The 230,645-nt window shown below is 40.1% G+C and overlaps 4 protein-coding genes across 25 annotated transcripts; 2 read left to right on the forward strand and 2 right to left on the reverse strand.

The window, feature by feature from the left end:
- The first annotated feature begins 11,724 nt into the window (after positions 1-11,724).
- APBB1IP (amyloid beta precursor protein binding family B member 1 interacting protein) lies at positions 11,725-83,385 on the forward strand. Of its 2 annotated transcripts, none has more exons than XM_072854478.1 (14): positions 11,725-12,033; positions 29,103-29,174; positions 32,466-32,553; positions 34,377-34,669; positions 41,064-41,141; positions 43,984-44,143; positions 47,786-47,907; positions 56,148-56,222; positions 57,565-57,708; positions 61,200-61,310; positions 74,282-74,380; positions 75,340-75,457; positions 79,420-79,511; positions 81,930-83,385. In XM_072854478.1, exons 2-14 carry the CDS (start codon positions 29,103-29,105, stop codon positions 82,455-82,457), a joined length of 1,980 nt encoding a protein of 659 aa, XP_072710579.1. In that variant the 5' UTR covers positions 11,725-12,033; the 3' UTR covers positions 82,458-83,385. The 2 variants fall into 2 exon arrangements, with proteins under 2 accessions (XP_072710579.1, XP_072710578.1); XM_072854477.1 differs by having other exon boundaries at positions 11,727-12,033; positions 79,420-79,517.
- Positions 77,991-114,444, reverse strand: LOC140648466 (protein adenylyltransferase SelO-like). 10 transcript variants are annotated; one of them, XM_072854482.1, is made up of 22 exons: positions 114,207-114,444; positions 112,885-113,003; positions 112,510-112,638; positions 111,692-111,756; positions 111,532-111,588; positions 111,334-111,432; positions 106,681-106,748; positions 105,892-105,979; positions 103,992-104,061; positions 103,302-103,374; positions 102,470-102,553; positions 100,269-100,398; positions 99,561-99,605; positions 99,392-99,473; positions 99,209-99,301; positions 96,152-96,231; positions 95,226-95,269; positions 89,274-89,353; positions 88,237-88,943; positions 86,944-87,030; positions 84,501-85,851; positions 77,991-80,757 (listed from the first exon to the last, which is right to left on the reverse strand). In XM_072854482.1, the coding sequence occupies exons 1-19, from the start codon at positions 114,442-114,444 to the stop codon at positions 88,821-88,823; spliced, it is 1,767 nt and encodes a 588-aa protein (XP_072710583.1). In that variant the 3' UTR covers positions 77,991-80,757; positions 84,501-85,851; positions 86,944-87,030; positions 88,237-88,820. The 10 variants fall into 10 exon arrangements, with proteins under 10 accessions (XP_072710583.1, XP_072710585.1, XP_072710588.1 ...); XM_072854484.1 differs by having other exon boundaries at positions 77,995-80,761; positions 85,671-85,851; XM_072854487.1 differs by lacking the exon at positions 77,991-80,757 and having other exon boundaries at positions 83,387-85,851; positions 88,237-88,347; positions 88,684-88,943.
- A 276-nt stretch (positions 114,445-114,720) lies between these two features.
- On the forward strand, positions 114,721-138,604 carry PDSS1 (decaprenyl diphosphate synthase subunit 1). Of its 3 annotated transcripts, XM_072854503.1 has the most exons (12): positions 115,014-115,147; positions 115,624-115,798; positions 116,882-116,946; positions 117,836-117,959; positions 118,330-118,460; positions 125,336-125,477; positions 126,274-126,385; positions 126,475-126,584; positions 133,325-133,405; positions 133,590-133,703; positions 137,306-137,386; positions 138,153-138,604. In XM_072854503.1, exons 3-12 carry the CDS (start codon positions 116,882-116,884, stop codon positions 138,291-138,293), a joined length of 1,101 nt encoding a protein of 366 aa, XP_072710604.1. In that variant the 5' UTR covers positions 115,014-115,147; positions 115,624-115,798; the 3' UTR covers positions 138,294-138,604. The 3 variants fall into 3 exon arrangements, with proteins under 3 accessions (XP_072710605.1, XP_072710603.1, XP_072710604.1); XM_072854504.1 differs by lacking the exons at positions 115,014-115,147; positions 115,624-115,798 and adding an exon at positions 114,721-114,855; XM_072854502.1 differs by lacking the exon at positions 115,624-115,798 and having other exon boundaries at positions 114,954-115,147.
- A 145-nt stretch (positions 138,605-138,749) lies between these two features.
- ABI1 (abl interactor 1) lies at positions 138,750-221,199 on the reverse strand. 10 transcript variants are annotated; one of them, XM_072854496.1, is made up of 12 exons: positions 220,929-221,199; positions 197,229-197,396; positions 169,351-169,527; positions 159,358-159,372; positions 158,526-158,626; positions 154,938-155,078; positions 152,626-152,726; positions 151,357-151,437; positions 149,528-149,704; positions 146,578-146,664; positions 142,160-142,345; positions 138,750-140,444 (listed from the first exon to the last, which is right to left on the reverse strand). In XM_072854496.1, the coding sequence occupies exons 1-12, from the start codon at positions 221,043-221,045 to the stop codon at positions 140,269-140,271; spliced, it is 1,527 nt and encodes a 508-aa protein (XP_072710597.1). In that variant the 5' UTR covers positions 221,046-221,199; the 3' UTR covers positions 138,750-140,268. The 10 variants fall into 10 exon arrangements, with proteins under 10 accessions (XP_072710597.1, XP_072710591.1, XP_072710592.1 ...); XM_072854490.1 differs by lacking the exon at positions 159,358-159,372 and having other exon boundaries at positions 220,929-221,184; XM_072854491.1 differs by lacking the exon at positions 151,357-151,437 and having other exon boundaries at positions 220,929-221,184.
- Between the last annotated feature and the right edge of the window lie 9,446 nt (positions 221,200-230,645).

Consider the following 230,645-nt stretch of genomic DNA (forward strand, 5'->3'; position numbering starts at 1 on the left):
AAAGCGTAGAGCCCATATAAAAAGCTATATACTGTATGCAAAGAATATGACAGAAATTAATTTACATCAGCAGCCTTAATTCTGGCATTTCCTAAGTCATGAAAGTTTTATTTTGCAGCCTTAATAAAAGCTTTGGTTTTGTATGCGCTTACGTGTTAAATATTTGGTATAAAATAAATCAGTGACAGGTTACCACCTACAAAACTCCATGGCCCCTGCAAAAGTAAACATATGTAAGTATGGTATAGGTTGGACTAAAATGTGCCAACTACTCCTGGAACATCAAAGAGCCCTGAGGGAAAAGAGATGGTGGTTAAAGAAAATATTTTTAAAAGCCAATACTAGTAAAAAATGAGGAAAAGGTCCTGGATCCACTAAAGTCAATGGTAAAGCACCCAGAGCTATAAATGGTGTCGGGATTTCAGGCAGAAAACCAAAGCAGAAAAAACCCCAAAACCCCAGAAAATCTGGAGCTAGCTGGGTGCAAGACTGGATTCTTTATCTTTAAAAGTCTTCAAACCACAAAGCAATGTTTTTCCAAAACAAAAAATATTTGGCTTAGTACAGAGTGTATGTGTAAAGGCTTTTGACTTGTGTTATAAAAAAGAACAGACTAAGAGATCTAACATTCACTTCCAAAACTTCTGAACCAGGACTTGCCAGTATGGAAGTAGGACAAGATGGTCCTGTTTATATTTTACTTTAGTTGCTGGATTCTGTTAAGATTAGTCTTCTTGAAAGTTTAAAAAAAAAAAAAAGAACTGTGTTTGAAATTATATACTTAACATTTTGAAAAGCTTTTGGCAGCATTCCTCCTTATCAATTTATGTCTAACAGCCAGAAAAAATTACTACATCAAGCACTGGCCAACAATGAAGAAATGAAATCTAACCAAGGAAAGTGTTAGCTGTGAAATCTTCCAGTGAGCACTCCAGCCTAGAGACACATCAGGTATGAATCTGATAATGTTTCTACTTTGTTTTAGACAAGTGTACAATCACTGTTAAAAATGGGGGCTTGAACCTGGAATTCAAAATGACAAAATCTTGAGTGTTGTCTTTTCACTATCATTTCACTAATGCTGAAAAATACCACCGTTCAGTCTCAAGGCTGCCAAAGAGAACAAAAAAGAAGACAGCTAGATCCCAGATAATTTTTATGCACACAACATATAGCAGTATAATTTCAAAAAAGCCAGGCTGCAGAGTTACAAGAAAGGTTGGAATGCATCTTGGTGCCTTTTGCCTTCAGGGTGAAAATGGGAAGAAAACTCCAGTTGTAATAATTACTATGGCCACTTTTTTCCTTTTTTTTAATTCATGAGAATTTCTCGTTTTCCAGACTAACAAGGGGAGAAACAGCACAGGAGTGATACCATGGAGCATTTAAAGGTTTCCAGTTCTTCATTTTCATTCATCCAAGAACAACTGAGGTTTTTCATATACAGGAAAAAGTTTTTCAGACATACCCAAGGAAAGGGCATTGCCACAAATGGCTTCTGCAAAGATAGGCAGCATTGTAGCAACTGACACTTTAGACCTGTGCATTTCCGTATGCAAGCTTAGAATTTTAAAAAAGGGGGGATTATTCTTGGAAAGATGACTAAATTAAGACTGTTTAAGCTACTAAATACTGTAGACTTGATCCTCATTTACCTCATGTGAAGGAGCTTTACTACAGATGTGAATCAGGTGCTCTGTATGTTTTCCAACCTCTTATGAAACCTATTGCAACAAACATCACATATTAGCTTATCTTAGTGCCTTTCTATCAATAAGAAGAATTCCATTTTCTCCTTAAGAGAGGAACTACACTCTTGCTGTATAAGAGGAAAGCAAATAAGCTTCCTTGGTTCCTAGTGCAGAATTCTGCACAGTAACTCACAAGGTTCTTCTCAATAATGCTCCAGTGTCTGGTGGTCTCTCAAATACGCTTTGTAAACAGTTTACATTGATCTTTGCTCCAAGCTGTGAGATGTTTATGGATCTTTTTTCAGTATGGCTATTTGCCCACCATCAAGACCTAAGACCTTATTTTGGAAACCCTAAAAATAGGCTAGGATCAATTACAAAGGCTTTTCCTCAACAATGTAGTTCTAAAATAAATTTAAAGCCTAAGATTTTGGCAAAAAACCCACATTAACAGTCAAACTGGAAATGTTTCAAACACTGATTGATCAAGACCCAGCTGAGTTTATTCTATTCAAGATAGATTTTCATCAGATAGTCCAAGAAGAGTGTTTGTTTTGGCCTCTGTTTCTAGAAATAGTATTAACCTGGCAAAAATGTTGTTTCTATAAAGAAAAAGGCCGTTGAGCAGGCTAAATATCTGTGTCTTTCTTCTCATATACTACACTAGTTTCACTTACATCCTATGTTTGCTCAGTATTTTCAGCAGCTGTGTTAGAGTTTCTGTGCTATCGTTAAATTACCTATCTAGCTCTCTGAGGTACTTACCTGGCCAGAGTTTGTGAGAAGGTCACAGTCCAATGCAGGTACGTTCAGAACACATCTGAGATCTAAAGAAGTGTTCCCTCCTCATTCTTCACCCATAAGGATTTGAGTCATAGACAGTTAAGGTGCAGATTTCCAGGCGTTCGGGCACAGTCACATAGCTCATGGGACCCAAATATTTTTTACAATCTGAGGCAACATTTAGCTCTTTTGACATTTTTAGGTGGCTTTAAATGCCTTTAGCAACCTGGTTACAAATGTCCAGTGGCAGACTTGGAAAACCAACTCAGGTCTTCCAAACCCTCATTTAGCTCCTTCACCTCACTCTCCATTGCTTTTTTACCAGTATTCTGTGCTTTAAGGAAAAGAGCAGGCTTCCTTATCCTCTAGAAATGTTTGATGCAGATACTTTGGAGAATGTGAGACCCAGAGTTACTAGAGGAAAAGGAGCCCACAAGAGAGATTAAACCTATGGAAATTTTCATTTTTAGTTGAAGAGGATTACACTTTTCATTTCATATGACCCTTATAGAGGAAAAGTCATATATAGTGTTGTCAAGCAAGACCACCTTCAATTTATGAGACAAGAACATATTCGCAAAGTTGTAAATGTTTAAGACTTTTTTCTGGAGTATGTTCGCATAAAAGTTCCTTTTGTAAGTCTGTATCATAAGGCAAGGAATTCTTTCTGCATAGGAAAGGAAACGAAAACTGAATACAGAAAAAAATTATTATTAAAGATGCTTTATTGGTCTCTGAAAGTCCTGTTACTGTTACAACACTTTACCACCAGAGCAAAGTGTAGAGTTTGCTTTTCACAGCCTTTACAAGTAACAAATCAAGTGCATACCATGTACGTGACAATACTGACTGCTTCAAAAATCAGTGCATGCCAGTTGCTGAATTTACTTGGAATGCACATTTATATGTTCCAGGTTCACTTGCAATGTATGCTTTTCAACTTTTCTCTTTATCCAGCTGTCAACTCAAGCTCAAGTTGAGGCAATTAAGAGATTTAAGAAAATATTTGTTTCCACATGCTTTCTGACCATGCTGTAAACTGGACATCATCTTTGACTCAGACATATATCCAGATCCTCCCAGATCGGCTGTGTCTAGAGATTGCTGATTATTTCTTTGCAGCACTAAAATAGGTGCCCTCTTTCCATACATCAAAGCTTAAAGCAAGGCTCTCATTTCATATCCTTATCCTTGGTCTCCAGATGTGGTCTTTCCCTTCTCATTATTCTGTCTTGCTCTGAAGATTATTTCCTAGGCCCAATGCTTTTATTGTATCACTTAGTCTCTGCATTCCTTAGCTGGCACTGGCTTCCCACATGTATCAAACACAAGCTGCTGGTCTTCACTTTCAAGTCCCTCTATGGACTCTCCACATTCCACACCACCTATCTTTCACTGTAGACTCATCAGCTCTCATCTCTCCTTTGCCCATTTATTAAAATTTACAAGAGCCTTCACGTTTTCTTCTTCACATCAGAAACTTCTAAAAAGCCTCTTAAAAAGGTTTTTTGAAATCCAGGGACAATGTACTACACATACTTGCTACTCTACTGCTGCTACCAGTACTTAGAAAGGTTTCTGTCAGCTGGGGATAATCTAAATGCTGCTGCAAAGGGTTTTCATGTGAAAATGAGCAAAAATAATACAGAAGAGTGAAATGTGAAGAGTACACAAACAATTTGAACTATGTTCAGAGATAATCCGAGATGAGAATAGTGTTACTGAGGCAAAAAGGGAGCAGAAACAGAAAATTCAACATGAATAAGAAAGCACAGAGTATAAACACCAAACATGGTGGAGTAAACATGGGTATGGGACAAGCACTTCCTTAATCGCTTTGCTGAAATACACCCATAAACCAGAACACAGCCCTTTTCCATAAAATTCTGGACAAAATTGGTTAAGAGCTTGAAGTTTTTTGTTAAGTCTATTTGAGAAAATAATCTGCTTACTTTCAGAGAAACATTATCAGCCAAAAGATCTTTCATGCTTATCATATCTTTAGAGCAGAAGTAACAGTTTTCTCAAAGGCAAGCTGCATTATTTGAAATACTTTCTGCAAAAATTTTACCCAAAAACCATAGCCACATCCTGCCTTAATGTGTTCTGCAAGGAACTCTTATAATTGCCACTGACATAGCTAGTACATAGGAACCCTCATCCCCAGGAACATGAAAGGCTAGTAGAGCATATGATTCTGGCTGGAATACTTAAGCTGTATAATGATTTTAACTACTGTTGCTGGGTCAAAGGTTGCTTTACCTTATTCTCATAGAAAGCTCTGTTGCGGCCAGCAGATGGTTGTGTCACTAGGCAAGAATACAAATGTTTGACAACTGGTCACTCAAACTATCGTATGAGGAAAATATGACAGTATTTAAAATATTATTTATAACCATATTCCAAAAATATTACAAACCGTACATTGCAACAGAGCAGTGTAGAAACTTGAATTATTAAATGGAAGAGGAAGTGAGAATTCACTTCCTCCTACTAAAATAAAAAAAAAAGCTACCAAAGGAAGCACGATGCTATTGTCGAGTTCCTCTTTTACATATTATTGTTTCTACTAAATTAAATTAAAGCTCATATTCGACTTGTATTTTATGGAAAACTATATTGTCGACATCATCTGGAAAACAGTTAGCTTACTACATCTATCTCAGTAAATCATTCATTGTCTTATGCTCTTGTGAATCATGTGAGATGCTAGTCTTCAGTAAAAGTGATGCAACTGGCCACAGGTGGGATGATGTAATTTCTTAGCATAGTGGAAGGAGAGTCTCACATTGACTCTTGCTTGGCTCACAGACTCTTGCTTGGCTCACAGCACCAACTATGGGCCATGGAGAGCTGTAGAAGAGAGGATCAAAAGGTCAAGGTCTTCAAATTCTTAATAGTAATATTCAGACCTCAGCTGTACATTACCTGAGCAGGGTACATACTACCCTTCAGATAATCTACGATTTTATGGAGGCAAATTTTTATGGACTCAAGTGAAATAAAAAAGTTCCCTGGCAATCTTATACTTACTTATCAGCAGCAGTGTAAACCATCAAGCATGAGCTGAGACCACTGCTGCAGCGTGTTAAGCTCTAGCAAGTAGCTTTTCTTTTAGCATTCACCATACAAGATTGTGGTAGGGTGGAAACTGATGAATATTTATTTCCTTAACAATTGTCCGGTATCTTACATAAATCTAACATAATGTTCTGAGGTGGCCAAGACAGGACAAAGCTGTCATGGTATGACAAAGCTCTTAGCCTCAAATTTTTGTATTACGTGTACCTTTTCTGTAGACTTAACTTGCACTGCTGTGACATCACTTGGTCTGGCTCACTGAGACCTACCAGAAACAACTGTCTGGGTAGCCAAATTCCATCTGTTAATTTCATATGCATGAGCGAATTTCATACGTACCTTCCTTCAAGGTGGGGCAAGAAGATGAAACTCTTACCAGTTTTCCCCATCTGCTTCCATATTTAGTCCAAGGACTTGAGGCAAGTTCTGCTTCCTACTTTGGCCCCTTATGAGCAGTAAGGGCCACACACCTAAAACCTATTCTGCAGGAGCTATCAGGATATTCTGCTGCACGAAAAAATAGGTCTGAAGACTATTTCTGAAGGTTTCTGTCAGTTCCTTGCAGACAATGCTTACACTGATGGGAAACAAGTGATTGTGCAAAATCTCCACTTCTCCCTTCTTCACATCAGAAAAGAAAATACAGCTGGTTTATAGTGCTACTTTTCTCATACTATCCCTCACCCTATACACACATTACAACTGGCCAAATGCTATACACTATACATATGCTCTGACAGACATATTTACTATGAACAGCAGAGAACTTTGCAGCCTAATATTGACATGAGGCTACAAAAAATCAAATGCATGTCCAAAAAGATGTAACCTAGCATTTGGACTTGAAAACTACCCAGTGAGATTGACAAATGGGTAAATAACATACTCAGATTTTGGGGATACTTTGTGACAAGCAAAAAATACTGACAATTATTTCCATAAAGCTTTCTGTAAAACACTGTGAAAATTATGGGGGATGGGGAGTGTGTGTGTGGGGTGATACAGGGTTTTTTTGAACCCTGAATAACATTAAAAAATCTCAAAATAAAATTATGAAGTTGTTTTCAAACACTATTATGTAGTCAAAATAAGACTGTTAAGTGTTTCAAAGGCTTTCCATGGGCCTCCAGGCAATGGGATAAATTTTAATATTCATCTGAATGTAACCAAACATTCAACAGGGAGCAAGTAAAGGAGAAAGTTTAACACTGGTGTGACCAGAGGACCAACTTCAGAGCTGGCTCTTACATGAGTTAACACAGGTTGACCTTTGGACGGAAGAAACTTCAAATTAACATTCTACTTGCATAAATCATCCTTACAAGACTTTAATGATCAGGGGGAAAAGTGCATAGGGAAATAAATCACAGAGAAAAGAAGTGAGTAAGGAAAGGGTTCAACAGCTTGAAATGAGTAAAATACATCATTAATTTATTTCTATTAATGGAGCCAGGTAATTCCATCTTCTTTTGTCTTCAAATGCCTTTTATATTCACTTCAGTAAGAAGCTTCAAAACCTTGCTCATATCATGCTTAGTTTGTCATACATGTGAAATGTAACACACGGCATTAATAAAATCAAATGTCCAGTTTAAAATGATGCTTCTCATTAAGCTAACTGTTGTACACATTGCTCTGAGCAATAGCTAAAAGCCTATCTTGTAAAGCTAAAGAAATAATGTTAATAATAAATGCTGACATTTTCAAATGAAGACCCTCAGGTTACAATTTTCTAGTTAATAACAAGTAGCATTCTGAATAAGTTAGATGAGGTTTCAATATTCCATTTCACAACACTTACAGGTTTCCTTTTAAGGGTGCAGACAATTTCATTTTATCATAAGATTAATAAAGCTAATAAACAAGATATGGTAGTCAGGCTTTTCCTGCCTCAGCTGCAATTTGTATTAGATGCTCAGCTTTCACACTGAAGAAGTGGGCTGACTTGAACAGATGTTTTCAAAGAACAGAAAGGGATATATATCTGCTATGTATAAACAGTCACAAGAAATATGGATGTACACAGAGCGGTATTTATATGTGAAAGCTGGAAAACTTCGGCTCTGATCTAAAACTCATTGAACCAAGGGAAAAAGGCTCCCTCAGGCATCTCTGGCTTTTGAATCAAGGCCTTTGAAATTTTAACAGTGTAAAGCCTGAACATGTAAATTGTTGCCTGAACATATTCTATACGTAGAAATGGAAGCCATTGACTAAACTGAGGCCCTACCATACAGAGAGAGAAAAAAAAGTGGAAATCCATCTTCAAATCATCATAGCAGGCAGAGCTCTAGTAACTAAGCTTTGATCATAAGCTTTTCAGAAGTACTTCTGTCCTAATTTCCTGCAGTTAAAAGAGTGAATTTGCTAGCTTCACTGCTGACATTTTCAGATAGACTTCGAACCTCTTCTTTGGCTTTTCATCCAGGTTGAGGTTTTGTTTTGCTTTCGGTTTTTCACTGTAAGAACCAATGCAAATAAGCTTTCCTATGAATAGTTACGGAGAAAGAATTATATTCTCAGTTCTGAGTCACTGAAAGATGCCATCAAAAGGATGGAAGGACAGATGGGCAGAAAGAAACTGATCTGGCCATATACCTGCTCTTTAGCATGTTGAGTTTTAGCTTCTTCATTTGTTCTAATTTTAAAGAATTATATGTGATGTGCTTGTTAACTAGCTTCTGTATTCAATGCAGTTGTAGTTAAATTCGTTTTTCTGTGATTTTTCAAAAACTATTTTTGGTAATTTCTTCCATATAAACTCTCAAATGAGATCTTTCCATCTTTCTCACAGGAAGTTTTATAGTTTACAGGTCTTCCATAGTATTGCACAATCACAAAGGAATATAAAAAACCCCCCAACCTTAAATAGAAGTAATTCTTATTGGAAGAACATAAGACCTATAGTTGCTAATTGCTTCTCCCTATACTTTCTGCTCTTGGCCTTATCATCTAGGAAGATGCCAAACAGAGATACAAATTTTTCCAGAATGCCCTGACATCACAGTCTGATGTGGCACTGTGATTCACTTCACACTAATTGCAACCTCTTTAAGGTTTCTGGAAAAAACAGTGTCTTAAGTGAAAGAAATTATCTGGTGTACCCCAGAGGATCATCCAGTTACTCTACCAAAAGATTTTCACAGTCTCTGCAGAGTACTACTTGAAAAGAGGATACTCCATCCTTTAGATATCACTTGCCTTAAACTGACACTTTTTAATCATATTTTGTAGCTTGTATCTATGCCTTTGCCCTCTATGATCAAAACCTTTATTCTTCCATCATTCTGAAAGTTGTTTTGTTTAAATAACAACAAAACAAAAAAACCTTCCAATTGTATTTTATGTGGTTTGCTATGACAAAAGATCTAATTAATACACTGATTAATATTTATTTTCCTTTTTTTTACTGTTGGCCAGTGGCACAATGGCTTGGCAATATTTTACATATCTGCAGCCTTTCCATTCATAACGCTGACGGCTATGGGCTGATCCTTCACTACTCTGGGCAGGTAAGATCCTAGTCAGTGTAGTGTCACATTTACCCTGTAGAGAAAATGAAGGTCAGTCTCTAAAGTCATGTCATTATCAGTGTATAAAGTGATGTAGATGAAACTTAAAGGAGCGCATATATGGTAAAACATTACTTTTTTGCCAATGATGTGCTGGTTTTCTGACACTAGAAACATATCTATTTGTTCCCTTTCAAAAACAGATATTCTGCTTTAACTCTAAATAATCTGCTGCTTTATAGAAACTTACATTGCAATGACATGCAATCCACAAGGACTGTGGAGGTTAATAAAGTCATCCCCCTGCCAGCTGAGAGTGTATAATGACAGCATATCTACCCAGTGATCTACTGTCCCATGATAAGAAAAGGAAAAGAATGATTTGTAATTGCATGCATTAGATCTTGAGTCATGCAACTGCTGTGAAACACACAGTCATAATGTGGGTGGGGCGCATGTCTCTTCTTTCCATTAGAAAAGGAAAAGCTTTTGGAGAAGAGCAGAATGGAGGGCTGGAATGCAGGGGAATGATTCTGCTGCACATTCATTTTAGCTGAGAGAGGAGAAAACAAATTATGAAGCATTACATATTTCCACCTACTCTTGCCACAAACTTTGCCTCTCTCTAACATTAGGCCACACACTGTTAATCAAGTCCATATCCGCTGCAGCATTTCCCTCACCACATTTCTTCCTTATGAATACATGATGGCCTCCACCCATCCCACTGGAGCACAATGCTCATGCTCCTGAATGCAGCCCAAAAACTTCTCAGATGATAGCATTCAAGATTTTCTGGGATTTCTATGATTTTCTCCTTGCTTTCTAGAGATGTGCCATTCTCATCTCCACTGTTCCTCTTAGAGAGAATGATGGCTACCTGTTACAGCCAGGTACAAGGAGAGCTGGAAAATACTGCCATTCAACTTTCTCAGCCTTATTTCAGGACACTTGGAGAGGATGGGAACAAGTCTAGATACAGAGAAAACAAAGGCTCATTTGTGCAAGCAGAATAGAAGTTTCCTGCATTATCATAACAAGTATCTTGGTCATGTATTTCAAAAACAGCAAAGTAAGTGTGAAACCACTAGTGTAATCAGGGTGTGGCCATGTTACTGATAGGTCACATATAGAAGTGAAATAACACTTTTTGACAACAAAATGCACCATTAAATATTATTCTTTTAATAGATGCAAAGTGTTTACTGCAAAGTGCTGATTTCAAAATTGACTTTGCGATAATAATAATTAAAAAATAATAATTGCCAATCGATCTTTTGAAATTACCTCTTTCGTTGGCACCATAATGATCCCAAAAGCCAAAAGGAGCAACTGCAAAGAAAGTCAGCAAAGAGAATATGCAGGATCCATGGAATCTGAGACTCTCAAGCTGCTGAACTAATAACTGTTTATTAACTATGTGCATGATTTTTTGAATGCTAAGAAGTTTGCCAAATTTAGATGTATTTTCACATACCTGACAAAGACACAGTTTTGACCTCAGCAAAGTCTCTGGTAAATTTTAGCCAGCTTCTCAGAGAAGTAACTTTGTTTTTTTTCAATACCACGAGCAGAACAATGTACTATTCCTTAAATGCATTCTTAAATATGGCTGAGCTGTCTCAGCTGGAATTTTTCAAAGCAATTACTCCTTAAAGCATTGAAACACTTTTGCTGTGCAAAACATGGTGGTAATTTAAAATACTACCATCCTTCTGCTATAATTATTTTATCTCCAGCAGTGGTGGAGGAACGGAACATGGGATTTCTTGGCTGCTTTGGAGCAAAACCTGGTGTTTTAATATAAATTGCCCGTAAACGCACGATTAAGCTAAAATACCTGGTGACTTTCCTAAACTGAAGTAACAGAAGTAGGAGATGGTGACATCTTCACCTTTGTTCACTACTCTTCACTGTCTGTCAGTGCCTTAGATACGTAAGAAAAAATCAGCTAAAAGCATTGGTTTGGCAAAGTTATGGACAATGAAAATAGGATTTTAAATCAAGATCATGCTATTTGCATGCCGCCTGCAGCACTTAGAATCTCGTTTTAACTTGACATGAGCCCTGCCAAGGCCACACTGAATTTTCTAACTGACATTTCCCTTTTTAACTTCAGATGGAAACCTCTGAAATTTTATTATTTTTTCTCCCCATCTTTTTATGGAATTTAATGTGTTATACAATTATTTCTACTCAGTGAATGAAATCTAAGTACATTTCAAAGCAGCACCTTGCAATGCTACGAAATGATGTAAAAATGCCATAAAAGCAATTTGCTGCCATGGGGAAAGAAACACATTTCTGTCTGAAAACCAGAGGGCATTTGACAGCGCTGCCCAGCTGAAAGCCACCCGGCCCGGCTGAGCTGACCCAGGAGAGGAGCGGAGGAGGCAGGGGTGGGCTGCCCCGGCCTGCCCGGGGCTCCCCCCGTGGGGCTACTGCCCCCGCACCGGCCACGGCCTCTCCGCCTGGGCCTCCAGCCCCGCAAGCCTTCGCAGGGCGAGCCTCAGGCTCCATTTTGTGGGCAGCTCGGGTGCCCCTAAGGCTCCGGGGAGGAGGAGGCCTCTCCACAGCGCGGAGGGGACGCGTCCGCCCCGGCTCTCCACAGCCCTCGGGTCGGCCTCGAGCGGCGAGTCCCCGCGAGGGGAAGCCGTCGCAGGGAGCGGGCCCGGCTCCTCCTGCCCCCACAGAAGGGCTCTCACAGCCCAGGGCGCGGGCCGCCCACCCAGGCTCTGCGAGGCGGCTGTCCCCAGGCCGAAGGCGGAGGGCGGCGCTGCTTGCACCGGGGCGGCTCCCGCGGAGGTGGCCGCCCCGGGGCGCCCGGCAGCCCGCCAAGCGGCCCCACTTCGCCATAGGCAGAGGGCGGGCGAGCTCCCGCTGTGCAGGGGTGCTGCAGAGCCGCCCCGCGTCTCCTGCTCGCAGCGCCTCCGGGAGCTGGCGGCCCCTGCCGCCCGCCCGCCAAGGTAAGCCGGGCAGGGAAGGATTAGCCGGACCCCCAAGGGCTCCGAGCGCCAGCCCGGGACCCCGACGGGGCGGGAGGGCGGAGGTGCGGCCGCCGCGGGAAGCGTGAGGCGTCCGGCTGTGGTGTGGCGTGGCGTGGCGTGGCGTGGGGGCGCGGGGTGCCCTACCTCTGTAGTGAGAAATCATGCCGGCAAATTCGGGTGCTCGGGGTGGGGAGTTGCGGCAAACCCCGCTCTGGGCACGGCTTGTGGTGCGCCTGGAGGGCGGCAGCCCGGGGTGGGCAGCGCGGGTGCCCGTGGAGGGGAGCCCGCCAGCCCCCGCCGTGCCGCCTCACCGCCCGGGAAGCCTGCGGCGAGAGCCACCGCTCACACACAGGCCTCCCCCCTCAGGACAGGGAGCCTTCCGACGGCAAACGTGGCCTCGGAGGGCTGAAATGGGATAATGGGATTTAGTGCTGCGGTGCTGCGTCCCGGTGTTGGTTATTCTCTTCGGTAGGGTTAACCTGAGTCAGAGCTTCACTGTGCCCAGACCCTGAGGGGGCGAGTAGGAGAATGATCCTTTGCAAGGCAGGGTTGCAAGAGCTTCCCTGCAGCCTCGTGAGGCAGGTGGGATCCCGGGGGACACTCAGTGCCCTGTTTTAGGTGGCTGCATTGGGAAAATGAAGGCAGGCGGGAGAAACTGCAGACCAAGCAGCCTGGCACAAGTGGCCAAAAAATACAGCATGTGAATATGCTAATCTGTCAATCTTAAACTAAGCATGTAAGAAGGTGGTGTGGTTATGGCAAAACAGCTAGTACAGACTTCCAAGGAACGCAATTTACATCTCTCTGCGGATGGTGTATTTGGTGACGTGGTTTGGGGAAAAAATAGAAGTGTCTCCTGACTTTGAGGAGGCCCATCCTGCATGATACCCTTGTCTGAATAGTGTGGAGAAGTAACGTAAATACAGTCTCCACAAGCTTCGGGTGGTTTTTCAATCCCTTGTGCACCGAAAGAGAAGTTATTAAATCCATTCATTGTCACACTGGGAAGATGTATCACGTAGGGTCTTTCAGGCAGCGTATCATCCAGCCTGTCTTAACTGTCATTAAAAATTTGCATACAGGAATGCAGCCTACAAACAAACAGCCTACCTACGAACAGTTTTGGTGGCAGGGTGCCACCAAACTGGGACAGACAGCTTGACTTTTTGAAGTCCCTTTCTGCCCCAGATTATTATGATTATGCATTAGTGTGGCTCTAGCTTGACTCTACCCCTCAAAACTTCTGTTTGCAGGATTTTGGCAGTCGTTTTTCCTCTTTGGTTCTAGTTCCCCTTTGTGAATTACATGACATGAATGTGTTGTCATCTGTTCCTGACTTGCTTCTAAAAAATACTCATTTCACATCTGACTCTATTGATGTCACTGTTAATTAATTACCCTGCTGCTGCACAACAGTGGTGTAAGTGTAGTGTTTCCAGGACTTGATTTAGTACATCTGTTTCATTAGAGACAAATAGGTAAGCCCCAGTGCTTCAGAGGGCTATACTAGATGACCTGCTCCACCTGTGTAGGTTCCTACTCATTTGTCTTCACTAACTTTACAAAGTTTTTTTCTAGAAACTTTGTAAAGAATGTGATTTTAGGTTAAAACTTTATGTTTAAAACAGAATGTTTAACTTTTTGCTGAACCTGTTCAGTTCTGTTTTCCCCTGTGGGCTTTCTGAGGAGACTACTACATTTAATTGTATTTCATGCTTTGTGCAAGCATTGCTTAAAAATGGAGATAATTTGGTTTGAAATATGGATTACGAATGTCTTTGGGAGGTTTAATCAATGGAGCATTACAGATAGCTGAGTGATCCTTGTTTTATATTCTCAGAGAATTCTGATCCATCTGGGAGCACACATAACTGGAAAAATGTACTGTCTCTGAAAGGGTACTTTTAATCATTCCCTGTGTCTTCTCTTTCTTCTTTAAATACCTCCTGTGGGTACTACAGACTCTTCTGGTGTTTGGAGGCAAATATGACTGAAAGCTCAAAGTAATTATTGAGTAAATTGTGTTTTAATTGTTCATGCTGGAATTTGCGATTATTGATGTGCAGTATCTTCAAGCAGGGTATGATGCCTTTGAAGTGCTGGTTTATTTTGTTATCAAATGTATTTATTCCAGCTAAGTTTGATTTTTGCAGATCAAAAGTCTGATTCTCACTATACTTGAGCAGTATAGCGATTACACACTGTATAACTTATGCACCTGTGAATCAGGCTGTAAACTTGATCTTTTTTAATTTATAAAGCTTTAGAGACTAACACATTTGGGAGGGTAACAATTTGCACAAAGGGGGCAACAGTATGAACAGAGGGGCCTGCTGGACATTGTAGCAGCTTAACTCAGTACTGCGACCCGAGATTTCTTAGGGAGTAAAGAATTTACCCAACCCACTAAGATTTTGCTTTTGCTGTGTTTCACCTTTCCTGTTAGAAGAAATGTCTTACAACAATGAGAGGAACAAGAGACAGAAAGCTTTCCTTCTCTTGCTCTGCAGTATGTGGTGAAGGGAGAGGTAGGACTTGGGTAACCTGTGGGTGGAGGGATCAGTGATTGCATCTCTTTGGCCCTACAAAATGTCTGAGAAAACTACCAATCTGGAGTACTGCTGGAGCTGAGAGAAGAGGTTGCCTTGTTGAAGACAGGACCTGTCTTGTTTGCAGATTCACGAACATCTGTCCTTTGAGGAGAAGATCTGGGATTGTGGATTTTCTTGAAAGAGTGTTTATGTTTCAGAGGTGGCTTTACAGGAATGTAGCTGAATTTGGTTTTCCTGCATATCGTTCAGATATCAAGGCCCCTATCCTTTCCTGCTCTCTCTGCAAACTAGATGTGTTTTTCTTCCCACAGACCTTTTTTTCATCTTTCATTTCAGTATGTCTTGACTTGTTTTGTTGTAGGCCCATCTGACCTGTTGTGATGATGACTTCATGTGGTCAGGTGCTAACCTGGGGTGAAAGTGAAAATAAGACCTCTTATTTGTCTGCAGCAATACAGAAGCTTTAGCTTGTTTCTTTTGGAAGGTCTCTAGTAACAATGGTAACTTGCATCCATGCAGACCTTCCCAAGCACTTCTTGGAAAGGCAGGATCCTCCTCACCCAACTTTAGACATTAGCATTTTAGTTAGTCACCTGAGATTCTGAGTCACCTTTACAGTCAATGGAGAGAGACAGATACTGCTAAGACTTGTTCAGCTGCCCAGTTTTAGACAGCTACCATGAATCATACTCTATAAAATCACCTTCCTTTCCCTTCATTGACTAAAAAGAGCCTGGGATGACGAGGTCAGATGCAGATGTAATAGAAACTCCACCATATGTGTTTTCATGATTAGGGGTGATCCATGGTACAGTAAAATTGCTCTTGGAAAAGCAGGCATTTTAGGCAGCTTTCCTTATCATCCAGCCTATTGATTCATGGCTACCCTAGATAGTAACATTATAGCTGCCAGTGTAGAAGATAGTATGTTGCACTGTGAAAGAAAGAAGCTAGGGCGCCATGTTCTTCTTAAGTTTCTGTAGGACACTTGTGAGCATATTCCTCACCACCCCTCAATATTAATTGATAGCATTGCTCCTGGGCTGTGAATGAAAAGGAAACACAAATGACTTTGATCTGACTTAGAACTTTAATGTGGGAATTCACAAACTAGTTTGATAATGACTGTTTAAAAAGTTTGTCTTTCATTAGTTTCAAAGCCTTTCTTCCAGTAAAGTGGCCTTTTAGATCTGTGGCTAGCTAATTACTCTAATTTTTGCTACCAGAAGCTACGTCAGCCTGCACACAGCACTGTTTCTTCTTGTTGAGCATTGATCCAGCATGCCATGCATTTAGGTGCAAATAAATGAGGGCTACAGTTATTAGGAGTATTAGGAGTATTTTGGGGAGTAGATGCATTATGAATCCTAGAAAAAAAAGAAGGTTCAGTATATATGAACCAAATTTTTCTATGATACTCTGTTTAGAAATTAATACAGAGACATTTCTGATAGAAGTTTTGCACTGGATGCATCTTCTCAGTCCATTTCCATTTTTACTTTCACTCTGTATTTGCTTGTAATCTAAAGCAGCGGATGTAAAAGTGTGACGTAACACTAATATTAAAGGATGAAACTCCCTGGGTATCTGCTATCAGTGATGGGCAGACCTTACATGGCTGATATCACTAACAACAGAAAGTTCTCAGTTGTCCTCAGACAATCCAACTGATATAATAAAAATTTTGGTGGAAATCTTGTCATTGTACATACACCTATCAGGGAGAGTGGGGATGTAAGGGGACCAAATCTGCTTCTAGCAGCATTGCTAGTCCATCAAGCATAGAGAGAGCAGCTGGGAGCCAAAATCATAGAGGCACTCATCGGATGCTTTTGCTGATAAAAATTGCAAGTGACCTTCTGAGTCCCCAGTTTTAGGCAAAATAATGTGTCTGGCTAGAAGGCAGCTCACCAAGACAGTGGACAAGCTCTACAGAATTGTCACTTACCTGCTGGCATCAAGTCCATATAGGCAGCAAATGAAAACTTGCTCCTCAGTGGCCTTAGTTGATCCATTTTGGTACTCTCACTGCATCTTCAGGTAGCTCAGACTGTAGACATGACTACTTTTCTTCCGCTTCAGAGCAAGATTTTGATGTACTTTTGAAGATTTTCTAGTACTTTCTAACAGTACTAGAAGCCCCCGTTCTCTCACTTGCTATGGGAATTTCATTGAAGCACAGAAGTAGGAAGGATGTATCAGCCCAAAAAGCATTTTTGAAAGTTGATGTGTTTTGTGTCTCTGATTGCAAATTTCAAAAAATAATCATTTAAATAACGGTCAAGTCTACATTACTGTTCTCTGTGCTTTTCACATGAAATCTTATATTTGGAAGATCTGCTGTACATGTGGCTTGGAGGGCCGAAGTTGCTGAGATAACCCTGAGGAAGTGAGAATACATGCTAAAAGCATGAACACAGATAACATTCCCAAATACTTGTGGTTACAGCTTAGTTTTATACTTTGGTGACCACATATTCATGACTGAGGGGAAGCTGGCAGACCTAATGTTTGAGAGAGCACGTACAAATGAGCCAGTGGTTTTGGGTGCCAGTCCTAGAAAGGGATTCAGCATAAACTTAACTGCAGTGTTGTCCCACAGGGGCCATGTTCTTCCATGAAATTCAGCAAAGCCTTTCATATCTGTCACTAGATTGACCTCCTTAGTCTCCCCTGTGTCATGATGGCATTGCTATCTCTGACCAAATCAGTTGTTCCATCCCTCCTCCACTTGGTAAGGGAAAAAGAGGGAGGCAGTGGCATTTCCTTATCATGGAAAACCTTACAGAAATGGAAGAATTACACTGGAAATGTCACAAGGTTCTTCTCCTCTCACGTTTTCTTCCCGTAACTGTTTCCTTTGTGCAGTTCAGGGCTTGCTGTGCTGTGGCAAAGCAGCCACAGCCATACCAATATACCGTCCCATCTGTGGTGACTCCAGGCTTCCACTTTCCTTACAGATCTTCATCTGAAACCCACTGCTGATAGCTGTTTGTGATCACTGTGCGTTATATAGACTGAAAGAAACAGCTTTTCTAGGTGGAAAGTTAATAATGGGCCTTGAAATTGTGCCTGACTCTTCAGTCAGTAGTAAAGCTGAGAAAAAGGTTTCGAAAAAAATCTTCATTTAATTTTTCTACCACTCGCTATGGTACTGAGCACTGTACTTTGGTGAAATACCTATAAATTCATATTAAAGCAGTACTTGCTTCATTTGATTTTAATACATGAACTGTGTATGAAAAAGATGGGTTCAATAAAATGTTTACAGATTTGTTTTCACCCTTTTGCTTCACTCTTATCTGTTAGAGCATTTTATGCTAGTGTCTTTTCCTCTTTCAGTCTTCCCTTCCCATGCCACGTGTTCCTTCCCTTAAACATTTCTGGCAGGAATAAGAACATGTGATTATAAGAGATAAGATGGTGATTTAGAGCTTTTGCCAATGACTAGGGCCTAGGAATAAATCATTTGTATGGGTAGACAGTTGTGTCATGGACCCTTATAGCATATCTTGCACTTACATCTAATGGCTCATTGTGGGAGGGAGTGAATGGTGGAAAAGATGAGCCATTGATTATTCAACGTAGCAGCTCCTGCACTTTAATTTTGTACTGTAACTTTTCATTCCTTTTTTTCCTCTTCCTAAGTTTGTGCTATGATTTTCATTATTCCACACTTAACATCTCTTGATTCTGTAGGGAATTGGGGAGGGGAAGGATTTTTCCCCCATTGTGGATCCCTGTATGCCTTCCTCTCCCATCTGTGGGTTTCCTTGTCTACCATTTTCTGCTTATTAGACAATCTATTCATGTGGGATCAGCCTACCTTATGGACTGTAAAGCTAAATATCAAAATCTTCATTTAATAGAGAGCCACAAGACACACTTCCCATAGCTCAGTGACCTGAGGATAAGGGAATTCTGGGAACAGTTCAAAAGTAGGAAATGGGAATTAAATGCTTATAGCCCATCTGCTCCATTGCAGGATGGAGTTAGGCTAAGCATTCTGCAGGATCCAAAAATTATTAATAATCACACTATTCTCATTTGCTGGCAATTTTTAAAAGTTTTTAAGTTGCCATGTAAGTTCTGTACAGCAATGTTGGGTAACTGGAAAAAATAGGAAGGAAAACATTACGCCAACATCAGCAAACTACAGATTATGGGAAGGAATGTGGAAACAGAACAAATTTGTGCTACTCAGAGTTACATTACTCTTTCAGTATTCTGCTCTCCCTTCAAGGCAGGGAATGGGAGGAACCTCGAACTGAGATTCATATTTTCTGGTAACGTGTACGTTTGCAGTTTTTTATACCTGAGTAGATCTGAAATAGACATGTTATCAACACAAGACGGATGAGCCTAGATCAGCTGGTGGTTCATGAGCTGAATCCAGCTCAGGGGACACACTTCCATCCAGCTTTCCGCCTTTCCCAGGAGAAGATAAGTTGGGGCAATGGAGATCTTGTTCCTGCATGCCAGTAATCTGGCACAGAATAGGGCATTGTTTCTTCTACCAATCTGTGTGAAGACATAGGACTGGAAATACGTCTCCTTCTACAATTTCATTCTACACAGAGAGTTTGTACTGCCTGTATGGCTCATGGGGAGAAAGTCCCCAAACTGGACCATTCTGCAGTAAACAATTCTGTGACAAAGGAAAAAGAAGATGACCGAGTCTGTAGCCGTACAGTATTTCTGTAGTGTTCTTAGACCCACAGGCCGGACTGAAGCACATTGTCTGCTGGGAGGATACTGTATAAAAATGAACAGAAGTGGCACTGCTTTCAAGCTCCATAAAAGCAGTCCCCTTTGGGAGCTGACAGGAGGCTACAGAGTGAAGTTCTGGTACATAGAAATTGCTCCCCAGCTTTCTTCTCCCTGAGCTCGTGCTTTACACTGGGGTTTCTTTTTCCCCTTGCGTAACGTGCTTTTAACTCACAGTCCCCAGCTGCTTGAGTACATTTGGGATACATTTTCTGGAGCCCGGGTTTCAGACTGTATCTGTGCTTGAGAGTGATTCTGGAGAGGAGATTGGTGAATGAGCTGTCTTGCACGCAGCCTGCATGCCATATCCCTCCACGCACCTTTGCCATAGCTATAGCATATGCTGCCTGTCACTGGTTAAATGTTCTTCCTGTCCTCTCTCATCTTAGTACGAGAGCCCTTAGCTAACCCCCTCCTCTGGCCTTGAGTAACTTCCTCCTGATATATTGTGGATAAGCTTTTAGGTAGTCCGTTGTTCCTCTCAGCCTCTCTTAACCGAGCCTCTGGGACCATTCAGTAATCTTGCCATCCTGCCTCACCCTAAGAACAGGACCCACAGCTGCTTCTCCCAAACACCCCTCTTGGCAAGTGGGATAAAGAAGAGAACGTGTGTTTGGGGCAGTGCATGGGGGAGAGGGGAAGGCTGGGGAGTACAGAGGTGATAGACGCTGAGGCATTGTCATCTGAAGGACTGCCTCAGGCTCAGTGTCCCGTAGTGCTTTACAAACATACTAAAACTCTTTCTCTCTCTCTCTTGCCGATGGAAAATGAAGTACTCAAATATATGTCACTGAAAAAGATGGTGGTGTACTTGTGCTCAGTTGGTGTACTCATGCATAGGAGTTCCTGTGGTGTTTAAATTATCATTATCATCTTGGCAAAACAAGGGTAAAATACAACTGCTGTCATCATTAAAGTGCAGCAGTGTAGCTTTCAGGTCTGTGAAAGCCTGGTCTTTTGGACTAATAAAGACTTCTTCCAAATTCAGTCCTAACTGTAAGCTTGTTCCTGTAATACAAGTGAGTTAACTGTGAATTTCCAAAACAGCAAAAAAGGGAACAAGCTTTTAAGAGGTTTAATTGTGTAAATGGCATAGTTACAATTTCTGTGAAACAGAAGTAGGATCTGTGAGTTTGGGGTACTCTTATCTACAGATGTTTGTGCTTACATCTGGGTGGATGATTCTGGAGTTGGTAGAGTATGAGTTATAGGCTTAATTATCAGGTGTGCCTTTAGTCTTGCTAGAGTCAGTTTGAGTAATGTGATACAAGATAAGGCAACTGGAGTCAAAATCGGTTCCACAGTGTATGTAAAAATGTGTCTGGAGCAATCAATGGAAAATGCTAGAAGTGTTTTTTGTGGCATGGTCACCTGAAGATGCTGTAGTGCCCCAGGTTAACATTAGAAACGGATTCTCTCGCATGATTGTATTTATCTGGCATTTTTATTTCAATCCAAAGCCAAATGTGACTTAATTTTAAACTAGGAAGGGTACTTTGCAGTTGTATCAGTCTTCCCGCAGCTCCTAGTGTTTTAGTGTGTTGCTTTTATTCCATCATGAGCAGAGTTATGGCATGTCACACCCATCCCTGAGATAAATATGCAATGTAGTTTCAGCTGCAGATAAACCTACGGTCATTGGCACACCAGATTTCCCAGAAGAATAGGTGATCTGAGTAAGAAACTGCTTTCGGAGTTATCTATGTGTGCAAGCTTTTTCTTGGAAAATGCCATGCTTATCAATGTTAGGTAAATGCACTGCTGGAAGCAGTCTAATTGCTTTTGACCCATCCTTTTCAAAATATGAGTTAGTATTAAAACAGAAGAGAGTTACAGGGTCATGTTATGTAGGTAAGAAAGAGAAAAGTCAACATACTAATTGCCAAATCTGATTCTGATTTTGAAAGCTTGGGGGCAGCTGCTATTTCTACTTTATCACTCCAAAACTTCACTTTCCTTTCTTAGTATCTACTGGAATTAGTAACTAATTGGATTATTCTTCTAGGCTGAGTTCTGCAGAGATAGATGTTCTCTTGTATTCTACTTCATAAAAATTGACCTAAATGTCTGTTAGGGACTTTTTACTAGACATGATGCAATAGCTGGTTAAGGAACTTCCATCCTGCCTCACTTAAGTATATCAGAGACATTTGAGTAGTCAGGAGTTTTTCTTGACACCTAACTGTGAAATAATTGTAAGAAATGTAGTTAGATCTATTTCAGACCTGCAGTCAATTCGGCCAGCAAGTTGTCTCCAACAGTGGCTAGCATCACGTGCTTCAGAAGGACGTACAAGAAATCCTGTGCTGGAAGGTATGGTGTAACCTGTCTATCATGAAGGCTTTATTCTGGTTCCAAATTGGTGGAGCCTTTGTTTTAGGCCTTGAAACATGATAGAAGGCCTTGAAACATGTTCATCATCCTTGCCTGAAACTCTCTGAAATACTAAAACTTCTAGCTATAACTGCTTGTAGAGAAAGCCAACTCCTCAGCTTGCTAACTCACCAGTTTTGATGATGAGTTTCACAATTACAGTGTCCATGTTTCCCTGGAACAGTTGTGCAGACTTTCAGTTTCATGTACTATCCCACTGATTTTGTGTTATAAGCCAGGATGAAATGATGCCCCAGTAATTTTCCTCTAGGTTTTGATGCATTTTTTTATCGCACTACTTTCACATCTGTTTCCTGTGACAATCAGTTACCCTCTTTCCAGCTTTGCTCTTTATGGTTCTTTTGTCACTTTATGGGGCTTCTGTCACTTTCATCTCTCTTCCCTAATTCTCTTCTTTTTTTTCTTTGATACGGGTTGATCTACTTTGCATAGCCTGCCGTAGGTAAGGGTGAATCTCTGATTTGAGTGATTTAATCATTGGGCTACTGGTGGGTCTGTAAAACATTAAAGATTTCTTCATTCCACTCCAGAAAGCATTTCAGCATTAAGCGTTAGCAGAAAGTTTCAGTGCTGGTAGTGGTCATCTGGATAGTCAAACAGCTAGTGTTCATTTTGGTGGATTTGGTACTCCAACGCTTACATGCTGTAGTGCAGAGACTAGGAGGTGAAAGTGTGCTTTTGATCTTTCTGTGTGACTTGTAAAAATATACTTAATGTATTTTTAACCTTGCTATTTGCATATGTAACAGTTTAAGAATAACAACAATGCTTTGAATTTGATGAATGTGTCCGTAACTGTTCACCAGATCACTAAGGGGACTGGTTCCTAATACTGTTTGTAGCATGAATCCACTGTATGCCTTTGTTCTACTGATACCATGCTGTTCCTCATTCCTTTTTCGTTTGTAGCCCTTAGGTTGATTAAACTGCATCAACTCAACTGAGACTGAGTTGCAGAGATGGTAATCTTTTGTGCGATACCGTTGGTGTTTCCTGTTCGGTATTGCACAAAGGCTTTGAGCTTGTTTTCAGATTGCAAGCACAGAAGCCTTGTTACCATGTGACTTAGACCACTCTTCCTGTTGAAAGGATCTGGCTTTCAGTAGTTCTCAGAGCTATCAGATACTAACAGTTCAAACTCTGCTTAGTAGTACCATGCCTGTTTTTTTTGAGCTACACCATATGATCACCCTGTCAGCTTTCATGGTATTTTTTAATAATTTCTTTTTAAGCAGGGTGAATTTCATGCCATTGTTTTACTACTCATTCGGTTAGCTTACTGCCAAATGATAATGATTCTGTTAAACAATTCCATTTCCTATGTATTGTTCATAGAGATAGTGCTGTGGTCTTATGTAAGTGTGCAAATCACAAAACTTTCTTCATTCTTAAAAAAATAAAGTTATTTTATTATTCTCTCTGGTATCGTAAATCAAAATGTATGCAACCATGAGAAATCATATCCTGATTTTAATTACAGAGTTCATATTAGAGACCAGGAAAGGCAGTTCCTGCTCCACCTGTCAGTGCATGACACTAAATAACATTAGGTGAGGTTCTACTTAACCCAGGTAAGATTGTGCACCTTGAGACTGAGTGCAAGGACTGCTTCTCCATTCTTGCATCTGAGCAAGAAATTTCTCAGTCAGTGTTTTTCTTTGGTGCCCTTGAATGCTGGACCATCCCCATGGGAAAACAGTGTTGTTCACTGTGAGCAAAGTATGTTGCTCATGCAAGCGCAACAAGTTGGACCAGGGAGTGTTTCCCGTCTATCTCTGTGGGCTAGCTTGCTTTCTGTGCATCTGCCAAATTTCTCTGGTGTTAGAAGTGAGATAACTTAATTCCAACTTCCTAGCCCATAGCTCAAAAAATGTAGAAATTTACATCTCAATTTCAAAATGAGGGTATATATGGAGTAGGTATTTAGGAGAGGGAAGAAGTTTTGTGTGGGTCTGTTGCCTAGTTTAGAAATACAGTTCACAGGAGTTTTGTATTGTCATCCAGGGCAGCAGGGCTGGTTCTTGTGAAAAGGAAATGGTTGGAGTCCCCCTCACAGGGGCACCTCAATGGAAGCAAGTAGGTCTTTGGAAATGGCAACAAAGCATGTGACAGAGAAAAGGCAGACACTACAAAAGACAGGCACTAACAGGTAAGGAGAAGTAGGAACAAATACGCAGAAACCAGATTTTTTCATTGGGTGAGCTGAAATACAAAGATGCTAGAAGTACAAAGAGTACAATAAAATGCAAGAGTTTTGTTATTCACATCTCAATTTAGATTTAAACTTTTTATCAGCAAAAGGGCTGCTAAATCTGAAATTGGGAAGGTAAAAAAATAATAGGTCTAGCAGGTCTGGGGAACTTCTGGTAAATGATGGGGTGAATAAATGTGTTGATGAGTCAAAATACAATGAGTCAATATTTATGTATTATATAAACCTGTGAGAGTTTAATCTGCAGAAACTAAATAGTGAGACTTGGTGGTTAGAATAGCAAGCTGAAGAGAAAATGCCCCAACCCCTCAGATATACAGTATGAGAAATGTGGGAGTATTTTAAAAAAAACAACAACAGAGGTTTTCATGAGAGCTCAATGAAAATTTGAGAATATGAAATTTCGGGGAAATAAAAGACAAGGAGTACCTTTGCCTGCATGCTTGGTGTTACTTCAAAAAGTGGTCTAGAAGACATCAATTTGAAAATCAATCACTTTAAAAATAGGTTAGGTTTCACATGTATGCCTTCCCACAAACCCCTCCTTAGCATGTTTGTTCTTGACAACCGCAATTTCCTCTTTTTATTTTAATTCTGATTTTTTCTCTGCTTAAAATCTTATGCATAACTTGGGAAACTTATTGTAAAAGTACTGTCTTTTTTTTCTCTTCACTTTATTGTAGTTGATAGTGATTTTAAGAGTTACTAGTATTAGTACTACATAGAGAAAAACCTGACAGAAAAGTTACTGTTTAGGGGATGTAGAGGAGGACTGAGTATGAAACTCAATATTCTTCTGGGGACTTTGGTAAATCTTTTCCCCTTTTTTGTTAATAATAGCTCATACACCTGCAGGTTTCACTTTGAGTTTCTGGTTTAAATAAGTTCAAGGCTATTTATAAAAGTCAAAAGAATTTGTTGGTCCAAAATGCAGCAACATCTTCCTTGAATGGGATAGTTCCCAAATCTGCATATTGTTTTGTCTGTTTATTCCTACTGTGGCAATCAAATAAAAGAAATGGAAATTATTGTGGAGAGGAATCATAGAGGAGGAGGGTGGATGGACACTCTTTTGCAGTTCCACATTTTGGGGACTCATTTTGCTATCTTTTGCCTTTCTAGCTCTTGACAAAATCCCTGATGAATTTGGAGAGTTCTCATATCAGTTTAAGAGATTATTCAGTGTGTTTTAACATAAAAATATTTTCAGGGTATTTGGTGATTATGATGTTAATTTTGTCTTCCTAAACCCAATCAATAAAAATTCAAGAGGAAAAAAAAAAAAGATACCAGTAGGGGCAATGGCTTGGTGACAACATGGCTTTATCAGTCTGGTGATGATGATGGATGTCTGTTCATTGAAAGTGACACTTGAAAGGGACACTGATGTATTTCCTTCTCAAAATACACGTTCAGGCCTTCTCCATTCCCCCACGTGCTTAAGGTCAAAAAAACTTCTAGTATTAAAAGCCATTTATTTGAATTGATAAGGAAGAGTCATCAGTGACTAACTTGGCTCCAATTTACAGTGGAAATTCTTACAGAATTCTTTGGACATTGCTTTTTCATAGGATTACATTATTTTCCTTATGAGTCAAATGTGTCTGAAGATTCAGAAAATCATATAATTGCAAAGAAAGAAGCTATAAATTTACTAGAACCTGTAAAAATCCCAAAATTTGGTGAAAGTGTTGTATAATCCAATATTCAGTTCTCTTGCCTTTTTTTTTTTTTGTAACTACTGAAGAGGATCTTAGGGTTTTTTTTTCCTTTTTAGACAGTTCTCACTCCTCCTCTTGATAAGGTCTCCTGGTTGCAACCCAAGAGTAATTCTTTGCCATTTTTATATTTCTATTCTGCAAAAATATAGCAAAGCAGGATTTCAGTTTGTCAAAGGAACCAGTATGAAGACTTCTTCCTGAAAGTAGATCTAGCCAGTGCTTAAAAAAACCTCAGAAACATACAAATGTCTCGGGCTGGTAAGATTCCCCCAGCAGATATTTTGTTCTCCTAAATCAGAAAACAGGAAAACATAAAATTATTCAGTATTATGTAAGCACTGATGAGATGCTTGTCAGTATGAACTGCAGCTCCATTTTTTTTCTTGTAACAAATTTGACTTTGCTCTGCCTGATCAAATAAGTGCCATTTTATCTGTCCTTTTTATGAAAATTGATTCTCCAAGTGCCAGGTGTGTAGGAAGCTACACAGCTGTTGATTCAAATAAATGAATTAAGATTCAGTAATCATTTACCCAACCAGTATACTCCTGAATCTACAGAAATGGAATTTTATATAGAAAGCTCTGTATGATAACTATGATACATACAGAGAGAGTGAGCCATCCAGTGTGGTTTTGTCAGCTGGAAATGAAGCAGGTAAGATGACTTTAGCTTTCTGTTCGCTCAGTCATATGTGACATGTGATCCCTGGTACAGGGGCATAGCTGTGCCATCTCCACCATCGGCCTAGGGTTACCCTCAGCCCTGCCAACCACATACTATTAAAATGTCTTTAATAACATCTCGTTCCCAAAGCTTTAAGTCTTTGATTTCCGGGATCTGAGAGAACTGTGGAAATTCAAAGCCCAGTTCCCAGTTGCCTGTGCCTTGTTTAGTTACACCAGCTACAAAAAAAGTCTAAAGCAGGTAGAATAGGCTCTGAGCCTGGCTGATGAAAGCTGTACAGGCCTACTGAGTTCTGGTGTTGGGGATAACACAGGTGGTAAGAGGACAAGTGGATATTAGGCCAGTCTTGCTTATGTAGATGCCAGAAAGACCAAGTCCAAAGGACGCAGAGCAGCTCAGATTGCTCCAGTATTAACTACTATATTAAAGACATGCTACCAAGTAATTCTCAAACAACAGATATTGACTTTAGTGGTTCAGTGGCCTTTATCATTTAACTATGGAATAGTTTACGTGACTCAAGGTGCTCTATTAAAGGAAAAGCATTAAGATTGAAGAACAGGATACTTGCTGGTCTTCTTTTCTTGACAGTCTTTATAGTCACTAAGTTGTTCTGTCCTCAGTTGATTGCTTTCTTGGATCAGGTTGGTCCTCATCCTGTAAGGTGCTGTGGTGGGCTGACCTTGGCTGGCCACCTGGTGTCCACCAAGCCACTCTGTCATGCCCCCTCCTCAGCAGAAGAGGGGAAGAAAATATGATGGAAAAGGTCATGGATCAAGATAAGGACAGGGAGATCACTCACCTATTACCATCATGGGCAAAACAGACTTGACATAGGGAAATTAATTTAATTTATTGCCAATTAATAAGACAGTAGGATAATGAGAAATAAGAACAAAAATAAAAACATCTTCACCCCACCCCTCCTTTCTTCCCAGGGTTGGCTTCACTCCCAACTCTTCTACCTCTTCCCTCTCAAGTGGCACATGGGGACAGGGAATGGGAATTGCAGTCAGTTCATAATGCTTTGTCTCTGCTGTTCCTTCCTCCTCACGCTATTTCCCTGCTCCAGCTTGGGGGCCCTCCCATGGGAGACAGTCCTTCACAAACTTCTCCAACATGGGACCTTCCCACAGGCTGCAGTTCTTCAAGAACTGCTCCAGCATGGGTCCTCTCCACAAGGTACAATCCTTCAGGGACAGACTGCTCCAATGTGCATCCCCTATGGGGTCACAGGTCCTGCCACAAAACCTGGGCTCCTCTCCACAGGCTGCAGTTCCCACCAGGAGCCTGCTCCAGCATCAGCACACCATGGGCTGCAGCTTCCTTCAGGGCATGTCCACCTGCTCTGGCGTGGGGTCCTCCGTGGACTGCAGTTTGGGTATCTGCTCTGGCGTGGTCCTCCATCAGCTGCAAGGGAACAACCTGCTTCACCATGGGCTTCACCATGGGCTGCAGGGGAATTTCTGCTCCGGCACCTGGAGCCCCTCCTCCCCCTCCTTCTTCACTGACCTTGGTGTCTGCAGGGCTATTTCTCTCACGTTTTCTTACTCTTCTCTTACAGCTGCTGCACAGCATTTTTTACCCTTTCTTAAATATGTTGTCGCAGAGCTCCCAACAGCATCGTTGATGGACTCAGCTTTGGCCAGCACAAAGTCCGTCTTGGAGCCAGCTGGAACTACTGTCTCTCTCTGACATGGGGACAGCTCCTGGTGTCTTCTAACAGGAGCCACCTCTGCAGCCCCCCTACTACCAAAACCTTGCCACATAAACCCAGTACAGGTGTACATAAACCCAGTGAACCAAAAGGACTACTTAGATGTTGAAAGTTTGACCCTAGTTTAAACCCTAGTTTTATGTGATCAGTACTAGAGTTCTCAATCCCTTGCGGGCTTGAGCCTCTTAAGAAAATGATGTTTATAGTTCTTGTCTCTGGCAGTGTTCTATGTCAGACACCCTTTTACACTACTTCTCTCCCTGCAAAAGAACAAATTTATGAGAAAGAGGAAGAGTGTCATTACAGACGCAGTGTCTCCCCAGTATCTCAGCACCACCAGTGGTGCTGTCCCCACACTCCCCTCTTGCAACAAGAGCCACCATTTACTCTCATGCAGCATGTACCCATTTTCCTTGTCCAAGTGCTCTCCCTCAGATGTCTTGAGGTTACGTAAGACTGGAGTTCTCTCAGTGCACTAGTATCTGAAAGAAAATAGGGAGAAATATTGAGACAAAAAGTTGGTCATGTACCTAACCATAACCAGGTCCTGTACTAGATAACACCTAATAAACTCTTGTTGTATTAGTCATCTAAGCCAAAGAAAGAAAGCTTTCAAGGTGAAGCATTCAGGAATTTCTCAACCTCAGACTTTGTTTCCCTCTCCATCTCTCACTAGCTACATTTCTTTGATGTTTAAGATACAACCATTGTTTATTAGCTAGTGACTTCCTATGAAATGTAAATAATACAAGGAGGTTGTTGGAACTCCTAATGAGTGTAGAGCCCAAGTGTGTGTTTAAGCATATATTTAACAGATTCTGATCTGTTAGTAGTCATTTCTAAACTATAGATAGCGGTTTTTGCAAGTCATGAACAGTTGTTTTTAAGTTAATTGGGAACACAATATAAAAGAACGTTGCATATCCTCTGTTTTTGACTGTTGCTGGCTTTGACATGAACTTGTGATGATTCGTTGTCTGTGGATTTTTTTCTTTCAGATGGAGCAAACATGTGATGATATAGATGAAATGTTCAGCAATTTACTTGGGGAGATGGATATGCTGACCCAGGTAAATAACTATTTTTTTCCATCAAGGTTAGAAAAATAGCTATTATGTGTTAGAGAAAAGAGGCAACTTTTCTACATTTTTTCATGTACCTCCACTCTGAATAAATAGAGATACATTATTTTGAAAAACCTTCAACTAAGTTTCTCTGCCTCACATTTAAAACAAGTGGCCTGAAGAATAAGGTAGTATCAGTGCAGGCTAGATTGTTAGAGAGCTAACTGCTTATAAAAGATGCTTTCTCCAAAAAAACCCAAATAAGCAATTTAAATTCCTCTGGACTCTATCCCAATAAATTGAAAGATTCTGTCAAAACAGGAAGAGTTTGAGTCAGAACTTTCAGGTATGAATGCTTGCATACATGGGTAAATGGGATGTAGCCTGAGTGGCAAATGTAAACTTTGGAAATGAAAGCAACAGTTTGAATATATGCATAAGAGTAATCTTAGATATGGCAAAATACTAAGTTACAGCTAGGGTGGCATTCAAGAATTTATAGAGACATTATTGCCAGTGCAGAATACACTCTCGAGAGGAAACTATAAAACAGCATGACCCTATTTCTAAACCTATAGTCATGGAATACTTCCTGCAAAATGTGATGAAAGGAGAATTTTTATTTCTAAAAAAACCCCACAAAGTCAATAAATTTGTTGTATTTTAATAAATGCATGCTTGAAAACACTTAAGCTGTCATCTTGGATTCTGTGTGAGTTTGCTTACAGCCTCTGTTTTGAGAGGGCTTTCCTCTTGGTGGGTCTCAGTGCTTGCCAAATTAAATACCAATAATTCTGAGCCACACAATAGGAATTATGCTTAAACTGTGTGAAAGCCAAGATTTCACATGACATTCTTAGCTGTCAAATCACAATACTTTGCCCCTTGATAGCCTTTCTGCTTTTTAAGGGCTTTTTATAACCATGCATATTTATTTTTTATATATATGTATATAAAGAGCATTTTTTTTAGGGTAATTTCATTTCATTATTATGCCTTGAGAATTAACAAAAGACTGCTTGTGATAAATTCTACCTCCTCAGATTGGACACAGCACTGTTACAAGTGCAGGTGATGGGAAGACAGTAAGAGCGTGAGCCTCTTCTGTCTCTGCTCATCGGTGCAGTACTGGGTGGGATGGGACATGTTCCTAAGATGGAGACTGACTCCTCCTCCTCTCTAAAGTACTGGCATCACCTCTTACCTCAACATTGTATGGGAGGAGGAGACAGGCATGTCTGAAAGCCTGAAGACTTTCAGTTAACAGACTTGCATCTGTTAATTCCTTTAGACTCTTAATTTCCAAAGTGAGACTGTAGATAGTTTTTCACCCTTTTTCACCAACCTGTTTGTCTGTTCCTAAAGTGACTGTAAATGATAGAAGCACACAGAGATGCATTCACATTGCATAACAAGGCTGAAAAATAAATGCAAATTCAGAAATGGGCTTTTCTGCTATTTCTATGTACTTAATTTTAAACTTTTTTTAGCATTTCAGTTGTTTTCTCTTGAATTTCCTTTTGCATGTGCTTTCATTTTCTTCCTGCACTTTTATGGCCATTATGAAATGTTACGACTTCTTGTTAGATTAGTAATGAAAGTATTTCCTTTATGCTCTTACAGTCTGTTTCATCAATACATTTTGTGCCCTCCCTGTTTCTCTTTTTTTTTTTTCCTTGGGCACTGTAAAACTCTCTCATGTGCTTCATTTCTCTCTCTTCCCCTATTTATACTGTGTCTATTTTTATGAGAGCGAGTATTAACACAGAAACAGTGTTTAAAGTTATCACTGCTTTGGTTTCCAGCCCTGTATAACTTCAGAAGAGACGAATATGTCCTTGGTGCGAAATAGGTGAAAAAAGCTGCCAAGAAAAACATTTGCATTAATTTTCATGGAAGACACTTGTCAGTTTCAGGCAACTCTAAGAAATGTAAATGCCTCTGGTACAAATTGTGTATGAGCACCAGTAGACAAACATCTCACATGGATGTATGAACAAGGGTATAGCTTGTAGGATATATGAAGTAATCCTTCCATTCTGCGCAGCATTGGTAAGACCTCAACAGGGAAACTGCGTCCAGTGTTAGCACTGCATTTAAGAGAGAAGGATGGTAGACTGGAGAAAATCCAGAGGAAAGCAATGGGAATGATGAGAAGGAAAAGAAACATGACCTGTAAGAAAAGATTGCATGAGGTTGTTTAGTCTAGAGAAGAGGAGACTGATAACAATCTTAAAATACATAAAAAGCAGCATCAGAGCAGAAAGAAGTACTTGGTTCCTCATGTCCATGGAGAGTAGGACAACAGGGAATGGTCTTCAGCTGCAGGAGAGGAAGTTTAGGATGAGCATCACAAGAAAGGTTTGATGGCAGGAATAGTGATCTCAGTAGTGAAGCAGTGGAACAGATTGCCAGAGGTGATGATGGAATTTATCTAATAGGAAGCTTTTTAAATCAGGTTAGGTACACATTTTTCAGGTATGACCCAGGTATAACTGACCTGCCTTAGGACAGGTGCATGGTCTAGACAGACCCTGGAAATTCCTTCCAGTCTTGTCTACAGTGTTTGCTTATTAGAGCTATCATCTTCCTCACTGTGGAAGGCAGAATTTATCTTTTTCTATCTCCACCATATGCACGTTTTCTAACTTGTGAAGCACTGTTTCCCTGCCTGCTTCCTAAACAACAAGCCACAGTCTAGGAATTCTCTATTTAACTATGCAGATTTGCAGTTTACATTGCAAACAGCAACATGTTTTGTTGTTTGTTGTATTTGGGGTTTTTTTGCAAACAGCATGAGAAAGCAACAGCCAGGTTACATTTGTATTAGTTAATAAAGCACTCTGGAGCAAATGGCACTGCGTAGCTCAAATGTGTATACATCTAAACTCTTGCAACACCCTCCCCCCACCCCCCTTCAAAAAAACCACCAAAACCTAAAAATCAGTCTGGCTTTATCTGCTGTCTCTTTTAGAAACAGCCCTAGCCTCTGCTGTTTTCCACACCAAGCCCGGGTGTTGCCTGACAAGAGTTGCAGTTGGCATGCATCAACATTGTATTGAGAAGCATGCAAACCATTAAACACTTGGCATGATTGTGAGACACTGCTTGAACCCTTGTCCTGGCCCTGTTTAGTGTACCAGTCTAGGCATAATCCCAGAAACTGGTGTGTGTCATTCTGTTCCTTGAAGAAGAATCGATTTCATTAGACAAATTCAGGTAATTGATTTACAAATGTTAATGTCTGTAATAGCAATTATGTCATCAGATACCTGTTTTTTTCTTATACCTTAACAGAGTTTAGGAGTGGAGACTGTGCAACCTCCATCCCCCAAAGTGTCCAACAATGAATTTAGCTTTACTGTTGGTTTTAAAGATTTAAATGGTAAGTAGTTGTGAATGGACTCTTACGTGCTTTTAATGCTTATTTAAAACACCTCACAGCAACAAATGGGAAGAAAAACTTCAAACACCCTTGATCAAAAAAAAGCCAAAAACCAAACCAAAACAAAAAAACCTGGTTTGCTGGAGGGGGAGGTATATTTGTGTGTCTCAATTTAGGAAACCTCAAAGGGGCCAAATTTTTGTTAAAGGGACATTGCTCGGTCTTATATATGAGTCAGACTTTTTAAAATGTCTGAGTCTAGAGGAAAACAAAAATGGGAAGTCCCCCAAATAACTTTCTAAAATGCAACCTTTTTTATGTAAAGATTTAACTTTGTAGAAGACCAAGTTCCTCGGTGTGAGGTCAGAGCTGCATAAGCATTTTTGTCCAGTGGAAGTATCAGCTTCAACTGCTTCCACTTTACATTGCTTATTCTCATTCTGGTTTGCACTGTCACTTTTGCATGTACAGCTGCTTGTTGAGGCTGTGTGACGAGCCAAATGAGGGATTTATCTGAGTTTTAAAAAGAAGCCTCCCTTTGCTTTTGTTTGTGTTTTTTTTCCTTTTTACTAGGGGCTGGTCGTTTGCATTTGCCTGAGTTGGTTTTAACCTGTGGTTTTTTTCCCAGAATCAGTTCACTATTAAGCTACCTAATGCCTCTACCAGCAAAGTGGGTAGAGGTATGTAAATAGAGAGGATCATAAGCCAACTTTCCCACTGAAAAGAAAAGCTTATGAAAATACTCTATTAGCATAACAGGTAAAGCAGAGTAAACTGAGACGGTCTAGTGACATGTTCAGATTTAGTCTGATGAATGATCTATTCTTTGTTGGACTATATTAGCATTTTTTAATATCTAGTTCAGCACTCTCCATCCCTTTCTAAAATCCCACTTAAAGCTTTCCCAATTTGTGATTTATTTATTTTTAACTAGACTCTTCAAAGATATTTAAACCACTGAATCCGTTGGTTCTTAAAGAACCCTTCTCTTCTAGAGAGCTAAATCATCCTACAGGATGTTATTCTACAGGATCTCTTATACCATGGGTAGTTCAAACCACCAAAGAAGAAATTGAAGTTCCAGTGTAGGATTTTATCTTATACTCTGACAGAGTAGAAGACAGAAAGCAAAAGTTATAATATTTCTATGTGGTGGATAAGATGCTTTTGAAAAGAGACTGTCTTGTTTGTTCTTTGCTTAAAGGATCCTCAAAACCCTGCATATTATGTGAGGTATGTCACAGATGTTGATCACACAATTACTGATGTGCTAGAAATGATACCATACAATTTCTTGTGTCTTAGAACTCTCTGATTCTGCTTCATGTTAATTTTAGAGTTGTAGAATAGCAGTAGTATATGAAGATATTCTTGATCTAGGCCTCAGTTACACGTTTTTTTGTGTGCTACACCAAAACTTGCTAAGCATTTATGTATGTACTTAACTGAAGTAAATAGCCTAATGGGAGCTAATGGAATTTCTTGCATCCATATGACTAAGCATGTGCCCAGGAACCTTGCTGGATCAGGGCCAGGTTTCGTAACATCATAAGGGCCTGAGACTGTATCACTGAAAGTAAAGCTTCCTGTCCTGTTTAATTTGTATTTATAGAGTTCCTTGTACTCTGAACTTCAGTATGACCAGATTAATGGCTATTCTTAAAACACGTTTGTTTCATGAACGCATTTAAAATGTTGCTTCCTTTCCCATAACCCTTATATCTTACAGTAACCATGCCTTCTGCAATTTTATCTCCTCTGAACTGGAAGCATAGTGTTCTGCATTGCACTCATTCTGACACATTTTGTGGTTTTCTTTACAGAATCCCTAAGTGCCCTTGAGGATAAAGACCTGGATGCTTTAATGGCTGATCTTGTAGCAGACATAAATGATGTTGAACAGAGAACTTTAAAAGCCCAGAAAACTTCTCCTGGCAACCAGCAAAGTACGGTCACTCAGCCTTCAACAGGCTTGGATAGTGACATTTATTCTAAATCAAGTCTCTATGTTACCATTACTGGACCGTTTGGGGTTGACTTGCCCCCTCCGCCTCCAGACCCTGATTTAGACCTTCCACCACCACCCCCACCACCTCCTCCTGAGCCACTCACCCAGGTAAGCCTGGGTGGAACCTTGTTTTAAGTGTTCTTGGAATTTTGAAAGTGGTATTTGGCATTGGAACAACAGTGGATATCCCAGGTAGAAACATCTTGGGAAGGTTCTGCAATGATGAAACATGCATGAACTATGGAGTGAGAGTTTTCTATTATTGTGGGCTCAGCAATTTCTGCCTGTTCCTTGGCCTATTACCCATTTCTTCACCTTTCTAATTGTCATGTTGATAGCCCAAGACAGGCATAAATCATTGCAAAGGGTTTACTGTAACGGAAAACTTGTCACTGAATTTTTTTAGTAAGCGCTTGTTGTGGTTTAGGTTCAGCCGGGAACTAAGCACCACACAGCCACTCGCTCACCCTCCCGCCCGGTGGGATGGAGGAGAGAATCTGAAGAGCAAAAGTAAGAAAACTTGTAGGCTGAGATAAGAACAGTTTAATAATTGAAATAAAAAAAATAATAACAATATCAACAATAATAATAATGTATAAAAGGGAAACAACGAGAGAGAGAGACAGAGGAACAAAACCCAGGGAAAAACAACAAAAAAACCCAAGTGATGCAACTGCTCACCACCTGCTGACCTATGCTTAGCCAGTCCTTGAGCAGCTATCACTCCTCCTCGGCCAACTTCCCCCAGTTTATATACTGAGCCTGACGTCATATGGTATGGAATAGCCCTTTGGCCAGCTTGGGTCAGCTGTCCCAGCTGTGCCCCCTCCCAGCTTCTTGTGCACCTCCTGGCTGGCAGAGCATGGGAAGCTGAAAAGTCCTTGACTAGTGTAAGCACTACTTAGCAACAACTAAAACATTAGTGTGTTATCAACACTATTCTCATACTAAATCCAAAACACAGTGCTATACCAGCTACTAGCAAGAAAATTAACTCTATCCCAGCTGAAACCAGGACAGCACTGATCAGTTAATACTTTCTCATAGAGAACTTGGCTTTGGCATCAGTGTAAAGCATGGCCAAAGATCCCACCATTTTGTGAAGATGTCACTGTGTTCATTGCAGTCTGTGCTATTGGTACTGATGAGATGGTTCTGTGGGTGTTTCCCAGATCCATCCCTGGCCTAGCTGATTTCTTGCAATAGGAAAAGCTGTTCAGTTGTGTAAAACTCAACATTTGCTAGGAGACTGGGTGCAAGGCTGAGCACAAGAAGTACCTTTCCTAATCCCAACACAGAATCACTCTGCTTTTCTTGGTCTTGTCTTTGGAGGGAAGTAGTGAAGACCATCTGCAATATGGGACAAATGCTCTTTACTTAGGAGGTGCCAAAGTTATCAGTAGGTACTATTTATAAACAATTGGCTTACCTGTACACTAAAATTTCAGACTTATCACAACCTCCTCCATGTTTGTGTTTCTTGCAGAGCTGTTTTAACAAGTGAAATCAAATGTGGTATTTCTAGTAGAAGCATTAGAAGTTCATTTCTTTGACATGAAGTTGTGGAGAGGGAGATAATGTAAGAATTCTGCCCTGTCACAGCCCTGTGGGGAGAGTATGTGCATTAGAAGAGTGATGCAGTCCCCCAAAAAATGAATCTCAAATCATGAAAGATTTAAAACTATCTCTTTCAGTATTCATATGCATAGTAACTATGACAGAGACAAGATGTTTACATTTAGGGAATGGAAAGATTTTAGGGAACATGAAAAGTGCTCTGTCAGCCCATGTGGAACTGTACCGGTCAGTTTTGCTTAAAACCATGGGCAATTCATTGCAGTTTAAAAGTCCATACAAACTGAGTATGAATCACCTCAACATCACTGCCGCCCCTGTGTTTACCATCATACAGCAGACATATTTAGCAAAAGGAACAGAAAATTTGGTAGGAAGAGGACCTTTCTGATTATACAAGAAGTGATTCACCGGATAACGCTTCATTTGGTGCATAGGACCTTTCAGCGTGGTTTGAAGAGTGAAAGTCGTAAACATGTGGGAACTTCACCATTTTTCTGTATCTCAAAGATAATAGTTAGCTTCCTATCTCAAAGGAGTATCAACATTTGCAAAAACAGCAGCTAGACAGCTTCAGAAGCTGAAGTATTTTATTTAACTAGTGTAATTGATATAGAAGAGATGCTATCAAGATAAGTTCTATCCATTGTCCTACAAACATGTCCCCATCTTGATTTAAACTCATGATCTTTAAGGAAGTACCAAGCTTCTAAATAGTCTGGTTTGGAGGCCGAGGAAATATGGTCTGGAAGGGTAGCTGGTTAAGTGGGCTGAGATTGGCCAAACTGCCAGACTCAAGGGGTAGTAATCAATGGTTTGCTGGCTGTGGTAACAAGTGGGATCAACACTGGGGCTTGTATTCGTTAACATTTTCATCTGTGACCTGAGTGATGACATAAAAAATCATCTGCAGATGTGCTGAAGATGCTTTTAATTAAGGGCACTGCTTGACAAGATGGATGGCAGAAATTCAGTGCAGGGGGACCTTGAGAAACTTGAGGACTGGGCCAGCAAAACCCTCAGAAACCTAGCAAGGTACAAGGTCCTGCACCTGGGTGGAATAACCCCATACATTTGTACAGTTTGGGAGGCAACAGGCTGAGCAGCAGCCCTGCTGAAAAGGAGACGGCATCCTGGTGGATGCCACATTGAATAAGAACCATGAGTCCAAGGTCACCTCAGTATGGGAAACTGGCCTGTGTTGGGAGGAGCATGGCCAGCAAATGGAGGGAGCCATTATTCTTTTCTCTTGGCACTAGTGAGGCCACGCCTGGAATACTGCACCCCATTCTGGATGTGGAGATACTGGAGAGTGTCCAGCAGAGAGCTACTGGGATGGCCCAGGGCATGGAGTGATGAGAGGCCAGTGAGAACAGGTTGAGGGAGCTGGGCTTGTTTAGTCTGACAGAGGAGGCTGGGGAGTGATCTAACGACAGCCTAAAAATACCTGAAGGGTAGCTATAAAGCTGGTGGAGCCAAAGTCTTCCATGGTCATATAACATGTTAGGTCATATAACAAGGGGCAACAGGTACATGTTGTAGCTTTGTAGTTTCAGACAGGACGTCAGGAAAATCTTTTCCTTTTCTGGCGGTGGTGTAGCACTGGAACAGGTGACCCAGAGAGATCACAGATTCTCTTTCTTTGGAGGTTTTCCAAACTTTGCCAGGCAAAATCATGGCTGACCTGATCTAGTGTTGGCGACAGTCCTGCTTTGGGCAGGGAGCCAGACTATGGAGCTCCAGACCTCTCTTCCCATGAGCACTTTTATGATGCTGTGATCTAAAGCTCACTGAAATTAACAGTGCTGCACAGTGCTTTCCCTTGAGTCTTGTACTGAACTGATTCTCTATTAGCTGGCATCCTGCATTACCTGAGGGTCAAACAAGATTTCAGAGTGAAAAGAGGATATACTTGCTAAACACAACTGGAATTCTGTATGCAGAAACGTAGCTGGAAGTCACTTCTGTCTCCCTCAATTAGTGTTCCTCTGAGATTGTGTGCGGAGTTAAATCTCCAGCAGTGTTCTCTGGTCTCTTTCCAGATACAGGGAGAGGGCAGAGAAAGATGGGAACAGGAGGTAGAGGCATTTCTAAGGAATCTGTCTGCAGTAGTTCATTTCCTCATTAAGGCACTGGTTCTGCTTTCTCCCACAGCCCTTGCCTCTTTTTCTGATACAGGTTGCATTCACATACTGATAGCATACCCATAGTGTGGCTTACTGTCCACAAAATTGCTTATAGGGCTATTACACAAGTTGTACTGTGAATGATGGAGGTAATAACCATTTAAAATTAATATGGAAAGAACTTATTTCAAATTAGTATTTACTGTCTTGGTTTGTATTTGCTTTGACGTGACATTTCTGCTCAGTAGAATGAAATGCAGCTGTAAATGGAATGTATTTTGTTTCATCAAAATCCACATTCCTGTTAGCCAGCATTCTTGATAAGTAATTCTTGAGCCCATCAAGGCTGATGTTTTGTTTAGCACTTCTGGTTGTCTGTAGTCAAATAAGAATAGTGTTAATTATTCCTAATGCACCTGTGATACTAGACTCTCTTCTCTAACCTTTAAGTGTGCCAAAATTAAGAAGTACAGCCTTTCTTTCAGGGAAGCATGAAGCTGTCTCATAAGTTTCCATCAACTCTGATGTTTCTTTTTAAAACTGTCCTTAAGCTAAATAAGGGTTCTACATTTTCTATTACATTATCTGGATGACTTTTACGTGCTTCTCTTTGAAGATTCAGAAAACATGGTGATGATACTGTAGTGGGAAAACAAATCTTTTAGCCTGTCAAAGCATTTCTTTAACAGTGCTAAAATTTGCATCTGATAGCTTATTTACTTTGCATCATTTCCTTTTCCTACATTAAGACAGACAAAGGTTATGAAAACATGAAGGCTCTCAGGTGAGAACTCTGTCACACGGATTTGTACAATGTGTGAACTCTGTTCAACACAGGTCGCATGCAGGTGAAGCCTGAGTTATACCTGCCTATAAATTTTCAGCAGAAAGCCTGCCCACACCACAGTCAACCACTTTGGTTAAGATGCTCTTCCTGCTTCCTGCAGAGAGGTGTTTTGAGATGGTAAGGGGAGGGCCATAGTGTGAGAGGTCATACTGTGTGCTCTTCCCCCTGTAGAACAGTCAGCCTTCCTGCGAAAGCCACTTTTGTCCAACAGCTTCTGTTCAACTACAGAAGCTATTTTTGGATTCTTGAAGTTAAGCATCTCTGACCAATGCAAATTTCCATACCTGTGGAGAAAAAAAACGCATTTTTTAACTGATTGCCTGGTATTTATAGTGGAGAATTTGATAACAGCAAACATGCTTGAAGCCATCTCTTTAAGGTTGCACACCTCACTTTGTATTTTTGACATCCTAAAGGATGCTAGTATCCAGGGGAAGAAGTGATAAAACAAAAGATGTTTAGTTCAGCGAGAGGGATGTCAGTCAGAAGAACTTTAGTTATGGTTGCACCTGCCTCAAAGCTTGGGATGAATAAGATAACCTTCTTAACTCTTTTTTTGCTATGATTCTATGATATCTATGTAAGAAGGGAGTGGTAGCAATGCTTAGTTAGGCCTAGTTTCTTGCAAGTGCATCTCCCATGAGTTACAGCCATCCTGCGTTTCTCTTAGTGTGAAGACCACTAAAATTACAACTTTAGGGTCGAAAATGGACGCTGAAGGTAACACAGAGAAATATCTTGTGTGGAAGCAGGGCAGGAACTTTCTCCCACAGTCACTAACTGGAAGATGGGTGTGCCTGTGAGTACCGTAGCACAAAATCCTACCCCTTTAAAACAAAGGAAACTGCAAAAGTGAGAGAGAGCAACAGGGACAGTAAAAATCAGCAAAGAGTCAAGAAAGCAAAGACAAGACAGTTTTCAATAGGGGGAGCAGGGTTTTTAAGTTGGAAAGAAACCGAACCCTCCAGTAGTGCTAACAGTCCAAGGCAGCCCCAGGAACCACAGTTACTTGCTGTCCAAAATGTACTTTTCCAACTCTGTATGTGACTGGGGTAGAATACTGGAAAATAGATGGCAAAAAGAAACGGTCTCAATCTATACACCAGTCACAGAGGCAACAGTAGGCACTGGCATCTGGTAGGTACATGTACCTAAAACTCTCAGCAGTTGGGCATCCAGAGTCGTCTTGGATCACAGACCTCACTGATACTAAGAGAGATGCATGATATTGATACAGCTGCTTTGTAAAAGAAGAGCTGGGTGATACTGAGATTTTTAGGAATCTTACTGTGGCATTCAGCAAAAGCTGGAATGAACTTGAGTGCTCTGTCTAACTGCATCTGTGTTAATACGAATAGGTCCATTACTAGAATAAAAAGCCATAATACCATCCAGTTTAAGGAGGTGTTCCTCTCAGTAAGTTTGTGTGCAGTAAAAGCTCATATGCGGCAAGTGAAAGAATTCAAGTAAATTAATGTACTTAACAGAAAGTGTAAAATTATAAGTGGTATAATTGCAAGCCAAGTTTTCAGTAAGATCCTAAAAACTCTAGTTCTCTTAACCCTATTGAGAGGCAAGTTTTCCTCCAAGTGGCTATATCCACAGTGCTGTTTCATTCAGGCTAGATCTTCCTTCATCTTCTCTTTAGTATCAGCTGTAACCCATACGGAAACATAGAATAGTCCAGTTTTCAGGCATTCCTGTAGCATTTGAGGAACAGATCATGCAAGAGCTGTATGACCGGGCAACAAAAGGAAGCACTGGACTTGTAAATCAAAGCTTTGGCTGGAGGATATTAGCTCAAGGAAAGCTGGGGATTCCCTGTAACTATGAAGTTTCCCATGACAAGCATTATGTTCTGGATATAAATAAGAAGAAACAACTCTTTTCAAGTAAACATAAATTGCTGGCCTTACTTAACAAGAAGTATACCAAATATCTTGTGTCTTTTCAGGAAGAACAAGAGGCACAGGCTAAAGCTGACAAGATTAAACTTGCATTGGAGAAACTGAAGGAAGCCAAAGTTAAAAAGGTGAGCCTTAAAATAGTGAAATGCTACCATAAAAGCTACCAGCTAACTATCTATTATCATTCTTCTCAATTATAAAGTTCTTACTAAAATCGCTAGGCTTTTTCATACTTTGTCTGTAACTTGAGACATCTAAAGATATTCTGTGGAGCTCTCTTGTCATCCGCCTGAAGAGAAGTCTCTGGGAGAACGCTACCTCTGAGGGACTTATTTTTAAGAGGACTTGGAAGGCTCTGCCTCTTTTTTTTCCAAGGTTGGGGCAAAGGCCACTGTTCTGATAGGTTGCTTTAGAGAAAGTGGAATGTACATAAAAATGTTACTTACTTATGCTGTGCTGATTCCAGAAGTATTAAACTTTTCTTCTACAGTGGATATGGATTTAGCTAATCCCAATTAAATTAATGAGGGTCTTCTTGCTAAATCTTTTCACAACAGTGTAGTAATGCACAAGGATAATAGTAATTATTTTAGACCAACAAATTAGAAAGCTTCCAGCCAGCATCTGCACAGTGCTGCAGTGCGTCATGTAATTATGCCCACTCATCCTAAGCTAGTGTTCCAGCTGAACTCAACGGAAGCTGCAGATGTTCAGTAACTCTGAAAAATGGATATGAAGAAAAAAGTCATGACCTTTCAGTCTAGCTCAAATAGGAGATGGGAAGTGCTGGAGATCAGAGCCTGCAGGGTTTCCAAGAAGAATCGAAGCTTCCAATAAACTTGGGGGTGTCCAGACTTGAGATAGTTCCCACAGAACACTTTATGTTCATGTATAAATGCTGTTTCTGAGAGAATGTGTTGGGAGGATTTCACCAGTGTTGTCTTTGGAAAGCTCTGTAACTAAACTTATGACTTTTCATTGGTCACCCTCTTTTTCTTGCAATGTTAGCAATTCTCCTTTGGGAGGAAATATTTATTTTGAAGATTTTTTTTTTCACTTTTTTTTTCCACCCTCAATATTTGGAACCATAGGGTAGAAGTAAGGCTTAATCTTCTGGTGGCTATGTCACTATAATGAGATTACTATGTTATTCTTGAATTCTAAATTGACTAAATAATTGTCAAGAAAACTGGTCTCCTCTCTTTTACTGAAAGTGGAGGGCAGAAGCCAGGGAGAACAGTGAAAAGCAGGCTTACAGCCGTGGGCTTTAGGAGAGCAGACTTTGGCTTCTTCAAAGATCTGCTTGGAAGAGTCCTATGGGATAAGGCCCTGGAGGGAGGAGGGGCCCAAGAAAGCTGGTTAATATTCAAGGATCACCTCCTCCAAGCTCGAGAGAGCTCCATCCCAGTGAATGAAAGGCCACAAAGATGATTATGGAACTGGAACATCTCTCCTATGAGGAAAGGCTGAGACATCTGCGACTGCATAGCCTAGAGAAGAGAAGGCTCCAGGGGGATCTTGTCAATCTGTAGAAATACCTGAAGGGAGGGTGCAAAGAGGATGCAGCCAGGCTCTTTTCAGTGGTGCCCAGTGACAGGGCCAGAGGCAATGAGCATGCACTGAAACACAGAAGATTCTATCTGAACATCAGGAAACACTTTTTCACTGTGAGGGTGAGTGAGCACTGGCACAGGTTGCCCAGGGAGGTGGTGGAGTCTCCCTCCTTGGAGATACTCAGAAGCCATCTGGACAGGGTCCTGGACAATGGGGTCTGGGTGGCCCTGCTTGAGCAGGGGATTGGACTGGATGACCTCCAGAGGTGCCTTCCAATCTCAACCATTCTGTGATTCTGTGAAGATGGAAGCTGCATGCATGTTTCTGAGCAGTCAACTATAATCAGACAAAAATACCCTTTTTTCCCCAGGCATGTTGTAGGTTATGCATGTACAACATTTCTTTTTCTCTATAATCTGCACTACGGCTCAGTTGCTTATTTTAGAGAGGAAGATACTTACAAGGGTTGCAATCGAAGCAAGTTCATGGGTTTTGTTACATTTGCTTTTACTTTTCAGATAGCATAGATTTTCTCTTGGGGATCATCACTCTCTGCTTCTACCTGATCTTTAACAGAGATTGTCTCTGTAGTACCAGAGCTTTTTACACACGCATTTTAAAATAAGGAGCTATTTAAACAAGACTATATAGAGAAGTCCTCCCAACTCACCAGTTTAGTTCCAGTTTCCACATACAGATCCTGTAGACAATTTTTCTTCTGTTTTCTGTACTAATGGAGCATTTTAAGTACTTTCCTTATAATGTATTTGCAGTTCTTTATCACATTTTATGTACTTCAGCATTTTCTTGTGTTGTTCCTCCCTGAAAAAAAGTGTACACTGTTTCTCATTTACCAAATACTTCACAATATGAAGAAATAATGAGTGTCTTGCATTACTTTGGTCAATATAAGTAACTCATCTGTTTTCCTATTGATGGGTGTTGGACTACTGCCCATTTTAGTACAATCTGATTTCAGGTTAGTCTGTTGGCATGGCAAGATTCTTCCTTTCTTTTTCTCATTTAAAACTAAACTTTCTGCATTTCTAGCTTGTGTTAAGGACACTGTCCTTTTGTACTTGGTTTTCCTATCAAGCATTTTCCTTAATTGCACATCTGGTAGACTTAGGGAAGATACTAACTTCTGCTTTTTCTCCACAGCAATTTCACCTTTCCTGAAGTCATGCACAGGACAAGGTTCAATTTCCTTTTTTGAGAAAAGGTCTTTATTTTGATGACAATATAATGTGAAAGCTTCCAAGCTGTTTTATTCCCTCAGCTCACTGTGGGACAGGGTACCTTTGAATCAGTAATAACCTTCAGCCTTAATCTTTCTTATCTGTGTTAGCAGATTCAGAATAGCCTTTAACTTGCTTCTGAAATTAACTGACTCTTCTGTGACTCTGTACTCAGCTTGTTGTCAAGGTGCACATGTACGATAACAGCACAAAGTCACTAATGGTGGATGAGCGTCAGGTGACACGGGATGTTTTAGACAATCTCTTTGAGAAAACCCATTGCGACTGCAACGTTGACTGGTGTCTGTATGAAATGTACCCAGAGCTGCAAATTGGTAAGTGGGATAGTGACAGAGCATATAGCAAATAGATATAGTGCATCCTATGCTATTGGTAATCTTGAAAAGATAATTAATAACATTTCTCCTGCCCACACGTCCACTGGTGTTGGAACATCGCAGTCTCTAAGCTGAGGGATGCTGCAGGAATGTACTTGGGCCGTTCTTGCTGTAGAAGTGCATCTTCCATTTGTCTGTGCTGTCAGCTGCAGAAGGCTCCTTGACCACCACCATTTCCATTATTCTATTTTACACAAAAAGAAGGGGCCGTGTGAATTTCACTATGTTTGTCAAGGCAGTGACAGACCCAAACACACCAGTACTCAACTCTACTCTTTGAAGAGAGGATGCAGTACTGAAGTGCTGTCAGCAGGCTGTTACATACTGGCCAAACAAATGTTGTAATTAAACAAGACTGTCTGAGAAGCATTTCAGTCATTTCTAATGCTCTTCACTTGTGATAGTCATTTTCTTAAGTGTAGTTGTGAACACGATGATGCTCTTTGATAGGACTACACCTCTGCTGGTGGTACCTTATGATTTAGGAAGTAACTGACCTGGCCTCTAGGTCCCTAGGAAACAGCTGTGCAAAATTTACATATTGTTTGGTGCAACTTAATGAGTTTTGTTTCGAAAAGGCTTCAAGGCCTGATTAAGAATGGAATGTTCTCTAATTGTGAGTTATTTCAGAATCTTTTTATTGTCCTGGCTGCAAAGGTATTCACATCAAAAGGAAAAGGAAAATTGCCACAACTTTCTTCCAGGGTCACATTTGACCTAGTGAAATGGGAAACTGCCAAACAGCCTTTAGCATTCTGCGTTTACAGACTCCCAGCAGAGATGTAAACATGCACAAAGAAAGCTAAATATCAATATTGCACTTTAAAAGAGCCCCAAGAATAATCACCCTGCTAAACTAAAACAAAGAAATGTGAAAATAGCTGGAAAAAGCCTGACTGCTCATAAGCAAGGAGATACTCATCTGCTTGTAAGAATGGCAGAGACATTAACTGCCAATCTGTTCTTTTTACTCCATTAAGATGATACATGAAGCAACGTTGCTGCATTCTTTTGTACCTGCTTATCTTAACTAAGGAAAGACTGGAAATGTCATTAGACCCTAGAAATGTCACAAATGTCACTCTGAATAATTTTAGAGTGTTTTCTTGTCTTGGAAAGTTGCTCCCTCTGGTCTAGTGTGACTTGGACAAATGTTTCTGAGTGTTAGGATGACAGCATATAAACAGATTGTTTTCTGAATCTCCATAATCATTAAAAAGAATGTACTTGTGTTTCTTCATAATCTGGATAGACATTTTGAATTCCCTATCACACAATTAAAACTGAAGGTGTCAGGGAGATCATATGCTACAAACACCGGGATTAATGGTTACACTTTTTTTTTTTTTTTTGAGTAAAAATAACTTGTGTTACATTAGTCCCAGCTAATGCTAGGTGCTTTGAGTGGGGGTTAGGGTATTGGTATAGTAAGGAATTACTCTCAGAATGAATAAAAACTATTTTAAAAGCTGGAATAGAAGAAGAGTAGGAAAGGAAATAAATCAGTAGTTGGTTCAGGAAAAAAGGAGAAGTCTATGAATGCCTGATACACAGGTCTCTCACCAGGTCCAAATCAGCTGGGAATGGAGCCTTTTTGTTTGCAGAAGGGAATTTCAATATGGATGGAATGCTACATATTATTTCTTCTGCTTCCAGTGCACAGCAACATGCAGTTAATTTTGTTCAAAATCAAACCAATGTGAACTATTCTTTATTCTTGTCAGTATACTTCTTGTCAGTTCTAGATAGCTCTGTTACTATTAGCATGCTTAGAATACAAGCTTTCCTGCACTTTCCCTTTCTGCCTGCTTTCCATGTTAGTATTCAAGAGAATAAAATTACCTTTACTTTAAGAAGCAAATCTGAGCAGCAAATATTTTAGGCTGAACTGAAAGTCCAAGCTAGTTTTATATCAGAAGATCCTTGACAGAGTATCTTATATATACTGTTATTTTGAAAGACAATCATTGCAAATAAACTACAATTTTAGATTAATTGCATGTTAAATATCACAAATAGTCTCAGTAGTGAGATGGTGATATAACACTGGGCTGTACATACCAGCATGTACTTTGCAATAAAGAGTATTGCCTTATAATAGGCATTCAGATTTGACTTTTTTTTTTGTAACAATAATTATAAAAAAAGACCCTCCTGAGGATGGTAAGATCATACCTTTTATACAAGAAAAGCCTGGTGCTGGAAACGGACAAACAAAAGTATATGTGGCAAAAATTAGTGTTAAATAACTAGTGTTACAACCTGAGAATTATTTTATGGCTAACCTGGACCATAAGATACTGTTTACCCTTTAAACCGTTATTTGGGGTTTTATATAGTGCTTTGTATTTCCAGTGCATTGCAGAAGTATCAGTTGCTAAATGAAAAGTATTATGTTGCTTGTGTTGTTAAAAGTTACTGTGTACATGTGAACTGGGCCTGAAGCAAATCTCATTTTATGCATTTAATTAATTCACAAAATTTAGTTTTGATGGGACATACTGAACCTTGTCAAAAGTAACAAGAAGTGTTAAAGAAAGCCTGCAAAATGCATGCTCTGTTATCTCCTCTTATACTAGGCCAACCTAGGCCATCGAAAGATGTGTTCACCACAGACCACTGAAATGGGAATACAGCTGTTCCCAGGGAACTGCCAAAATTATACTGAAAATGGGAGCTGGGTGAATTCCCTGCCCCAATACTGAATTTGTAGAAAAATACAGTTTGGGTCCTTCCAAAATTACCTGTCAAATTACGCTCAATTCCTTTTCCTTCCAAAGGGGGTATATGTGACTGTTCAGCTACTTTATACAAGTGAAACTGCAGAAGAAGAGATCGGAGTTCCCTAACCTCAGCATACCCTGTGGCTTTCCTGGGTGGAGGATCTAGGTTCAGATCAGCTCAGGAAGGGAGCGAACTGACACTAGGTCTCACACATCTCTGGTGAGGTTTTTAACTACAGAGCTGATGGGTGAAACAGCATATCTTCACATCAGTCCTCAGTCTGTCTTCCTATTTCCTCTGTTTTGCTATTTCTGTTTTAAAATACAGTTGCTTGAAACAAAACATTTTATTTTCAGTGCATAGAATTCGTCCTGCTGACAAAAAGCAATTTTTCATTTGTTCTAATAAGTAAAAGGACAAGGAAATAATTTTTTACTATTTTTTTTCAATTCAGTAGCCAAAGTGAATATATAACACCCCCAATCATACCGCAAACCTTAAAAACCAAAAGCAAACAAAAGCAGAAGGCTGTTGAGAGACATGGGTGTAACCATCTACTCCTAGTGGGTCACTGTTTCCATGCTTTGCAGTCTTCGGGCAGCAACGCAGAGATGCAGGAGGAATCCAGGAGCATGCCAGAGCTACATAAGGCATCTTCTGTAGCTGATTTGCCCTTCCATATGACACTATTTTCATGTGGTTTTGCTCCCTTCTGTGCAGTGGAGAAGAGTGCTGGGCTGTCCAGCTCTGAGTGAACATCAGATAATGATTACATTCTTACATAGGAATTTCTGCAGCCTCAGGGGAGGGGAGAGAGAGTTTGAGTGTCTTACATTACCTTTTCTGTCTCTCCAGAAAGGTTTTTTGAAGACCATGAAAATGTTGTTGAAGTGTTATCAGATTGGACTCGAGACACTGAGAATAAGATTCTGTTTTTGGAAAAAAGTGAAAAATATGCTTTATTTAAAAATCCCCAGGTAAGCTAACATGGTATTTGGATAAGAGTCTAAAATTATGTCATTTAGTCTGTATGCTGCCTATTGCATTATTGCATTATATAACTGCCTGTTGCTTTCAGCTCTGTCAGTTCGGAATTAGAGAAAGCAAAACTTGTACTTTCAACTAAAAAACCCAGAATGTTGAATGCAAGGGTTTGAAAATTAGTGCTTTCTGTTCCTTTCTGATACTATTAAAGTCCCATCTGCAGTCATAAAAAAATGAAGCATGTAGTTCTCCACTGGTACAAGCTGTTGCTTCAGCACAGCTCTCAGAACTGGGGTGAGATGGCACAGCTGTAAAAACCTAGCCTTTGTCATTACTACAGTTTCTCCACTATTTCTGCTGATGAAAATCAACATTTCCTTGAAGGTCCAGTTTTTGACAGTTGTACGTGAAACTTCATAAAGAGTATGCTGAGTACTACAGAGAGTTTATCTGGATTTCATTTAGACTGGCAAGAAGAGTTGGTGATCAGTAACTTGTGCACGCTAACTTTGTAAAAAGAGGGTCTGCACACTGAATTGGGTCAAATTATTCAGGATAGGTGTATACACAAATGATTTTTTTCTTGTGGTATGTGGTCAAAACCGTATTTACAAACACCCTAGCACATACAGTTGATGGATTCTGGGGCACTAGATCTTTTCCCCTTGTCAGCGGTCTGTTAGCTCACTGAGCATCTGGTTTGTTCTTGAGGGCAGCAAGAGAAAAATGAGCAATTCAGCATTGCCAAAAAAATGAGTCAAATATATAATTTGGCAGCACATCTCACCAAGCTGCTCATTAGGAATTTTTTTTTAGAATGAGACAGTGTTTCAAATAAAACCTGCAGAGAGGAAGTTTCCTTCATTGACATAACAAGTATCCACAGTCAGGGAAAGAAAACTTATCCTGCAGCGTACATGGATTGATGTTGATTTTTAATATGGAACAGCAAAGCCAAGTTTGGAAGTAAAACATACATGTTGGCTCAAGATGTCGTACTTTCTAATGCACATAAACATACCTAGCAGCAGAGGTTCAATTGTACATTTGATTCGTATACTAGTAGTGTTATTTGGGTAAGTGGCCTAGGGCAAGGCTGTGAACCTTCCATAGGATGTAAATCTTTGATGAAGATTCTGGGCATTTTGATTGCAATGAACTTTAGAAATAAACATGACCTAAACCAAAACCAGAATAAGAGTGTAGCTCTGTCCTCCCATCTCAGGATATGCTGAGCTTGATCTGGACATGTCTGTAGTCCTTGAGCTTCAGCCCCTCTGTGATAAGCTCTAAAATGAACAGCCTACGGAAACCGCATCAGTTGTGGCTATCACACTGTTGAAATATTTTGCCAGTAATAAAGTCTAACCATCTGTCAGGCTTAGTAAATTCAAACATTGTGAGACAGGCAGAATAGTACAGTCACATTGGCGGTTTGTCTTTTTGGCAGAAAATAATCAGTATGGTACAGACAGAGCTCACACTAGATAATAAAACATGATCTGGAGTGACTCCCTGAAAAGGTAAACCAAGCAGAAATGCTGAGTTGGTGGGTGGCAGAGTGTATGATTACGTAACTAAGTACTGATGGAAATTATGATGTAACCAATAGGAAACTGAAATCTAGTGCTCTGATACTGTATTCTCTGTATATTCAGCCACCTCCTCCTAGCTTAGTCAAGCTTGCCTCGTAAACTCATTTTGTGACTACAGAAATTGCAGAATGCTTTTTTTGACACAGCCCATGGTAGTAATGCAGCAGCAGTTGGATTCCTTGTTGGTCTTATTTAGTGCTCATTCTGTTGAAGGTTGTCTGTGGAGATCTCACAGTTTTATAACTTGCAGATATTTTTCTGGAAAAAAAGAGGCAAATTCCAAAGGTGTCCAGGTGCCTACAATTTATTCTTAGACAAATTAGTGATATGAAATTTTCATTACAGAGGTTTGACACAATTAAATGCTTTAAAAAAATCTTATTATAAAGATGTCCAGATGCATTGCTAAAACAAGTGGACCTCTGGAGGTCTGTGACCTGTGCCAATATTTGTTGTTTCTTTCTGTGAACTAGTCACATACCTGGTATAGATTAAACGACAATTAATTAAACGCTTCATCTTCTAAAGAGGAACTGAGGTTTTGAAATGCAGGATTTCTCCTCTATGTGCTAGCAACTTGCTGCTCAGCTAATGCCAGTGGCTTTTTTTGAAGATGGTCATTCTTGTCATGCAGTACTCTCTAATATATTTCTGCAGCTTTGTTTCTGAAAACAATTTTTTAAAGTATTTGGAATACATTTTAGAAAAAGCATCTGCAAAATCCTTAGGTGTCCCCCTCTTCATGAAGACGGGCACACTTTTGCCCTTTCCTCACCACGATATAGTTTACACTGCAGGGAACTCACAGTAAAAGACTGTTCCATGAATGGCATCAGTGACTCATCACAAGTCTATGACTACAGCGTGAAACAAAAACGCATATTGGTGCATGTGCAAATAAAGAAAACCTTTATAACATAGAATGGCGATGCTTTGTCATGTGTTTGAATGATGCTGTGCTTGACTCTTGAAAGGAAAGGTTGTCAGGTCTCAACGCCTTTTTTTAAAAAGGTCAAAGAATAATTCTCAGCTAAAAGAGACTCTAAAAAAAAAGAAAAATATAGGAAATGCTTTTGCATCATTTAAACAAGGTTATTGGTAAGGGGCAGCTGAATCTAAACTGCTGACTGTAAATGCTGGTCACGCTCTTAGAACATGATATTTGATTTTTGCTTACATGGATTTTTATTTCCTTGTGTTTCTCTTTTGCTGATACAAGCAGACAGGATAAATTCAAACAGTGCAGGTGACACCACATGCATATGGGGTTTGTTGAGGTTTTTTTGGTTTTTATTATTTTTGGACAGTATTTATGAAAATTAATGAAAATCTGTACAGTGAGTACTTTATGCTTCTGCTCCCTCATATGTAAGCCAAAAGCAAGAGCTATACACGCCAATAGAGAACCCTTACACTGAATTGACATTTTATTTCTTCTGAAAAGCAAGAGCACTAAACAGTGTGAGAAGGAGGTGGAGTAAGAATTTGTAGTGTCTTTCATAACAGGACAGGTATAGTGAGTTTCACACTTGAATATTTATTCTGAAGTCAGTGAAACTGGGCTAGTGTCCACCAGGTGATACTTTTTGTTTTTCACCACTTTGGCCACCTTTATCAATCAAGGTTTTTCTTTTATCTGCACTGTTACCCAGTGAAGGAAATGTAGAAGGCTGGCAGGGAACCTGATTATTGAGTGTGCTGGCAAATGCGCAAAGAAATAGAAGTGAGAAAAAGGAAGTGTTTTTCACTGTACTCCTACTATTTAGTAATCTTAATTTCTTTCCCTATTAGTGTGTCTCAGACCATGGTATAGTTTCAAGTTGAAGATGCTAGTTCAATAGATATTTTTCTTTTTCTGCCTTGGAACTGTAACACAGAAACAGTCTTTAGACATTTGAACCATTTTGCAGGTGACTTTTAATCAGCCTATTAAGCGCTTTGCTGTTAGCTGCATCCTAGCTTATGTACGTCTTTCATTTGTTCCATGTTCCCCCTCTTTGATGATGAAGACCATCATCCTCAAGGCATGAAATGTCAGCTGTAGTGATTTCTTCAAACATTATAAAATCAAGTAAACAGACTTGAAAATCCATTTTTGGGGGCTTCAAAAGAGCTCTGCCTTTAGCTTCATTTATTTATTTACAATTGTGATCTTCAGAGCAATTATAGGTATCTTCTAATATTTTTAATGTGCATTTTTTTAAGGGACACATCATGATACAGGTTGCAGATATGACTGTGTTCTGTTTTATTTTTTCTGCACAAATCGTGCTGCATTCAGTACACAGTTGCAATAGGCTGAAATGGGATGTGAGCTGGCTAGTTCTTGCCTCATTATTCCAGGTGCAGTTTGGATGAATGTAAACAGGCAGCTCATTGCACAAAGAAGATAGTCATGAGTATGGAGCAGCTGCCTTGTTTGCTGCACGCTGTCTGATCTCTGCTGTTGCGGACTTTGCAGATCTTCTGGAAAAACAGTTTCAATAGCTTGAAAGCAAAAATACAACCTAAATGGAAAGGGAAGCAGAGGGAGGATGCTGCCTTGAACACCAATTTTTTGCTATGTACTGACAAGTAGCTGCTGCCTTCCAGCTTGGATGGGGCTGCGTATGAAAAAAGATTAAAGGTATGAGAGAGGTGCTGTTTCATTTAGGAAATTCTTTTTTACAAATAGAGACACATGGAACACTGATCAGAGAGTTTGGCAGTGCAATAGTTAAGGCTACTGTTTCTACCATGATCCAAGTTTGGTTTGCTTATATGCCACCAGAGATGCTCTTTGAAACTATTGAAAACACCTTCTGTCTTCCACTGTTTGAGGGTTCTACAGTGGAGAGAGATACAGCCTGAATGTTTTTACCTACCTTTCCACACAAAAGGAGATGGCTGTATCCCTAAGTGGAAAGGTTGAATGCATAGACTAGTGATACTTCACAGTACAAAGCACAAAATTAACTTAATCTGTCTATAAAATCTTTACAAGATTTTCTTTTGTGCATATGGAATTTCCTGCTAATGTAAAGCCATGGGTCATCAGCTAGTTTTGCCACTGTCCTGCATAAGCACAGGAGGAAATGCTGGCGTAATGTGTCTTAAGGATGTCATAACTGGCTAGCAGTACATGTCAGAACTGCCACTGTAGCTCTGCATTAGTCTGAGTCAGGCAGAATGGCATGGGAGAGCAACTGGCTTTGTATCAGCTTCAGCTGGTCTGGGGTGTGTAGGCACAGAGAATAATTCAGCAAAAACGCTCAACTGCTCATCTCTGCAGCAAATAACTGAAACCATGCAAACAAAGCAAACCCAATGACAAAGTGTGCCAGCGTACTTTGTTTTGTTTGTTAAAATAAGCCTTTATGTTTGCTTTCTTATCTTATCAGCCCAAGAGGATGAATCCATCCTGTTAAGTAAGCTCAACTCTCTATCATGAGAAAGACATTGCCTTTGAACATAAAAATAGTTAATTCTCAAATCTGTAGATGAGCTACCCTGTAGCCACATCTTGTCCCATTAATGACCTGACATCCCAAACCAAACATGCATTTCCCAGTGGTGTCCTCAGACAGGAAAGAGCTTGCCTTTTATCATGACCTTTGACTACTGGACTTGGAATGACCTCTTGTGGACACATGTGGTTTGCCTCCTGTACAAGGAATACTTCTGATCAAAAATAGGAGACCACACAGTGATAAAACAAGTACAGTGTACAGTCTGCTCCCCAGGTTTTTAGCCGCTGACAAATAATAAGTACCATGTACTTCCAGATTTCAGGGCCGAGACATAAAGGAGGTAATCAGTAATAAATGAAATGTGTGTTGACAGGTGAAAGATGACAGTGTACATCTGTGTAACGTTGGTGTAGGTGACAGAGCCCTGTTTCCCTAATGAAAAAGAGCATTTTTAGAGATCTAGCATGGATATCATTACAAACTTTCTCTCTTTACCAGTACAGGGTGGTCTGTGTTTCTGCTAAATAAATGCCAGATGCCTGAATGTGAATCAGTTGTAATCAGAGGAGCTTTGTTTTCTTATTATCAGTGCACTGAAGGTTGACTGAGCCAGATGAATGCTCTCCCCGCCAGTAGTAAAGCTGATGAGCCAGGCCTTGTTGAGACAGTGATAAAGGTGTACTTACCTTGATAAATCTTCATTGTGTATTTTAGGGGTTGTACTATGTCTTTATAATGATCTGTAGAAGAAGGAGACTTAAAGCTTGCATGTCCCTCTACTTTCCAAATCCATCCCAAAGCCTAGAGGCCCAACCCAGCCTAACAGTGCCCTCTGAGGTTTCTCTTCAAACCTTCATCAATGCAAAAGTGGGTGTGCCAATATCAACCCAGCAGTGCTGTGATAGTGCTCCCTGTCAAGAAGGGGTGTTGCATATGTGCAGAGGACTTGGCTGCAGCTGCTCAGCACAGTATCTTTTTTTCCAGTGCAATGAGTGGAGCATTGTCACTCAGTCAGACCTATGGTTTTGGACCGCATAGGCAGACATCGCTGTATGGGTTGTACTGACAACACACTTTTGAGCGGGTTTTGTTTTGAGCTGGTTTGGGTTTTTTCCACTATGAATACTGTCTTCAGATGCAGTCATGAAGCTGTGGTCCTTAGTGTTTGCTTACCTTCGTCCATGGACTAAAAATGTGCCCAGGCAGTCTGGAGCCAGCTATGTGCTGCTGCATATGCTAGAGAAGAACGCTGCTGTTTCCTGGCTTAACTGTCTATTGTATTGATTGTTCAAGTTTCTTTTCTTATGTTCATACCACACACATGGCATCAGCATAGGCCAGATTGCAGGTGGCTGTGTTTCTGATGTCCCCTGTCTGATTTAATGTGAACTTTTAAGAAAGCCGTTTTTAAAGAACTGTTTTTGAGATCATCCACACCTCTTCCCCTTCCTCTCCTGGTGCCCCTCCAAAAACTGTCTGCTATGAGGCTTGCGTTCTGGCAGACAGCTGTTCACAGCGCTGCTTGAAAAAGAAGATGTGGTTGTGTGGAAGAGCACGGTTTCACTTCAGATAAACCTCGTTGCTGTAAACATGGTATGCTGGCAGGGCAGATTTGCTGCTTATTTGTTTCTTTCCTATACTGTAGCAACAGTGTGTTCCTTCATTTACATACTTCTCATTTGTCTTTTGGTAATGTTTACATTTGTGTTGCAGTTTAGTTTTTGTGGAGTTCCAGGCATGTAAATATGTTGCCACATTCTCATAGTCTTGAGACATGAAAAAATTGAGAGATGAAAAGTCAGATAAACTCTTAGTTTTCTTCCCACAGAATTGCTGAAGAATTACAGAATTAGGAGTAGTTTTTAAGTAGATAACTTTCAAAATTTGTCGGGTTTTTACAATTCTGTCTACTTCCTAGACAAAGGTGTTTGCTTTATGCCCATTGTTCTGCAAACTTAGCTTTTTAATTAATTCCGGGGAAATCAGTAAGACTGTCCCATGCATCAGGTATTTTCCAAACCCAAGCTCCTCTTCTGCATGTACTTTTGTTTAGAAAATGATAAAACATGAGAACTTTGAGTGTTATCATTCTGGCCTCAAGCCCATGGATCCAAATGCTACTTAATGCATGGCAGAGCTCCTTGATCTACCTGTTTCCTTCACGCCCAGCTGCCTTACAGTCTACAGGCAGCTGGGCTCTGCTATCTGGCCATGCTTGCTGCTGAGCAAAGCCACTGCACATGCTCTGGCACACACGTCCTAGCATGCTCCTGAGCTACCTTCCCACTGCCGGAATTTGCACATATGTCCCAAGTGCTGTCCTTTTGTCTCTGTACAATGCAGATGGATGTAAAATTGTTTTTGCTGTTTAACAGTGGGTGAATTTATTTTTACTGGTAACTGTGTACATGAGGCGCTGCGCTTCCTTACTTGCAGGGGCCGACAGGCACTGGGTCCTCTGAGGGCGGTTGCAGCTTCACAGCCCTCTGTCACAGAAGCAGAGGGTCATTTCAAAGTGTAGGCTTTTGTTTCAGTAGGCTGGAGCACATGTGCCAAGATATCATGGTGATCATTTCTTCTAGATTTTTTAATTCCTTCTTCAGTGCATAAAAATACTTTGCAGAACATGAGCAGGGGTTTAAAAGTAGAAAGTAGTAACTTTGGATAACGGCTTTGGCATATAAGCACTTTTATTAAAAATTAATAGCCGATTTATATCCAGAGTGCCAGATATGAAGCGTGCAAATTACCAAATTGAGTTGTTAGGAAAAATGCTTTCTAGCCTTTTGATACTGCATTGTATTCATCGTATATCAGCATGCAATAAAATGTGTAATAACATAGGAAGTGGTGAAAACTGGAGTGATAAAATCAAACCCATTGATCCAGAAAAACAGCCAAAAACATAAGCCAGTGTTTTTAAAATTTTGGGAGGCTGTATATACATAGGCAAAATTAATTTTGTATTACTTTTGAATTATATTCAAAATAAAGAATTAAAACTCATGAGCAGGCAGCTGTGATTAAAGTTTTCTATAAGAAGAGTCCATAAGCATCTGCCTCTTGCATCTGCTGGCTTGGGTACTCAATATTGAAAGACTGAGTAACTATTGAATGGGTTTGTAGTGATCTAGTTACTTGTATTGCTGTCCTTATAATGAACATCACTTTCTTCTGTGTCTTCATCAGAATTTCTACCTGGCAAACAAAGGGAAGAATGAAAGCAAAGAAATGAATGATAAAAACAAAGAGGCTTTACTGGAGGTAAGCCAACTTTCTAGGTTGATGATGCAAATGTCACCAAAACTCTGCCACCATCTGCATCTGCTCTGCAACAACAGCGTTTAGTTCTTTGTGGGCAAATGTGTCACAGCAGGAAGTTCTGTGATGGTCGGTGTCTTTGTGTCTAAGATTTAATATGTGGATTTTCCTCTGCATCTGCTGCTCACCATTAAAAATGCAGATTGTATCTCCTATCAGAGAAATTAAACGATGGAGAATTATTTTGTTGTTGTAGACCCCAATGACTTGAAATGTTTTTACTTAGTGTTTCTATGAAGAGTAATGCCATCGTAACAATAAAAGTGGTGTTATACAAATATGAATAACAGAATCAGCTGTGCCACACCCTTAGGCCAGCCCTTGTGACTTTATATTGTTAGATCAGTAGCAAACAATTATCTTTTGGGTTAGAAGTAGCTGTACCTCTCACTACCTCAAATTATTAGCTGTACTACAACAGAAAAAGAACCTTTGCACTTTTCCAGAAAGTCTGTTTAGCCTCTTGCCTTTCCTGCTGAAACATTGTATGTTTTACTTCAGTTGTATGTTTGAGAGAGAAAAATCCAGAGCTATATGAAAAAGATTATCACAGTTCTCCTGGCAAGCATTTTGACTTTGGTAAAAGTTCACAAGGGAAATGCTGTTCTCAGGTGACTGAGGATTCCCATTTCAAAATTAGTGCATCTCATGAAGGTACCAGATGTCAACCAGCAGAAGTCCTGGTAAATTCTAAATGAAAACATGAAGTGATAAGTGTGTTGGCGTTAAAAATTACCCAACAGTAGGTCCTTCAAGCAAACAATGAAGTATATTGGTTTAAACAGTGTTGTAAATGCTAGCATGTATTTCAAAGTGAAGGCAGAGATTGAGGGGGATTTTTTTCTTTAGCTGTTTTTAGAGCTCTAAGCAGTCTCTAAAGATTCTCTCTACAGAAGTATTTATATACAGAACCTATTGATACAGCAATAGAGAAAAAACAACAGCAGCAGTACCAACCATTCTGTTCTATTGCCTTCACTGAGCACATCTATGTCTAGTTAAAACCTTTTGTAGGTTTTTGCTTGACCCTTTAGAGAATGGAGGTTTTGCGAGCCTTCTTCTCCAGTGTGAGCACCGCTTGCACAGCTGAGTTACCACATTAGGTTGGAAAAGTTTCCTTTGCCTGTCTAAGGTGTTCATCTCCCTGGTAACTGCATTCCCCATGTTCTTATGTTCACTGTCACAGGAAATGTCTTTATTTTTCAAGGGAGCATTTTTCTGCTATTTATTAATAGAGTTGTGCTTAAATCAATTTATTTTGTGTATTATTATTCTTGTGGCACAGGAAAGCTTCTGTGGGACATCTGTCATTGTGCCAGAGCTTGAAGGGGCCCTTTATTTAAAAGAAGATGGAAAAAAGTCCTGGAAGAGGCGTTATTTTCTTCTACGAGCTTCTGGAATTTATTATGTACCCAAAGGAAAAACCAAGGTCAGGAAGCCAAATAATCCTTTTAGCAATAAAACAATTCATGGAGGTGAAAGTGAAGAACTCCCAAGGTGACATTTTAAGAGCACTCTCTGGTGCATCTGAGAGAGCTGGGGGTTTTTTGGTTTAACTCTGACTACACCACTTGTGCAAATATTAGAATGTAGTCACTGAGTCCTGTCATGTTTCTCTCCTTTTGATTTCTATGGATAGATAAAAGCATTAATGAAATAGCACTCCCCCAGAAGTCAGTAGGGGAAAGAAAAACAGCACAGCACCCTTCAGCTGGTGTTATGTTGCCAAAATGCTTCACTGTTATATGGGTTCCCTGTGGAAGAATATTTAAAAAGTTATCAAGTAAACTAATTTCTTATCACAAAAAAGGTGGAATTTTACTTTGATACTGACTTTCTGCACCAGTAACCAGCATGCAGAAATGCTATACATTTTTTCCTACAGTGATCTTTACCTAGAGAATGCATTGTGCCTTTTAAGGCTTTTTAAGACTGCCCTTTGTGTAGAAAGAAGTGAGATAGAAGCATCCACCTGACTGAATCAAATGCACTGACATTTAGTATTGCAAAATATTTAAAGGCTCTAAATTGTCAGCACTGGAGAAGCAAAGGGATCCTGAACATGTTGCACATAAGGGCGACTGGCTTCTCATTTCCACAATGATGAGGTAGAATGATGGCTTCTGGGACTGGTGGTTTGTTGGGTTTTTTTTAATTCTGAAAACCACTTCTAATACCACTTACAGCTCTGCTAATGCTTCATATTTGAAAATTCTGGTGCCGCTGATCGAGCTTTACTGTTATGATTTGTGCTATGAGACTTAACTGTTCTGCTGTTCCCTGATTAAATTACAAAGGAAAAAAAAAAATTGATAGCTTGTAAAGGAATGCCGTGCTGCCGCTCCAGTGACCTGTGTTTATAACCAAATCTCAGTGAAACACAGACCTAGATTACCTTGCTGCTTTCACAGCAATTTATTTTGACTTTACCTGACCCTGAGATAGTGGCTTTCAGTCCTCAAATCATGTTGCACACACACAACATCCTATCAATTAGGAGCTAGAATGCTATTTGGAAAGCACTTAAGGTGGAAAGAGTATAAGAATAGTCAAGTAAAAGTCCATCTTTGACATTTCCTTGTAGCCTGCCTCCAAAGATGGCCAGTAGCAAAGTGCCAAAGCAGGGCGAGCATATACTGATAGTTACCCAGCCTTTTTTCGTCATCCAGTGATACCTGTTTCAGTGACTTTCCATCATAGTGCAAATGAGGCAAGTGCTGTCTTTTTTCAGGTGACAGACTGAAAACATAGGCTCAGGATGGAGCCATGCAGTCACCTTGTAACAGCTGTTTTAGTTTAACACTTTATTGCCTTTTCGTTGTTACAGCCTGTGTGCCACCCTGCCTATAACTGAGCCATTTCAAAGAACTGTTATGAGTGCTTCAAACTCACTATATTACCAACTCAGCCACTCACAGGGATTGAGGACCTTGAATCTAGTTCTTTAGGAGATAGTCACAGCTCTTTAAAATGGTACCACAATCATCTGTTTGCTCCTGCTTCTCTAACAGCCTTCGGCAAAAGGATGCACATGTCCATGCCTCAGCCATTCCAGAGAAAATCAAGTCTCTTAGCTCGAATCTGTGTTTAATGGTGATTTAAGTTAGTTACTGCACTCTGTATTGGAACAGCTGAGGCTCAGGTACACATGTCTTTTGTGGAGACAATAATCTCTGGTAGGTGAGCAGGGTGCAGTGAGGGTGCTAAACATCTTAAAGCACTGCAGCAGAATTCAGTAGAGCTCTTCAGTCAAAGCCCTTAAATTATGAGAGTTCATTCCATGTCAGGGTGGTATGAAGAGTGCACATGTGCCTTGCTGCGGTCATTCAGTTGTGGGTAAAGTGATCTTTCATTGAGGTACAGAAACAAACAGTTGGCGGACGATAATATCTTCAACTGCTGCCGCTGTTTTGAAATTCATCATGTAATCATGTTTTCACTTGTTATAGAAAAGCAAAGAAGTCTGGCATACCTTTGGCACTTTGTGTTGGCTGTAAAATACATTGCAAACGTGAAAATACAGGGACATGTTCAGATAATTTTACACACGCGCCTGTGGTGTTTTTAGTTGTTTTGGTCTTTTTGTTAACAAACTAGGCAGCAGTCAGCACTGCTGTCTTAGTTTCCTTCTTCAACATTACTGTACTTCTGTCCCATTCAAAGAAAACATGCTGTTATCAAACAGGGTCACAAAACAACAGAATCAGAATTGCTGATACAATTTTAAAACTTGTTTCTGCTAATTGTGTTTCTTTGTCATGTTAACATGGCAGAAATACTAGCAATAAGTGCCTTTGTCCCTTGCATAAAAATTTGTTCCTTACTTAGAAGAAAATAACAACTGCATTCATATTGGTCTTAATTGCCATTACCTGGTTTGTAAAGGAAAGGAACAACTCATTATACTGCATGGATTGGAGCATGTTTGGGAACTTAAAGTGTTGGAAAATCCTAGGTCCACACAGTCAATGACAAAATCCCTGACATCAGCTTCAGGGGAGACAGGGGAGAGAGAGAAGCCCTGTCTACATACAGTATGGAGTGTTTCCTCTCCCCACAAATCTTACTTGCAAACTCAGTTTGTAAATAAACCCAACTCAAGGGCGTGTTGTAATGAAAGTATCAATGGGAATGAAAACAGCATAGAAGAACCATCACATGCAGAAATATAACCCCATTCTTAGGGGTAGAGAGGGTTTGTGGTTTGTTTTTTTCTTTTTTCTTTTTTCCACAGTTTCCTGATTTCTCAGTTTAGCCAACAGTGACCATGTGACACAGCCATTTTTGCATTTCCACTCAAAGGATTGCAAAAGTTACACTTTGTATGCAGAATTCTGCACTGAGAAGTGTGCCAGCAACAGAAACCTTGTTACTTTAGCAATATATTGTGAACAAGCAAATATTACAATAAACTGAAAAGGAATGATGCCAGGAAATTTGAGAAAATTCAAAGCAAAACAGATGAAATGTGTGCTTATTTCCTGATGAGAGTTTGTTTGTTACATATACCAAAGAAAAACAAGCTCCCAAAGCAATTTAGAGCCCCAAACCTTCTTTCTCTGCTCAGAATTGTAAGGGTGTGGTTGCCAGGCCTATATCTATTTTACTAAAGTTATTTCTTAGTATGGTCTTATTAGCCATAAGCCAAAATCTCCACACAAAGCAATAAAGCACAGCAAAAACAGAACAACAGCAAAATGTTGCACTGTGTTATATATTATTCCTAATATGTACTGACCCTCTTCCAATTGTTAGTTTAAGAATGCACACACTTAAAATTCATCTTTCTCCAGTCAACTTCATGACAGTTAAAAAAATAAAAAGCATTGGCATTCATACACTTGAAAAAAGTCCTATTAATAAGTTTCACATCAAAATTCATATTTTTCTAACAATGATGTGTTTGGTTTTCATTTGTAGACATCACAGGATCTGGCATGCTTCATTCAGTTTGAGAATATGAACGTTTATTACGGTTCTCAACACAAAGTGAAATATAAGGCACCTACAGATCACTGCTTTGTCTTAAAGGTAATGTACAAGAAAAATAAGTTCTGCAAATGTCATACACAGTTTCTTTTGTATGTAGACATGTTTAAGTTTGAACCTCCAGGGACCCTGGTGAGATAGAATACCTCCTGCAAAATCATGTCTATTTTCTTCCTCACTTCATTGTTGATCAGCAACATACCTTTAGAACCTTAATTTTAAGGACTGGTAGTCCTATCATATATGTCTACACTGCATCTATAAAGTTGTCTTCAAAACAAGGCTGAATATGCTTCCAGTAACTGACTGTTCAGGTGACTGGACACATCTGGACAAATGGCACACAAGACAGATATATGATGAGAAGACTGTCAGTCCCTAATGTTGACGTTATGAGCACTATGGACTATGTACTAAAAAGTATGTCTACTTTTTATTTGCAGTGTAGTCATACCTGTTGAGTGGTTTGTTGAACTGAGATGCAAAATCTTGCAGGAACAGACATCTCAGATGACGTATTTTATTGCACTTGTGTCAGAAGGGCAAAAGACATTGTTCACCCACTCATGAAAATCAGTGCTTGCTGTTGAAGTAAGTATCTCATTGCTGCCTCTCCAGGTAATAGCACTGCAAATAGGCTGGGAATTCTGCATTCCTCTCAGGAAAAGAATCCCATGCTTTTCACATAATTCAGATAGCAGAAATGAAGCTTTGAGGTTGCAGTAATTAGGCCTTGTTTGCTATCTGTCATTAATACAGATTTGAGAATACAGTGGGATTACTGTGTATAAGACAGAAGATAATCTTGTTGCTGCTTCTCTATTTAAAGGCCTGCAGTGCAAACAAGATATTAGAAAACACAGTATCTTGCCATCTCAGAAAAAAAGTATGGGAAACATTCACATCAGAGGTCACTTATAATACCACATTTCTGGCTGTAGCTGCACACTTACAGCACTTTTTTTATTCAGTTTCAAAATGTCTGCTAGCCTAATTTACACATGGCCAAGCAGAAGTGGTTTATAGACCCAGACTTATTTTCTGAAGCAGATGTATCTAATTAACACAGATGAGCAGTTTTAATACTATAGTTCTCTGCTAAATGCTCTGCAAAAAACACTTTATCCTTTTTTGTAAAAGAGGGGTGAGCCTTCTGAAGTTAACAGGTAAGCATTATTTCTGAAAAATACAACTTCTAATGAAAAAAAAGGAAAAGGGGAGCTGATTTAAAAAATAAGGGGAAATTGATTTACTAAGATGCCTGGTCAAAGAAGTATCTGACTAATTTAATAACAGTTATTCACATTCTGTTCAGATGAAAATAAAAGCATGATTTTTGAGGTGTATGTAGCAATGTGTTTAACTTTTCACAATGATTAGGAAAACGTTCTGGTCTTATTGCCATCTTTTGTGAAAAGAGGTATGCTATAAATAAGAACTTACACAAAAAAAAGTCACAACTCGATTAAAATACTTGCTTTATTGGATGTGTGATGTTAGCACTGTACCCTTAACGTGAAATATGAAGAACAAGATCAGAAGCTCACTAGGGAAAGCTTTATGTGTAATAGGCTTATAAATGTATGAAACCTACTTAGCAAAACTGTTTGCTCTGATGCTTTTAAAATGTGTTTGCGGTACACTAGAACAAACCATATTGATAAGATCATTATATCTGAGCAACACTACTTAGTGATTAATAAATTATGTTACAGTGATTGTTCTTCATTTTAATTCCCACAAATCAGCATTTGGTAGGTTCCTGACTGGCTCAGTTTCAGGCTTGGCTTTTAACAGCTGTCTCCTGCAGTGGTTGGAGTTGGTCAGGAAGTATGGGCAAGTATTGATATCTTCAAATCTTCTGTTGTTTCAAAAGTGGAAGCCTCCCACTTAGGGTGGCTTTCTGAGGGTGATGCAATGGAGAGTTTCATATTTATTATAATTTCTGTACGTTAATTTGAATTCTGTATATACCTTTTTGAAGGCACGCAGCTGAGATGAGTTGTGGCATATCCTTCTCTTACCTTTGGAGGTTGGAGCTGAGGATGTAATACATCTTGAGATCTGCGGGCTGAGGGAAAGAGCAAAGTTAAATGTTGGTCTCTCTGATTGGATGCTTGGTGACACAAAAGTGTGTGGACAGGAACATAGAGCCATTTATTATACTTAGCCACATTTTGTTCCTATCTGTTTTTATATGGAAGTCTCCGAGAAGAAAGTATCTCTCTTGCTGGGAGACACTTGTCCTGAAATGTCAAAGGAAAACAAACCATCATCCTTGAGGTATTTCCCATCCTGCCATATTTTGAGAATAAAGTCCTCAAGATGAAATGACAGTACTTTTGCAGACAGGTGCGGTGAGCAAAAGGCAATAGATTTAACAGGTAAACATTTGTCTTTATTATACTGGTAACCTAGTAATTTTGAAGGAATTTGGATGCCCAGCTCAGTTCAAGCCAGATGGAAATTTCTCCACAGCCAAGGCTGCACTTCTGTGTCTTCACAGCTCTTCCATTCCCCTGTCTCGGGACAGTGAGCTCTGCAGAGGTTCTCTTCCAGTTACTTGATTGTGTTGGCTGCAGGAGAAGATATCTGTCTTTAAAGCAAATGGGGGAAAGTAATTGGAAGAATAGCAGCCATAGCCCATGCTAGCTGTTCACTGAGGATGGCTGTAAGTCAAAGGAGATTTTCACATTTTGGAAAATAGGTTAGTCTGCAGCCCTTGTTAGCTCCAGCAAGCTGTAACACCACTTGGAAAGTTTTTGAATAACCGCGTACCACTACATTTTTATAAAGAATTGTTGCTTTCTGAGGACCCCTTTGGGAACTGCTCTCTCAAGACAGTGAGCAGTCATCAGCCAAGTTACTTGCTCTGCTGTGTTTCGAACTTAAGAAACTGCCCAGCTCAGAGGCAAGAGACCAGCTTGTACTTCATAGTGCAGGAGAAATGCAAGGACTTAGCAGCTTCAGCAGTATCTTGCTTCTGTGTTAGGTGGAAAATCCTGCTGAATTCAGAACCAGACATAATTTTCCAGCTTTGAGCATTGAGTTGCAAAAATACTGTATTTATTTCTAACTGGTTAAGCTAATTGACATCCTTACTTGAAGAACAGGGGAAATGCCCTTTGTTCATTCAAATGGCAGCAAATGGCCAATGAGGTCGGCTGATTTGGAGTTGAATATGGCCTCATGCTTGAAGGAAGCATCCCTTCTTTTCCTTCAGTCCCCATTTGAATGATGAGCCTTCTAAACAAATAACTAGGCTAAAAACAGTAACATTTGTACCTGCCTTCAAAGGTCCTGTCTCATATTAGCAGGGAGAAAAGATATAACTTTTCTTTTTGCCTCCCCCCAACCTTGGTCATCTTTATGGTGTGTCTTTATGGAGGGAAGAGTCCTCAAGAGCTATTAGAAGAACGAGCAGAGCATTCCTGCCGTTTTTGCATCTATGTGCCAGGCATCACCAAGAACTTAGGGGAAAGAGGAACCCTATAACTAATGTTAATCACAACCCTGGTGACGTGGTTTTAGCTAGAAGAATGAGATTTCTCAGGTTATCTCACACTGCCCTGAACTATATGGGCTTTTGCCTCAAAGTCTCCATGACATTTCTTTGAATGTTGTTTCAGCTTGATCTCTCTAAACAGGATGCAGTTTTTTCTCCAGTTTCTTCTCTTAGGCTACAGTCAAGCGAGGGGCTTGCAGAGACAGTGAGTCTTTGGTCCTAGTGCCTGTCCTAGCTAACATGCTTCTGGTCACCAGGAGCCAGCAGCTCCCTCTGTCCTGTTTCTTTTTTAATCTAGCCATTTAATTTCAACTTCAGTGGTCATACCTGGGTTACTTAACTGATGCTGGCTTGGGTATTGGTGTTAGTGTAGCAACAAGATCATGCATGTCACGGGCAGGTTGCTTTGATTCTTAGCCGGAAGCTAGGGTGCATTTTGCAGCCTGTGATGTTGGAGCTGCACCTAGACTAGCTATTTTAAACTAGCTCAAATATAAATGTTCTCGGCTGCAGATCCATCCTGTAGGATGTTCCTCTTAGAGCTAGAGAAGCATGATGTGTTGTGAGGTGCTCCTTGCCTATCATTTTTTACCATTACATCAGCACCCCATTGTATATACTGTAGCTCCCATCAAAAATTGGGAGGTTTTTGCTTATTTGTTAACCATCAAGACACTGAGGAGATAATGGGGAAAAGGGTGGTGTGCCAGAAACAGTTCAAAAGCACATCACAGTGTCTACCAGCAAAAGAGGGAGCACTTTGCTGAGCTTACTCAGGAGTTTTCTTTCAGGATGATTCAGGAGACAACTGCAGTAACTGAACAAAGCAGCTGCTTCCTCCTATCAGCTCCTCTCAGGCAGCAGAAAGCCCCGCTGGGACCAACCAAAAAGAGCATAGCTGGCTGGTCGGTGTTGGACAGCAGGGTCACCTTTATCTGTCCCTGTGCAGCAAACCAGAACCGATGTGGCTGGGTCCTGAGGATGACAGTGCAGCCTGGCACTGAGGCTCCGATACAGTTGGCATTTAGGAATCCTTAGGCTTTGGGGCATCTATAAAGCTTGAAGAACTGTTTTATTTCCCAGTAGCTACTTGGTCTGTGCTGAGCTATAACCTTAAATTGAATTGTTCTATACCAGTGCTAAACAAGCTTTCCTCCCTCAAAGGAAGTCCCACATTTAAAAAAAAAAAACAAAAAACAACACAAAGAACCCTCAACATAGTAAAAATAGAGCCTCTGAATAAAATAAATGCTTTTGGGGCATCTGCTCTTGTAAACATGCAGATTCTTCCTATTTTCTACTCAGCCTAAATGTAATGCTTACAAAAATTTAAAGATCCCACCCTTCACTTTGACATCAGATAAAGTGAGTATTTTCTTAATAGAGACCTCCATATGCAGAAAAGAGGAAAGGAAAGGGCAGCCAAGTGTGAGAGAAGACCCTCACTCAAACCTGCATCTGTCAAGGTCAGATCTGTCCCTCTGTTCCAGGCAGACGAGGCAGGAGAGGGTAGCAGCACAGCTCTCCCTGCCACCCTGCGGAGAGTGCTGGCCACTCCTGGGAGAGGAACGGCAAGGGAACAAAAATCTCTCTCCTTCACAGAAAAAGTACTTCCACACACCGCACACAGCAAGTGCGCAAGTTGGAGTGGTTTGATTCCTCACAGTCGCCTTTGCATTTACAAATGCGAATTTTTATGCATAGATTCCCTGTGGATCTCCTCTTTCACCATCTACTACGTTATGTGGGGAATGCTGTGGAAATGGATGAAACCTTTTGTGATTTATTTCATATTCTGAAGCTGAAAGCCCTCAAAACCAAGAGATTCCACCATGGAGGAAGCGGTCTGTTCATCATGCTAGCAACAGCATCCATTGCACTAAGCAGAAATTTGAATGTAATGGGGTTTTTGTGCATTAAGAGAGTGTGTGTGTGTGTGCGCGCGGATGCATGCTAGTCCAGGAGCTGGTTTTGTCACACCATGTTGAAAAATCTTTCAAAGCAGACAAATACCGAGGTAATCTATATGCAAATTTGCTGGTTTAGTCAGTCTGATGTGCCTGTGACAAAGAGTGGATTTAATTATAGTTTATTGGTGGTGGTTGTGCTTGAGTAATCTGGAGGTAATGGTGCATAATGCTGAATTAATCTAGGATGAAAAAATGGTTTCCTGGGGATAAACTGAGACAAAGGCAAATCATCCTTTATTTCCACAGCTGGGTACATTTTACTGTGCAGTCTAAACAGCTAAGTTTTCCTGGTGTCATTTGGAAACTACATTTTTTTTATTTATTTATTTTTAATGATCCAAAGAATTTTGGAAGTACATTTTCAAGAAGAATGCTTCTGTTTGCAACAGTGGCATCATTCTAGCAGGTAATTTGGTATTTAGTTGCGCCGCTCCTGATTCCCTCCTCCCTCACATCCAGTATGCTCCATCACAGACTGAGTCTTATACATAATGCATTCAGCACAATGACAGTTAAGAAGGTAGAAGGTGAGAATTAGCAGTGTTTGAGATAGAAAATAGTAGGAAAAAGATATAGAACAAATGGCTAGTGCAGGAAACAAGGACAGAAAACAGAGATTTTGTATTTCTTTATGTGAAAGATTTGAAAACTGTTGTGTTAGCATGAATGCTTTAGATAAATATTTCAGAGTAAAATTCATTGCTAGATAAACTGAAAAAGCAAAAGCAGAAATACTCTTTATTACAGAACACTTTCAGATAGATATATGGGATTACAGTCATAGTACATGCACACAGTTGTACAAGATTAATGCATAAAAAATGTGGAGAATAAGGACAGAGAATGGACAGTGAGAAATGCAATATAATAGCTTTGGAAAATATTATTTGCCGCCTAAAGCAGTCCTCTTTGGTTACAATGGCTATTACATATATTTTTAATTACCTAAAAATTTTGCCTCAGTCATTAGAGAAATGTAGGCCAAAAGAATAATTTCTTTATAATAGGACAGTTACTGTTTTATCTGTACAGCTCACACATGTCTTCAAAAGATCAGTTAAGCCTGGTCATCTTAATGCAAGGAGTGTATAGCATCAGAATTTGACCACTTTTAAAACTAGACGGCAAATTTGAACCACTTAAGTGTGATTTCTGAAAGGTGCTGAGTTAATTCTACTTGCAGTCATGGGAGCCAGAAGAGTTTCAGCTTTTCTGAGAAGCTAGCTCAACATAGCACAAGTTCATCAGTAGAAGATAAGGTATCCAAAAACATTGACCATTTTGTGAAAATTTGGCCTAAAGCCAAAGCTTTTGATCCAAAGTTAGTCACTCTTTTTATGCTTCTGGCTATTGTTTCTGCCTCAGAGACTGAGCAATGATCCATATATTTTGGGGCAAGGAATCCAATGAGATGCCTGAATAACTTCAGTTTACTTTTCATCTTCAGTGTTGGAAGAAGGCAAAGCAAAAGAACACTTTATTGGGATAATCTCTAATTTCATGCACACATGGCCTTTAGTCATTTGTTTTGGCACAAACTGTAGAAACCACATCGTTCAGTTCCCATTTCTTCAGGTTTTCGATGTGTTCTATCCTTTTTTCCTTCGGCAAAGAGTTTACTTTATATCTGAAAATGTAATCTGTGCACAAATATTTTTTTAAACCTCTCTGGAAAATAAGCTCTTTATATTCAAGTGCTTCTGCGTTCTTTTTCTCTAGACAGTTGATACTTGTAGAGGAGACAGTGGGTCAGAGGAGAACACTAGATTCTGTCCAAACCTTTCCAGTGCTTTTCTGGGTGGCACATGGCACTTCCTTTTGCAGCCTGACGTTTGAGGTGCTCAGGCCTTAATAAGTAACTGGACAGGTGTCCAACACTTCCAAAAATCAGGCCCGATGATGCTACTAATTCATCATTATTAAGAGTTTTGACATTGACAGAGAAAAAAGTTCACTGAGGTCAAATTATGCTGCATTTTAATACACTGTTATTTTTGAAGCACTATTCCATGAGAAATTTTTTTCTCCGAGAAAAAGTCTGGAGTCCTTGTCTACTTGCATATTACCACTTTTCATTCAAACTGAATTCTAGGGTGGTTGCTTTTTAAACAGTTGTCTTTCATAATCCATTTTGGTGCATGTTCCAGAGGCAAAGGTGATAAACCTTTCCAGAGGCGATGTTTTCACTTTGCTGTCAGATGATTTTAATGACCTTTTCAGGGCACAGTATGGACCATGTGACAAAATAATTTATCTGTCTCTATGTGTGAGACGTGTAAGCTGTGGCATACTGAGGTTAGTGTTACTTTGCCTAGAAATATGGTATTTCTCACATGACTGTCATGATTGATATTGTTATGACCTCTGTTAGTCTTACAGAGAGGTTATTACAGGGACTATGAATCTAGTTTAACAAAAACAGACTTGTGTAGTGACTACAGATCCTTACACCTGTGTGCGGTACTAAACAACTATCCCGAGATGCAGGAGCTGTGAAAGGAGGAAATTGGTTCACATGGATCTTCACACCAAGTCATCATTTCCAGGGACCTTCAGCTGTCCAGAGTCTTCTCTGAATTGATTATCCTGAGTCAGCATTTTAATGTATGATCTAATAGATTTTGCATGTGACCTGAAGTTTTTAGTGGAGAGTCAGGCTTGTAAAGGTCACCGTCAACAGCAGAGACTTCTGCCATTTGTACTGCCAAAGTAATTTCACTACGGTACAGTTCTTCCCAAGTGAGCAAGCTGCCGGGGTGGGGTGTGACAGTTCTTGGCTGAAACATTACACCTTCCTATCCAAAGTAGCATGCTTCATGCATCTAAAAACCACAGAAGCCAAATGCCTCCATCTGAGCCACTTTCTAATAATCTTTTACAAGTATAAACCTTCAGTATTAAGCTTGGTGCTGCTGGTGTTTGGTCCTGTGGTCTGGCCTTGCACAAAGCTGCAGTAGGCAGCCTCTGCACTGGCAGCATGCAACAGTCCTCCTTAGACCTGACGCAACGCCCAGGAAGGGTAATGGGGATATTTCTAGTCAACCTCAGTGGGCTATGGGTCCAGTACAAAGTTATGTGTCATTGGTAAATGAAAGAGAGCCAGTGCTGCTGCTGCTTCTTGGAAAGCGAGAGACAATACAGTTCTTAGCTGTTATGAAGCGAAGATACAGACTGCCTGCACGGCTTTGAGGTGTTTAACCTTCCTTATGAGAGCTGGGTGTTCAGAAGCTTGCTAGTTTGGACCCTAATTGACAGAATATACTTGTGACTCTGCATTTAATCATGGTTGCTGATTGGAGTAATTTAATCAAGGAGCTGATTGGGGTAATTTGGAATAGGCCCCACTGGTGAATGTCAGTAGTTAAGATGGATTGCCCAATGGAGACAATAGCTAGTAAAAGATAGGGTAGAGGGTAGGCAGTAAGTAACTCCCATGTTGTCCAGCACAGGACACTGTACCCTTGCTCACTGACAGTTCCCTCTCAACTTCTCAGGATGGTAAGAACCCCACAGTCTCAAAATATTCATAGACAGGGTAAGCAGTGAGATGAGGAAGCTTGCTGATAATGCTGCATTATTCAGATCATTGAGGAAAGAGCAGACTGAAGAATTATGGGAGGGCCTTGTGAGGCTGAGGTTCTGGACAATAAAATCATAAATAATATACAGTCTAGGTATACACACAGTAATGTGCATAGGAACAAAAGCGATTAGAACTTCACCTGTGAAATTACTAACTTTGAGCTGACCTATACCATTCAGGAGCAAGATGCTGATATGGTATATAGCTTGATGAAAGCTTCATTTCAGTGCTCAGTAGTGGTCAGATATGTAAATCAAGCATTAGGAATGATTAGGAGAGGCATAGATGATAAAACAGTGAATGTTGCTGTACCATGGCACAAATCCGTGGTTTCCCCTCACCTGTGCAGTTCTGGTCCTCTCATCTCAAAGAGGATATAATAAACTTGGAAAAGGATCAAGGAGGAGCAACAAGGATAAACAAAGGTAAGGAACGACTTTGACTTGAAGAATGACTGCAGAGACTAGAAACCTGTAGGCTGGAAAAGAGACAACTTGCCAGGAATATGATGCAGATCTCTAGGCTCAGGAGTGGCATGGAGAGGTGTGGATAGGAGTCAGCCGTTCAGCGTCTCTTCCAAAACAAGAACGTTACACAAAACTAGTAGCAGTCAGGTTCAGAGCAAAAGGAGGTAGTTCTTCATAAAGTGCATAGCAGACGTGGGAAAATTGTTGCTAAAAGGTGTTGTGGATGCCAGAACTCTCTTTGGGCTCAATGAAAAGCTGAAGAAGTACCTGGAGGAGAAATCCATCAAAGAACCTAAGTACGGAAAAACTCCATCCGGCTCAGAAAATCCCCTGACCTGAAAATAGTTGCAGACAGGGAGAGTACAGAGAAGGAAGTATCATGTATGCCTGTCTTGTTCTTTCTTTTCCCTCAGAATCCATTTGTGGCCACTGTCAAAGTCCAGATACTGGGTTCAGGGGCCTTTGATCTAACACAGTATGGGTGTTCTTGTGAAACTTGTATTTCTGTAGGGTGCCCCAGAGGAGAGGTCTGCAGCAGCCCCTCTGAGCTCCCCAGCAGCAGATCCCCATGGCAGGACTGTGTCTACGTGCAGCACCATTACCTAGCTTGCTCTATGCCATGTCCTCCTCTGCCTTGTTTATGTAGTGTGCACTTTTTTCCAGATGTTTGCATGAATTATCTGTTAAATTATATAAGTCTTTTTGTTTTCTTGTAATAAAAAACTGTTGGTAGGTGTGGTGTTTGAAAATGAGGGGAGATACGTAGACCCGTTGGACTTCGTTGTCATGAAAAAGGAGGGGGAAAAAAAATCGTTGCTTTTTTCATTTTTGAAAGGTTTGGGTGCCATCTGCTGGGTTCAGTAGGGCCTTACACACTGGAGCAAAAGTGCTAGTTGCTAGCTGAAACGTGCTTGAAGAATTCCGTTTACCCAGGGCTGCAGTGTCTTTGCACCTCCTGGTTCTTTTGGCTCTGTTGGTGATAATGTAACCCAGGTGTATGGGATGTACTCTGCCACACAGAGAAGTGCCTGCTTACAGCTCCCTTTTAAAGATACCATTCAGACTGAATTCTCTAATGGTTTTCACTGTGTTTGGTCACATAATGGAGAAATGGGGGAAGGAAATAAGGTTTGTCAGGCATTGTGTCCTGGCCACGTATTGCCATTGTGAAGCCCACTCTGAGCAGCATTCAGGCTGTCTGAGGCAGCTGGAGACAGGGAGAGGAAGATGCTGGGGAGCTGGAGAAAGCTGTTTGTCCAGGGACCCTGGTTACTGCCTCTGTTTGATATGTGGTACAGGTGTATGGCAGCAAGGTACAGCTCTGTATGTTGAACTGTGTGAAGGGGTGGTGTGTGAGTGTACCAGGTGGGTGAGGCACAGGTCCATGGGATGGGCATGGTGCCTGCTCTGCTGTTAAAGCACCTGGTGACAGTGAGCTGGCATCTCTGGGCTTGCAGTGTGAGATTCCCTAGCTCTCACCTTGGGAGTGCCCAAGAGCAAGGTAATAGAATAAGGTAGCCATGGGCTACCTCCAGAAGGCTGAAGCGGTCTTTGCATATTCACAGTCCAGGGGAGATGGCCAGCTACGTGTTTGCAGAAAAATGGCAAACAGTATGTCCTCTGTGAGCAGCTGAGTTCAAACACACAGGGAGCTGTAACACAGTTACCCACAGCACTCCCTTGGGACACATCTGTCACTGTGAGACGCCTCGAGAGTAATATCCCTTAGTTTTATTCTTTCTCACAGTTATGTCCCTGGTGTGTTCACTCTCACTCCATAATTTGATTATATAGGGCTTTGGCAGCAATACTGGCTTGCGTGGTCCCATCCTCTCATCCCTCCCTTGCTGCTGGTTCTCTCCCCAAGCCACAGTGCCCCTTATCCCCACACTGTATGTAAGGCCGTGCTGTGTACTGCTGGGTTTAAAAAAAAAAACCCAAAACTACAGCATGATGAAATGGGTTATATTTAACCCAGATTGCTTCCTTTTTTCAAATCACAGTGTGGCCTCATAAACAGTTGGGTCAGCACAAGCAAGGGAAGCCTGGTGTCTGCAGCACTGAGGGGAGAGCAGGGACACGTGGCTGAGGCGCAAGACCTCTGTATTCAGCTCTGCTTTTGAACCCCTGGATCACCTAGCTGAGGCCAGGGTTTGGCCTCCGCATCAGGGACGTCGCAGCCACCTGCAGGCATCTGCGAGGAGACACCTGGTGCCTACTTCAGCCTTGGCTGGTGGGCTGCTCACAGCACTCTGCACTGCGAGGGATCCTGCTGAGTTCCCCACGTCCAGCACTGCTCTGCTTTGGGGGCTTAACGATATGTATAAAACCAGGGTCCTTGGTGCTAGGTGGAGGTATGCTTTGAATTTTCATCTGCACAGGCTGATAAGAGAGTGGTTTGACAACAGCGAATCTTTGGAGCATATTTGACTGCTCTTTTGTGCATTCACAATATTTCACTAACTGTGCACCTATAATTTGTAAGAATATAAATAGAAATGGACACATAAATGAGGGCTAATGAAGCCTTTTCCTTTGGTTTCATTCTTTTCCTTGCATATCAAGAGATGGCAGTATATTATTCCATCCAATTCCATAAAGACTTACAGCCTTCTCTGCTGTAGCAGGGGAACCAAATTCCTTCAGAGTCTTAGAGAGGACGTTTAGTCTCAGGCAAGTAGGCAGCCTGGTATTTTGGTGATCTTTGAGTTGCAATGGTACGTCACCACAAACCAGTACTATGTTGACCAGTAAGGGGAAGAGATCCTAAATTTTGTCCAAAAAACCAAAAAAGGTTTAAAAACTGTAAAGGTTTCTGGTACAAACAAATTACAAACAAAGGGGCCTTACCTGAGGGAAAAAGATTACTTCTGGTGATATTGCATTTTGAATGATCCTCTATCTAGAACATATAGCAGTTTTACATAACTGTTGGCAGACAACAGCAAGAGTAAAGCAGAATAAAAATATTTAGGAAGAAAGCTAGAACTCAGCCCAAAGACAGTCAGTTAGAAGGAAAAATCTATTTCAGCTGAGAGTTTATGCTTAAACAAATTTAACACACTCATTGAAAACTAATTAGGTTCAGTGTTCAGTCTGGATGCCTTGCATATGACAAACCACAATGAGAAACAGACTTCCTTCCAGTGTTTATACATTGTTAGACCTTGAACCATAGCATTTGTGCACTTCATTGAACTTTAGATCACTATTAGATTTCTGTAGCCCTTGAAGTCATATTGCAATTCATTAAAATTATTTCAAGCAAATGCTGCCAGTGGCAACTCATATATAGTTCATAATCACCATCTTTTTTATATTTTCTTATACTCTGTTTTTGCTGCTGCTTTTTTTTTTTAAATCATCTTCATGTTAACATGATGCCTATAGGCAGTGTTCTCACTGACATCACTCTGTGGTGCCTTCATACTTTTGTATAGTGATTTGATTTCTGTGTTTGTCTTATTTTATGAATTAATATATTTCAGCACCCCCAGATTCAAAAGGAGTCACAATATATCAAGTACTTATGCTGCGATGATGAAGCAACCCTGCATCAGTGGGTAACAGGAATAAGAATTGCCAAGGTGAGATTAAAAGTAAATTTTGTTAAATATGTTTTCTGTAAAATCGTGTCTTCCTCAGGTTACTGACTGTCATCACCTCAACTGGAAATTTTGGGACAGGAGTGGACATTCATGCTAATTTTACCATGGAAAGAAAGAGCAAAAGGGCATGACCAGGATGGATTTGCTGAATGTTCCTGTACCCTAGTTATCAGTGTGTTTTTCTCATTAACACAGGGGTGAATTCTGTAGCTATAAAACTCCTGTACTCATAGAACTTACTCCACAGTTATCTGGCACAATAACAATACGCTGTGGCTAAAGATGTGCAAGCTCTGGTCAGTCTGGCTGTGACTTTTTCAGACAGTTCTGCCCAAATTATCTGCCTCACTGTCTTCAAAAAATCCTAATTCACAACCCATTTTGTTTTGCACAGAACATTAAGGGAGGTGGATTTATACATAGCCCAGTATACTGGCTGTACCTGGCTACACAGACCTGCTCCTGTTAGGTATATATTCTTTTCTGCCAGTTCTGCTGCAGGGTGACATCCAACAAAAGTGTAGGATGAACATCAAATAATTTTGTGTCTTACACTGACAGAGTTGTTTGCTCTGGAGCCCAGGATTCAGTGTCCTAAGTCTCCAATCTGAAAATGTAATACTTAGAAAGCATTGGAAAAAGATATTTATTGAGAACAGTTGGTTTTAAAGCCAAGTTTCAAGATGTTTACAGATACTGAAATGAACATGTGAGAATGATATCAGTAGGACTGTGTTTGGTCACGGGGATGTGCTATTACGGAGATGCTTTCCACCTGGCCCTATGCAGAAATAGGCACACCACTTGTAGAAAGCTACTTTTTAACAAAACTGGGTAGGAAGGAACGGGGTCAGAAAAGTTCTCTGAGAGCAAAATGAATGCTTGGTCTATGTCAAGCTTAACACCATGCTTATTGTATTGTTTTGATTGTTTTGCAGTATGGCAAGACGCTATATGATAATTACAAATGTGCAGTGAAGAAAGCTGGCTTGTCCTCTCGGTGGGCAAATCAAGGAACGGTGGAACCAGCTGCCCCTGCAGGATCCTTATCAGCAGGTACTGATGCTGTCACAACAGTTGAAATCACATTTATTGCCCTCTTCTGTCATCATCAGTGTTGCACATAGTCTTTGTTCAGAAAACTATCCCATTGATTCAGCAAGATAATATCTTGTTCTAGACAGCCCAGTGTAGCTCTGATCTATAACTAAGGTAGCAGCAGAGCTCTCACTTTAAAGTTAGAACTTGAAGAATACGAAGACAGACCACCAAAGGTCAGTTTAAATCTGCATAATTTAATAAGGTATTTTTCGGTTGGCATCTGAATCCAAATCCAAATCCTCTACATTTTACGGACTGATGGTCCATGTCTTGAAGTTTTCTGTTTGCCATTTCTACACTGGCTGTATCGGAGCTTTTATTCCAATGAGTAAAAGGGATGAGTGGAATATTCTGAGAATGATAATTTCAGAAAGAGATTATTATAGGGTGAGCCACTCTTTTTCCTAGCCTTTCACTCATTTGCATGGTAACAATGTGGGTGTTAGGAGAAGGATGCAGAGGAAGAAAGGATTGAGTTATTTTTTAACTTTACTTTTCCATTAGCTTCATCATACTGCTGTTACCTATTTTATCATTGTACAGATACAACAGTGCATGATACTAGCTGTAACTTGCATGAATGTTTTTAGTTTACATGTTTAAGATATGCTTTATTTATTAGGAAGGACCTGCTGGCCAAGTACTTACTGTCATAAGACAGGCAAAGTCAAAATCAGTGTTGGCAGTTAATATTCTGACTTCTCATGTAGACAATTCAAAATCCTCCAAACACCTTTCCAAGGCTTCAGTTTGCCTTTTCTCAGTACATGTGAGAAGAGGGTGCTCTTTCTACTACTCCTTGGAGTCAAATCATGGTAATAAATGCACGTTTGGGGTGGGGAGACCCAGTAACAGGCTGTTTCGAGATCAGGGGATTTTCTGATGGTTGCAGGGGGTGGGTACTTTAGCGAGGGTGGATGGGACAGTCGTGGAGCATTTTGTGTTCTGCTGTTGATGGCAGTAGAGAGGTGGCTGGCCAGTGGGGCTCCATGCTGGTGCTGCAGTCTGTACTGGATATGGGCAGGATCAAGGCCTTATAAAGTATATATACATCTGTATAACTTCAGCTCCTGACAAGAATCCAGGAACACTGCATGTGATCCTAAAATATACTGTTAATCTTAACTAATGGATCCCATTAAATGGTTAAGTAGCCTGGAAAGATTTTAGTCATGTATGTTGTCTCTATGGAAATATTTCTGAAGGATCATTAGCATTCTAATTGAGGCAAGTCACTGTGATTCTTGCTGTCTTACAGTTATCATTACTGTATAAAACCTGGGGCCCAACTATAATACTATAACCTGAACTGCCTGCCTGTGAGCAGTTGTTGGCTCATGTTTTGGAAATGGAACAAAGCGTATTGTCTTCTGTTCTGTTTTCAAATGGCTATATAGCCATTTGTATGGGCTGATTTCAGTATAGGCTAAAATCTGCTATAGAAAACTACAGTCCTGTGTGAGCTTAGCAGGGGGCTGTACTCTATTAACTTCAGCGGCAGCCAAAAGCAATGCTCAGGAAGGCAGGTGGAACTTCTTGCATCTCATGTAGCCTGTATTCCCTGGTTACGCTGCTGTAGCCCACATTTGTGTGTTTGCGTATACCCCAAACTGTATAGTCCATAGTTCCAAAGTGTCCCAAGTCCCAGGCGCATCTCAGGCAAAAGATGTTGTTTGCCTCTGCCTTGCTTCATGTGTCTTTGGATGCTAAAAAAACAGTGTATGTTGTTTGCCAGCACAATATCTTGATGTTTGAAAGATGAAGGATGTTGCTTTATTCAGATGTTCTGTATCACTACACGGTTCAATATTTTGCATTATATATTTTGGGTATCTATATTTTGCATTATACTTGGACTCTTTTTTTTGCTTAAAACAAATATTAATTCAACATAAAATTTTGGAGAAATTGACTTGCAAAGAATACTATAACATTTAAATTAAAAATAAATCTTGAGAATAGAATGCATGAACTCACATTGGGTTGACTGGGAGTCCTTTAGCTGGCTGACTTTGTGTATAGCATACGTTCAGGTATGTGGCAGGAGTTGATATATCAAATATTGCTTTCAAGTCTTGCATAGTTTATGAAATCCATTAACAGAAGAAGAAACAGATTACCACTTAGCCATGTCCCAGCTTTCTGGTATATCATATTTGCCAAGTAGACCACTATACCTTGCACTATATAGAGTGGATCTCTCTCTGCTCTCTTTCATTTAGTTAAATCTCAGCATAACTGAGGGCAGCAACGTCTTTGAGCAGTGTGAAGCCCAGAGCCCTGCTCTGCTATGGACAGCGGACGAAGTGAGGAGAGACAGTAACTTGCTCCACTTGAGGGCATGGCCACAGAACCCAGGGATTTACATCTCTCTCTGCTGAGTGCTTACAGCCACAAGATCGGTTTTATCTCTTTATTGAACTTCCATGTTAGTCCTTCAACAAACACAGACTGTAGTTTGAATGATCAAAACAGTACTTTGGATTAAATATGCTGAATGACATGCAGGCACAAGCATAAAACACAAGGACTTCAGACCATCTTCTGTCATCCCTTGAAGCCTAAATAGCCCTAGTAAATTCAGTACACTGCAGAGTTTGTCTTACTTCTCTGTCAGTTGTGTGATTTGCAGGCATGGCAATAAAAATAATTTATTCTATTTGTTATCATCTTCATGGAACCTCTTTGCTAATCAGAAAAGTACGTTAAGATTAAAACCATCATTGTGCTTAGACTTGTATACAGCTAAGGGTTCACTAGCATTCAAGAAGTACAGAAGTGGAATTTTACTGGATCTCAGAACTGTAAATTATAATAGAGCTAAGGCAGTCATTAAGGTTTACAAATGTATGTTTGTATGTAGGCACCAAACACTATCTACTACTTTGACATGTACGGCTTCCAAAAATCCTAGACTAAACTGGAGAGTTTATTTAATCCTCATCAGACTATACAGGGGCTGGAGATCTTTTCCTAATCAAACCCACAAATTTGTCCTTTGGTCTCACATTCCTTTACTCCATTTGACAGTACTGGGTTATTTATATCCCTTACAAACCCAGTAATGGTGGGCAAACATTTTGCAGAGCTTTAACTTAGCTAGCTAGCAGATCTTCACTTATCTGAGAACACAGTGAGATTCACAAATCTTCTGTGATTCCAGATGGGGGAGAAGTTTCAGAGCTGTTAGCTCATTTACTAAAGAAAATGGATCAGCCCCTCTGTAGGATTTCAAACCTTCAGTTCTCATGACTGTTATTAATATGAAACTATGGTGCTTTTAGTCTTTAGGCTAAAGTAAAGAAAAAAACATGCAATAAAAACTGAGAATGTAGTAATACTACAGCACACTACAAATTTCAAAATGCTGTTATAAAAGACAGGTATTTAAACAATGGAAGGCCAGAGAGTGGGCTTAAGTATGCCAGTTTCATTTCTGCTTAGCTCCCCTTCCAAAGCTAGCTCCCCATCTCTGTTCCCCTGTCAGCCTTAACGGTCCCCTTCTGTAATCACCATTTACAGTAGTCAGAAGAAAAAGCTCTTCATGTGTCACCACCTTTACACACCCTGATAATTTCTGTCATATGTCTTCATAATTCTGCCACTTGCACTTCCTGTAGGATCATCAGCAACAGCCATGGAGGCATGTGGACAGGTATTAGTTTTAATGTAAGGTATTATGTTTATTTTCCTTATGTAATAAACTGATTATGAAAAGTCACAAAATAAGCCTGAAGTAGAAAACAGACATCCTCGTGGATTTTACTGAATCATGTATAAAACCTGTAACAAGTGGTTCCTTGATGGAAGTTGTAAAGACGTTTTTATAGCCTTATTCTTAGTTTGCTATTCCCTGATCTAGTTAATATCACAAAAATGTAACACTCTTTTCCCTTTGTCTCCTCTCCTTGTCACAGGTACTGTTCAGGCAAATGGACAGATTCCCCAAATTGTTCGTCGTTCCAGTGCAGAATTTCCAGAGACTCAGAAGAAAGTGGATACATCAGAGGTACAGGTCAGCAGTTACTAGCAGTGCACTAGTTAAATGTTTCCTGTGAACCAGTTCTCCAAGTTTGTGTTTCTTCACCCGCTGTCTTCCCCCCTCAAAGTGCCAGTGTATGCTATGACAAGGATTTGGCTCCTGGGCAAAGTGGCTGGTTCCTTGCTGCCCCTCCTCATGCTTTACACACTGCAATGAGTGTGCCCGTTGCACAGAAGCAAGGAGCCACCGATGGGAGGTGAAGGCACAGCCATCCACCACTTTCATTCTTCAGAACAAATAGGTGTGAGTTCAAGTAGCAGAAATAGGAATGTGCCTATGGGGACAGTCTCGAAGAGTCTGTGCTGCCAGAATCTTGGTGCCGTTTTCTGTCTCTGCCAGAAAACAGGTCTTGCCTTAGTAACACAAAGGATACAGTAGTGTTTTCAGCAGCGAACACTGTGCACAGCTGAAGATGAGTGTGTAAGAAAGGAGAAAGTGTGAAGAAGTAAGGGAAAACATTACATGTTTTCATTAGGCTCTAAATGCATTCCTTGGTTAAGCTCCAAATTTTGTCCACTTGCTTAATCTCTGGCTGTAAAAATATCGGCAGGGTACAGTATGAGGACTTGAAAAACATCCTACAGAAAAAAACCTCTGCATTTGTTTGTAGTTCATTATTCAATCCCTCCATCATGCATAAAGTGCACAGGACAAGTGAAATTAAATTCCTAGGATTTTTCTGTCACCTGCATTACGTGTCCTACGCTTCTTGTTTCTGTCTTTGAGTTCCTCCTTTAAAAAGATGTTTCTCTGTTCTGAACCTCACTTCCTCTGGAACAGATCATGTTCTCAGAACTCAGCCAGTGGTTCCCTCCTCCTATGTCTCATTTACTTCCATCTTTGTAGGCAAGGAGAGTGAGGAAGAGAAGGCAAGCATGTTATACTTAGCTAACGCCAGAATTAGTACTGCTGACTGCAGGGTTGCAGAGCACTGGTCTCTAGCAGAAGCAAACATGTTGCCTTCTTCATCTCACACCTTCTACAAGCCTGGGACCAAAGGATCAAGCTGAAGTCTTTCAGGGTGTACTGTGCTACAGTTACTGTGCACTAAGCTAGTGTACTGTGCACTAAGCTAGCTGGATCTAAACTGATAAATTAGCAAAACTAGAAATGAATGTGTTACAAAGCTTTGTTTTCAGGACAGCAGACTTCTCCACAGGTTTACAAGAATAGATAGCATGTTTGTGTAGTAATTGTCAACAGCTACCAGTTGCTACCTGAAAAAAAAAAAAAGAGCAAATTATATTCAGGTATCACCAAAGGGACTTTATTTATCTTCAGAGTGTTGACTAGCAAACACAATTTAAAAGAAAAGCCACCTAAAATATTGTCAAAATAAACATCTCCATAATTAACTGCTATCCTACATTTTATTTTTCTTAACTTGTATGATGGATCCTGTGATTCATTTTTCCTTCAAAAAAGTTGTCAGAGGGTTTGAACATCTCGTGACCTTGCAAACATGGCTAGGACTTAGTGGCTTCAAGGACCTGTTTGTCGCACTATTGATTCAAAAGTGGAGGAGGCTTGTGCATGTGCCTTGCCCAGCAGGCAGAAGCCACCCTTCCCCAGGCTTGTCAGTGGCACTTGCCAGGTCACTGGTGGAGTATCTTTCCCCTGCAGCGCACTGCACAGAATCGTGGGTGGCTTTCCCAAGTGCCTCTCTTCCCAGTGCTTTGCAGTGCTCTCCCTCCCGCACAGAGGGGGGCCAGTGCACTACCCTGCGGTTGAATGCATGTCACACCACGCTGCAGAGTGCTGGGGATGGTGAATCCAGACACGTAAACTTTAAATTCCCTACTCTCTCCACCTTCCTCCCGGTTCAATGCTGTTGTGTCTAATGAATTTGGCAGAGATAGGTGACTTCATTATTTTAGCTTTATCCAGAGATCCAGCAGTCACACCGAGAATGGGATCTAGAGATACAATGGGGATGAAAGCCAAAACTACATCTGCTTTTTATCTTCTCGAATCTTGCTCAGTATTTTTGGATGTAAAAACACAGCACAGATTTTTTTTTAAGTCTTCATGTTCTCAGGGAATGAACAGCAGGGTGGAACATCAAGAAAGTATCTTTATATGTCGTACTAACTGCAATTCTTTGAAATTTTAAAAGCACTCACTTTCTGAGGGCAGCACTCGAAGCAGCAGTATGAATACTGTCAACAGGGAGATTTCCACTGTCAAAGCTCTGTGGGCAGCTCCAGAAAGAAAACAAAATACTATTTGCACTCTTCAGGCAAAATGTAGTCTACTTGATTTCACTGTCTGTCTGCTGCAGTCTTCTCATATACTTTCACATCTTTTCACTGTTCTTCAGCAGTGGCATTAGTTTACATGTGCACTGACTGTGTCTTGTCCTTTTATTCTTTCTGCTTATTAAAGGCTAAGTCAAATAACATCAGTACACCTGGCCTGGCACAGCCAGTGATGAGGCCACAGAAATACCAGAGTAGGAGGAACTCACTGCAGCCTCCTCCTCCACCTGAAAGGCGGTCATCTGCTATTTCTGTTTCACCAATTCTACCCTCCAAAGTCAAACGAGACAGCGGCGTTTACCTAACAGATCCAGACAGCTTTCCAGCACCGCCACCTACATTGAAGATTGATTTTCCACCACCACCGTCTGATTTCTGCGAACCTCCTCCTGATTTTGTGCCTCCACCACCACCCCCCTCCAGCAGCAGTAACGGAGACCTGCCATTACCCCCTCCACCTCCACCTGTCTCCAGTAAGCCACCACCTCCAACAAAGAAACCTGTGCCACTCCCTTCGAAAAGGCTAGAAAACACAGGACAAGCTGGAGAGCCACAGTCAGCTGGGCCACCTCCGATTGCGGGTGGAGGCAGGCAAGCAGATTTCATGTCTGACCTAATGAAAGCTCTTGAGAAGAAAAGGGGCAGCAGCTCCTGAACTCTGGGAGCAGGTGGCCTTCGACCTATAGCTTGAAGCTATAGCTTCAAGTTTTTGTGAGGCATCTTGGAAGGTCATGCTGGATCAGGCCCCACCAGGAGGAATTCTCTTTCAGAGTTCCTCCTGGGGGTCCCAAGAGGTAAGGTGGGGTGGCCTTTGTCCCCCACGTTATCTCTACAACCTGCTCCTTCCTCCCCCAACCCCCCATTAACTACCATTCCAGCACCAGGCTGAGGTAAGAAATTGTCTGTAGAATCTTGCTTCACTCCCTCAGGACAGCCAGGGATGGTGGAGCAGCACTCCCAGAGCCAGCCAGTGAGTGAAATGCATCTTCTGTGGCTGCCTCTCTAGTAGAATTTGAGCTGAAGGGAAAAATACAACCATGTTCTCATGTGAATTTTGAGAAGTGGGAAGATCACTTTTCACAGAATTCCCCTTAAAGGTTCTTTATCAGAAAACCCCAAACTGTGGTGTTTTTTTTTTTAAATAAAAGGACACCTTTTTTTTTCCAAAATAGCCTGTCTTAAAACCTCAGCTAGATTATTCTGAGATGCAAGGCAGGACCAGGGCCATTTCCAGACAGTGTCACCCCGAATGCTATATGCTCCTGTTTCCATGTGCGACTCCAGTCATACCTGTCAGTACTCACAGTTGCTGCCTTTAAATCTCATTGATTTGGTTAATCTTAGACAAAGAAAAACTGTTATTTCAAAATGCTGTATGCTTCCCTTGGCAAGCAGAGATTTTTTTTTTCTGTTGGTTAACATTTGTCTTCAAACTGTCTGTCTTCTAAAAGACTTGATAATTATCTTGTATCTGATATGAATGTCTCCTCCTACTTTTTTTTATTTGTTCTCCCATTTTAATTCTCCATTGTTCATTTAGGCAGCATTCATTATTAGGTCTCAAATAAAAAGTTTCTATTTTATATCTGCACAAAGTGTCACAGTTAATGAACAGGCATTTTACTGGCAATTGGTACCACTTCAAATATTTTAAAGTTTTTGCCTCTACCTTCTAAATTCTTTATTTTTATTTATTCCAGTCTTTGTCTCTTCTCATGCACACGATCTTCTAAGATTCCATAAATAATATATTTCTGTATTTTATCCGAGTATGGACAGCAGTGCTGGCTGGCCCCTCTCTCATTTGTTCAGATGGTTCCTAGTATATTTGCATATTTCAGTGGCTGCATGAGTGTATTCCTCCACAAGACAGCAACGACCAGGACTTTGCTATGATAAAGCACAAGCCGTGAGCACTCAGTATCAGGGGGCCAGACCCCTGACAAGTTGGAGCAATGCAAGGCAAAATGTGCCTGTGTTAGTAGGAGGAGGAGCGGGCAGTACCTGGTCAAAGCAGTGGGAGTGAAAGGACAGGCTCTCGGAAGGAGCCAGCGCAGAGGGTGGTGATGGACACAAGAGGAAATTGGGGATGCACAGAAGGTGTTTCAGAACAGGGCAGTGCCAGATGAGTCACTAATAAAAGGTTATGTGACATCCCACAACTTAATCTGTTTTCAGTTGAGACAAGCGGAAGCTAAGGGATGTTCTTCCTGCAGTAATAGTGCCCATCCCCAGAGTTACTCAGATATAGCCAGGGCACAGGACTCCCCGTTTCCTCCTTCCTTTCTTTGGTTTGTCAGCGGTGTAAGCATTGGAAGAGTAAGTAAAGCTCACATCAGGGATCTAGGGATGGGGGGATGTCTTACGACTGCTGTTAACCATTTCTTTGCTCTGCAGCCTACGGTTGAGGAACTAGCATTGCTAGCAAGATGCTAGAGCTTGTACACCTGTGTCTCTACTGCTCAATAAAAGAGGACGAGGATGCAAGCTTGAGCGCTGGCCTAGTGCTCACCCGTACTGCTGAAGCGGGCCTAAGCACAGCCCCAGGCGCAATTCAAGGAACTGCTCAGGCCAGGCACCATTCCCAGAAGACAACACGGACAAGTTTAAAAGCAGGTTTCACTCCCTGAACAGAGATCCCCTGTGGTGTGGATATGGCCAGTTAGGGTATCAGTTCATGGGCCAAGCAATTACTTACCAATATAGACAGAGCCCATGCATCTCTTAGTGGTCTTCTAGCTCCCTTGCTTTCACTGAACTGAGCAAAAAGCTCTCACCAGGAGAACTATGTTCACAAATAACACACGTTACCTAGAAGTTTTGAATTGACACGCTAGAACATTCAAAAGGTATCTCATCATCTCCAAAGAGCCAAACTGAGAAATGCTCTTGAGACCAGTGCAAGGCTCATAAGCTTAGTACAAGCTGTAGTTCTAAGTGCAGGAGGAAAAATACTACCTAGTTAAAAGTAGGAGGGTTAAAACTAGGGGTCTAAAAAAAAAAAAAGATTCATGTTTCCCAATTGCTTTCCATATGTAACTGAGGTAAGCATTATGCAGAAGCATTGAATGCTAAAGAGCTGGGTGTCATTTTCTGACAACGTATTAGGAATGCACGTCTTTGACACACTTAGGTGACAACAGCTGTCTGCTATCCAACTATTTTTAAATCAAATTAGTTTTTTTTAATGAAATATACACCCAGCAGCAAAATAAAGCCGAACATGTCCTCAGAAAAATGTTGCTAGTTTCTCTGAATTCACAAAGCACTAAGGCTTCCATATGGCTTTCCTAGCATTCAGTCTTCTCACCAGAATGCTCAGCCTCCTACCCTATTTCCTCCCTTCTCTTTTGTTACAGCACAATAAACTCAATTTTATACATTTTACATCTGCAGTCAATGATAACTCATGCACTTAATCTTACACAAAAGAAAAAGTTGAGCTTTCTTCGAAACAAAAAGAATCAAAGCTTACAGAAAACTCCAGAAATCAATTAAAATGCTGTGATGATTAGACCTCTATCAACTATTTTGTGTATGTACATGGTTGCATTGAATTTCTGAAATGTAAGTATTCAAACTCTCCATTCAAGGACCAGAGCTACTATCTTAATGATACACAATTATCTGCCTTTATTTGGTACAAAAAAGATGCTGCAAAATGTAAAAGTATCTTCCTTTCCAGGACTGTAAATCAAAGCATTTGTAAAAAATAGCAATTAATTCTTTTACCTCTATCTAACATATTGCCATATGAAATTGTCTTATTCCTGTAGATCACAGTTGTATGTTCATTACTAAAGACTACAGGGTTTTAGTCTGAAAAGATCTGAAATTGCAGCATGTTATTTTTCACCTTTCTCCATACCTCAAAAGGAAGCAGTCTCAGCAGCTGTCGTCTTCTTTGGGCTCTTGCCTCGCTGATACAGAAGACAGACCTACCTCAAGTGATCAGTTTTCTATCAGTTCTTTGGATTAGAAAGGTAGAGTCATGTGGAAAAGTCCATATGTGGGGAATCAACACTGCTGACCCTCATAACTCTCCTCTGCTACAGAAAGAGGACAACAGTACAAATAAACACCTGTTCTATTACCAGCCACAGTATTTTTATTCCCCATCTGCTCTTGCATCACTGCTGTGTTTATGTAACGTAAAGGAAGAGGCAGCTCCAGAATCGCAGGTGGAAGCCAAGGATTTTAGGAAACATACCATGAAACACAGTAGTAATGCTTATGTTGTCATAATAAACCATAATGATTAAAATTTAGAAGTGGAAAGGGAGGTGGTACAAAATGCTGAGCATGGTGTGGGCTCATTTCTCTACTTTTACAAAACATAGTTAAAATACAGTGTTGAGATAACTACTACTCGTGTTTTTCACGCACTCTTTGTCAGGCACTTTGAGAGTGGAAAAGTAGAAACTTAAATGGCGAAACTATAGGACAGAACTATTATTTATGGGTTATCATTGACAGTCTCACAGTAACTGGGAAACGGCATATTCTGTTTGAGGGAGAAACGCAGAAGATTTAGAGATTCAGTATCATTAAGACCTATGAATTCTTATGGTCTTGCGGAATATTCTAAGGCAGTTTGATCGCCATTAACAGTCAGTACTGACTCTTATGAAATCAGAATAGTTACTAAAAACAGGCGATGTAAACTGCATGGTAAAACTAGGGGAAAAAAAAATAATGGAGATTTGCTTTCACATAAATCAAGGAAAGAGGACATGACTGAGTCCATGAATGAACTCCTGGAGAAGAGAAGTAGCTGACCTACTCTCTGCAGCCAGAGGAATATGTAGAACCAATTTTCAGGGCTTGCTTCATTCTTTCAGATGTTTTTCAAGAACCTGAGAAAAGCCTCGCAATGAGCACAGTGGGCGGTACATATTACTGCTTGTAAAACAGCTCCCATTTGGGATGTTCTGGTTTTATATTGTGATTCTGGAGGCTTTCTTTACCTCTGACTATGGGTGAAGCACAGGTCCACTTGCTACTGTTACTAATAGGATTTAACATTTATAAAACACTTTGAAGAAAAAAGCAGTATAAAAATGCTTCATGTTTATACAATTATTCCATGAGGTAAAGATGTACAGGCAGCCGTGTTTGTCCCCCACACAAAAGAAACTTACTGGATTTTTGGTGCAACATTAAATTAGAGTTCTTTCCTTTCACCTAATTGGAAACCAGGGCCCAGTTGCAGCGCTTCTGTATTTACCCTGTGGGCACAAATACATTCATTTTCAAATCATCACTTATTTGCAGGGTACCTCATCCCACTGCAGTTGGTAATGTTGATGTTCACATATTTCATCACAACATGCTATTTTGCTTGTAATTATCCGAGAAGAAACATCAATGCCTGTGTTTCAATAGGTTGGGAATGTAGCCCACTGCTGAAGGGCTTTTACAGACACGCCCCAGCAGCCCACTCCTCTTAACCGGGAGGTGTTGCCAGCGCAAACACTAATCCCAGTGGTTGCAGATGAGGACTTACTACCTGCACAAGGAATGTTAACTCAGGCTGAACTTGTGTAAATTGCTTAAACTTCAGACTGGACTTTCAGAAAACTGTATTTAAATATCTATATTGTTCCTCACATTATGATACTAATATTTACATTTGAACAACTGTATTGATATTTCAACAGCTGTATATCTGAGGGGAAACCATAATGAATAATTGTGATTATAGTTAAGAAGTAAAGGCATTCAAATAGTTTTTAGTCACCGAATGATTTCTAATAATATAAATTTTTTTCCACGCTAACTATATTCCTAGAAATAGATTTGTGAAATGCTAATTATACCACTTAATAGCCTCTATTTCAGAATCAAGTGGTACTGAAGAAATCTGGAGATGCTAAAACAATCCATTTTGGATTTCGGAGGAGATGAGGTAATGTCAGGAAGTAACAAAGCCCCCCAGTAAGTGATTTTTGCTGTAACTTCTCTAGCATAACATTGGACCTGATTGCTTATGTATTAATTTTGGTTTAATTATACACTAAGTTTTGTGATGTGGAATTGGAGTATCCAACAAGGGTAAATAACGGGACCCAGGACTCACAGACTAGTCTCTCTCTGTTACTCAAAGGACTTCTATGTAACAGCTTCAGCTGAATTTTAAATAGTTTTCCCTGCAAGATTTTTGTTAGTCCCTTACAGCATCAGGTGGCTGGATACAAAAGGTATATTGACCTGACTATACACGTAGTGAGATACTTCCAAGAAAGTCCTTTTCTGTGCCCAACCAGTGAAAATTTCCTGAGGCATTATATCCACGCACCAACAATCTTTCTACTACTTCCAAAAGATACACTTTCAAAGAGCAGTGGGCCAGGCTTGATAGGCACCTGACATGGGCAAAGACACCAAAATTTATTTTTGGGCAAGTCACTCCCAAGACAGACATCTTTGCTCACCATTTAATTGAATTTCCTTTAAATCCTTCTTGGCAGTTTAATGGGACAAAACAAGGTCAAAAAGAGAAAAGGTGGCAAGGTCTAAGTGTAAGACGATCCTGTGTTCCAACTCTGCAAAAGACTTAAGAACATTTGTCTTCAGAATACAATTATCTTTGAACAGTGTATAACAGCAAGGAGAACATTCATCAAAATACTGTGTGATTAAAACTAGCTTAGATGGATTTTAAGTTGATCAGCCATTAAAAGTTATTGAGACCCACCTGATCAGCCATGAATTCTGAGAGGTTAAGTGTGACAGTTTGGCAGAACTTAAATATTGGGACTCAAATTAATGCACAGTTGAATATGAAGGGCAGAGTTATAAATGCCAATACAATTTTCTCACGCAACCACATATAGCGGTCCATTTCTTTAACCTTTAGACTTTATAAAGTTGGTCAAGACCTTGTCTTGCCTAGCAGAGTAGCAGATTCCAGTCCACAAAGTGTAAGGGAGAGAAGCTCCTGTGGCTTGATCCATTAATGCTATTTGAAGGCCTGAGCTTCAACCTTGATCATTTTTCTTGCTTGTTCAAATTTCTCTCAGGATGAACAGCTGACTTTAAGATCCTTGGCCCAAGCTGGGGGGTGCAGGGAGTAGCCTGCTTTCTCTGCAGCCTGCTGTCTCTGAAAGGGATGTTGTAAAATCTGCTGTAGGAGATGAACCTGGAAGCAATTAAAATGGGGAAGTTTTTATACAAAATGTTTCCTGCAAACAAGAAGAGTCTCTGCTACTTCATATTATGCACCCTCCTGGCTCCAGAAACTATTCCATGAGTTGCTTACTAATACTAGTACTGCTATTAATACAGTCACAACTATATATTTTATAATTAATACTATTAACAGTTTTGTTAATATTTTTAATAGTAATTGGTATTAGATAGTACAGTGTTGGTCAAAGTGTAATATAGGTTCAAAGTGTAAATGCAACAACTCTTTCATTAACTATTATGCCAATTATTAATACATATATCAAGAAAGAAATAATTTTACCTCTGAGAAATCATTCGAATTAGCTTTTTGCACTGCTGATTCTGCCATCCAATTCCTAAGTATGTATCTAGGATTAACAGCTGAAACCAAAAGTAAACTGTGTTAAATGTTAGACATATTCACTAAAAGCAAAACACAGTCATTGAAACATGTCATTGAAATCTTCAAGAAGGCTTAATTTGCAGATCAAGAAAAAAAATGCATAAAAAGGAAAAGGAATGAATCAATCTGTTTATTTTTATGAGCTGCTAAATGGATTTTTTTTAAACTTGCACAATCAGTAATGCCAAAGTGCCAAACAAAAATTAGAATAGTATAGAACATCACATTGATACACAAAGGATTTCCTTTTATGAACACCAACAGACTTTTCAAATGTGATGAGTTTACTGTGGCCTAGGTTCCTGCTACATTGTTGGAAAGCGTATTTCAATGTTGTCAATACATTCCTGGAGATCATAAAAATGACTATTATATTATTTAATGTAAAAAGGAATTATTGAGATATTCATTAAAGTAAATGTACTTAGATATTCCTTCTTCTATATCATATATCAAAAGTTTGCCCATAAAAGCCTTTAATGTTGGATTTCAGCTGTATTTTTTAGAAACTACTCTTTCAACTTTGTCATTCCTTTTAGTTTCCTGGGGGGGGGAGGTGTCCACAGTTTTTTCCACAACTGTCTGCTCTATCTTCTTGGAAACACCCATGACAGCTGCACTGCTTCTCTGCCTTGTTCCAGGCTGATTGTGTCTAATTAGCAGTAGGGAGATTGTAGGGACACTGAAAATGAAACTGCTGAATGAGTAAGCCAGGCTGATTGTGTCTAATTAGCAGTAGGGAGATTGTAGGGACACTGAAAATGAAACTGCTGAATGAGTAACCCAGGCTGTATCTTACAGGACAGCAGCTAATAACTCATAAAAGGAGTTCTATCAAACTGTATGCCAAGGACAATTCTCATAAGCACACATGGCTTTTATTATCAATTTTTTAGCAGATAACATCAACACAACTCTCATTTTTGCTCTGCAATTAAAGCCTAGCATTCTGCTTCAGAAAGTTTTCCCTTTAATTAATGATCAAAACAATGTTACAGATTAATTGTAACAAACATTTCAAGCTTGCATTGTAAGTCTCAATTTGACATTGGTCTGCATATTTTCCCAAATTCAGTAGCTGATTATTACCTGAAGAGATTAATCAGTGATACCAGAGGCATTATCACCCATGGACTTGAAACCAGAAGTCTGTAATTTATGGACATAAACAAACTTCATCTGTTCCTTCCCTTTCCATTGATGTCCCAGTAGGTTTTACATTAATAAATGTTAGTTCAAACCTCATATTTTATATAATATATTTCTTTCAAAAAATCCATGTAGATTTATAAAATATTCTTATAAATACTCTTACAGCATATTTTAAAGAGGGTATTAGAGAAAGCAGAGTATTCATCAAAATCACCATCCCAAATTTCCCTCTGCTCAGTTCCTCTAATCAATTAGTTATGATGTTATTTTATTTACAAATAATAAATTATATTAGGAGGGGGATGATAAAAAACAATACTTTGGATAAAAGGACTAAACTTGGTCTATTTCCATTTCCCAATTCACTCTGTTCTTGCATCTCCTTGTACTGCTTCTTTGGCTTGCAAACATAACTTGTTTATCCTAGCTGGCTACCAAGACAATTGATGTCTTTGAGAAAAGCTATGACATGACTGGCTCCTCCTAAGGTTCTGTGGTCAGACAATCGCAGTACTTTATTCATATTTAATAGCTCCCCATACAGAATTAATGCCTAGCACAGTGAACAGGCTTCTCTGTAATAAGCACTGCTTCTAAAAAGCACCATTCAAACAGCTAACAAACTAGAATTTACTGAAGCTATGTAATCAGTGAAACAACACTTGCATGATTATTTTATGTATCACAATACATAGACTGAATGATAGCCATTTTAAGCCACAAGACTTGACATACAGCAGCATTACACAAAGGGTCTTTATGTTATTTAGAAAAGTAAAGGACAAAAAAAAAAACAGTCTGCTCTAAGTGCTGAACTCTGACCACTCATGTTTCTGACAGAAGAGAGAAGGTGAACCCCTCTTACAAAATCAGAACATGGGCTGAAACCAGAAGCATCTCAGGTGGCACTGCCACTCCCTCCTTTACTAAAGCTGCCCAGGTAACAGAACAACATTCTGGCACAATGTCCAGGTGCTGACTTCCATGAGAACGAAGACTGAGATGCAGTCCACCCAGATACAATCTTCTTTTTCATGTTACCGCTGTTCTGTATGTACTTACATATATTAAACAAAAGCCAATAAATATGACTAGCTATTTGGAACGCTGATAACCTCTACATAGTCATAACAACACTCTGCCCTAACTGCTAAAAAAATAGTGTTTTCCCACTTGGCTAAATAATTTGCTCTGGCCAAGTATCTGATTTAATCCAGTAAATGGGTTTTCAATAGTAAAGAGTAATAACAATATAAAAAGAATATTTAAAAGGTGGAGAAGTTAACGTATGACTTATACAAAAAATGATAATTCACATTAAAACCATGACTCATATTAGCAGGAGAATATTTGTCCCAGAAATATATTCTTAACAATTGCAAATTGACAAGTTTCACAGTGGTGTTAAAAATATCTGTAATTAACACAAGTGACAAGATAATTATGAGAGAGTAAGACAAGCCCGATAGGAAAAGGACAAAGCAGAAGAAATTTTGTGCCCTTATAAGCATTTTGTGATCTGGTCTACAATTTTTTTTTTTACATGTTTCATTTGTGAAGAAATACAATTATAGACTTGTATTGGGATTTGGATTGTCAAAACTTTTTGATCAACTCCTAAAGAACTAAGTTTAGGCAGTACAAGATGAAGTGCTACTAAGAGCTAAAAACTAAATGAAGAGAGAAAAAAATAAAGATAATGAATAAGTGATCAAATGCTTCAAGGTAATGTACTTTGAGAAGAGAGATATTTTACTACACTTACTAATGATGAGGGAAAGGTGATGAATAATGAGGCGTTAATGGCAACATATTCAAGGTCAGTCAATACTAAAGACAGCAATACGAAATTTAGTGGGACTTACCAACCCATATAAAAATCTAGAGAGCCATGACAGTTTTGTCTTTAACATGAAATGCTGGGTAAAAATGCACAGTTGACTGAGTTGAGCCAGATTTCTGCTGCAAGTTGTACTGACAAGGGACAGCTGTTGTTACAAGCAAATACTTAAACAAAAAAAACCAATTTTAAAGAGACCACAAGGGGCATCTAAGAGATCTATTTAAATGTATAGATGTAAAAGAGAACAACAACAACAAAAAAACTCTGTAAGAAACTTCACACTGTACTATGGAGCAGCTAGCAAAAATGTAACAAGATTTGTTGATTTTAAAAGAAAAATTAAATTTTAAATAAAACAGTAACAAATTAACATCAGTAGCCTGTTACAAATTTCTGCACCTCTGCTGTATGAATATAGAGTGATAACTGATTAGATGGAAGAAAATTTAACTAACTTAACCATGAATCTTTGCATATCAGGTTCTGGACTGCTACCAAAACTGAGACCACTAGCACAAGTGTAGCCCTGGAGGCAAAACCTTTTCCTTGTTTCATCTGTCTCCTGTAATATAAGATTCTCTGAGGTGCATGTGGAAAAACATGATGCTGGTTTGCAGAAGATCATCCCCAAACTAGGATCCTTTCTGATTTGGAATAAAAACTCAGAATGTCATGATTTTATCTAAAAGCAGATTCAAAAAACATAGGAAAATAAGTGTGTTTAGACAGTTTTCAGCATTAAATTCTAGCTGAGGAAAACAGGGGAGCTTGAAACCTCGAAATAGTAGTTGAGGTAAGAGCATCAGAGTCCCATAGTTGAAACTTTTTAACACTACCAAAATACCAATAATAAACCAAACCTTTCTTCTTGGTAACTCTTCATATTAACTTTCTAAAAATACATGTAAAATTGTAAGAAGTGTTCTTAAAAATGGGTAGAGCCTTGGTTAGAAAATGTGGATGCAAACTTGAAGGTCCATGTGATGATAAATTATGCCCTACATAGTTTTTACTATCTTATTACTGAAAGTCAGTGCTATCTCCTGCCATTTTCCTACTAAATCAATTAATGCTTTTGAAGAAAGCGGACAATCAATATCTAACAAAAGAGTACAGCCATTTCCATTAGAAATGAGAATAAAACACCCTGCAAAGCAGCGTAACATTGAAGATTATAATACCTCTTGTGCAGAATTTGATCAGATCCTGCATTTCCTTCATTCCTTTTTGGCCAGAGATTTTCAGTTGCTGTCTTTTATAGGCAAATTTCACAAATTTACCACAGCTTACTGCAGATCCAAAAAAAATCTCTCCCTGAATAATTCTTAGAATTTCCTACCCACTGTTTCTGCTGTGAGAGACAGCTAAATGCAGTATCTCTACCATTTTGTAACTTGGAGTAACTTGGAGAATCAAAGTACCTTCCTTTGACTTCCATGACTAGATAGTCCTTTTACAAGTAAGGAGTTTTTTCTCCAGGTGCACAAAAAAAAAGTGGGTGCCTATCAGAAACCTGAACTCTTTATAACATGTAGAAAGGATGTGGATATATTTGAACACTCAGACAAATCTTAGTCCATTGAGCCAGTACAGGATGCCTACCAGAATCTTTCCTGATGTTATCAAAGGTTCATCACTGGAGAAGAACAATGTTCTTCTGAGCAATGCAAACTGACACATTCACAGACTGCTAAAGGAAGAAAGTACAGATCAAGGAAAAGATGTTGCTTGCACTCAGGAAAAGCAGATACAGCAGAAGAGGAAGGGCATCTCTCACAAGGAAATCAAATCCTAGGGGCCCTTTCAGCGAGCACCCTACTTTGCAATGAAGAGTTACAACTTGGGGAGCAGCAGGAGCACGTCCACCATTTCAAGACACTAAGGTGAAGCCCCACTTGAGACATGACAAGATACAGACAACCATGTTCCCACGGGACAATAATTCTTAAGTTCTTAAAGGGAATCAAGAGGAAAAAAAATGAATCGAGTCCATGAGCACCAAAGCATGGAACAAGCTGGAGGCCTGGCATCTCCTGAACCCCCAAATGGAAATTGTAAAAAAAGGGGTAAAAAAAAAATTAAGAGAAAAAAGAAATATAAAAGGTAAACAAAAAATAAAGGAAAGAAAAATAAACAAGTAGGTAAATGAGGATTGATATGGAATAGACCATAGCTGGACAGCTGAGTTGGATTGCTTCAATGCCTATATTCACATACGGCATGACACAGGTCAGAGCAGCCTCTGTGGATACTGATAGGAAAAGCCTTCTTCATTGCTTGTGATTTCAACCACCCGAAATATGAACAGACATGTGCTCTGTCATCCCAAACCAGCAGAATCTAGAAAAGAGCAAGCTGGACTAGTAGTTGTGGTGCATTTCCATGATCTGACACTCTTAGGCCTCAGTCAACTGAAATGACGACGACTGTATTCACAGCAGAAGGGGTTTGGGCCAGACTAATTTCTTCATAAACACAGACAATTAAATTAAGGATTTTTTTTTTTTTTTTTCTAAGGAGTGGAAAGGGAGAATCCCTAAGGAGGAAGCGAGCCTCATTGTAGCCAAGGAACTTCTTGATCATTTAGCTTATGTAAAAAGTACATACATATTCACAGGTCCAGCCATGCACACATGGCTAGATTCTAATCACAAGAGTGGGCGAAACCAGAGATAGCCACAGTGAATGTATAGTATTACAAGATTTGCAGCAGTGTAATGAGAGTTTCTCCTCTTCAGAAAAATGGTACATTTTAGTTCTTCTCAAAAGCAAAAAATAACTAACACTAAAGAAACCTATGTAAACAGGTAGCTGCCATCTCCAAGCATATGATTCCTTTGGATTGTTTTACTCACTTGTCATTCTTGTTCTTCTCTTGGTGTCTGAATCACCCTTGTTACTATACATGAAAAACAAACCAAAAGAAGAAAAAAGAAAGTGCTTTAGCTAATGAGGGTTACGCTTATTTATTTTTAGAAATATTTTATTTGAGTTTCATTAAAATCATTAAGTGTTCTGCTTTTGTGTTCAGTGGAAGCTGGTGTGAATCTCTAAGAATGATTAGACTTGGAAAAAACTGCACACTTTTTGCAGGTTTTGTATCTTGGATTGATGTTTTTCCCTAAGAATTGTGTTTACTGACTAAAATTTCCAAGTACCTGATATGTACTTCTTTTCACTACTATCAGCCATGCATACTATATATGACTAAGAAAACCACGTTACATTCTTTATTGATTTAAGACAGAAGAATTGGTAGGAAGTTCTAACATGCATGTCCCTATCTGTGCAACACCAGCAGTTTCCAAACACAGTCTGTGTATTCACAACTGTTCAACTTCCACCCCGTCACCCTAAAGCAATATTATTAAACAGTAAAATATATATATATATATGTTACCAGTAATGAAACACTATTCATTCCTATGTATTTGCAAAGCCTGCTTGTGATTCTTGGACTGAATCTGTAGGACTGGTATTTTAACAAAAATTATTAACCAAAGAAATCTGATCGGTTGCTCAATGAAGGACAAAAACTACAGACCACTCCTCCCATGTCATTTTTATGCACCTGTGTGTCAAAACAGAACTACAATAGTAATTATTATGGAATCTAACACAATCTAGAACCATAAAGACAAAAAAGGCATATGAAACCATGTTTGGGCCAGTTTACCAGGCCCGCTAAAGATTACAGAAAATCATTGCAGATTGAAGTTGCCTGCTTCTGGCAAATACACATCTGGTGTTATTTTTACACTTGAAACTGCATCAGACTTACCGATTTAATCTCAAGAGGTACATAGTAACCCATTCTGAAAATAACTTGTGTTTACCCAGATCCTGGAGAGCCCAGAACTCCTAAAGAGAAAGAAACAGTTAATGGCGGGTAATCAGAATTTTGTTCCTGTTAAGCAAAAACCAAAGTAAGCAAACGAATATTAAAAGGCTTTAAGAGGGAAACATATGATGACCCTTCAAGGAATTTTATCCCCCAAAATTCTACTAGTCTGTATTTAAATTATTTATTTTTGCTATCATGATGCATCCATATTAATCCATCTCTGTTATGGCAAATTCTACCTAAACACCTCCAGCACTTCACCCCTATTTTTCCTTGGGTTATTGTCTGACCTGTTTTATTTTTAGGCTACATAACTACAGGTCTTACTCTCTTCTGAGTTTTGCACATGGATCAGATCTATTTGTAGAGACTTTTTTTTTCCAAATTTTGCAATAAGGAAAATGCGTTGATTAAGGTGTGGAGAAAAAGGGAAACTTAAGGCTACAGGGATAGGAGAAGACTGAGGAGAAGAATAGAGACAGTAGGAGAGGAAGAAGGGAGAGGAGACAGAACTTGGAAAAGGCAAACAAGAGAGAAACCAGAGCTTGGGGTTACTGTCTCCAGTGTCGGACAACAACCACAAACTAGGCTTCCCTGGCTGACTACACGGAGCTAACAGCTGCTTCATATTGCTTGGTTGAGAGAAAGTAGCCAAAGCTCACAGACAAAAACAACTTCAGAGAAAGAACAGATTAGAGAGAAATGGACATAGATAAAAGGGGGTAAACAGCAGATATACAAGAAAAAAATGGGCAAAAGTTAAGTAAGGGAAATTAAAAGCAAGAACAAAACAAAGTTGTGATCACATCTGTGTTTTTTAAAAGGAATGGGAGTCAAAATATCATGAAAACCACATTTGAGTATAAAAATGAGTTAAAATTACAGAAGTGACTAAGAGCTGGGGGTCAGGCAGGTGGGTAACAGGTGAGTGTGGGAGTCAAGCATTTGTTCAAAGATGTGCAGGGTTAGGCTGCTTTAGGAGGAATTTCAGAATGTTTCCAGTTAATACTAAATGTAAGGACTCCTGCAGTGTTCCCAAAGGATTCTGGCATTTTTAGGTCAATTTTGGTGAGCAACTGAAAAAAACATAAGTGATCTACAAACAAGTATGAGAACTTACTTTGCTACTGACAAAGTATTAGCATGTGAATAAACAGCAGGTAAAATTACTTTAATATAAAAAAAAAATCTTTAAAAAAATATAACTTTTTACCAGCATAAAATTGTACCTGCTTTACCACATCAGTTTTGGGACTCAGAACTTGTGGGCTAAATAATTTCATTGTGGGGAAAAAAAAGGTCAGCTACTACCAAGTGAAGGCTGGAAATGACCCTCAGTGTAGTAGCAGGGTCACAACTACACCACAATCATTAGTTCCTCAGCCTGCACCTTCAACGAAGGCCATAAATGCCACCACTGCAGTAGTCTGGGAGTGGCTCCATACTGCATGAGGGTGGCTTCTGTTCTTCCTATCACACGTAGGCCACTAAGAAATTGAAAAATCCCTTGTATTCTATTACAAAAATACCTTCTCTTACAAACACACCCATCCTCTTACCACCCCCTCTGTACACATCATTAATTCCAAAGCTACAGCTCTTTGTATTTTTGTCGCTTACCACTAGAAAATCTCAACTTTTTAACTATTAAAGGCTTCAGGCTTATAGAAAAGATCAGGTTAGACCTCTTGCTTAACAGAAGAAAACAAGGAAAAACAGAGAATTTGGTCAAAACCACTTAATTGTCTAGGACACAACTGGAAAAAGAAACAGTAACTCCTCATTTTCATTCTATGCTTTATTTACATTTTCATTCTATGCTTTATTTACAGTCATTCTGCTCCCTGAAACAACCCCATAAGTCCACCTGCTCTCATTTTAAATTAGATTCAAAGACAAACAGAAGTAAGTCAGAAGTTAGGGAAAGGTAATGAAGTTTTCCAGGCAAAGTGAACAATATTCCTCACATGGAAAAGGCACTGTATTAAAGAAAAAAAGAAAAAAATCATTTTGGCTCTTGCAAAAAGGCTTCCTATTTTTCTTTCCAGATCAGGTACTTACCAGCTTTCTTTTCAGAATTTCCCCTCTGCATTTTTATCCAATTATAACTTGCCTAGCACCTCACTCCAGTTCAAACATTTCAGCTATATTTCCACTTCTAAAGATTGCACTATATCCAGGCAATAAGTTTATCTCTTTTATTTTAATACTGTCATCTCCTTTATGGTTATACGTGGTCCTGAAGAATAAGTTTAGGCTGGGTTAGCAGCAACACAGGATGGGATAGCAGGCGGAGCAGGACACAGTAACAAAATGTATTCTTAGGCTTTAAGCTATGTTTAGAACCAATCTTGTGCCCAAGGGCAGGCAGAGGCCACTATGGGCTGAGATTCTAGCATGAGTTTATAACGAGATGGGATCTCACTTATCATTAGCTACCGAGACAAGCTGATGGGCCTGAGAACAGAGGTTTAGGCCACCTGGTAAACCCATGTTAGGAAGAGTTTGATTGACCTGAGATTGAAATTTTCCTTATGAGCCCTGTCCAACTTCACTTGTGTCTTACAAAATACTATCAGAAGGTATACTTAAGCAAAACAAAAAAAAAAGGGGGAAGGGAGGGGGAGGAAAGTTCTTCCTAGCAGACCCATCTTAAATGTGAAGAAAATCACATTCCCACCTGTGTATGAATATTAATGACTACTCATATTGGACCTGTACCAGAAGCTTAAAATCTGACTTCAGCACTCTTCATTAATTTATCTTTCATTAGCACTCTTCATTAATGTATCCTTCATTACCAGACACAGGCTTAACATGGGGTGGTACCATGACACAGATATATGAGTCTCCCTGTCCGTTAATAATGCTACAATGACACATTTCCCAGACATATCAAGGCTTGAGACATCCTCTATTATACCAGGGTTATGTCCAACTTGATTTATGCATTTTATATTAAGTATTCCTAAAGCTGGGAGCTTGTATTAATACCTCAGGAATACGGAGTTCCTTTAACTGATCTTCAGTAATTTCACTCAGCTGTCGAAATGTCATTGTAAAATCCGCCCTTGTATCTTCCATAAGCTAGTGAAATAAAGATACTTCTATCAGTGTTTTTAAAGTATGGGGTATCAGTTCAGATGTTTACCAACAAAATTAGCAAAGCAAACTCACTTTTAGGAGGAAAGCAATCAAATAGTTATCATCTTCATTCTCCCCAAGAAGACCCAATTTTGTTTTGAACAGTTCTGTGAAACTGAAAATAGTAACAAAGTAAGGAATTTGTTACATAATATAATTTCTAGTATTGTGAGTAGAAGGTTTGAGTTCTGGAACTGCATACCGGATGTAATAGTGTTCACCATACCCCTCCAAAATCTGGGAAGCCCTGCAAAAAAAAAAGAAATGTCAAATTCTATGGAACTAAAATACTACTATGGGTACAATCCTACTGTACACTAAACAATGAAAACTTCTTCTGTCTGATATCTCACAAACATTTATATTCTGAATCAGGTGGGATCTGTAGTGGGAAAAAGACTGAGGGGAAACATTTTAACAGGCTTCAAATACATGAATAGCTGCTGCAAAGAAGAATACAATGTTCTTCGTTTTCATACTGAGTAAGAAGTCATGAGTTTAAACCACACAAAAAAAGATTCATATTAGAAATCTTTACAATAGGATATTAAAATACTACCTCATTACTTCAGGGGGATGTATGGTCTTCATAAGTAAGCACCTTAAAGAACAAGCTAGACAAACTTACAATAGAAAACTACAGGCAAAAGTCCTACCTTAGTGAAAGGAGAATGGACCACACAACATCTAGGACCACCTTCCAGTCATATTTTGCTATTATTTATGGCCAATGAAAACCTTTCTCCCCTCCCTCCAACCTTATTCTGGCCAATAATTAATTCAGAATCAATTTCCACTTAGAAAAAAAGATTTTAAAAGCTAATCCTTTCTTTCCTATGCATATGGTGATTTGAGGGTCTCCCATCTCACTAGTTCTTTTAAGCATTAAGATATTTTAAGGATTACTTACAACTGCTTTTGCCTGGGATCCAATAAAGGTTTTAGAGCTTGTAACAGCTTGCTCAGATTAAACAGCCCAACATTTGCCTGGTTTCCTATTTTATACCTCCTTTCATCATCAGATGTATTTGGAACAAAATCTGTTTCAAACAAAACATTACTTTTCCACAACAGAGTAATTACAATAAGCAATCTGTGTTAAAAGATTGAAGTGCATTCATTTTTATACTTACACAGCAAACTAATAAAAGCCCTAAAGTTACTAAATATTTAAAATCAGTTCACAAGGATACTTATTTACAGTGAATTAACTCAAGATCTATTATTTACAAACCTAAGGAATACATCCTTCACTGAGAAGTTCCCATGTGTCACAAATGACATTTTCCTACTTGAAGATACAAAATAAATTCAGACATTTAATCAGAAAAAGACCATTTTTACTCTAAATGTCTTATTCAATGTTTTTACTACATATATCACTACTATCAACTAGCGCACAGACTAAGCAAACAACTGTACAACCAGATTCAGGATTTAGAAATACTTTTGGAAAAGTAATGTGTATAAACACGTATTTAAATAAATAGGCTACCTAAGCAAGATTTGTTTCAGTTGTACAAGCAAGCTTTATGTATTCATATAAAAAATAGGGCTAATGTGTTCCAGTATGCAAATCCGTTATTTGGGAGATAATAAGTATCTGCTGTGCAAGTTATAGGTATCCAGAAGTAAAATGTATGGATATCTACAGCACCAGTGTCTGAATGGATGCAGTATGAACCCCTTGCTCAGATCAAATGCAGATAAGCTGATCAATGCACACAGCGTTGTCCGAGTCCTCAGAGGACATTAATAACAAATGGAACATTAAGGAGGAGACCTGTGACACATCTGTCAGATCTGGTGATTAGTTGAAATCTGAATTTTGACTCTAAAGCATTTCATCTGGTTCTAGGGTGTACCGGCTCTGGCTGGGACAGAGTTAATTTTCTTCATAGCAGCCTGTATGGCACTGTGTTTCAGACTTGTGACTAAAGCAGTGTTGATAACACACCAATGTTTTAGCTATTGCTGAGCAGTGCTTGCACAGCATCAAGGCCTTCTCTGTTCTCACTCTGCAACCCCAGCAAGTTAGGCTAGGGGTAGGCAAGGGGCTGGGAGGGGACACAGCTGGAACAGCTGACCTCAACTGACCAAAGGGATATTCCATACCATAAGACATCATGCTCAGCAATAAAAACTGGGGTAGTTTTGCCAAGGCAGTTGTTGCTTGGGGACTGACTGGGCATCAGTCTGGTGGTGGAAGGTGGCAAGTGATTGCCTTTGCATCACCTGTTGGTTGCTCCTGCCCCCTTTTTTTCCCTTCACTTAGTCAACTGTCTTTATCTTCACTCATGAGCTTTTTCTCATCTTTGCTCTTCCAATTCTCTCCCCCAACCCACAGCAGGGGGGAGTGAATGAGTGGCTGGTGGGTCCTTAATTGCTGGCTGGGGTCAACCCACCATATAGAGAAAGATCTAAAACCAGAAAAGCCTGTTTTTTTCAATACAATAGAAACAATATGGCATTTATTCTCATGAGATTTCCTTAATTTGAGGCTGCAGTATCATGAAAACAGATAGTGAGGTAACCACTGCTGGTTCTGAAACTTACTCAGATGCAACCTCTAAACAATAATCTAACAATATGCATTTATGTACATACTGGACCTATATCTATCAATCCCAGACTGACTGAGTTCATATTTTCAAAGAAAGGTTGCTATGACTGAGTAGGTTTGATTTGTTTTCTTCCAACATAAAATTAGCTGCTGTGACTGTAAAGCTAGAGCATGATGCATGCAAAGTTCCTGTATGCCAGTTTTGCTTTTGGCTGCTTACAGCAATATGCAATTTTTAGTTTTCTGGGTTTCTGTTGTAGCATCTATTCAATTGATGAAGTTCAACTGGAAACATTCTCATGAAAATGAGTTTAATATTAATATTTCATTAACAAGACTTCTAGCACTTGAAATGCAACCTGTATAGTGTATCATAAAACTGGCCTCTGATATAATTTTTTTTCCCTAAAACTCTTCAAATAATACACATGCTTGGGATTTTTCTGCTAATAATGTTAGGAGTTTTCATGCACACAGAAACTACATAAATTAATATAAAGAATTTATTTTAAGTAAAAAATTATATTTAAAACAGGTGCTACACTCACTTGGGTCATAGGAGTCCATAAATCCAAATGGACCATAATCTATTGTTATGGATAATAAACTGAAGTTATCTGTATTGCACACACCTACAATTAAACAACAGGGAGAGACAAAAGTTAAAATTCCACCTGAACCCTGTAGTCTCTAGAAAATTTGCTGTGAAATAGATCCACTGAATCTAGAGAGTTGTGGAGCAATTACCTTTGAGAAATCACTCTGGAAAATAAACTTGTCTCTCTTACTCTTGACCTGACATGCATTTTAAGTATGAAAATGAGAAACTGTTCACTACATTATCTTGCATCTGGTTTCTATACCTAGGTGGCACTGTTTCCTTTTTCTTTCAGTGCTACACAGTATTGAAACAGCAGCTTGCAAATTGGTCATTAGCTGCTTCCTTGCAAGTTGACTGGGTGCTGTATTAGCAAGACAATGCTATTTTATTTTTCATAATATAAATCTGAAACAAAGGTGGACAGCACTGTATCCTATACAGTATAAAAGGCCAGGTTTTTATGTAGATGCATCAAATTCAGAGCATTTAAACTTATATATGACATCAATACATGGTCTTTGTACATCAGACTATTACAACAATTCTGAGAATTCTTGCTCCCATATTCTTTCTTCTGTAAGATATAGTCATGCTTTGAAAGATCAGAAAGTGCTCCTAACTCTGTTATGAAAAAACCTATATATTAATGCATAACAGATACTGCTGTAGGTGAAGACATCAGAAGAACTGAAGAACAAAGTGACAAATAAAAGCCATCTTTAAGTATATGACTATAAAGAGTCACTCCTGTAAAGCCAATGCCAGCTACTGCAGCTTACCATGTGCAAACCCCACAGACATCCACAATGCAATCAGATTTGCAGTCTCTGATACGACTGTAGAGAAAAATTCCTAAAATCAAATACATCTTTTACTTCAAGTCCTCTGAATCAAAAATATGGAATACAATAAATAACATAAACATTTTACTCACTTTAGAAATATGTCATACATTCTATTTTTAAATTTATGTCCCTGTCAGGACTTCTGATTTACATTCTAAATGATGTGACTGCACAATAACCTTATCCAGCAAAGACTAGTTCAATAAGTACATACAGATGCCCTAAAAGAAATTTAAATGTCAAAAAAAGAAACAAAGACACTATATATACTAGTGTATATACTACATATACACTACATATACTAGGAAAAGCGTAATTCATCACTTCACGACCACTGCTCACTAAAAATCTGAGCAGTAAGAGAACAAAAAATAACAGAAAATGGAAGCCTCCCAATAAACATTTCCATAATGAAAAGTGGTGGAGAATGTTCATATTTGAGAAAAAAAATTTCAAGAAGCAGGTTTTTATTGAAGAGTACCGAATTAACAAACTTTTGTTAATAAAACCTGGAAGCTTACTTCAAATTTTAAAACCTTTTAAAACTTGAAACTTTGAAAAGCTTTGTATAATTTTTGTTCACATGCTTGTGGAAAATAAAAATAACTTTTAAAAAGGACTTACCAGATATCTATTTGAATCATTCATGGCTATTGATGGAAAATGTTCCTGGATGATAAAGTCTAGCAATCTTCTGTAATAGGAGAGGCAGAATTCTTTAAACAAAACTGGTACTTTTAGAACTGATCATTCAAAATTATTGTTTTCAAACAGCTAAATGCTGATCTACAGCTTGCTGCAAACAGTTATTAGAAAACTCAATCTATTTATTCCAATAAGTCTTGGATTAAGCCCTTCCAAATGCTTACAGATAAAGCCTACAGTTCCAGTCATAAATATGACTGGAGACTGCCACGTAGACTTAAAAACTATTCCCACGTGTTAAACTTCCAGAGCACACCAGGATCTGGTTTCGCATGCAGTAATATCAATTTTTAAGGAAAAAAAAAAAGGTTGCATACCCAAAAAAAAGTATATGATTATAAGGAATAATTCTACATCAGAATTCTCACAAAGAAAATTTTGTGGCTGAATTCTTATGAAGTAGGGTTACTTGCCGTAGTAACTGGCCATTCCCAAAACAGTGCTGCATAGTCCTACAAGACAGGCTCAGGAAATTGGGATACATGCATTAAAAACTGCAATGCCTGTCAGATGTGTATCTTTGCAGACCTAAAGCTTTAAAGTAGAGTGGCTGACATTTAGTACATTTAGGAGCTCCCTGTGGGACCCTCTTGTGGTCAGAGCCAGCCAGGGCCACTGGCACAGGAAGCTGTAAGTACCACCTACACGTGGGGTAGGCAGCCTGGGCAAGGGTTGGACCTGGGGAAGGGATGTGCAACTGTGCACACAAATATCTAGATTTTACCTTCTAATCAGGTTGTTGGAGCAAATCACTGAACTGTCCTCATACTGTGATGATTTTATCAGAGCAACCTGATAAACAACCTGACCTTTAGCAACCTGACCTTTAGAAGGGTGTCCAACCTATTGCCTCTGAATTTGAGCTGGTTGCTCCAGGTCATCCTCCTTCAGGAGGACCTTCTCTGAGGAGGAAGCACAGACAGTCACACTAGCCTTGGCCTGCTCTTGGCCACTTTTTCTGAGGCCCCCTCCAAAACAGGCAGGAAGGAGTCATCTATTTTGTGTAAGTACAAGCGATCTTTACATGTTCCTTAAATCCAATGGGTCACAAATACTTTAACCAAAAAAACCCAAAACAAAACTTAAAATCAGTTCCTTAATTCAGTCTGTCAGTTTTACCACTAAAATCTGCTGTGAGATTTCAAAAAAAAGGAAAGAAAGACAGCATAGAGTGATGCGGGAAGTTAAATTGAATTATCAGTTACTACAATGTACAACTGCTGCTATAAGCTCTTGCTCGTTTTTAAGCACCCTAGAACAATTTCTATTGCTCCTGAGGAGAAATTACCAACTTTTAAATATTTACAGTAGACCTAAAATTTGCCATGCTTGACAAACAAATTAATATTGCTAAGAGGCTTAAAACCGTGCAATAACTTCTTATCTAGTATACTTCTCTGGTTCTGCAAGTTTCTGGAGAGCATACTTTATACAACATACTTATGCGAGTGATTTATTTCATATTTCTGTTAATTCAGCTTCACAGACAACTATGTGAAATGTAGGAACTTATACTTTAAATTTACAAATCTTTCCAAAACAAACAACTCCTCCCTAGTGCTTAGTTATCAGAACTATTTCAGCTATAAAACCTTTCTCATTTTGTAAGATCCAGGCCTTCAAAAACATCTAGGGGGTCTTACCTTTATGAGGCAAGATCTTTTGTATGCTTGTATGAAAGTAGCAGGTTATCTTTCTAAATTATGCAATCTTCCTTTCTAAATAATTTATGTCTAAATTCCAACTGTATATATGCATTCTAATATATATTTGATTGTTAAGAAAACTAATATAGTTACTATGAAGATTAAATTCAAACCTTTGTAAGTCCAGTTCCCCAGAATGAGCTAAGATTTCTAAGGATCCTATACGAAACCATGATTTGGCAAGACGTAGCACTACTGCACCTTAAATATAGACACATGTGTTTAAACAGAGTATCAGCAAAATAAAATAGTTCCATAGTAAAAGCTGTCATGTGTTGTTTCTATAGACACAGAATTTATATATGCATAGTTAAACTGGTATTTTTGTAAGTATGCTCAATGCGTAACAGATGAATATGTATAATATTACTTTACTACACATACATTTTAATGATAAAGCTTAATTTGCTATGCCAGCAAACACAGGCAAAATTCCAGTACTGCATTAATACTAGAATTACTCCAGAGATGCTAGCAACAAAGAAAGAACCAACATAAATAGATTTTTCCCCATGCTGTGCCATGCCACTCTTTTTCACAGCAGGTGGAGATGATGTAGCAATGGCACAGTCACAGTAGCATTCCCTCCGTCCCAGTATTGCTATTGGAACAATGGAAATTTCTCTAGTTTTCAATATCATTTTTGTAATGGCAAGTGAAAATAAAAATTATACCCCTACAACACATATGCCACAATCACAGCAGACCTGTTCATAGGGCTTCATTTGTTTAACTAAGATATGTTTCAAATGGATTTTCTCAGGAGAGGTTTTACGTCTTAATAAATGAAATTAAGCCTATTTAGTACTTTTTATTACACATATATGTCATACTAAAATTCATTTTTGCAATGGAGAATTAAGTTAGTGTTGCAACATATTATTTTGAAATGTGTTCATTACCTCTTTCTTTCTTAATATTTCCATTGTAAAACTGATCTCTCCACACATCATCATCACTTACAACTAAGCTGTAACAAACAAGAAATTAACATTAAAAAGTTATCTCAGGAAAAATAATTTACAATGAAGATCAAGTAATACTTTATATAACTTTATTTCTTTCATAAAAAGAAAGATCTTTTTGCTGGCATAGCTTTGTATTTACAAATGACACAGGCAAACAGTAAGCTGAGGCTTACCAAGCTTCATTAGCAAGTTGCATTTATTTTGTATTTATATGATGCTGTCCAATTTCCATCATTTACACTGTTCTTGGGGAGGGGGTTGCATTCAAAAAAAGGTGCTGCATTCATTTGGAACTTCAGTGACTGATTAGTGTGATGATAACATTAAATAAGTCACAGTTTCTCTGAGGACAACAGCGAAATTAGAAGGACAGAGAAATTAGAAACCAAATTGTTGCATCAGATGGAGGTTGGCCTTTACATGAGCCAAAACTGTTGTCTCAGGAACTTCAGGGACAGATCTGGGACCCTTAACAATCAGGAACTCTTCAAATAGTATCCACACACAAAAAAGGTATAGTTTTGATGATACATTATAATTATCTCTTTCTTCTTCATTGCTAGTTGTACTTGGATTTTTAAAAACAATCTCTTCCTTTCATTTGCCTTAAAATTCTGCACGTCCTATAAATTCTCATGTTTATCCAAATCTTGAGATTTGTGAGTTCTTGGAACTAACTCTTGCTCTAAAATATTTCACAACTTACATTCATTTTATGAAAAAAAAAAAGTAATTTCACTGTATTTACTGTTATAACAGGAAAAATAAAATGGAATCAATCCTCACAAACCATGCAAGGGCATCATATTCCCCTAAGGGCAACATGTAGGAAGTTCTCCCTCCAAAGCAACTGGGATTACACTGACAATCCAGCACAAGTAATGCTTGGTGCTATCTTCTGAAAGAGGTGTTGTCCCCTCAATAGGCACAGAAGACTTCTTGTCCAAGAGTCTAGCAGCAGGAAAATTTAGCTCATTTTGTATTGTTCTTCTTTATCTTTGCTTGCTGATAACTGGAAAACATTATTCAGGAGAGACACGGACCTGTTGGAGCGGGTCCAGAGGAGGGCCACAAAAATGATCAGAGGGATGGAACACCTCTCCTGTGAGGAAAGGCTGAGAGATTGGGGTTGTTCAGCCTGGAGAAGAGAAGGCTCCCGGGAGACCTTATCGTGGCCCTTCAGTACTTAAAGGGGGCTTATAAGAAAGATGGGGACAAACTTTTTAGTAGGGCCTGTTGCGATAGGACAAGGGGTAATGGTTTTAAACTAAAAGAGGGTAGATTTAGACTAGATATAAGGAAGAAATTTTTTACAATGAGGGTGGCAAAACACTGGCACAGGTTGCCCAGAGAGGTGGTAGATGCCCCATCCCTGGAAACATTCAAGGTCAGGTTGGACGGGGCTCTGTGCAACCTGATCTAGTTGAAGACGTCCCTGCTCATTGCAGGGGGCTGGACTAGATGACCTCTAAAGGTCCCTTCCAATCCAAACTGTTCTATGATTCTGTGATTCAAAATAGTTGGGTGGCATGCTATTTGAAATTTAATGCAGCTACTTGTAGCTGCTATCTATTAGGTAGTTGAAGTCCACACAGAAGACAGAACCAAACCTTCCTTGGAGGTACACAGAAAAGGACAAGAGCCAAACCTAATATTCCATTCATAAATATGACTGAAGACAGTCACAGAGTTAAAACAACTCCTAAATGTTGAATTTTGAGAGTACACTATAGATTCTGGGTTTACGTACTTTAGCATCAAAATTTTAGAAAGAATTTAGTCGGACCAAAAATGTGGGGTATGCATATAAACATAAATATGTACAAAAAATCTTGAAAAGGAATGATTTGTCTGAATTTTTACACAGTGCAGTTGCATGCAACAGTAACTGTGGCTTTGAAACTGAATTATTATTATTAGTAGTATTAGTATTAGTATTTTTGAAGGTATCCAGTAGCTATCCAAACTGAATGTTCTCTGTTAACTGCAAAGAACAGGCAGTGAATTGTTCCAGAAGGAGGGAAAAAGTATCAGAAATCAATCTGTTCCCGTTACTAGAGCTGTACTGATACAAGCAACATTATGAATTTTTTTTTAAAAAAGACTCTTTTGGGAACAATCATATATGATTGGTATGTCTATAGGATTAAGTACAAAAAGTGCTGACATAAATGAGATGGAAGAAGAAAATCTTAATCCTTCAAGAAAAACAAATATTTTTAAAAACAGGGAATGAACCCCAGACACTAACAAAATATTGTGTGCATCAGAGCACTAGGGGACAGGAGTCAGAATAACAATGCTACTAAATTTTACTGTTTTGAACAGACCTCTGACAGAAGAGTTGTTTCTTTTTGACTCTGTAACTCTTAGCAGGCTCTCTGCAAAATTCCTGCAGAATACCAGCACTTCTTTTATTACTGACAAAAAATCCATGGGGACATCAACATTTGGTTAGTTACTAATACAAGTTAATGGACGTGCAACACTTAAGAGCTGGCCAGATAGCTGAGCAGCCACAGAGATACCTACATTCCCACTATAAAAACAGTTTTCAAATGGTCCCTGTAGTTGGTAAGTACCATTACTTGAGAGAAGGCAGCAGCAGACCAGACGTACACTCAACCACAGGAAATGGAGCACTGAAATTGCTCTTACGCCAGAGAAGCTGGAACAGCACTCACAGAAGGACAGACAGATTATATCCCTCCCTACCCCTGGCTCCAGCTTAAGGGCTGGACTTCACACTCCCAAGTGCTCTGCTTGCTGTTTTGCATGAACATCAAGCCCTGTGCAAGTAAGGGCCACCCTGAAAACTATGCATATTGGCTCACTTTTTTGACCTAATACATAACACTGCTCACTGGCAGTCCCAGTATGTTACTAAAATGGTACCATATGAAGAAGTGTTCTTTATCTGGCAGTACAGTCATAAACTGTAACACCCCATTGGCAACACAGTACTTAAAATTAATAGAGCAAACCAACCTGCTGGGTGTTCTGGGATAAGCCGTAAGGCTTTTCCCCACACTTCTGCCAAGACTTGACAAGACCTCTGTTAAGTGCATCCCACCAGCCTCAGTACAACAGCTCCCCATTGGGAAGAATATGGGTATCAGCTGGGGTTTTTCCAAATGAAGTCTTGCAAACAGTCTGGAGAGCTTGTACAGCAGTTAAGAGAGCCAGGCATTTAACCAATTTGCCAGCAGAGAACTAAAGCACACTGTGTACTCAACAGAATCTGTGCACAGTTAAGGAGTAATTTCGTATTGTTTTTGCACTGAACAATTTGTTGAGACGACAGCAAAGAAAGGCTATAACCTTGCCAGATGCTTTCCTGCTGATATTCAGACAGATTTAAAGTTTTGCATTAACGGCCAACAGCAAAGGGTCTCAAGGTGAAGTCAGTGAATAAACCATCAAAAATCTCATTTACAAATACTGCACTTCAATAGAGCAAATGTGTTAGAATTAATTCTAGAGAGATTTGCAGACACTTTGCAAATACAGACACCTAGCCATGTGGCAGCTCAGTACAGGCCTTTTCTGCAGAACATTTACTTTCTTTAAAGCCTGAAATGCCGGAGTACAGACATGAGACTACTTGGAACACAAAATGAATTTGACATTTTAAACACAATCATCTGAAAAATTCAGTTTACTTAATTCTGAGAAAATCATCCAAATGAGTGAATGTATTAGTCTTCTTTGGTTCAATCATAATTAGTTTTATATTTTTTTTTTACAAAATCTCCCTCTCTGCTCAAGGGGTGTTTGCACAAATAAGGAATTGAGAGCAATTACCGACATTCAGTACTACCTCCAATATTAACGTCTATTCATCTGACTGACAATTTCTCCTACCAATCTTAAAAATTGCAACTAGATGACTGTGACAACACAGAAATAGCCACTCTCAATGTTTTCCTACTTGGCCTGATTCTAGAAAAATTCATTCAAATGCTTAACTTGAGTGTAATAAAAGACTCACTTATTAACCATGTAAAATGTATGAATAGACTCATTGATTATCCACATACACTAAAGGCAGTATTATTATTTACAAGGCAGGAATCTAGTCCTGCTGGTTTTGCAAGTCTTCTGGTGAGCAACGAGGGAGAGAACGATTTTATTTTTTTTTAAAGAGAAGAAACTCTTGATTGCAGTATCATAAAAGCTGGAGAGGGGAGTTAGTGTCAGATATAATCACTCCACCTAAGTTCCATTTCTTACTTTCTTTACAAAATGAACCAGATTTCAAATTAAGCTAATTCAGTTAAGACAATCTTACAAGTGAACAACAGCTGTTCACCGCAAGACACAGACAGTACACGGTATCATATTTAAACAAAGTAGTATTTTAAAGCATACCAAAGACAAAAGTGAATGGATTAACTGCTGGAGCTCATTATTACTGGAAAGTTTTATCCAAAAATCTATGAAACTGGATATATTTTGTTCTGATTGCATACCTATGAAAAGAAAGATCTATCCTCTTGGAAATTAACTGTCCTGCTTTATTGATGCTCAGTGAAACTCAGTCACAAAATTACCTGTAAATTAGGATGCTGTGAAAAAGAAAAATACCTAGCAGCTCTGCTTGTAGGAATTCCAAGATAGTGCATGGCCTCACTACACAAAAATTCTCGCACAGAAGAGCGAAGCACAGCTCTTCCATCACCATTCCTATGGAGAATGGAGAAATAAGGAATAGGTCATAAAATCAAAGCAAATTTCAAAAAGAAAACATCCAGTTTTGGTGTACGTAGATTAACTGCAACTTACCTGGAGTATGGGGTCTTTCCTGACCCTTTTAACTGTAGTTCCCACCTCTCACCATGCCTGCAAAAATACCATTAGCATTTCTAACAGTACACCTCGGGCTACGCATGAATCACCTAAATAGAATACAGAGTTGAATCAGTCACTTAAAAAAATGTCACACCTGTTTGTATATACTCCGATCAAGTGGGCTCTTCCATCACCCAGCTGACCTGCCCAGCTACCAAACTGACAAAAATGAAAGTCAAGTTATTTTCTTCTATCATTTATAGCAGTTATACTTGAAACAGTACAAATTACACGTAGGTTCTCTGTGATCTACACAATATAATGACACATTTGCTCAGGTAGTCATTAAGATATTCATCCCTAAAGCTGTATTTCCACACTCACACCAGTAATGAATCAGAAAACCACAGAAAAAGAATAACGCCAGTAATCCTCATTTTTTTTCTCTACCTTCCAGCTACGATGTACAGCTACAGCGCTGTCTCTTTTGTATAATGAGCCTTTAAACCAACACAGCTTGTGATTTTTTTTTAATTGGAAATTACAAATCAAATTCTACCAGTCTTTTCCATGAATAATCTTACCCATGTCAATGAAACTCAACTCTTAGTAATCATGGTATTGCAGTGAGGCTCTGTCTTTCTTCGCTCCTCTGAGCTGATAATACCTGTCATGAATCAGAGCTTGTCAGGCTGCAGGGGTGCTAAGCAGACTCCGCAGCTAACGGAAGTTAAAAAGATAATTTGCTTCTGGCATAAACAGAAGCAGAGAAAGTAGACATGGTACCATGAAAGAATATTACAGCTCTCTTCCATGTGCAGCCCCTTATGAAGAACAAATCTGCAATCAAAATGTTCATAAGTGTTCATATACTTACAGGCATATACTCATATACTTACAGGTATCATCAAGGTATAATTCACATTAAAAGACCTACATAATTCCACCTGGAAGAACGAGTGCCATAGTTACCTGATGACCCCCATACCTATGCGCCAATGGAACAGACCCAAGTATCACTTTCCCACCACTGATGAACTGAAGAAAATCAGATGTTCCTTTGACAGATATATCAAGATCCAAAATATTTTCAAGAACTTCCTGGAGAAAAAAATAGTACAGATGGTACTTGAATATGATCAAATTTTCAGTGGTAATGAATGTGTTTTCTCTACAGATTTCATTATGAAAAGACATCTTACAATATGTTTTAAATGTTCTATTTGTTTAAAGTATATATTGATAAGATGCTTTCACAATAAATAGCATATGAATATTAAAATATATTTTAGTACATGTATTAACAATCTTTATTAATTAGAGGGGAAGAAAAAAATAATAGCCAACCTTTGAAACAGCTACAAGACGAACTCTAGATTTAAAAGGTGTAGGATAGACAATTGAAAAAATGCAGTTTCTCACATTACGGACATAATTTTCCTGGATCACATCAATTGGAAAAGGATCTGTAAACATGAAACAGACAAGAAATGTTTTTAAAAAAACAATTAATCATATTATTCTTAATACCTTTCCTCTTAAATACAATCAAAATACTTCAGAAACAATTAAAACCCAACTCTTTACCACAATGTATATTAAGCCTGCATGAAAAGCAAGCCCAAATAAATTCAGGATTTTATTCCGTTTGGGATTTTTTTAAAAGAAAGATTGAATTCTGCAGTTAAAGAAACTGGTAGGGCATGCTAGTTTTAAGATCTAAAACATATTTAAGCATAGATTCAATTAACTGTGATTAGAACAGTCTCAGGGCAGTATTATATTGCACTCAACTATATGCAACCCTAAGCTATTTGCATGAGACAGAAAAATTCAGCTACCCCCACAGCTGAACGATGCAGTGCAACAGATTAAGTCGCTGTGCACCAGTGGTATACAGTCCATATGCAGTGATGATCACCAAGTAACCTAAGAAACCAGCTTGAAGTCTTCTCTGAGTAATGTAAGCAGCAAATGAAAGGGTCAGAAGATGCAGTTCTTGCTCTAGCATAACTTATGTACTCAATACAGTACATGGAAGAATGAAGATGAGCTTCATTCTTCCTTCAGACCTACTCTGCGCCCTGATCCATGGTAACAGAGGACAAATATTGTTTTAAAACACTGGACTAATACTGTGTATTCTAACATCTTTATGGATTTTTACTTGCAACAATCTTATGATTCCATGTTAATTATAAAATCCCAGTGCCTCATAGTCACTGTTTTGTAAAAAATGTCAGTTAGTTAGCATCTCTGGACACTTGCTGTTAGCCATGTTTCTCAATACCTCTAATGACAAATCCTGTTATAGCCAGCTGCCACAAGATTTATCACTGATAATTATTTCTTAATGCTCACAAGCAACTGCATCACTTGAAGAAATGATTTTTGTAATGTTATCATATAAATTATCTGTATTATTACAGGCAATTCTGTATGCCTGAGAGCTATACAGCTTTGTGTACTTCAAATCAGGTGTCAGGTTATCAATTTTGCATTAATGCGTAATTGGGACTTCTGCGTCTCTCCATTACGATGAATTGCCAATATTAAAAAAAAAAAAGCTCCTTATGGCCAATCTAGCTTTAATTTTAAAAGTAGTAAGTGTTCGACCATGTACATAAGGCCTTCACTTAGTTGCTGCTTTAGTAGCTGCTACAACCCACCAAGCAAAAGCACCAGGGCAGAGCAGGGTGTACCTAGGAGGCTTTCGGAGGAGAGGGGCCATGCGCAGAGGTCAGCCGCCCCCCGCTGCCGCTGGCAGTGACCCGGCTCAGGGTGCGAGGCGTTCGGGCCGAGAGGAGCCCGGCAGAGCCCGCGGGAGGCGCACAGCGGGGCCCGGCGCCCCGCCCCGGCCCCACAGGCCCACGCCAGCCAGGCGGCTAGCCAGGGGGGCCACCACATGTCCCCCAGACCTCGCCTTCACCAAATCACGTAAGAAACCGGCTTCAAGTCTCCCTCCCCTCAAAAAATCCCTCCTCTCGTATCTCTTCACAGAGATTTCAGGGGAGAGCTGGTGCCTCTTCCGAGCGGAAAGGACAGAGCGGCTGTCGCTGAAGCCGCCCTCCCTTGCACTGACTGGACCGGGGCCGGAGCCGGAGCCGGAGCCGGGGCCGGAGCCGGGGCCGGGCGGGCCGCCCCCGCCCGCCAGGAAGGCTGACAGAGCCGGGTCCCCGGTGACGGGCGGCGGCAGCCCAAGCCCTGTCCCACAGCCGGGTGCGGGGGCCGGGCCGGGCCGGGCCCTGACAGGTGGCGCCGCTCCCCCGCCCGGCCCTCAGCCGCGCTCGGCGACCCGAGGGAGCGGCGGGAGGCGAGGTGAGGAACGATACGAGGAGGAGGAGGAGGAGGGGGAGGGGGGCCCGCCTGCCCGGATGTCCTCCCGGCCCCCTGCGAGAGGTTGGCGGCAGCTCCGGGCTTCCGCGTCCGGGTCGCGGCGGTGCCGGAAGGCGGTGCCGGCGCGGCGGGGCTGGGGGACATCATGGCCTTGCGCTGGTGGTGGCGGTGCGGCGCCTCCTCCCGTCAGGCGCCGCCGCTCGGCTCCCTGCCGCGCCTCCGCCCGCCGGGGCCCGGCTCCCGCACCCCGCCGTCGCCGGCCCCCAGCGCAGCGGTGAGTGCGGCGCGGCGGCGGGCGCCTGGAGGTCACCGGGAATGAATGGGGCGGCGGGGGGGCCCGAGCGGGGCGTAGGGGTCGGGCGGCCTCAGCTGCCCCACGTCGGGGCCGCCGCTCCTTTGGCCTTTCTCAGCCCACGTCTTCCCTCCCACCCGGGAAGCGCGAAGGCCCGAAGGCGGTTCCGGTGTGCGAGGGCCGGCGGTGGGCGGGCGGGCGGGCGGGCAGCCCCCTGCCCGGGGTGGGGGGGCCTTGCAGGCGGCAGGAGCGCTCTCGGTGCAAGGTTAAATACTGGGTTAAGAGTTTTCAGGGCACGACTGGTTACTGAAGAACCTCTCAGACTCTTCTCTAGGTGGGAGCAGGGGAAGCGATTCTCATTAGTGTGAGCTTTTCAGCGTGTTTGTGCGTAAGTCAGCATTACGAGTTGTAATGGGGGGTATTTCTCTCACTGCATTCGTTTACACCTTCCTCACAAGGCCAAGCTACTGTTCTGACCTGCAGTAAAGTGTTCTGGCTGTGATGTGTCCAGCATCGTGCATGACCCAGTCTTACAGTGTTAAGCAGCAGTGTAAAGGAGAAAGTCTGTGTGCCCTTACCGAAGGAAGAATAGGAAGAGATCAGCTATTTTTTAACAACAGAAAACAGTGAGAGGTATGAGAGAGCATACTTATGAAGGTCTTGGCCATAGGGCTGCGCACTGAAGTCAGACAGCAGTGAGCTGCAAATCTATGATAAGTTAGTGTTCCTCTCCTTCCTCTTGCTTGGCCTTTTTTCATCCTGTACACAAGGAGGATGGAAGGGTGCCCTGGAGCCTGTGCAGTGCTCTTGTTTCTCTCCCTGTGTCCAAGGAGAGAGAGACTTCAAGACACTTACAAGGAGACACTGAGGCATGAGGAGCAAGTTGGGGGAACTCTTTTCCAGTTCTAGGTCTCCTTGAACATTTCTGTGTGGGCTTTTGGAGAGACAGTTTGGTGAATGTGTGGATTGCAATGATTTCAGGCTGTGTCAGCCCACCCAGGCCCCTGAGTCAGCGTGCACTCCAGGGCAGGGCTGGGTAATTCTTGGCAGCGATGCCAGGAGCAGAGCAAAAGGTGCGTTTCCTTTCTCAGCCTATCTCTGCTGGAATCCTGTACCTGGAACTCCATACCCTCCCCCAGGCTCCTGGGCTCCATCTGCAGGGGAGATCATTGGAGAGATTGCTGGGTTTGGAGGTTAGGTTCTTGACATCTAGCAGGGAAGATGTGCAGGTGTAAATTATCGTAAGAAGCAAGCTGAATTAAAATTGCTTAAGGGGAAGACAAGGACATGTTCTTCTGTTAGCGTAGCAGTTTACGGAAACAGCTCTTGTCCTTTTTTCTGTGCCTTGACTGGTGCAGTCCAGATTTATCTGCAAGACAGGGAATGTTTGAAAATTGCACCTTCCATGAGTGCAAAAGCAAGGTTTCATTAGAGCAGTTCTGGGAAGTTAACTGATACACCTTCTGGGCTGGTCCTGCAAGGGGACAAAGTCCAACGCTCCTGAGCGGAAGAGCCAGTTTAAGTCAGAAGTTAATGTACATATTGGCAGTTATGTCTCACATGATATGGAAGGAGATTATGAGACTCCCTTTGCTGCTGAGTTGTTAAAATGGAGAAATAGAGCAGTGCTGATGAACAGACACTTGTTTTTTGTAGTCAAATGTTTTCTGTCAGTTTAAAATTCTGTTAAAGTAACTCTGATTTTTCTTTGTGCAGATGTGTCACTTTACCCAAAGAAGTTCAACTTCGTCATTTCCAAAAATATGTAATATATTTTGGCGGTAAGTTGGAGATTCATATTGTTGTGTAAGGGGTAAAGACATAGTTATTGGGTGAACTGAGTAGTTATACCTGTGAACTGTAAACTTTGAAAATAAGGTTATTCACTCTAGTACGTAGTTAGATAATTCTGTGTAGACTGCTGCTAAGGTCCTGAGTCTGAATCTAAGTACTCTATCCTGGAGAGCAATGGGCAAAGCAAGAATGCCCCAAGAAAGCCCATATGGTTCACTTAGAAAAAGGAAACATAATAAGAGACATAAACTTCAACTCCAGGGAACATAAAAAAAGTCAGGCCTAAGCCTAATGCATCTTAATGCATCCAGGTGGAGCTTTTACCCTTTACTGATGAACTTTCATAGCATCATCATGCTACCTGGAAGTATTGATTTAATTTATAAGGTAGCTGGGTATGCAAAGGAGAATTTTCAAATCCAGGTCAGGAATATTTTTGCAGGACTATATGGGAGAGGGAAGAAAGTAACAGAATAATTGTGTTACTGGAAGATGGAGGCTTCATCTCCAAATGTATGATATACTATCAATGGTGTATTCAAAAGGAATACATTGAGAGCAATGTAGTTTTATGTGTCTCAGAAGACTTCTGTAATCTGTTAAGGGTGGTGGGGGCTGTTATTGTTTGCCAAATGCTGCACTTTGCCAGCTCCTAAAAGTCTATGATCATCAATATGTATCTGTGTTGTCCTTGCACCTTATTAGCTGTCTGCAAAGAGTGTTTTGATGCTTTCTGTTTATATTTTAGCCATTTGTTTCAATTTTGTGTGAGGGGTGAGGAGGAGGAGGAGGAAATGTTTTGAAATGTTTCTGTTTGGGGAATCAGGGAAGGTTTGTTTTTAACAATGTTACTCTCTTGAAAAACACTGTCACCAGGTTTCATCATACAAGTACATCCCACTTGTGCAGCTGCAGCAAGACAGTTAGTGATGAAAAATACCAAGACCCTTTTCAACTTGGTAGAAAAGACTTGAAGAATCTCTATGAAGATATTAAAAAGGTAAGGGATTTGGTGACTATTCTGGGATGTTGTGATGATTCTGATTTTAATAGCAACCATCACTTTGGAGGATAGTTATTGAAAGAATATTCTTTATGTTTATGAACAGCTGTCTGAAACTTAAACTGAAGGCAAAGAGAGCATTTCTACATGTCTTATAGAACCAGAATGCAATTTTTTTTTGTCCTGATTTACACTGCTGGAATACATAATTTATGTTTCAGATTACTCATAGTAAGTTTAAAAACAACTCCAGCTTACATTGGGTGTAATATACAGGCAATAATCTTACACATGCATACTGTTTTGCTTACACTAAACAGATTGGCTTTCTGACTTATATGCTGGTATGTTCTTTTCCTTTTTATAGGAATTACTTGTATCTACAGCAGAACTTAAGGAAATGTGTGATTATTACTTTGATGGGAAAGGAAAGGCCTTTCGACCAATGATTGTGGTGCTGATGGCAAGGGCTTGCAACATTCACCATAATAATTCCAGGTGAGTCAGTCACTTTTAGATATATGGACATATATCATACTTGAAATTTACCACTCTTGTGTTCCTGAAAAATACGTCTAGTAACTTTATGAAAATAAAAAGCTCCTCAGTAAAACCTGAATTTAAGTTCCATCATGAAGCTGTATTTTTGTAGTTAGCAGTGCAAAAGGAACTACTGGGTTTATTACATGCTTCCATGAGTAAAATGGTAGACTACGCTGCAGTTGTAACTGGTGATGGATAAATAATGTTGCCAAATTGTGATATTTATAAGGTTTTTAGTCAACTTTAGTTTCTTACATAAATGCTTTATTAGAACCTGTAATACTCCTTGAAACTATATAAACTTAATTAAAAGTTTTTCATTTGTAACCACTCCTGTAGCTATTAAACTCTTATCACAGGTAAGAACTTTGCTGTAAGAAGAGACTTTCATAGCTTTTTTGTAATTATGCAGAAAAGCTATTAAGCAGGTGGTATGATTATATTCAAAGCTGTGAGACATTCAAAACAGCCAGAGATTTTTTTTTGCGTGCCCCCCCCCCCCCCCCCCGGAGCTAGTTTCTGCACTTTAATGTAAGATTCTAAGCTTAGAGCTGGTGTAATCCTCATGTTCTTCAAGTTACTTGTCTTTTGAAAGCAGTTTTAACTGAGCAGAACATCACGCTCACCCTGTACTCTCTATCACTCCTTGCTCTGGCTGACAGCAAACGCTTCTCTCCACACATTCCTATCAGTTGTTGTTTACATTTTGAGGAAAGACATTGGCTGGAGTGTTCTCTGCCTTCCAGCTATGCTTCCAGTCTTCCCTTGTATAGAATTTCAAATGTCAAATCTTTTGTCCCTTGTCAGAAGTGTTTCTAGACTAATTTATCAGTCTTAAGGGATTTCTCTCAGCTCTCGCATAATTTTTTCCTTAGAGGTAGGTTAATGCGTTGTTGGACTTGATTTCTACCTCAGAGCGTGGCGTATATTTTGCTGCTTGATATGGCACCTCTCCCAGTATACCCCCTCCTATGTGAATATAATTTTGAAGGAGAAAGCAAAACCTAGTTGGCAGTGTCCTGTCCTGTGTGTGCCAATTCCTCTTGTTTTAGGAAAACATTGTCCAGGATTAATGAACTTCACTCCAGCCTGATTCTGTTCTCCATGCAGTACTGCTCCTTGTCATTGTCTTAGAGGTAGCAAAAGGAACAATATCAGTTGTGAAACTCCTCAAGGATGTCCTTTGTCACAGCACGGATTGGCTTAATATTTTCATGAGTGATCTTGACATGAAAAACAGGAGCGTGATGATGGTGCTTTTTGATGACAAAATCATTCTTGATGATTGGCCATCCATGGTGGAATGAAAGGAAGCACAATAAAACAAAAATTTCTGCTTGAGCTTGGAGGCTCATGAGTGTCCCGTTAGGGCGTAACCCCAATGTGATTTCCAGCCACCTTCTCTATGAAAAACCTTAAAGTAATCCTAGCATGCATCAACCATAGTATATCCAGTTCAGCTATCCAGTATAGCGCTTTGTGAAATCATCAGCATATCTTATCCTTGTGTTCAAAAAAAGATAAGTCCAGCTAGCTTCAGGGATGGACTGCAAAGATAATCAGGGAGAATGAAGGACTTTTGGTCTACAAATTTATCAGGAACAGGGGTAAGAGAGCTATTTAAGACAAAGGATGATGTTGCTAACAGGGTGGAAACTTAGGAGGAGACTTTTAACAACTGAGGCTGTGAGGTTTTGGAGCATCCTTCCAGTTAGAATAACAGGAAAAACAGTTTTATCTCATTCTAGTGTGTAGCATGAGAAGCTTATAAATGAAATTATGTAGTGTACATGCAATACCGAGACGGCTGGAATTGATGTCATATAGTGTAGGAGGTGAGCAGTGAATCAAAGACAAGAAGTAGCTGTAGAAAGAACTCAATTTGCCTTTATATGCTTAAAGCATATTTACTGTCTTTTGACATACGTATATGCTCATGGACATATTCTTGTCCATGTGTTATGCTGTCCTGAAACCATCAGGACAGTGAGAAAGTGTGATCTCGGAGTTCAAGTGCCACATATGCCCGAGGCAAGCGTTGGCTTCACAGTAGCCAACCCCCAGCATAACCACTCTGATTTATAGATGCCCGTGTCATTTGGCAGCTTTTGTACATCTGTTGCAATTTTTGTCAGCACCTGCAAACTCTGTTTGATGTTTAAAAGCCTCCTCATTAATCTGAATGTTCCTTGTATAAGGACAGACTGAGTCACTATCTCTGTCACGTTGTTTTTAGAATGAAATTCTGAGTAGGGAGAACAGAAATGTTTCAGCAAAGGAAGAGAATGAAATCCCAGGGTATTTACCTTCCTCTTCTTTGCCTCATGCCACTTTTCTCTAAGCCTATGATTGTAATTAAAATTCACATATGTTTATACAAGTCTTCGGTGTACTGCTTTTCGATTCATGCGTGATGACCAGTATCTTTTGAGGGTTGGGTAGGCCATGCCAAAAGAATATACTTTCATATTTTGAGTACCTACTTACTGTGAGTTGATGAAGTTTTATGGGCACTTTCTTCCCTTTTGCTTTTAAGCTTCTTGAAACAGGCTGTGTTACACCTGCTTTTTATATACATATACTTCCAGTTCACACTGATAGTGGTTTCATTATTGTTGCTTTTTAAAGCAGCATTGCTTCCAGGTGACAAATTGTTCTTCCAACTTTTTATTGTTTGTGAGGAAGATTGTATATGTAGAGAAGGAAGCACTGCATATTTGTAACTCTGCTACTCTGCTATAGACCTGAGGGAAAAAAAAGTACTTGGTTTCCATTCTGCTTCTCCTGATGCTTTTTTTAAGATGTTTTTCCTCTTTCAACTTGTCATTTCCCATAAAGCATTTTATCATTCTTTTCCTCAGTTAATATTGATTCTTATCCCAGGCTTGTTTTTCTTTGTTGAAGCTTTGGTTCCCACACATGTAATCAAAGATACTGGCCAGAACATCTGTAGACCTGTGGGGTGAGCCAGTATCCTGTGCTGTTCATCCCTAGCACTTTTTTTTTATTCTGCCTCTGGGGTTTGTGTTACTGATGTTGAGTTTCTGCTTCACCTTGCTCCCATTCTCAATGGTCATATAACTTGCGGGACTCAGCATGCTTTTGCCTGTTCTTTTGTTTTGATTTTGTGTGTGTGTGCAGTACTAGTAGAAAAGGTAATACTCTTTCTTGTTTGGCTGTTAAAATAACAGGACACAACTTTGTGAGGTTATAGGTCCTGATCTTACGAGGCAGTCCACAGAGACCTCTTTGTCTTCACAGAGCCCCACCAGAATAGCTGAGACTTCTCAAGTGAATGGAGGGGAGCAGCCAGGTAGTTCTGCTTACAGGTTAGGTGACATGATCATTTATGTGTAGATTTGAGGAAGGCTAGGTATTTAGAATACCCTCAGCAGATTAACTGTCTTTCTAGAGTGAGGTCACTTTATTGTAGTCATAACAAGGATGATGACAGTGGTATAAAGAATCTGAACTAGTATCAAAAAGATAAGTGTCGGAAGCATTCAAATTGTTCTGTGCTGGTACGTTGGTTTTTTTTCCCTTGAAGATCCAAGTGTCAGAAGTCCAACCCTGAGTCCTTAGGTCCCTTGGGCAATGGCTTTTTGCTTAATGATAGCAACTTACCTTTGTGCGAGAGTGAGAATTGTTGTAAAGACTTTAAGCTGAAGTCATGCAAACCCTTAATTTCACACATCCTCTGGCATTTCTTCACATACCTGTGTGCAGAATTTCACAGAATTATCACTTAGCCTGAGGACCTAATGTTTCTGTTTAGGGTGTATTCTCCAGAGGTGTTTGCAAATAGGAGTTTTTATTTCTATTTCTGCAACCAAAATGAGAAACATGTAAGAGAAGGCCAAAGAAGTACAGAGACATTGCAATAGAGAAAACAGCGAGCACGAAGATTTAGGGGGAAAAAGGGAAATAAATCCATCCAAATAGTGTGAGAAATACTTAAATATAATGACCTGACTAAACTTGATAGAATAATATTTCCTAAAGATATGAGGACCTGCCAGCAACCTTAGTCCTCTTGTCTTTCACTCCTCCAAACCATGGTTGTCAGATGCCTGTACTGTATGCTGGTTTTCAGCTGCTCTGTAATTTGCTCCTGTCTTAACACATCCCTTCTCTATGCTTCCCCTAGTTTGCAGTGCCTTTCAGTGTCACAGACTGTGTTCCTGAAATGTTCATTTCTTTCAGCCACAGGACTTAACAGCAAAAGTGTACTTTGAGGAGTGTGGTCATAACACAGAAATTTCACAAGTTCTTTTGCAGGTTTCCTGTCTTTAAACTGGCAGTATTTACTTACTGGCAAACACATTGCAAAGCTCTTTGTTGCAGACTGTAAATACTGTTTTGTGTTGTTTGGAGTTCTGCCCCCACTCATTTTTTTGTTTGTTTGTTTGTGTGTTTTTAAGAGGGATATTTGGAGAGAGAGGTGTGTTTGGTTTTTTTTTTTAACCTGTAAGATCAGCCTTGGTCTTGTTCAGTGTACGTGAAACAAGTTCTGTAATGGAAAAGACCTCAGGGTACTGTAGGTCTATAAAAGCTTATCACAAAATCAAGCAGGGGGTCCTAAGGAAAAATAGAACATGATCAAGGACTTAGTTTATATAATGCATATGTAAAAAGATAAACTTACAGTTGTATAAAAATTCTGTGTAAATAGATAGCATCTTGGGGTGCCTTTACTTTGAGAATGACCTAAAAATGGCATCTTTCCACTTACTGGACTTGTGGGGACCCAGTTATCTATTGACTTGAGTTACTGCTACTTTTTGCTTTTGTTTTGCAGGCGAAGCAGAATGAAAAATGGCAGGGAATGAGAAGGATCCTGTTTCTTGTGTGTTTTCCCTAAAATAGGCATGCTCTGATTCAGAATTACTCTCACAAGATGCTTGTAGGAAACTATTGCAAAATTTTTTGCCAGCGATGGAAAGAACCTTGCAGAAATCGTAGTTTAAAAAAAACCCTTTCAGGTTAAATTATCACGTTTGATATAACATTCTGGGAAGGAGGCACATGAACCATGAGCATTCCTATGCCATTTTTAGTCATTGTCAGAGATGAAATGCACTATAATGCAGAACTTTCCAAAACCTGCTTTTGAAATGTCTGTCCTTGTGCTGTCTTCATACTACTGAAAGATTTTGGTGTGTTGGTGAGTGTTGCCATTTACTGCTACTTCCCAGCAGGAAGTCCAGTCTGCTGACATAATTAATGAAAAAGGGAGTCCCCAAAAGGAGACCAGTGCATGAAAGAGGCTGGAGACCTTTACAGTTTTTTGCAGGTAAGTTCTCCTACTTAGTAACAATAGTTTATTTTGGAAAACTGCTTACACTGACCTAGCATTTGACTAAATTACTAGTCCACAGTAAAACTTACCTTCAAACAACTGTGAAGGTTTCCAGCTCTTATTTTCTGTTGTTTAAAAGCCACATTTTCATAGCCTATGAGCCACACATCCTGCTATTGTTCAGGATGTAGAATTCCCACTGACAGCAATGCAGAGTTCTGCATAGAGGTAGGTGTCAGAACGCAGTGTTATGTCAGCAGACTGCAAGATGTTCTTTCATTTTGTGATTAATCACTAGATTTTAATAGACATAGGCAATGCAAGAAGATTTTAAATTCCCTTCAGCTGAGCCAAAATGATTATCTTCTGTTTCTCTCAGTTCTTTTTCTGTTCTGCTGGAAAATAGTGTGATTTGCTCTGTTATCTGTATGCCAGAATTAATGTATCTATATATCAGAAGTAATTTTTTCTTTTGTTGGGTTTTTCTGGTTATTGGTTTGGGGTTTTTTTTTTTTCTTCTGTTGGGTTTGTTTTCTTTTTTTAACTTCCATGTGGGCTTGTTACAGCTAGAAGGCAAGGCTGACTGGGATAGCCATTTCTGGGATCCTGCATGCAACTCATGATGAAAACAAGTAGAAAAAGAGAAAAAGACAGATACTAGAACAAGGCAGTGGCAGTTGGATCCTAGGGTAGATGGTCCTTTGCGTGAGCTAGGTTGGCTCTTTTATGTTTGTTTTTCCAACCTTGATCCCTAGATAATTGTTTCCATGATCTTCCATTACCTTCTTTTCACCTAGTTTAAAAAATAAAGTAGGTGTGAACTACTGAGAGTTGAATCATCAGTGTTAGATCTTCCCAAAGGATGAATTTCAGTAAGTGTTAGGCAGTTAGTGTTTACAGTCCTGAAGTGGTTGCAGTATAATTCCAGTTAATTCCTCAGTCTTTTGAAGAACGTCTGAGGTCTTAAGGTAATCAGATAAGATAAGGGATAAGATCCATGAGTTAGGTGTTTCAAATGTAGAATACAGGTTTCTATGCTTGCTGATCTCTCCAGCTTGCTCGTTAGTAGAGTTAGCCAGCTTTGGAGAGTTTGTGATGCTGCATCTTATAGGTAGAGCAACACAGAGATAAGGAAAACTTAAAACTCTTCTACAAAGCTACCTGTCACTCCTTTCTCTACCGTTTTCCAGATTTCCATCTCCTTGGAACCAAGCATGCTATTTATTGCAGTCTGGATTTAGAGGGATTAGAGTCAATAACTCAGGAGTTTTGCAGTACTGTTAATGCAGCAAGGCAGAAACAGGCCTAATAAGGATGGAAACATCCCATTGCACTTACTGTACTAATGTGATCTGACTTTCTCTTGTCTTCCTAATTCCAGGTTTGAAAGATGGGGTTCAGACCATGGAAAAGCTGCAACAGCTGTTTTCAGAGAAACATTTTTTGTTTGGTTTTAGTAGAGATTTCTTTTAGTATATTGCAGCACATATAATTGATTTAATTATTTGACAGTTCTTGTTTTTTATTTTAGGGAGGTGCAGGCAAGCCAGCGCTCTGTGGCCATAATTGCTGAGATGATCCACACAGCTAGCCTAGTTCATGATGATGTTATTGATGATGCAAATTCTCGCAGAGGAAAAATGACAGTCAATCAAATCTGGGGAGAGAGGAAGGTGAGTTTGCTATTATGTGCAAGACTTGCCTTTGAGATTCATCAGAGCACAAATACCTAGGGTTTTTGTCACATTACTATCCATAGGCACACTCTTGGGGTATGCCAGAAAAAGTACGAAGAGGTGTGTACAGATTGTGGGCAATACAAATCTGTGTTCCTTTTCTGAACTGTTGGAAACATTAGATAATACATGATTGTAGTGTGATTCTTACTGATTTTACATTCCCTGTGCCATTCTCTGCAGCACTGTTGGAATACTTTGAACTTGTACCTCATCCAGAACACTATAGGTTACCCTGATTCAGTAGTAAACACAAAAAGGTTTTCAGTCAGCATGAACATTTTTTTTTTTTTTTTTGAGAGAGGTGTTTCTTCATAAAGCATTAAAACAAAGGTCTTAATCAGAAAATGCAAGGAAAGAAGTACGCTGCTGACGCATCATAACTTATCATGGCAATTCAGAGCTGACATGGCATAACAGTCACAACAGAATGATGAAATAGAGAAGTAATGTTCAAAAAAACTTCACGGGCATATTCAGATACTGCATACAGGGAGGACGGTGCTTATATAGAAAAATATAAGCAGCACTATAAGATAGGGATTCAAAAATGGTTCCAATTTTATTATTTGTTTATCTTTTGTTTTCTCTCTGTTACAATGAGATATGTGTGCTTTATGTAGGAAAACGATGCAATGTGAGTAGACCTGCCAAATAAAGGAAACTGTATTGTCTGTACTAACACTTACAGGAAAAGACTTAAAAGATCAATTTTTTTTTTTATTATTCTTAGGCTGTTCTAGCTGGTGACTTCATCCTTTCAGCTGCTTCCGTAGCTTTAGCACGAATTGGAAACACTACTATCATCTCTGTTCTAACTCAGGTGATTGAAGATCTGGTGCGTGGTAAGGTCTTTTTCTGTTTTTTACCTTCAGATTTGCTTGCCTAAGCAATAAACCCACAAATAAAAACTCCCATCTGTGCAACTTTTTAGGTGAATTCCTCCAGTTGGGTTCCAAGGAAAATGAGAATGAGAGATTTGCTCACTACCTCGAGAAGACTTTTAAGAAGACTGCGAGTCTTATAGCAAACAGTTGTAAAGCAGTATGTACGTCTGTCTCTTCTAAAGTTAGCATACCATACTGTAAGCTTCACAGCTAAACTCCTAGTTATTGCTGTTTTCTCTGGAGACCCTCCAAAGCAAATCCTTTAAATGGTATTCTGCCAGAATGTGAATGGGTTTGAGATTGTGCATTTTATCACAGTTCAGCTGTGTAGCCTCCAATATTGGTTTTCACTTTTGCTTTTCTGTTTTATATTCATACACAGATTTATTTTGTTATTCTTACTTGAATCAAAATAAGGTTCACAGTGGCAGCCTTTAATTTTTGAAATTCTGCAACTTTGAGACAGTGTTTTTAATCTCAGTTGATAATTCTTGAGCCTATAATTTGATTTTAAGACTTCTTTGACATCTGGTCCCACTCATTGGTGCCGAGTGGGACCTTAAATGATAACAGTGGGAGGAAACAACTAATTGTGTATACTCTACATTACACTGTAAAAGAACAGAAGCATGTACTTCTTGATTTGTTTGGGGTTTTTAATTATCAATTGCTATATCCACCCTATCTGTCGTTCAGTTCTGTTACTTCATTACAAAAAGATCTGATTCAAGATGATGTTCTTATTCAAAAAACATGTTTAGTTTTAGTGCAGAAAATGGAGAAGGTGGGCAATAATCTCACCCCAAAAGAGAGTTATAAATTTATTTATTTTTTTTATTAAAGGCTGTATAGCTGGTGTATGCTATAGCAAGAGGGAGTTCTAAGAGAATTAGACTAAAAATCTGTGCTAGTGTTAGTCATCCCCCTTTGTTCTCAGAGAACTGGTACATTTTTGCAATAGACAGCAGCTGAAGATTGCTTAGATCAAAAGGATGATATAGAATGAGAGACAGAGATTTTGTGGGGAGGGAAAATATCTTTCATTCTAGTTGGAGGAAAGAAATTAAGTCTTCTGGATTGCTTATATCAATGGCAATATGACCCTGGCAAGAATTTCCCTTTGCAAGTCTTCATTTATATTAGTGGTCAATTGGACTAGTAAGGAGCATCACATTATTCTGCTACTCCAATAAAAACATACAAATTTTTGTATTCACTTTCACAGTCTTCCTGAAAGAACCTTCACAGATAGAAGAAGAAATCACCTTCCCACTGGATGGATTATCCTTACAAATGTGCTATTTTGAGTTTTTTCCTTTTCATAACTCACGAGAGTTAAGGATTTAAGCACTTCCCTCCAGATTGTGGCTGTGATGCCGGTGAAGGAGGTGTTTGGCTGCTTTTCTTCTAGTGGTTGTTCTGAGTTGTTCCGTTGCTGAATTGCTGGAATTTTATATGCAGTAAAATTAGTGTTATAAAGGAAAAACAAGAGAGAGGTCTGTCTTTACGGCAAAACCATACTTACTGCACACAGTAGCAATGACTTGGATATATATGTCTCCCTCAGTTTCTTTTTGCATGGATTAGGAGAACTCTACTGATAGCAGTGAAAAGGGAATTGTTTTTGTCTGGGATTTGGGTTTTTCTTGGGGGGTGGGTGTTAGGGGTTTTTTTGTTTAGGTGGTTTTGGCTACTAAGGAAAAGATGGAATCAGAAGGGAGTTCTGTTTTCTGTAGCAAAAATGATAAGCAGGATCATCAGTTCTAGCTTGAAAGGAAATTCAGTTGGGGAATCAAGAGTATTGTCATCTCGTTTTCAGGGACAAAGCTAAGGAGAGAGGTGTTGTTGGTTTTCAGAACATCAGTTACAACCAGGCTAGTGTGTCATTAGAAGCAGTTCAGTTCCTGTTAATGATAGGAAAAAAAGAGTGGTTTGTTTCTGTGCATAAATAAGATAAAAGTATTAACTGGAAAGATGTCAGACAAGTTCAGGTGGCATCTTAGAATTCTACAGTGTCATGCCTTAGAAATGTAAGAGTAGAGTATTCCTGGAAAAATGTCTAAACAAGATAATAGATAATCTGTCAACACTGGTGTAGTCACTGCATTAGATACCTCCTGCATCGCCAAAGCATTACTGCATTTAAATCAAAAGTCCTTTAAGTTAGCAAAAGAATCTTTTTACAGACAGAATAGTCTGTTCAAGATGTTAGAGCCATCCGAGTCTCCAGTTTATTTCTACAATAGTTCTGCATGGGGGAACATTACCAAAGTTGCAGTCAAAGTAATAACATTGCAAAAGGAAATGGTGGCAGATGGCCCAGAGGGTCACTGAAGCCTTAGTTACTGAAAGGCATTTTTCAGAGAAACATGAGAGGTGACTTTGGTTCAAGAATTCAGAAACAATAAAGCTGAAGTGGAATTTCTGTTAGTCATCAAGGAAGCTGGAGATGGCAAAATAAGCTGAGCAGGTTCTCTTTCTGTCTTTTTTTATCCTGCTGTAATATGAATTCCTAACCCTCATAAAGATGTTTATATTTTGCATAGCATACTTTCAGAAGAGGGATTAAATCATGCTTGTTTTGAGATAAGTGTAAAGTTGCACTAGAGATTCTTGATTTCTCTGTTAGGAGTAAGCATGCAGCCTCCACAAGTAAGGCAAGGCTGTGTATGGAAGGTCTGGCTTAGGGACTGAAGAAAAGGAGTAGTCTGCAGCTCTGGATCTACCTGTAAACTCCTGCTTTAACTAGTTCATAGTTTGGTGTATGCACAGGCCTCCATCAGAAAAGCCTACCAGGGTGTGGAACTGGTGTCTAGGAAAATAAGACTTCTGACCACCACCAGCAAAACTGATCCCCCCAGTCCAACTAGGCATGCAGACTACAATAGTCCAATGGCAGATGTACAGTAATAGCATCAGTAGCATCAGGTATTATGGTCAGCCAGTAAATGTCCTTATTTATTATTTAAAATACAGTAACTCCTTTGGGGGTATTTCTTCTTCATAATGTTTGCTACGAAAAAGATTAGCATAAATATATCACAGATATTCAGGCAGATAATCTTCACTTCTGTAAAAGTACAATTCTTCATAAACAAGTACTTGGTTAACATGTTAAAATGTTAATTACTTGAGAAAAGGTCAAATGCATGAAAATGCAGACTCAGGACAAGATAGTTGTCTGCTGTGAGGAGGGCCTCCTGCTGGGTAGATATCTTCCTCTCCCAGGTAGGCCTTCATAACCTCCTTCCCAAGAATAGTTACCAAAAAGGATTTGAAGAGCCTGGAGGAAAAGTCAGCAGCGTGCCCTGCAGCAGTGAAGGATAAGCACATACTGGGCTGCATCACTACCAGCGTAGCCAGCACATCAAGGGAAGTGACTGTTTTCTTCTGTTCAGCTCATGTGAGACCTCAAGGCTGGGCTCTCTCATACAAGACAGACATTCACATTGTGGAGTGAGTTCAGTGAAGGGCCACCATGATGGCTGGAGGCTGGAGCAAAGGATATGCCAAGAGCTGGTTTTAGTCTGGAGTAGAGAAGGCTAAGGGGGAATCCTCTTGCTGTCTCCAGCTATGTAATGGGAGGGTGTAGAGGGGATGGAGAGATGTACAGTGAAAGGACAAGTTGTACCATGGAAAAATTCAATTAGCTATTAGGAAAAATTCCTCCATGAGGTTGGTCAAACGCTGGAACAGGTTGCCCAGACAGGGTGTGGGATCTTCATCCTTGGAGATGCTCAGAACTGGACACAGCCCTGAGCAACCTGATCTAACTGTGAAGTAAGCTCTGCTTTGAGCGGGTGACTGGACCAAATAACTTTCAGAGTTCCTTTCCAACCTAAACTATTCTGTGATTCCACTGGAAAGAGGAACAGTGCTCCTGCCTGGAAAAACAGTGGTGGATGAGCCACGAATGAGGAGGCAGGATCCTGACTGCTTCAGGAGATGGGCGTAAAGGAGAAAAGGCTCTAAAGTCTTCCCCTTTTCCAGCTTTTCCTTTCCATGGTGTCCACAAATCTAGGAGTGTGAGAGCAAACATCTCTTGTACTGTTTATACAAGCATATGCCTGCCCAGCAGCAGGTTTTCCTCTCTGACCTACAGGGCACTGGTATAGATGTGCAAATGCTTTCAACTCCAGCTGCCATATTCTCACATGATAAATAACAAAGCAGGATGTATTTCCCAGAGCTGCTGATACAAGATTTTATGGATGTGAAATTCAGTATAGAGGCAAGATTGGTTTTATAGTCCCTCATGTAACATAAAAGAATAGAAACAATTTTTTATTTTAAAAAGTGTGTTTGAAATAATGCCAAGCAGACTGACTTGCTTTACTGAATTCAAAGAACCTATCTAAAGAATTTGTTCCACTTGGTATTAGGAAGGTTTTTTCATCAGGATTTAGTGGAAGGCAAGTCTGAATTCTTGCAAGATTAAATTTGTAATCAACCAGTCATATCAGGGGAGCTTGAAATATCAGGATATTTTCAAAGGGTGAGCTTGATAATTTAAACATATATCATTATATTGACATTGTTGTCCCGATTTGTATTTTTAAATGCGTGCTATTACCCCAGTATGGCTTCAGTTAAACTTCGTCACGCTCAGAGGGACAGGCTGACTGCGACAAGGCTGCCTGCCTGCATCCCAGTGAGTGTCCAGATGGGGGCAATAATCCACAAGAGCAATTTGGGAAATTGGCTCCTGAAGGAACTCCCTGGTAGACAAGACCCAGTCATGCTGCAGGTTTATGATGTGGTCATGGTCAGAGAGTTGCTCACTTGAGGTGTGATAGGCATATCAATCTCTGGATTTTTAAAATTTTTTTGTCTTCAGAAATGTTCATAACCTGAATAGGAGCTGTGAAGGCCTTCTTTTGCAAAGATGCAAGAATTAATTTTGCATTGATGAATTTTGCTTGTGTTACATTCTGTAACTCACACTTCTGTTTTTTAAATGTACATATACTGCTGTGATTCTTTATATAGGTAATGTCTGTGTCCCCAGAAAACTGTCCACCTACAGGAATAGCTCTGCTCTGACTTTTCAGATTAAATGAGAAAGCTCTTCTCTTTACATCGCATTTCCTCTCCCCATCTACCAACTCGTGCCCGCTCTGACCCTTTGCCATTAACCAGGATTTTGTCACTGTTCTACTGAATTCCATATTTTAATTCTTCACATGAAATGTGGTGGCAGGTAAAGATTTCATTGAAACAGGTGAGATGCAGTCCCCCTGCCTTGCTGCTATTATTTGATTTATATTACATAAGCAACCAAAAGTTTGCTAGGCATGGTACAGCAGTTACATGTTACATACATGTTAGCTCTTTGGGGCAAATATTGCTAGTTAAGAGACAAGCATCAAAAGGAAGATAAAAGGGCAAAATGTTCTAGTTTGATAGTCCCTAGCAATGTCTATTAAATATCTCGTATTTGCAGTTCACTCTGTGTTAACAGCTTTCAGGATTTAGTATGATTAGACATAGGTAGCATTATTTTCCTGCTATATACTGTCCTCTTCTAAATAAAATTGGGAAATGTGAGATGCTGTTACTGCCTCAGGCATCCAGGTTCCTCTGGGTTTTAACTATTATCCACAGATGCAGGTTATGACTGGGAGGTGTTCTGATGCTCAGTTACAAAATGCACTGATGCATGAAATAGTCTCTAATCTTGTGCAAGTTGCATCACGTTTATTAGGATATAATGTTTTTTCTTATTTCCATCTTCATGTTCACCTTCAAAGCTACTACTGGACTCGCTTTTAGTTTGGGGTTGGGTTTTGGTGGGTTTTTTTTTTTTTAATGATCCTACCTTACATAGTCTTGAAGAGGAATTTATATATATATATATATATGTATTTTTATGTCATGTGGTTTTCCTAGCATGTATTTTTAGTCTTATGTTAAGTAAAATGTATCTTCACTCCTTCCGTTAGTCACAGCAAATTTGGAATATCTGCAGTAAACCAGGATGGATTTTTGCCCCCTGTTCCTAATTGCTTTATTGAAGGCTGAAATAAATCTGAGTATTTAAATATAACCAACCTCATTTTGCAAAGTGTATAATCAATACATAAATGCAAAAGCATAAGTGCCCTTACTTTGAGGCAAGATATTAATTCTCAGATCTTAGTTTGTGTCTATATTTTAGCTTTGTGGAGTTTATTCAGCAAAACTTCTGTCTCTCAAGTAGTCGATTCCTTTATCTGTACTCAATTAAAATGTTTTATTTATCTCAGTTTACTGATACTTTTGTCTAGCTTGGTGTACTTTCTTCGTTCACTATATTTTCTGTGTCACTACTTATCCCTTGATACCTTTGTCTGCAAGCTAATCAGCTCATCTTCCTGAGCAATTCAGTTATAGTTAACATCACCCTTAAAAATAATCTTCCTCATCTCAACTGTCCCTCCTGTACTGGGTGCAACACATCCTGTTTTGTGGATCTTTTATCCACATGAGGCATGTGATGTCCATTTATCTGTTGTCTGACCTCCAATTATCCCCTGGCTGATTTATATAGGTGATAATTTAATTCCCCTGTCACTGGACTGTATATGACTACTAGCCTGCACGTGCAGTGCATCCACATTTCTTTTCTCTTCATCCTTGCATTATAATTTCCAAGTCTGATAAATACTTAATAAAGCTAATCTCTTTCCAGACTTGAATATATTTTTAATACTGCACTGGTGTTCAGCCATGTTTTCTAATAGGCTTGGCTATTTGTGTGTATGCATGAACAGAGATAAGCAAGAATGTGCGACTGAGTCAGCTTTTTTTCCTTTCCCAGATCCCTACTGTCTGTGCTTGCAATGTCACACCTATGGTCTAACTAAAAGTGGATGCTAACTAAAGCTTTCTATTTACTTGGGTTTTCTTTCTTTTCAGGTTTCAATTCTAGGCTGCCCTGATCCCAAAGTTCATGAGATTGCATACCAGTATGGAAAAAATGTTGGCATAGCTTTTCAGGTAGTACCTTTGTGGAACTAAAGGGAATCTAAAATCTTAAACTTTTCCAAACTGCCTTAGAAATCAGAATGGGCTGTCTTAATCCTTTCTGTAAATCTTCTCTTAGCAAGGATTATTCTGTATTTAGTTATTGTTTAAAAAAAGAGAAAGTTTTAAAATAATCTGTATGTTTATCTCTTTCCAGCTAATAGATGATGTGCTGGATTTTACATCATGTGCCGACCATCTGGGGAAACCAACAGCAGCAGATCTCAAGCTTGGATTAGCCACAGGCCCTGTCTTGTTTGCTTGTCGACAGGTAAGTCCACAGGAATCTATTTCCCCAAAACAGAAAGCGTACACTGCTCTTCACAGCACACACATAAAGCTCGAATACATCAAGTCCAGCATGTGTCCAGCTTGAACACATCAAGTCTACAGCGTAAGTGATGAGCATGGCCTGGGCACGTGTGAAATATCACTGCATTCAAGATCAGCTGGATTTAGTGTACACACGCATGTTCTTTCAGACTGAGAAACACCTTCCTACATGAGTCCTCTTACCCTTAGGCCCTTGTATCAAAAGCAGCACTAGCCTTTTGCTGCCCCAGTTCAAGTGCTTAACTTTCGCAAAGGGGCAAGTATTCAGAGTTTTTGCATGTTTTCTGCAGGTTATTCCTTAGTAGCTTCTTGCTTATGTTCTTTCCTGACACATCTGGTTTTCCCCAGGCTTGACTATGTATGTAGGCTTTTTGCCAAGTTCTGGACTTTGTATCCATCCTGGGGCCAAGAACTTGAATGTCTGCCTAGCTTTTAGGTGGGCACCTCTATTTATTGGATTTGATCTCTTCATCTCTTTGTCCTCAAGTCTTACACAGTTACAAACATGGGAAGCTTTCCCTTCTGAAGGTAAATGTAATAGTAGTTTGGATAAGAGAAAAAGGAGTTTCATAAATAAAACAAGCTTAAAATTGGTCAAGATTTTTAGTGGCTTAAAAATTGTTTGGAGCAGTACAAGGAAAACAGAAGTGCCAGCAGCACCAAAAGAAACATTAAAATTGGTACTAATCCATAAAAGGGGAAGAAACCTGGTTTAATGCACCTTGCTCAAGCTTCTGGTTCACCTGAGGAAAGAAGATTTGGGACTTGGAAAGCAGTCCTTTGTACCAAACTTCACAGCATGATACAAAAACTGGCACAACTAGTTCCAGTAGAGCTCTAGTCTGTGATCTCTCACTGGAATTGCTTGGAGCCTGACATGGGAAAATTTAAATCATTTAAAAAAAATATACAACTCTGACATTTACTTTCCCCTCTTTCTTAGAGCCTGGGGTAGGGGGAGGTGGAACATATGCATGTGTTTGCTTCCTCATCCTTTGGGCATTTACAAGGACAGGTATCTCAGAAAAGACAGGAAAGCAAATAGTATCAGCCACTTAAGAATGCAGACAAATGCATGCTGAGAACAACCTCCTCCATGTTCTCAGTTCCTCATCTGGAGGATTCACCAACTTGTTCTTGAATCATTATTTCAGAATTTGTTGATAAGCAGCAGGATCTTGTTAGTCATCAGCAACTGGAGTTGTCTAAAGAACAGAGACTTGGGTACAGAAAGAAGATGCAATTGTGAAATGGCTGGTTTGTTTCTTTGTTAAAGCTACTTGCAGGGAGAAACAAGGACATGCTGCAAACACTCTGATTTTGGCAGAGAATGGGTGACACCGATTGTCTTGTGGGTGTTGAATATTCCAATTTTTTAAATTAAAACTATTCTTTTATTAATTTGTTTGGGTTGGCTGTCTCTGACTTTCAACTTCAACTATAATTTAATTTTATAAGATAAATGAGCTCATAATATGGAAATACAAGAAAAGAAAATGTCAGTTCTATTTTAAAATCTTACTTGTTCTTTGTAGGTCACTTTTAAACGCTTTTCCTCATTTATATCTTTAATAGATGGGAAGCGTACGTTTTTGCATTGAAAGATAACTTGACCATCTTGCACAGTTTTCCGCATTAACCGGAAGGCTTCTTTGCTGAAAATTTCCTGCTGTTTTCAAGAAACTGGAAGAACAGCACTACAGACTTAAATGATATATAAACAAAGTATAAGTGCTAAAAAAATTTGGAGCTTCAACAGACACTTATCTGTGCGGCTACTAAAAGATGTTTCTTCTGTTTGAGAATAAAAACTCCTGATCCAGGACTTGAAGATAGTCCAAAATGTAATTGTTAGTTATAGGCTGTCTTTTCTCTTGAAATTAATATTACTGCTATCCTGCATACCCTTTAATATATCTGGTAATCCTCATGCTGTCTTCTTGACAAACAGTCTGGTGGACTGGGCAGTGTTAGGTTAACAGTTGGACTTGGTGATCTTAAAGGTCTTTTCCAACCTAAATGATTCTACAATTCTGTACTTGAGTTCTTCATGTACTCTGGATCTTCAGCGACAGCCTTCTTTTCTTCTTGTCCTCTCCTCTCCCTCTGAAATACATCTTTGTGCATTAGAATATTGAGAGGCCTTTATACAAAAAATGTTTTGCTTATTCAGTATTTAAAGTTAGTTCACTTAGTAAAAAAAAAAAAATTTTTAAGGAAATACACTAGTATACACTAAGTCTAAAGCCACTCTTAAACTAGTACAGCTGAAGAATGAGGGTTTATTTTTATTATAAGCACTCCTGTCAAATGCTTATATACTGCCTGTTAAATCTGCAGAACTGCAGATTTAGTGATTTAGAACCTTTAGTGCTTAAATATAAAAAGTGAAAGCATATGCATCCTGTATCATTGTAAATATGAATAACATGAATTATATGGATTATATGAACATTGCAATTAAATTGTCATTACATGGGAAGAAAGCTAGGATCTACAGAAAGCCAAGTATGAGTCACCAATAAACTTCTAAATGTATCTTCCAAGACGACTACTTATGAGTAATAAGGAAATGTCACAACAATGAGGGATGCTACATGTTTGTTCCCCAACAGCTTTGTACATCTACAGCTTCAGGACCAAAGGTGTGCAAGGAAAGCAGATCATTGTTTACAAGTGTACGGCAATAAAATAATCATTGTTTGACTATAACCCTTTCAGGCAAGATGTACAAACACCTCCTTCCTTTAAAAATAATTCTGCTGAGTAGCTGCCTTGAGTTGTGGCCTTTGTTTGTTAAGCACCAGGTTTTTCTATTTCTGGACTGTCTGAAGAAAGTGCCTGCATGTTTAGATAAGTGATGCAGTGACTTTCTCAGACAACTGACTGTAGTTATCTACCTGATTTGTAGGGAATTGAGTGTGCAGTACTAACTACAAATTCTATGTGCCTGAAAACAAAATATATTATAGCTGTCATTTTTCTCTTATAAAAATTTGTCCTGAGCTTTCCACAGGCAGAGCCTGTGTATATAAAATACCAGAGCAATGGAAAGCATAAGTGGATATAAGTCAAAGGTATCATGAAGGGTTTTACAGGTTGAACTGTGCAATATAGATATAACAAACCTCCCGGGTTCTCTGTTGTACATGTGGGTAAGAGGTGCTTCTTATAGGTGTGCTAACACTAACCATCATTTGTGATACAAGAATACCTGAACCAGATTAGACACCGGGAAGTAGCCACATCAGAAATTACCACACTGGATCATCTGCTCAACATGATGAAATGGCAGGTGCTAACTTTTGCTACCAACTGGCTACAGCCAACAGAGCCAGCCAGTTTAAGTTTTAAATGCTTGGGCTTTGCTATACTACGGTCCTGTGCAGATTGCAGATATTACTCTATAGCTATACCTGTAGTAACAACAGTGGCAGGGGAAGAGGTCTATATTTTGGTTTCTTTTTGACCTTAGCATGGCAGGCAGCTACACGGAAAACAACTCATAAGCAGTACAAAACCTTCTCCCTTTGTGCTTAGTTTCCAGAAATGAATGCTATGATAATGAGACGATTCAGTAAGCCAGGAGACGTTGAACGTGCTCGGAAGTATGTGTTGCAGGTAGGACTGATACCAAGTATTTCATTCCTGAAGTGCCATCCCTGCTGAAGTCAGTCTGAAATTCATTGCCTCTGAAGTAAAATAGCAGGGCTGCATTTTCAAATACATGTTAAGTAGCATGCTATGTACAATACCAAGTTAGTACTCTTCAGCTGTCTTACCAGCACGGTGTTTTACCAGAAATACTAGGTAAAGAGCTTTTTTTTTTCTTTTTTTCCCCTTCCAGTAGCATAAAATCCATGTAATAAAAGTAAAAAGCTCATGCATGAACTCAGTTCCTTCAGCTGAAGAGTAGCTGTATCCAACAACTGGTGTAAGCAGCATGTAATTACTAGTCAGTCTTGTAACTGCATTGCACATTCCAGATCAGTTTTAATTGACTCTGGTCTGAAAAGACTGAATAATTGTCCGTGCAAAACTAATACCTATTTTTTCAGGGTAGCATGTTTTTCTGTACATCTCTATTTAGGGCAGGAGAGGAGGGGTTAAACCGTTAGTTTCTAATCCTACTGAATAGTATGTTAGTAATACCAGTGTTGTTTTGTAAGTATACTTAAGTTTAGCTAGGGTGAGTTTTAGTATTTTGACACTTTGGGGAAGAGACGTAGGATTCAATGAATGTAGAATGAATCCTCTTCCTTTCCGCTTCAGAATATAATTAAGTGTTCAGGGCACTTACTGACCTTAAAACTTCCCTCTGTAACTGGAAAAGGCAGGAGAGAGGCTGACCAGTTATCCATTACCTTTAACTGTCTTCTTACATAAGAGTGATGGTGTGCAGCAAACAACCTACCTCGCCCAGCGCTACTGCCATGAAGCTACAAGAGAGATCAGTAAACTACGGCCATCCCCTGAAAGAGAAGCCCTCATTCAACTGACAGAAATGGTACTCATGCGAGACAAGTGAGAGAACTCCTTCCACTCGTTCTGGCAGCTACTTACCAGACTGTGCCTAAATTTACTTCAAAAGTTATTTGCTTCCAACACAGGCTACCAAAAATTATTTTTTTAAAAACTTTTTTTTGGAAGTTCTACTTTTTTTAAAAAACAAAAGTTTCAAGTGTTTTATTGTGGGAAGCCATACAATTCAGAGCAAATCAAACTGTGCTGTACAATTGTTTTAGTGGGGGCTATTAACTGGAGGGGGGTGGGGAAGATGTTTACATGTTGATGCACAAAGGCCACAATGAGAATAAATACAAATCAGTGTATGAGAAATGAAGTTGTTCCAAATTTCACTTGTTCACACTAATAAACAGAGCATGCATGTTACTATCTGGTGAACTCCTGTGAAGAGAGATGGTTTGAATGCTTTTCTGGCTGTTAAACTACAGAAATACCTGGAATTGTACGTACAGAAATTGGTTTCTTATAAAACACTGTATGTAGACTTTAATAGGTTATATACATCAATGACAAGTTTTCCAATTCATAATGAAATACAGGTGTGCTATTGGTTGCTACTTGCTAGCAGTTAACAAGATGCAGAATTTGAGATTGCTGCAGTTAAGAAAATGAAAGGCTCAGTATTTGTAACTCACACTAAAAATGAATTATTCAACAGCCAGTCAAAGCTTCAACTCCATCACCTTCCATCACTCGTTTATAAAGTATATTCAGTACCCTCCTAGAAGTCTGCTTTGAAGTCCCACACACATTCCTCTTACAGTAGTTATCCAGTACTACCACATTCCTTTTCAGGTTATTTAAGCCACAGAATGTGTAGAACAGGGAAGTACATAATCTCCAACTGTCTCAGCCTGTGATTCCTTAGCCACAATGGCTAAGTTCCTGTCATGTTTGTTGCCCCTTTGTCGTATCTTGAGGACAGCCTGCAGTCTCTGCTCAGCTGGGCACACCACCAAGCCAGATACCATTTCCACTGAGAAATGTCAGTTACAGAGGGTGTCCAACTTACTGCATCTAGATAACTACACTCAATCAAGAATCCTTGCTAAAATTAATTTTGGAAGAAAAGAACTTTTAAGAGTATGTATAAATGTGTAATTCAGGTTTCATATCTAATTTATTTGCCCTCTGTCAGTGATAAAGTCACATTACAAACATTTGCTTTTTAGTACATTGCCTGGGATAACACAGCCATGGTTTTGCTAAGTTAGCATTCCAAACTTCTTTGCCAAGCCAACCAACAAAGTAATGGACAAGACCTTTGGTTCACTTATATATTTATGAATGGAAAAAGTCATAATGTAAATTTACTCATTAAAAAAACTTGGGTACAAATTACACATACATAAGACCACCCATTTTTTGATTCACATGGACACCTTAGACCCAAACAACTCATTGTAATAGACTTTAGTGAGAATACTCCAGGTAAAGATTACAACAATTGGAAGCATCTTGGATTTTTAAAAAAGTATATTTCAATACATAAGTTTGTATGCATGCTTTAAACAAATATAGTTCAAGAATGAGCAAAGAGTCTAAACAAAAAGTAATATGACCAGCACTAACATTAAACTTCTCATCCAGATTTTAATATGTTAGTCTAACGTAGTGTTAGTTACCATGCTGTACTGAAAAATGTAATGGCACAATCTGATCATGGTTCATTAAATATTATACCCTACTTCCCCAGAATATTTAGGCTGGTCATAAAATTAACAATGCATAAGTAAATAAGTATAACCAGTTATAGACAGTTGCTTGTTTTACAAATTGCCATCAGGTAAGACATACTGTCTCCAGAGACTGAGAGAGATGGACGTTCAATCATACCATTAAAACAGTATGGCCTGAAGAAATGGGCACATCTTTTTTGAAAGTATATTAAGACAATTCTGTTAGCTTTTCGTTACCCCTTGTAAATAATCATGGTATGACTGAATACAAGACCCAACTTCAAAAAGCAAAGGATTTTAATCGGCATAGTGCATGATTGATTCAACATAATTCCCAGGAAACAAGCCAGTTACTCGATTGCAAACTCCTTCATACCAGCCGTCATCATTCTTCTTTATCACATAAATGATTGCACCCTCCATAAACGACAGCTCATCGTCTTTGTCCTTTGTATAGTCATATATAGCAACAACTGTGGATTGAACAGGGACACGTTTAGCATTTTATTAATAGCACCAGTATTAACATTATTTGAAATACAATTATTTTTTTATAAGACTAGTTTGCTATCCTAGGATTTTCCATAATGAATTCACATGCTTTCCCTGTTGAACATTAAGTCCAGAAAATGAAATTTCACTTTCCTTGCAACATTCGCTACCAGTAAGAAGTGGGTGGTGACTACACTGAACGCTCAGTTAAACTATTGACAGAGAGGTACAGTTGATTGCGACACAGTAAAGTGGAGCATATGGACACTTAAAACCTGAACTACAAAATAACTGGCTCCATGAGTGTGGCAGTCATTTCTGGTCAGATTACCTCAAAAGCATATAGATCCCTGTATAGGGATCTCTCGATTAGAGAAAGCCTAAAAAAAAAAAAAAATTAAAAAACCATTCTGTTGAAATGGACCAATAGGAAAAAAATTTCTACGCTATGGCCCCTGCAGCTACATATCATGTACTTCAGTGTATGATCTTGTAAACATAGCTGCTTAAAGCCACTGTACAAAAATGGATGGTCTTTTCTGCAGAGCTTCTATGTGATAAGAAGTTTTGGCATTACTTTTCAAGGAGCTGCAATGAGTGCAAGTATAAAAGTTACTGTAGGAAAAAGTAGAAGCGAATTTAAAGCAACATTAGCTATTTTTCAGTATCTGCTTGGTGAATACATTACTCTAACCAACCTCCAACTCATTGTGTGCAATTAAGAAAGCAGAGATCTCCCTAAGAACAGTAAATGTCACCACCAATAACACCAGAATTAAAAACTACCACTATGAATACACAAACTTTGGACATCACAGCCTTACCCTTCAAAACAGTTAACATGGATTTATGCAATTGATCAGTTTTATGAATTCCAAGAACCTACTGTTTTACATATATATATTCTCAGAAATCTGATGTCTTAATGCCTAGCAAATAGTGATGCAGTGTATCAGTTATTTTCATCCCACAGGTATGTCCTGCACACAGTCCAGCTAGGAGTGAAGATGCAACACAGCAGTTCTGCCAAGACAGGTATCACAGGTACCCTACCCCATTTCATACGCACTACAGTACCAGCCAGATCATGAGAAAACTTGCAACATTGCTGTTGACAAAATGGTCATTGTCAGAACACAGACAACTCTGCAGGCAGGAAATCAGCATCTCAATTATTCATGGGAAGAGACATTTACTATACAAGTTCATACCTAATAGTCTGCTGATGCAGCGTCACCAATACACCTCCAAGGAAGCCTCACTACATTTTATCGTTGAAAGTCTAATGATCCACTCTAGCTATCTAGTTTGATGGGATAAATAGAGCTCGGACCTTCTGGCCTTTTTGCGACACTACTTCTAGAAGATTGCTCAGCAATCCTGAGGCAGATACAGACACAGTCCAGCAGCTCAGCAAAGGTGAAAGCCATCTGATTTACATCTGCTTCTCTTAAAGAAGGAATTTTTTTTTTAATCCATTCTGGAATGCTTGAAAGTATTTTATAATCCTTCCAAAGAAGGATTATATTTTATCACATTAGGTGTAGCCACAGACAAACTAAGAAAAGAATGGTTCAAGTTCTGACTCAGCAGGGACAACGATTGTTTTCATCAGACCCAAGCAAAGTCCTTCATTCCCTTCAGATACCATTAATCCTCTGATGCTGCAGTAACACAGTTGCAATGCTTCTCTTACCTTTCTCTATATAGTTTTTAGGTGCCCAAGCAGGATCTCCATCTGCATAGGGATCGCTGTACTGCACAACAGCAGCCTCCTCATCCTCATAATCCACGGGGGGTGGGGGTGGCGGAGGAGGAGAGTCATCAAACATCGGCATCTCATCAGGAGGCGGTGGGGGGGGAGGAGTCGGGCTATCAGCAACTAGAAACATTTGGAGATTATTTTTTTTCTTAAATCAAAACAGCGTGGAGATGCAAACAAACCTGAGGCTGTACACTGTAAATAAAGGAGTGGGGGGACAACACACATAGCATGCACTATAATACCATGCACTGATTAGAAACAGAGGCTTTGTATTAACAGCTACAACATACAACTACATTTGTTATTAGTGGTCGAACCTATGTATAAATGCTACTAGAGTCAAAGCACATGCTGCAGGGCATAAGCTGAACACCAGCAGAGAGGAAAGCTTCCTGCTCCGACGTCCATGCGCTGAGGGGCTAGCTGCAGCGGTTAGCTATGGGAGGACTCCGAGTGGCACCCTCTGAGCCAGGCAGCAACAGGGCTCTGGACTGGACCAGCAGCTTGATTATTTTTTAACAAATCCTTTTTCCATAACAATCACTTTGACTTATTTCTGAACACTGCTTCCTTGGATTCCTTTTCTCTCAGAGCTAGCATTAAGGGGACAAAAAGATCTGGTATGGATCATAAAAAAATGGAAGAGACTAATGTTTAAGGTTTAACCAGGTAAGAGAAAGCCAAGTAATCCTTCTGCAGAAGAAAAGCTTTGTACTGATCCTTATCTTGCAGACTAGCTTGTGTGTGTGCACATATCCAGGATTCAATTAATAAATGGAAAGCTACAACAGGCAGCTGCTGCTCTTGGGGAAAAAGTGCTCAAGGAATTAAGTGTATAATCCAAAATGTCAAATCCCTGCCCTGAGTTTCTCCAATCAGCAGAATTACAAGTTGCTTTGGGAAAGGGAAAAAGAGAAAGGCATTATGGTAAAAATCACTCTTAAAATCAGTTCACCAAATTAGTTTTCAGTAACGTTCACAGCACCTTGCAGCAAAGGAGAGAGAGCACACTCAGAGGCAAGACATCAAGTCACTTATCCTATTCCTTGGGAACTGTGGTCCACTATACATGGACCTAGGTGTAAGCACTATGAAGCTAGAAGTTACTGAAAGGAAGCTGCTGTCATTAAACTCAACTTTGTTATACAGTAATACAGATTTAATTACAAGAGATTTGGGAGTCACATTGAAAGCACAGGCTGAAAACCACTGCTCTAGAAAGGGTTTGACTGGAAGGAGCCATCAGGCTGAGCACGTGCTCCAGAATGTGTAGCTCCAGCACACTATGATAATTTTGAGAAGAGAGCCAAGCTGCAGGGCAAGGAAAGAACACCACTGAGTGAAGCTTTAGCTACTGCTAGCTACAATGGCACTGGAGATTAGAAATAGGGTTTCTGTTTGCTTTAATGCTCTTTACTTTTGCCTGGCCACTACTCCAGTAGTGACTAACTTTTGCTCTTCAGCCACATGCCCCTGACAAGGGGCTTGAGCACAACTCCCGTATCCTAGTGGAGTCAGACAGGCTGCGCTGGTATAGGGGAAGCCAAATCTCCTGCTGCGAGGGGGCAGAAGCCAGCAGGAGCTGCTGGGGCAGAGGCTGCCTCAGCCCTGGCACCCAGCCCGCTCTCTATCCCTTGAAGAGCTAACGCTATTCTTCACCTGCAAGCCCAGCTCCTCTTCAACTTGACCACCTGAGCTGTATACCCCACAGCGCTCTCCATCAGTAAAACTGGCTGCCACTGTATTAGTGATTCCTCTTCCATACAGAAGCCCATTTATGTCACTTGGAGACAGACTGACAAAGTCTTTGGCCGAGTGAACGCTACATCTTGCCCATGTTACTGAATAGCACTCACAGGCAGGCTTCATTAATCCACCACAGACACATGACAACACTGTTTATGAATGGATTGGTTTTGTACAGTAATTTCGGCACATCTTTCACAAAATGTATTTCTCCCCTTAATTTCCGTCTGCAGCCAGAAAAAAAACCAAACAGTACTGAAACAACAATCCTTTGAGATCTTGAGAAATTCTTACCTTAATAAATGCAAAAGGTTGTATTTATTCAACAATGAAGTTGCTTATTTGAAAAGAAGAAAAGAGGGCAGGAAATGCAAGTGTGAAAGTGCCAACACATACCCTAACTGAGATGCAGTGCAGAAACTGCATGCTTTATGGGAAACATTTAAAACAACTCAACTTCACATTAAAACAAGGGGAGATAATGGAACAGAAAATTAGACAAGTTCCACCCAATGGAAGTACCCCCCCCGCCTCTTGGATTTTAACCTAGACTTTTCCTGGTTCTGAACTTAAAACAGGCAGACTCTAGAATAGCATTACTTTCTTTTTTTTTTTTTTTTTGAGGAAGGGGAAGCATACAGAAAACCACACTAAATGAGAAAGGGTAAAAGGACCAGTATTTATACAGCTCCAAATTGAGACATTTTCGCTTGTATGTATTCACATCCCTGTTCTTTAAATGGGGACCAGCAGACTCCTTTTGAAAGGACTGGGTGTGACAGTACAGCAATTTACATCAAATCAGTTGTCCCTGGGCACCAGACACACTGGAAAACCTCTCTGAAAGCGATACCCACAGTTTGGGCACAGGGCGCAGGAAAAAAGAATAAACATTGCATAGTTTCTAAGCCCTTTGTCCTTGTACTCTGAAAGAAGTCCACAGAGCAGAGGATGTTGCTTTCCAAGCCCACAGATCTTTATAAGGAAAAGACAAGCCTACCCACATCTCCCTAACTCCACTCCCCCATAGACTTCTTGCAGAAAATGAGGCAGATGAAAGTCTAGCACACAATGCCAAAACTCAACAACAGCCTCCACAGCCAGTTTTGCTGAGTGTATGCGCAGACTGCCACACACAGCCCTGCCTCCAAAATGAGGCAGCAGCAGCTCAAAGCCATACCCGTTATATAACTTTCAAACCCAAGGGACTGTTAAAAAAAAAATAAAAATAACAATTCCTAAGACCAGATTTCAAGCTTCAGCTATTTTTGCTGCAGTCTCATTCACAAGTCAGCTTGCATTTTGTTGTTGCACACATGAATAAGTCTGCCCTTTCACCTCCACTCTCCCAAGGACTGCGTTATCTCCAGGAGGACAATACTTGGAACAATTCAGAAGCAGGTGTCAGTTTTCTCAAGTTTACCTGCAAGTGAAGACATTCTATAACCTCCATCTTCAGTAGGCTTACCCCTACACTTTGAATTTTGGAAAGGTTCTTCGACACAATTTTGTGGCATACTATTCCACATCAACATGATTCTTACTATTTACCTAGCATAACACCAAAATACCTTCTTTTCGAATGAGAACCAGAGAGATGCCTCCTATCCCTAGGGGAATGCTCAGAACATGACCACTTAAAAGCTCTAATGGGAAGCTGAACAGTAGGCTAGTCAGACCAGGGAGGCCTAAGTGTACGCGGGAGTTATGTAGCTACTATGTAGTAGTAGCCCCATAGATGCTATCAGACTTCGCTATGGCTCCCAAACACTTCAAAATCATTTATATACTTACTTCATGCCCTATCTACATTGCATTCATTCTGTTGTCTACAGAACTGCAACGTACTTCTACAGCAAAGATGTCCCCAGATCAGGAACACGACTTTACAGCTGCACTAGCATTTGCAACAGTAACACTCACCTGAAATGAATCAAGCAGTAATGGTAAAAGCAGAGTTACCAGTATAAAACACCTTGCAGCACAGAACATAGCCAGGGAGCATATCTCTCACAAACCTAACAAGCAGAGCTATGCTGCAAGAAGCTCAGTAGGGAAATCTGGCTAGAGAACACAAAGAAATGGAGAATGAAAGGCTGATGAGAAGAGAAATACCTTACAAGCTCCTTTGTATCGGCATTAGATCATAAGACTGCACATTTTCAATTGACTGTACAGCTTCCTGAAAACTACTACAGTATTAGAGTCAATGGTTACACAGTACATATTTTGACAGTCTATGTAAGCCTTTCTAATAAAAACTAATCAATTATCCCTAGCAAAAAAGCCTCAGGCAGAATGATTCAACATAAAATTAATATTTTTAAGATACATTTCTATATTCACACCAAGCAGATGCCACATATTTCATACTGTACTTCTATAATAAATTTGCAGTTCAGAACTTAAATGGGTCAGTAATAAACATGCACGTTATAGAATATTGAAGAGTGTGCCCTTCAGCTCCAATAGCATATTGACACTAGAATGCAAGATGGTATTAGCTTCTGGAAAAGGAAACAAAATAGAGTCTGACTTGCCAGCCATGCATGCTAGAAGAAAGTAGGCTCTACCCTTTAACAGCTCAGCTTGTCCAAACTTACTGTTTTCCTGCACCCTGGCCACGAAGCCTGTGAGAGGTATCTGTGGAGTCAACTGAGGCATAGGGGGAGGGGGTGGAGCAATAGAAACTGGCAGCAACACACACACACACCATATCGGGGAAAGTCAAACAGACAAAGGGGAGGGGGGGAAAAAAAAAAGGAAACAAACAAAAGCAGCCGTCAGTAACGAGGATCACAAAACAAAGTATGTAAAGAACAACAAGAACACACACATGGAAGAACCTTCTTCAAGCTTGTTTCCAACAAGGCTGAATTCGTGGTTAGCCAATCGAGGATCAAAAAGCAAAGCATTCCCCTGCGTTTAGATGAACAAAAAGCTGAGTGCGGGCTGTGTGTCTGGAAGCTCACAGGATGCGCTTGTGAAGGGACTTGCTCCGCTTCACTTGGAGAGCATGCAAAACTGAGCTTTTAGTCTTGCTGCCAAATAAGGATTACTCAAATTTAGGAGTTATCTTTTAAAAGTATGGTACTAGAAGTAGAGGTGACATTTCGCAGGACTCTGGACTCCTCCTCTAGAAGTAGAGTGCTACAACAAGTGCAGCAAAGCAGCACTGACACAGAGCAAAGACAACTACTTTACAAGGAAAACAATGCTGCAACATCAATACTTAATATTCATACAGAGAGCACCTCCCATAATTTTGTTCTGCTGGAGCAGGGGGCAGTGGGTTGGCTTACTATGTTTTTGTTTTACATAGAAAAAGGGACCTTGTTGCTTGTTGGTAGGAAAACCAGATGGGTTTAGAGCAGAATGGAATTTTATTTTAAACTATTAAGTCTGCTGTGGTTAGAGGCACTCAGCAACCTAAGAGGCTGGCAAAAGCTTCAGCAGCTACAACTGGCTACACTAGCGCACAGAGCTCCCTAGGAAGCACTTGCAAGATTGTCTTCTCTAAAGTATGTACCTATTTGGTGAGTAATGAGATGAGACATAAGTCACCAGTGCTCAGAGATGCTGAGCAGACAGCTGAAATGTTCAACTCTTCCCTCTACAGGTATTAAAGAGGCACGGTAGCAGTAGGGCATGCCATTCAATGTATCAGCTCTGTCAGGATGTCTCCCCATGAAGCAGCAGGAAAAGAAAAAAAAGGAAAAGAAAAAACCCAACAAAACATCAACTCATTTGTTTACACCATGCCCCTTCTTATTGGAATTTCTCTTGCACTGAAGCAGAGAAATTCCTGTGAAGGTGGGAATTCAGCAGGGTAATCCAGTTGGAACCAAATTTGAAAGAGGTTCTGTACTTCCAAGTAAGCAACAGTTTTAAATAAAGCCATAACTAAGATTAATGTTTGATGAATAAAAAATGGAGCATTTAGTTCATTACAAAACCAATAATCAAATAAACTGTATGGGAGAAATGATCAATAAAACAGGGAGAACAAACAGGTTTCTCACAAAATTGAAGTAAACATCTAAGAAAAAACAGAGTATTTGTTAGCATGAAAAGTAAAACCTTAAGGAAACATGGGACCTGGATTTAATGTCAAGACAGTAGCATTAAAAAAATTTAAAAAATCACCAGTTATAGAAACAGAGGAAAACAGTTTAAAGTAGAAAAACACACCCATCAAAATACTGTTTAAAAAACATTGACAATCAGTATTTTGAAACACCAGAGAGGCTAGATTAAGGAACAGCACCTGCATTTGAGCAAAAAATTGCTTTGGACAAATGTAAATGTTAAGAAATGGTGGTGTGCACAGCATTTAAGACAACTGAACTATTTCCAGAAGTATTCCAGAAGTAAAGCCCTGTTTATTCAACAGAACACAGGAAGGAGTTTCTGTTGTTATGGTGAATTAATTTGGGGGAACAAGAGTGTGGAGGAAAATGAAGGGCCAGTATGGGTGAGAGAGAGTGGGAGGAAAATCAGGATTAGGAAAAAAAATAGATAGGTACTGTGTCTGCATATAAAAATGCTTTCTGATAAACGTAATACTTCTAAACCACTGAGAAGACTCTTCACCTCAGTGTCTCAAACATTTTATATGCATTCTTTCCTTAAGAGTAAGTACACCACAGGAAACACTGGTCCAAAGTGATCCTCAGCCCAAACTTTTCTTTTTAAAAGAAATATCACTCTGAAGTTTAAAGAGTTGGCACGCTGAAGAACACCTCCAGAAACCATTAGAGGACTATCACTCCTCTATGTGTATCTGGTCAAAATTTATGGAAACAGCAAGGAAGAAGATTCCTGATAAAAACAGCTTTCTACCAACACTTGGGTAGATCCTTATTTTGCAGATCTTTCTGCAGTGAACCTCGTTTGCCCTGTTGGGTCGGTCGGCAGGATGCTGCTGACTAAAATCTGCTCACTTGCCCACGGCATCCATCCCTTCCCTCATTCATCTCCATCTATACTACTACTAGTGTGGAAGCACAGAGGAGTCATCTGCTAAAGAGAGAAACTGAGCTCTTTAACAGTCAAGCTTAAAACTAAGAACAAAGGAGAAACTTGGAATCAGGAAAGGATTTGGGAGACAGAGACAGGGAGGAACTGTGTAATGGGAAAAGTTTGTTACATGAGCACTGTGCTCTGACAGTACTCTCTTGCCACTAGCCCAGTAGTGGAGGGACTGTACTACAACATATTAGGTCTCCTGCAAAAAAAAAAATCTCGTTTTAGTTTATGTTCTCCAAGCACACCTGAAATGCTAAGTATAACGTGCCTATAATTAGATAGGCAATCATAATAACTTCGCGTCATAAGTAACAGCAAACAAGTCAGAGGGGAAAACAGTATAATTGCATATAATGCAATCACTGTACAACTTCAATATGTTTTTTCTTGTTTGTTTTTCCTTCTATTTTAGGAAAGAAAGCAGTAATTTGGTTGATGCTCTTCATAAATGAATTAAAATGCCATGCAAGCTTTTACAATCATTTTGCTCAAAACAGTTTGTGATTTCACAGCTTAGAAGCTTACTTGAATTTTGAGAATAAAGAGGCCCGCCATTAACATGAGGTTGAGCAGAAAATGGGGCAGTCACAGAAGGATTCCGTCTGTATCCACCAGAAGATGCTGAAGAAGTGGTAGAGTTGTGTCGCGAGATTTGCCTGGTCATTGTGCCATACTGGGAACCAGGAGCTGAACCCGGAGCAGCTGAAAAGCATTAGCCAGAGGAACCAAGGAAAAGACTTAAGCAGAGCATTACTTGGGATAGAATGCAGAAAATAGAAAAAAGCCCAGAACATGGGAAATACTTGATTACAGGTCTCCAATAATTTAAGGCCAGTAACAGGAGATTAACAGAAAACAAACATTCCTGTTATAATCAATAATGAGAAAAAACACACAGGACGTAAACCAACACTCATATAAAGGGCATTTGAGAAATGCTGAGAACTACTTTGAGAGACTGGATTGGACTGGAAAATTGAATCAGCTTCCAACTCCTAAGCATATCTCAATTATTCTACATGCAATACCCTTTATTAAAAAGCACACAGAAAAAAATCCACATTCTGCTCAAAGCATATGTTTTCCATTGTGAACCAGAACTTGTCTCCAATCTAATATAAAAAGACACTCTAACAAAACAGTAAAACAAATGTCATGAGCTTCTGACACTTGGCACATTTATCGATCATATTTGCTAGTTATGCTTTTTATATTGATGGAATTTGCACTAACAAATCAGAATCACCAATGCCAGCTGACAGAAAGACACGTCACTCATTCTTCAGGATGAATACCCATTTTTACCTTCCACATGCTTGCTGCACAAACTTCAAGGTTAATAAAACAATTTAAGTTCTCTTTTGGATTAACCTGACAGATGAGAAAAGAATCACACCTTGCAAACTAATGAATCTCACACGTTGAGGTCACATGGATCAATGCAATTTTTAAATGCAAAAATTGTTTTGCAATAAAATGTTTTGTGCTTTTATATACATATGTATATCTCTTATACAAATATATATAAATATATACAAAAATGCACACACACATATACACAAACAGTGTGTGATCAGAAGTTTGCAGTCCTGTAATGCTATCCAAAGTCACTTTCACTTAACACTTCAGTAAGGGAAAGTGCAAAGGGTTATGTGGGTCAAAGCCTCCAAAGCTACTTTCATAACACAATCAATGAATTTTGTCATCAGCCTGTGACAGGAAGGGGTGGGGTATTTTATCCTGCCTGTTTTGAAAAGTACTACTTTTAGATCCCATCCTAGCAGCTATATGTAATGCTTGAAGCAATTTTTCAAGAACTGTTAGTTCGTATCCTCAAGTCTTCCAGTTTGCCAGCCGCCTGCAGCATTACAGAATCAAACCCAAGCCACTGTGACAGACTCTTCTGCTTTTCAGTCACTTTACACCCACAGGATAGAATACGTACATCACCCTACACATCAGCTACCATTTTTAAACCAGAGTGCAACTGTTGTGGCTTAGTTTCAGCTGCAGGAGTGATACAGCAGAATACCAATATTCAAGCTGCTTTTGAGTTCTTATAGATCAGACTAATTGGATCTTAACTTTATTGGGAACAGACATTTCAAGCAACTGGCAGCCTTTTCCCCATACCTTGTGCATTTACCTTCAGAGGCTTTAACCACAGGAAATTAGTGGAGATTAGATTTGTTTAAAAACAAAGAAACGAAAAAAGTCCCAGAACTGATTTTTATACTAAAATCATGTAGACCCCACCACAGAAGAAAAAACACCCTCACTAAGTCCATTAGGAAGAGATGATTATTGATTATGCAGCACGACTGCAATCACTTCAGCATTGACACAAGTCTCACCTATCGGACTGCCCATCGGGAGAGGTGGTGGCAGTGGTGGTGCTGGCGGGGCTCCAGGAGGAGGAAGAACAGAAATGTGTGCTAATAAAATAGTTTATATTCCCAATTAGGCCATATATTAAAAAAAAACCCAAACACCAAATAAGAAACCATGGGCACTTGATAGGCTTCCCAAATAAATACAGAAATTCAACTTTGGTCAACTGATACAAACTCAGACCCTGATCCTACACAGGGTTCTGTACCTGCAGATCTTTATTCCCATTGATTTTTATGGGATGCCAGACATAGTAAGATTTCATGCCTATTTGTACCACTGCAGGATCAGAAACACCTGGGAAAGGAAAGTCTACACCTGTGTGAGAAAGTGAAGACTCATCATCGGAGGAACAGAGATTTAAGAGGTGCAATAGCAAAATTACATTACACCAAAACTCCACTGTGTCCTTGTGCAAATTAGCTTTATGTGCTTACAAAATACACAGATAGTAAACAAGTGACTGAGTTGGTTTATTACCACGATAACAATCCTGCCGGCTTATAATAAAGAAGGATCCTACACATTCTCACCATTCATCATTCTTAAAGACAAGGGAGTATGCTTTTGATGCTGAGAGATCCTACATGGTTCTTTTTTATTGCTGTGCTATCTTATACACACTAGTTCTCCTGCCTCTCTCAATGATCTTCATCATAGCTTAGCAACTTCAGACTGTAATCGTAGCATAAACAACACTGGTGGATAAGCCTGAATTCTACTACTAGCAGTGTTTTCGTAGGTCATCTTCTGTGTTTTATTTGAAGTAAAGACTTTTATTTAATTAAAAAAAGAACATGTACATACCATCACTGGCAGATGGTAAAGTTAGCAGGCTACTTCAGAAGACAACGTTTCCCAAACATGTACATAGTTGCTGCTGCTTCTCAGAGCATCCAGAAATGCCAAATTGTAGATAGGCATTTAAAAATATACTTAAGCTTTAAAAGGATACACCTCTCTGCTATCCTCCCCCCGCTCCTTGATTATCTTGTAAAAACATGGACCGACAAAGGTGTTTTAACCATCCGCTATTCTATAAGAGATTGTTCTGCAAGTACTTTTGGTAAAGAATTAAAACTTTAGATGTCCCTCAGCACTCATAAGAGACTTCCTGACTAGGACTGTGCTTCAGGACAGTTTCCACCCCATCGTATTCAGTCAAAATCCCTCTGCAAACACAAGCGACTGACATTACAGCCTTAAGTTACCATGGGAAGAGTCCCGCATACCTGGTCCAATGGTTGGCGGTGAAGGTGTAGGCACGGCAATGGGAATGCCAATACTGCTGCTTCCACTATTCTCTCGACTGCCACTACCTCCACTACTACCGCTATAAAAGAAAAAACACACATATGAGCACAGCATTTCCTACAAAGGCCTATCAACAGTCACACTTCTTGTGTGAGCTCTGCTATCCTAACTCAATTACAGACTGTTGAAAAATCCCCTTTAAAATGCCTCTGTCTCTACCTACAATTGCATACAGCTAATCAAGTCTGGATGTATTACACTCCTAATAAATGGAATTAGCTAAGCTGATAAACATCACTATGCATAAGATGTCTAATTAAATGCTTTAAAAAACAAAAAGGTAAGCAACCATACCAGTTCTAGGCAATGGAGTAACAACTGCAGGAATAGTTCAGTGGCCTTGTAATAACTGAAAGTAATAAGCTGGGGCTGGAAGAGTTCATCCCTAAACTATAAACAATTATTTAAGATTATTTATGCTGCCGGAGGAATATTTCCTCTACTCAGAACAGAAGTTTAGATTGAGAACTTTTTAACTGAGAACAGCCACAATAAACTAATTGGGGTGGGCTGTGGTGTGGGGTATGGTGTGGATAATTTTCTGTTAATCTAACACCCTCCTCCCCACCCATGCACATACTTTTTGTGTAGGAGAAGTTTGTTTCTAAGATAGTCTGAAAGGTAACAGTACAGCCAGATAACAATTTATCTAAGTACTGTTATATGATATACAAATTAGAGGCCAGCAATACAGATTTTTACAGAACATACTTCTAGTGAACTACTGGATAACATTTCTACACGTGCCTTTGGAGGCTATAACACTTCTTTTCATTGAGGGAGCTGAAAAAGAATCAAGATTCAGGCAGAATCTGTCCTTATTCTTATCCAAGAGCACTCCTTAGGCCAAGGCTTTAATTTACATGGATTAAATGGATAATATAAAGGGAACTAAGTAGTCAAGATCTTTTGAAGCCAAAACACCACTTTAACCCATCCATGCTAATTAAAGCATACTCACTGATGTTATAGTTTATTTACCATTCCTGGGTAGCTACAAATCAGTGCTGTCAAGAGTCAAGTGCAAATGATTCAAATATATGTTAAGAAAATAACACTGTCACAAAAAAGAAAATCAGTGATCTGAAATGGAAGCCAAGAGAATTCCTTCAAAATTAGTGTTCTGTCTGCTGAAGACCTTGATCTTGTCACCATGGTTGTGGCTGAATTTCTAAGTTCAATCTACATAAAAGAAGATCTTGTGAGACAAGAGTAGGGAGCATTCACAGTAGCCACCTAAACAGATTAACAAGATCTTCACTGCAGCCAGATTCAGAAGTTATTTCATTCTGACAGTATTTCATGATCAACTGTGTCCAAAATACTCTCTCAACCCCCGTTAGTGACCTACCATGTTTAACTGCCTACTGGGAGTTAAAAAAAAAAAAACAAACTCTCTAAAAAATAAGCCAACGTCTTACTTCTACTACATTGAATTCTTTTGTCTGTTTTTTCCCTGCAGTTTATAGCCTATGATAAAAATGAAATTGAAAAAACTGAACTCACTCAAAAGGCTCAGAGAAAGATGTAGCCTTGCAACTTGAGAAAAAAAGATACATTAAAAAAACCCAAGGTACACTTGGAACACCTTTCTCACCCAAAACACACACTACTCTTTCATCAAAGCCCTTAAGCATGGGGAAACAACTGGCTGATGCCAATACCTGCTCTGTGAATAGGTTTTATCTTCTACTTCTGCCACGCTAGCACTGATTATGAGCATTAAGTTTTAGCCAAAAGAAAGCAATCAGCTCTTTCAGACTACCTTCACCACAGTGTTTCTAATCAACAGAAATTTCTCTTTACAATTAGTGGTCTTGAAAACAAAACAAAAAAAGCCTAAGTGTATTTTAGGCTAAGGTTAATAATGCAGCTTTAAACCCATTAGGATCCATCACTACTCTACCTTACAACTGCATAAATTTTGAAGTTTTGCTTAGTCTTGGGAAATAAATTCCATAGAACAAAATAACTTGATTATATGAAACAAGGCCTGTGGTTATGGAAGTAAGCTGCTAGATACAACGAGGCTTCTATAGAGTATGAAGACACTTCTATGTGTTAGAGAAGTCAACAATACAGTGAAGTTCTGTTAATGCAGAGTGGTAGAATACTCACCTTTTGCCTTTCAACAAAAAGCCAACAGGCACAAAGCTTCAAAGCTTTTCTGTGACTTTAGTAAGCATCAGCATGCCAGGCAGGAAAAAGTTACAGTGAGAAAATGCTCTACCTGTGTGTTCGTGGTCTCTGGTTCAAGGAAGCCGTCCTTCCTGGACTGTGCTGACTGCCCAGTCTGGCAGGACTGGTCATGTAATCATTGGGGACTGTTGGCGGTTTGACTGGCTCCAGGGTTTTGTAAGGAGTATTTCGTCTGGTCAAGGAAAAAAAGATTTGAAGACAGAAAGATAAAGGATCAGAAGATCAAAAGGATAAATGAATGAAGTAGTGAAGCCATTTGTTTTTTAAGTTTTCATGAGAGATCACTGCACAGTGACCCACATTACAGTGTATTAAACAAATTCCACCAGGTGGGGTAGACAAGTCACGTTCAACTCTCTAAAGTGCTCTTATGTGGACTTATGTGGATAGATCCATAAAAGTTAGCCTGCAGCACAAACTGATTAAAAAAGCCTAAGCTAAATTTACCACCCAAAATATATTCTTTGAACTACATAACATACAACAGTTACACCTGCGTAATGTTCCAGGGTTACCTTTCAGTACACTGCACAGGACAAGCTTCCACTGTAACAATTTCCTCTTTCCCCCCTTCCCCTCCCCTCCAAACACTTAACCATCCTAAAAGCATTCTTGGCTAAAGGTATTCAACTCATTAAGACAGGAGTAAGGCTGAAAGATTCACAGAACAAGTTACATTTGCAATCACTAGTGCTCTTCCTAGTAGCATTGTTTCACACAATAATCAAGCAATCTCATATCACTTAAGCAGATCTTAAAGTGCTTCACAGATGAGCTTCATTGTCTCCATTTTGCAGCCCAAGAAAGGGAAGCCCAGAGACTTCCAAGGTCACCTAGCAGACCGCATCGTCAGAAATATAACATATCTTTCGAGATCTATTTACCAGACCCATTACTGCCTTAAGAACAGTGCATTTATTATACTGAATTGCAAAGCTCTTCAGTTCGCACCAGTAACATCTTGCAAGGGATCCCTTGCAAGATGTGGAATTTGGCAATGCAAAGCAAAAATAAAAATACTAAACTACTGGTATTTAATCATTTGTTCAATTACTGGTTATAACTAGGTTGGTAAGTTATATGGCTTCCTGATATTTTAAGAAACTTACTGACTTCCTTTTTACAATATGGAATGCAACGGTACTTAATTTTAACTATAACATTTTATTATTAAAACCTCTCAAAGAGAAAAGCAGAAATACCGTAATTGTTTGCATGCACTGTAGTGTTTGTAAATTAGTTTGTCTATATAAAGAACTCCAGATTATTTTAATATGCAGACTGCCACCACCTATAGATCTGCCAAAAGAGATCAGTCGTGGGAAAAATAAAGAAACTTTGTATTCCAGTTGTAAGAGATAGAGCTCTAAATATCACCCAATAAAATTATAAGCAGGGAAGATTTTAAATGTGCTTGCAACAGAAATAACCTTGAAAACTAATGTTTTGAAGTATTCTACCTTGGAATGCACTGGCAATAGGAACTACTACTCAGCTCTGTAGTGCTATTTATTTTGCCTGTACAATTTAAAAATACTGTCAAAACCAAACCCCAACTACACCCTCAGGTTCAGCCATGCCTCAGTTTCTCCTTTGCTCTTCTCAGCTTCATTGAAGAACTCAAACTCCTAAGCACCAGAGAAGTAAAAAATAATTTCTTTCTGTCACTCAAGTCCAATCCTTCCCTTTGCTTTTCTGCCAGCCTTATGCAGAGCAGGAAAACACTCTTCCCTGACACTGCCCAGCGCTCCCCACCTCACTGTCCCCCAACGCTTCAGTGCAGTGCTGATGCCCGTTGCCACCAGGGAGAGCTACAGGGAGTCCAAGGTCTTGCTCTGTCCCAGGACCCTCAAGGCACTGCTGCAACTACTCCTCCCTCCATCCAGCTCCAGCAATTCACTCATTCTCCTGTGGTACTTCCAAGCTGAGCATCCAAGGTTTTCCTGGTCCGGTGAAGAGACCCCTGCTTCCTGCGGTCCCTTTCCCTTTTCAGCCTGAGCGATTTCTGTGCAGGACTCCCTCCCCACCATATTCCTTTAGATAGTCCTGCCTTGGAGGGACAAGCTGCACAATAGGCAGCACATACTTAAAGGCCCGTGTTACCCACCAAGCTCGTTCCAATTTTACACGCTTATCTCTGTTTTCTGGATCAAAGGGAAAAGACTAGTATCCTTGCGGTTTCTAGCAATTTTTTCTGCATAAATTAGGGAAACAGTCATGCCTATATTTCATGCTTTGGCAGAACACGGCTGCTCAAGACAAGAGCTGCACTTCCTGAACAAGGAGGGCAGACAGAAATCTGTACGAACCCACATTATTCCTCCCCCTCAGCCAACTGCTGCCTCTTGTCAAGCTCATCTGGAAATGACGTTCAGCTGATTAATCCTTATCAGGCATCAGCTAAGGCAACCAAACAGCTCCGGCTTGTTCAGGGGGGAGGTATTAGAGAGAGGCAGCTCACCAGTACATCAATGCTGCTGTTTCACTAGGAAATGTCCAGGAGGACATGAAAGCGCTACCTAGCTTCCCAGGGCTGATAAACAACTCTTTCTCAGCTGGGATAAGAGAGACAATTGGAATACTGATTGCATGCCCATGAGCAATGGGAATTTTCACAAAACATGCTGAGGAAACCTCTAGGGTAATTTCTCTGCAGAATACACAACAAACACTGCCATGGTGAAGCAGCAAAGCATCAAATCAGGATTAAAAAATCATTAGGTCTTCAACAAAAGGAGTTGCTGCTCCTAATTTTCCTTGACCGTTGCTCCTGATCTCCATCCTGTTCCGTCTTATTATTTGTCATTTTTCTAGCTCCCCACCTCTCCCAGACAACATACCTGAAGCCAACACAACCATGCCAGCCAGCTTTACAGTGCCTCAGTCCGTCACAGCATAACAGAAAGACTGAGAGTGACAAATAGGTACAAGGTCTTGTTTAGGATGTCTTTTGGAAGACATTGCACAGACAAAACCATATGGCACATGCTCTGAGCTTCTCAAGCATTAATGTTTTGGTCCCTAGCAACAACTACTTGCTGGCAAACCAAGATAAGCAGATTTCACTCCCCACAGGTCCACAGCAGCAAAACACATGCTACGGCAGGGAACTCTGGTCACAGTGCAACTCAGGAATAGCAAAATCCTTCCTCATTTAAGCATAAAAATCAATGTTGCCAATTTGTTCACAATGCCACAAATTTTGCTTAGATAATGCAACAAATATGGCACCAACAGCCATTTCATACCTCTTATAATACTGAGAAATGAGTAGACAAAAACTTTAACAATGAAGTCTTTTCCCCACTGAAGTTAAAACCTTATTGATATTATTTTGTGTCACTAAGGATTTATCCCCAAAAATTAGGCATAACAATAGACTCTTCATTTACCCATATCTATAATAAATCCATCCCCCATGAAAAAAAACATTCTTTCAAAAGGTCATCATGAAAATAAAGAGTCAGTGCAGCTGAAAGGGTTTATGCAGAAAAGGTAATTGTGTTTTTTGCTACACGCAATCAGAATTGCCATCTATCCATGTATTTAAGAAACACCAACACCAGCACAATTAAAACTTTCTATTACACAGGCGGGACCAAGCAATCTTCATTCTTACCCCAGAGTTCCCCGGCCTGACATGGGAGGACTTGGTGGTTTTTGTGTAGGCGGATTTGTTCTTGACAAGGTGCCAGTTCTTGCAGGCTGGTTATTTCCATGCTGAAATAAGGAAAAACATGATTTTATTTTTATAACAGAGCAGCTCTATTATTGACAGGTTGTTTTTTTTTAAGTGTAAGAATATGAAGTGAGAATTCCCAGACAGCTGTCAAACAGCAAGTTTTCAGCTACACGCAAGACAGACCCCAGTAAATACAAATAGTCTAAATACAAGCTTAATGTTATTTTTGCTATTAATTTACAACAGACATCAGAAAGGTAGGCAATTGACAGGTTCATGCACAAATCTCTTATATCCTCTTTTCTTTAAAGGGAAGCCACATTTGTGTTAATCTCCATAGGGGGGTTAATAATTTAAATCAAACTTTTTAACACTGACAGTACAATACAGTCAGCATGGGCCCAAAATTTCTCAATTTGTCCCTGCTATTTGACTAGCAGAGTCATTAAGGTTGTCTGGGAAGTCTCCTGCAAAAAATGTAAGTGAAGGGAATCAAGGCATCTACTGAATTCAGAGCAAAGCACTACATGTGTTAGAGAAATTAATGTATCTATGTATAAATGCAGATGTCAATGTATCACAGATACATTGACACACGCTAAACGCTGTAAATAAAAAAAAAATCAAGTATAGCACGTTTAATCTAAATATCCAATGGAAAGCAAAGGAGAGCATAAGAGAGCGCTAGTTTTCAGTTTTAATGGCTCTGCAGCCTCTACTATCAGTCACATGAGGCACTGTGGGTCAAAGGAGAAATAACACTTCTTACCTTGGCTTTTAGCCACTTAACGTTGGCAAAAAAAGGGGGGGAAAAGGTAGATATTAATGGCAGATCCATCACAAGTGATAGAACAGGTTAAACTACAGATAATCACATTTAAAAAAAAAAAATCATTTATGTCTACTGATAATTAGCTACATCCCAGTACACTAACAGAGATTTTACTGGCTCACTTAGTCATTGAAAGTTCTGTGTCTGACTAAGTGACCACAGGAAAAACACTTGTGTCAAAATTAAGTTTAGCTAAGCTTTGCCAGATTTGTTTGCCAGGCTCCTCATGGGCAGTAAAGGGTTGAAAAGCTCTTCGCTGACCATTCAAGTCCAAACCCAAATCAATGCTATTTCAGTGGCAACGTGCACTTACGAATTCGTTCACAAAACCACAGTTTCAGCTATATGGCACAGAATAGACTTGCCTGTTGTTTTGACACTTAACCTTCATGTGTTTTGAAGAAATCCTAGCTGCTGCATTGAATGGTAAATAAAGAAAAGGGAGTTCTCAAACAGGATGAGCAGCAGTGCCTTTCACTTCTGGTTTATTGATTGAAATCTGATTCAAGCCAGCACAGCGCTGGCTGCTCAAAACTGTGTTGGCAGTGCTCTAATGATTGTTATTCTGAAATTTTAGCTCTTAGAATAAAGTCATTATATGGCTCCACTGTATCACTTTTACAGCCTTCATCATTGCAGAGGAAAAAAAAAATTTCTGAAAACTTGGCCTCATAAGGAAAACTAATGTAAAACTTTAAATAAATTCAAGCTGAGTTCTTTAATTGGGGGGGGAGGGGGGGGCACGACTCATGTTTTTGAATGTGGAAAAGGGTTAGTTTCACTGATTAAAAAAAAAAAAAAAGGACAAAAAACACACGCAAACAAAAAACCAACACCAAGCAAACACAAAACCCCAAAACATAAAATAATCCCAATGCTATTTTTGAGGTTGCTTGGAAATAAACTGTCACTTCCAGAAAAAGACTCCTTATGCACAGCTTTTCAAACTGTGGTTTGCACCTTCTTCTCTTCCTCCTCCTCAAAGAAACACAGACCAGTTTAAAGGCATCCATGAACTCAGAAAAAATAACAACACACTATACAGCAATGTGCATACGTGAGATTTCTGACAGGGTCTACAAAACCACTGAAAAACAGCTGGGGTTTACAAATCAAAGGAGTTTGAAAGCCACTACCCTTAAGTTATTCATATTACAAGAACAAACACAAAACCTGCTCCAAAATTCAAATGAAAACATTTAGCTGTGGTAAGTAAATTTGAAGGTCATCCCATTCCCTCCCAACGTAGGGAGGTTCATCAGCAGAGTGGCAGAATCAAGGCATTTAAACCACTTCTGTCCTCACATACTTATTTCATGGATAAACACGAAGGCTCAGTTTCCAGGATGCCAGGGTAGTCTCCCAGGTATTATATTTTTAAAACAGGCTTCTAGCAATGAAGTTTGCTTTCCCCTCTCACAGGAATATGCGACCCTTCCCCTTATTCCACCAGTTGCCAAGGGCAATGGCATAATACAAGGAATTTGTTAAGAAAGACCAAAAAGTGAAACTCTTGGTCCCATCCCTCCCCAGCAGCCATAGATAGAAACCTTTTAAAGGCTTAAAGGCAGGGTGGCATGGTTTCTTACCCAGCCTCTACTACTTAATTTGCCTGCCTCAAAAATACAAAACCAAAAAGCTTCCTCTCTTTTCTTCCCTTATGCAGTGTCACTCACCACTTATGGTAAGTCTTTCCACCTCCTCCTTAATCACTGTTACATTCTGCCTCCACTACAGCGACAGTATGAATATCAACATCTAGCAATAATTCAGAAATCTTCATTTCAAACCTTTCTACTGCTAAGTACTGTTTAACATACTAAACATATATCTGAAGTCCAACAGCTCTTGACCTGTATTCCTATCTCTACCTCTACATCAGGTGAGATTCATCTCTTTTGCTACCAGTTAAACACTATACAGACAGATACACACTTCTTTATTGTGTAGAAGAATTAGTAACTGTTGTCATACTGCTTTCTATAAGTAAAAAGCTCTGTACATGTCCTCTCTGTTGCTGTCAATATAAACAAGAGTCATACGGGCAGGAAAACACAGAAGGAAGGAACACAAAGGGAACAGAGATTCTTACGGGAGAGGACCTCCTGATCCAAAAGACAGAAGTAAGGGAGGAAAGCAAATGAATCGATGCAAGATGAACCATATGGCTATTTAATCATGGTTAATAAGATAATTAACTAGGAGGAGACATTTTCTTGTATTTATTGGCTGAGCTTACGAGGTCAACCTTGCTGCATTTCTTGGTCTGAAAACCAAATGTTGTGCTTTCTAAGCAATTTAAAAAATTGCTTGGAGCAGGGAACAGTTTAGGCAGCAGGGTCTAGACTCATTATGATTTTAAGAAAAACATGAAAAAAAGACAGCAGAAAACCAAAAGGAAAAGCAGGTACATGTTTAATGTAGGTTCAAGCATCTATGCAAATGCCTCTAGGCCAGCCAGCCAGTTGGTAGAACATGACCATCACCAACTGCCTGATCAGTACTGAGAAGGTCAGAGTCAGGAAGGAAGGAAATACAGGGCATGAGGAAGAGAAGCAGCAGCATACATAAGGTTCACAGCTTGAAGAGGGAAGAGACTGTTCTGAGAGGAATCTATAAGAGATAGGAGGTGCAAAAGGAAAAAAGCTTAGTCAAACTAAGAGCAGCACTGAGAACTGCTGCAGAAGCTGCAAGGAGCACGACTCCCTTCTCCTCCCGCTAGTTGTATTACTGTACACACAGGAGACAGTTTTCAGCCAGATACCAGCATCCTGGATGACATACACATCAGAACAAAAACACAGTGTGTAGGCTTGCTGGGGATGCTTGTGATGCTGAGGCAGAGAACTAGACAGATCAGGATGTTCCCCGAAACAAGACAGCACAGTAAGCAGCAGTATTGGTTGGGGTTTCTTGCAAGCATCAGAGCAGAGAGATGTTTTAAAGAAACAAGCAGAACAATTTTGCCTTTCCAGGGAAAACTCACCAAGCATGTGGCAGTCCTGGATAAAGTTTTAAGGGTTGTCAAAAAATTAAGAGAAAGAAACCACAATCTCAGGTTCAAGAAACAGCAGTCAACCTTGCTGCATTTCCAAAAGATCACAGCTAGGGCAGTGGCACATCCGCAGGGTTTTGACAGTGCAGGAGAGCAGGCTGGCCAAGGACTGAGAGCCAGCAGTGGGCTGGAAAGGAGTAATGCAATTAAGGCAATGGGGAAAACAGGTGTTTGCCACAGCCATTCAAGGCATTTATCAAAGCCAAAAGTGAAGCTGCTTCTGTAACCGATGCCAGGAATTCAGAGCACCTGGACTAAGAATTTTAGTTGTGGGTTTGGACAGGACAAGCAATGTTTTGGGACAGTCGAGCATTGACTGTAAGTACCAAGTAAGAGGCTTACTTGCTTAAGGCAACTATTTCGGCAATTCCAGCATGCTCAGTTCTGGTAGTCTAAACAGTACAAAAATACCTGCCGACAAAGGCGGTATTGCAGGTTTCTGTAACTGAGGCCAAAGGGACAAGACCAAGAATGGCGTGAAAGGGTAGGGTGTGAGGCAATCAGAAGTATCTATTGATAGCCAAAGGATGTCCAGACATTTGAGGGACTCTGCTGATGGCCTCAGGAGGCAGCCATCTAACTAACTGTTTTCAATAGTTTCCATGCCAAGTAACAAGTCATGGGGGAACATTAGTCATGATTCAGGGAACCAGAAAGCTATTATTTGAATTATAAACTGTGTTTGGAAAACCAGGGCTAGGGACATTGCACACAACTCATCTATATGAGCAAATATATCTATAAGCACAGAAATACAAAAGGCCACTTGCACACAGGAGCAAAATCCTCATCACACTGACATCCAGGAAGTTTCCCCTGCACATTTCAGCTATGAACTCTCCAATTTCAGATTGCAGAAACTTCAAATCTCTGCGCAGGTTTGGTTGTACTTCCCCTGCTGTACGTCGCTCACTATTTCTCCAACTCCTGAATTTAAAGAGCCAATTTCACTCTATATCCTGCCATACGTAGGATCACTGAAAGCCATCATTAAAGACCATCCAATATAAATGCTGATTAATGGAAACAAAAGTTTAAAAACTGCGCCAGTCTAATCTGCATTAATAATAAGTGTCTGGCAAACTCAGAACTTTAATTTGTATTCTGTGTAAAAGCAATAATCAGCCTTAGATCTGTTACCTTTGACCAGTAATCACAGTCATCAACCACAATAGAAAAAAAAAAACAACACATGATTGCTCTTGATGACTCTTTAGTCAACCACCCCTTTTACTTAAAAAGGTATTTCCTTTATTAGTCAAGAGAGAATTATCTGAGACATCCCTACAGAAAGGCAGCTGGCCATAAGACCTTTTAGAGTGCTATTACATATCTGCAGCTAGGCAATTCAATTGCCCCACAGGCATCCTCATAGATTTTTACACAAGATCACCTCCTGTCTCACCAGTGGAGCAGTTTTGGAGTAGCACAAGAGGACACAGTCAGAGCAGGAAAAGCAGCTGGAAGGGTACTTGTACATGAAAGTATGGGATGCCTGAGGAAAGGATACAGTAAAGTCCAGAACATGGTTTCTTTACAGAAATCAAGATATGGACTTCGGGAGAATGTGTAATCAAAGATGTTTTTCAGAAGGCAGACTGTACGTGGGTGTCAGACATTCAGGGTAACACACTCCTGCCACTAGTTCTCTGCAGTTTTAAAGAAATCATTCCTGTGTCTCAACCTCCTTATCAGAATGGGTCAGAAGCCTTTTTTTGTTCTTTATTTCCTTATAGTCTATTGTAAGGCAGATTTTGAGAAAATTTATGTTCCAAATCAATTTTTCTTTCAAAGTTGAACATGAGTAGGTAAGTCTCTTCTCAGTGAAATTTTATCTTTTAACTATAACCTCTCCCAGTATTACTTGCAACCTAGTAATTACATAGTCTTCTGTTAACAGTAACCAGCTGTAGCTTGTCAGTATTGCTTCTCTCTCCTTTATTTTTTTTTCTAGTTTCCAAACTGAGCAGGCAAAAATTTTCAAGTCACATTTGACCTCAAAATGTTTTTACATATTAAACTGCTATTAACATACAAAAACCTGCTTGTAGATGATAGACAAACTTAATATTGTTCCCTCAGCACTCAGTCTTGTTCAGAGAAAGATACCTAGATTCCTGCCTTTAAATACTTCAAGCTTTTTGAATTGAGTTGTAACTTAGATCTAGCTACAATAAAATAAAGTTAACATAAAAAAAAATTCTTTTCAAAATTAGAAAATAAAGAGACCTCATAGTTTTGAATTTTCTTTGCAAGCAGAAAGGCTTGAAACCTACGTTGTATCAGATGACACTACGCGCACTTCTGAATTTCCAGTAGCAAGTGCACTATGAAAAGCACACAGTGTCAACACTGACAACAGAGTCATTAGGGTTGACAACAGGAAGAGTTACTTTTTCCCCCAGAGAAGCCTTCTTTACCCTACAGCAATATTTACTGTTTGGCCATGACCCCAGAGGGATGATGTGACATTAATGAAATTGGCAACATGACATCCTTTGAAGCCTGAGTGTCTGATAGAGGCTAATATAGGTACAAAGGCAGCAGAGGCTCAGGTTCAGGATCCCTGGCTCACTTTGTTTTTATTACAGTGAATTATTTAAAAATTAATACTCAAGTGGCTAACACATAAAAGGTCTTATCCTAAAGGGGAAGCAAGCACGATTAGGTAGCCTTCCAGCCTCCCTTCAGCACCTCATCTGCATTTTTCTTTTGCACTGACACAGATGTAAGCATGAGGACTGCATGTGAGTAGGGCAGGCTGACAAGGATAACAAAGGTGAGAGCAAGGCTCCCTTCTCTAAGCCTAGTATTCAGAAGTTTTGGCCCAACCCCTACTTTAAGGGAGTCCTTCCAACTTCCATTTGCTTGAGAAAGATTTCTGAATGCTTAACTCCTGTTTGATTTCCGGGGCTAGAAAGCTTCTTACAGTTTTAATGCACTGAAATGCAAGTGTTTTATGGTGATGAAATTCTGAATTTTTTCTTAAAGCTGAAAAGTGATCAATCTTCATATACAATTCAAGTTTGGTTTTGAACAACTATTAGTTCCATAAAACAAACTCGATCCAATTACAGCTATTAGGCATTTCAATTTAGCATGTATTCAATATTTTATCTGCCTTTACCATAAGGTATTGTTTCAATTTCCTACTTAGCTGCCATTTTACAAATTGCTGCAATTCCACCTGCCTCCTATTTGAAAAAAAGATTATAATAAATTCAAAGGCCAACTTCAGGGCTTTTAAGGCAGCTTCCAAGCTCCCTCCTCCTTCTCCCCCCTCTTAAACTGAGGATTTTCTGTATGAGTAATTGTATTTGACCTATTTATTTGCTGGCACACTATTTTTTCCTTTCACAAAAGAAGGGGAAGAGAAGGAAGGAAATGCTAAAGTAGCCTCTGCCTAATAATTTTAAACCAAGCTCTACACAGGAAGGTAGGCTCTCACATCCCGACAGTTACTCTTATTTACCAAGAATGACTTCCAGCTACATTCCCCTATGTCCAGAGGGTGACAGCTGAGCAACTACTTAACAGACGGGCAAAAATGCTTGCCTGTGTGTTTCTTGGAGCCATCTACATGTAATATTTGTGTTGCAAGGGAAAGCCTTCTCACTAGCAAACCAACTTTAAAAGCCCTCCTGAATTTGACTGATGCTAGCCTTGGCTTCATAGGCACGTATATAAAAAAAAGGCAACTTTAGTCCTTTTGGAGACTTCGTCTGTATCTGCCCCTGCAAAGGGAAGGGGCAGAGAGTGGAGCAGCTAGGGCAGCTTGGGGCTGCCATGGAGCTTTCAGGCTGAAGGAGAAAGCACCTCTGCGATCCTAGGATGCTCTACAAAAGCTTTTCTACCAAAAAGCTGCTGGAAGAGGAAACAGGCCTGCCTTCCAAGGAGGTGTCTCCCATTAGGGAGGAAACCTGCTATAGAGAGCAGCTTCTTATCATCACTGCCACACCCACCCTCACCTGCCCCCACAAAAATGTCTCACATGCGTTCGAGACAGATGGAGAAGGGCTCTCCACGCCCCAAGCACAGGCATCGGCTTTTGCATCCCCTCTACACAGCCATGAGAAGCATCAGAGACACATACAAAGAAAATAAGCTGTGAGTATGCACAGGAGCTGTTTCTGCATTTGCTCAGATGGAAGATGTACAGGGGAAGACAATATTTACCCTGAGGATTACCCATCTTTCTATTTATTTTTTTTTTTTAATTCTGTGAGACAGTTTATATAAAACAATTCAGGATCACCCCTTAAAATATACTGCATATTTTAATTAGATTTTTCCTAAGATCAGTATTTCATGAAATAAATAAAAGCAGAAACAGGCTATAATCCAGCCTGTATCTTTGATTTCTCTTCCTTGTATTTTTCCTTTCTGTTTCTTTATCAAATCCTGCACCAGAACACAACAGAGAGTCCTAGTAACAGCAATAAATTTTCATCTATGGATTTCAGTGTTGCATAATTTTTATTTAATACTAAAATATCAATGTATGTGTTGTACTGTATTTTGTTGACAGTTGCCACAACAGAAGACATTCAAGGACCTGCAAGTTAGTCAAATTGACAATTGCTCTAGGCAGAACTAGAACTTCTTTTTCTCTAGAAAAACATAGTTTCTAAGGCCTTATCGGACATGTTGCTGTCCAACTTGGGGTGAAACCTTTGGTGAAGAAAATAAGAGTTATCAGAGTCTGAAGCATCTTCTAAGACCATTCTGCACAAGACAAAGTTTGTAATTCAATTTATTGTATGCTTCCCCCTAATTTGTACGTTCAAGAGGCAACTCAGATTCTCAGTGTTATCCATTATTTGTGCTGACTTCCAACAGAAACTGATCCAGTTTCTTAAGTTGTTTTGGTTTGATTTTCTTATAACAGCACTAGCTACATCTGCGTTTGCAGACAAAGCAAGCTACTTCCTTCAGAGCTATGATCTGTGTCACACTCTCGGAATCCCAGTAATATGATGGCTAAAAACATGTAATTATGTCATTCACTACCTCAGCCCACTCTTCTCAACAGTGTGTCCAGTGAATGTCAACACTGGTGAAAGCGTCAAACGCATGACAGCCATCTGGAACTATATACCTGAGGCCTGGCTGGCAGCTTGTTTCATTTGTGTAACAAGCCTACGTAGAAAATACCAACATCATTTTTCTACTAAGCGTTTCATGCCTTCCACAGTCGTAAAACAGACTTAGGCAAATCACTCAATAAAGAAACAACAGCAAGATATAATTTGTAGCTGACTTGTAATAAGTTGCTTATTTGGTTATTACTGGAAGCTATTTTACCTCCGAACAGACCAGGTTTTTAATATAGAATTAAACCACTAACAGTTAAAAAAGCCTTTACTAAAAATGTTCCCTAAGAGCTGCCTAGAAATAGGTAAATGGCACCTCATTTCCACCCCCTAAACAAATAGGGTCACATTAATAAAGACACCAGTACCCCTAAAAGCAAATAGTCATATTGTAAAATACAACCGCTACACCTTAACAACGTCAATGTTTATGGATCAAGCAACCTGTTTTGAGCATGCACAATACAAGTAGTTCAGCAAAGCATCAACTTCTGAGACTAACAGTAATTATTCTACTTTTTAAAAGTCTTCTACAGCACTTGATCCCTGGAGCACTTAAATACAGAAACCAATACTCTGACACTGAATTTGTGGATTCCTGTATTCTCTATTCATAGAGCACTCTCCTTGAATGCACAGACTGTACTGAAAAATTATCAATTTCTCTGACCCCAGTGTTTCTATTTTATAGCAATTCAGGGCATGTCTTTCAGGCTTCTACATAGGATTGTGCTTCATCCAGTCTGGCTTAAATTATTAGTGTAAAACAACCCTAAGAGTTACAGGTTTAGCTACAAACAAAACAAAAAATCAGGTAGTCCAAAATCACTACGTTAATTCATAGCCTAGAGCTGTCATGGCATAGAGCTGCTTTCTAACTTGTGTTGGAATTAGACTCCTCTGGACATGCGGAGGGTTACTATGAAGCAGGAGGTATGCTGGCACTCTTGTGTCGAGTAATTCTGAAAGATCTGTTCCTCAAGAGCTCAGTGATTCAAAGGGCACGTGATGGGTTGATCTAGCTGCACAACTGACTGACCACAGCACATCAAGCTTTAGAGCATACGTGGGTGCTGAATAAAAGCTTTTTAATGCCATTCAAGGGAAGATTGTTGTGAACTGAATATACCTGGAAGGCCTGCTCAAGGGGGATATAAAGCTATTTTTTTATAAAAATAGGGAGCAAAGGGTGTTATATTCATTCACTTCAACTATGACCATTTCAAGGGAGGCAGACATTAATTTATGAAGGCTTTTATTTAGAGAAAAGGAAAATGAGGCTGTCCGAAAGCACAAATGGGAGTGAGACATCAAATGCCACTGAGATTTAAATGCCAACAAACTGACCCCCTTTCTCCTGACCACCCTCCAAAAAAACCCAACAAAAAAACCCACCCCACCAACCAGTTTCCCTAATTTTTCTCAATAATGAAAGAAATAAAGGGAGTGGCAGAAACAATTTAATCAGAGGAGGAAGGAGTGATAATTTTAAAAGTCAGTCATGGCTTTTTTGATAAGTCATTAGCCTAAGATCATGAGCCATTATTTCCAGACACTGTGACTACCACTGACAGTCACACGGTTATTGCAAGCATTGCTCAAAAAACCCTCACTGTAAAACAATCCATTTTGTTCTTGAAATGTTTGTATGTGGGAGCATATCAAACCCATAATCCTTCCTACCATAAGTGAACTAAATATTTTAATGTCAGTAACATTCTGCCCTGACCCTATCTCCTGGTCTGTGTTACTTGGAGTCCTCAAGTGTCCAGGTATTCTTACCTTTACGCCATGGCCAACATCATCCAGCACCGTGTAGTCTATAGGTTTTCGAATATACCTTACAGGACGTTCCATGTTCGCTGGTGCTATAATTTTGTGAGTTCTTGATGTGTTCTTATTGGTCGTCAAAATGCCTATCTCTCTGCGAGCAACCTTTTCTTTATGGATGTCCACAGTCTAGATAAAAAACAAGAAAGTATGGGTTTCTTTAGGCATTTGCTGTTTTTTTTTTTTTACAGAGCTATCTACACATTTAGGCTTCACTATAAGATAAAAAGTCTGAACTGAGTTGATGCTGCTGGAAGGATGCCAGTTTATTGACAAAATGAGTTTAATCTACATTAACATTGTTTGAAAATTACACTTTAATTAAATAACCAATATTAATAATAAAATTACGATTATACATTACTGCTTTGACACTCTAAAGACACTATGCAGATACAGTACTTGCACATTAACCCTCAACATTCTTTTGACTGACACTAGTAATAAATTACTCCAACTCCACAGCTGGGAAACCAGGACAAACAAGCTAAGCAATTTGCCCGCAGTCCCAGAGGGGGACTAAGCTTGGAAAGCCTGTGAGGTAATTTCTTTCAGCCAAGCCATCAGTGCATATCAGAGTAAGAGTCTGCATAGGGAAGAACTAATTTCAGCACTGAGGCTAGTTTCAGTCATACTGTTTGTAACAGCTTTACTAGAAGAATAACACAGAGCCTTAAAGATGCAAGTAAAGGAATATAAAATATGCTGAGCTCCATCATTTTATTAGGAAATACCTAAAGAGACAAAGAAAAGTCAGTCCAGCAGTCTGTGAAGGATCACTAAGCTTCACACAACAAACACATGCTTCTACATGCAATATAACCACCTAGCTGAAGGAGAACAAGTACAAATCAAGCATCAGACGCCATAGGAAGTCCCACCTCTAGGAAGCCTATTTCAAGATTCAGGGATGGAATTTACTGGTTTAAGTACCTACTAGAACCTCAGGATCTCATTGCAGGAGATGGTATCTGACAAAAACCACCTCTTTAAGTGACTTTGAACAAAACCTATTAAGCCACCACTTTTTCCACTAAGGAAAATAATTTTCAGTCTGTAAGCATCAACTCCTCCTGGAGACACTGTCACAGAAACACAGAGTCAAGGTTCAGAAAGAAAGAAAAAAAAGAAAAATCCTTGTCCATCAGTACTCAATTAGGTACATCTCTAGAAATGCCTAATCTAAAATGGATACTGTGATGTGCAAGTTTTTGTTTAGTGAAGCAGAGTCAAAGATGAAGCACAAAATTAGTTTATATTTCACTCTACTTCTATATGAGGCAAGATGAAAAAAGCAAGGTAAGCATCCAGGAAATGACCATTTCAGGAAAGCCAGCATTCAGTGTTCAGAGTTCACTATGAAATGCTTTCAGTTGAACTGTTTCTTTTTTCATTAACTGGTGCACATGCTCAAATAATCTTAAATTCTCTTGAGTAAGTACAGAAAGAAATAAAATACTCCTTAACAGCTTTGATACATGGCATTGCAGATTACAAGTGGGAACACAAGTGGAGAAGCACCTAAAAGCAGTCATATCAAGCAAGCTGGTTTTCACAGCTTAAAGCTAAATAACAGACAACTTGTAACATCGCAAAAGGTTATTTTACTTTGGAAGTGCATGGAATCTTAATAGAAATAAGAGTTGTGATCTTCCAGAGCAATGCAAGACATTAAATGTGTATGTCTGCATTAGCTTATTTGAAATAAGTTAATTAAATATCCTAATAAAGCTTTGGAGCAAGCCTTATTGTTCTAAATACTCGTGCTCTGAAAAATCCCAAAGTCAGGAATAAAAAGCACCTTTCCAAATAAGACAATCCTATACATCAAGCATTTAGCACTAAATCAGTATCAGATATCACCCACTGCACCCGCGTTTGCTCTGGCAGCTAATTTCACAGACAACAGCGTGAAGACTTAAGAACAAGACTACCCGTGTCCTACTCCAGCTATTATTTGTTCTTTTCCTTTTAGAGACTAAAATATACATGTAATTTCTGCCTTTTAGTTTGCTTTCAGTGAGATCAAGAAACATTATCTGAGTGCTGTGCTACATGTTCTTAGATGTTCTTATTTCTCTTCCAATTCCTCTGTACAACCTGAACCCTTTTGTTCAATGATACTACCAGGTCTCAAACTATCTTACAGAACTCTTTAATAATACACAACTCTTCATATTTTGTAATACATGAGCACTGCATAGGTGAAAAAAACTTTAGTCACCTAAACAACATAGCAATATGGGAGGCTGAGGAGAATGTCAATTTAAGGCATACTACAATGTTTTAAAAGAGGGTATTTTAAAATACTGCTATGCCCCTTGAAATAAATCCATGCTTCTACTTTATTCTCATGAACAGAATCTGTTGTTACTAATAAATTCATTTTTTGTTCAGTGGATGGACAAAAATGCATCTTTATACTAAGTTATCTTAACATTGATGTCAAAAGAAAAAAGAAACAAAACAAAACCCTTCACAGTACAAAAAGATGCATCTTCTCCTAACAGGTAGTCCATGAAGACTGACTTTTCCTCCCTGCAATGAACAATGAAAATTCCATATATTACTAGAGCAGAGGATACGAAATTCCAGGAACAGATGCTGTTACCATACATGCTTTGGAAAATGACTTAAGTAATCTTGCAACAAATTCGTGTTAACAGAAAAAAACCCTTAGAACAGGAAAAGAGCATTTATTAATTATATCAGACAGCTTATCCAAAATTAAATACAGAGCAGCAATTTGTAAAGTCTTTCCACGGATTTCAGTAATGTAAACCAAGCAAAGAGAAGACTATCTGTATCACTGTGCAGGGCCAGCAACTTACGGCATATATGTGAATCTTGAACAGCATGCAGGCACGCCTGTGCAAGAGACTAATTTGCTGTTCAAACCAAATGAGACTGCAACTCTTACCACATCTGATACACTGGAAAAGCAAGGCGGTATTTTGCCCCTATGCAAAGCAAAGGCTCCCAGCATATGCTTTGCCCAGAGCAATATGCTGCCCATCAGCTACTAGACAGCATCTTGCTTCTTCAAGAAGAAATTACTTTTTCTAGATCTGTAAAGACTGAGTGTTATTAATTGCTCTGTGATCATTATGCAAAACAAAGCACATAACAGTTGTTCATTTTTGTATTTTTATCTATTTGCTTGATGTTGATGTTGAAGTTTATTGTTTAGTCACAGGCAATGTTTTTCACTTCCAAAAGAGGAAAAACCAAAAACACAAGCAATTTTTAGCAGGATAGCACAGCTATCCAGCCAGACAACAGTTAATTCCCAAGAGACACAAGCCTCATATGCCAGGTAACAGCCAAACTAGACCATTCTCAAAGCTCTGGCCACACTTGGCACATGTAGCTATGACTAAGTGTCCGCTCTGATATGGTAACAAGACAGCTAAACAGTAGTTAGTTCGTGATTTCATGCAAAAAACCTATTTTTAAACATCAAAGATGGAGAGGAGCAAAGTATGGCAAACCAGCTTGGGTTAACACAGGTTAACAAGCACTAGCAAACAGACCAGCTTCAAGTATGCTTGGCTTATGCCAAAACATAAATACGTAGCATAATTTAAAATTTGGGGAATAGGGATTGGGATTCTCACTCCTAGACAACATAATCCAGCAGGAAAAAGTCCAGCTTTGTACTGGCTGGGAGAAGACAGCCCTTCCAGAAGCACAAAATGTTTCCTTTGGGAAGCAAATTTAAACTAAACCATCAAACAAACCCCTTTGCCATTATAACTGGGTGCTAGGGACCATGCCAGCTAATCCCAGAAGCAAAGTAGAGCTTGGAGGTTGAAGGAACTGTTAATGATTAGCCGTCTCCACTATCTGTCTGCTTCAAAGCATATTAAAAAAAAAAAAGAGGAAAAAAAAACCAAACAGTTGATCAACAGGATGTAGAGTTAAAATTTAACTGTTTGCTTCCTCAAAAGTAGCCTCAAGGCCAAGTGCAGTACAGCAATGATACAACAAATAGTTGTTCTTTTCTCTTCTTTTTCTGCACTGCAGATACCGCTCTACCCATGTGCTACAGTGTGCAATCCCAGGACAAACACTTTACAAGAACAGAGACTGCAGTACATTTGGCCAAGCTAATTTGAGGATATCTAAACATTTTAAAGCCCACATATATAGGGATATTTTTAAAAAAATGAAGAAGAAAAACAACTTCAAGTTTTGACAATCTTTTTAATCCTGAACGGCTGCAACTCAAATTTATGAGCCAGATACTCACACAGCCACTGCTTCTCTCACTAAATGCACGCACAGCTGGTGAAGAGCAGGCGGAAAAAGAAAAAAAATACCTCTATCAAATTAACTCAGCTAACCAGGCACTGCCAACTTCAGGCTGTCCTGAAGGACAAGACCACTCACTACACTAATACCACAGATTTACACCAAGCAAATACCCTTAGGTTTGTGTTAAATTCACCGATACTCCAGACGCGTTGTGCAAGAAAACTCCACTTCAGGTTTCCTACTCTGCTCCTCCCCAGTTCCTCAAGAATGAAGCTGTAACAGCACACACACTCACCTGGCAGAGGGCACAGGAGAAGCACTGTGTGGTGCTGCACAGCTATCTTACCAGCAAGCTGGAAAAAGCTGCCAGGCTTTTGGGAAGAGTGGAGTAACAGTTAGGGGAGAGAAGAACAGCTGCCCAGTCCTCAACAGTGAAAATGGTGGCTATCAGGTAAAAACAGTAGACAAACAAAAACCCCCAAAAGACAGACAAAGGTACAGTGTAGGAAGCTACAAGTTAATAATAATATAAAAAAAAAACACCACCACCCCCAAAATCAAACCACCACACACTTTCACCTATGAATTTGAGGATGAGTGAAAAGTCACTTCAAGGGCATTTCCTTGATTTAAAAAAATCTAACATCCAAAATACATTAGGCAAAAAAAATCCTAAAATTACACTGCCATTTTTACTGACAGTTTTTCAGACCATTTCATGCAATGGTTTTAAGAACTTTTATTTTCATATCATGAACATCCTTCAAACAAATGTCCTGTGCTGCACAGAGCTGCAAGTCAGTAACATTTCAATTTGTCCCTAGGCTCCCTCAGACAAGAAGGAATGTAGGCTCAAACTCCACAGGCTTCCCCAAGCTGCTACTTTAGAGAAAGCGAGGAGAAAAGGAAGGCTGAACAGCTTGTTATTAGCAACAGCCTTCTGTAATTTTGACATTGTTTCCCTTTTTTTCTTTTTCAGTTTGCGGTTGAATATAGGGTTGGGTCTGTTACTAACACTTTATTTCAAATAAGTAAAGCCCTGGTTACAGAATAATCATATCTAAATGTCAGCAGAATAGATCAGAATTACTTTATACAAGCAAAACCACAGACATAAGACACATCAGCCACACAGGCAGCATGACTTGTTACCACTTCCCACCCCCATCTTCCTAGCATACTTGGTGTAATCACACTTACTGAGTCTCGGTAACCTGTTCTGCACAAAGCTGGTGCTGCACTTCCCGAAAGTAATCTGTTCCAAAGGAACAGTGTTAACCAAAGGAAACAAACACTAAGGAGCTTTCAGCATCCCTTAATAAAGAAAAAAAAAAACAAAACAGACTCTCACTCTTTGCAATTTGTTCCTAGACCCAGCTTTAATATTAGCCCTTACTGTCATTCTCTAAAACTGCAAATTTCGTTGTCTTGCTATGTAGTTTACACAATAAGCTTCCCTGAAATTAAAAAAATCTCATGAGACTAAGAACATAAACCTGTTCTGTTTTAGAAATAGATTTATCCCACTGCTACTTCCATAAAGAAAGCATATTTAGTAAGACTTTTTAAATACATGAGTTACGGTTAATTGAATAATGGCACTGAAGAGATCCTGGACAATGCACGTTGTACAGGCTACCTGCAAGGAAGTCAGTTTGACCTACAAAAAGGACAATAAAATCCTCAGCTTTAATGAGCTCAGCCAGACAGCTAACTTCTTCAGGGAGAGCACCATTTTATGCTGTTATTTTGTGAAGGAAATTCAAAAGAAAATTTAGAATAGTCAACAAGTCAACACAGGGAAACATGAGCATATTTACACTGCAAGAGAAATATTCTACAGAAAAGATCAGTTACAGGTTCAAGGCACATCAGGCATGAAAAAGCATAAGTGAGTAGTCTGAGTTTTTTAAGACATCATGTAAAATCACATGTCTACACAATGTTACAAATTATATCTTTCATTAACTCTTTATGAAAGTGCAAGTAACTTAAGTATTTGACTTCATTAGTATTGCTTATATATTGTCTGATCCCCATCAAGATAGTGTTCAAGAAACTCCAGAATTTACCTACAGAAATAAAATAATTTATTTCCATGTCTTGTCCAGGAGAGTCTGAGTGCTAACCAAACCTGGCCTCACTGGAGATGCAGAGAGCAGAGCACCAGTGCAACTGGCACCACTCACCCTTGTTTATCGTTATGCACACACTCATTTATCCCATGGGAATCTCCAAGGTATGAGGCTCTGCTGGCTTTGGGAATTACAACTGTCAGTTCCATTGACTAGAAATAGTTTGAATACCCCAGCTGTGCCTGCACCAACTCAGTTATAGACCAAAACCGGGCAGTTTGGTGGGCATCTGCCTCTTCCCAGTTCTTCAGCACAGATGTCTAGTTAAGTTAACCAACATCCGAGAAGCATATACAAAACCTGAAAGAAACTTTGACAGGAGCACTGCCCTGTTATTAGTGACTGGTGGGGCCAATCCTACCTCTAAGGTAGAGAAGACTGATGCAACCTTTCATCATGCTCAGTTGGCCATCAGTTGTGTGAAATCCAAGTCCCTAGTTAGCTTTGAACAAACCTTAATCTGAAGGTACCATACTAGAAGCTTTATACTGGTTATCTTTCACTTTCACAGTAAAAAGGGGAAAGGTCCTCCTGACCATCCCCCGCCTCAAGAGATTAATTCAAGGCATCTTTAACAGCCCCTTGGACAGTCAGCAGAATCAAGTCTGCTAAAGTACTGTCAACTTATCAGTCAATCCACAGAAGAAAGCCAGTGCTAGCAACAAGCAAGAGTTACTAGAAGAGGAAAAAAGAGGTGGTTTTTTTCAGTTCCCCAAATTATTTTAAGAATATAAGGATTTCAAGGCTTTATTATTTCACATACACAATCCTTCAATCCAATTTTCACTAAGGCTAAAAGTCAGTTGCCTGAACACCAGTGTCTAATGGCATCTGAGAATTCTCAGAATATCCTGCCATGCCTTCTGAAGCTGCACCATGAAAGACAGGTCTCCTGTCACCTCTGAAGCGTTTAGACATCTAAGTTTCACCTTGTGTGCTTGCTTTCTATGTGGTGCTGGCAATGTAGCAGGCAACTGAAATAGATTTCAGAGCTGTATTTCCAGAGCTGCAAATCCAGCAATGTTTTCTTGTAGGTTTATAGACAGAAGTTTCTCACACATTCCCTTCAGCATACAGACAAGTTACAATAGTAGGACAGGCTCTCTAGAAAGCTTCATCTCCTAAAGTCCTGGTAAATCCAGGCCTCTTAAGGTAAAAGGCTAGAGGAACCAGATAAACCATGTCTCATGTAATCTGATTATGTCATCTTCCTTTTCCTGCAGAGAGGGTTCACAATCAAGAGCTTTTACAGATTAACACAATGAACTAAGGCCATCAACACATATACATCAACTTGCCCAGTCTATATAAAATGTTCACCATCATCAGAGGGGGAAAGATGCTAGACAGAACAAAGGAAAAATAATGAAAGAAATACTAAGTCCTATTTCCAGAGGTAACACGTATGTAAATGCACACATTTGTTATATATTTATATACATAAACAATATATATTTTTTAACATATATATATAACACAATGCTAACAATGCATTTTACTAATATCATCCAATGTAGGGGGGGTTGAAAAGTGGTGGTTGTGTTTTTTATTTAGACAGTTTATCACTGGACTTCTTCAATTATGTCTTGACGCAGATTATACACCAGTTTAATCCTATGGAACTAGCCCTTGACTTAAGAATTTAAATCTTTTTCTTTATATACAGTAGCAGATTTTCTCAGATTCTCCTAGCAATCGCCATCGACATAAAGCAGACCAGATTTCAGTAAATGTTTGAAGATATTTTCTACCTTTACATAAGTATTTTTCCTGGGAAATCAGGACAGTTGGAGGGGGGTGGTGTCAGGGAGGGAGTATACCATAGGCATCCCATTTACTCAGGACAGTTTGCTTGCTGTATGGTTTTAGAATTCAGAAGCACAGAAATGTAAAACAATAACGCACATAGTCCATAGCATGTCCTGCTCCAGAATTATGTTTCTTAAGCTGTACCAATTTCCATGCAAGGCATACTTAACAGAAAATTGATTCCTGACCAACAGAACATGTGCTTGCAAGTATTAAAATACTCATACGTCTTAAAAAAAAAAAAGAGTGGGGGCATTGATAAGCCTCATGAAAATCAAGAAGCTGAAAACAAGAGCTAGAGAAACAAGCTTAAAGCTTACTGGCCATAGACTAATAGCCTCACCTTTAGCCCTCTGGCTGTTAGGAAATTGGAAGCCTTTCTTCCAAATGGAAACTAGGATTCACTGAGAACTGGACTCAAAGACCCCAATTTCCAAGACACCATCTGTGAAGTGGCACATACACCTATACAACAGCACTGAAAAGGAGAGGGAAGAGAGGTCTGTTCAGCTAAAGGATTATTTATATAGATGCTTTTCAGAGTAGTCTATTGGCAAATCTAGTCACACATTCTGCTGGAGAAACTGAGCAGAAAGGGGCCACACACGAAGGAGACACAGGGCAAGGACAGACCAGAGGGGCTGGGAGCGGGTGCATGACAGTCTAGGACAAGAATCAGAGCAAAGAAACCAGCCCACTCATCCAAGAGCCAGACTTGAGTTCATGCCTGATTTTTCTTTCCTAGTGCCAACTGGAAATGAGAGGATTGCTATGGAGGACACATATTCATCCTTCAGACAGGACAGAAAGAAAGAAGCTTCTCACATTATTCTGTAATGGCTACTTCAGAGCATGTTCATGCAAGATGCTGAGAAAATAAAATGGGGCAGCTGAAGGAAATCAGTAAGTCTCACTTGTGAAATGCCACTTCACAGAATTAGGCTCTATAAATGAGGAGCATCTATGGAGAGATACAAGGGCATCTCATCACACCCTCACCTCCTGCCCCGCACCTTCCCCAACCGAAAGGAAGATGAGCATAAAGAAGGGAGGTCTGCAGGAGTATCTTTGGGAACAGGGAGAGGGATATGGAAAAGACGACTGGCAGATGGCAACTGAAGGCAAATGGAGTTTAAGTCCTGCAGAGGAAGAGACTTTTAGCAGCTCTACAGAGGCCCTCGTTATGGAAAGAAAACAGTTAAGATGACAGTCCTCCCTCCTCCCTGTTGCATTGGTGAAATGCCAGAAGCACTTTGCTAAAGTTCACACAAGTATGGGGGAAATGGAACTTCAAACATCTGGAGTATGGAGGTCAGACAGTGCTGCAGAAGCAGCTGGCCCTGCACACAGGAGGCGGCTGTCTGCTAGGACGTCAGTCAAGTGAAGGGAAGAGGTGGGATGGGTCTGTGGCTAAGAGCAAGAGCCTAAAAAACGGCAGATTGAAGCTCTATTCCTGGCTCTGCCAGACTTCCTGTGCTACACCAAGCAAGTTGCTTCACTGCTTGGGCCAGCTTCTCAGAGCTGCCCACCTGCAAGAGCTTTGAGAATAGACATAGACAGAATGTAGGTGGGCACAGGTATAGGCAACGCTGCCATAGCTGTCTGCTCCGAGCACAGTGAAACACGGCGACAAAGATACCCAAGATTTCTCTGTAAAACAGCTTCCACTGATGTTTTTAATTGCTAGTGAAAATAAGGAAGTAAGTTACGGATCATACTTCCTGTGCTTTGGCAAACCCTACTGCCGATTTTAACCATTTGAGCAAAACAAACATACATACACTAAGAAGTGTGTTGTGAACATTACTCATTTAAAAAAAAAATAAGCAAGCCCTCCAATGACCTCTGATACATGTTCATGGGGAGTACAACATGAATTTTTGCATTCTAACTTTTTTTTTTGTCTTTCAAATTCAACTGCTAGTTCAATTCCCTCTTCAGGAGTCTGAGCATAATAAACAGGTAGGAAAAAAATGCATCACTAATGTAGATCTCTGTGGGAGTGATGTAAGGGCCAACAGGAGGACACAGAGAAGGGGAAATGAGATTATTTGCAATTATCTTCTACCTCCCTCCCAAAGTCTGTGGCTTTTCAGCATCAAAAGCTGGGAGCCAGGGAGAGCGAAGTAGCTACCATGGTGTTATTCCCTGTTCTAACACAAAATCCCCAATCGCTCTAGAATACACTTTCCAGTATTTGCTGGAGATTTCAGCTGTGGCTGAACACCACACACCACCACTTTGCAACCACTGTACGACAGGAAGTACAGACCCAGCTCTGCATCAGATCAAAACCACAGTGTGTGGCAAATTAACGATTGCTAACCATCCACTTGAGTTTCATGCTGTATGACAAACACCTTTTTGAAGGACAGTTCTCTTACTCAGTCCTCCCTCCCAAGACAGGATTGTGATAAGGGAACTACTAAGGTACACCTCCTCTTCTCTAGTGAGCTGTGAAAAGAATAGACATTTCTACACAGTGAGCTGAATAGACATTTCAACGATTAACTAAACACCAGTTGCTAATACAAGTTTCCAGAGGGAAAAAAAAAAATCTAAATGGAACCAAAGACTTATTAGTTATATTTGAACACAAGCCAGAAATGCAAAAATCGGCTAATTAAAAACAATCTTTAAAATAGAAGACACTTCAAAAGAAGTGTTTCAAGTGTACAATCCTACTGATTGATTTTGACAGAACAACATTTGGGATGTGCAGTCATAACATGTTACGTTTGCATTCAGTCTTAAAAAGTACAAAAAGCAGATAAATGCTTTTGATTATGCAAAGTAAAAATCCCAACTGTATGTATGAGTGTATTTCAGTACCTGAAATGAGATTTTAGTAATTTCAAATTTCTTTTTTGCTGGGTATTCCTCAAGATATGCATGCATGAGTAGGCTCATTTAAAAAAAAAAAAATAGAAGAAAAAAAATATGCCTATGCAAGCTCCCACATGAGAGTTTCAGCATTTTAAAGTGGCTGAATAAGTCCCTCTTTTCCTTACTGGAAGCAATGCACTTGTCTAGAATTAAACAAAACATACAAATCTAAATATATTATTGACTGAAGGAAAGCACAAGGACAGAAAAGAAAAATTAAATGGCTTCTTCAGTAGTTTGGACTCACTAAAGAACCACCATGGGAATAGAACAAAACTGTATGTCGAATGAAAAGCATTTTGTGTGCCAAAAAAAGCAACTTCATAGGAGATGAACATGTGCAATTGCAAAGAGCACTGCAGGTGGCTGAAAAGGAAACCATCTAAAAAAAGCCTATAAAAAAAATAAACTCAACAGAACAAGTCTGAACTTTCTGAAAGTTTGTCTGAGGTAAGGAACTGATAAAGCTGGAATAATGACAAGCCAGAACGCTCATGCCTGAACAAAAAACCCCCAAAGCAAAACCCCTCACATTTAGTTGTAACTTGGCATTTCAAATTAGAGGGGTGGGAACACATCAAAAGAAGCAAGCTAACATAGCCTTAGCTTTAATTTATCACCTATTTATCACTTTAGTTTATCACCTCTAACAGCAAAAACAAAATATTTTCCAACAAAAAAGGTTATGTCACATGGTTGGGATAGTAGATTTATTGCATATCTCAAAATAATCATTATGCTAAAGAACAACAAAACTTCTACATAAAACCTACTCTGATTTGTCACATGTACTTACTTGAAAGTTTTCTGAATTAATTTTCAGGCACATACATTTCTTAAAACAAAACAAAGAAACAACAAACAACCCAAAACCAACAAAACACACCCAAAACCATGCAAAAGCCACACATACGCACACATAAAAATTCCTCTCCCAAGCACCCTCCTTCTCCACGTGAATTCAGGGCCTATGAGGTGTCTAAGATTGACAGTCCTGGGACAGATTGTTTCCCTAAGACATAAAACAGGGACAATATATGTGGAAATGATGCTCAGTATCCTTTAGCCACCTACCAACATAGTTTTGACTACAAATCATCCAAGGCACAATGTTATTTCTATACCTCTTTGATCACATCTCCTTTGATGGCAGTGATATAAGCTAGTGGGAAATCTGCTGGTTTTCAGTTGGGTCAGCACTGAACCAAGAGTAACTCAATAAACAGCCATGAGATAGCTAAAGGCTGTATTATCTACACCACAAACCCTCTTGGCTTAGTGCCACAAACACAGCTTACCACACATGAAATTTCTTTTTCTCTTCTTTTGTTTCCTAAATGTTCAAAGGTTGAAGATTGCATTTTCTCCAGATGAGAACTATTAAAGTTCTGGATTTTTTCAAGATTTTGTACAAAGCAAGCAAGTCTCTATGGCAAACAACTTCATTGCAACACTATGAGGTGCTACTCCAATGGGAGGATAACCAGCAATGGCCAGTTTTTTCCTCTCGTCCCCATTGCTGGTGAGTCTTATCAGTAAAATAAGATGGCAGGAACAACCCTTAGCCACTATAGATCCCACTTAAGAGTTTTCAGTATACTTATTCCACTCTGCAGTTAACTTACTACCTATACTACTACCTTCAGCATATTATTGCAGCAAAGAGTTCTTCCATATCACTTTAATATCCAAACAACTAGGATCTGACAAGCTCCTCACTTTTGTTTTCAAAGGCAAATATAGAACAAGACATAGTTCAACTTGCTGACCCAGTCTCCCCTTTCTCAAATCCCCTTCAGTAACCAGCTATCCCTTCTGAAGGTACATCAACAGAGGACAAGCTTAGAAGTATCATGAACTTCACTCAGCTCAAACTTCTTCTGAAATCTCAGTTTCCACAGCAGTGCGCATGGAAGCCTATTAAGATATTCTAGCAAAAAAGGAGAGTTAACAAAAATGCCCTCGCATGTTTCCTAAGACTGTGTTACTATTTTGGACTGAGTCATACAGACTTCTTGTAATTTGGGATATATTAAGTAAAAGCAGAAGACAGACAACCAAATCAAAAGCATGTATGACGTTTACCAGTTTAATAGGGTGGGGAGGAAGGGACAGGGCAGAGATGGAATTGCTAAGGCTGCTCTACTTCTCCATTGCCATTTTAATTTCCACACACAACTAAAACAGGAAGTTGCACATTGTTTCTGTAAATGGATTTCCCTTAGCCTCCTACTCTTGGCCACGACCGATATGAAATACTGCAATTCTATCTGCTGGGAACATCCGCATGGCCTCAACAGTCCTAGCAGCACTTACTCCGTACTGAGTCACAATGTTCCCCAGCCAAAACTTCTCCAGACTAAGGCTGGGCACTCTGGCAGAGGACCCTGGCCCAAGAAGAAACCATGCCACCAATCAACCCCTCCTCCAGGACCACTTCCCGGACTTGTACATGCATGCACCCAGCAGCGAGTTCTTGGCTCCATCCTGTGCAAGTGTACCTGAACACAAACACTGCAGCCTGATGGCAGGTTGAAAGGCAGTACAAGTCTTAAAGAGAAGTCTTGTGCATAGGCATAGAGAGGAGGACATCGCTATGTCCCTGCTGCTGAATGCATTATCCCGCTACCGTTACAGTAAATTCATTAGTCAGACTGATCATGTGTTCAGAAATTAGACATTTCCACTGTGCAGTTATTAGCATAATGATTAAACTTGATTGCAAATGCTCGGGGAGAAGAGTGTCAGCCATTGGGGATGACACACAGAAAGAAGTCTGTGGAAAGCAGCAGACAGAAGCCTGTAGTTCTCAAGATCTTGTCTCCAGGATAACTGAGCCCACAATTCGCGGTGGTCGGGAGGCAGAGAACAAAACACTGTCTGGCACAAGAGAATGGCAGGAAAAAAAAAGAGACTGGCCATCTCTTAATGTCGCTTTAGGCAAAAGTTAAGACATACACTACACAAATATTGACCAGTGAAGTGTTTAAAGCTAACTGAGGAAGGTACACTGGTGCCCTCGTAAGGGTGCTCCAAACACCGTGGTGGGTTACAAGCCTCTGAACTGCACCACAGCATTTCAACCACCCACAGGCTCAATAACAACCACCACAGGCTCATGTATGACTGGCCACTGACCTGTGCAATACTGGACAGCTAAACACACGCTGAAGAGTTACTGAACTTCTGCAAGAAACCTAACTGTGCGGGAAAGTGGCTGGTATCAATATACTGCTACAGTTACCTTAATCAGGGGCAGAGGTGTTGGTGAGGAGTAAAATATTTCCCTGAGAGATAAAGGGGTACATCAGGACACAATTTAATGGACTACAAAGAGACAGCTGGGCAAAATTCTGTGGCCTGCCTCCACCCCACTGCTTTGGTAAAGCCTGGCTTTCCTAAGTGAGGTCAATGTACTTTTTGGATTTAAGTTGTGTATATCCATTCAGCAATACAGACTGAGTTTACTCCCAGAAGTATATAGCTAATGTAAACAACAACTATGCATTTGTTTTAAGAACTACCATGATGAAGAAATCTAGGCAAATGGGCAGGAGGGGAAGTGTGCACAGGAAAAGTATCTTTGTTCAAATAAGATGTGCAGACTGCTCACAATCTGTTTTTCCAGGATGTTTGCTTAAGTCACGTAATTGTTTGCAGAACCTCTGCTTTCTAAAAATGCATTTGGAAAAATTCACACCGCATTTATTCTGTTTCTACTGATTGGATGATGCTTTTAAACATTATTGAACTAGATGACCTCTCATTATCCAATAATGACCAGTCAGCAGCATTCTCTCAATCTTATTTCCGGCAAACATTTCACATGGAAAAGAGCCTTTAAAAAGTTTTTCAAATAATTTCCAAAAGAATCAATGTGTTAGATACATTTATTTCAAGTAATTCAGCCAGCTCTATTAGAGAGCATCTCTGAAGAGTTTCTGCATTGACTGAAGGACTACACATTTAATGCAGCGCAGAGAAATACAGCTTCATAAAGATGTTGAGTTGAAAATAAGATGCAAGTAACTTGGAGTTGTGGTCCCATCAAGCTCCTTTACTCCCAGGTCTGGAGGTCTAGAAGTAAGAAGCAAACTAACTGGGACTTAAGCTTGATATTCTCTCTGCCAGCCATGAGGCACTGCAGGAAGAATGCTTAAAGCAGCAAAATCCCAAGTGATTGAAATTGAATTTCTCTCAGTGAGAGCTTACGGAAACCATCCCCCACTTCCTGAAGTTTCATTATTTGTTAATGTGCCACAGCCTGTACTAAGAAAAGGGAAAACCACATTATTTTAACCAAAATACCATGAACACCCCCCATAAGTTCTCTCCTCCGGTTTTAGCATCCAGATGCCAGAGTAGCACCAAACACTACTGCTACATCAGGGATGCTTCAAAACTGTAATATATGAAGGACAAGCACTTCTGTGGTCAGCTGTCATGCTACTGTCAAGACACTAACAGACAAGTCTACAGGTCACATGGATGAACACCATTCATATAGCACAGAAATAGAGATGCTTAATTATACATCAATTTAAGAGGAGACTAAAAGAGTGATACGTAAGTGGCAAGCAGACCATCCTCAGTGTGCAGAGAGGAACAAATAAAATAAAGGACGGTCTAGCTCCTATCAGCTTACAGGCTTATAACCTCTCAGTGCTGTCCCTTAACATAAGATTTAGGGTGTTTGAGGAAACTAAATCCAAACACAGCGGCACAGGTAAGAGATTAGATAGCTGAGAAAGTCTAATTTGTTTCAGGCTGTTTGACTGGACTTCTCTCTTTACCTTAATGACCGATAATTACATGAAGATAGCACATTTCTGGTATGACTTACAGGTTTCACCTCCCAAATGGATATTGTCCTCAGTTACTTCAGCGTCCCACTCATCACCGCAGCAAGCAAAAAGTGCCCTGAGTTGGAACACTGGAATAACATAATATTTCTACCATTCACCCACTCTCAAATGCCATGTTTCATCTGCCAAGACACACATGCAGATCAACTGCATAATTTCAAGCTAAGTTTATTTTTTAAAAAACATCCAGGTTTAACTAGTACTTGAATTTCTTCTAATTAAGAGGAATAAACAATTTGCTAGTCCACATGAGCTGGCATGTTATGAGCTTACCATACAGTACCTATCAGCTATCAGAGAGCAAAAATATGTACACTGCTCAAAAAACTTCAGTAACACCTTTTCCAGCCTAGTTTAGGCGGCAAGCTTTACGCACAGGACAACTCATCTCTTTTAGTCCTGTACTACATCTGGCCATTGCTGCATCTTGCCCAATACTTGACTCAACAACACACATAAGAAAATCCTATAAATGGACAAAGAAGGATCAGCTTCCCAAAGACGATGTTTATCCCCTGTCCAGTCAGATAAAGGTTGATTTGTGGTTTGAAGGCGTGTCCTGCAACGTTATACAGCCTAGTTTTGAACACAGTTCAAAAATATAATTTAAAAATAAGAAAAAACAACCCCATAAGACACTGAGTTCAAGAAAGCAGACTTTCCTACGATCAAATCAAGCCTTTTAGTCATTATTCAATATGTCCTTGTTCTTGTAGTTTCAAAAGATGGCCCAACTGACCTTTCCTGAAGCAATGATATGTTTTATTATTTCCATCATGACCCCTCTTAACTCTAAGGTCCCCATCCTACTTGTTCTCACTTTGTATAGAAGCCTGATAGCTTTTAATCACACCCCTGTTGCTCCTGGTTTTGACACATACAGGAATTTGAGATAGCATGACAAGATCAGGTTGACAAGACATTATTTTTCTCTTGCAAGCAAGGAACAGAGAAGCCAGACAGAAAAATAGCAAGCTGTGCTTCAATCCCCATGTGACACCACACTGAATTGTACTGATGGATCCATTGTAAATAACCATCCCAGGTTAACATGTGAGGGGAAAAAGCAAGTGCTTTTAGGCATGAACGGGTGAAGCTACAAAACCACTGCACATCAGCATTCATACAAGGGTACATTCAGGAAAGAGTCATAGCTATTTAGCAGATCCTCAAAGAGGAAGCAAACACAATACACGATCTGTGATTCTATGGTCATGTACTATTTACATTTTTGTGCCCCTAAGATATAATTAGGCACAATATTAGGCAAAGCTATTAAAAAATATAACTATTTGCTGGAACCAGGAATGAACATTAGAAAGGAAAATGACAGCTTTAGTCATCTATTTTTTGAAATTGAGGAAGAGGCAGACATACTTTTATGGTGGTTACTTCTACATGCACAGCCAGTGTTCCAAATAGGAATGACTGGAAAAGCGAATCACGGCTTCCACTAGTTGTCACTCAAACTGTGCTAGTCCAAAACACATTCCAATTTTTCTCAAAAAAGAAAAACCCTACATACAGTACAGCTTTTAAACAAATCTACAATTTTATTTCCATGACCATCACGATGCTCTTTCCATGATGGCACTAGCAGTAGGGTCAGTTAAGAATCAACAATATTCTCCAGTGGAATAAGTAGTTCTGAAAAAATAATATTTGTGGTAACTTATTTCTATTTAGAAGTTTAGCCATAAATTATATCAATTAATAAAATTTTACACACTTTTCCATTACAGTAATGGGAAGCTTTTCACTTTGTGCTCTGTGACTGCCGCAGTGATGCAGAGGTCATACTATCCCAGGTGATGTTGGGGAAGGGATACACACCGGGGCACAGCAGCCACATGACAAGTGTTCAGTAGGGGCACAGCAGCCACATGACAAATGTTCAACAAGATTAACAGAGTTGGAGAGATTTCCACATTTCATACGCACTTTTTCAAAGTTACAATAAGACAACAGAAGTTGTCCCAGCTTTAGAAGAGCAGCTAATAAGTCATTCATATACCTCCCATGAACTAATAAAAGAGTTTGTTCACTACATATACATAACCTGTAAGGGAACTTTTACAAGACATGCATAACAGATACCAATAGGTCCCAAAAGGCTGCTAGTAAAGAGAAGAAAGTCAAACCAGCAGCAGTTTGAAGGGTGGCAGGATGTTACTGCTGGCTTATAAAACACTCATGTGAATTATTACTTGGTTTTCCACCTGCAGATCAACATTAACTAAGCACTTAGATGCCCCCCAATAAAACCAGCCAGCAGAAAGCACTAAGCAACTCCCGTCTGAATGGCACAAGAATTCCAGCCTCAAGCACCCAGCAGCACATGTTCATGTGCTTGAGTTGCAGATTATGAAGAGGGGTAGCTTCAGTGATGCGGTACAACCAAGGCTCATCTGCTCCACAATAAGCTTCTTGTACTTGCTTTTCCCCTCCACTTCCCCAAAAATAGTTAGTCCAAGCATAACACTACTCAGCTACCATGAGAACCAACATCCCAAATAGCTGCTGCACTGGATGACGCAGATATGGTGACCAACTTAATGCTTTGGTAGCTGGTTACCCGCTGCAGTATTAGATGCAATGTTCTTATAACCATCACCTCATACACTGCATTTCCTTTTTGCTTTGCCCTTATGCCACTACACATTGACAGAGATAAGAAAACCCTAATTCAATGTAAAACAGGAGCTATTCACATGTGAATACTGCTGGTTTACTAAGACTTGAAATAGAATGAAAATTAATTTCAGGCAACAATCTAATCAGATGCATCTGAAGAAAAAAGGACTCCTTGAAAAGTCCAATATGTGACTTTACAGCAGGTTAATAACACATTTCATTTATGTGGTATATCTTCTAGATATGAGAGGTTTTCATTAAAAAAAAACAAAGATCACACAAACACCCTTGACTCCTTTGTTGCACAAAATTATCAAAAAGGCCTTTCAGAGTAATGTTCACAGTCCTGGGATTTTTGGCTTTGATTTCAGAAAACAAGAGGCTGCATCAAGCCTCTTAATTTAGTATTTAATGAGGTATCTAGAGCTTACAGCCAAATACCATTCAGCAGAAAGGAGGTTTTAATGGTCTAAAACACACTGAAAACTATGCATTCAGACTGCCCTTCTACCAGACTGTAGAATGGGAATCAGCATATGAAGGAATTCATTACAGTCAACGGCTATTAAAGTTAGCAACTTCCCCCATTCCCCAATAACATGTTCAAACCCTGTATTCACAAAAAAAAAAAAGTGGAATAAAGAATGACAAGAAACAAAAGTTTCTGTCTCAGTTTCTTCTTCTCCATCAAAGCAACTGCCCTTCCCCATCACAGAAAGGCTGGCAGTTATGGTTGCTCTCTCATAGGTGTACATAACTATCATGGGGGGTTTTTTGTTTGTTTTGATTTTTTTTTGTTGGTTTGTTTTTGATTTTGTGTTGGGGTTTTTTTACTGCATCAGCTGAACTGTACAGGAATTACAGACAGATCCTATGTGTATTTATTTGTGGTCATGAAGGGAATTTCTCAACAGAACAGCTGACAAGGCAACCCTTACACATTATACTACATTCTTAGCAATTTATGCATATCATATAGAAGCTGATATGCACAACGTTAACAACAATTTTCATAAGCAGACAGATAACCAGAGCAAGCACAGTACAACTTCTTGGAGCCTTGGCCTCTATCACAGAGAGTACAGGAAGAACAGGATGTGAAGCAAAGGCCACAGAGATAGCAGTCAGCACTTTATTAGGAGAGGGAACATCACCCAAGGCAAGGTTAATCTAAACAAAAGGTGCAAGTTTCTTCGCCATATTTAGAATATTTGTGTCTGCTGACAAGCAAGGGCAGTCCAAGACAACCAGAGAGAAGACATTATCTTTCTAATGTATACAACATTACATGATGCTCTAGTTCCTGCAGAAATACTTGGTCTCTTCACACTCTTTTGGACATGCAGAAAGGGAAGTTTGTCTAGAAATGGAGCTTACAAGGACTTGTAGACATGGAGTGGCAGTTTCTCCCCTGCCTTTGTAATTGTCTCCCCCCTCACCATTTAGTTCCTATAGCTTATGATGTGCCTTACAAGGATACAAAGTCAGCTTTTAGGATATATCCAGCTACTGCGGTGTAACACTGAGAAGAGTCACACCAGAGGGTAACCTGTTCCAGTGCTGCACCACACTCCAAAATAAAAAGGATTTTCCCAACTCTATGTACTAACCTGCTGAGCTTCAACTTGTGGCTAGCTGTTCAACATTACACTGTCACTACCAAGAGAAAGACTAACTGCAAAGATGTCAGAGCCAGACTTAAGTATTTGTAGGCTACCATTACGTCACTGCTTTGCTTCCTCTTTGACAGACTAAACAAGCACAACTCCTTCAACTTCTCCTTGTAGGCTCCATGTCCCTGACCATCTTAGCATGCATCTCTGCTAGACTATTTCCAGTTTCCCTAAATCACTCTTGAAGGTAGGGGTGACATAAAAAAAATGGCCACAGCACTCCAGGTGAAGCCTCATCACTGCAGAGCAGATGATAATCACTGCCCTTCATCTGCCAGCCACACTCTTCCCAACACAGCCCTGCCACACTGTTTCACTTATTCAGATGGCCTTGTGTTGTTGGCTCATGCTCAGCACAGCATCCACCAGCACACCAGCTCCTTTTCAGCAGGACAGCTACTCACACAGTCACCTCCCAGCACATACAAATGCATGGGGTTATTCCACCTCAGGGTAATGCCTTGCACCTTGCCCAGTTTCCCAAGGTTTTTGCTGGCTTAATCCTCAAGTTTCTCAAGGTTCCTCTGCACTGAAGCTCTGCCATTCAGCATATGAATCACCTTTCCTATTGTAGAGTTAGCCCCAGATTTGCTGAGGACATGCTTTATGTCCTGAATGGTCTCCAAAGAATATTCTGAACAGTGTGGGCTCCAGTATCGACCCTGCTTGTTAGCAGCCATCAACCATTTGCTAGTTCTGGCTAATTTTCTTTCCAGTTAACAGTCCTTTTGTCCAGCCCAAAGGTTTTTCATGTCAGAGAACAAGATCAGCTTTAAGCATCCTCTTCTTTTTAAAGAGGCAACTTCAGGGTAAAAGTACCTGGACAGCTGTCCTTTGGAAGCACAGTCATCACTAAGAGGATCCGGAGAAGTCTTTTGCTCCCATAAGTGTACTAAAGCACTTTACATAATTGCTTGCTCCTAGGCATGACCACCTCATTGATCAGCAGATGATTTGTCACATTTTCTACTTCTTGGCTTTCAAACATGAATTTCAACTGTGTTGTGATCATATACCACAATCCAAGAATGCAGTATCACATTAATCCAAAGGACAGACACACATGGTCTAAGAGAAAGCTCTTACCCACAAACTCAAACATAAAGGAGTCCCCACTGTACATGCACTGCCTTATGCCCCTTCAAACATCAGAGACCTGCTAAGCACCTAACAGCTCTTGTGCTTCCCTGGCAGCAAACACCAGTTATTGTGTTCTCAACTTGCTACTACTTAGGAGCTCACCCCTTCAAGCCCCAGAACATCTTCAGCAGAGCTTCTCTGAAACCTAATCCGCATCAGTCCTGACTGGTTGCTCACTCAATGGAAAAGACCTTACTATTTGGGGATGGGAGTGGTATGTATTTGTGATTCATCACAGGCTACAGCCATAAGTTTCAAAGTCCTACAAGAAAAGATAACATCTGTGTATTTCATTATTGCCCCTGACTTTGGCTAGACAACCATAGCATAGAAACAGAAGGCATTTGGCTTTCTGCTTGCATGCAGTATTTGAATTACACATGCAATGAATTAGACATGGATGGTGACACGCAAGATTCTTCTGAACTAATTCAGGGATTTTTTTTTTTTAGTTCTAAAAGCTTCTAACTTTTAATGGTGACAAGAGATGCACATGTATTTTTTTTTGGTGAGAGTTACACTTTCAGAACATTGTTTTGTAATAGTCCCTGTTTCACATTAGAGGAGAGCTTCAGATGCAGAAGAAAATCTTAACACTGAATGTTTAAGGGGTGCAGTGTTTCCTGGTGCAAATCATCATTTCTTAAAGAGGAGTCTATTGCTTGCTTCATGCTTCAAGAGGCATGAATTTAAATACTGAGCTATTTAAAAACTGTTTATGTCCAGGAAAAAAAAAGGAATAGTTGCTACACCCATACTGCAGCTGCTCTGACATAAATGTGAGTGCTGATCTGTTACATTTTTCAGTTTTGACACAGTAAACAAGGATGTCCCTGTCAACCTCTCTCTCCTCTGACAAAACTGGCTGTCCCATCTTCATTCTCTTGAAGTTTGTGCAAGTGAAGCAGCAAAAAAATGTATCTTAAAGTACATGTTTAAGTTAGCTCTTGTTTCCAAGAGGAGGCAGGGAAGAGAGGAAAACAACCAAGAAACAGTAAGTCAAAAGAGCAAAAGAACATAGGCCCAAATTTCTAGAAAAGCAGTTTTCCCTTGTCAAATACTCAGGCTATGAAGAGCTGAATTTTTAACTCCTCTACTAAAAGACATGGATTTTCAGAATGAAGGGAGGGAAACGAGAGGATTTTTTAATTTTATTTTTTAAAGAATTAACTCATTGGCTCAGGGACCCATGCAAGAATGGCACAAATGAACAACATGAGTTTAAACAGCAAACTAGAATTTCACTTAATACACATAGGAAATAAACGTAATGAAGCATAAACTGCATTCAGAGCACAAATATACAGTGTCTTTCTTAATTCATCATCAGGATACATGAAAAAATCCTGGGTTTATTTAGTTGCAGCACACCTTAAGAAACATCAGATAGTGAATGTTAAGGTCTTCATTCCTTCCCCACTTCAATGTCCAAGGTCATTCATGGTGTCTCCTGTTCCAGGCTGACCCTCAGCTTCTCCTTTCCCCTTTCACTGCCCAGTCCATGCATTCACTCATCTTCCCTAAAATTGCTACAAAAGAAAGTAATACCTACTGCAGACACCTTACACTTAATATGCTACAAAGAAAGCAAAACACCTGGCTATTGCTGTTCAATCTTCTTCAAGGAAAATTTCTTTTTGGTCACTGCATCTGAAGGCAATCTATACCATAGCAGAACTGCTGCTCTGCTGCTACCTAGCATTTGCAGATGGACAAGTCAGCAGTGATTGCTAGGAACCACATGGGGCTCAAGTCCTTCCTCCATTGCCTCTTTACAGTGTCCTATAGGGAAAGTTGAGATGGCACACCATAAAACAGTGCAGCACTCAGGCTGGCTCTGCTTTCACACCTTAGATCAAAACTAGTTCAACTCCCTAAGTATGGCCATTCTTAAGGCAAATAAAAACAAACTAAAGCACCAAATAGGAACTGACAGAAATATGCAATGTAACTGTGACTGCAACAGAAAGCTTGTAGTAGGGAGTCTAGAGGTATATACAGAATCATAGAATCATTTAGGTTGGAAAAGACCTTTAAGATCATCAAGTCCAACCATTAACCTAACACTGCCAAGTCCACCACTAAACCATGTCCCTCAGTGCTACATCTACATGTCTTTTACATACCTCCAGGGATGGTGACTCCACCACTTCCCTGGGCAGCCTGTTCCAATGCTTGACCACCCTTTCAGTGAATAAATTTTTCCTAATATCCAGTCTAAACCTCCCCTGGTGCAACTTGAGGCCATTTACTTTTGTCCTATTGCTTGTTACTTAGGAAAAGAGACTGACACCTCGCTACAACATCCTTTCCGGTAGTTGTAGAGAGCAATAAGGTCTCCCCTCAGCCTCCTTTTCTCCAGGCTAAACAACCCCAGTTCCCTCAGCCACTCCTCATCAGACTTGTGCTCCAGACCCTTCACCAGCTTCGTTGCCCTTCTTTGGACACGCTCCAGCACCTCAATGTCTCTCTTGTGGTGGGGGGTCCAAAACTGAACACAGTATTCAAGGTGCAGCCTCACCAGTGCCAAGTACAGGGGACAATCACTCCCCTAGTCCTGCTGGCCACACTATTTTTGATACAAGCCAGGATGCTATTGGCCTTCTTGGCCACCTGGGCACACTGCTGGCTCACATTCAGGCGGCTGTTGACCAACACCCCAAGGTTCTTTTCTGCCTGGCAGCTTTCCAGCCACTCTTCCCCAGGCCTGTAGCGTTGCATGGGGTTGTTGTGGCCCAAGGGCAGGACCCGGTGCTTAGCCTTGTTGAACCTCATACAGTTGGCCTTGGACCATCAATCCAGCCTGTCCAGATCCCTCTGTAGAGCCTTCCTACCCTCGAGCAGATCACCACTCCTGCACAACTTGGTGTCATCTGCAGACTTACTGAGGGTGCACTCGATCCCCTCATCCAGATCATTGATAAAGATATTAAACAGAACTGGCCCCAACACTGAGCCCTGGGGAACACCACTGGTGACTGGCCACCAACTGGATTTTAACTCCATTCACCACAACCCTTTGGGCCCGGCCATCCAGCCAGTTTTTTACCCAGCAAAGTGTACACCCATCCAGGCCATCAGCAGCCAGTTTCTCCAGGAGAATATTGTGGGAAACGGTGTCAAAGGCTTTACTAAGGTCTAAGTAGAAAACATCCACAGCCTTTCCCTCATCCACTAACAGGGTCACCTTGTCACAGAAGAAGATCAGGTTAGTCAAGCAGGACCTGCCTTTCATGAACCCATGCTGACTGGGCTTGATCCCTTGGTTATTCTCTACATGCCGTGTGATAGCACTCAAGATGATCTGCTCCATAACGTTCCCTGGCACTGAGGTCAGACTGACAGGCCTGTAGTTCCTTGGATCCTCCCTCCTGCCATTCTTGTAGATGGGCATTGCATTTGCTGACCTTAATGCCTTTAGTGAAGCCTTGACACTCACATTGGTCCGAAGTATAGACTTGCTATCTTTTTCGCCCAAATCTTGCTTAACAGGATGAGTAGGATCTCTTATATTGGAGGGGTTTGCAAACGTCTCCAGAACAGTGATTAAGTCTCTGCTCTGCCATATCAGAGCAGCTTGGAAAGGTCAAGTCAGCTTGGCAAAGCTCAGAGTCAATATCAAGGGTTTAAGCCAAAGAGCTGAGCTGTATGTGCACAGCTCTGTATATTGGGTGTAGTAAATAATTATGTGGCAGGTCACTCCAGACCCACACATTACAGCTGAAAGACAACTATGACTGCAGAAAATATAGATGCAGCTGGGCAGGCTTTTGCTCTGGCTGCTATGTGAAAGCCATTCCTGGAGCTGTTCACTGCCTCCGTGTGCTCAGAGCAGCGCTCCCTCACCACAGTGTGATTAGTCATGTGAAGCATCTCTGTTTGCTCTCAATGAGAAACCAAAGTTGAATTAATTTTTTCCTATAAAAGCAAGCAAACATTCCATTTGTAAAATTAAGTTCCAGTAACAAGAATATAACATACCACTCCATCACATAACTTTTCATGAGTGCTTTTTCCAGTGAAGAAGGTACGTAGCTAGGAAAAATATTGAGTGGCTAATAATAAAGTTTAGCTATCCAGCCATTTAGCCTAGAGTCATTCTGGAAAACATGCAGAGAGAACTGAAACACAGTAGGGGAACAGAAACTGCCTGCAGGTCAGAAGAGCCACAGGATTTTATTCCTCAGAAAGAAGAAAGGTATTTTACCCAGAAAAAATATCAAATTGTACCTTATTTCACAGACATTTGCTCTATGTTGCAAAATCCAGAATTGAGTAATTGACTGGCAATGCCTTGGATCTGTTTCTAGGCAATACTCCTTTCATGGAGAAGAATTCCATTTTGAGAATATGTTCATCCCTGCGCTTTAGTGGCATGAAGATATTCACAACTGATGCAAGCACAGGGAAGGACACTCTGGAGACATCGGAGAATTTAGAAACAGTCTATCAAAGCAACTGCACAGCAGATTTAAGATATGCAGTGGAAGCATTTGAGCAGAAACATTTCAAAGCAAATAGCTGAGCTGGTATGTGTGCATTATCTGTATCCAGTTTAATTCTACAAAATTAGTCTGCAGAGGTTCATTTATAAACAAGGATTAGTTTCAGGAAAGACCAACCAGGACAGAAACTACAAGCAAGTGACCTTGCTAAACACTCCTCAAAAGCTCTACAAAGCACTGATTGTTCACAGTCTTTAGCAAACAGTTCATGTACCAGGTGACTCAATAGCTTTCAGCATAGTGCCTTCAATTCAAGCAGCAAACAGTAGAGAGGGTTAACACCTTTTGTGCTAGTATCAAACATTTTGGCTTTTTCCATGATTAGTCATATCAGTGGGCCAACGAGAATTTAACAATAATTGCTTCATACACACTGCAGCTCTGAAACACGTAAGAAAAGATGTGCTCAGTATAAAAGGGCATCCAATGCTTGGGAAAGCCTGTAGGTTCAGTCCTTTATCCAGTCATTCCTTCAGAGGTAGTCATAAGCCTAGCATCAAGAAATCTCTGAATACTTCACAGAACAAGAAACTTATCTACAGCAATTGTACTTCCTCCTACTTTCTTGTTTCAGTGGCAGGTACTTTTTAAATATTTGATACAGATTTTAACACTGTGTAGTTCTTAGCCCATACTAACTTGACAAGCCTTTTTGAAAGGTTTGTTACTAGGAGGGCCTTTCCACATGCACTGGAATCTTCTCCCTGCTGACATGCTTTCAGTGAACCACTGTGCTGCCATTTAACAGAAAGATTTTTAGAAACCACAATCACTCTAAAAGAACAGTAAAGAGAAGTTAGCAGGCCCTATGGGGAGACAGACAGCAGAGGCCATGAGAAGCATTTTCTTTCAAGTATTTGGTCTAAGGTGTACTGCTAACAGGGTACTGGTTGACCAAAGGTTTTTAATTCACCAGCTGCACTGAAGAACATTTTAGGTTGAATCCTCTGAGGTTTGTTTATGAAGTGTCTCAGATTGGCATAGGACAAAGCCCAGCAAAGATCCAACTGAATTTCAATAAGAGCATATGTCAGAGTTGACACTGGGCTCTCAATAACTCACTCAAGCCCACTTCAGAACAGCAATGTAAGGGTGAAATAACTGAGTGGATCCTGTCCCTCCCTCCCTCTGCACTAGTATAGCACACACCTGATTATGCAATAAGCCACTTCCAGGTTAAACACAGCAGACATTTTTTGGCTGAGTTACCATACAATCCGACCAGTGCCAGATCAGGTACAAGGCAGGCAGCAGCAGCAACTCGCCCCCCTCAGCAGCAGCCAGCTAGAGTGAAGCTTCAGCCAAGGGAACACAGGCTGCCACTGACAGGGACAGGCCTGTTCTTTCTTGTCACCTATTCCCATGTCCTCCCTGCATCAACTCTAACAATACTGCAGTCACAGTACAAGTCAGGTCAGCTCACTCATCCACCTGCCTTGGCTTGGAAAGAGTTTGGCTTGAGCAGGTAGTGGCAGCATGTGAACCCCTCTCCCTCCTCACACAGCTCATGAAGTTACATCCTGCGAGGGTATGAAAACAAGTGAGATTACTGCATATGTTGCAACGTTAAATAAAATACCACCGCTCATACGGTACTTCTTTCTCAATTTCCTTCAGAAGCAGCATCCTTCTCTCTACCCCTCCCTCAGCTGCAGCTTCAGATCTTGACATCTTAATAATTAACTCCTGCTTTAAACCAAATATAATCCCAGTGCTTCTTCATAAAGGAACTGTTTTATTTCAGTCATGACCTCCCTCACAAAGTGGCTTTCATAAATATTAAAAGAAAAAAGGCTTACCGTTGTCTATCATGTTACTCAGAGAATTCAAAGAAGTCAACATAAACTATCCAGCTCAATAATATAAGAGACAAGATAATGCCTCTTCCAATGTTGTCAGTCCTCTATTAAAAAAAAAAAAGATTACCTGGGAGATATGGTTGATGGAGGACTCCATCCTCCGTAGCTGGGATGCTTGGATGTCCAGCAGTTGTAATACATTGTTGGCCAGTGCATTGATCTGATAAGCAACACTGGCTAGAGACTGAGTTGTGTAGGCTTTGGTCTCTTCTAATGCTTTCCTTTTATCTGGAGCCTGTAAAGCAGAAGAACAAGACGTTTGCTTAAGGCCAGGAAAAGGGTGGGGAAAAAGGACAGGAACAAAAAATACAACCTATATCTAGAAGAATCTGTAATCAGGAAGGTCTGACTGTGCAGTCAAAGTACTCGATCTGCATCTACATTTAAAAAATTCTCAATAATAAGGAGAAGATAAAGAATTGGAAAAATATTTAACCATAATAAAATTACATGCCAAGAAACAATTCATTCAGTAGAAAAACCAACACTATCATGATTTGTCGGAGTTGAGTTGCTAAAGCCTGTCCAAACCTTCATTTCCCAAAAAGCATCCAGTTCCCCGGGAACACTGAAATGCAGCTTTCGCCATCTCTCATGAGGTCACGCAGCCCAGGCCAACTAGAGACAGAAAAATATTTTCCCACAGCTGGGTGTCCCCTACTGCACATGCCACCTACAAAGCCAACTCTCCAGCTACACTGGCTACCACTCCCACAGTCCAGGAGAAGGGCGGGTGGAGCATCAGGATGGCATGCACAGAGGGCTCCTGCACGCAGGCATATTTGTGAAATTATCCCTCCTCACAGAAAAGCTTAATAAACTTTCCTTGACAGCTGAGAAAGTTCATCATTGACTGAGAAGACACATGTATTTTGAGGTGTCAGAAAGGAGTACAGCTTCCCCACAAAGGGAAAAAATATAAGGAAAGGAGCACTTTCCCACTGAAATCACACCTCGTTCAAGTAGTCCTCAACCTGTTCTGAGGCATTGCTCCCTAGTCAGAGCGCAGTTTACTGTCCAAGATCAGCAACTGCTTACATGACTTTAGTCGCACAGCCCAAGGCCCTTCTCACTGGCAGGATGGGAGGTACCAACACCACCTCCACCTGGAAAATACACATGCACCTCACTCTGAAGGTGCTCCCTGTATCACAGCTTGGGAGCTGGCAGTGGAGGCCATGTACTTCATCTGTTACCCAACTTGCAGACTGCAGCTGTCCAGAATTCTCTTTTCTTCCCTTTACAGGAAAGGTGCACTGCATAAGGAAAGATTTGCAGTACACGATGACTCAGTGCTAGCATGGTTTCTTCCTCATTTTATTGATTTGTGGAATTGTCAGCTGGTCTCAACAACCAAAAGGAAAGGTTCACAGTAACAGACAGAAGTCTAGTTGGAAGGGACTATTTTTATTGTTGATTTCTTTGAAGAACACTCAACACACGTTGTATGCAACAGTTACAATATTAAGCACAAACTCAGGAAACAAAGAAATTCCGTTTGCATTCAACTGAACCTTGTGTTTTCCAGTTTCTATGCACTCATGCATTCTTAAATCCTGTCTCTTATTTCTTCACGTCGATATTTTAGTTTAACATTCACAAGTGTTAAATCTGCCCGAGTTAAAGTATGAAAGGACGTAACAGCTAATAAAGAATACTTCTTGTCTCTCTTGCTTTAAGGAGAAAACCAGAAGGTAAGCCATTCATATACATTATAAAGTTGCAGCATGACCTAAATACTGCAACACAAGCTATGCTAGGCTACCTTTTAATTAAAGATATTTTAAACAAGGGTGAATTCCCCCCCAATCCAGGAAATTTGTTCATATTCATGATTAACATTCCTAGCACTGTTTTGACACTTATTAGAACACTTGGTTAATGCCATCCTTCAAACTGATTCACATACAGATGCCTTCTACAATGTGAAGCAGCAAGAACAGTTTAATGCAATCTGTTGCCAAAAGGTAAAACAGCTGTTTCATGTACTAAGGCCACACTATGCAAAACTCCATTTTTTAGTATTTCCAAATGCAAACAAAGCTGCCTTTCACCTAAAAAGAATATTGACATGTCTAGCTGTCAGAAAACATTAGTAAGAGTTATTTTGCTTCTTTAGAAAACCAGCTTTGGTGGTGAAGGATCTGTAAAACAACTACAAAAGGTTCGAGAAGCAAGTTTCCCAAAGCACCCTGACTTTCCAAAGAGGTACTTTAAACTTCAAACCATCACTAGCAGTGACTTTAAAAACACTGTCCTACTGAGCTGGAGCCTAAGGAAAACAACTGATGATTTATACCTGAATTTCTACCACTCTGGACAACGGTGAAAATGCAAGTAACAGCTTCAGTAATATCTGAAATAAAAGGTTTACTGAACTAGACACAGCCAATAAGGCAGCAGTCAACACGATTCTAACTTTATATAAACTCAGGTATAAATTTGTAGCCTTTACTCAAGCAGTTTCCTTATTACCAAGTTTGAACTAAATAATGTTAGGCTGAACACTAACAGGTTACAAAGCCACAGCACTCAATTACTGAGTGTTGTCAAATGAGAAAACTTCAGTGTACAAAAAGTTTTTCTTCTCTAATGATTTGTTGATCAAATGCCTTGCCCTCATTTGCTTAAGTACCTAACATTTTAGTTATTTGCTCAAATGACTAGTTTGGCAGCAGGATTAGATGAACATAGTTGTGATGTGGAACGTATTTCATGTCCTAGCAGAATTAGGTTAGAAACATTTTCAAGCTTTGCAGATAATTCAGGCAATTTCAGTTTGCAGTTTAACAGTTTAGATTAGAACTAACGACATATAGTCTTTTGCATTTTTTAATTAGAACTGCTGGCATCCACAAGATATAAGCTAAAAGTTTCACAGCCAGCAAAAGGAGGAGAGGAGAGGGAGAAGCCAAGAGCTATGTAGCAGCAACAGGAGGAAGAGCCAGGATTTCCAGTGTTCTTCAACTGTTACTTTCATCTCCCTCTAAGAAAAAACTAAAAGCAGTATAGAAGATAATGCACATGTTTACATGCCTTCAGATACTTTAGTATAATACATGAGCACCAGTTAACTATTCAAATTTAAAGACAACACAATACAAAGGCTGTCAACTGACTTGTTTTCCTAATAGTTCAGAATTACTTCATGATCTCACATTAAAAGCTTCAAAGGTACTGTTGTATCTCCAATAGTCCTTGATATAAATGGAAGTTTGAATGTCCTTTAGTAGCAAAGTTAATATTCTTTAAATCCAGAACATCACAGCTTTTGAAGCTTCCCTTTTAAAGTAAGCTTCCACCTGTATGCCCCATTGACCCTTAACAGTCATGTTACTATGGCAAAATTGCAGTTTGAAATTGCTTTCACATAACTAGGTTTAATCCTAAAAAAAGAAAACCTCTCCTATAATCCAAGTGGATACATAAAGAGACAGTTAAATTTGCATGGCATTCTACACTGCATATCATGTATTTTTGTCAAATGCAAACTTGTATCACAAAGCTTCCTTAAAAAGTTTACATAATTACTATAGTCAAGTCAAAACTGATTCTGCACCCAAGAAATTGCCACAGTAAAAAGAGAGTAGGAGCTTATTTATTGATTCTCCAGTTCAGTGACACATCAAGGTCAAATGATGAGGAACCTGTCCATCACTCAGCAGCTGATCTTTACAAGTCGCATAGTCAGTCAATTTTTTCTTCCCCTCTCCAAACTGCCACCCACATTGGCACATCCCCACGACAGTGTCTGTGCAGCATTCAAACCATCTGCCCTCCCAGCTTTCTCTCTCTCAGATAGTTTCCACCACCTTCTAGTTCACACAGCACGTAACTAGATGTACAAGCTTCCTCCAGAAATCACATCAGCTCACACTGCAAAGCATCTTTGGAAGCCAAACTTTCTGTTGCAAGCACGTCAGCCCATACCCTCATTACCTGTTCTCCAACCTGTTTTCTCTTTCTACTTCAGTTCCATTCACTGTGCTTGAAACTCCCTGTAAGATAAGTGCCCCACCAGAACTGGCTTCATTTGACAAAGGTCAGAAATCAGCTCATCAGAAGATCACACCAAGACTGGCTGCCCTAGCAGAAACAAATTAATTTGCCTCCTCAGTATGTGGCATGTGTTGCTCCACATTTTTCATCTTCAGCTGTTGGAATATGTGCAAACTCAAACACAGAAAAATCCATCCAGGACAAAATACTAACAGAGCACTGTCCTAAGGCAGCCCAATAATCGCCAAGCTAAACAGAGCTGTTAATTACTCAGTGCCCAATACCTGTTCAGATGCTTGGCATTCTGTTCAAGGGCTTGATCACTCCCAGCAATCAAGCTACAGGAACAGCTTTCTACTCAGTTTTATATGCCTTCGCTGTTATTGCTCATGCACATTTAATTAATTCAACAGTGCAGTACATTTGTGTTTGCTTCACAAGTAAACACAGATAATTGTTTAGTTTTACATCTTGATTGTCTCTTTTTAAAAGACTTCCACCTTTCATTAATTGATTAAAGAGAAAATTAGGATTACTACAATCAGTTGCCACATGGATTTAGCAATCTCTATCATGTATCAGCATTCACAGAATGCAACTATGCCAAAGTCATCAATACACCCACTTCTATTCTCTTGTGGTCATGTTGTTATTTATCTATCTTTGAAATTTACAGAATGTGTACTTCCCGATAAGACAGGTACAGCTGAGGTTTCAAAGTTCTGGTTCCTTCACTAAGGTCTTGTCAGTTTAGCTCAGAGATCTGGTCCCAACAAACTCAGGAATGAAATTTTACTAAAAAACCAGAACAACTAAAAACACCAAACAAAAAACACCCAGCCAAAACTTTTAGCTTAAGTAAGCTACAACCTACAGCACTTCATTTTTCAAGTCAATTGGAAATACTTTTATAGAATGGTGAAGATGTACATCCAGGCAGTGGCTTGGAGACTCCTAGATATCTAGTACTTAACCTCCCTGAACTAGCTGGGGATGCTCTAAGGCGGAAGGAATGTATTTCTGAAAAGTGGCTTCCCCACTCGGAAAACAGGAGCACTCAAACCTCCCTAATGCAAGAGCTTGTAACATTATGTGGAACTTCTGGATGCGTTTATGAGTTTGAAGTTGCTTCACTGATCTGGTAAGGCTTTTAATAACTCAAAGCTGGTCTTAAGGGTTTATTTATTACTTCTGACTGCTAATGGCAAAAGGCTTGGGCGCTTCTAAACTATTCACAATGTATGTTCAGCTTAGACCAAGTATTCCACATCCAAGCTGCAGTAACATGTTTCAAAGGTTTAAATATGCCATACACACTAGATAACATTTACCTACTGAGCCAAAAGTCTAATTTACATTGAATATCAAGAACCATAAATCCAGAGATCACTGTAAATAACTGAGAAGCTACATACTGAAATAAGTTAGACTGCTTTGTAAACACACTGCACCATGGTAGACTTTTTGACTGTTACTGGTAGTTATTACATCAGAATATCAGTTATAAATGAGAGAAGGAAGTCAAACTGGCAAGTTACAGCAGCAAGTGCCACAAGTTTCTATATTCTGAAGAACTTTCAGGAGCCAACTACCTACCTGGAAGCCATCCAAGAAGATCTAAACAGACCGTGGTTATTACTAGCAGGTGCTCAGCAGGGAGCATTCAGGGTTTCTCTCATCACAGATACAGCCTTAAGAGATATATATGATTCCAGAGTGGCAGGGGAAACTAAGGCTTCATAATTTACAAATAGGGGTTGCTCACACTATGTATGCCATCCATGTAAGGACAGAGTATGAATCAGATGTGTCAGCTGTCTCCTGGAACAGGCTTACTGCGCTTACGCCATACAGCAATCTCGTTGAAGAAATTATCTCTGCAATGCATTAAACTAGCATTTACTTCAATGGGATGATGCACTGAGTATTTCCCCAATATCCACAGAGCTATACTAGGCCTGGTATTTACCTGCCTACAAGTTACAAACTGTTCCTCACTGATCAGCACCTCAGTTCCCCCACCAGAAAGTGAAGTAAGCCACGAGGAGAGTTAGTTCAGAAGTTTAAGCTCAACCTTTGCCCAACATACTAGCACAAGAGACATCCTCCCATAGCACCACAGATAAGACTTCAGAGCATCACCAGTACTCTTTATCTACTGTCTGTCTTCAACATAATCAGTCCCAGATGAGCCACCATCAGTATTCTTGTTACTGGAACCACCTGCTTTGCCATTCATGTTACTACCATCAGTAAACACAATTGTGGGGAAATTTAAAAAGAAAGCATTTACATGGGGACAAGGAACAGGAAGGGACTTAGTACAAGCACAGCCTGATAGAACAACAGGGCAAACCCAGCTTCCATTCAAAGGGAAACTAAAGCCAGAAACCCACACGTTCCAGAGCACAGGCAAATCTCAACTAAAATTCTGCATCACAAAGATCAGTACTACAGTATGTGCAGTAGAAAAATGTTCAAGTGTTTTACTGAAGTGATTTACCATAACTTGTCATTTTGTTGTACTTTTCTACCATTCCTGAATTTGTGTGGGAGGTTGAAAGCTCAAGATTTTAATTACCCAACAGCTCACAAGCTATTAATAGCAACATATTGCAGTCACTGAACATGTCCACCTCCTGTCCAAGGCCTTCTCTCCAGGGGACTAGCAGTCAATCCTTCACTGACAGTGAAAAGAAGAAATAGAACAGACTATGCAACACACCTCTCTCTACACATAGTGAGAAGTGGTGTCAAATAGAAGTATCAAAGCTCTCAACCACTTAAATAGCTGGTTGTTCCAGGAGTATGAAGGAATTTAAAGACAGAGGAGGCACAGAAGGGTCCCTAACCATTCAGAACAGTTCAAAAACCAAAGATCCCTCTCACCACAGTAACCCCAAAATTAAAACCAGGATGATTGAAATTCTTTCAAGTCCATTCAGTAAACAGTAATTCTTCCCATGTACTGAGGCAGAAATCCTCAATAAACACAGCCAGGCCTAGCATCTACAATTCAACTCAATTGAACTTCCTTCCAGCATCCACAACAAAAAGGCCTATTGGTATGAAATAATACCATGTCTGTTGAGTTTCTCCAAGATAAGATGCAGTAACTTAGCTATACCAAACGCAGAGGAACTGGTAGAACTTGAAATCTCTTCTCCCCAGGTAAAGACCTTGCATAATAAAGCTGGCATTCATTCAAGGCACCAGACGATAAGGTGATCACCGTCACAGCAACAACCACGCCACAGCCCACAAGCAAGATTTCAGTCTGTTTCTTTTTAGAAACACTATCCTGACAAAAATGATTGACTAGTCAGCTATTCCATCTCAAGGATCAAGACACATACCAAATTATTGTAGTTTAACAAACACGTAGGACAGTGTAACAAGCAGTGCCTATAATTCACAAGCTCTGTTTCAGACAGACCCTTCCCCCAAATCCTGTACATGCTAGACAATCAGCTAGAAGCAAATCCTTCATTTCCATCAATAATATTCCCCTGACCAGTCCTGAATAGCCTTGATAGCAAATTAGCATTTCTATGGGCCGAGACCAATTTAGCCAATCTGCCTGTGTCCTCACAGATTTTCTTTTACTTGAAAGTTGCTTTCATTCTGTTGATTAACTGTAAAAAGAAGAGTCTCAATTTTTCTAATCATTATCTCTTTTGGGGAAGGTAGAGGGAGAAAGTTTTCTTCATTAAGAGAAGTTCATTCCAAAGGAGAGTTTAAGGGACATGCCTATATTACATATACACACACACCCCCCCCACAGCGGTAAAAGTGTATGAGTCTTGATAACAAAAAATGCAAGATGAATATGTATATTGATGTTTCTAAAAAAAAAAAAAAAGACAAGCATTTAACTTTCTCAGATACATGGATACAGGTTATCATCAGATCCCAGCCCATTCTGACCTGTGAGTACATGGCAGAGAACCATGTCTTTGAGATTAAGCTTCCAATACCTTACCCCCATATGTGTTTTTTACTTAAACTAAGAGCATTCACACCACTCTGATGCACACTTTAATGAGTCTGTAAAGGAGGGCAGAAGTACCCTACAAAACAACTTTTTTTCCTAAAGAGTAAATAACTTAAAACCCCAAATTTAGGAATTCCATTTTAATCCAGACTGCAAACATCATAGCAAGAAACGAATCTATCCAATGGGAGAGCGATTTACAAAGCAATGCCAACTCTGACAGATGGAGCCTGGGAAGATATGTGCCAGCTGCTCTGTTAGCTGCATTTTCTGCCCAATGCAGCAGTGTTCATATTGGCTCTACATTAAACCACTCCCCTTATTAAAAGACAAAAAATATGTATATAAATATTGTTGAAAGCACAATTTTCAACTCTCCTGCCAAATCCAATAGAGGAGATGTCATAGCAAACATATATGTTGGCACAACACATTGCTAATGTCAGTTGTTATAGTTTGTGTATACAACCAAAAATGAAAGAAGTAGACATGCTCATGTGTCATTTTCACACAACTGAATTGTGTGACTTGTACACTGAATTAGCAAGACTTCAAGATTGCTATGCGGCAAGCTTAAGAAATTTGGTCTGAGTCTTTAAATCATGTTAAACACAGAAAATGACAACACAAGCTCCAGGACAGAAACATCTTCCATTCCTGTAAAGCACTACACAGTATTAGCATGTACAGTTGCTTCAAAATTATGCTTTTAACTTCCTGGCAGTGCCTATGATTTGTCTTATGACATCAAACACAAATTTCTTCAGAGCAGACACAAAGCAGGCTCTGACATCAGAGACATCAGTCAGAGCCCCAAATACAGACTAATGCCATCCTCGGACTGTCAGCCAGGAAAATAAACCCTTGGCACTTCCACAGGAGTCTTCCTTCTTCAACACTAAGAAAGCTACCCAAGGCTTTGGAGAGTATGATTATTTCAGCATGCTAGACAGCAGATAATAGGGAATTAGAGAACTTATGTTCCATTTGTTTCCTTATATACTGTCTCTCAAATATTGATCTTTTGTTTTCTGTTTGTAATGGGGCTTGAAATTAAAATGGCTTTCTGTTTACTTTCTTAAGTGCCAGCACCCACCCACAAATTTTAGCTCATCTAGCAAAGACATGCTCACTGATAAGCAAGAGACTTATTTTTCACTTTTTTTTGTGGGAATAGGAAGGAGACACTTTAGCATTTATTAGTTACCTTAATATCCTCTTTGTAATATAGTAGCAGCAACACAGAACCTAACTGGAGTGAAAAATCAGAACTGGGTAGATTTTCACGCCATGCAAGCCTTTGAATTGAGACAGCTCGGAGTACCTGTTTTGGGGCAAAGCTCTTCAGTCCTCCCTACCCTCTAGGCAGGCCTGGAATCATACCAGACAGCATTGAGCAAGCAAGGTTAAGACAAGATTTAGCATAAAGGGTCAAATTACAGTGTCACCTCAGCATGTCCTGGTATCACAGATTATATGTCAACAGTGCTCTGAACCCATGCAACAGGGTAACCTCAACTGCTGTTTGCATGACGGCTTCATACGGAACGTCAGCATCTGCAAAAGGGTTGGTCCAAAAGCAAGCAGGCTCAAAGCTACGCTCTGCACTGCAACAGGTTTCTCCACATGGAGATGTCAGAGATGTCGCAGGACAGCACAGCAGGGAGGGAAGTGGGGAACGAGAGTGTGGAAAGTCATTAGTAGGCCTGTCCAGCTCCAGGAAGAATCTCAAGGCACTAAAATGTAGAGCCAAGAGTCACACAGGCCTTCTGACATCCAGCAAATGTCTGGACTGCAAGTGTTCCTAATTCAGGAAGAGTGCTCATGTTTAAGAAAGTCACTTTCAACACACAGCCACTGCCCCGATTTTACAGTTCAGGCAGTTCCCAAACATCACAGTATTTTTAAAACAAAGAAGAAAACAATGGCCACTACAGGGTCAAATTCTCTTCTCATACTTTGTAGCACTACACTGCTGACTAGTGTCTTGAAGATCAATATACTCACTCCAGCAGGAAATCATCCAAGGGCTTGCACGTATCTCACAACACTGGCGCAACGTGCTTAGACCAGAAACCAGAGGATCCCTAGTTTTGCAATAGCTTGCTTCCCAGTACAGGGCATCCTCTCACATAGCACACAGGCTATACAGTGGTCTCATGGTCATAAAGTAATGGACTGCAATACAAGGACTGATTGTTTTTACAAGAACTTGCATGTAAGTGGAGAAAATCAACCCAGTTTCTGTTTCTATCTGATCATATAAACAGCTGCTAATATTGCTTTGACTTTTACATACTCCTGGACTTGACTGTACAATTTTTATCTAATAGTGGTTGTAAGCACACTACATCCAGTTTCTTTTTGAAGAATTACTTTTTATTATGTTAAAATTTGAGCCTATGGTTAGCAACAACATTCTAAAACCTTACATACATAAGCTCATTTGAATACTCCATTTCAATTGCAGCAAGTCGGAATTTAGCTCCTCAAAAAACCAAACACACACAACAGAACAAAACAGATGGCTCAGGAGAATGGAGAAGAGAAGGAGAGGGAGAGAGGAATGGCAAGTCAATAGTATACCATTGTTTCTTTACCAAAAAAACCCATGAACATGACAGTAGGTAACAAAGTAAATAAATATGGTAATCTCCACATCCAGCAACAGATAAAACTTAACTTACAGAAACCAACAGAAGAGAGAAAGCAAGTTCTTCAATAGGAAACTGAGTGTCAAATTCAGGAGTGAGGGGATTGTTTTGTTTTTTTTAAACAAAGTCCTTGGAGACACAGTTGCTGCAGTGTTAGTTAGCACAGCAGTAGTTCAAGTGAGTAACTTTTCCTAGAAATACAGCTGCAAAGCCTCTGGCAGACACAATTACAGCAAAGTTTTCTAATCCATGTTGAAGTTCCACTGGTGTTTTGACACTGCTCCTTCACATTATTTTAAAGACTTCACGTACAATGTAGAGGAGGGCAGCTTTAGACAGATGCAGGAGGTGCAGAGTCATACAGATGACAGCAGCGCTTGCACTTTCACAAAACCGGATACATGAGAATAGTCACATCCACATCACTCCCTGTCCCCCGCCTCCAGCAGTAACACAACCCCTGAACTATTCTATTTCAGCAGTTGTGGTAGGGCCACCAGGACACCTTGCTACTACCTTGTCTGTAATCAGCTTGACAGATGAGTGGCCTTATTACAGCCACAGAGGAGCTGTGTTCAGAGAAACAGTCCTTTCACAACAGGAACACATCAGCCGCAGTTGCGTATCCACCCATACCCACACACTGCCATCTATCTACACATCTGCACGCCCCAGAGGAGGCTGAGCACCTGCCCCCATCTAGTTAAAACACAGAGGAGGCCAAGGGAGGACAAGCGCAACCATGCAGCAGCATGTGGGACAGTATCTGGCATATCCAACTGCTTCAAACCTTGGGATGGCTTTTCTACCCTCCAAGAGAGGCAGAAGTAGTAGACCAAGCAAATTATATGCCAATTAAGTCTGCTGGCAAGGCTTTGCTACCAGAGATAAGATTCCTACTGTGATGTGAGCAGATGCAAGCAAGGACTGGAACAATTACATTTCATAAGCTCTGTTTGAAACTCTTTAAAACAGCAAGAAGTAGCTGTGTCAGTAGCAAAAAGAAGTTATACCCTAAAAACATGCTCTCAATTCTACCAAAGAATATACAGTATTTACATGTAAATAAAATCCTGCCTGAATAGGGAGATGGAAAAGGAAATACTTTTTATAAAAAAACAGCCTGAACACTGAAGATATGTCCAAAGCAAAACTGGAGACTGGTCTTTTTACCACCTCCTCTCCTAACCAGCTCTTACAAGAGGAACCACTTTTCAGCTTTCTACCTTGTCGTTTTTTTAAAAGACATTGGACAGAAAAAAACCCCCAAAAGACTTTTCTGTTCAACAACAACAGAAATTCATTTTCCTAGACACAAAAAGAGAATTTTCTTATCATCATGAATGGCCACATTTTTGCACCCACTATACTTAATGATGATGCATTTTTCTTAACTTTTGCAGTGGTTAGTTTGCATTTAGTCATTTTCTGAGGAGGCAAGAAGCTTAAATGAGTATCTTTTGCTCATTATTTATGTTCTCTATTTGCATAACTCCTTCACAACTGCTCCATTAAACACCTCTTCCCCTCCAAGGCCAATTTTAAAAAGCCTCCTGCTTTATGAGACTGACAAGCATGACTCACAGTATTCCCCACATTCATTCCCCCAGGCCTCGTGGGATGTTATACACACAGTAAGTACCTGCTTCAGTTCATACTCCCCCGCTCCCAGTGCTGCTGCAGTAACGCCTTACAGCAATCTGGGAAAAAAGTAAAGCTACCTCTCTGGCTGTCTGCTGCAGGTAGAAAGCAAATAGTAACAGTATGTACTTTTAATGTTGTCCTTCTACCACGTCACAGTTAGCAAGAGAGAGTGGCTGAAGAGAGGCACACAATGAGGAGGGTTACACACTCTCCCCCATTCCTCCTGTGCTTTTACTCCTACCAGAAACTTAAGAGTTGCTCAAGACCCTCAACTTGCTTTTCAATCATCCTTCAAACCATTCCCATTTTCTGTCAGCAAGGAAGAAAGTTATTCAACATAGATTATTTTTTATCAACTCTTAAGCCCTTTCCATGCCCGAGGAACATGCTCAAATCCCCCATGCATCCCACATTCAGGACCAAAACCAGCAACTTTTCCCCCCTCAGCAGAGGGGCAGCAGCCCACAGGTGCAGTATCCCTGCGTACTTGGCTCCTATCCCCAGTAAACGAGCCTCTCTCATAATTACAACAAATACCTCCTTTGGTCTCTGAGCAGTCAACATTCACTGCAGAGTGCTGACAGGAGCTGATTTTACAGTTCTTGTTCATGAATAGCAGGTTTCCAAAGAGGGAACATGTGCTAGAAAGCTCTCCGTTGACTGTTATCCTTCTCCATTGTTTTAAAGGACAGACTGCTAAAGAGGAATGAAATACACATCTAGAAATGACACAGCCACTTCTCAAATCATACAAGGCTTCTTACAAAGCAAGCAGCATTGTATGAGGCCAAGCTTCAATTACATCTATGGCGACGACAATTTTCTCTAACATTCAAAGCTAAAGGCACCTTCGAAATTAGATACAAAGTCTGTTGCCATTTAAGACAAACATGTACTTGCAATGCTCCCAGACAAGTCTCAGGACTACTGCAGCAACCAGATTATTTCAGTGCTGGGAGAACATATGGTATGCTGCAGCAGGAAACACACCCACGGTATTTGAAGAGAGCCCTTGTAGAGCCAGGCACTTTCAAACCAGACGCACATTTTATCTAAGTCAGCTAAAGCAAGGAGTTTGCATCACAGAAGCAATAGCTCCTCCCAGAGATTTAGAAATCCTGCAAGTCAGCCAGCAAATCAAAAGCCGAACAATCCCCAGCCAGGTCTCCAAGGATCTTGCCAACATAAGTGCATTGATCCATCATATCTCTATTTGTTAGTCTGATACTCTCTGGACCTTGACTGAAGCATCATCCAAGCCACCTGCCACAAGGCCTCACAGTGGGAACCCTGGAGGCTATAATCATATTTTATAAAAACCCTTCAGGATCAGGTCCAGCTCTGCTTTGTGAATACATACCTACTAATGTATGTTAACAGAACACCATTCCCCCTGACACATCCACCTTTCCCTCACTGTTAAGAAATCCAAAGCCCTCCAAGCAGAGAAGTTTTATTAAGCCCTTTCCACGCCTTGGTCTCAGAGTAACAAAAGGACCACCTTCCTGAACAAGACAGATTTCTTATAAAGGAAAGGCCTGGCTGCATGTATCTGAGAGGCCTCCTAAGAATTTTACTAGTAGACAGAATCATGTCAGTCCCATTGCATACTGCATCTCCCCAGCTGTCTTCTGTTTCCTCTGTATCCTGCTCATCACAGCTTCCTTAAGTGGTTACAGACCACTTCACAGCCAAGGCCTGAGCCTCAACTCTGTGCCAATAAAGATAATCTAAAAAAGAAGTGTATATAAATGCCTTCAGTAGCTGCAGGTTTCAAATTATTCAAACCCATGCTAGTAGAAGCTGTTTGTCTGAAAGGCATCATGAAAAACAGCAGCATAATTTAAGCTGCAAGGCAGTAAAATATGCAGTTAAATAATAGAAAGAGATTAATTAAAAGAAATAGGCAAGGGAGAAGAGGTTTTCAGATGAGATCTGAAATGAGACTGAAAGTCAATGAGGTAGAGAGCAAGCATGTGAGTGCTTCAGAGGCAGACACTGTGATGAGAGCACTCTTGCGTCAATGACAGCAAAAGAGAAAGTCCACAGTATTTGGCAGTAGAAGAAGAGTAAGTGAGACAACATGTCTACGAAACGGCCTGCAGCAAGCAGACAGGAGACTTCAACAATGAGAGAGAAATCAGCAAATTCACATTAAGATCACAGGCTAGGAGAAGCACTTGGAAAGAGAGAAATTTTGTCACTAGTAACATTTAGTGACATAATAGTGACTAACATTATTAGGTGTACGAATGTGAAAAGACAAGCCATGGCATGGCATTCTGCAGCTTAGATGTTACTGCATTAGTCTGATGCAACTGCCTGGACACCTGGTTCTTCTCTTGTCTATTTGTTTTACGCAGACATTTTCTTATCTTAGGCTCCAGAAAACACAGAATTATTGCATGGGGACTGCAGTTCAAGTATTAATTTGTAGCACGCCTGCTACAATAAAGTCAAATAAGATGCTCAACTGACAATGATTGCTGCAGGACAAATACTGGCTGGCAGATTTGCTGACCCCAAAGTACAACAAGGAGATCAGAGGATGAAAGTGAAAATATGTATCTGGTGAAAGATTAGCTGGGAAAAAAAAAGCCAACAAAAAGCCCCACGCTTGCCTGACAAAGCATAGCTTACAAAAAACATTATCTTGTGAAACATTGGTGTGAAAGTAGCCAAAAGAGTCTACACTTCCATTTTTTTCCAAGGATATCAAAGAACTGTTATGCTTGAAGTAGTAAACAAGCGATTTTTTTTTTTTAACTATTTATAACCTTAAGACCACCCAGTAAGAACATTACGTTCAACTCTAAGGATGTCAAACCAGCATTTGTTTTAGTAAGCCTCCTCTGCCCGAGTTCCAAGAGGCCTCCCTGCTTTCTTAACAAAAGTAGGAACAGTACCACTATGTTTTACTCCTATTTGTCTTTGAGGTTACAATAAAACTAGCAAAGCTATGCAGAGTCTCTTCCCCATGAGTTTTTTAACTGCTCATCTCTACAGTATCAGAGCCTCATTGCACATAGAGCAGCATGCTTGCTCTTTAACTTCTGCTGTAGAAAGAGTACACAGAGTTTATTATTTTGAGCTCTTTGGAGAGGGAGGGAAGACACTATCACAAATATCTCTGCTATCTTAACATAAGGAACATAAGAAAGCTGTATCTCATTGCAGAAGAGACAACCTTTACTCTTCTTTCAGAATATTCCACCAGGGCAGAAGATACAGTACAGCATACATCATCTGCGTCTGTTACGAAGAGACTTTATCATAGGAGAGGCCGAAACCATGAGAAGTTTTGAATTTCAGAGCCGTTTTCAGTTTGCCAAACCCAGCACTTACTAACTAAACATATTTGATCTGGAATCTTAGAGAAGAATATTATTAAAAATAAACTCACTTTGTAAGCATTCAATCTTTTTCAGATTAAAACTATCAGCTTAGCCAGCAGGTTGGCTACCAACTTCATCTCATGTTAATACAGCTGGTTTAATTTTACAAGTTGTATTTGAAAGTGCTGCACTCATGTTTTGCTCCAAGCTAAAATTCTCCTGCAGGGTCCCCCCCACCTTTTCTTCTAAAATATCAGCCTCATAGTAACAAATCTATGCTCTGCAAAGTGTACATGACTCCTGTTAACAGGATTAAGAGCTTGCATAACTAATGAGTAACACTATTTGCATAGTTTCAAGCAACAGTGGCATCTACACTCTTATTAATTAGTCCAAGGAAAAAAAAAAAGGCATTCCCTCTAATACCAAGAGGGGCAGTTTAGAGTTCTGCTTTGATTTGCTGTACAATAAACAGATTCCTCAAAGAATCCACCTGTTAGAAGTGCTGTATCTTTTATTTCACTACCTGGCCCTAAGCCAACGAAACACTTGACTGAGCCCCTCCAGCACAGTCAGAAGGGCATGCTGACAGGCTGGAGGTGAAGGAGGAAAGGCACCTGCAGATACCATCTTGCTCACAGAGCTCTGTTCAGGAGCACATCATGACCTATTCTCCACAGCACACTGGTTTTGGCTTCCAAGGGCTCTGTGCAAGTTTTGAGCTGCAAAGGGTTATTTCTACAACCCACAGGAGACATCAAGTCCCTGTCTGCAGCAGCTGCTTCACCAGCAAGGTCAGGAAAAGGGAGGAACCACACTGAGGCACAGTATCTACTATTACAAATTCAGCAGTTACTTCCCTTCACTTAGGGGTGGAGGGAATGGAGGATCACTGTGACCAAGCCCACCCGCCTCTGTCAACAGTGCTCAGATTTGGGGAGGTGGGGGGTGGGGGCAGAGTGTGAGGGGTGGTGGTGGAAGGAATAGCATCAGAGGAACACCATTCTGGGTAACACAATTACTAAAGAGAGCAAAAACACTGAGTAACTGGGGGCTCACAAGTCATTTCCTACTAAATAAAAACCACACCATGCTCTTTTCAACTCCGAGTTACTAGTTAAGGACTGAACACAAGCACAAAGAGAGCAAGATACCCTCTTATCCTTCAAAGATATCTTGCTACACCAGAACTGACACTTTGTCCACACAGCTGCCACCCTGTTGTTCTGCGGATAAATACGATTTCAGTCACCAGAACTGTCAAACACAGACTGCTTTCACTAACAAGAAAGAGAGCGGTATCTTCTAGTGCCTCTGCCAAGACAGAGACCCACCAACATGCAGACAGGCAGTACTGTGAGCATTATGTAACTCCAGAAGTTTGCAAAGCCGAAAATTAGAATCTCAAGGTTCTTATGAGAGGACATATGCAAAATTCTTAAGAAGTAATTGCTGCTAATGAGTTCAATGATGGCTTCAGGTGCATCTTTTCCCAGGGATTCATTGCACTGTCTCTGCAGACACTGTCTCTCCACTTTTTGCTGTGTTGTAGTATAACAGAGGCAATTCGGAAAGGGGGGGGGGGGGGGGTGTGTGCAGGGGGGAACCCTTGTGCAGAGCACTGGAAGTCCAAACAATCAGGTTCTGTTCCCAAATCTGACAGCACGTCCCTATATGACCTTCCACGAGTCAGTTATAAATTCTATGCCTCCATTTATGCTTCCTTAAAACGAAGACAGTTCAAAATACTAAACAAAGATATTGGGAAGTTGCACCAGGTTTTTTGTTGGTGATTTTTTTTCCGCCCCCCCCTCAGAGTTTGGGGTTTTTAGTTGTTTAACTTAGATCCGTAGCACAGATACTAACAGGAACTTTGCCCTCAGAGGTACAATGCTTCCTACTTGTACACAGCCTGCTCCTATACTCTTACCTTCATTACGATGTGATCTACTTTATGAGCCCTCCTCAAGGCCCATCTATTTTCTCTGTACCGTAAGACCTACTTACTGCAACAAGCTCCCAGAGATCCGGAGGCAGGTAACTATTAGACAGTTGCCCCTCCTACTCATGTCTTCTTTCTTCCTTCTAACAATTCCACAGGGCTGGGCACAGTGAGAGCAGCACAGAGAGCAAGGATCACGCTTATCATACACTGAGAACAGACAACCTGCAAGCTTCTTCCTTCCAATGTATGTGCAAACAGAAGGGAGCAGACAGTGCTTCCTCTGTGGAAGAAGCAGTAAGCACCTGTAAAAGCTTATCCCAATCCCCTTTACTCCACCTGATTAAGGTAGCACAGTGCTGACACAATCATCTGCTGAAACACTAATGAAAAACGGAGCAGGAAGAGCAGCTGACATCTTGCTGGCTTCCTAAACCAAATGTACCAAAATTAATGGAAACATTTCAAATTTGGAAAAGCTGGTCTCATATCATCTACCTCCTTTGGACACAAAAACAGACATACAACACTCTAGGATCCATTTCCTGTATATGCAGAGTAATTGCTTGCTGATTCAGTGAAGTTGCACTATTGCCTTATTGCTGCTTTCGAGCTAAATATACAGCTGTATTTTCCAAAACACAGACAAACCACTGGCAAAGAAGACCTATACAAGGCATAGAAGAGCTACAAGCCTAGGTCACCAACCTGTACTCATATTATTAGTAAAAAAAAAAAACCACACACACAGAACAGCCAGTGTCTTTCATACTGATGGCAAACGTTTGTCTAAACTACCTTAAAAAAAAAAACAGGGTTTAAAAGTATAAGCTAACACCTGTTCTTAAAGAATATGATTTAAACCTACAAAGGATAGCGGATGGTACATCCATATTTTATCTTGTTGCTCTCAAGCTCTCTAATTTTGAATTACATTTTGGTGTTACAGAAAGGGAACTAACTTAATTGGCTTTTTTTGCAAAACGTTCCAAATTTAGCAATGAAACTAGGAAAAAAAAGGGAAAAAACCCACTGTATTTACTCTCAATACAAACTAATTAACCTATGAACATAAAAGCATGCAAGTTCCCACAGCATGTAAAAGATTTGTATTAGTGACAATTTAAGAAGTTTATCCTTTTAAAGCAGGTCATTGCCTGAATTAGACAGTCCAAGTGAACTTCTTTGTACTGAACCAAGCTAAGCCACTTTCCATACACCAGCCAACAAAACCGAGTGTTAGATCAGTTACCAACATTTAAGGAAAAAAGAAACACCACGAAAAAAGTTATTTCCTTTCCATTATGCACTATACATTAGATCTGTATAGGAAGTGGAGAACATCCAACCTATCAAACAGAAAGGATTCCTGTATGAATACTGGAAGATAACATAAGGATTTGTGAAACTTCTTGCATGCAACACTTCTGCTCAACCTCACACTTATTTTTCTAACAACTGGAAAGAGACTTCAAATTTTTTGTAATAGCAGTCAAACTGAAATCTGTCCCTGCTTTTGTCTGTTTTACCCAGAATAGCTTGTTAACTCACTGTTCAGTTTCCACATACCAGTTGGAAGCTACAGAAGGAAATAACATGACAACAAAAACACACACATTTAGGCAACACAGCCCTTACTTCCTTAAAAGGTCTTTAACTTAATTTATTTTCTTAAGTTGCTAAATCTACCCACTAGAGACCATCAAGATCAGGATCTACACAAGTAGTACATATTCCAAGCTATTCATTTAGAGGTTCTCACAGTCATATTAAAATCATATTTGAGCTTAAAAAAAAATATTACAAATAGATCTTCCCAAGTGGTCTAGAAGCAAGGAGACTGATGAAAACTATGTATCTGCCTATGCATAAACAAGACTGTAAGAAACATCCGATTTAGATGGTAGGGGAGAGTTGTAAGCAGTGTTTTATAGCACAGCGAGGTCTCTCTGTGCTACACCACTCAACTGAAGTTGTTCAAAAGGAAGTCATCAGTGCAGTAACACTGGAGACACTGGTTTCCTGTGTCATTCTAACACTTCATAAGCTCGTTATTGTAAATAAGTTCATTAAAAACTGAAAATAATTCAATTCAGCCCGGAAACTGACTGGAAAATCTCTCTGGAAGTTAATATTTTCAGCTGAAGAATCATAATTAGGGCTTTAAGTGCTTTAACTCCATATGTTATTTCTGAATTAGTACTGATAAAGTTCATACTGTTTAGGATACTGATGAAATTCCTCACTAGTATCTTCAGCTTTATGCTACAGATTTTCATATAACCTTTCACGGTTAAATACACACTGAAAGGGGCTAGTCCCAGATTTTATTTGCAGGCAAAAGGATTTGGGGAAGGCATTAGGTACTGGAACTTACATTTATATGGCATCTATGAAGAAGTTTCATTTATTTCCATTATAAGACAGTTTCACCACTCCTCCCCTTGCTTAATCTCACTGTAGGTTATTATAAAGGTATGCCAATTCACAAGCAAATATCTCTGTCATAACAGAGCAGAGTCATACCAGTATTCTGAAGAGTGCCAGAAAAACACATTTAGAAAATATTAAGAAAAATGTAATTTCACTATATTTAAGAAAACTTACTTCAGGAGACAAAAAACATGCTTCCAGATAAAGATTCAAGGTTCAAAACCTGCTCTTAAAACTGTTCAGAGTTTAAGTCTCTGATCTAAAAGAAAATCAGAATCTAATTTTCTACCTGCTTGTCACTGAAGCTTCTAACCAGAAACACAGCAGATTTTAAATCTTGTCACAGATTAAATACAGTAATGTACTTATAATGCCTTTTTCCTTCATCAAAGCCAAAATCCCCACCAATAACATCACAACTTCCTTCAATTACTACTTCTACATTTGATTTCCTTTCCCTTTTTTCTGTCTCCCTCTCTCTCCCATCCCCCCCAAGACTGCCACCATACTGTACTTTCCTTTTAGCACTGTAGATCTTCCTTAGAAACTTATTTGCTTTGCTTCTCCTGAATTCTTTTCCCCTCCTATCAGACAAACCTTCTAGATAACCAGAATACACATGGTCTGGAGGGCAAACTGTGTTACTGCCTGGCTTTCTGATTTATTCACAATTTGCCTTAGCAAGAAACTGCTTCCTACTTTTCTAAGAACAGCAGTTTTCAACTTGAGAGTCACAAATGCTGTCATCTTTCCTAAATGCTTCAGTAAAAGGATGCTTACTGTCAATAGAGCTACATTCACCATTAGGGAGCCACACAGGTGAGTTTTTTTCTCCCCTTCCTCTTTTTTTTTTTTTGGAATCCCTAAAGAGATTGAAGACAAATTCTCTTAAAAAAAATCAGCACAACTGAAATTTTACCAGAATTATCCCCAGATTAAGTGAAAGAGACAAAACAAGATTCGGATGTTTTCAGATCCAAAAATACAGGTGTAGCTTCAATACAGCAATATTGGGGGTGGTAAGTTACTTTCCTGCTTAAGTGAGCAAAGAACATAAAACATAAGACTGAGAACATCAAGAGTTCTGACTAAATATCCGAGTGCTATTACAATTACTATAAACTGTTAGTATCAGCACTCAGAATAGTCAGACAAACTTGTTCTACCTCAATGCCACAACACAGAGTGGGTGACAGCGCACAGTAAGATTTCCTACTAAGGAGCACATAGCCTTTCCCACAGAAAGCAATAAAACTCTCCAAATTCAAAGCTATCCAAACTCAGAGAGGCTAGATTGAATCAGTTACGTGCTACAGGATAAGTTATGATGCGTAGCGACCTCTGAACTGTTTTAACACTCACTTCATGGCCAGGTTCTCTGTTCTGGCCTGCCTTTTTTATAAAACGCCCCATTACATTAAACACAAACACTTCATATTATGTGTTGGTTAAGCCTCTTCCTCTCCTTTCCTCCCTTCCCATCCCACAATACACACACACTCCCAAATCTCATAACCCAGTGCCCTGTGTCATATTGCCTAATCCTGCAGTGGCCCCACCACAGGCACTGGAAGTATAATCTGTTCAGTAGTCCAACTGGAGAGCAGATGGCTTTGTATAAAGTGCCGATTAAAAAACCCACCTCCATCACACATTAAAAAAAAATATGTAATTTTATCAATGTATTTGCCATTTTTACAGGGTAAATGAACAATGTGTGTACAATACAAATGAGGTATACATTTTTCAAAGCTACTGCGCAAGTCCTCAGTATGAATTTTAGAACTCCAGCTTCCTTTCAAAAGGGGTAAACACAGCTGTACACAGATAAAACAGACCGTACCAATCCCACATCCAGCTGACCTTGATACTTGAGGTGAAAATGAGCTACCAAATTACGAAAAAAAAACCAAAAAACCCACCCCAAATGACTGGATGGGAACTAGCTCAAGTGTTGGGTTTTTTGGTTTGTTTGCTTGAAGAAAGAAAAGACAAGTTTTAGGACTCTGAAGAAAATGATGTAACTGAAGATTCTCTGTAACTTTCTGACATAGGGAAAAACTCAGGAGCCTGAGACAGGTCAAAACTTGTGCCGCAATTACCATGCTCATGTATTTGTCATATTTCCCATGAGTAAAACCAAATGAACCTCGCCTCCTAGAAGCATTTATATCAGCGGCTTTCTTTGGGTGGAGCAAACAACTCGGAAGAGTAAATAGACATTAACTCATACTACCTCACATACCACCAAAGAAAAAAGAAATCTTAAAAATACAGCTTGTTAGAGCAGTTTTAATCCAAGTAGCTCATTTTAAAAAATATTTCACTTCATATTATTAAAGCTGTGTTTCCAAATTTGCTGCTCCATTACTAAAAACAGTAAGACAGCTTACCAACAACGATGGATGCCAGAGAATTTAATAACCTGTATTAAATACTCATCACAGGTAGTCTAGTATTAGATTCAACAAGTTCACTCTACAAGCTAGTAGAGTGAACTAGTAAGTAAAGGGGAGTTTATTTGCTTTTCCCCTTCAATTTTTTTACTAAAAAAAACCCAAAGAAGTTGAATTTGAGCATCTCTGGATGGTTCTGTATCCACATCAGTATGACTACATATACAGACTGAGTTATGTGCTGCAAATCCTGAAAAAATAGTAATAGTAAATTGGGCTTAAAGTAGCTTCACAAAAATAGACTTAAGGCCAAGAAGCACTGGCAATCGGGGGGGGGGGGGGGGGGGGGCGGGGATCTACACCAACTAGTGGAGACACGCTACAACCAATGCAGCCTCCTCCAGCACTGGAGACCCAGTCCGAAATTATTGTTGTAGGGTGTCTGAATTGCGAAGCCTGCGAGAAGCAGAGATTGCCATTTTGAAACACCACCTCACGCTCACACATCGGTGCCTGCACACGGGCAGCTTCCTGCCCCCACAAACCGCTCATGGCAGCGATGCGGACCCTCAGCGCGCCACGCCAAGAACGCGGATTCCTCGGCCTCGCCGAGAGCCGCGCGCCGGGGAGGACCCGGCGTACGGCTCCCACCGCGGATCCCCCCCGATGACCGAATTATGTGATGTCACTCGCGTGCGGGGCCCCTTCCGCTCCCCAAACGCCCGCCGCGCCGCTGCGGATGGCGGCCCCGCGCTGCCGGCGCGGCTCTGGCGGAGCGCGGCGGAGGGGCCGCCCGGCAGCCGCGCCTCGCGCTCCACGTGAGGCGCGGGGGGCGCGCGGAGCGGCGCGGCGCTGCCCTGCCCGCCTCAGCAACCGTCACCAACCGCCGCCCCGGGGCCCGCCGGCTTCCCCCGGAGGGAGCCGCGCCGCCGGGAAGCCAGGGGGAAACCTGAGATACCGGCTCCAAGCCGGCCACACGGAAAGGCTCACCGGCCCTCACGCCCCACTCACCCCCCGCCCCAGCCCAGGGAGGTCTCTGGGATGTGACTCATAATAAATAAATAGAGAGAAAAAAAAAGGGGGGGGGGGGGAGGAAAAAAAGACACACCCTCGGAGCCGGACTGACATAATAACCCCCTCCCTTCCCCTCCGGAGCGGGGGGAGGGAAGCCCGGTCGTTCAGCTGTAAAAGTTGAAAGAAAAGGCAAACCCGGGAGAACGGCTGCGGGGCGGGGAGCCGCGGAGGGGGCAGCCGGGCGCCGCGCTGCCCCTCAGGCGGCTCCGGCCCCGCCGCTCTCACCGGAGAGCCGAGCCCAGCCGAGCCTCCCCGCCCCACCGCCGGCCCCGGTGCACTGCCCCGCCACCCCTCACCTGGATGTAGTTGTTTTCGCAGTAGTCGGCGACTCGAGTGAGGTTTTGGTAGCTCTCGAGCAGAGCCCGCTTGCCAGAAGGGATTTCCTCCTCTAGCAACATCTGCAACTCTGCCATTTTCCACCCCTCCGCATCGCTTCCTCTTGCATTAAAGAGACAGCGGCACGGCCGGGCTCGCAACCCGCCTGGTATTGTGGGATTCCTCCTCGCCTCGCTTTCGTGAGCTCTCGCTTTCCCCACCCATCCTTCCCCCTCCGAGGGGAGGAAAAGAAAAAAAAAAAAAAAAGAAAAAAAAAAAAAGAAAAAAACCACCCCCGCTTTGCAAAGCAAGCCGGGAGCTGTAGGCAGCGCCGCGCCGTGCAGGGCGCATGCGCAGGGTGAGGCGGGGCGGGCGCTGCTCATGGCCGCCGCCCGCGGCCGCCGGCGGCAGATGGCGGTGCATGGGGGCCGGCTGCCCCGCCCGGCCGCTGCGGAGAGCGGCGGGAGCGCGGCAGTAGGGCTACTGGACCGTCCTTCTGGGCGCCTAGAGACGAGGGGAGACGCTTGTGTCCTTCCCCCGCCCCCCTCAAAAAAAGCCCCAGCCCCACCAGTGCTGCCCTGAGGCAGCGCCTCTCCTCAGGAGAAGCCAAAAGGGTCGGGGAGGGAAGCGCTGCCCTGGTTATCCAGTCACCTATCAGGCTAGAAATTTGTAAGATGACAACAGAATTGGTAAAACGATAGGAGCATCGAGATTAGGGGTAGTTAGTCCCTTCCCAGGGGGTTATTCCGAGGGGGAGGGAGAAATACTGAATCTAAGCTGTGTAGAACTTTGTGAAGGCCTGCCCAGGGGTAATAATTGACAATTAACATTTTTCTTGTTTTAGTTTCGTAAGAAGAACTTAAATATTTGGCTGAGGTAAATGCATTATTCCTGACACTCTTTTACCTCAGTTGTTAATCATCGTTCAGGGCCTCTGGTTGTTGCAAAGGTATGGAAGATAAGGGTCTGGTGATTATTTAGTATAATCTTTCTTGCATGTGTTTTTTTTTTTTTGTAAGCAAAATCCTGCTTCTGTGATCATACCAGAAGAAAAGCCAATAACAGCAGGTGGCTTCTATGCTGTGATGTCCAAGCCTGCCTTTTAAATGAGTAACAGGCCCAGAAGAAGCTGTCTCCAAGGCCCGTTATTCATGCCTTGGCTTTGTGTGCTGTGTGTACTCAGTTACAAACGCAACTGCTATTAGTCCTTGCATTTTAGTAGTTGTCCCAGAGAAACCCACAGTGTTGAAAAGTAAGCATGTTTCAGAAAAAAATATTCTCAAACGCATTACACAGTCTGCCTCATCTCTGCGTAATCGTGTGGCATTTTGCATGTCCTCTGGAGTCTATCTTCTGTTTGCAGCACTGAAAACCATTCTGGTCAGGATCCTTCGGTGTACCTGCTGATGTCTCTCAGTCAAGGTGGAGAGAGGGAAAATAGATCTCCCTTCCCCTCTGAGGTCAGCAAAGTCCAGGATCTCGGTCTAGAACCGTGGAAGTGAGGATGAACAGTAGGGAGCCTGGGAAGGACCGGTGGGCCTGGGAAAGTCTTTGCAGCTGGAGTTACGAAAAACCACCCCCTGGCTGGGAACAGCTAGACAGGTGCTGAGAGAGACATCTGAGTGCTGTCTGGGACAGCAGAGGAAGGAGCTGATACATTTGCAGCACTTGCTGTGGGGTAGAAATGCATCTACATTGCTATCTTCTGATGGTTAATTCATTTGGCAGCTTAGCAAAATTGTTTCCAAAGTGGCTTCAATAACTCTCTTTAGGACAGCAAGTAATTTCCCATAAAACATTTTATTTTGGATTCCAAGTACCCTTTTAATGTAAAATAATTAAATTTGACCTGCAACAGTATTGAGATATAGACAAGCTTTTAATGGGTCCCAGGGCAAGTGTGACCAGAAACCATCTCGGGCACGGGCTTCTCCTTGTTTCCAGCTGTCGTAATACAAAGACAAATCTGATTTCTCTCTTCAGTCTGGCTGCAAATTGTTTAACAGCCATTGGCTTGGATGAGTCTGTAATTGCCTACAGATCACAGACTGACTTCATGGAAGCTGTTAACATCCTCAAATGTAGCACAACTGTTGTCGGCTCTTCTTAGAATGCTATTGCTGTCCCTGTATCAACAGGCAGCAGATGTACGGGACCTTGCACGTCAACTTTTTTCAGTATGAGAAAAATCAGTGGTGTGTGTTTTGCTAAATGTATTGTGCTTCACTTCAGTGGGCAGACTAGTCCTACAAGCAGATGGCAGGACAGCAGCTGAGCCGAGCAGTGCTGGCTCCCAGAAAATGCACCCAGCTCCCAGAAAATGCACCTGTCTCAAGCAGTAGAGCAGAGGCTCCAGGAGGGCTTACAGCCCCTTTCCCTCCAGCGGATCTCGACCCAAAAGGCCTTGCACAAACCAAAAAACTTTCCAACTCTACATCAAAATGGGCTCGCAACTCAAGAAGACCTTGGAAGACCGTGTCAAAGTGCGCCACCTTGTGACAGCTGCATTGTGACTGTTTTTCAGCGTTCCGGGTCCAGCCGGGTGTTGTCCCCATGCCTGGTAGATTGACCTGTTGTTGTAGATACGGAAACACCCAAACTAGCTCCACGCTAAGCTCGGTCACCTCCAGCAGCACTTTTTAACTTAGTACCATACAACCACGGCAGTACTGCTGCAAGGGCCACAGAATGCAAGACGCACTGAGAATCGTGGTGTGGACATGCTCAACTAGTTAGATCAGCAGGCCTTATTAGCTCCTACCCCATGCTAGCCCTCCTGCTTTCAAAATAACTCTCTGCAGGGTTACGTGTCTTTGCAGAGTGTTCCTCATGTCTGAGGTTCTTGGAGGGTTTATTGACTCAGATGCAATAGACTGGTTCCATTAGCATGCATGGTATGTACACCGAGTGATTCCAAAGCACCTAAAAGGACAGGGACATTCAGGTAGCTATGCAAGTGCTTGCCAAATCTAGCAGAACCAGCACCGAGCCAAAGCCAATAAACCTTGGACTTGAGCTGACCTTTGCTGAAGACACTAGTGTGCATCTGAACTGCATTCATTGGGTTTTTCTTTAGAAACTATTTTATTCTGGTTTCAGGGTTTTTTTAATTATCACACTTTCCCATTGCTCCAGGCAATAAACTGCTGATTAGAAGGAAAAGTTAACTAACTTAGTCAAGATACTTCAAGTGTGCAAGACGGCTGGGAATGAAAATTTTCCTGGCTGGGGCAGCTGGTAGAGGAAAAAATGTAATGATGCTCTTCAAGCTCCACCCAAACGATCACCTGAATGAGACTCCATCCAGAGTAAAATGTGCTTGTATACCTCTCGGTGTCTCAACTGTCTGCCTGAGATTTGCTCCTCCTTGGTGGGGCATGATGATTTCCAGGGGCAATACTGTCCTTCTGGGATATAGCCCATTTTTGACTGGGAGAGAATAATGTGACTATATTCGAAACGCACCTGTTTAGAACAGCATGAAAGTAGCAGCATGAAAGCAACTTCTCCTGCACTGTAATTTTTGTAGGTCTGTAACTGTCTATTCCCTTTTCTAGGCCATGGATTGACAAATGTCTGTTTTTCTCTTGGGAACGGTACTTGTTTCAGTAGAGCTGATTGGAAAATAACTCATTATTTTTTTGTTGGACTGTTTCTCAGCTGGATCAATTCCTGATTCGGTTGTTTAGCCGCACAAGCACTTTTGACAGTGCAATGGAAAGGGAGATGAGTGGTCTGAAGGGGCAGCTGGAAGCACAGAGAACATAGGGGCTGTTCAGATCAGCCACATCAGCTCTGCTGCCAAATGCCAAGTCTCATGTTCTTGTAAGAAAATTTTTGTTGATTACAGTGATATATTTACAAAAGTGTGGCTGTACTGGGACAATCCTGGGTGAATACTTAATGCTATTTTTTTTTTCCTGGAGCAAAAGTCACCTTTTTGATATTTCCCATACCAAATCAGAAGTAGCCGCCCAAGAAGCTACATAGCTGTGTTGGTTTGCCTTCCTGTGCTTTACATCTAGCCCACAGAGATCTAGCCCTTACTTAAGAACCAGAATAATTAACCATATTGATATTTCCGTTATCATCACAGGGTGTCTGAGTATTGCAGAAATGGATGGGTCTGTTCCCACTTCTCAGAGACAATTTGTCAGGCTCTCTGCACTCTCGTGGGCACCTCCGTGTGCCCTTTTTTACAATTAATATTTTTAAGGTTTTCATCACAGCTGTAACAACTGGAGATGCTCCCTCCTGGCTGTCTGCAGGGGTGTTTGGGGTAGGGCTGCGTCCCCACCCTGGTCCAGGGACCCCATTGCACCCTCCTGCCAGTTGCTAGGCAGCCAGCGAGCTCTGTGGCGTGAGCTCAGCACACGCCAGCCAGGCATTGCTAGGCAGCCTGAGCTGCTGGAGAACACAAAAATAATAAGATTCAAAATTGCAGCTTCGAGAATGCACAAGATAAGAGCAGCACAAAAATAATAGTTCTACTGTATTTTGACATGACCTTTCTCCTCTAATGTATTTTCACTTGCAGGATTTGCCTTCTGTCTCAACCTCATTTTTCATAAAACCCTCTCCTCTTCATCCCTCCTGTGTGCTTATCTTTGCTCCTCAGCAGTGCTCTGGTGTCAACAGGCCTTCCTTTTCTCTCACCCCCACTACCCTTTTCTTGATCTGTCATCTCGGTTGTTCCCCTCCCATGTTCCACTGGATCCCCTGTTCCTTTGGCCTCTTTCATTTTCGTCTTCAGTCTTTCATCTTTCTCAGCTTAGCCCCCAGCCACCAGGTTGCCTCCTGACTTTGCCTTTCCATTTTCACTGCATCAAAGAATTCCTCCCATATCTTCTGTTCCCAGCTCCCCATCTAGATCCCTTCTGCTGCCGTCACTTCCAGCTGGCCATCACAAGGTAGGGTTATCTTCTTAATCCCTCAAAATACTGCCAAGGCAGAGAAGGCATCCACTGCCCTAAGAGCATGGGAAAAGTGGAGGATCCAGACCCTGGTGATGCAGCCATACATATGCAGAACCTCAAGAAAACCCATTTTTTTCTTCCTAAACCAGGTAACATGGGTATTGTGTGACAAATGACAAGATGGTCTGCGTCTTACACCAGTAACAAATGAGGCTATTTTGTTATAAAAACATTTTGAGGAAGGGCTGGCTTTAAAGCAACTGCTTAAAGCAGGAGGTGGATTTCTGGCAGTAATCCTTTTTATTAGCAAATGTTTTGTGGCCCTCTTTTATTTAATGGCTTTGGGGGTGGGGTAGTTTAAATATGAAAAGAATCAATTCCATTGCAAGGGGTAGGCACTGAGTGAAAGTCAGCTTTCTGAATAGACCCATACAGGTTTGGCCCACTTATTAGAGGGCAGGTTGGAATTTCCTGATTAAATAGCTGTTTGTTGGAGGATGCCAATGCTTTAAAATGGAAGACTTTCTTTGATATGTATATATGAAATAAAACTTTTCCTGGGAAAGATTTCTCACCCTGCATAGAGCTTCTGGTCAAAAGCAGAGAGAGAGACACTTTGCCCAGGAGAAAGTAATATTTGGATAATTAGCATTGAAAGGGAATACAGCAGATCCAAAGGCAAGTCTCCTTTCGAGACTTGAAAGCAGGCACTGAAAGGTGGATGCCCCATTCAGCAGTGTCCTACTCGCTTAGCTCTTTGGAATGAGCATCCCTAGCAGGAAAAAACACTGCTCAAGGTCTTGAGAAATGTTTTGAAGTATGAGAACACCATCAGCACCATTTCTGTTCTGTTTTGCACCACTTGATAAAAGCTATGAGAGTAACACAAACAAAAATGTCCCAGAGTGAATGCATATACCTGTAGAGCCACCACAGGCGTAGTGGGGCTTATTGGCTCAGACATTATTTGCAGGGTCATCAGGAATATAACTGCTTCCTTGAGACGCAAAGCCTAAGATGGCTTTGCAAATTCATGCAACACTGCAAATGATGTCTTGAGACCACTGGCTAGTGCTGAACCCAGAGTTAATAAGCTCTTCTGGACTATATTTACTATATACAGAACTGAAGTGTCTCTGGTGTTCCTTGGAGCATCTCTAATATCCAGGTTTTTCTGTTCTCCATCAGTTCCCAGTCTCCCATGATCCCAGATAACAGGGAGTTGACTGTAATAATACCATCATCTAGTTTATATGCACCTCAAAATTGATTAGTCCACGCTCATGGCTATACCTAACTGCAATCTCTAGCCTAATTTATTTCCTATCTTCAGTACTAAGTTTCTGTACATTAATTGGATGAGTAAAAAGCAGTAAACATCTATGTTTCAGTTCTCAGTGTTTCAGAGCTAACATTTGATCTATCTCTATGGATTTTGAATTTTTTTATCAAGTGAAATTATGTATGTATGTCATTTTTATGCTAAATAAAAAGAAATCAAAGGCTCATCAAAATGTTCCTAGCATAATGCAAAGCCTTAAAAAATACATTATTGTGAAGATAATTTAATTGCACAATTGCAGTTTTTCATTGTATTTGAGGAAATGTGAGCATGGATAGGAATTACTTTTATATACTTTCTATTTAAAAGATTGGTGTTTTTCTAAGCCCCACAGTTTTTTTGATGCAGATTAAAAGCATTCATATTCTGTACTGATTAATTGGTATGCCTCTTTTGCATTTAAATATATACTTCATTGAATTGCAGCTTTCCATCAAAAAGCAGAAAAGAAAAAATAATTAAATGATAACATCATGCTACTACAGAAAGAGTGCTATTTTCCCAATAAAAATAAATATTTGACAGCAATTCTGCAGTTATAATATTTCTCAGCACAATATTTGGATGGCAAAATAAGGCACAGCATAATAGTATTTTTTTTCAGCAAGGAAAAACACACTACAGTTATTGGGTCTGTTCCAGCTCCCAGTGAAACTGTAAAGCTTCAACTGGAAGCAATATTGAGTCTATAGGGTTCAGCAGTATTTGAAAAGGAGTATCTTCAATAGGCATTGAAGGCAAAAGGAATGGGATTGGATGCACAGCAACCCTCAGATGCAGTTGTCTACTAGAAAATAATTTCCACGCTAAGATAACATTGACATCCTCCTTGGTATTGTCCCAGTCAGAGCCCAAACACAGACTGTGCAGAGAATGAGGGTAAAAAGTCATTACATATAGACTGAGGCTATTCTCTGTTGGGACCATTTAAAAATAAATCAGGCCATTTAGTGCAATCCAACAGAATTTAAAGGGTAAGCATTGGCTATTCAGAATAAATAGGGTTTTTCTTTCCTGTTACTTTTCATTACGTAACAGGAACAATCTCTTGTGCCTATGAGATTGATTACATGTCTCAAACTTAGTTTAGATATTAATCAATCTCAGCAGCCACTTATTGTTTCCTGTAGCATAATGCAGTAAAAATTGTCCTTTAATTACCACTAATGAAAGTTACCTGCAGTGAAAGTGAATATATGCCACTGGAAAATGACTTGGTTCAGAGGGCAGCAAAGGCAAATATGAACAATCTTTATGATGCACAGGCACAATTAGAAGTGAATATGTAAATTACCAATGGCAGCTTCCTGCTATGCTCAACTATTTGATGTCAACATTAGCTGTGAATGTTTCAATCTATTTGGACATAACCATAATAATCCCACAGTATTTTTCTGGCCAGTGTGTTTCCTAAAGGGTTGGGGACTTTTAAACACTGTCATGTAATAAATACGTACTTACTCAGTATTAAAAAAGTTTCTAACGTTCTTTAATATAATTCTGAGTGTGAAGTGGATTAATTATGCTTGCCATCACTTCTCTTTAAATGTCTGACCCTTCACTCTGTATCTGACACGTTTGTACTTCTCAAAATTTCTTCAGTGTATAAGGTGGAGCCTCTCTCGGTTTTTACATCAGTTGGAAGACGTCTCACAACTAGATATCTTTAATTACACACTCAGGAAAAAAAAAGATTTATTTAATACTGTTCTGACTGCAAAAGAGATCAAGATGCTGTTTTAGATGGAAGATAGTATAGATAGCTCACTGTACTGTATGTGAAGTTTGGAGTTAAGTTTCCCCTTGTAATGCTTTGCTTTCAGTTGCTTATACCTTTGTCAGTCTTAATTTAGCCTAGTAGCACATATTTCTATTTCAGACTTTATTTTTCCCCTTCAGGGAATTTGTGAGTTGGAAACAAGAAGAAATGCTTTCTACTGAATCCATTACAAATATGTCAGCCAAGAGGTTAAATCCCCAGCAGCTCTATATTTTGAATGAAGACTTTCAAATCTGAGAGAAGGTAGTTCCAGGGCTGTACCTCCTGCTCTTCCTGAGAAAACCTGACAAAATTTGGTTAATTCCTAAGTTTCTAAAAGCAATATATTTGCATACTCTCAGTAGAGTTTTAAGAGTTAAGATATATCCACTGAGGAATGGGGCTACGCTGATGATGTTTCACTGTGCACTGCAAGGGCCAAGGGATTTTGTCTGCATTTATTTTTTTTGAACACACAATATCACTGCAATGGATAATGGTATAGAAGGATTGTATCCCCTGGCACCTGGAATGTAACAGTATGATGAATTCTGGGACAAGAGATAGTGGAGGGGTTTGCAGGGGCTAGAAAGAAGGGGCAGGTACAGGTGTTGAAAGAGGAGGAGAAGAAGAATAGGTCAAGAGGAACTATGATGAGATGCAGGTTGTTCAGATATGTGGTGTAACAGGATGGGCTGATCATGGCAGAGAACAGGCGGGTCGAGGAAAGCACTAAAAAACTAGAGATACTTCCCACACAGGACATACACTTGGACTCAGGAACTTATTTTCTCTTGTTTTCCCACAATAGCGAAAAAATTCACAGAATTCTGTGGACTACAGTCTACAATCATTGCCAGTTACTCCTGCTATGTAAAGGACATTTGCTGTAGATCTGAAAAATCAAATCCTGATGTTGGTACTGATGTTGACCGCACACTGAACTCTTAGCAGGTTGAAACAATATATTGACCAGCTAATTACCTAGTGAGTGCCATCATCTTATGATCTCATAGACAATGTGATACTTGGCTGGGTATCATCACACAGGCTAATAAAGGGGGCAGGTCTTTTTTATCCTAGAAATTTGTTACAACAGGCTCTCTTTTGAAAACTCTTTTGGTTTCCAGTGGAAGAAAAAATGTTTTGTCAAAAAAAATTGGGCTGCATATCTTTGCTCAAATAGCTAATATACATAATTTTTAATTATTTTTATTGTGTGGCCTGAAAGGTTCCTTATCTCATTTCAGATAAAAGAATTCAGTATTCAAATGCTTTCTTTTTCTGCATTAGGAGAAGAGCAGCAAATCTGACATATGGTACCTCATTCAAAGATATTATGTCTTCATAACTGAAAAAGCCTCATTTCAGTTACCTCTTTAAGTGTTATTTACAATAGCCTCATGCTATAATAGTCTATCAGAACAATAACATTGCTATAAAGTGATTTTCCATTACAGTTCTGTGATGAATATAAACTACCTGTAACACAAGCCTATAACTTCAGTTATTCTGTTGCGCAGTTCAACTGAAAGCCACGTGGTGTTGGTTAAAGTAGCAGTGAGTCAGTCACAACCCTGCTACCTTCCAGCATGGTCACCACTGGCCATCACACACTAGTGTTAGGCTGGTAGCTACTAACCATCCCTTTGGCACATGGCAGACACCTGCATGTTCTGGA

Source organism: Ciconia boyciana, chromosome 2 (assembly GCF_034638445.1).
Source record: "Ciconia boyciana chromosome 2, ASM3463844v1, whole genome shotgun sequence".
NCBI lineage: Eukaryota > Metazoa > Chordata > Aves > Ciconiiformes > Ciconiidae > Ciconia > Ciconia boyciana.

What these genes read in the sequence shown, in the direction of transcription:
- PDSS1 (XM_072854502.1), top strand. Translation starts at nt 115,019, where the DNA reads ATGGCCTTGCGCTGGTGGTGGCGGTGCGGCGCCTCCTCCCGTCAGGCG. An exon ending in AAATCTGGGGAGAGAGGAAG is followed by an intron (nt 125,478 to 126,273) that starts GTGAGTTTGCTA and finishes TATTATTCTTAG; the next exon opens with GCTGTTCTAGCTGGTGACTT. An exon ending in ATGTTGGCATAGCTTTTCAG is followed by an intron (nt 133,406 to 133,589) that starts GTAGTACCTTTG and finishes ATCTCTTTCCAG; the next exon opens with CTAATAGATGATGTGCTGGA.
- LOC140648466 (XM_072854482.1), bottom strand. Translation starts at nt 114,444, where the DNA reads ATGTGGTGGCCCCCCTGGCTAGCCGCCTGGCTGGCGTGGGCCTGTGGG. An exon ending in ATAGGTATGGGGGTCATCAG is followed by an intron (nt 111,757 to 112,509) that starts GTAACTATGGCA and finishes CATTTTTGTCAG; the next exon opens with TTTGGTAGCTGGGCAGGTCA. An exon ending in TATGGACTCCTATGACCCAA is followed by an intron (nt 100,399 to 102,469) that starts GTGAGTGTAGCA and finishes TGTTTGAAACAG; the next exon opens with ATTTTGTTCCAAATACATCT.
- ABI1 (XM_072854496.1), bottom strand. Translation starts at nt 221,045, where the DNA reads ATGGCAGAGTTGCAGATGTTGCTAGAGGAGGAAATCCCTTCTGGCAAG. An exon ending in TCAGGCCGGGGAACTCTGGG is followed by an intron (nt 155,079 to 158,525) that starts GTAAGAATGAAG and finishes TTCCTTGACCAG; the next exon opens with ACGAAATACTCCTTACAAAA. An exon ending in GGCCAGGGTGCAGGAAAACA is followed by an intron (nt 142,346 to 146,577) that starts GTAAGTTTGGAC and finishes AAATGTTTCTAG; the next exon opens with TTGCTGATAGCCCGACTCCT.
- APBB1IP (XM_072854477.1), top strand. Translation starts at nt 29,103, where the DNA reads ATGGAGCAAACATGTGATGATATAGATGAAATGTTCAGCAATTTACTT. An exon ending in ACAAAGAGGCTTTACTGGAG is followed by an intron (nt 56,223 to 57,564) that starts GTAAGCCAACTT and finishes CTTGTGGCACAG; the next exon opens with GAAAGCTTCTGTGGGACATC. An exon ending in TACCCAAAGGAAAAACCAAG is followed by an intron (nt 57,709 to 61,199) that starts GTCAGGAAGCCA and finishes TTTCATTTGTAG; the next exon opens with ACATCACAGGATCTGGCATG.